Below are 288,358 nucleotides of genomic sequence, written 5' to 3' on the forward strand. Positions count from 1 at the left end.
AAATAATGGAGTTTGGGTTAGGCCTTCAGGGACTAGGGATTTGGTTGTTGTTTTTTTAAGTATTAGAATATGTTAATTTTTATAAAAGGTAAGTTAAAAGTATTAATAGTACCGTTATTTTAATTGGCATTTTGGAAGAAAACAATGAGTTGTCTCCATGATAATCTGTCTTTAATTCTAGTAACAATTTTCAGTAGATACCAAATAACTGGAAAGCTATTCAGAGATAGCTATATGGCTCAATGAAACAGGCTGACCCTTTTACTAGCTAAACTAGCAAGAGCAATACTCTGTAGGACTGTGCTTTTCTGAAATAAAGATTGTGTTTCTCAATTTTATGTGCATAATACTTTCCTGGTGCTAGCTTTGATAGGCAAAATATTTTGAAATGATGGCCCCAATAATGATTGTGCTAGTTCATAATCTTTAGTAGATTATGAGTATAATCCCAGAAAGTATTAGAAACATTTCCAAGCAGCTTTTGATCTTTATTCTGCATTGTTGGGCATTTGTAATACGGTATTCTACTGATTTATATATATTTTTAATTAAAGTTTGTGTTTAGATTATGGGAAAGTGTAGAAGTATATTTCTTCTAATTAAATATTAAGACAGTATTTTAAATATCAATGCACACATACTTGTTTCAGTTTTGAGCTCTAGAAACAACTGTGTTAACTTTAAATCTATTTTAAGTTAAAGCTGGTTCACACTTTGAAAATTTTATAGCATATTGCCTAAGCCAATTAATCACACAATGCCTACTTTTCCTTTGTTTTTTTTCAGTGATGTTTGGGATTTTGGTGACATTTTAAAATTTGCTTTACTATTTATCCTTTGAAAACATGTTTAAAATAAGTTTTAAAGAAAAACTAGGTGGTGTGATCAAATCTCGGCTGTTTGGTAGCACTGTCATGAATTATTCCCACCGTCCCTGAAAATAAGGCATAATCCATACTGGTTAGACCGCATTTGGAACAGCCAATGAAGAATGTTACTGCATTAGAATTCAAACGTTTAAAACTTTGAAATATTTGAGAACGTATTAGAAAGTGCATGCTTTATGTTAAAAAAATACATTGCTTTAACATTCCCCATTCTTGGTTTTTCAGAAATATATATTAATTTTGCATGTGTGCAAACTTAAAAATATTTTGTGGTGTTACAGATTTATTTATGAAGATTCAGTATTAACTTGACCTTTGAAACCTTGTCCCTTTAACTTACTAGTCACATTGACCAATGTTTTAAGAGGTAGGGATGCCTAGAATTTTGAGACTGAAGGTAGTTATTATTTGAACATTCCAAAAGTTTTGTGATTTCCCCCCCCCCCCCCCCCGGTAATTACCACATTTTCTTCATCATCTCCCTTTAAATGGCCACAGTATGTACTGCTTGAATGTTCCATCAAGAAGATGTAGTTTCAGGAGCACAGGGATGGTTGCCCATGGTTCATGAGACATGGTTTGTAGTGTGAGGATGGAGTGCTGTCTACTGAAACAATGCTCTTAAACAGATATGTAGTATGTAATATTTTCTAATAAATTCTTTTGATAAACAAAGTAGTGTCTTGAACATCTTATTAAGATTCCTGGGAAATGGATTTTTATCTCATAACTCCTTCCAGATTTGTTGAAGTGTTTCTTGGATTTGTACCAAAGTAACTAGCATCATAGTTACATTAATGTCCAAGTTGTAAAGCAAGCTTCGAGTTAACTACAAGCATCTGTTTTTACAGCATTTTTCCTAATTACATAATCATTACAGGAAATTAGAAACACTTTAGTAAATAAAAAAATCCATAAAGACAGAAGAAACGAAATAGCAAAAGGAGAAAAATTGCCCATGATTCTACCATTTAAAGGTAACAACTATTAACACTGATCAAATTGCACATAATTGTTGTAAGTCCTCTTTTTCACTTAAAGATGTATTGAGAAGTTGTCGTTTTAATAAAAATTATTCTAGAGCGTGTTTTTAATGGCTGTATAGTGTTCTATTATATAGATACTAGAGGCCTGGTGCACGAAATACGTGCACTGAGCCGGGGGGTCCTCCCAGCCTGGCCTGTGCCCTCTCACAATGCGGGAGCCCCACAATTGCCCCAAAGAGGTAGGTCCCGCCCACCCATCCGGGGCTTCTTGATGGATTGCCCCAAAGGGGTAGGCCAGGGCTGCGGGACCCGCCTCCGCGCCACACATGCAGTGTCAAGACCCCACCCACCCGCGCGTGCACACAGCTGCACCCACAGCCTCCTGGTGATTGCTCGTTACATCATGAGGGTGTCACGACCACATAGGCTTTTATTAATAGGATTAGAGGCCTGGTGCATGAAATTGGTGCACGAGTAGAGTCCCTAGGCCTGGCCAGTGATCTGGGCTGATCGGGGCCTTATGACTGCCAGCAGGGGCCTTCCTTCATTCCGCACCGCCCCCTGGTGGTCAGTGCACATCATAGCAAGTGGTAGAACTCCCGGTTGAACTCTTGCAGGGACATTTTGCATATTAGCCTTTTATATGTATAGATTCCTTATGTAAGATATTGTTTTTACTAATATAATTAAATGAGTAAAATATAAATTGTACTTATATAAATAAGATTGTTACAAACATCTGACTATATACTAGTAAATTGTACCCATATCAGATTGTTTTCTGGAGATTAACTCCTAGAAGTGTAGGATACCTTGGTCAATCAGTTTTTATTTTCCCATAAATTTTAAGATGTAATTATGTACATACACTTAATATATAATTTTTAAAAGTTCAATTATAGTTAGTATAAAACTCGCTGGTTTTTCTATCCAGAGAGAACCATCAGAAAGATATTTTTCTTTATGTTCCCTTACTCTTCAGCACATTTACAAAAATGCTTTTTGAGGTTCCGGGATACTCAGTTACCCCAGCACATAAATTATATTCTGTAAACTGTTCTGCATCTCTAGTCCCCTTAAGAAATTGAAGATAGCCCTAGCTGGTTTGGCTCAGTGGATAGAGCACTGGCCTGTGGACCAAAGGGTCCCAAGTTCAATTCTGGTCAAGGGCACGTACCTCGGTTGCCGGCTCCTCCCAGGCCCTGGTTGGGGCTCATGAAGGAGGCAACCAATCAATGTTTCTCTCCCATCGATGTTTGTTTTTCCCTCCTATTAAAAAAAAAAAAATTGAAGATATAGTCTGTCACCCATGTCTATTTTATAATGGTTCTATTCTTTGGTTGATAAGTAACTTTTAGCTATTAGAAACAATGTTAATGAACATCCTTTTTGTCTATGAGGTTACATTGAATTTCAGGATATGCACATTTTAATTTGGATAGATGTCAAATTGCTCTCTAAAAGGAGTATACTAATTTATAGTTCCACCACAGTTCCTGAGCTTAATAAAGGGGACATACGTAATAATTTCAACAAGATTTTTTTTTTAATCCTGAAAATGTTGGAACAAATCAGGTCAAAAGGGTCAGCTAACAGTTCAAACTATACACTAGAATGGATAGTAGTTGACTGGAAACTGGTTTCAAGTTAGTATAATCTTCTGCCTAAGAAATGTTCCTTTGTTAAGGGAATTCCCAGAAAGTTTTGCTGGCTCTAAAAAGTGGAGTGGTGTCAATTTAATAAATACTTGGAAAATAAATCTGAGGAATTATGGAAAACTTTAGAAAGATGACAAAATGCACAGGAAGAAAATACTTAATGGAACCAGTGAAGCAAATACAAAAATAATGATTGGCACCCAAAATTGGTATCTTGTATGTACTAGCAACCTCACTCCCCCTGGAAAGAATTCTAGTTTTTCTCTATAATTGGGCTCCGTGTGTGCCGGTGAAACAGCTCCACTTAATCTGGCATATGACCTTATTCAAGGTACTTAACTATTCTACACCCTCATTATCCCACTTATAAAACAACTATTACATTGGGTTGTTGTGAAGACTGAGATGATACATGTAAAAGGCTTAACACAGCGACTGACAGAGCAAATGTCAGTGACCAGCATAAAGCATGGAAACCACTTAAATGTTGATCAATAAGGGGTCTAGTTAAATAGATCATGGTACACCCCTAAAATTGAGCTTTTTTTTATACCAATATTGAAAGATCATAAGATCTTCAGTTTTTAAAAAAGTGCAGCAGTGTTAATGGTATGAAATATTTTGTGTAAAGATGAGAAAATACCCTAATTGCTTGTATGTAATCAACACCAGGATGTATTGTAGAAATATGATCAGTGGTTATCTGGCAACAGGGAGTGGGATCCAGCAGGTGGGAGAGGGGTTGGAGGGGGACTTCTCATTGACTGTCTTTTAAAGTTTTTTTTAAAAAAATTGATTTCAGAGAGGGAGGGAGGGCAAGAAAAACATCAATGATGAGGATTATTGCCCTCCACTAGGGATCAAGTCAGCAACCTGGGGATGTGCCCTAATTGGGTTTTGAACTGTGACCTCCTGGTTCATAGGTTGATGCTCAACCACTGAGCAACCCCTGCAAGGCCCTCTTGAACATTTTGATTATTGAATTTGCATGGTTGTATTGCCTACTCACAAAAGATGCTTTAAAACAGTGGTTCCCAACCTTTTTTTTGGCCATGCCCCACCTAAGCATCTCTAAAATCCTGATGCTCACTCCTGTGACATATAATTCTATTCAAAAAGTGAGCTCCTATTCACGTGGAGGAAGCCTAAAAGGCCATTAACTTGGTCTAAACAAGCTTCCAAAGAATATAGCATCCATGAAAGAGAAAAATAAAAGAACAAAAGGACAGTTGAAGTACTGAGGAAGAAATAATACTAGGAAGTGATATGGAAAAATAGCAAAATTTCAAAACCTAAGAGAACCAAAATGCATGTCACAATATATATTTATATACTGTATATGAGGCCCCTAGAATCATGAGAAGTGAAAAAAATTCAGTTAATTCATTCTCGAATTGCCCCCCTTAAAAATAAAATTGCCCCCCTGTGGGGCTTGTGCCCCACATTGGGAACCACTGGTGGGCCAAGAATAAACCCCACAACCAATGCTTTAAAAAACTTCATTTCAGACTGAAATCCACAGGAACCAGGACTTAATGGCAGCTTTTTCTCTTAATATTTAAGTACAGTAGGTTCTCAAGTAATGTTTTGTTCGAAGTTTTGAGATGCCGTAGGAACTTGTGTTTATTTATTAGCTTGTGGTAAACTGGTTTCGGTATATAACGTTCCAAGAACCCATTGAGAACGTTAAGTGAGGACTTAACTGTAGTCTTAGAGGAAATGAATCTGCTCACCTACCTATGTAACAGTGTGCCTCAGCCTTTTTTTTTTTTTTTTAAATATATTTTATTGATATTTCACAGAGAGGAAGGGAGAGGGATAGAGAGCTAGGAATATCGATGAGAGAGAAACATCGATCAGCTGCCTCCTGCACACCTCCCACTGGGGATGTGCCCGCAACCAAGGTACATGCCCTTGACCGGAATCGAACCCGGGACCCTCCAGTCCGCAGGCCGACGCCCTATCCACCGAGCCAAACCGGTTTCGGCGCCTCAGCCTTTCTAAGGCATGCGCAGTGCAATCCTAGAACTAATTTTTAACAACAGAAGCATTTGCTCCTTTTCTTAATGAAATGAGGATTCACAAATGCAACTAGATTTGCAAATATCAAGGTAGTGGAAAAAGCCATGGCTGTAATGTAACTAGCAAGTAGCACTGTCTTCATTTGTTTTGTTCCCTTAGGAAAAAGTCGTTAAAATTCTGAATATCCCAGTGACTGCATTATGTACTATGAAACGTTAAAGTATGTGAGAGTGACTGATAAGCTAAATTCTCCCTTGGATAAACACTGGATTTTATTTTCTCTTTTAACATACTATCTGATCAAAATGGTCCCAGCATCAGGTGCCCGGTGCCCACGTGGTTAATGCCGTAGCCGTGCTCCTGCTGCTTCACCGCTTCTGTTTTGTGGAAAAAGTCTCACCATGCTGCCTTGGTGTCTAATACTTCAATCACAGTGATCAAGATCACGACAGAAGTCACTTATCCAAAACATTCTCATTTTAAAAATCACTTTTATTGTCATTTTATTGTTAAAAAAACATACATGGCATGACTATAAAGTAATGAGACAAGTTTCCATGTGTGGCTTGAACTACTGAGTCTCATTAGTATATAGTCACATCCTGTCTCGAACTTGGAAGAAAAATATGCCTTGGCTATATGATTATCAATTTTGTTACTTAAAATTTATTGAGTGCCAACAGAGCACTAGGCACATATATAACACAGAATTGTACAGTCTCTAAGTTGTAGACTATATAATTTACATAGATTTCTTAAAGATAACATTAAAGCATGTATTTACAGAACTTTAGACAAAAATAACAATACTGGAAATCAGCAAGTTTCTGTCTAGCGAGGAGCACCTTTTCATGAATGAGAGGGTTACGCAGAACTTGTGCGTCAGCACTTTAATTCCATTACCCAGCAAGTCCATGTTATTTCATTATATAGTTCTATAAAGCTGTAAGAAGAAAAGCCTAAGTGGAAAGCCATAATTGGTTTCATTAGGTCAAATACATATTTAGAAAATTCTCTGCTGAGACCAATGCTTCAAGGAGACTACAGACGTATTTACATATTATAGCACAAAAGCTAGAACTATGGCATGCAATTCCAATAAGGTGGAAGAATGGTGAATACGAAAATCATTTTTCTAAACCTGAAGTTTCTTTTCTATTAATGTGATTACCATAGCAGCCTTAGTTTGCAAAGAAACATAACTTTAAAACAATGATGTTACACAAAATTATTGATGTTACACAAAATTATGTTAGAAAAATTCAAGAGATTTTTAGGTAAATACAATGAATAGAAAATTCTCCAACTGACATCCACCATTGGTAGCCTTGTAAGTTTTGGGGGCTTGAGAGTGATTATAGTGTTAACCACAGCATCTCCGGTGTGTCTATAGGCAGCCCTAATATTGGGAGATGGGCCAAGGATAAACCCCACAGCCCTAGGAAATAATCGTGACCAATGGGAGAAATGAGATTTTCCTTTGCTAGTAGTTGAATCAAAATAGTGAAGAAAATTTTTTAGATCCAAACGAAGGCCCTTTTACTCTCAGAAGCTGCTCTCAAATTCAAAGTGAGTACTTGGATGCACTGTGGTTCTGAATGATTTGTCAAAGAGACAGTGTCAAACAATAATCTGGGTTTGCCTTGCAGTCTGATGGAAAATAAATACTCTCAATCTCCTGCCTGTCTCCTGCACTCTCTCAGGAAGGGACTATCCTCTGTTCAATGTATTATAAACATACATCAAATAGGTGACTGGCCCTTGCCTTCTGCTGAATTTAAATTTCTCTATTTTTAAAGAATGTCTTAACCATACTCAGAAATGAAGGACTCAAGAAAATGTTCAGTCTTTTATTTAAAAACTATAAACAGTCACCAAAGTAAATAAAGCCATTCTATAACATAACTGTTAGGTCTCTATTTTTACTGCACATCCTAATGACACAGCAGAAATGGTGGCTGGAGGCCTTCCACACTTTTGGGTTCTAATAGAACAGGCAATAGGCAGTTATAAATGGATACATGTCACGCTGAGGAGAAAAGACAATTTAATAAGGAAGTGAGCAGTTTCTGAGCAGGAATGTGATACAGTATTAAGAATGGAAGAATAATACAATAAAATTCCACACTATATTAAGATAGAAAAAGTAGTGAAGAAAATATCATACCTGCACATAATGCATATATAACACAGGAGAAAACCTGTATAAAATTCCATGTATTTAAACCAATTTACAAATACAAAAAAATTCTGTCCAAGCTCTGAGCTTGCACATGACAAACGTTTACAGTGAATACATGTTAGGGAAAACCAAAAAATACCTTCAAATAGTTTTTCTTCTACAAAAATGACATGAGATATATTATTCATTACTCTTTCAGCCAGCAAAATGAGTTCTAACAAGGTGTATAATACAAAAAAAGAAAAGGAAAAAAAATCACAGTTCCACAACTGTTTTGACTTTACAGCATCAGTACCTTTGCAGAAGTATTTACACAAATTTAAAGAACATTCATCCACTGCGTAGAATATATCACAATTACTTACAATTGACAGGAAAGTCTAGAAAACTTTAGGACCTACCAGTAATGCTTCTAGGACACCACAGAATGTATTTCCAGTGGCTGCAGTGGCATGAAAGGTGTTCATTCTATTCACAAATATTTACAAGATCTATTCAGACTGGTAAATTTTTATGATAATAAATAAGTGAAAATATATTGGCTCAAGTAAGAAAACCAAGCTACTGATTTCTAAACAAAACACACAATCCATAGCTAGATATTGGTGGCCCCCTCAGAGATACGGGGTATAGGTGTGCTGAAACTTTTTTTTTAATTATTCAAACCAGCTTAAACGGTTTTGTAAATATAAAAATGTGCTCCTTTTTGGATATAGATAAAAATATTTAATGCTTCTATTTCATCTGCTCATGTAGGTTTTACAATATTCCTTGTATATTCCAATGTGGATGGTACTGAATTCTGATCATACCAGTTTCCATCAGGATTTATCAGATCTGAGAGACATCCTGGAGATAAGCTGGTTGACAATCCCACAGCAGTTTTTTTTTTCTTTTTCTTTTTTTTTTTTAAAACAGAACAAAGGGATCACTCAGAGATCAGAATACGAAGCTTCCTCTCAGCATCATGGGAGGAGATAAAATAATTCATTCTATGGTCTCTGCTCCATTAAGACTTGGTGCTTTCTTCAGTAACATGTGAAATGTATCTGACTTTGAGTTCCCCACTACAGAAGCGGGATTACTTTTCACTGCAGCATTTCTGAGTCCTTTTCCTGTTCTTTGCTCTGAACTGTAAAGTTAAGTTCGTAAAGGCATTTGGCAAGGGTGGAGGACGCTTCCATGTTGCTAATGGCTAGCACGGACAGGTTGTTTTCGTGTCTCTTTAACAATCTGGAAGAAAACAAAGAAGTTTATCAGCATCCAAGGTCCCAGAGATGATTCCTTGCGGATTGTGCAAGTTTAAAAACTAAAAACTTCAAAGACATAATACATAGCCCCACAGTAAATGTAAATATAGCATTGCTAGAAGATAAAAGGGAATTTGGGAAACTAGTTAAACCTTTTCAATTTACAGAGTAAACTTAGCCAACCTGAGGCATCTCAAATGGAAATGACTTTCTAGCTACTTAAACAGTAGTGTCAGAATTAGGCAACTTCTTGGCTTGTATTTTCTTCATGGTTCCTTTCTGAATACAGGACACTACCTAGCATAATTTGCATTAATCTCCATTCATGCTTCTAGAAAATTCAGGTAGTATCTCTACAAGAGTGAAATTCATAGAATCAAAGAGTGGAATGGTGGTTGCCAGGGGCTAGGGGGAGATGGAAATAAGGAATTACTAATCAATGGGAATAAAGTCTCAGTTAAGCAAGATGAAAAAGCTCTAGAGATCTGCTGTACACTTTGTACCTCTAGTCCAGTGGTCGCCAACCTTTCGGACCTCACGGATCACCAGTGGTCCACGGACCACCGGTTGGCAACCGCTGCAACAATAATGTATTGTACACCTAAAAGTTTAAGAGGACAGATCTCATCGTAAGTGTGCTTGACTCAATAAAAAAATTTTAAAAATTCAGATCCTGTCAGAAAACAGTTGGAGGGAAACAAAATGGTTGCTTTTAAGAGATTAATTGAAAATAAAAATTATGTCCTACTATGATAAAGTTTCTCTTCATTAAGTGAAAACAAGCAACATTTGCCTCAACTATTATTTGAACACCACAATATTCCATAAAAGAAACTGGTTTTTAAAAAATTTATAAACTTACTGTGTGGTTCCACTTATATGCAATAAAAACTGTAAATATTTTTTTCTTCCTTATTATTTTCTTAATTTTTCTTTTCTCTAGTTTATTATAAGAATATTATATTGTATATAACATATAAAATCTGTGTTAATCGACTGTTTATGTAAGACTTTCAGTCAACACTAGGCTATTAGATTTTTAAAATATATATATTCTTATTGATTTGAGAGAGGGAGAGGTGAGAGGGATGGAGACAACAATGATGAGAGAATCATTTATCAACTGCCTCCTGCAGGCCCCCTACTGGGGATCGAGCCTACAACTTGGACATGTGCCCTGATCAGGAATCAAACCATGACCTCCTGCTTCATAGGTCAACGCTCAACCACTGGGCCACACTGGCTAGGCTATTAGATTTTTGAGGAAGTCAAAAGTTTACATGCTGATTTTCAACTGTGCAAGGTAGAGGGGAGGGAGACCAGGGGATTTAGGGGTTGTGCTCAATGTGCCTAACCCCCATGTTGTTCAAGGGTCAAATGTATTACTAAACGATCAATGCTAAAAGCTAGGTGATTGGTATATACTAGTAAGTGTTCACTGCAAAATTATTCCAAGTTTGCCTTGCATGTGAAAATTTTCACATAACATGTTAGAAAAAAAATCAAACAGCATGAGATTATCCAAGAACTTTCAGTGCCTTCATTAAATAATCCTGGGTAAAAGGAACTGAAAGTGAAAAGGAGGGAGATGAAAACTTCTAAATTTTGAATGACAAACATTATAAGGAAGCAATAAATGGGAAAAGACAGAAATTCAAAGCCAAAATTTAACAGGTGGGGACTGTAGTAATTTTTTACCATAACAAAGCAAAGCACAGCAAAAGAACTATAAAAAATTTGAGATTCATGACTAAGGAGTTGAGCATATTTTCATATTTTTCTGGCTATTTGGGTATTTGCTTTTATGTAGTTTCCATACATAGATACTCCATAGACTGAAAAAAATGACTAAAATTAAACATTAAAATTTTATCAAATATTGATCAGTATGTGGAATAACTGAGCCTCATACATTGCTGTAGGGAGTGATAAAACCTCTGGAATTGTTACGTACTAAAGTTCTAATATCCTATGAATCATCAATCCTTCATAAAAGCTCAATAGAAATCCTATATAATAAAGAGCTAATATGCTAATTAGACGAAACAGCAGAACAACCTTCCGGATGACCTTCCAGACAAAGCCAGGGCTGCCAGGGCCAAGCCCCTTGCACGAATTTCGTGCATCGGGCCTCTAGTATATATGTATATGTGTGTGTGTGTGTGTGTGTGTGTGTGTGCATATATATATATATACATGGCCAAAAAACATGTATAGAATGTCCACAGCAGCATTCTTCTTAATAGTCCCAAACTGGAAACAGCCCATATGCCCATCAAAAGTAGAATAAAAAAATAAATTTGAGTATATTTATGCAATATAATTCTATACTGCAATAACATGAATTAGTCTCACAAACAATGCTGAGTGAAATAAAAAGCAAGAGAGAATATATACTATATGATTCTACTTAGGTAAAGTTCAACATCAGGCAAAATTAATCTGTGGTGTTACAGACTAGAAGAGTGGTCCTACAGAAGACGACGGGATCAAGACTGGCGGGGGCTCAAAGGGATGCTGTTCTATTTCTTCACTTGGATGGTTGGTTATATGGGGGTTCATTCTGTGGTAATTCATTGGGCTTTACACTTCTGTGTTTTATACTTTTCTTTAGACATAGCTTCTTTCACAAGTTTATTTAACAACTCTTTAAATGAACTATGGAATTTCTATGAAAGAAAGTCATAAAAACCTTTATTTAAAAATAGCATACAAAGTAGAATCAAAATATTTCCCCTTTATAAATTAATAGACACTTTGACAAAGAAAAAAGCATTTTCAAAATCTTAATAAAATCATATTTTCCAAACTGACAGTTGCATATTAAAAAGTATTATTTTTATGTCACAATAATACAACTAGAAAGACTAAATTTAAGTCACCAAGATGATTTTAAGGTAACAATTTCACTTAAAAAATTTTTTTATTATTGATTTCAGAGAGGAAGGAAGAGGGAGAGAGAGAGATAGAAACATCAATGAGAGAGAGATTCACCGATCGATCAGCTGCCTCCTGCACACCTCGCACTGGGGACTGAGTCTGCAACCTGGGCATGTGCGCCCTGTTTGGGAATCAAACCATGACCCCCTGGTTCATAGGTGAACCTCCAACCACTGAGCCATACCGGCTGGGTACAATTTCACTTTTTATATAAATTAATATCTTTTATTTGGGGAGGATCTACAAAAATTAAATAAGTACTCACTAGATAAAAACTGAAATATGTCTGTTTTGTTGTATAAAATTATACTTTCACTTTCATATTTCAAAAGTTCTTTTTGATATGTTTAACAAAGCATAAACATTGTGTCACTTTAATGCACTTAATAGGTAATGTGAAATAGTTTTTAAGTACCATTATTGGAAACAATTTAAGACACAAATCAGGAGTTTGAACACAAGTGTATCTCCTCTAGCTTCCAAAATAAATATATTTTCTGGAGAAACTAAACCAGAAAGGCTTAAAACTTACAGTGACAGACACTGGGAAGGTTGGGAGGTGATCAATTGGACAAAACCCGGGACTGGGTGAAGTGAACACACATGAACGAAGGGATAGCTTCCTGGCCTCTCCCCCATTTCTGTTTCCAGAACGCAGGACCTCACATTGACTCTTATCCAAACTGCCCACCTCCAAAGGCAAGAAAATCAGAGCTTCTTCTCTGGAGAAACAATCTTTCTATAGAAACTGACATTTGGGGTAGAAGTGGGCTTCTAATAAACCAACTGGTTTATCAGGGGTCACCCTAAAATAGCAATCACCAGTGACAAGTGGAGGTCACACACCCAGAGGGTCCAACTAGTTTTTAAAAATATTTTATTCTTATAAAATAAAGCCAAGGAATTTCAGACATTCAAGGAATTTCAAGGAAATGGCAACTATACTGCGAGCAGATGAAATTTCAAAAATGCTAGGAATTAATATCCTCAGAGAGAGAAGGCACTCTCTCCAACATATGAACAGAATGTTACAATACAGCAATAACTGGCAGCTCAGAAAGAGCACTTAGAAATTAAAGCAGAATAGCTAAAGTAAAAATTCAATAGATTGATGATAAAGTCAAGAACATTTCCAGAAAATAGACAAAAATTAAAGCTGAGAGAGAGAAAAAATTAGAGAAACCTATAATGAGAGGAATATGCTAATTATCCGTTACACCCTGAGGCGTAACAACCAACTGCATAATGACTGGATCACGGATCTGCAGGAGGATGGGGTAGCCAACTACAATCAGGCCAGAGAGCTACAGGAGGGGGCAGGGCAGAAAGCTATGAGGGGGTGGGGGGGGGGGGCGGGGGAGCTCCAGGAGGGCAGTTCAGCGAGCTATGAGCAGTGGAGAGCTACCAGAGGCGGTGGGCGGGTGGCCAGCTGAGGCAAGCAGCAGCAAGCTACTGGCACATGGTGCGCAGGGCTACTAGTCAATCTATAAGGGTCCAGCATCCACAAAACAGAAGTTCAAGAAATGGGAAATAGAGACAATGCTGCTTTTAAGAGTCTCTCTTTGCCTTTAAACTTTGCCATTCTTGGTGTTGGCCTCTTTGGGTTTATTTTGTTTGGGACGCTGTGCTTCCTGGACTTGAATGTCTTATTTTCTTCACCAGGATAGGAAAATTTTCACCCATTGTTTTTTCAAATAGGTTCTCAATCCCATGCTCTCTCCTCCTTCAGGTACACCTATGATGTTGTTAGGCTTGATGTTGTCCCAAAGGTCCCTTAAACTATTCTCATTTTTTGGGATTCTTTCTTTTTGCTACTCCAATTGGGTGTTTTCTGATACCTGGTCTTCCAAATTGCTGCTTTGATCCTCTGCTTCATCTAATCTGCTGTTGATTCCTTCTAGTGTATTCTTCATTTCAATTATTGTATTCTGCATTTCTGATTGGTCTTTTTTATGGTTATATGTCCTTTTTTATGGTGTTGAAGTTCTCACTAAGTTTCTGGAGTTCCTTATAACCATTGTTCTGAACTCTGTATCTGAGTTGCTTACCTCCATTTCTTTCTTTTTTAAAAATATATTTTTATTGATTTCAGAGAGGAAGGGAGAGGGAGAGACAGAAACATCAATGATGAGAATAATTGATCAGCTGCCTCCTGCACATCCCCTCCTGGGGATCGAGCCTGCAACAGGGGCATGTGCCCTTAACCAGAATCCAACCAGGGACCCTTCAGTCCCCAGGTGTCTGTTCTATCCACTGAGCCAAACCAGCTAGGGCTGCTTGCCTCCATTTCTTTAAGTTCATTCTCTGGAGATTTCCCCCGTTCTTTTATTTGGGACACGTTTCTTTGTCTCCTCATTTTGGCTGCCTCTCTGTTAGTTTCTATGTATTAGGAAGATCTGTTAGGTCTCCAAATCTTCATAAGGTGGCTTTATATAGTAGGTGTCTTGTAGGGCCCAGTGGCACAGACTCCTGGGGTCATCCAAGCCTGGTGCTCTAGCTCCCCACTCCCCAAAATTGGAGACTGTGTACAACCTCCTGATGTAGTTGAGCCTTGACTGTTGTTGGTGTGTCAATGGGAAGGATTGACTCACAGATGAATCAGCTATGAGGACTGGCTGTAACTATAGCAGAGGAGCTACTGTGTAGGGGCCAACCCATGGAGCAGGACTCACTTCAGTAGGGTCGTGGTGCCTGCAGAATCCACCCCTTGAGTGCGTCACTTGTGGAGGTTGCTGGGTGGTACTCCGGCATGGTTGAAGCTGGCCACTGTGTGAGCTGGGTCAGTGGCTTTCTGGGAGGTGCAGGCCAAGACTGGCCTCTGACTGTGCCCTGCCTAGGGCTAACAGGCATGAGCTACAGAATGATATGCAGATGGTTATCACTTATGATGGGCTTGCAGATTCCCAGGGGAGGCCATGCTGTAAACCAAGGCCAGATGTTGCTAGTGCCAAGCCTGGGTCGGGCCACTTAGCAAAAGGTACGTGGGATGCTGAGGCCAGATGCTGCTTGTTTGTGATTTGTGAACCTTTGAGAAAGTTTAGGAATGTCCGCAGCATGAGCCAAGACAGGCCATTTGTATGGAAAAAAACACTGGAAATAGGTTAGAAGGACCCACAAGTTGGGCGATGTGGGTCTCAAGGAATCATCAGGGCAGGGCAAAAAGTTATTAGCCAGAATAATGGAGACTCAGATTTGGTGTCTACAAAAGGAACCATGGTCACTGCCAGCACTTCTGTCTGGGATAAAGCTGCTCCTCCGGCCCTCACCCAAAGCCAGATAATTCACTGCCTCCTCATGTGCCCCTGGTGCCTCTCAAGCTGCTACCCCAGCGCTGGAGCTCAGCATGAATCTGAGTTAAGTTCCTGTGCAGGTTAAGATGAACGGCTGCGATTCCAGCAGCCCTCTGTCTCACTCAACTGCAATCTCTGCTAGTATTTACAGCTAGAAGTTATGGGGATTTCTCTTTCTGGTACTGGAACCCTGGACTAGGGAGCTTGCTGTGGGGCAGGGACTCCTGGATTTCAGGAGACACTTCCACAGCTGAGATATCCCTCATGATGTTTAACCACCACACATGGGTGTGGACCAGCCTGTTCTGCATCTCTGTCCCACCTACCAATTCTTAAATGACTTCATATCCATAGTTATAGCACTTCTGTTTAGGGGTGGTTCTCAATGATGGCTATTCTGTACTTTAGCTGTTATTCTGATGTGGTCGTGGAAGGATGCCAATATTGTGTTTACCTACTCCATCTTGACCAGAAGCTCTCATTCTTTTTTTGAGGCTGAATAACATTCCATTGTATATATACACAAACCACATTTCAGTTACCCATTCATTTATTGATGAACACTTGGGTTACTTCCACCTTCCAGCCAAGCTGCTATGAACAGTGGTGCATAAATATCTGTTCAACTACCTGCTTTCAGTTTTGTGTATATACCCAGAAGTGGAATTGCATAAATAATCCTATGTTTAATTTTTAGACGACTGCCATACCATTTTCACAGTGGCTGTCCCTTTTCATATTTCCATCAATAATACACAAGGGTTCCAATTTTTCCACATCTATGCCAACATTTTTTGTTTTGTTTTTTAATAATAGTCATCCTAATGGGTATGAAGTAGTATTTCATTGTGGTTTTGATTTGTATTTCCCTAATGATTAGTAATGTTGAGCATCTTGTCATGTGCTTATTGGCCATTTGTTTATCTTCTTTGGAGAAATGTCTGTTTTAGTCCTTTGCTTATTTTTTTTTTTTTTAAATATATTTTATTGATATTTTCACAGAGAGGAAGGGAGAGGGATAGAGAGCCAGAAACATCGATGAGAGAGAAACATCGATCAGCTGCCTCCTGCACACCTCCCACTGAGGATGCGCCCGCAACCAAGGTACATGCCCCTGACCGGAATCAAACCCGGGACCTTTCAGTCCGCAGGCCGACGCTCTATCCACTGAGCCAAACCGGTTTCGGCAGTCCTTTGCTTATTTTTAACTTGGTTTGTTTGTTGTTGAGTTTCAGGAGTTCTTTATATTTTCTGGGTATTAACCCCTTTATCAGATATGTGATTTATAATTATTTTCTTCCATTCTATGGGTTGCGTTTTTATTCTGTCAGTAGTATCCTTTGATGCACAAGTTTCTAATTCTGATGAAGTTCAATTTGTTTTTCTTTTGTTGCCTGTGCCTTTGGTGTCATATACACATGTCCAAGAACTCATTGCCAAGTCCAATGTCATGAAGCTATATAGTTTTAACTCTTACATTTATGTCTTTGATCCATTTTGAGTTAATTTCTGTATATGGTTGTTTGCTAAAGGGTTAAAAACTTCCTTCTTTTGTATGTGACTACCCAGTTTTCCCAACTCCATTTGTAGAAAAGACTGTCTTTTCCTTCTTGAATGAAGAACTGGCACCCTTATTGAAAATCATTTGACCATGTATGTGAGATCTTATGTCTGGGCTCTCTATTCTGTTTTTTTGGTCGTTATGTCTGTCTTTTCCCCAGTACCACAGTTTTGATTACAGTAGCTTTGATTTGAAATCAGGATGTGTAAGTCCACCAACTTTCTTTTTCGAGAGTTTTGGCTATTCAGAGTCCCTTGAGATTCCAAATTTTAAAATGAATTTTTCTTTAAAAAAGAGTCATTTTGTTTATGAGAGGAGTTGCATTGAATCTGTAGATTGCTTTGGGTAGTACTGACATTTTAACTCTATTAAATCTTCCAATCCATCAACAAAGGATATTTCCCCATTTATTTATGTCTTCTTTAATTTCTTTCAGCAATGATTTATAGTTTTCAGTATATGTCTTCCATATTCTTGGTTAATACGATTCCTATATATTTTATTCTTTTGATTTATTATAAATGGAATTGTTCTCTTAATTTATTTTTTGAATCGTTCATTATTACTGTATAGAAAAGTACCATTTGATTTTTAAATAAGACTTCTGTATTATACTGATAAAAAATAAATGCATCAAAAGGAAAAGAAATACATTGCAATTCTCCAGTGCTCATGCTTAATCAGAATGGAGATAAACTGCATTTAAACATCTTAAACTATTCAATCATTCTGAATTTCAAAATTTAAAAATACTGACATTTCATGTTGTTCAGTATGATGTACTGTAAGAATAAAGCTAAATATCCATGTATCTTCCTTTTGTGCTGCAGGGATTTGTGTGTGTGTGTGTGTGTGTGTGTGTGTGTGTGTGTGTGTGTGTGTGTGTGTGTTTACTGCAAATAGAATTTGCTTTAGTCTAAGAAAAATACAAACCACACCCTGTAACTTATTTCACCAAGACGAGGAGTATCATCAGAGAACTATCTTGTGCAGCTATCTGATTTCCTACACTCTTCTTCCCACATATATATGTTTTGCCAGATTCTCTGTCAGTATTTTAACTCAAGCAAAACTCCCCATCAGTGTAGATGTTCAGTAGATGTTCTATATGGGGATTCCAACCTGGACTGGGAAGGTAAAGGGAAAGAATTTAGTGGATTGTGTTAATTCTTTTGCTTCTGCCATTTAAGATAATAGGAACTGAAGATGCCAGAAGACATTTGGGAGGTTCAGAGTTAAATAAAATAACAAAATCAACAACAGCATAAAAACAGTAAAATGAAAACTTTTGGCCCAATAATTATATTCAAGTCAGCCAAAGTGTCTTTGCTGTAAGCTTAAGAATGTGTAATGTGGCCCGGCTGGTATGGCTCAGTGGCATCCATGCACCAAGTCACTGGTTCGATTCCTGGTAAGGGCACATGCCTGGGTTTTGGGCTTGATCCGCAGTTAGGGGGGCATGTAGAAGGCAGCCGATCAATGTTTCTCTCTCATTGATGTTTCTTATCGCTCTCTCGTTCTCTCTTCCTCTCTCTCTAAAAGTTAATAAAAACACATTAAAAACAAAAAGAATGTGAGGAAAGTCTGCATTCCCACCAGCAGTGTACTAGGGTTCCTTTTTCTCCACATCCTCTCCAGCACTGTCATTTGTTGATTTGTTGATGATAGCCATTCTGACAGGTGTGAGGTGATATCTCATTGTTGATTTGATTTGCGTCTCTTAGATGATTAGTGACTTTAAGCATTTTTTCATATGTCTCTTGACTTTCTGTATGTCCACTTTGGAGAATTGTCTATTTAGGTCCCTTGCCCATTTTTTAATTGGATTGTTTACCTTCCTTTTGTTAAGTTGTATGAGTTACCTATATATTTTGGAAATTAACCCCTTATCAGATGAATCATTGGCAAAGTACACTGCTGGTGGTAATGAAGACTGGTGCAGCCACTGTGGAAAACAGTATGGAGTTTCCTCAAAAAATTAAATATGGAACTCCTTTTTAGACCCAGTGATTCCACTCCTAGGAATTTATCCTAAGAATCCTGAAACATCAATCAAAAAGAATATATGCACCCCTATGTTCATAGTAGTGCAATTTACAATAGCTAAGATTTGGAAACAGCCCAAGTGCCCATCAGCAAATGAGTGGATTAAAAACCTGTGTTACATCTACACAATGTAAATACTACCCAGCTATAAAAGAGAAAGACCTCTTACCATTTGCAACAGCATGGATGGAGCTGGAGAGCATTATGCTAAGCGAAATAAGCCAGTCAGAAAGATAAGTATCACATGATCTCACTCATATGTGGAATCTAATGAACAAAATAGATCCAGAGACACAGAAACATGGGACACACTGTCGAATTGCAGAGGGAAGACAGGGAGGGTGGGTAAAAGAGATCAACCAAAGAACTTGTATGCATAACTCATGGACAAAGACAGTAGGGTGATGAAGGCCTTGGGTAGGGGGAAAGGACAGGCTAGAAGAAGTCAATGGGGGAAAATAGGGGACATGTAATACTTTCAACAAATAAAGATTTTAAAAAAAATAAGAATGTGAGGAAAAAGCCCTAAGAAAAAGTTTAAAATTACTTTAATAATTCCAATTGCCTACACAAATTTCAGACAGATTCTACAAAAAAAATTAACTTGTGAGACTTCTTTTCTTCCATCTATCAATCAAATACTCACTGAATCACTATTACATTCCCCACAGTATGCTAGGCACTAAGGACACACATACACATAAAATCAATGTTCAATCCCTGCTTTCAAAGAACTCAGGTGGTAACAAGCAATGTGTGCAGTGGTAGAGAGTACCTACTGCACCCTAGGTCAGCAGCAGGTTTGTAAGAAAGATGTCAGGAAAGGAAGAGGTCACCCTGAGTTGAATCCTAAATATGAATAGGAAGTAGAGATTACCTATAATGTATTGGGCATTGTGCTAGGTATTCAGGCTACAAATATTAATCAGAGAGTCAGAACATAGGTCAGTAAGAGAAAAAGGTAATATCAAAACAATTTACACAGTAATATTTAATATTGTAAGACATGTTATAAAAATAGAGAACAACAAACTTGGTGGGGAAGGAGAACACAGCATAAGAAAGGTGGCAGACAGAAGCTAATGTCTGAGCTGAATTATGAGGAGTTTGCAGATATTCAATAGGCAGGTAACACAGAGAGAAGGGCATTCCAGGCAAGGAACAATAAACAATGAGCATTGGAACAAATGTACAAAAGTGTGACATGGAAGTCTAGCATGATTAGGAATCTACATGTGATTTAGTGTGGCTGAAACTTAAACATAGGCTAGGCAGCAAAAGAAGGGTGGGGAGGGCAAAACAGTGAGAAAGGTAGGAGAAATCATGTTATAAATTAAACAGGAAGATACCGGTGCTCTCATGTGGTTACTAAACCTTCATATTTCTTTTGAAAAGCTTTATTTTTAAAAAATTTGAGTATTAAGAATTTTTCTTACTCATTTGTGAGAGTACTTGATACACTAAATATAGTAACTTTTGTCATTGCAAAAGTTCTTTAGTTCTAAGAGTTTTAGTCATCTGTAATTAATAAAAGTTTTAAAATTTGATATAGTCAAATTCATTGCTTTTTTTTTTTGTAATTGATACCACTGTTTTTATGTTTGGAAAATCCAGTTGTAAGGTTATTGCAAGAAATATCATAAAAGGCAAAATGAGGAGAAGGAAGGAGAACTAAGGTAGATTCAAGATATATTTAAGGAATAGGAATGTGAGAGAAGAGAGACTCAATGAGAAAGTCACTATCTTCACTATCTGGAAGATAAGATACCTTAGAGGACAACTTTTCAACAAAGGAACTTGAGATATGGGAGGAATACTAGAGAAGCCAGTTAATCTTCAAGGGAGACAAGGTCCAAAAGGCATCAATAGAATATTTCATCTTTCAAGGACCTACAAAATCCCGAGTTTTCTCTTGGTTAAGTCCATTAGAAAGTAACTTTTAACACTTCAGTAGTGAATGTTAACTTTGATAGCTTCATTAAAATGCCAATTAACAAATTGGATTTTATTCTAATTCCACATAATTCAAATGATCAATTCATTCCTTCCTCCCTAAGTTTTCTCTTTAGCAGATCTACTTTTTACTCTAAAGTCTATGGCTACCAAGAAAATTAACATAATAAAACAAGTTAAAGGAACACCTTTTGGTAGTTTCAACATCTCTCTACTTTTTGGTTTTTAAGATATCCCAATGGCCTGACCTTGGCATAAGCTTTCTGACATACAAAGTTCCTGAGAAAAACAGTGAATAAAGTATAGATATCTAATTTCATTACCTTATAAGAAAAGTAAAATAATCTAAATTTATTTTGGCTATGGAAAACAGATTACTCACCTGCGACCACATTCTGAATATTTACCAATATTTTTTAATATTAAGGCAGCTGTTAGTCGGATGTGTTTAGTTATTGGTCCCTCTTTTTCATCCTTAAAAAGAAAGGAAAAGAAAAGAATAAAGATCTAAATCACACAGTGCTCACACCTTTACAGGAAAGGCTTTCAAGGCTTGCTTACTGTAAAATCTCGAAAGACGAGGTTTCTTGATCCTCTCCTTAGAGCCATAAGGGCAGCACTGGGATGGTTCACAATGGCCTTTTGTGCTCTAGGAGTTGAGCTTGTGCCCCCTACAACTGGCTGCCTAAATTGTCAGACAGAAAAAGAAACTGTTAACATGATGCTGCAGACTGACCATGACCAACCTGCCAACTCCAGGTGGATACAGGATGAATAAAATCTCCCATGGCCCAGCATTAATATTTATTCTTTGTCAGCCTAGCAAAGGGGCTCTTAGTATCAGGTGAAATTGCAAGTGTTTTATTTTCCAATTTACCAATTTTAAAGCAAACAATAGATGTTCCAGCATAATCCATTTTTAAAGTTACTGTGCTAGTAAACATACAATAAAAATAAATACAACATAAGTCAGATGGAAAAAGACAAAAACCATATGATTGTACTCATGTGGGATATGAAACAGAAAGCAACGAATGAAAAACAACAATAAAAAACAAACTTATACACACAGACAACAGTATGTTTATTGTCAGAGGGGGAGGATGAAGAGGGTGAGGGGGCTTAAATATATGGTGATAGAAGGAGAGTGGTTTTTGGGCAGTGAGTACACAATGCAATATACAGATGATGTATTATAAAGTTGTACACCTGAAACTTATATAATGTTATTAACCAATGTTACCCCAATAAATTTAATTTAAAATTACAGCATAGTACCAAAGTTTGTGGAATTTACATCATTGAATATAATGTGAAGATGTTAACAAATAAAAACGTTGCCTGCAATTTGAGCTGCAAATTATTTTGGCTAAACAATACCAAGACTAAAATATTATTACCTAAGAATGTACTGACATAGGTATAGGTCATCCAGAAAAAGATAACCTAATATAATAATACTAGAGGCCTGGTGTATAAAAATTCATGCACTGGAGGGGGGGGGGGTCCCTCAGCCCAGCCTGTCCCCTCCTACAGTCTGGGAGCCCTCAGGGGCAGGAGATGACCCGGCGATCAGGGAAAGGTGACGCCCCCATCACACCTCTGCTGCTGCCATGGCTGGCAGCGCAAGCCTCGGCCAGCCCTGGTTACCTGAGCCTCAGGCAGCCCTGGGCAGCTGGGCAGCCGCCATCCGAGGCTTGCCTGAGCCTCCGGCTGGCCCTGGGTGGTTGGGGGCCTGAGGGGATTAGGGGACTCTGGAGGCAGGCGCGTGGGGTGGGCCTCGCCGTGATGCGTGCCTGCCGCCCTGGCGGGGCTGAGGGGACTGGGCGCCGCCATCTTGTGGCTGTGGGCACCGCCATATTTGAGGGTGTGGCAGTCAATTAGCATATTCCTTCCATATTGGCTGTGGGCGTCACGTCACCATCTTTGTGAGGTGTGATGGTCAATTAGCATATTCCCTCTTTATTAGATAGGATGAAAATATGTTAAACAACACACTTCAAACTATTTGTTACATAATCTTATTTTTCACCATTATTTAATAACTCTAATCAACGCTTTCAGTATAAGTCTAACATCCTTTTTAAAAAACAGACTGAAGGAATGAATTTTACCTAAAATTAGATTCAAACTACTGTAGATTTCCTTGGCCAAGCAGAAAATTGCATTAATATAGCTTTTGTATTCTGCTGAGGCCATGGTGGAAAGAGCACTGACTTGCATGTGAGGAAATCCTGTCTATTTCTGGCACTATAACTAGTTGTATGACTTTGAATATTTCAGTTTGCCCCTCTATGCTTCATGTTTCACATATGTAAAGTGGGGATATTTTTGGCACTTTTTTACATAAGTAAACTCATTTTGAATATTAAATAAGTTAATATAAAAGCAATCTTTGAATTATAAACCAGTTTATAACTACATATAGTTGTCAAAAGAAAAGAATATTTACATATATACTGTTATTAGATTTTATGTGTAAACTAGAGGCCCGGCGCACAAAATTTGTGCACTTGGGAGCGGGGGTCCCTCAGTCCGGCCTGCGCCCTCTCGCAGTCCGGGATCCCTCGTGGAATGTCTGATTGCTGTGGAGGCGAGAGAGGCTCCCACCACCGCCACTGCGCTCGCCAGCCATGAGCCCGGCTTCTGGCTGAGTGGCGCTCCCCTGCGGGAGTGTGCTGACACCAGGGGGCAGATCCTGCGTTGAGCGTCTGCCCTCTGGTGGTCAGTGCACGTCATAGCGAGCAGTGAGAGGCCTTAGCATTCATTAGCATATTACACTTTGATTGGTTGAACAGCCAACCGGACTCTTAGCATATTAGGCTTTTATTGTATAGGATGACAAATATTTTTGATTGACTGTAATTGATACACCAAGTATCTCTTCCTCCAAACTTGAGCAAAACCAAACATATTCCAACATATTCTTTTTTTTTTTTTAATATATATTTTATTGATATTTTTACACAGAGGAAGGGAGAGGGATAGAGAGTTAGAAACATCGATGAGAGAGAAACATCGATCAGCTGCCTCCTGCACACCTCCTACTGGGGATGTGCCCGCAACCCAGGTACGTGCCCTTGACCGGAATCGAACCTGGGACCTTTCAGTCCGCAGGCTGACGCTCTATCCACTGAGCCAAACCGGTTTCGGCCCAACATATTCTTATAAGCTACGTAATATATATAAATTAAAGACAGTGAAAATTATAGGAAAAGATATTTGGCAGAAAAATGACTTTCTGTTGCCTGTAGGATAAAACTCAAACACATGATTATAGCTTATGAGACCTTTTGCTATTTACTGCTTATTCTTTGGGTCTCAGTTTGGAGGTACTTTCTGCCAGAAAGCCTTCCCTGGATTGGTTTAGGTGAGCTCTCATAGTATATTGTGCATCTCTTCATTTTAGCACTTTTATACTATATAGTAAGAATTACCTACATCTCTCACTGGATGGATCTGCAGACACTTAAGAACAGCAAAATGTATCTTGGTCATGTATACCCCATGCCATACCTTAGTGTATAGCACATAGTAGATGCTCATAAACAGAAACTGAATAAAGTATGTAAGCAGATTCTGTAGTCCCATATTTCTAGTTCTTCTAGAATATCAGCTCTAAAGTTAGAGACTATGTCTTATTCTTAGAATTCCCTAGGTCTGGCACAATGCCTAGTAGATTGCACTATCTTACTAAGTGGTGGCAAATTAATTTTCACATTTTCAGAGTTAAAAATATTATTCAGGTTACAGAATCTATAACTAAGGCCCTCAGAAACAGAATAGGAGATACTATATAAATCTAATAAGGAACTTACAGAAATCTGCAACTCAGAACTCCACTACATTCATTAGAAGTATGTGAATTGTAAGAAGAAATCTCTTTGCCATTATCAAATACATGTTCAATTACTCTCAAAGAATAAAAAATAGGGGCGGAAAAAGTAGGTTTACAGTTGTGAATGTGATAGTTTATTCTTGTATTATTTATTAATTATTGCATTATTTTTCATTCAAACAACTATAAACCTACTTTTGCCCACCCCTGTATATAGTTACAGTTTACAAAATATTTCTCATATAAATATGAAAGTGATGCTTGGAGTATTTAAGCAATTTGAATAGGGTCACATAGTTGGTGAATGGTAGAGCTGGACCAGAACACAGGTTTCCAGTCTCCTAATATGCTAAAGTTAAATTTCATTGTTAATATGTTTTGCCTACTTTCCTGATTTTTCTTTCTGTATATACAACAGGAAGTAAACTCATGTTCCTTACTTGGTAGAAGGTTTTTGACTTCCTGCTTGTCCTGGTTCATCTTGTTTTAATCCTGCAAGCAGGGCATCCTTTGAACAGTGCTTATCCTTTTTGAGAAAGAGGAAGTAAAAGAATATGCATCAAAACCTTTAATGCAAAAGAGTTACTGACCAAACAGTATTAAGAAAGTGTACCTGTAAGTGGGTAATAAAAGAAAACCTTTGTCGTTGAAAAGGCTCACAACCTTCCCACAGACATTGCCCTGGATATACATCTTTTCCTCCATGTTCAGTCGCTGCATGGTAGAAAACCTGTGAGGGTGTCTGAAACCACCTGCAAAAAATAAAAATAACAAAATTTCTGACACTGAATAAAGTCTTTATAACAGAAAACTTGCTCTTTTAATACAAAAGCTCCAGATCAATATACAGAAATATTAAGCAAAATAGTGCAAGCAAATTTCAAGTTCATTTCATTTCAAAGAATATTTTGAAACTATCTTGAAACAAATTTCTCTGCATGTATGTCCATGCTAAATGATTACCATGAACACTTTTGGTTATTTGTTTTCAGTTTAATGTTTCATTAATTCCCCACCTTGAATGAAGGTCAGCTAAGAATCTCTTAAAAGTAAATGAAATATCATTTTAAAACACAATAGAACATTCTTTTATATACAAATACCATACTCCATTGTACTTTTAGAAGCTGCTCAAACATTTACATATAATACACTCTAGCATATTTAATCTAACAATCTAACAATCTAAATGCTAAGCATCTTGGTAGGTCTATCTTTTAGTTGAATCACATTTTGTATGTTTGTCCATGTCTTGAATTTCTCCAACATCATACCCTACTCACTCATATACCGAGGCTTAACGATACAAGTGTCTGAGTGAATAAGTGGTCAAGTATACAAACGTGAAGAATGACAGATACTATTTCTCTCATTAATTAGAACACATAGCAACGAGAGAGAATACTGGAATGCAAACAGCAAGTAATACATTGAAAGACTTCAATTACTAAGTAGTAACTCAAATATTTGCACAATCAATATCTTTAAAGTTTATGGAAAAGCTCCCTTAGGATTTGATTTTTTAAATGTCATGTAAACACACACACACACATTTTAAATAGAGAAATTTCGTTGCAATGGTTCCTATTTTGTGTGTGTGTATGTGTGTGTTGTTTTTTTTTAAATTAATCCTCACCCAAGGATATTTTTTCCTTTCATTTCTAGAGAGAAAGGAAGGGAGGGGGTGAGCAGGGATCAAGCCTGCACTGAGGTAAGTCCCTTGACCTGAATCAAATCAGTAACCCTTCAGTCCTCCAGCCAATGCTCTAACCACAGAGCCAAACCAGCTAGGGCTAATAAACATGTATATATGTGAACCAATTTTTGATGTACAGTATCTATACAATATTTTAAATTAGTAAATAACTTTAGGAAATAACCGATTTATAAATTAATAAATTTTAATCAAGAGTAAATACTGAATTATAAAAGACAATGTCAAAATTATTATAGATTACATATTTCATATCATTCATATTCATTTATATAAATACCTACCAAAAGTTTATTGTGAGACTATCATGGGTTGGAAAAATTAGTATTATTAAAATGTCCACAGTACCCAAAGCAATCTACAAATTCAATATAATCCCTGTTAAATTCCAATGGCATTTTTCACAGAAATAGAACAAACAATACTAAAATCTGTATGGAACCACAAGACTTCAAAGAATCAAAGCAATCTTGCGAAAGAAGAACAAAAGCATAGGCATCATGCTCCCTGATTTCAAACTATAAATAACAAAGCCATAGTAATTCAACAGTATGGTACTGGCATAAAAACAGACATATAAATCAATGAAACAGAACAGAACGCCCAGAAATAAACCTATGTATTATCAATTAATCACAACAAATGAGCCAAGAATATACAATGGGAAAAGGATAGTCTCTTTAATAAATGGTGCAGGAAAAACTGGATAGCCCCATACAAAATAATGAAACAGGACAACAATCTTATACCATACACAAAAATTAACAAAATTAACTCAAAATTGATTAAAGACTTGAATGTAAGACCTGAAACCATAAAACTCCAAGAAGAGAACATAGATGGAAAGTTCCTTGACACCAAATCAAAGGCAACAAGAGCAAAAATAAACAAGTGGGACTACATCACATAAAAAACTACACAGCAAAAGAAACAACAAAATAAAAAGGCAATCTACTGAATGAAAATATTTGAAAATTATAAATCTAATAAGAGGTTGATATCCAAAATATGTAGAGAACTCATATACAATTCAATAGCAGAAAACCAAACAATCCAATTATAAAAATAGGCACAAGATCCTTATAGAAATTTTCCTAAAGAAGATGTACAGTTGGCCAGCAGGTACATGAAAAGATGTCCAACATCACAAATCATCAGGAAAATGCAAATAAAAAAACACAATGAGATACCACCTCATACCTGTTAGAATGGTTTTACCAAAAAGAACAGAAATAGCTTGGCCAATGTGGCTCAATTGGCTGAGCATCAACCCAGACACCAAGAGGTTGCCAGTTTGATTCCCAGCAGGACACATGCCTGGGTTTCGCACCCAACCCCTAGTAGGGTAGATGCGGGAGGCAGCCAATCAATGATTTTCTCTCATTGATGTTTCTATCTCTCTCTCTCCCACTCCTTTCCTTTCTATATAAAAATAATCAATAAAAACATTTTTTAAGAAAGAAATAAGTGTTGGCAAGGATGGGAAAAGTAGGAATCCTCATGCTCTGCTAGTGGAATGTAAATTGGTGCAGCCCTGTGAAACACAGTATGGAGTTTCCTCAAAAAATTAAAAATAAAAGCAGATCATATAATCCAGCAATTCCACTTTTGGTTATTTATCAAAAGAAAACAGAAATATTAACTCAAAAAGATGTATGCACCCCTATATTCACTGTAGCATAATTTACAATAGCCAAGATTTGGAAACAACCTAAGTGTCCATCAATAGATGAATGGATAAAGAAAATGTGGTACATACATACAATGGAATAACCTTCAGCAATAAAAAAAGAATGAAATGTTGCCATTTGGATGGACCATGTAGTCATTAATGCCAATTGAAATAAGTCAGCCAAAGAAAAATATTGTATGACCTCACTGATATATGGAATCTAAAAAAAAACAACACAAAAAACCCACACAAAGCAAAACCCCAAGCTCCCAGATAAAGAGAACAGGTTAGTGGTTGTCAGAGGTGGGGATCGAGGTGTGGGCAAAATGAGTGAAGGGAGTCAGAAGGTACAAACCTCTAGTTATAAAATAAACAAATCACGGGGATGTAATACAAAAGAAGTTTCAGGTAAAAGTAACATTAGTAAGTACATTTTTAGTTTTGGAATTTCTTTTAATTTTCAGTACCGTTGTCCCCCCTTATCCATGATTTCACTTTTCACATTTCAGCTTCCTGTGGTCAACTGTGGTCTGAAAATAGTAAATAGAACACTCCAGAAAGAAATAATTTCATTAGTTTTAAATTGTGCGCCATTCTGAGTAGTATCATGAAATCTCGTGCCATCCAGCTCCTTCCTACCCAGACATCAATCATCCCTTTGTCCAGTGTATCCATGCCCTATACACTCCCTGCCAATTAGTCATTTAGCAGCTGTCTCAGTTATCAGATTGTCAAAGCATTGCAGTGCTTGAGTTCAAGTAATCCTTATTTTACTTAATAATGGCTCCAAAGTAAGAGTAGCAATGCTAAAAATTCAGCTATTCTAAAGAGAAGCCACAAAGTGGTTCCTTCAAAAAGGTGAAAGTTCTCAACTTCTTAAGGAAAAAATTGTATGCTGAGGTTGCTAAGATCTATGGTAAGAATGAATCTTCTATCCACTTAACTGTGAAGAAGAAAAAAAAAATCCTGCTAGTTTTGCTGCTGAACCTCAAACTGAAAAAGATATAGCTACAGCATGTGAAAAGTGCTTAGTTAAGATAGAAAAGGCTTTAAATCTGTGGGTGGAAGACATGAACAAAAAATATGTTCCAATTGACAGCAATGTGTTGCATCAGAAAGCATTGAACAAGAAAGACTTCAGCAAGTGATCCTGGAAACGACTGACACCAAGCTATTTACTGCAACTGCAAGTAAGGGATGGTTATGCAAATTCAGGCATAGGTTTAACATTCTACCATCTTAAAACATCACAAGAAGGGTGAGTCAGCACAATAAGATATTTGAGAGAGACTAAAGTCATATAACTTTTATTACAGTACTAGAGGCCCGGTGCACGAAATTCGTACACGTGGGGGTGAGGAGGGGGTCCCTCAGCCTGGCCTGTGCCCTCTCACAGTCTGGGAGCCCTCGGGTTTTTTAGGCCTGCTCCCTGCCATCAGTCAGACATCCTTAGCGCTGCCGGCGGAGGAGAGAGAGGCTCCTGCCACCGCTGCTGCGCCCAGCTTCTGGCTGAGCGGCACTCCTCCTGTGGTAGTGCACTGACCACCAGGGGGAAGCTCCTGCATTGAGCATCTAGCTCCTGGTGGTCAGTGCATGTCATAGCGACCGGTCGTTCTGCCGTTCAGTCTATTTGCCTATTAGCCTTTTATTACATAGGATATTGCTATAATTGAGAAAGAGAAACATGGATCTCATTCACACTGGACCAGCAACCTGGGTCTGTATGTGCCCTGACCAGGAATTGAACATGCCACCTTTTGGTGAATGGGACAGTGCTCCAACCAACTGAACCACACCGGCCAGGCTGTGCCTAATTTTTTTTTTTTATCCTCACCCGAGGATATTTTTCCATTGATTTTTTAGGGAGAGTGGAAGAGAGAGGGAAAGACAGAGAAAAACATTGATGTGAGAGAAACACATCAATTGGTTGCCCCCTGCATGAGCCCCAACCAGGGCCCGGGCCAGGAAGGAGCCTGCAACCAAGGTACAGCGTGCCCTTGACTGGTCGAACCTGGGACCCTTCAGTCCGCAGGCCAACACTCTATCCACTGAGCCAAACCAGTCAGGGCTGTGCCTAATTGTTAAGTTAAACTTCATCATAGATATGCATGTATAAGCAAAAACATAGTGTACCGGTATATAGGGTTTGATACTATCTGTAGTTTAAGGCATCCACTGGGAATCTTGGAACATATTCCCTGTGGACAAGACGGGACCTACTGTACTCACAATGCTTCTTCATTAGTATGAAATAGACTGAAGTTGTGCTATATAAACTAAAAATTACCACAAAAAGGAACTTTTTATTGGGTTTTTACAATTTTTACCTAAATGTTATTAAATTAAAAAGGTAAAGCTGTTTATTTTTTTAAAATATATTTTATTGATTTTTTACAGAGAGGAAGGGAGAGGGATAGAGAGTTAGAAACATCGATGAGAGAGAAACATCGATCAGCTGCCTCCTGCACACCCCCCACTGGGGATATGCCCGCAACCAAGGTACATGCCCTTGACTGGAATCGAACCTGGGACCCCTCAGTCCACAGGCTGACGCTCTATCCACTGAGTCAAACCAGCCAAGGCAGGTAAAGCTGTTTATACACACTCACACACACACATAAATCAAAACCCAAATGTACTACTACTAGTAGTCAGTAGTCTAAATGACAGCTATTTCTAAATGATTTCGCAATATACTGAAATTAATCAAGTTTATTTATAATACATAAAATTAATGAATTTATCAGACACAAGAAAAAAAGAATAAAGTTTGTATTTCTTTAAATCCATTTTAATTACTAAATACATACGACTGTGTGCATATGATTAAGACAACAGGAATTTTAAAGTACTTATTACTTTGCCTGCCCTACAGAAGAGTCTATTATTTCCCTCTTACTTACCTTTCCCCTCATCCTAAGTCTATTTTCTCTCTATTTATCTAAGTACTAAAGTGATTACAAACCATTCAATATGGTGCAAAGTGAAGTTCTAATATAATAAATGAAGCTGGTTGCAATGATCATAAGAGTGGAAACAAATAAAGGTTTCCAAATCCATTAAATAAGATATCTGAATTTAAAACATCCTATATAATAAAAGCCTAATATGCTAAGTGTCTGGTTGTCCGGTTGGCCATTCAACCAAAGCATAATATGCTAATGATATGCCAAGGCCACTCAACCGCTCATTATGACATGCACTGACCACCAGGGGGCAGTCAGTCAACCGGTCGACCAGTCACTATGATGTGCACTGCCCACCAGGGGTCAGACGCTCCAACCGGTAGGTTAGCTTGCTGCTGGGGTCTGGCCGATCGGGACTGAGCGAGACAGGCCGGACACGATCTGGAGCCCTCCCGTGGTCCCTCCCCAGCCCCGATCGTATACTGGTGGGGTCTCTCGGGCTGGCCTGCGTCCTCTCGCAATCTGGGTTGAGGGAACCCCCCCTCCCCGAGTGCTCAAATTTTGTGCACTGGGCCTCTAGTTTAAATATAATTTCAATGCAAACAGATGTTGCGTTTTCAGAATTTTATAGATTCTTCTGGGCTGGAGTGAGAGAATAAAAGATGAGGTGGGATGCCACTATTGCGTATTAGTATCTAAAACAATTTCTTACTACTCCCTTCCATCAACAACCTACCCCACACCCCACTCAACAAACATGTTCATTTAAAGAAATTGGAAAAGCTCAAGAGTATCCACATGAAAATAAAAATTCCCTGCACCTGGCCAGTGTGGCTCAGTTGGTTGAGTGTCCTCCTGTGCACCAGAAATGCTGTCCAGTTCTGGTTTGATACCCGGTCAAGGGCACATGCCCATGTTGTGGGTTCAATCACAGGTAGGAGGCGTGCATGAGGCAAATGATCGATGTGTTCTCACAGTGATATTTCTCTCTCTCCCTCCCTGTCTCTTCTTCTCTTTCTAAAAATCAAAATATTCTTTAAAAATTTTGAAAATATTAAGCAGTAATTGATGAATTGATGGAGGCCTAGTATGGACTGTCTTGAAAACTAAAAACTCCTGGTGGGCCACTCTCTGCAAAGAAGCCATACTTTTGTGAGTTTTACTTCAAGGAACCCTATCAGGTTCTCATTGTGAAGACTGAAGAAAAACTCCCTAGCATTTCCAGCAGGGGGAGGGAGAAAGTAATCATTAAAAAACATGTCCAGAGTGTTCTTTTCTCCTTATTATAGGCCTGCCCTCCAAGAAAATTACTTTATTAGAACCTTATCTGACCTAGGGGAAGAGCAACTAGTTAACTCCAGCTCCCTTATAACTCTGAATGTCACATAGGGGACGGAGGGGGAGAGAAAAAATAGGCTAAGAAACTCTTCTCAAAGTCACAGCCCTTAGAATCAAGGCCACTAAAACAGTGTGACTTAATCATAAGGGTTATATAATGCTTCCCCTTCCCAATCCCTTATCACCACATCAACAGGACTCCAATATAACAGTGGGTTACAATGGAGAGACCTGTAAGATACATACGCTATTTAAAAAGAAGTTTCTAAGGAATCCCAAAGACAACAAGGGAGGGCAAAAAAACCACCAAAATACTAAAGGAAATTGAAGCCTCTGACACTTACAGCCATGGCAAACATTAAACAGCAAACTCCTAGCCAGATAAACATAGAACCTCACACTAAAGGTCTATTTACCTCAGTTCCTATAAACCGATACATTTCCAGCTTTCAACAAAAATGTGTAAGGCAAGCTAAATGTAAAACAAACAAACAATACAACACAGTAACAAAAAAACTAACCAGAGTCTGAAGAGACAAGGCAAACATCATAACCAGACACAGATACGGCAGAAATTTTGGAATTAAAAACAAGTATTTAAAGTAATTGTGATCAATATACTAAGGCTCTAATGGAAAAGTGACAATCTGCAAGAGAAGGCTAATATAAGCAGAGATATGGAGACACTAAGAATCAAAAGGAAATGCCAGGAATAAAAAAAAACTGTAACAGAAATAAAGAATGCCTTGATGGGATCATAAGCAGACTGAACATGGCCAAAGAAAGAACTGGTAAACTTAAAGATATGTTAATTAGAAACTTCCCAAACTGAAGAACAATGAGAAAAAAAGAATGGGGGGTGGGTGGGTGGAGGAATTAGACTATCCAAGAACTGTGAGACAATTACAAAAAGTGCAATATACAAATAATGGAAAGAGAGAAAAAAACAGAAGCAGTAGTTGAAGAATGGCTGAGAATTTTCCAAAAAGTAATGATACACTAACTAAACCACTAAACTAGGAAACTATGAGAACACTAAATATGATAAATGTTAAAACACACACACACACACACACACACACACACACACACACACACACACGCGCGCGCGCGCGCGCTACACCTAGGCCCATCATATTTAAACTGCTGAAAATCAAAGACAAAATATCTTGAAAGAAACCAGAGGAAAAACACACCTTAATGATAGAAGAGAAAGGGTAACATTATACTGATGTCTCTTGAGAACCCTGCAAGCAAGAAGAGTAGAGTGAAATATTTAAAGTATTGAAAGAAAAACATCCACCAACCTAGAATATTGTGTCCACAGAATTATTTTTCAAAAATGAAAGTAATAAAGACTTTCTGAGACAAAAACTAAGGGCATTTGCACAGTAGATTTGCCTTAAGGATGTCACAGAAGGAATAAATGGACGTAAAAGAAAATATTTTATTTTTCTTACTCTTAACTGATCTAGTAAGTCAAGTTTCAAAATAATAGCAACAATGTATTTGGTGATTATAGCTTTTGAATAAATAAATGACAGCAACAGCATAAGGGAAGGAGTAAGAATACCTGCACCACCTATGAAGGGACATTGTTGTTTGAAAGTAGACTTACATTAGCTGTAAATACATATTTCAAATTCCATAACAACCATAAAAATGTTTTAAAAAAATAAAATTGATAGGCTAACAGAGAAAATTAAAACATAAAATACTCAATTAAAAACAAAGAATGCAGAATAACATGGGAAGACAAAGGAGGCAAAAAACAAGTAAAATAGACATTTAAATATACGATATTAATGCATCTGTATTGATAATCACTTTAAATATGAGTGGATAAAAAAACACCCAACTATGTGTGGTTAAATATAAAGACAGATTAAAATTAAAGGGATGGTGAAAGATATACCATGCTAACACTAATCAAAAGAAAGTTGGGAGTTATTATATTAATTACAGACAAAGCAGAATTCCGAGTAAGGATATTATGAGGGATAAAGAGGAACACTACATAGTGATAAAGAGGTCAATTCTTTACAAAGACATACAATTCTTAAGGTATATGCTCCTAACACAAAGCATCAAAATATGAGTCAAAATATGATAGAACTGCAAGGAGAAATAAAGAAATATTATACATAAAACTCTGTCAGTAAGTGACAGATCCACCAGGCAGAAAATCAGTAGATAGAGATGAACTGAATAGTACCATGAATCAATTGAATCCAGCTGACATTTATATAATACTTCAACAACAGCAGAAAATACATTCTTCTCATGCCCACTTGGAACATTCACCAAGATAGACCACATTCCAGGATGCAAAACATACCTTAACAAATTTAAAAGAATAAAAATCATATAAAGTATGCACTTAGATCACAATGGAATTAAACTAGACGTCACTAACAAAAATAAAGCTGGAATATCCCAAAATATTTGGAGATTAAATAGCACACTTCTAAAATATTTTTAACTAAGTGAAAATGAAAATACAATTTATGAAAATTTATGGAATACAGGTAAAGCAGTATCTAGACGGAAAGTTATAGCATTAAATACACACATTAGAAAATATCTAAAATCAGTAACTTAAGCTTCCACCTTAAGAAACTAGAGAAAGAAGAGCAATATAAGCTCAAAGCAAAAAGTAATAATAAAAGTTAGAGCAGATATCAATTAAATGACAACAGGGAATCAATAGAAAAAAAATCAATCAGATCAAAAGCTGGATCTATGAAAAGATCAACAAAATAGATAAAGCTCTAGTCAGCTTATCCAAGAAAAAAAAAAGGGAGCAGTCACAAATTTTAGTATCAGTAGCTCTTGCTACTGAGCCCACAACATGAAAGAGATAATAAAGGAATATTATGAATAACTCTATGCCACAAATACGGTAACTTAGATGAAATAGACTAATTCTTGAAAAGACACAATCTGCCAAAACTCACACAAGGAGAAACAGATAATCTGAATAAGCCTATAACTATTAAAGTAAATGTATCATTGATTAATAACCTTCTAAAAAAGAAACCACCAGGACAAGATGATTTTACTGGTGACTTCTACCAAACATTTAAGGAGAAAATGATACTAATCTATCTATATCTATAATAATAAAAGTGTAATATGCTAATTAGACCAGACAGCTGAATGACCTTCCGGATGTCCTTCCGGATGACCTTCCAGACGAAGCCGCGGCGGCTGAAGCCCCTTGCCCAAATTTCGTGCATCAGGCCTTTAGTTCTCTATAATTCCTAACAGAAAATCATAGAGTGAACATTTCCTAACTCTCTATATGAGGCCAGCATTACTCTAATACCAAAAGCAAAGTCAGGAAAACTACAGACCATTATCACTCATGAACATTTTTACTCATGTAAAAATCCACAAAAAAATATTAGCAAATTGAAGCAAACAATGTATAAAAACTGCTATGTAACAATGAAAAATGAGGGATGCACTGTGTCACTGTATGCCCCTACCCTGCTTCACTACCCCTTTGCTGAGCCATTGATGCTAACTGTGAGAGCAGTGAATAAATATCTTAAGCCAAGCCAAAAATTCATTCATTCATCCATCCGTTCGTTCGTTCGTTCGTTCGTTCGTTCGTTCGTTCCAGGTATACAAGGATTATTTCAACATTCAAAGACTGATGGATGTAATCCATCACATCAACAGGCTAAAAAGAAAATCATATGAACATATTAATAGAGACAGAAAAAGCATTTGACAAAATCTAATATCCATGAATTACTAAAAACTTAGCAAAATAATGTCTTATATCACCCCATCAAAGGTAATCTATAGATGGTAAATAAGCATATGAAAAGATGCTCAAGATCTTTCATCAATAGGGAAACCCAAATTAAAACAAATACGGTGCACATCTACTAGAATGGCTAAAACCTGAAAAACTGACAATACCAAGTGCTGATGAGGATGTGGAGCACCCGGAACTCGCCTTCACTGTTGGTAGAAATGCAGTGGTACAGCCACTTTGGTAAACAGTTTGGCAGTTTCTTACAACGCTAAATATGTCTTACCATACGATCAAACAATTGTTATACTAGGATTTACCCAAATGAGTTGAAAAATTGTGTCCATACAAAAACCTGCACACAAACTTTTATAACATCTTTATTTATTAATGCCAAAACCCAGAAGCAGCCAAAATGTCAACAGGTGAATGGATAAGTAAACTGGTACCATGGCTGGCAAACTGCGGCTTGCGAGCCACATGCGGCTCTTTGGCCCCTTGAGTGTGGCTCTTCCACAAAATACCACGGCCTGGGCGAGTCTATTTTGAAGAAGTGGCGTTAGAAGTTTAAAAAATTTGGCTCTCAAAAGAAATTTCAATCGTTGTACTGTTGATATTTGGCTCTGTTGGCTAATGAGTTTGCCAACCACTGAACTGGTACATCCATACAAAGAAATATTATTCAGCAAGAAAAAGAAATGAGCCATCAAGCCAGAAAAGACATGGAGAAACTTTAAATATATACAGAATGGGGCAAAAGTAGGTTTATAGTTGTTCGTATGGAAAATAATACAATAATTAATAAATAATAGTGTAAGAATAGAATTCTGTGTTTCATGTACTCACAACTATACTGCTAGTGAAAGAACCTAATCTGAAAGGTTACATACTGTATGATTCCAACAATATGACATTCTGGAAAAGACAAAACTGTATAGAAAGTAAAAAATCAGTACCTGCTAGGGTCTGGGAATCGAGGTAGTGAGAAGAAATAAATAGGTGAAACTATTCTGAGTGACTCTGTAATAGTGGACACATGACATTATGTATTATCAAAATCCATCTAACTATATTAATAAATATGCTAATTAGACCAGACAGCCAAACGACCTTCCGGATGTCATTCTGGATGTCCTTCCGGACGAAGCTGCTGCCACGGGGGCTGAGGCAGAGGCAGAGGCAGTTAAGGGCGATAAGGCAGGCAGGTGAGCAGTTAGGGGCAATTAGGCAGGCAGGCAGAGTGGTTAGGGGCAATCAGGCAAGCAGGAAGAGGTGGTTAGGGGCAATCAGGCAGGCAGGCGAGTGGTTAGGGGTGATCAGGCAGGCAAGCAGAGTGGTTAGGGGTGATCAGGCAGGCAGGAGAGTGGTTAGGGTAATCAGGCAGGCAGGTAAGTGGTTAGGGGAGATCTAGCAGGCAGGAAGGTGAGCAGTTAGGAGCCAGTGGTCCCGGATTGCAAGAGGGATGTCCGACTGCCAGTTTAGGCCCGATCCCCTAAACTGGCAGTCAGACATCCCCCGAGAGGTCCCAGATTGCGAGAGGGTACAGGCCAGGCTGAGGAACCTCCCCCCCCCCCCCCAGTGCATGAAATTTGTGCACTGGGCCTCTAGTCTATACTAATAAAAGAGTAATATGCAAATTAGACCGGGAGACCTTCCAGACATCCTTCCGGACAAAGCCATGGTGGCAGGGCCGAGGCAGAGGCAGTTAGGGGCAATCAGGCCAGCAGGGGAGGGCAGTTGGGGGCAATCAGGCTGGCAGGCAGAATGGTTAGGGATGATCAGGCAGGCAGGCAGGTGAGCGGTTAGGAGCCAGCGGTCCCGGATTGCGAGAGGGTGCAGGCCGGGCTGAGGGACACCCCCCCGTGCATGAATTTTGTGTAGTGGGCCACTAGTATATATATAAAAGCCAAGTGACTGGAACAACAGGTCGCTATGATGCACACTGTGGCTGGCCAACTGGCCTGATTGGGGGCAGGGCCAGCCGGACCCCACCCGTGCACGAATTCGTGCACTGGGCCTCTAGTAGAACTATATAACACAACAACTGAAACCTATTGGAAACTATGGACTTTAGTTAATAGTAACATATACTAGTAAATATTACTCATCAATCAAAAAATATGTATCATAATAATTCAAGATATCAATTAATATTAAAGGAAACTATGCAGGAAAGAGGCAGTATATGGGTACACTGTTCAATTTTTCTATAAACCTAAAACTGCTTTAAAAAATAGTCCACTAATTTTTTTTAAAAAGGTAAGAATAAATACTATCACTACGAGTATGTAACTGTCTGGAAACATTAGATAATACAATTGGATGAGAGGATAAGCAGTATTAATATAGAAAACAACCATCAGTTGAAAAATATAATAAGACCATTTATGATAGCAACAAAAAGTAAGAAACACAAATGGCAATAACCTTAATAAAGTTGCATCATTTATGTGAAGAAAATATTAAAGCTCTAACTTGGGTAAATAAGACTATATAATACCATGGGTTGATACCTTTTACTTGTAAGGGAAAAATCAATATTGGGAAATGTTCACTATTAAGCACAAACAAAAAAATACCTACTCATTAAAAGCAATTAAAATGAAAATCCCAACATGCTTTTTTGGAGGATCTCTAGAAACATTTTGAGGTTTATTTGAAATAAGAAATATCTATGCAGGTACCAACTCTGAATTATACATCATTCTAATTTTAAAACGTAGGCCCTGGCTGGTTTTTCTCAGTGGTTAAAGCACCAGCCCACAGACCAAAGGGTCTGGGGTTCAATTCCCGGTCAAGCGCATGTACCTTGGTTGCAGGTTTGATCCTGGCCTTAGCTGGGCGGGTGTAGGAGACAACCAATCAATCTCTCTCATGTCAATATTTCTCTCTCTCTCTCTCCCCCTCTTCTCTCCCCTTCACTCTCTCTCTAAAAAAAAGAAAAAATATCCTCAGGTCAGGATTTAAAAACAAAACAAAACCAAAAAGTAATACAGTGCCTGGTACAAGGTTAAGTGCTTGAAAAGATAATGGGAAATACTCTGAAAAAAATAATTAAGAGCGGGAACTTGCCATATCTAACATTAAAATTTACAGTGAAGGTATGATAAGGATACAAACCAGTAGAATAACAAATAATCCAGAAATAAAAGTATACAGGAATTTAGTAATATCAAAGGTGACAATTCAAATGCCTACGGGAAAGATGAACTAGTTAATATGTTAGCCATTTGGAAAACAATAAAGCTAGATACATGAAACTAAATTATAGATGGAATAAAAAGTTAAAATATTAAAGTAGTGGAAGGAAATAAAATGTGTATTTTATAATCTTAGAGTTGAGAAGGTCTTTTCTAAACATGAGATAAAAACCATTTATTTTTCTAGTCTGTCAACTGAAAAGTCCTTGAAACAATAACCAACTAAAAAGCGATGAGTAGGAGCTTAAATACCATTTCTTATTAAAAGACACCAGATGTCCTTGCAGAAATACTTTATTCCAGGTATGGGGCAGGAAATGTACAAGAGAAGCTTGAAACATTCTGTCTAACAGAAAGCAAGGAAGCTATCAAAAAAATTATATTAAGATCACAACCAAAGGACTTGGAAACCAGCTTGAATAGGCCTTCAATAGCCAAAGATACGACAATTGGGTGGAACATCAAGTAGTACATAATAACTGCAATGGATTAAAACATCTCAAAATGTTTAAATTAATAATTTCATTTATAATGATACTGAAATAAAAAACCACCAACCAACCAAACCTCATGGTCACCTTTGTATAGTGTTAGTAAACAACTCATTATTTTGAAAATTGGTAAATAAGAGAAATAATAAAAAACCTACCTAACCTTTTCTCTAGAAACTATTCCTCAGAGAAATCAAAGTGTTGATAAAAGAACTTTTACATTTTAAAACACTTAATGAATTAATGGATCTATGAAATGATTCTAATGGCTGTTTACCTCACAAAAACAGAGACAAGATATTACATATTTCCTGATGGAAGTACCCATGTCATTTCTAAAATGATGGTAGCATGGAACAGAGTGCAGAATCTCAGAGGGAAGGCGGAAGGGTGGATGGGTGGGAGGTAATCAACCAAAGACCTTGAATGCATAGCCCATGAACACAGACAATAGGGTGCTGAAGGCCTGAAGTGGGGAGGGGGAGGACTGGGGCGGGCTGAAGGGGGTCAATAGGGAAAAAAGGGGACATATGTAATACTTTCAACAATAAAGAACTATTAAAAATAAAATGGTTGTTTATAAAAATCAAACCAGAATCTGATCAAACATCTAGACCTAACTACCAACTGACAGAGAATATAGGGCCAGAGTAACATGCCAAACAATACCAGCAAAATTCAGATTGTGATGCTCTACAGGACAAACGAACTGCTTTTATCAACGAAAAATTGCAAGGAAAACAATTAAGGGGGAGGGGGTAATCTACAGAAAGAGATTTAAAGGACTTCTCAACCAGAGGCAATCTTGTATACCAATTCAAACTCTAAATAAACAAAACAAATGGAGAAATGTAAATACTGACTCGATATCTGGAGAACTCAATACAGAGTGGGCCAAAGGTAGGTTTACAGTTGTGAGTATGAGAAACAGTCATTAAGGGTTTTGCATGCTTGCAACTGTAAACCTATTTTGGCCCACCCTATATTGAAGGGATTAACATTCTTTTTCTGCAGAGGTGTAGATTATGTTTAAAGAGGGGGGAAGGGTGTCTCCATTTTTTAAAGATACATGCCTGCAGATGAAAAACACAATCCTAGCATGCACTGGTACCATGGTACAAGTGTGGGTGGCTCAATGAAACAATCTATATAATATACAGAAAAAAGAATTACAAATACAAAAAGTCTATGTAAAGTATGATCGTACTACAGATACAATAAAAAAAACAACAGGTTAAATGCATATTCAAAACCACTTTAATTCTATGAAAGCACTGAAGCATATGATTATTGCAACTTTAAATAGCAACACTAACCAACTGAGCTACTTGGCCAGGGTGATTTCTTAAAATACTCTAGACACTTCAAGTAAAGCAGCTATTATTAAACTTTTTAGTCAACAAATAGTATTAGTTGAGTACCTACTCCAAAAGCTACACACACAAAAAAGATATATGGTTGAATTAAATGAATGAAAAAATAATCAGAAACAGCCTAGAGCACTAATTTTTAAGCAACCTTAAATTTTTTTTTTTATTTTTTTTTTAAGAAAGAAAGGAAGGGAAAGAAAGAAACATCGATCAGTTGCCTTTCCTACACATCCTGACTAGGGATCAAACCTGCAACCTAGGTATGTGCCCTGAGTGGGAATCAAACTCAAAACCTTTTGGTGCATGGGACGATGCTCCAACCAACTGAACCACAACAGCTAGGACTAAAGAACCTTTTTGACAAAAACAGATTATACACTATGATCTAGCACACACACACACACACACACACACACACACACACACACACATATATATGTATGTATGTATACATATATAACTGGAAACAATACTTACCCTTACTAACATGAATAGACTCTGATATATTTTATTCATTTTTTAATTGCAAAGGAAAGAGGCAAAAACTCACTGGTAGAGACTGAACAAGATGATCTCATGACCCCACTACCGGGTTGAGATTTTAAGATGAGAAACACTGTCCAAAGAAATTTTGCATACTGTTAACAATCCCTGGGTTATATTGATAGCCACAATCCTACAACAAATCTGTATATGAAGTTCACAGTGAAATACAAAGTCTAATATTATGAAGAGCAAATATAATTTTTAAAATTATCTGATTTCTGCTATCAGTTAGGAAAAGTGAAAGAGCATCTTTGATATCTAAAAGATGAGAGTATTATTTCATTAAGACAAGTACCTTAGTCTTAGAACTCTAAAATGTGACATGGCAAAGGTTCTTGGCTGAGTATTGTTAAAGGAGCTAAGATTTTGTTTTAATCAAATTTAAGACAAGCCATTTTTCCTAACAGATTATTAACTTTAAGTTTCAATATATAGAAATTCTTCAGTGTCCACTAACTTATAGTCACTTTAAAAAAACCTATCTCTTTTCATAGCCAAACAAAAAATATAAGATTCTCTCGTTGAAAACTAACACCTGGCTTCCAGTCAAGATGGCGATGTAGGTAAATGCAGTACTAGTAACCTCCCACAACCACATCAAAATTACAACTACACCACAGAACAACCATTTCAAAACCACCTGAACAGAAATACTCATTTAAAAATATAGAGAATAGCCACACTGAGACTGGTAGGAGGGAAAGATATGCAGAATGGGCTGGTCCCCAACCCACCTTTGGTTAAAAAGTTGGAGGGATATCTCAGCAGCAGAGGTCCTTCCTGGGGAGCCAGGGGTCCCAGGCCCATACCTGGCCCTGCTGAGCCCAGGGTTCCAGTGCTGGGAAGAGAAGTCCCCATAACTTCTGGCTGTGAAAACCAGCAGAGATTGTGGCTGAGTGAGACAAAGTGCTGCTGGAATCCTAGGCATTCTTTTTTTTTTTTTTTTTTTTTTTTTAATGTTTTTATTGATGTCAGAGAGGAAGGGAGAGGGAGACATAGAAACACCAATGATGAAGGAGAACTACTGAAAGACTGCCTCTTAAACATCCCGCACTGGAGATCGAGGCTGCAACCCAGGAATATGCCCTGACTGGGAATCAAACCTCGACCTCCTGGTGCATAGGTCGACATCAACCACCAAGCCACACCGGCTGGACATAAGGCATTCTTTAAAGGGTGCAGTCAGACATACTTGGACTCACTCCCTCTGAGCTCCAACGCTAGCAAAGCAGCTCAACTGCCACTGGGGACATATGGGGAGGAACTGAACTGTCTGGCATCAGGTCAAGAGCTGGAGGGGCAGCTTTCTCCCAGACAGAAGTGCTGGCAGAGGCCATTGTTCCTTTTCTGAGCCCTTCCCCCAAAGAACCCAAAGGCAGGCGCTGTATCTGAGTCTCCATCAACCTGATTAATTTAACAGTTAGCCCCACCCTGATGACTGCCTGAGACCCTACCCAACCCAACTTTTGGGCCCACCCAAGCCCTTCAGATTTTTCCATACAAAAGGCCTGTCTTAGCTCATGCTGCCCATTTTCCTAAAATCTCTCAAACAAGCAGCATCTGCCCTCTGCATAACTCTACCTTTTGCTAAGTAACCCCAGGCCTGGCACTAGCACCCTTGGTTCACAGCTTGACATCTTCCAGACACCTCCAAGCCCAGCACAAGTAGTAGCCAGCTGCAGATCATTTTGAAGCTCATGCCCAGTGGCCCTGGGCAGTGCACAAGCAATGGCTGACATTGGCCTCCACCTCCCAGGAGGCACTGATCCAATGTACCCAATGGACAGCTTCAGACCATGCTGAAGCATCACCCACCACCTCCATGATCAACAAACTCGGTAGACTCATTGGGTACCTGAGACCTGCTAAAGTGAGTTCTGCTCTGTGGGGTCAGCCTGGGGGTAAATCACTCCCATTGATGTGCTAACAATAATCAAGGCACGACTACAACAGGAGGGTGCACGCAGCTCACATGGAGGGCACACTTGGGAGCACCCAGTTCAGGAGACCGGGGAGGCTGTGCCACAGGAACTTACAGGACACCTACTACATAAGGTCACTGTACCAAGACTAGGAGCCATAGCAGCTCTACCTACACAAAGACACAAACACAGAGAGGTAACCAAAATGAGGAGACAAAGAAATATGTCTCAAATGAAAGACCAGAACAAAACTCCAGAAAAAGAAATAAACAAGATGGAAACATAGAATCTATCAGATGCAGAGTCAAGAGTTCAAACCACTGGTTATAAGAATGCTCAATGAAAGGGGAAGAGTAGATGAACTTAGTGAGAACTTCAACAAAGAGATAGGAAACAAAAATGGAGATAGAAAACATAAAAAAAAGCAACCTTCAGAAGCGAAGAACACAACTGAAATGAAAAATAAATTATAGAGAATCAATAGTAGAGTAGGTGAATCAGAGAATCAAATAAATGATTTGGAATATGAGGAAGCAAAAAAAACACTGAATCAGAACAGCAAAAAGAAAAAGATTCCCCCAAAATGAGGATACTATAAGGAGCCTCTAGGACAACTTCAAGTGTATCAACATTCACATCATGGGATGGCAGAAGGAGAAGAGAAAGGAGCAAGAAACTTAAAACCTATTTAAAAAAATGACAAGAAAACTTCCCTAACCTGGTGAATAGAATAGTTACAAGTCCAATAAGCACAGAGTCCAAAATAAGATGAACACCCAAAGAGACCCATACCAAGACACATCATAATTAAAAAGGCAAAGGTTAAAGACAAAGAGAGAATCTTAAAAGCAGCAAGGAATAGCAGTTAGTTACCTACAAGGGAGCTCCCATAAGACTGTCAGCTGATTTATCAACAGAAACTTTGCAGGGCAGAGGAATTGGCAAGAAATATTCAAAGTGATGAAAAGCAAGCAAGATTACCCAGCAAAACTATCATTTAGGATCAAAGCACACATAAAGTGCTTCCTAGATATGAATCTAAAGCTAAAGGGATTCATCACCACCAAACTAGTATGTAAGACATATTAAAGGGTCTCATTAAGAAAATGATTAAAAATATTAATAATAAAATGGCAATAAATGCATATCTATCAACCATTAATAACTTTTATTGATTGATTTTAGAGAAAGAGAGGAATGGAAAGAGAAAGACACACAGGGAGAAAAACACCAATTTGTTGTTCCACTTATTTACTCACTCACTGGCTGCTTCTTGTATGTACCCTGACCAAAGACTGAACCTGCAACCTTGGTGTATCAGGACAACAATTACTTTATTTTTATTTTTATTTTTTTTTAAATATATTTTTATTGATTTTTTACAGAGAGGAAGGGAGAGGGATAGAGAGTTAGAAACATCGATGAGAGAGAAACATCGATCAGCTGCCTCCTGCACACCCCCTACTGGGGATGTGCCCGCAACCAAGGTACATGCCCTTGACCGGAATCGAACCTGGGACCCTTCACTCCGCAGGCCGACGCTCTATCCACTGAGCCAAACCGGTTTCGGCAACAATTACTTTAAATGCAAATCAAATGGATTAAATGCTCTAAGACATAGGGTGACTGAATGGAAAAATATAACCCTTACATATGCTGTCGACAAGAGACTCACTTCAGTTGGAAAGACACAGACTGAAAGCAAAAGGATGGAAAAAGTTATTTCATGAAAATGGAAACAAACAAACAAAAAAAACAGCTGGGGTAGCAAAACTTACACCAGACAAAATAGACTCTAAGCAAAGACTATAAAAGAGAAAAAAAACGTTCAGCAATTCCACTTCTGGGTGTTTATTCAAAGAAACCCAAAATACTAAATCAAAAAGACATATATTTATATGTTTATTGTAACATTTTTTACAATAGCAAAAATATGGAAGCAACTTAAGTGCCCATCAATACACAAACAGATAAAGAAGTGGTGCATATATACAGGGTGGGGCAAAAGTAGCTTTATGGTTGTTCATATGGAAAATAATTAATAAATAAAAATATAAGAATAAATTGTTTTGCATACTCACAACTGTAACCCTACTTTTGCCCCACCCATTATAATGGAATATGATTCAGCCATAAAAAAGAATGAAATCTTGCCATCCACAACAACATGGATCCACAATAAGAGGGAATTGTACTGAGTGAAATAAGTCAGACAAAGAAAGACAAATGCCAGATGATTTCACTTACATGTGGAATCTAAAAAACAAAATAAACAAGGAGAACAGAAATAGACTCATAGATATAGAGGACATTTTGAGGGTTGTCAAAGGGGAGGGAGCTTAGGGGATGGGTGAAAAAGGTAAAGGGATTTAGAAGTAAAAATTGGTATAGAATAGACACAGGGATATAAAATACAGCATAGGGAATATAGTCAATAATATTATAATAACTATATATGGTGTCAGATGGGTACTACATTTATTAGGGTGATCACTTCATAAATTATATAAGTGTCTAATCATGGAGTTGTAAATATGAAACTAATATAATATTGTACATCAACTATAATTTAAAAATAAAAAATGTAATGAAATGAAATGAATTAAAAAACAAAAGCAAACAAACATACTAATGACTTTCTGCAAATTACTTTGTTAGAACCTTGGAAATAACATGACTTACATCTGGTATTAACATATGTCAGATGCTAGGACAAAAAAAGCAAAACAAACAAAAAAAACTAATATTGAAACACATTCCCTAACAGCCTACCATTGAAGCTCTTTCCGACATTTATATACATTTTTTAGCTTAGGTGCCACTGGATCTACATAAGCATCACTCTTAAATTAACATAAAATATTTTTGCTAAAAATGGTTTAAAAAGAAAATTTTCATAAACTATAGATGACAGAAATTGGAATATAAAAGCATTCTAAAGCAAAGAACATTTATGTATATCAAATAAAATTGCCATTTACTTTTTACAAGACTGCCACAGACACATGAAGTTGTGTCCAGGTTTTCTCACTGAATCCCCATGTTGACTAGATGCACTGAATGGAGAAGGCTGAGAACTGTTAGGCTGGCTCTGCACTTGTACAGCTGGTGAAGGCGTCATAGGAGTGTTCTGTGGAAAAGCACAACCGCATGATTCGTGAGATGACGTTAGAAAACATTCATATTTTATAGTATAAGCTTCTAAGTTTGATTATGTTGATAGTTGTGCACATCTAACATGAAATTTGCATTTGTAGTTTTAATGACTATCTTTTAAAAATATTTAATTTAAAAAATTATTTAAGAAGATAGCTATTTTTACAGAAATATTTAGGAACTCAGATTCCTTTATTTCACTTGACTACAGAGGCAAGATCACATTGTTGTTATTGTTACAGAATATACATTATTTAGAATTAAGATTTTTTTATATTAATAAATTAGGTAGCAACACACAATTATAGATTAAAATGACTATAAATGCACCCATTTGATTTACTTACGCATATTCTTCACAAGAACAAATCAACTACAAATTATTATTTTTTTGCATATTTCCTTTTAGATTTTGTAATAAATGTGGCATAAAACAGTGTACAGTAGAAAGCAAAGGAAATTTCAGAGTAAAAAAATAATAATGTAACCATTTAATTAAAATGTTGTCAATATTATTTTACAGTAAGCTGTTTTAACTAACAACTTTAGTTTTTAAAGTTGCTCAGTTATAACTTTTGATGAATAATACAATTGAAAGGATTCTAATTGTAGGTATTAGCCTTTTAAATATAAGGTGTTTTCCCCGCCCTTCTATATCACATCCCTTTCTCTCTGAAAAATACATAATAAATAATTATAATGTAGCTTAAAACAATTTGAGGCAATACATTTTCTTTGAATCCTTAACTCAGATTTCATTTATAAAATGACAAAGGGAAAAATAATATCGAATTTCTCCTAGAAATGGTGGCACAACATTTTCAAAGCATTCTTTAAAGTCAATAAATTTAAACTGAGAAAATGTACTTGTTTGTTTATTAGGAAATATTGGAAATGGTTGGGTAAAGCTTAGTTTAAAATTTCTGAAAGTCTCAGATTAAAAAGTCATAATAACTTTTAAAAAATAGACAAAACACAAACATATAAAGCTATATAATACCATAAAAGTAAGGAAGAAAATGAAATGTTGAAAAAGTTCTCAGAAATGTAAATTCATACAATATTGTGAGTTCCAAGCTCTAAGGAGAAACAATCCACTTTTGGGATATGATGAAATTGTTTCTATAATAGGATCCCACCCTTAAGAATGCATGAAAAACATGCATGTTAGGGCAATGCAAGTGTGTCATAGATAAGATGTGAACTTTCCAGCTTGACAGATCAGAACTCAAATTTCAATATGCCTTTTTTTTTCCTTTATTAAGGTATTATGTATGTGTCCATATCCCCCACCCCCCACCCCACTTCCATTCATGCCCTCACCCCCTGGTGTCTGTGTCCATTGGTTATGCTTATATGCATGCATACAAGTCCTTTGGTTGATCTCTCCCGCTTCCTCCCTCCCTCCCCTACTTTTCCTCTGAGGTTTGAGCATCTGATTGATGTTTCTCTGTCTCTGGATCTGCTTTTATTCATCAGTTTATGTTGTTCATCAATATGCCTTTTAACTAGCTTTGTGACCTTGGGCAACCTACTTATTCTCTCTGATCCTCAGTTCCCTCTCTATAAAGTGTAAGCAATAAAATCTGTCTTATGAGATGATGGGAAGACTAGAGAAATTATACATGAAGAGCCTAGCTCTAGATTTTCAATAAATGGCAAGTGTTACTATTATTATTATTCTAATAGAGAAGTCCAGAAGGGAAACAAAATTTTGGAGGAAAGATGATTGATTTTGCTTTGGGGACAGTGACAGATGACCAACTACAAATGTCTATCAATACAAATTAATGCTGGAAACATGTATCTGACAATGTATTGTACTGCATATTTTTCAAAGTACAATTTAAATTCTGTTTTAAGAAGTAGGTCGTTTACATAAGAATGCAAAATATATTTATTTCAGGATATTAAAGTTTACTTTTTCTTTACATTCTTGTTTGCAGTGACTTGCCAAATCATTAATGCATCCCTAACTGAAATGTAAATGTAAAGTAGATTTCAAAGTGATGGTTTTTGGAATGTTTACTCTTGAAGATTATTCTGTATCAATGCTCTACTCTATTGAGAAAGAGCTAATTTTTACTATTAGTTTCTTCTTTTAATCAAGACAGAAAAGGCACAACTCCCACAGTGAGTGACCAGAAAAGTAAAATTACACGACAGATTTGAAACAATTCTGTGATTTCTGTGTATGTAAAATTAACATAAAATGTTAGTTAATGTAGCAGAGGTGTGTGTGTGTGTGTGTGTGTTTTGGCAAACATATCGCTCTTTATTAAAATGAGAAATTATAATGTTGCTTTCCTTTATCACCTTTTCAAGAGTAAATTATGACTGAAAATTCTCGATTACACTATTTCCTGATATAAAACTTGGAATCTCAGGCTCTTAAATCCTTACTCTCTTATTAATTAATATTAAACTTTAAAATAAATTTAACTTAAAATAAATTTAGATTATTCTAAAACTTAAACATTTTAATGTTAGAAAAACTATAGCCATATCTATTTTTCTCAAAATAAATTCTTTATTAAATATTAAAAATATACTTTGTTCATTTCGAAATCATTTATAAAATGAAACTGGTTGAGGTAAATAAGATGATGAATAAACCAGACACCAGGATATCTAAGATCTAACTGAAGGAACTGGGAAAGTGCATTCTAATGAAGAAGTAAGAAGAGATAGTTGTAAACACTTGTAGGGAAGAAGAAATAGATTTACTCTAACTTTGTCTAAATGTACAGATCTTTAGACAGAATTAAGAAAACAATAGAAATCATGGGAAACAGATGTTCTTTGTGTGGGTGGGAAATTTACTTCAACACTTAAAAATGAGGATTTTGTACAAGATAACATCTCAGGCTCCTCCTGCTTTAACATTCCCTCATTTTCTTAAACTATGATTTTTTTCTCTTGTTAAATATAAATATAGTTAATACATTCCAAGCCTCTCTTGTAAGAATACACTGAGATGTAAACAAAAAAACTGTTTAGTGGTAATGCCTTCCTTAGTTATGTACTCCTGGTCTACAAATTTGAACACTAGTACTCTAAAAAAAACCCAAATCTTATTCCCCTGATTCTTGCTAAAGTGATCTGTGCTGCCCCTTTAAGGCTACAGATCTGCTTGCTGATGGGTTGAGTAACTTTTTAAGTTCAAATTTTTATATGCCAACCAAATACCAATTTTAGAAATAAAGAATGTTGCTATTTTCAATAAATTACATTCTTGAGGAGAATACATAGAAGTTTAGTACACAAAGAAAGAAAGGAACCAGGAAGATATCAATATTCACAGTTTACACAGTACCATTTTAGGAAAGATTCATGTGTGAAGGACAGGGGACTGGGAGCAAAATATAAAAATACTTGAAATAGGCACATTCTTAGAGTAAACTATTTTTACATACAAGAATTTTGGCATATCATCAGACTATGAAATTAATAGATATAGGCATGTTCAACATGTGCTTTACATGCTCCTGAGAAAGACAAGTCTTTAGGTAAGTATTTGTAAACTAAAATTTGTTTCGTTTTTCAATTCATTTTTCCTTTTTCTTTATAACTTCAGAAGATATCAATTCCTAAAAGCGGAAGAGGGTAGGATTTTGAGAAACAGTATCCTGTATCTTGCACTTTAACTAGCAAATATAACAGAATGAAATTAAGTAACTACGAATAAAAAATTTGCCTTTAAGTAAATACAATTTATTTTGTATTTATATAAACTACTCCTTTAAAACACTACTGAAATACAAAGTCTATGATCATACAATTTACTTTCATATATCGTTCTCTATTGCTAAATTTTTCCTGAAATTAAATTAATGCAGCTGATTAATAGGAGAAGGAATAAACTAAAAAAATGAAATAACAATGGTATTTATTAGAAAGGATTAGCTGTTGGCCATTCTCAGCAGGGTCATTTCCCTGTAGTCTTTCTACACCCGAGCATTCTGCAAGTCTGGAAATCCCATCTTGGGGTCCAGATGCCTCCTTAACATCTCCAGATCCCTTAAACTTGTGAAAATAATGTTTGGCTAAAAATAAATAAATAAATAAATAAATAAATAAATAATCACATTTAAAATGCTCTATTTCATCCACTCTTTTAAGGAACCAATTCAAATGTAAAATGTGTTAAACCAAGGTCTAAAATGCAACTTTAAGAGTATATAAAGAAATTTAAAGAATCTGGACAACAATGAAAATGGTTTTCTCTTAGCAGACTCTTTTTATTGTATTGATTTTAGAGAGAGAGAAGAAAGGGAGAGGGAGAGAGGGAAACATCGATTTGCTGTTCCATTTATTGGTTGCTTCCCATATGTGCCCTGACTGGGGATCGAACCCACAACCTTGGTGTTATCAGGATGATGCTCTAGCCAACTGAGCTACTCAGCCAGAGATATTAGCAGGCTCTTGAGAAGGCCCAACAGTCTACCCTTCAAAGGAAACCTCTGATGTCATCTTGAACAGTATCTTATACAGGAAGATAAAATATTACCTGCACCATTACTGAGTGCCTATGTAGCAGGCACTGTGCTAAGTACTATACATAAGAATGCTTGTTTTTTACTCTCTTTCTCATAGACACCATGTATACGTCTCTTTTTCCTAGCAAATTTTTAAGTTTTTACATGCCAACCAAATGCCAATTTTAGAAATACATTACAATTTAATACCCAGATTAGGAACAAATGAATGACTTTTATGGCTTGAATTAGATGCATGTAAGTCCAATGTATTAAGAGTTTTAGCATTAATGTTCTAAAATTATCATTTAATGGTACTCACATCCTATATCATAATCGTTCAATTAATGAGTATATTAGATATAAAAGGGCTTTCTAGAACTTTAAAAAAAGGAACCTTTTAAAATAATAGAGAAATGAGTTTTGGTTTCAGACACACACCCAGGTTTCAGTCCTTGTACCACTTCGTATTTGTGGTGACCAATATGAGGTCAACATGGCAGTGACCCTGGGTGACTTATTTACATCCTGGGACCTCATCTCTAAAATATAATTAAAATTTTTACCTAATACAGTTGTGAAGATTAAATGAGAAAATGCTTTAGTACAAAGTTCCTAGCACAGGATGTAGTCTTAGCTAGTATTATTGTTTTTGTTACTTAGGTTTCATTATGGAATATAACCACATTGAAAGATTAAAGATACAAAAAATAAGGGTTGAAACAACTTCACAGTAATGCAGTTTTTCTCTAATTTGGCTTACTCTATAGTAACTATTTAGGATTATAAAGGAATATACAAGGAATAAACAGCAGGCACATAATCAAGAGTAATTGGGAGATTATTAAATATAAGAAAATTATAAAAACCCAACTAATTGAATGTTTACTACATGCTAGACATTACACTAACATTTTTTTAGTGATTAATAAAAAACTCAATTTGTAGAAGTTTGAGTAAACATGATTTAGTATTTTCCATCCAAACTCAATATTAATTATTGCCATGTTCATAACATCCACTAAAGAATAATTAACGTATTTAGGTACCCTGAAATACATCTGAGCAATACTAACATATGGATTACAATCTCATTATGCCCCCAGAGCAGCATTGTCCAGCTTTATCCATTCACATGAACAAAGATATATATTATGGGTGAACTATTCTGAAGCAAGGGATCCTCTGTTCTTCCATCTTTTTAAAAAATATACATTTTTATTGACTTCAGAGAGAGGAAGGGAGTGGAAGAGATAGATAGAAACATCAATGATGTGAGAGAATCATTGATTGGCTGCCTTCTGCACGCCCCATACTGGGGATTGAGCCCAAAACCTGGGCATATCCCTTGACCAGAATCGAACCTGGGACCCTTCAGTCCGCAGGTCAACGTTCTATCCACTGAGCCAAACTAGCTAGGCTGTTCTTTCATCTTTCGTTTGCTTCCTCTCACCTAGGTTTAGTACTAATGCTAACAATGACCACAGATCTGCTATCATCACCATAAGCACAGAGAAGAAACCCAAGGCAGAAGACTGTTAGTCGAGTTGGCAAATCACAGAAGGTTCTGGCTATGTAGTAATAATTAAGAAAGAAAGAGTGAAGGAGCAGGAAAAAGGTGAGAGACAACTGTTAAGTGAATCCCTAGTTTCAGTAGAAATAGCTTATAGGATTGTCTGTCCTTAAAGTATTTATAGGCTAATTGAATCCTCAATATAGTAGCACTGACCTAGAAAACATATTTCTTTACAAAGGCATGCAGATGGAATAGAAGATATTAAAAAGGGAAGAGCAGAAACATGACAGTAGAGCAAGGGAATAAGAAACACAAAATTAAAAATATCAAATAGCTGAAACAAACTGAAATTATACTAGTAAATAACATTTTTTAAAAAACAAAGGCTATTGATTCAATACATAAATATAACAAGAACACACCTGATAATTCTTATGGGGTTCATCCTTTTTACAGAAGTACTATGAAAAGAGCTTTAAAAAACCCCACACATGTCAAAATCAAATACAGAAATTCCCTTTTGGAGTACTCTTAGCAGCAACACCACCTCACCCAAACTCCAAGAGACAATTACATTTCAAAAATTCTCCAAAAGATTAGATTACAAGTGCTTCTCCACCTTGGGTCTATAGAATTACTAATTTGGATTTATAACAAAACTAGAGGCCCGGTGCATGAAAAGTCATGCACTGGAGGGGGGGTCTCTCAGCCCGGCCTGCCCCCTCTCACAGTCCGGGAGCCCTCAGGGGCGGGAGGTGACCCGGCGATCAGGGGAAGGTGACGCCCCATCACACCTCTGCTGCTGCCACTGCCGGCAGCGCAAGCCTCGGCCGGCCCTGGTTACCTGAGCCTCGGGCAGCCCTGGGCGGCTGGGCAGCCGCCATCCGAGGCTTGCCCGTGCCTCGGGCCAGTCCTGGGCAGCTGGGGGGGCTGAGGAGACTGGGGGGCTCCAGAAGCAGGCACGCAGAGCGGCCAGGACCACTTGGGGGAAGGCCCGGCTTTGCCACGCACTTGCTGCCCCGGCAGGGCTGAGGGGACTGAGTGCCGCCATCTTGTGGCTGTGGGCGCTGCCATCTTTGAGGGTGTGGCAGTCAATTAGCATATTCCCTCCTTATTGGCTGTGGGTGCTGCCATCTTTGCCGTCAATTAGCATATTTTCTCTTTATTAAATAGGATACTCTTTAAACTATATGCTAAGCTAGCGATTTTCAACCTCTTTCATCTCATGGCACACATATACTAATTACTAAAATTCTGCGGCCCATTTGACAAAAGAATAGTTATAAATTTGATTCATTCACACCAGACCACTATTGTGTCAGCCGTTGTCATTTTTTAGCTTGATAATCTAAGAGAAAATGGGTTGGTGCTCCTGACTAAATAGTTAGGTATTACATGTTTTAAAAATTCTTGGGGCACACCAGTGTCCCTCTTGTGGCACACAGGTTTAACAATTGAAAACTGTTTAACATTACAAAAAAAAGAGAAAAATAAAAGAGCACAACAGCTTGAGTACATTGATAAGCTGACACTTAACACTTTAAGGTGAGACAGAAAAACAGTACATTTTCCCCTAAAATAGTATTTCCAGATCAGAATTTTTAAAAGAGCAATGTAATAGTAGAATGACTTACCTGTGGGACCACATTCTGTATGTATGATGGTGGCTGCTGCTGCTTTTGCTGAACAGCACTTTCTATTGCTACTTTAGCTACAGTGCTTGGATCTGCTCCTGCTGGCACGGCAACCATTGTTGCACTGCAGCCAGCATTGTTGGGGTCACTGATTGTAACAATTCTAACGCCTACTTTATTTGGAATTCCTGTGACTGTTTCCCTATCATTATCTTCTGCTGGCCTCTTTACAGTTTTGCATTCTGCTGTGCCATTTGTAGACCGAACATCAGATGGTAGGACAGGAGAATGGGACACTCTTGATCCTGAGTGGGGAACTATGATTTGATGCCCCTGTATAACAGAGGTTGTAGAATGTGGTGAGACAACCACACTTGGGCGTTGCTGAGGCACATCTGAATTCAAACTTGAAGTTAGAGGTCCATTAGGCAAATCAGTACCACTAAATTGCTGTGTTGCCACATTTGAAGCCTCCTGTATACTGCTCACAGATGGTGAACCACCCAAAGTTAATACAGGTCCATTAGAAATTCTTTCTAGTTGATCACCTTTGGCAGTATCTTGCTGAGTGGCATCTAGTGTCCCTTGTGATTCCATTGGAGATATCTCACCGTTTCCTACATGATTGGAAGTTTTGTGATTTGGAATGTTTTTGCTTAAATGAGAACCATCTCCTTTATCAAAATCACAGATTCCATTAACTAAAGGTTTTCTCAAATCACTTTTGATATCCTGCATGTCCACTTGTTCTGAGTTCTGTTTTCCAGATGCTCCATTTTCACCTAATTCTAATGATGGCCCATTACTAATTAGTGAGCACTGATTAGCCTCACTTTGAATTTTCCCTGAGTTTGAAGGAGGTAGACTTGAGTCACTGTACTTTCTCCCATTTAAAAGACTTCCCACCTGCATTTCATTTTCTTTTGTATCCCCATTGCTGGTGTTCATGGTTCCTCGTCTGCAGGACGGGTTCTCCATGACTTCAATTTTACGTTCATGAACATGTAAACCTGTTGCTTCTTTTGCTTCCTCCTCCTTTTGGCAAATTATTTTATCACCTTTGAATGGGGGAGTAGCAGTAGTACAAGATGATTGTCCAGCTGGAGATGCTTGACTGGCTGGAAGCGTTTGCACCTGAAGTCCAACTCCTGCCTGGGTCCCACTCATGGTAATTCCCGCTGGAGCAATTAGCTGAGTTGCATTTCCCTGACTCACAGTTGCAGTTGCAAAACTTGTATTTGGCACAACTGTTATGGTTACCTGGTTGCCAGAAGTCCCTTGGAAAATGGTTGCTGGGCTATTTGAGATCAGTGGACCTGGCAATATTTGTAAGTTCGAGATGGGCACAGTTTGCACTCCTCCTGTGGATGGCATTGCACCTTGGACCAACTGAACATTTTGCTGCCCAACTAATAGCTGCTGTGCTGGAGTTTGCCCCTGCATTCCAAAACCTGCTGCTTGGTTATTGGCCACCTGGTATACCACCTGAGGGCTAGAAGCTCTTGCATTATTAGGGGGAGGAACCTGTGGAGCTGGGAGAATAAGCTTACCACCTGGTGTTGAAGGACCACGTTTTGGAAGCAGCAACTGTTTTATCAGGCTTGACTCACCAGAAGCAGGCTGACCAACTGCATTTGTTTGCTGTGGTTGAACTTGCATCTGTACTTGTGGCTGCTGAACTTGTACTTGTACCTGCTGAGGTGGAGGTGCTGGTGAATGCTGCTGCTGCTGTCTTTTCACAGAGAGCATTTGACTGACAGTAGGAGGTGGTCCCTGTGATTGAGGGGTGGAAGAAGATGACATGGCAGTAGGGACTTGGTTATTAGAAGCTGGGACAGGTGATGGTGAGGAAGATGGAGTTATGTTTGGTTGTCCAGTTAGCTGAACTGTCTGACCAGCTGGAAGAGCTGCTGGATTAGCAAGAACAATTTGGTGAATGGCTGGTGCATAAGTCTGACCTTGTTGAGCTGGCTGGCTTACAATCACTACACTTTGTTGGGTTGGCTGCTGTGGTTGTTGAATAGGCTGTTGTACCACCGTTGATGAAACTTGCTGAGAAGGGAGAGGTTTTGGTGCAATGTTCTGAAACCCTACCCTTGAGGGTTGTGGACTTGGGACACCAGCAATAGTAACCATTTGTCCTGTAGTTACCTGAAAATTCTGTACTGAAGTTGCTGAGACAATATTAGATGCAGAAGTTGTTACATACTGTGGGGGTGCTATGATAACAGTGTCTTGTGGCTGGCTACCAGCTGATGTCTGTTGAGATGAAGTTTGCACAGGTTGGGGTGATGTGGTGATCAACTGTTGACCCTGTGAAACTGTAGAAGTACATGCTGGCATGGTCTGTACTCTGCCAAATATATGACTTTGTGGGACAGTTTGTTGAATTACAGTAACAGGAGTGCCAGAAGGTATCTGCCCTGGTACCACGGTGTGTAATGGAGACTGTTGTGGAATTACAGATGGATGATGAAGCAATGTCTGGGAATTTACAACTGTAACAGGCTGTGGCCCTGTACTATGATTCTGAACCACAGAACTCTGTGCAGCTCCCCCTCCCATAGCAATACTAACAGGAACTGCTGTCTGGGGTATAGAATTCTGGATCATTGTAGCCTTAACAACTTCACAAGGAATTGGAGCTTTATTTTGAATGACAGTCACCGGAGCATTTTGTTGCTGGTGGGTATGAACTGAAGGATTTGGTGGAATTCTTGAAACAGTCTGTGCCATAGTATGAACACCTTGTACTGGAAAAGACATTTGTGTTGCAGTCAAATTTGAAGATTGATTGGTAACAGGAGTCCTCTGAAAATGGTTTCCTACAGTTTGTGGTCCATGAGGGATTCCTGAAAATATAGGAGAAAAGTCAAACTTTATAATGAAATGACTGAAAAGCTGCATGTAGGAATTATTTTACTTAAGATGAGAAAATAGTTTTAAGAAATTAATATCTAACAACTTTGCATCATATGATTAATAGAAAATGCTACTGGAAAAACTAGGTAAAGTTATACATTTAACGTATACAATATACATTTCATTAACTTGGTAATATTTAAAACAGTAAAAATTATTACCTGCAGGTGAAGGACTTGTAGATATATCAGGAACAGAATCAACACGAACAACAGGAGTAGAAACTGGTTGCTGCTGATAGTACATCTGAATGGGAAGTGGTATAGCCCTCCGTTTTACTCCTACGACATGAATATGCGCCTGCCCACTATTACTGGAATCCTCCACTCTCTTCACTGAATGATTTGGAAACACGGTTCTGTAAAGTACACAATACTCAGCTTTGATTACTAGCACACTAGCAAAAAATACTAACTTCTAACAATGTTTACACAACAGCAGCAATATATTCATTGCTACTTAGGTATGAACCAGTGTGATTCAAACAGCTATATTCTGCAAAAGTGGGAAGCAGAGAAAGAAATACAAAAAATCAATTCTCCAGTTTTTAAAATAATCATTTATTAACATTGTTGGGTTTTAAACAGTTCTACTGAATATATAATTAACAAAAAAGCTGCATCTAGGCAATGCCTATTTTATGAATTTTGTAAAATGTCAAAGAACCTTAATATTTGAAGAGTGTTAGTTATATCTTATTCAAGATTAAAAAGGGAAAAAGTCATGTCTTTAACATATAAAAGTAGGCAGAAAAAAAACAAAGTTAATTTCTTCCTTCTCTTTCTTTGATAAACCTCATAATGTTCAAATATAAACACCAGATGTGATGTCCAAAATTCCCCTGTATTTAAACTTCCACCATACTACAACCTAACCATATGGAATTTTAAGTAGTAGAGATATTTAAAACTATATATATATATGGTATTTTCTCAAGAACAAGAAGAGTTGTAAGTGATGTAAATTAACTTTACTTAAAGTTAAGAACTATGTATCCTACCTAAGACATTTATAAAATCCAGTTGATGTTAGGATTCCACCACGAGCTAATTTACTGCAAGTTGAGAGGTACTCAGAATACATTTCTGCTCGAGAGACAGAACAATCTGGATTTACTTCAAAATGAGCATTTAGCCTAAAAGAGGAGAAAAATAAATTGCATTATGCAATACACTATAGGAGACTCTATATTTAAGTATGCTACAACCATTTGAAGGCAATGTATTATAAACTAATAATTATGCCTAGTCAAATTTTACTGCTTCATATATTATTAGCAAAAATACATGCTAGCTTTTAGACAGACTAAATCAAATAAAGAGATTAACTATTTAATCATACTTATTTTAGTGTAAAACATCATTAACAACAAAATAAAAACTGTGTTCATATTCCAGCAAGAACAGATTTGGTCTATTGACAACAAATATTCTGCAACAAATAGTTTTATTTAGTGAATATGTACTCTGGTCCCTGTCTTGTAATAATCAAAATATAACAGAAGTTCCCAATTATGAGCTTTGCTATACACTCTCATTCCCCACTTCAGAAAAATCTATTCTTATAGATTATTTCAAACTTCAGTTTTTCTTTTTCATAAAGCGATTTCCACCTACAAGTTAGGATTGGAGGCCTAGTTACCCTTATAGGACTCTTTCTAGGACTTATACATGTAACAGGCCAACTTACAACTGTTTCTTGTAAACTGCATCAAATAAATAATAAGTATAATAAAATAATAGTAAAATGAGTCTCTCCTCCTCCCCCCAGAAGTGGCAGCAATGTGCAACTGAGATTTATAAGTTTATAAATCTCAGTTGCACAAATTTATACCTAACACCACACATTTTATAGTGGATGTGGTACATACTTTTTTCAACTTTCATAAACCTTTGAGTACAGAGTTTTCAAAACAACTAGACACAAAAAACTTTTTTTGGTTTCAATGTAGGAGATAAACATTTCCAAACATTATTGGAAGAGATTCATCAAGTATAAAGGGTCATGGTATAACTATATAGAACATGGGGAAAGCAAATAATTAGAGATATTTAAAACCATTAACCTGATTTAAGTAGAGAAGTCTAGAGAAAATTGTCATAGGAACAAAGATATGAAAGCACCAAAAATATGGAACATAGAGTGACAGAGTATGGAATGGGAAACAAATAATGTTGGAGAATAGAGAAAGGGATCAAGGAAAGAAAGTTTTAAAAGTAATACTTCACAGGAAAATAATCTTCATTTCAATCTGTTAATCTTCTAAGTAATTTAAGGTAAAATTCATAAATAATGTAGAGGCAACTATCCAAGACAAAATGAAATCGAACTTTTTTTTTCCCTTCAGAAAATGGCTGAGATAGAACTACTCAATCGTCACAAGAAAATATTATTTTCAAAGTTGCTCATTTCAATACAGACAAACTGGCTAGTCTATCATTTGATTAGTTTCCCCTTACTCACAAAAAGAAAAAATTAACTAGCAATGAATAAGAAGTTTTGCTTTTGATGAAAAAGATGAGACACTTAACAAAATTTGGTTTTATTTTCTTAATGTCAGTCCAATTTAGTTTAATAAAACCTTAATTTAAGAAAAACAAATTCTACAATCTGACAAACTTTATTTTCTACAAAGTCAAAGATAACTTTTTAACACAAATTATACTCTGAAATTAGGTAGTGCAATTTAATAAAATTCTAGTCAAAGACTATTATAATTCTGAAGATTCTGATATTTTTCTTTCAAATAATTCCAAAATATAGGTGAAGTGGTTTTACATTGTCCATTCTTCGTATAAATGATATTCTATTTTAACTGAAAAGGATGACTGCTGAAACACATTTCCTTTTTTCTTTTGCTTTATTCTTCCCAAAGATAAAGCCTTAGTAGAAAGAAACCACTTACCACTGACAAGCAAACTTCTCACTATCTATTTCCACTATTCCTGGAGGTGGAGCAACATGCTGTGCTACAACTGCTCTGGAAGCTAAAGAAAAAAAATACATTTACATCATTTTTAAAAATTTAGTCATTATATGCCATATTTAGTTCATGGATACTGAAGCAATTAATATTCACAATGAATACCTTTTAAAAAGGTATAAAAACATAATGAAAATGTAAAAATTTAAGAAAGAAACTTATAATGAAGCATATATTATACCAAGCACTGTCTCAGATGCTTCATTTATATGAACTACTTTTTAAACTTTACCATCATTCAAATAATAACAATAATATGGATTATATCGTTAATATGAGCTTTCTCCCATGGGTCAGGCACTAGGTTAAATACTTTACATACATTATCTTTAATTCTTTTGTGAGATGGGTACCGATAAGGAAACTGAGACTCAAAGTGATTACAATACCTAGCCCAAAGTCACAAAGCTCAGCTTATCAGTAAATAAGCACCTCTCACTTTAGTTACAGAAGGAGGTTGTATCAGAAATTACATCTCTTCTCAATTTAAAAGATGAATATTGACTCTATTAGTGGCATATATGAAATTTCTGAGATAAGATGAACTTAAAGCTGAAATGCTATGCTATATAACAAAGGAAATAATAAAAACATTAAAAATGAGTTAATATAAACATGTTATATATAATATTATTTATATGAACTATTTATATTATACCATTTCACCACTGATTCAGCATGATTTTATAATTTTTAAACTTATAAAATGAACCCACTTTTTGGCAAGTGACATTTTAGCAAAACTTCTCAGAATCCTCAAACAGAACAAACGCATTTCTAAGTTGCTGGAAGTAGAGGCGCTCCATAGCACAGCCAATCTGTGAATGATTGAAAGCAATTCTGGCCTTTGTTTGATCAGCCCTGCCTCCCCACATTGGAATAGCAGCTAATAGCAGTCATTTAGTGAACATTCACTCTGCATTAAACCACTTACATTATTTGTTTCACTATTATGCATACATCTAAATTTAATTATCCCCATTTTGCAGATTGAAAAAATTAAAGCTCAGAGACTAAGTTCACAAAAGGAACACATGATGGAAAACAGCAAAACTGGTGTAGATGAAAAGCTTTCTTTTAGGAGTGGTGGATTTGAATCGAGGTTTATTACATTTCAGAGTTCATACTGTGATATGCTGCTTCTTTTTTTTTATGGACTGATTGGAGAGAGAGAGAGAGAGAGAGAGGGGAGGGGAGGGGAGGGGAGGGGAGGGGAGGGGAGGGGAGGGGAGGGGAGGGGAGGAGAGGAGAGGAGAGGAGAGGAGAGGAGAGGAGAGGAGAGGAGAGGAGAGGAGAGGAGAGGAGAGAGATTTGTTGCTCCACTTATTTATGCATTCATTGGTTGATTCTTGTATGTGCCCCAAGCAAACCCAAAATGGTGGTGTATGGGGACAATGCTCTAACCAACTGAGCTACAGCACCAGGACAATATGCTTCTTCTTTTAAAAAATTAAAATATTTCCATCACCTTTTATCCCCTCTATGCCCTCTTCTACTTCCACCCATCCCCCTCCAACCCCCAATCACTTTACTGTCCATGTCCATGAGTTCTCTCTTTCTTTTCTTTTTTGCTCAATCCCCTTTTCCCCCCAGCTGTCTGCCTGCTCTTTACCTATTAGCCTGTCTCTATTTTGCTTGGAAGTTCTGTTTGTTCATTAAATTCCACATATGCATAAAATCATACGGTACTTGTCTTTCTCTGACTGGCTATTTCACTTAGCATAATGTTCTCCAGATCCATCTAGGCTGTCACAAAAGGTAAAATTTTATTCCTTTTAACGGCAGAATAGTACTCCATTATGTAGATGTACCACAACTTTTTTATCTTCTCATCTACTGATGGGCACTTGGGCTGCTTCCAAATATCGGCTATTGTAAATAATGCTGCAATGAACACAAGGGTACATACATTCTTTTGAATTCATGTTTTGGGTTTCATTGGATAAATTCCCAGAAGTGGAATTACTGGATCTTAAGGCTGCTGCTTCTTAATAGAACATAATTAGAACCAAAATTACTTTCCTGGTGCAACCTCAGCTTGTCTTTTCTTCTCCTTCTAACTTGAAAACACTGTTACAGAAAATACCTTTCTAGGCATGAACCTATGTAGAAAGCTTCCTTTTTCTTAACCAACTGTACATGAGAGTATACCCTACTTAGACTAAAATATACTGAATCAATTAACAATTGCATGAAACATTAAAAATTATGTTAGTAGTATAAGAAACTTTACAAACATAATTAAGGAAGAATGATGCAGCCACAGTTAAATTAAGAATATAATCTGGAAACAAAATTACTATGAAAGTGGCTACAAACTGAGAAGCATTTTCCTCAGGATACCTGAAGACCTTTCAAAGGATACAAAGGTGCTTATACGTTAAAAGTTTATTTTTTTTTTTTGCAAATTTTTTTCTTTATTGATTTTAGAGGAGTGAGGTTTGGGGGCGGGGGTGAGGGGGCAGACTGCTCCACCTATCCATGCATCCATTGGCTGCCCCTTGCACATGTCCTGACTGGGACTGAAGGCACAACCCAGGCACACCGGGACAATACTCTAACCAGCCAAGCCTCCAGGCCAGGGCAGTAAGGAACTTATACTTTAAAAGGAATCCATTTCCAGATACTCAACTTTTGTATATATTCTTTCCTAAAACTGTGTTGCCTGAACACATCACCTCCTCTTCGATAACTGCTCTTCTCCAACTTTGGAACAGAAAGTTTTAAATCTCACCCATTCTTAATAATACTGCAGGATTATAGTTAATGTGTGACTCTGGGGCTAGAGAGGCTGGCTCTAGAGTTCCATCACTCAGCACTAGCTGTGTAACTATAGGCAAATTACTTGACCTCTCTGTCTTTGAAATGGGAAAAAGAAATAGTATATTGACTTCATAGGTCAAGAGAATTAGAGTTTATATGTGAGCCACTGAAACAATGCCTAGCACATAGTAAGTACTATAAATGTTAGCTGTTGTTGTTATTATTATTATTATTTAAAAACCTCTGGAACACCAAAGGGAGAATTAGAAACATTAATGTTCACAAAGCCTGCTGCTTTTAACTGAGGTATTATGGTAGGGCTTTCTGTCTATCCCAGTGTTTTATTTATTACTAGAGGCCCATGCATGGGTAGGGTCCCTAGGCTGGCAATCACGGCCAATCTGTGGGGCAACTGGTGGAGTGATCGGGGCGAGGGGGGGGGAGGTGGGGAGTGGGGACGGCGGGGGCCCCACTGGCACCCGCCTTGGCTGGCCTGAGGGCAGCTCATCCGTTGAGTGTCTGCCCCCCGGTGGTCAGTGCGCATCATAGCAACCGGTCATTCCACCGTTTGGTTGATTTGCATATTAGGCTATTATTATATAGGACTAGTGGCCCGGTGCACGAAATTCGTGCATATTAAAAGGGAATTAGAGGAAATATTTTAATATTGCTATTTGCCCTTTCTCTATAATAGAAATGTCAGAGATGAAAGAAAATTAATAAAACGAGCCTAGGGCATGCTGCAGGACCTAGAGTCAAGTCCCCGCCCACCATCCGCACGCACTTCGAAAACGCAGGAGACCCAGACCCGGCTGGCCCCACCCCCATCAAGCCCCTCCAGGCAGGGGGCACACCCTCAGGTCCCCGGCCGGTGCCAGATGGGGGGTGCAGTCTCAGGTCCCCTATCAAGCCCGCCAGGCAGGGGGCGCAGCCTCAAGTCCCCTGGCCCGGCGCTGGGGCGGGGGGCACGGAATGAGGTCCCCCATCAAACCCTGCTGGGCGAGGGGTGCAGCCTGAGGTCTCCCAGCCCAGTAGTGGTGGTGGAGGGGGAGGCGGTCTGAGGTCTCCCGGCCTGGCACCGGGGCGTGTGGCCTGAGGTCCCCTGTCAAGCCCTGCTGGGCAGGGGGCGCAGCCTGAGGTCCCTTGCCCTGGCCAGGCGCCATGCAGCCTCAGGTCCCTGCTGTTCGGTCATGATGTTACAGCATCCCGGCTAATTTGCATATTCCTCTGTTATATAGATAGAAGACAGATAGTTAAGGGCAATGTTGGGCATTAGAAATTGGGTATTTCAGCCCTTTGGTGTGTTCTGAATTCAACTATATTATAGAGTGATGACAATTTTGCTTAATGTCTTTTCCTCCTCTATCCCTCAACTACTGTCAAAGAATGTAAAACTTCTGAGGCAGAATCTTGTGTAAGTAAAAGCACAGAGAATATTTTAAAGAAATACTGAAGAAGGTGGCATCTTATTTCATTCATATGATAATCTCATGGCAACTTCAACTACCACAGAATTTTAAAGTAAGGAAGGTAGGAATATATAGTAACATATACTTACTTGGTTTGAGAAACAGTGGACTTATTTCTAAGTAACAAAAAGTAAGCATACCTTTAATAATAAACACTATCTTTATTGGGTAGGTTATGTGGCAGACATTTTTCATAATCGATTGAGGTAAATTTGCAGTGCCAAACCAAGGTTTTAATAAAATGTATTCAAAGCACATGGTAAAAGCACTTTATCAAAAAACATTGTATATTGGCCTTGAAATGAACAATATTTTAAACTTCCTAACTCAGTGGTTATCAAAGTGTAGTCTCCTCACCAGTAGCATCAGCATCTCATGGGAACTTGTTAGAAATGAAAATTCTCAGGTTCACCTAAATAAAAAACTCAGGGTATGGAGCTTAAAAATCACCATTTAAGCCCACCAGATAATTTACACTTAAGTTGAGACCGCTGTGCTAACACTTCTTGAATATATTAGGTTAAACAAGGAACATCTAAATAAAAGAGTAGCAAGTATAATTCACAGTTATATCTTAAATCTTTTTGATATATTTTCAATAAACAAAAATAAATGTCTCTAATGACTGAACAACAAATACTTTTGTGAATCAAGTATTGTTAATTCTTTGATTTCAACAAACTCAGAGGAGAACTAAAGTTGTCAGAAGATCTTAAATATAATTTTAATAATTTTCAATAATTCTGAAGAAATTCAAAGAATTTTAAGTTCTGCCTTCATCTACTAACATGAACTAGGTTTCCAACTTACATCTATAAAAAGAAAAAACAGAGATAAAATAGATGCTGAACTCAAAATATTCATTCCTAGACAGACTGGAGTAATACTTTCCAGAGAACTAGGGAAAAAAGTATTGTCCATCTCATTAATAAATGCACTTCCAATAATTTTACTTTTTATTTAATAATTATTTATAAAAATTCATAATGTATTTACTGTTGTTTGATGCACTATATATTACTAAAACTTGTAATAATAAAATTTTAAAGAGTTTAATAAAGTAACAGAAAATTGAAAAATTTACACTGTCTACATTTATAGCTGAGAAGTATTGATAGGGTGATGGGTATGAGTTCAAGGAGTACGAGGGACATCATATAATTTCTGATAGTAAGAGTTGTGTTTTGTTTTTTTAAAATTGATGACAATACAAGATTTCACTGAATAAACAAAGCATTTAATTTTTATTTTAAAATGTCAATTTAATATACATAAAAGACATATTATTTACAACTATTTAAACTATGGTGAAGAAATTTAGATGTCAACCTAAAAATGGGTGAAAGATTACTTAACTTTTCATAGTGATGAGAGAAATTGAGGGAAAAGTTTGAAGATGACCATTCCCTAAAAAAGCAGTATTAAACTAGGGGGGCAGAGGTGAAGGATGTGCACAAAACTAAAAATGGTAACTAATCAAATAATTAAAAAGCTGTCATTCATAATGAGCAAGTAATAAAATGCTCACTAGGTCAAAAATGAACTCTTTTAGTCCTTAGACCTATTCACACCTTCTATAAATGAATGACTACATAAATAAACAAGCCACAAACTCAATGTTTAATTTCGTCCATTTATCAAATGAGGACCAAATCTTAGTGAGTTCATTAAGGTCACAGGTTAGTGACAAGGCAAAAAATAGCAGCATTCATCGAAAATACCCTTGAATATTTTTCAAATAGCCCATTATGACTCAGTGTATCACTGGTAATTTATTAATTCCTTTCTTGGGCAGTTTCTCCATGGCCCTCAATTAATTTAATCTTTAAGTTTCTTTGAGGATAAATGTAGACCTCCACCACTTATTTAAATGGCAATATGAACTGTTTCATTTCTTTTTTTTAAAGTATATTTTATTAACTTTTTAAAGAGAGGAAGGGAGAGGGATAGAGAGTTAGAAACATCGATGAGAGAGAAGAAACATCGATCAGCTGCCTCCTGCACAACCCCTACTGGGGATGTGCCCGCAACCAAGGTACATGCCCTTGACCGGAATCGAACCTGGGACCCTTCAGTCCACAGGCTGACGCTCTATCCACTGAGCCAAACCGGTTAGGGCTCATTTCTTTTTAAAGGTTGAGAAACCATTAATATTCTGACCCCTGACTCACCAATATGCACTACCTATTTAACATCTATTGCCTGTGGGTGAAAGCTCATTGAACAGATTAGTAGTCAAAACTACCTTTTTTTTTCATGCCTTCTGTTATTTGTCCAGTCTGTTGGTTGAATTCAAGTTACATGCACATGTGATACAACTCTACCATATACTTCTGAAGAACATAATGGAAATCAATGAAATATGTGACATATTACATACTTTGAATAAATACAGTATATAATTTTGATTCTATCATAATAAAATAGAGATTGGGACCACGATTAAATAAAAGGGGAACAAGATGGCTGGAGAGGTATTATTAGAGTCTGAACTGAGTCATAGCACTGGCAATTGAAGAGGTCCAGGTATTTAGGAGACTCGACAAGATTTGGTGATTAAATGAATGTTGTAGTTAAAGATTAAGAATAATGAGATTTTGATTTTAAGGGTAGTATAGGAGGAGGTTGAGAAAGATCTCAATGTATTTCTAGTCTGATAGGAAGACGCAGGTAAAAAGAAAGAGGTTAAGACATAAGAATGAGAAAATGGGAAAGACTGGTATTTAGAGCACAGCTTCAGAAGAAGTTAACATCTCTTCCTATGACAAGGGGAAGCTGAAGGAGAATAAAGTTCAGATGACAATAAGCTTGTAAGTGAAGGATTAAGAAATTTGAAGAAATTTATGCCACACAGCATGCATACTACCTGCAAAGTGAGAGGTAAGATCAACTGAAAAAATGAGCACCCTCCATTAAAAACAAAATACAAGGAAAGAGAAATGTCTTGGGAATAGTGAGAGGTGGGAGAGCAGGTAAAGTGAAAGATGGATTGTTTCTGATAGGACAAATGAAGGTGGAGAGAACACTCTACAAAAAGGCTGAAAGTGGTAAAATATAATGACTCAAGCAGAAGAAAAAAGTCCAAGGAGAATATTGGTTATTAGAGAGGTCTGAATTTTAATGAAAGATATTTGAGTTAAACAGAATTTACCCAAGGGACTCTCAAAAGGGTACAGAATGCGAGTATACATGCTTGTACATGTGTTTGTGTACATATGCACATGTGAGTGATCCTAGGCACTGGTTCTGTGGTGTTTGGGCCAAGATTTAGAAGTATTAGGGGGGTATTGTCCTGATGTATTCTGATGACCACCTGAGAAAATTATAATATACTAGAGGCCCGTTGCATGAAGAGATTCGTGTAATAGGCCTTCCTTCCCTTGGCTTCCAGCACCTGTTTTCCTCCGGCACCTGGGACCTAGGCCTTCGCTCAGGCCGGAGTCTGCCGCCTTCGTCTTGGCTGCAGACTCTGGCTGCAGTCTGCCATCGTTGCTACAGACTCTGGCCGGAGCCTGCCATCTTCATCTTCACTGCTTTGCTGCAGACTCCGGCCAGAATCTGCCGTCTTTGTCTTTGCTGCAGACTCCAGCCAGAGCATGCCATCTTCGTCTTTGCTGCGGGGCTGGAGTGCCGCTCCCATAGATCCCCTCGCCTGCCCCCCACCCTCCCTCTCATAGCAGGCATCCTGCCCCGCCTAGCCACTCTGCGCCTGGAGCAGCTGGGCAGCCGCCATTTTTCTCCTCCTAATTTGCATATTCCCTCCTGATTGGGTGGTGGGCGTAGCGGAGTGATGGTTAATTTGCATGTTTCTCTTTTATTAGTGTAGATGATTAACCTATTCCTGGCTTATCAATTTCCAATGACCAAAATCACACGAAGCCCACTTGCAGCACTTCTTATTGCTCTCACAATTGTGAATCTAATCCTTAACTCTACTCAAAATGCCACTTAAATTCATCTCTCTATTATATTATTATATTATACTGCTCCTGAAATGTATAACTAAAAAATTAAAGTACATACTCAAGTTCTCCTTTAGCCTACTCTACTAGAAAATCTCAGTTCCCCGAAGTGCACATCTAAAATTATCTTTAGTATTAAATCTTACACACCAATAACCACACTGAAAAAGGAATATGTAAAAACACTAACCTGGGGCAGATGCTACATGGATCTGGGTTTGAACTTGCTCTACAGCTTGTGTCCTAATTTCAGATAAAACTTGATGACTGGAACTTGGATGTTCAACGAGTTTTACTGCAGCTAGTGCATCAGGGCCAAACATTTGAATATCCATAGAAACCAGACATACTAACATGTCTAAAATAAATTAAAAAAACAATAATTATCAATCAATAATATTATTTTAAAATCATACTGCTTAAAACCACATGCTGTACAAAATACTACTTCTCAAATCCATTCTATAAATTGTTGTACATTAGAATTATCTGTGGATCTTTAAAAAAAGATTTTAGGCTCCACCTCTAAAGAATGATTTAGTAGCTCTGAATTGGGGGTTAGGTTTCTTTTTTAAGGAGCTTCCCAAGTGATTCTGATGTGTAGCCAGACTCAGGAACTACTTATATGGAAAGTGACACAATTTCTCCAAAATAATACTTTTCATTCCAAATCTTTATTAACTGATTTTAGAATTTATATAAAAGAAAGAAATCATTTGAATCACTGAGTAAAATGTTTACATGACATACTTTAGTAAGTATATTTAACACTCACAACCCACCATGGAGGTGAGTTCACTGGTTTTAAGGATAGGACCACTACCAGCAACTTCTAGGAACAGAAAGAAGCTTGTTTCATTCAGCTTTAGTTGTTTAATAGTAACAGCTGACCATCTGAACTAGAAAGACCTATTGCCCAGAGAGTCAAATATAGCAGTTCTGTTGATTTCAAATTTCATATACTAGTAAAGTAACAGAAAAAAGAGAAGGAATAGGGATTACTAGTCACATACATCCTGGACTCTATTATGATAGAAGTTTCTTGCTCATCTAGTAAGCAGAGAGAATATTACAAACAAATGTGTCTGAAAGGATAATGACTCCTCAAAATAAACAGTAAACCCCAAATATCAATTGTGATTTCATATAGCACATTACGTATTTTCATCTCAATTAAAAAAAAAAAAAAACTTACATGTTTCTTTGGTTTAGTCTTACCTATGCTCTTTTCTACTTTTGCAATTTTTGTGCAAGCTACATCTCCCATTTCTGTGAGCATATATAGCACCTCGAGTGTTGAGATTACGAGCAGTACATCAGGTAAAGTGAGATGACAAATGATCTCTCTGTATGAGTCCTGATCGACATATTCACAAATCAAAACACCATTATCTTCTGCTTTGCAAAGATTTCCCAAAATTTCCATGCCTGTAAAGCATACACATAAAAAATGTATTTGGTTTTTTTCAATCCTCATCCGAGAATGTATTTTTAAAATTATTTTAATTGATCTTAGGCGGGGGGGTTGGGGGGGGGGGCGGGAGGAACATCGATGTGAGATATATCTATCGAATACTGGTTCTTGTACATGCCCAACTGAGGATCAAACCCAAAACCTTTTGGTGTAGGGGACAGCAACCCAACCCACTGAGTCACCGGACCAGGGCTATACTAGTATTTGTTTTTTAACAGATGATAAAAAGTTTGGGCACTTACCCCTCATCTTTAAAAATCTATCCCTTGACATTAGGCATTTTGTAACGGTATGAAACATCAGATGAGTAGTTTTGAAATCAACAGGGTCCAATAAAAGCTGGAATAAGAAAGGACACTATTATTGAGGTAGGTCTCTTCCAATGTAGTATATTTCACATTTAATAAAAATGAATAGAATAATATTGCGTAACTTTAAAAAATGTAATTACTATGAGCACAGCCACCACTACATTTGGAGCATCATTTCAAATATTTCTTTTACCCATAAAAGTGTGTGATACTTCTACAATACCATTTTAGGCAAAAACTATATGTAAGCATTGAATACTCTATAAATATGGCAAATATAATAATGCCACATCTTGAAAATTTGAAGTAAACATTGTCACTATTAAAACTGTTTCAAGTTACTGTCACATGCTTACCTCAGCTGCAATATTTCCTAATGTGTCAAGGCCTAATTGCCTTAGAGAAATAAAATGACTATGTGCAGAAAGTAATAAGAAACGAAGACAGGTACGATTAGCTGCCAAGAGCTTAACATTTCCCTCCTCAAAAGAAAGGTTTCGCAAAATCACTGCAATCTGAAGTACCCGCTGTCCTTCAATATCATTAATGCCCAGCTTTCGAGGTGGATGAAATAAAGACTCCCAAATCCATTCTCCTGATGTACCTTCTACAACAGAAAATATATATTATACTCATTAATATTTCATTTGTTATTGTTGATATTTCAAAGTTACTTGAAATTTTTTCTTACTGACTTACCATGAGACTTGTTTCTGTCAGAAATAAGGTCACGGACTTCATTATCATCAACAATGTCTTTCCAAAACTATAATGAGAAATTATTATGCATAATTCTGACAATTTAAAAAAACTATTCTATTATTTTAAAAGTAGTCACACATATGATAAAACTTTTTTTTGGTTCATATAGGTATCACTATATTCTGTGTATTTAATTCATTAACATAAATGCTTGATATTCTATAGTTAAGGAACTTATACAATACAGTATCATTCTGAACCAGGGGTTCTTAGCTTGGGATCCACAGATCCTTAAAAAGTCTGTGAAAGAAATTAGGGCATATATGAACCTGAATGAGTGGGAAAAATGACATGGTCACAACCTCTAACTAAAATTTAGCAGTTCCTTAGCATTTTCTTCAACTCTGAATGTTAGACAAACCACAGTAATATTAGCAGTATCTGTGACATTGTCAACAATATGAATCAGACTAGAGGCCCGGTGCACAAAATTCGTGCACGGGGGGAGGGGGGGTGTCATCCCTCAGCCCAGCCTGCACCCTCTCCAATCTGGAACCCCGTGAGGGATGTCCGACTGCCCATTTAAGCCCTATCCTACTGGGATCGGGCCTAAACAGGCAGTCGGACATCCCTATCACAATTCAGGACTGCTGGCTCTCAACTGCTCGCCTGCCTGCCTTCCTGATTGCCCCTAACCACTTCTGCCTGCCAGCCTACTCACCCCCTAACCACTCCCGCCAGCCTGATTGATGCCTAACTACTCCCCTGCCAGCATGTTTGCCCCTAACTGCCCTCCCCTGCAAGCCTGGTCCCCCCCAACTGCTCTCCTCTGCAGGCCTGGGTCCCCCCCAACTGCCCTCCCTTGCAGGCCTGGTCCCTCCCAACTACCCTCCCCTGCTGGCCTGATCGCCCACAACTGCCCTCCCTTGCAGGCCTGGTCCCTCCCAACTGCCCTTCCTTGCTGGCCATCTTGTGGTGGCCATCTTGTGTCCACATGGGGTCAGGATCTTTGACCACATGGGGGCAGCCATCTTGTGTGTTGGAGTGATGGTCAATCTGCATATTACTCTTTTATTAGATAGGATAGAGGCCTGTTGCACAGGTGGGAGCCAGCTGGTTTGCCCTGAAGGGTGTCCCGGATGAGTGTGGGGGTTCCCTTGGGGCGTGGGGCGGCCTGGGCGAGGGGCCTGTGGTGGTTTGCAGGCTGACCATGCCCCCTGGCTACCCAAGTGGAGGCCCTGGTATCTGGGGTTTATTTATCTTCTACAATTGAAACTTTGTAGCCTGGAGTGGAGCCAAGCCTTCTGCTTGCTCCAAGGTGGCAGCCATTTCTGTTGGGATTTATGTATCTTCTATAATTGAAACTTTGTAGCCTTAAGCAGAGGCCTGGGCCAGCCAGGGTTGCAGCTTGGCTTCCTCCATCGCCGCGGACAACCCTAGCCTCCTGCTCTTTCCAGCTCCGTGGCTGCCGCCATTTCTGTTTGGGTTTATTTATCTTCTATCATTGAAACTTTGTAGCCTTGAATGGAGGCCTAGGCCGGCAAGGGCAGGGGGAAAGCTTGGCTTCCTCCATTGCCGGGGAAACCCAAGCCTCCCTCCTGCTCTCTGTGGCGGTAGCCATCTTGGTTGGGTTTATTTGCATATTCACTCCTGATTGGCTGGTGGGCATGGCTTGTGGGTATAGCAGAGGTACGGTCAATTTGCATATTACTCTTCTTTAGAAAGGATATTTTCAGATCACTTTACAGCTATGAAAAATATACAGAAAGTGTTCATGCTCATTAAAATTATAATAGTCATTAATCCCACTAGTAAATTGCACATAATCACTGTATTCCGGTTTATAGACACTCCTGAGACACAGTTACTGAGTAAATCAATATCTAGAAGGAAATTAAACAGCAAGTGGTGAAGTTATGTGTTCCTGAATTGGTAACCCAGATATTGAAGTTGCTTTCCAGTGTTCTGTATCTACAAACTTTTTTTTTAATCCTATGTGAGAGGAGATGAGTCAAAATCTCTTGTTTAATGTTCTTTTTCAGGCTAAGAAACAAATGCTTTTATACTGATATGTCTATACAAAATGAATTTCAACTTCAACTTGTCTATGCCATTTAACTGCATTATCTTATTTCTGTACTCAACGAAGTACATGGGCTATTAGTTCACTTTTTATTTCTAAAACTTCTCGTATGTATGTTTCAATATAATTGTATTTTACTTTGGGAAATAGGTTCTTTTGCAGTTAAAGTCACTAGTCTGAGAGAAAGTCCACCACCAAAAGGATCCCCAGCAAAAAGAAAACCAAAACGCTCATGATTAAAAAATGTTTAGTAACAATAAAAAAAAGAACTAGGAATATGAAGAAAAGAGACAACGTTCAATAACCAAGAAAAACAGGGCCACAGGAAATTCAAAGAAAGATATCAAACCTGAGGCTGGTCCCATTTTTGGGCTCAGCCCATCTGGTTTGCAGATGACCTAATAAATTTATAAATCTTTACCAAAAAAAAAAAGATATCAAACATGAAATTTTAAATGACAATGGATAAATAAAAGCTGAATCATCAAGAAAATATAACAATCCTATATGTATATGCAACTAATAACAGAGGTTCAAAATACATAAAACCAAAAATAACAACTGAAAGGGGATGTAAATATTCATAATTATAGTTGATAATTTCAATACTCATCTCTCAAGAAATCATAGAATAATTACATAGAAAAGTAATAATAGAGAACTCTTGAACAACGCTGTAAACAACCTTGATTTAATTGATATCAATAAATACTACATCCAACAATAGAACACACACTCTTTTGAAGTTGCACGAAACATTCACCAAGGAAGACCACATACTGAACCCTAAAACAAGTCTTGTTAAGTTTAAAAGATCTAAAAACATATAGAATATGTTCTCTGACAGTAATGGAATGTGATTAAAAAAATCAGTAATAATAATGACAGTGAAAGCTATTTTGAAAATGAACAGTCAGAAATTAAACAGAATACATCTATATAACCTATCAATCAAAGACAAAAATCACAATGGAAATAAAATAGTATCTTGATTTAAATGAAAATAAAAAGTCAACATAAAATTTTTGGGACAGAGCTAAAGCAGTTTGTAGAGAGAATTTATAGCTTTATATGCTGATATTAGACAAGAAAAGTTTAAAACCAATGGTCTAAGATTCTATTTTAAGAAACCTGAAAAAGAGCAAAGTAATACATAAAAAAGTAGTATGTAAATCAAAGTGAGTAAATGAAAATGGAGTCATTTTACTGTCCCTGAATTATTTAAGAAGTGTACAGTAGTAAAAGTACTAGTTTACTAAATCAGTAAGAATTAAAACTATAATCTCTAGCGCAATCAATGAGAGAACAGAATAAGTGTAAAAATACCAAACTAAGAGGATGGAAAATTAATTAATAAACCATACTCATACAATATTCATTCAAATAAATTGGTGAAAAAGGTAAGAAGGAAAAACCCAAAAAAACTGAACAGGCAGAATGTATAGAAACCAATGCAAAACATGGTAAATTTAAACATAATAATACGATTACATCAAAATTACATTTAAGGTAAATGGGATAAATATACTAATTTAAAAACCAAGTTTTTTCACACTGGAGAAGTATGTTTTTTACAAAGAGTCATCTAAAGAATAAGAAAGGTTGAGCCCACCTGGTGTGGCTCATTGGTCACAGGTTCAATTTCAGGTGGGGGCACATGCCCAGTTGTGGGTTCTATCCCCAGTAGGGCGTGTGCAGGAGGCATCCGATTGAGGTTTCTCTCTCTCTCTCCCTCTCCCTTCCTTTCTCTTTAAAATCAATTAAAACATTATATTTCACAAATGAGTGAGATCGTGTGATATTTATCTTTCTCCGACTGGCTGATTTTGCTTGGCATGATGCTCTCTAGGTCCCACCCATGCTGTTGAAAAAATGATAAGAGTTCTTTCTTTTTTACAGCAGAATAGTATTCCCTTGCATAGATGTACCACTGTTTTTTTTTCTTGTTTTTTCTTAAATATATATATTTTTTATTGATATTTTACAGAGAGGAAGGGAGAGGGATAGAGAGCTAGAAACATCGATGAGAGAGAAACATCGATCAGCTACCTCCTGCACACCTCCCACTGGGGATGTGCCCGCAACCAAGGTACATGCCCTTGACCGGAATCGAACCCGGGACCCTTCAGTCCGCAAGTCGACGCTCTTTCCACTGAGCCAAACCGGTTTCGGCATGTACCACTGTTTTTTAATCCACTTATCTACTGATGGGCACTCAGGCTGTTTCCAAATCTTAGCTATTGTAAATTGTGCTGCTATGAACATAGGGGTGCATATATTCTTTCTGATTGGTGTTTCTGATTTCTTGGGATATATTCCTAGAAGTGAGAATACTGGGTCAAATGGGAGTTCCATTTTTAATTTTTTGAGGAAACTCCATACTGATGAACAAAAAGAGACCCAAAGTAATAGAAGCATGGAACAGAGGGAAGACAGGGGTGGGCCAGGGGAAGGGGAGGGAGATCAACCAAAGGACTTTTATGCATGCATATAAGCAGAACCAATGGACACAGACAGTAGGGAGGTGAAGGCCTGTGCTAGGGGTGGGAGCAGGCAGGGAAAGGTCAATGGGGGGAAAAGGAGACATATGTAATACTTTAAATAATAAAGTTTTTTTTAAAAAAATCAAAACACACACACACACACACACATACATAAAAAGAAAGGTTAAAAGTGAAATATGAACTATAAACACCTATCAAATGAAAGGAGACATGGTTATACTGGTATCAGACAGAAAAAAAAAAGTAGATTTAAAGGCAAAAAAAGATCCTTTACAATATGTACAATAGACTAGAAAGCTATAATTATAGTGAAATTCAGTTAGATATTAATAAGAAATAGGAAACTAAAAAAAAACTTCATATGACCCTGACCGAAGTGGCTCAGTTAGTTGGGCATTCTCCCATGCACTAAAGGGTTGGTGGTTCGATTTCCAGTCAGGGAACATGCCTGGTTTTGGGCTCCATCCCCAGTTGGGGGCGTGCAGAAGGCAGCTAATCGATGTTTTGCTCTCCCTTTCCTTCCCTCTCTCTCTAACAATCAATAAAAATTGTTTTTTAAAGAAGTCATATGTTTTTGAAAATTAAGAAAATTCCCTTCAATTAATCCATGTACCAAAGAGTAAAGCATAATGGTAATTAGAAGATATTTTAAGCAGAATTAAAGATGAAATATTAAAATGGAAAGAATAAAGTTAAATGCATGCTTATAGGAAATTTTATGAATTTAAATGTATTAGAAAAATAAAAACAAAAATCAATGATGTAAACACCAGATTAAGAAGTTAGAAATTGTGTAGCAAATTAAACCCAAAGAACATAGCATATCGAAAATAATATAAACAGCAGAAATTAATGAAAAAGTACAACAGAGATGATCATCTAATCATCCTTATTTGTGTCTTCCTGATTTCATGTGATTAGTGATTATACTGACAGCCCCACTCTCCTTTGTGATTGCATATGTAAATATGTAAACAAATATTTTGAACATCTTACACTTAATTACCAATAATCTGGAGTTAAAAAAAATTATCTGCCTAACTACAACCAAGAGGCTTAGCTTTTAATGGGTAGGGTGAGAACAGGTCTTTGTGTCAGCTTGTGAAGAGGGGAATTTGAAATGCAACTTCGTATCATGTGAGAAATGTGAAGGTCTAGTAACCTCAAAAGAAGAGATAAAAAGATTGTCTCCACTTGAGGTTTGAGTTAAAAACAGTCCCCTAAATATTTCACTACTAGCCTGCTCTAGAACCCCCATAGGTTTTGTTTTACTATCAGTTATTTGAAAAGCTCCACTAAAGAAACTAATATAAAGTCATTCTGATCAGTATTTCTTTTCAGTTTTTTGGCAAATGCAATACAGAAGTGGAGAAATAAACTCTCCGTTTAATCTGTAAAAAAATATCCCACATAAACAGGTCTGTTGAAATTTATAAACCAACGTTATAAAACACAAAAGAATAATCTTTGAGTGACAGTGAGTAGAAAGAGTTGCAAGAGGCTTGGATATCAGGATTATCAGATGCACATGTTTTTGTGTGTGTGTATAATTTACAATTTATATATAACATATATTATATTTACATATTATATTTATACTAGAGGCCCGGTGCATGAAAATTCATGCACTGGGGGGGGGGAGGGGGGAAGGGGGTCCCTCAGCCCAGCCTGCCCCCTCTCACAGTCCAGGAGCCCTCAGGGGCAGGTGACCCCATCACACCTCTGCTGCTGCCAGTGCCGGCAGCGCAAGCCTCGGCCGGCCCTGGTTACCTGAGCCTCAGGAGGCCAGGCAGCCGCCATCCGAGGCTTGCCTGCACCTTCGGCGTCGGATGGGCAGCCGCCATCCAAGGCTTGCCTACACCTCAGGCCGGCCCTGGGCAGTGTGCAGCTGCCATATGAGGCTTGCCCACGCCTCAGGCCGGCCCTGGGCAGCTGGGCAGCTGACATCCGAGGCTTGCCTGCGTCAAAGGCCGGCCCGGGCAGGGCTGAGGAGACTGGGTGCCGACATCTTGTGGCTGCAGGCACCACCATCTTTGAGGGCGTGGCAGTAAATTAGCATATTCCCTCCTTATTGGCTGTGGGTGCCGCCATCTTTGTGAGGGTGTGATGGTCAATTAGCATATTCCCTCTTTATTAGATAGGATATTAATGAATTTTGTCTTTTTAATATACTTTGAATATACATAAATTAAAATTATTAAAAACATTAAAGGGCTATTTTGGAAAATTACAAAATGAATTAATTTCTAGAAATTAAAACAATCACTAAAATAAAACTTAACAGATGAGTCAAGTGGAATATTAGACACAGCTAAAGAGTCATTAAACAAACTGAAAAACAGCCATAAGGAAATTACTCACACTGCTGTTCAGAACCTGGGTTTCCTCAGATTTACTGTTTTGTTAAAGATTTATCATTTTCAGAAATCAATGTTTAATAGAATTAGAACTTTATTTCTGTTTATTAGCTATTCTAAAAGCACTTTATGCAACTTAATCACAACTTTTAAGTAGGAATCTCTATGTATAATGATAAAGAGTAATGTATAGGTAGTATCATGTATATAAAGTAGTATATACAAGATACTGGCCCTTGGCCCTTGGCTACATGAATACAATGATTCAATATTTTAAAAAATGTATTCAAATTACCTTAACAAAATCTCTATCAGTCTTCTCCTTCCATTCTTCTCCAAATACAGTAGAAAAGGATCCTAAAGCTAAAAGAAATGTATATTCAATAGCATGGAATTATTTTTATCACTTAATTCCTTAACAATAGGTAGGTGTAGAAAAACGGTAAAAACACATTTTAAGATATCTTATTCACTAAAAACTGTTTAATAGTAAATGATAGACATAATAATCTCTTTTGAAATAATATTTCAAATTATGGAAACAAATATTAGATGGAAAATTAATTTTTTGTTACTTTTATTATACGCCTTCAAACACAAAGTGTATCAACATTCCACATTTTCAAAGGAAGTGGCATTATATTTATCTCTCAATTAAAATTCCATGCCCTAAAAAATAAATCAAAACCTCTCAAAAGCCTAACCAAATCAAATATACCCATAATTCTCAAATTCAAATAAATCACTTTCATAATGTTAAAACAGTGTTTTAAGTATGGGGACTTCAAAAAGTCTCTGTACTCTGGAATGCTAAACTTCTGACTTTCTTAAATTTGCATTTTCTAAATTATTAATGTTTTAGATTGCTACACTGAGTAATTTATTCTTTTAGGTAAATAAAAATGCTTAAAGAATGTAAGATAAACTGGGTCTAAAAAATACCATACTTCAGTGAACCAAAACTGTTAACATTACTTCTATCAAATATACATGTTTAATCCTTATTCAGTGATTAAATGATAAGACTTCAAAAAAGATTATTCTGGTTTGAGAATATTGTTTCTAAAAATGTGGAACAATTTTGAACTTCATTCAATATTAAATGCTGAACGGTATCTTTAAAATACCAAAATAACTAATTAAAAATAATATTGAATGCAAACTGTAACTGAAAAATAAAATTTAAAAAATAAAGAAAATATTAGGAATCAAAGAACATAAAATTGAGATGGAAATCACCAAATTTAGATCTTAAAAATTATGATATAAACTGAAAAGTACTGATCTTTGTTCCTTCCCCATGTAACCAAGAATAAGAATAGTTTCAGGGAAAGTAAGAAACTAATTCCCACTATTGTTTAAGCTAATTTCAAAATTGCCTTCATATAAAATAAGTACAAGTCAAATTTTAAGGAATCCCACTTAGATGATCCCTATAAATTTATGTTTGAAAGTATACTACTTGACACAAATCAAATCACAGAAAAAGAAACAAATTTGCAAACATGTTGCTATTTATAGATTTAAAAAAATTGTGAATCTATAAAATATTATAAGAAATTCTCAGGCTGTGTCGATTGTGCCATATATATAGTTCCTATGTGATAAAATAATTTCATTATATGTGAATACTTTACCCTTTAATAGAATATACTCATGGAAAAAAAATTACAATGGTGTTGGGGTAGGAGGGTTGAGGAGCAAATAAATATTTGTATCAATAACATTCAACTAACATGGATATTTTAAAAAGGAAAACTACGAGTAAGAAAATATTTCAAAAGATATTTTCTCAATCTCTATTAAACTATTACACTACAAGTAGAGAACTGAACTAATTGGTCTGAAGAAAACCTAGATTTAGTAAGAGATTAATTTCACAGAAAATAAAAAACTTGATTTATAAAAACCTATACCTCTGCAAACATTACAAGTATAAAGGATATGAAATACTTGATAAATCCTATGTTGATTATTGAGGCAGCACATTTTAAAATGCACTGATCTAAACTGTTTAAAAATCCAAACATTCATTATTTTAAATAATACATTAAATAAAACAAATAATATTATGTTGACTAATAAAAAGTACTTTTCTCCTTAAATAACTTAAAAACAAAATCTGTAACACCTTTATAGAATGATCATTCAATGTGTTCGGCTTAAAACTTACTGTCGTCAAACACCCCAGCATTAGCAAGTAATAAAGTGATGATTTTAGGGTCTTTTTCAAGTTGCATGACATGTTTGCTTTCATTTGATAGAAGAGTGCATACATTAATAGCAAAATCCACTTCATTTGGGAGTCCAGATAACAGTGAAAGCACCAATTTGTTATAATCATTTGGCGAATTGAAGTCCATAGATAGCCCATAACTTTGACGAAGATAATCTAACAAAGATAAAAACAAAAACACCTTATGTTTATCAAGGAATAGAAACCATTGTTGTTAATATCCTCTGAATAAAAGACAGGAGCTTGTTGTGTGTGTGTGTTTTTTTAATATAGAGTTCAACTTTGTAAACTTCATAAGTTAAAATTATATTCTTCAAGTATTAAAATAGAAAAATGTACATGCCCTCTTGGATATGACTGTCAAATTATTATTGTGTCGTTATTTTAATTGATCTATACTTTTTATAAACTCTTGCATTTTAAAGGACTTATTCTGATTTTTATATAAGTATACTATAAAGCTAGTGGACTGGTTCCTTTTAAATTTTTAACAATATCATGTTTTTAGACACACTGCCTATCTTCTTTACCTAATTATAGTTATTCCTTTTTTTTTTTTTGTAAATCGTCACCTGAGGGTATTTTCCCATTGATTTTTTTTTTTTTTTTTTTTTTAGAGAGAGTAGAAGGGAGGAAGGAAGAGGAGAGAGACACATCCACATGAGAGAGATACATCGAATGGTTGTCTCCCCATGGGGGTCAAGGATTGAACCTGCAACCCAGGTATGTGCCCTTGACCAGGAATTGAACCCACAACCCTTTGGTGTGTGGGCCGACTTTCTAACCATTGAGAAACACAGGCCAGGGCAGAATTATTCCCTTTTAAAATTAGATTTATTATGATATAATTAACAAAGTAAAATTCATAACTTTTAGCTCTATAGTTATAAATTTTGATAGTCTTTTAACCTCAATACAGTGAAGATATAGTAATTCCATCACCCAAAAATTCTCTTTAAATGCTCCTTTGTAGTCAAATCCCTTATGGGCCTTTCTACTCACAATCACTAATCTTTCTGTTCCTATAACTTTATTTCAGAATGCCAAATAAATGAAATCATATAGTATGTGTGTCTAATTTATTTTTGTTTTAATCCTCACTTGAGGATATTTTTCCATTGATTTTTAGAGAGAGTTGGAGAGAAAGACAGAGAAAAATATAAATATCAATGTGAGAAAAATACATCGATTGGTTGCCTCCTGCACGTGCCCGGGCCCGGAAGAAGCCTGCAACTGAGGTACGTGCGCTTGACCAGAATCGAACCCAGACCCTTCGGTCCACAGGCCGACGCTCTATCCACTGAGCGAAACTGGCTAAGCCTGGTTTCTCTTATTTAGCAAGATGCTTCTGAGGTTAATATCCATGTTGATTTGTATGTCAGTAGTTTGTTCCTTTTTACTGTTATAGTATGGGTTAACAAAATCTGTTTATCCATTCCCCAGATGAGGGACATTTGTACTCTGTCCAGTTTTGGGCACTTATGAATATAACTAGAGGCCCAGTAAAATTCATGCATTGGTAGGGTCCCTAGCGGCTGCCGGCTGCTGGCCAGGTACTCCCTTTCCTTCTCCCGCGACCTTCCCCCAGCCGGCCCGCTCCCTGTTCGAACTCCCTGAAGAACTCCGGTCAAGGGGGCAATTTGCATACTACGCTTTTATTATATAGGACTGCTATAAACATTCACATACAGGACCTTGTGCAGACTTTTTCACATTTATTTCTCTTAGATTACTGGGTCATACAAAAGTTTATGTTGGCTGTAACATCTTGCCTTTCTACCACCAATGTACAGAGTTCCTGTTGCTCTGCATCCTTGTCAGCACTTGATATTGTCAGTTTTAAATATTCTGAAGAGTCACTTATCTAATATTTGTCTTGTAAATATTTTTTCCCAGATAATGTCTTGTCTTTTCTTAACAGCATCTTCAGAGTACAAGTTTTACTTTTATGAAGTTTGATTTATACATTTTTACCTTTACAGTTCATGTGTCCTAAACATTTTTTTTGTAATCCAACATAACTAAAATTTTCCACAGGAGAATTAATTTAAAACAATTTGGGAATTTTGAAGGTAGGGAAGATGGGGTCACAGAACACTAATGTTTAATCATAACATATACATATAAGAAAATGTTATTATTTCTAGAAATACTGACTCTTAAATGGGGCAGTTTAGGCTTTGAAAGCTGTATCCTGTGACATATACCCCCAGTACATTTTTCATATCTATAATAATAAAAGCATACTATGCTAATCAGACCAGATGTACTTCCGGACAAAGCCGCAGCAGGCAGGGGCCGAGGCAGAGGCAGCAGAGGCCCCTGGACATGGTGGCGGTGGGCGGGGGCCGGGGCCAAGGACCTTGCATGGATTTCATGCATAGGGCCTCTCTAGTCTATATATATTAAAGCCTAAGCGACAACTCAACCATTCAACCAGTAGACCTACTGCTATGATGCCTACCGACCACCAGGGGGCAGACACTCAATGCAGTAGCTGCCCCTGGTGGTCAGTGCGCTCCCACAGTGGGAGCGCTGCTCAGTGAGCTTACCGAGCGGTATCGGCGGCAGGCACAGCAGGGCCGGGATGAGTGGGAGCAGCGTGGTGCCCGGCCCGGGCCCAGGCTTCTCCCCGGCTGCCTGCCGCTTCATGCACTACTACATCCCTCGGGGGATGTTGGACTGCTGGTTTCAGCTAGATCCCCGCAGTCCGACATCTCCCGAAGGGTCCTGGATTATGAGAGGGCACAGGCTAGGCTGAGGGACCCCACTGGTACATGAATCCATGCACCGGGTCTTAGTAAGATATAACTAGTTTAATGGGAAGAGGCAAAAAAACAAGTTCAAATGCTTCTATATAAAACATTTCAGAAACATATGGATTAAGAAAAAATTAGAATACGAAGTAGGGATGCATTGCCACAACATGCCACTGAAGAAAATCATGTAGGTAAGAAATTTATTTCCCAATATAGACATTTGAGGAGACACCTCTTCAATTCTAAAATATTCTAAGAATTTCTCCAATAATACAATAGTGAAGAAGTCCCAAATTATAGTTATGACTATGAACATATTCTTTACCATATTTAAGGTTGAACAATAACATACCGTTCATTTTAATAATCTATACTAATAAAAGGGTAATATGCTAATTAGACCAGACATCTTCCGGATGTCCTTCCAGACAAAGCAACAGTGGTGGGGGCTGAGGCAGAGGCGGTTAGGGGCAACCAGGCCAGCAGGGGAGCAGTTAGGGGGCAACCAGGCCAGCAGGGGGAGCAGTTAGGAGGGGGGCAGGCCAGCAGGGGGCGGTCGGGCTGGCAGGGGGGCAGTTAGGGGGCGACTGGGCCGGCAGGGGACCAGTTAGGGGGTGATCTGGCTGGCAAGCAGAGGCAGTTAGGGGCAATGAGGCAGGCAGGCAGGCAGGCAGGCAGTTAGGAGCTAGCGGTCCCAGATTGCGAGAGGGATGTCCTGGATTGGAGAGGGTGCAGGCTGGGCTGAGGGACCCTCCCACCCCCGTGTATGAATTTCATGCACCGGGCCTCTAGTCTTGAAATGAAATATATCATAAATACCAGAAAATAAATACCTGTGAAAGAAATTAACAAAACTTCTGTGAAAAAGGAATAGATTTTGATATTTTTATAACACATATGGTAATTGATTATAAGAACCCAAGTCTCAGCAAGAGTTTTTATATTCCATGAAACCTTTAAACAAAATCTCTTCAACAGAAAAAAATTTGGAACCTACATTCATTGTCAAGTCTTGTTTACTAGTAAGTGCTTTCAATATGATCTTAGAATTGTTCTGTCTGCTACATCAGATACTCAATTCAATACATCCTTACCTGAATAACTTTGCCAAAGGCATGTCCAATCAAAACAAAAAAATACCAAAATATTTAAAAAGTTTAAAAATTAGAAAAAACACACATAAATAGGATAATTATGAAAAGTCCTTTAATTATATCAGGCTTGGTAATGATTCCTAAGGTAATGTAGGAAAAAATGCTTATAAGATTTGAAGAATCTCCCCTTTCTCTACCCAAGGAGATATGATCGAACAGCTACAGTTTTATACTCGAAATGGGATTGGAAATTATTTTCAACACTACAGACGTATTGCATGAAATTCATGCACAGGTTCAGTCCCTAGGTCTGGCCAGCAATCGAAACGCAGCAGAGACTCCACTGCCGCCTGCTGCCAGCGCTGCATCGCCGACGCCAACCATGTTCCGCGCCGCCCCCTGATGGTCAGCGCACGTCATAGCGAGCGGTCAAACTCCCGGTCACCCGGTCGAACTCCTGGTCGAGGGGACAATTTGCATATTAGGCTTTTATTATATAGGATTCTTGACTCAAAGTTTATACAAATGGGTCATGGCTGACAAACTTAATCTAATCTGAGGCAACCACATCTCTTTGTTTTCAGTTTAGAGCAAAAGGAGAATTGTTCCTAGAGAGCTTTCTTTCCATTCATAGGACAGTGATTGTTGTAGTGCAAATGTCTGTTAGAATATGAGACACTTAAGGGAAAATTTTTGCTCAAGTACAACTTATAAAACTAAAAAAACTAAATCTTCCTGTATGAAACTTTCCCAAATTCAAATACCAAAAATGTAAATGGACAGGGTACTTGGTCTTCTTTTATCAAAATAATTGGATTGGATTAAATCATCACTAAAATCATGGTTAGCTCTGAAATTCTATAGTTCTATTAATTTCAATTTGTTTATTTTTCAGTTTTGCCTTCCATAATTTTTCTACTGAAGACACTGCAAAGAAACAATTTTATTTTAATTAAAAAATTGAATTTTAATTTTAAAAAATGTGAGAAGATAAACAAAACATCCTTAATAATTTTACTCTACAATACTGCAGAACTGACTGTATTGAAATCAATACCAAGGGGCAGGGAGGAGGGAGAGGATAGAGAAAGAGGAAAGCCAAAGGATTAGGTATTTATGACAAGAAAAACGATGCAAATGAATGATACAACCATATGTATTGATGCCAAAGTTGAATAACCCTAAAGTTCAAAGCAAAATCTTCTCAATATTTTTTGTCATTTAAAGTCATTGGGCTAAAATAACCATTATCCTTAAAGGAAAATTTGGTCCCATATCAATGTACAGTATTCCATTTATTCTCTCAATTATGAAAATTATAAATAGAACTACACTTTATACCAAATGCCCTGGAGGTGACTGCCAATCAAAATTTATTATTCAAAACATTGTTTTAGAATAGTTTTTCTTAATATCAACAATAAGTATCTCTAGATAAATACACTAACCTACAAGGAGAGAAAGGCTGTATAATCAAAGATGTAAATCCAACTCTTTTATAGTTTTAACTAAAATTTCCTAAAGGCTCTTAATCTAACACTATGTAATTCTGTTTGGGTGTTTATTTAACACACACACACATACACACACACACACACACACACACACACACACACCGAGAGACTTTATTTTTCTTAATGATATTTAAAAAGAATCATCAATGAAGAATTTATTTTGCATAGTGATAATCATGTTAATTTTCAGAACACTGTCATAATGTTGCTATGGCTCCTTCTAGAAAAATAAAAAGCACCTTAAAATTCATAAATACTACCCTGAAACACTATGTCTTTTCAGTTTGAATTAGAAATATTATAGTTGGATATTACCCAGCAATTCCCAATTCCTAGTGTTTTTCCTTTCATGAGTTCCCAATCCTGATTTTATCAATCATGCAATATATGTTACATAACTGTTCAGATTATCCTTAAAAAACAACAACCGACATATGACAGCATATCAGAAAGAAGTTGTAACACCATGTTAAGCAATTCTGTCATTCCCTTAACTTGTGTAGCTCTATGGACGACTTCCATTAGACTTGTGAAATACCAGAAATATTTTACATCTTCTTTCTTGAAGTAAATCTATTTTAATTAGAGGAGGAAAAAGAGAACCAGATCCAGAAAAAAAATTCTCTTTAAATAACATCAAACACAGAAGTGGATCAGTTTAAGGATCTGTAATAGCAGACATCAAACTCTTTTTAAGCTACAATAATGGACAGTTATGCTTTACTTATAATATCGGAACCACAGAGTCATGAAGCTGAAAATGGTCTTAAAAATCATTAGCACAATGATTCTTTCAATATAAGAATACCTCTATAATATCCCTGAGTGAGATAATTAATGGCCACTAACCCTTGTTAGGATCAGGAAACATCATGTAATAAGTCATCCCATTTTATTTTCAGCTAAACTATTAGCAAGATCTTCTACATGGTGACTTAAAATATTCTTTGATTTTGGTTCTCCAGGTAATGACTACTCATTAAAAATGAAGCTAGACTGAGACAATGCATATCAAAGGATCACTTTCTTTGCCCTCATGCTTGAAAGACAGATTGTTTAAGTATAAATATTTGTAATTGGTTTTTTCTTTAAATCTCTTTAGATGTTTGTTTCTCCATTGTCTTGGAAAGGTGCTGTTGTGCAGGCATGCAAAGATGGCTTTTTGTTCCTTTCCATACAGCCTACCTCATTACTTCTGAGACTTTTTTTTTAGGTCTTGAAATCATAAATGTAGACAAATTTGGGTTATATACTATTGATAGTGAAAAATTAAGTTACTTTAACATACATATTGACACATTTCTGAGATTAGGGTAAAATATGGAACAATGGTATAATCAAAGGTTCTTTGAATCAAATACAGATGGTCTTGCTTAATGATCTGTCCTAATTAAAAGATGTCTTAATTTTTAAATTGGCTTTTCTATGGAGTCACAAGTGAGGTTATATATTAAAGGCCTGTAAAAAGCTGGGGGAAAAAATGAAGGTAGGTTTGGTTTGCATTCATCACCATCTGCCCATTATATAAAACCATCTCATATATGAAGCCTCTTCTAAAGGAGATCACAGATTGTTTCTTTAGTTTTTACTGATTAGGGAAGAAAAAGGGAGTCAAATTCAACATGGAAGAAACTTTGAAAATAGATAATAATAGAAAATAAAATTTGAAAAGTACAAATGAAGTGTCAAAAATAAAGTAAAAAAAGAAAGAAACGTACATCTTTACTAGGAATATACAACTATTAAAAAGGATAAAGTAGAGGGAGTGGTGCCCATGATACATTATAAAGTTTAAAAAGGAAGTTATTGTATGATGTTGCTTCTATAAAAAAGAAAACCCTGTTATAAAAATAAACAATAAAAAGCACAAATGAGTTTAAGGATTACCTATAAGAGATTGGGACTAGCACCAACAAAAAATAATAAGTATCAGATCATTGTATATTATATAAAGAATATACCCCTGTAAAAGACATTATCTCCTCTTTTTTAGGCCAATTGTTGATGATTAAAGAAAAGACATGTTTATCTCTTTAGAGCTTTCTTCCTAGTTACCACATTCCCAACCTCCAAACTCACTGAACACTAGAACCTCCATCTACTCTGCCTCAGGAACCTCTTTATTATTAGACTCCCACCTGATTATTTCCAACGTGAGTACTGTTCTTTTTAGCTGCAGATTCCTCTATAACTATTACAAGAATGACTTAAATATAAAAAGAAAATCTTATTACTGGTACCACAGCAGGAAAATAGCTGAATAGTTAGAAACATTTCTGAGGAATTCTGGTGCTGGAAATTTCAATAATTATAGTAAATCTAGTAGATGCTAACTAAGTGTTCTTGACTTCTCTAATCCTAACTGAATCTTTCTCTTCTCATGTTAGTAACTATTAAGGTTAAACTAATTATTAGCCAAAGAAGTAAGAGAAAAACTTCACTTAAAAGTATCAGTATTTGGCAGGGGGGGTGGGGGGAGGATGAAAGGAGAGGGGCAAAGGAGGATAATGGAGGACATCTGTAATACTCTCAACAATAAAATTATTTTTTTAAAAAGTATAGGTATTTGTAAGTCTGGAAACTGCTACAACTAAAAACCTCATGAATCCTATGATAGAAAGGCCTTGATACCAATTAGCTGTTGATCTTTGAACGTTATATTAAGGCTTTAATTAAGGGATTAAGTAATTGGATGTTATTTATTTTCCTAATTCAAAACTGTGGACCTATGCTCTGTCAATTTCCAATTTACCTGATACACTGTGTTGCTGGTAATTGTAGGAAGATGGAATTGCACCAATAGGAAGCTGTGGCTTTGGATTGCCTGGTGGTACTTCATCATCATCCTCCCCAAAATGATGAACTTTCTCGTACTTTTCTAGGTAACTGAAACAGAAAAAGAGCACAATAGAGATTTAAAAACAGATATACATTTTACTTTTTAACTCCTACCATATATATGTTTTCCTTTTCTAGAGGCGTTAAATTTTTAAAAAATATTAGCATACTACAAAACTCTTATATTGTTGAATAATCACTTCAACAATAATACTGCAGACAAACTAAATACAGTGATTCCAAAAATGTGTAGTTTTTTAAAATTGATTTTAGAGAGAAAAAGGGAGAGGGAGAGAGAAACATCGATTGGTTGCCTCCTGGACACACACTGACTGGGGATCAAACTTGTAACCTATGTTATGTGCCCTCACCAGAATCGAACCAACAGCCTTTTAGTGCATGGGACGGCACTCCAACCAACTGAACCACCAGCCCAGGGCTATGCATATTTTTATTTAACAACATATATTAGAGAGCTAAGCATGTTAATACATACAGTACCAGTTTAGTCTTTTTAAACAGCTGTATAATACTTAAGTGTATGGATATATCATAATTTAACTGATCTCTAGAGATACATTTAACTATTCTATTTTGTGTTTGTAGAAATAAGCTTAATCTGTGCACTTCTTCTCTGAAGAGGCTTTTGGAAATGGAATGCTCATTTTAAATAACAATACAGCCAACTTCACATCCAAAATTCATGTGCCTAGCCCTGGCCAGTTTGGCTCAGTGTTTAGAGCTTTGGCCTGAAGACTGAAGGGTCCCAGATTCAATTCCAGTCAAGGGCACATGCCCAGGTTTAGGGCTCCATCCCCAGAAGGGGGCGTGCAGGAGGAAGCCGATCAATGATTCTCTCTCATCATTGATGTTTCTATCTCTCTCTCCCTCTCTGAAATCAATTAAAAAACATTTTTTAAACCTGTTTAAAAAACAAAAGAATTCATATGCCTAATACATTTTGACAAATTTATGAGACAGTTCTCGTATCTCCCACTGTATTACCATTTCTGAGTAATGATCAATCTTCCTAATATTAATTAGAATTAAATTTCCAAATTCACAATTTATCATCACCTACCAATTTATAATTAAGTTCTCAAGTACCATTTTTTTTTTAATTTTTAATTGATTCCAGAGAGGAAGGGAGAGGGAGAGAGAGAAATATCACTGATAGTGAATCATTGATTGGCTGTCTCCTGCACGCCCCCTACTGAGGATTGAGTCTGCAATCCCAGCATGTGCCCTTGACTGGAACCAAACCTGGGACCCTTCAGTCCGCAGGCTGACACTCTCTCCACTGAGCCACACTAGCTAGGGCTCAAGTAAAATTTAAAAATGGGGAAACAAACAACTGGTCAAACCTCTCTGTCAAAGACAACACTGTAACAAAGTTGTTACTACACTTCACAAATAAGTTGATTAATACAATTTCTTATATTTATCATTGAAAAGTTCTAGATGTGGTTATTTTACAGATCAACCCTTCTACCATTCCTAATTCAGGCAGGTACTAAGTCCATTAGTAGCTATTTTAACGTCCCAGATCTTTGCTTTTTTAAATTAGACATCTGACATGAGGGAGGGGTATATCAACGAACACATAGGATGACCTCAGAAGTATTATTTTGTTTTTAGTAACAAATCTAAACTTTCAAGGTAGGATGAATGGAAGCTAAAACTTTACAAATATAAAAACTAATGACATGGAAAATCATTACTATTCCCCATTTTTTCCTTTTAGTTTTACAAGGTACAATAAATCACATCTTTGAAACCTGGGAAAAAATTAAACCACCCTTTCTATTCCTTCCAAGTTCTCCATATAAGTTCAATTAGAAGAAGGAATTCTTTTCCTAGCTGACAGCTTGACAGCCATTGAGTCTAACACTTTTCTTTACTTTTAGAGCTACAGCATACTAAAGCAGGGACATATACACAGATATAATCCTTAAGCATCAAGGAGAGTATGTAGCTGTACACATTTCAGCCTGATCCTGGTGATGTCCTCCAGCAAATAGCATTTACAGTCCAAAAATATAAAACAAATGATGATTAAAAAGAGACATTCTCTCTCCAGTATAGACTTAAATAGATAAATAACTCAGGCCTATTCTTTTTAAATTTCTAATGCAGGTATCATAAAAAGAATAGTATATAAAATTAAAAGAAAATAGCTGCTCAAAAATTATGTGACACATTTTCTGTAAATGAAGGATCACATGAAGTCATTCAGGCAATAGTATTGACAGAGGTATTTTAGAGAGTATGGTTTTTCAGAATTGAACTCACTATGCAATGGTTAAAAACAAACTAAAGATAATCGTTATTAAATAAGTTTTAGCCAAACATAACAAAAACAACAATGAAATACAGAATTTTAAAATCAAATTCTTACACTAATAATATTTTACAATGTACTTTATAAATCTGTTACTCATAATTGAACACAGTAGATTTAAAATTTGTGTTTTTTTATTACAGCTGAGAGAGAAAACATTGCTAGTAAAGAAAGACAAAGCCCTACTGGTCTGGCTCAGAGGATAGAGCATTGGCTATGGACTGAAGGGTCCCAGGTTTGATTCTAGTCAAGGGCATGTACCTATGTTGCAGGCTCCATCCCCAGCCCAGTCAGAGCGCATGCAGGAGGTAACCAATCTATGTGTCTCTCTCACATCCATATTCTCTCACTCTGTCTTTCCCTCTCAAAGGAGAAGAAAGAAGGAGGAAGGAGGAGAGGGGTGGGGAGGAGGGAGGAGGGAGGAGGAAGAAGGAAGGAGGAAGGAGGAGGAGGAGGAAGAAGAAGAAGGAAGAAGGAAGAAGAAGGAAGAAGGAAGGAGTGGAAGAAGGAAGGAGGAGAAGAAAGAAGGAGAAGAAGGAAGAAGAAGGAAGAATAAGAATAAGAATAAGAAGGAGGAGGAAGAGGAGGAGGAGGAGGAAGAAGGAGGAAGAAGAAGGAGGAGGAGGAAGAAGAAGGAGGAGGAAGAAGAAAGTAGGAGGAGGAGGAAGAAGGAGGAGGAGGAGGAAGAAGAAGGAGGAGGAGGAAGAAGAAGGAGGAGAGAGGAGAAAGAAGAAAGAAGAAAGGAGAAGAAGATCATCAATGGGAAAATATCCTTGGGTAAGGATTAACAACAAAAAAGACCATAAATATTTTCCTTCCTATTACACCCCAAATGGAGCGTAAGTAATATGGAGTGACTCACAGCAACACAAGTACTATCCTATATAATAAAAGCCTAATATGCAAATCAACGAAACCACAGAATGACCGGTGGAATGACCAGTCACTATGACATGCACTGACCACCAGGGGGCAGACACTCAACACAGGAGCTGCCCCAGCCCACAGGCCTCAGGCCAGCCAAGGCAGGTGCCAGTGGGGGGGAGCCCCCCCCACACTGATCACCCCGCAGTGGGGGGCAGGGCTAGCAAGCGGGTGGCTCCAGGCCACCCAAAGTGGGTGCTAGCAGGCCCCCCGCAAAGATCACCCCGTCGGTCACCCCACAATTGGTCCTGATCGCTGGCCAGGCCTAGAGACCCTACTCGTGTACGAATTTCGTGTATCAGACCTCTATAGTACACTCAATAAAGAGAATACATTATATACATAAAAACTTTATAATTCAAATTTTCATAAAGTTTTAAAAATATATGACTTCTAGTCCCTTGGAACACCCTAACCTTATTCCTTCAAGCAGATTCTTTACATAATTCTATTCCCCAGAAATTTATGATTTTGTTTAGTCAGATTGTTATGATTTGTGAAATTTTTATTTCCCTGGCTTGAGGGCCAGTACTTGTTCTCATTGTCATGATTAAATATTTCCAACTGAGATCAACCTTTCTTAGTTCAACTAAGGTTTTCACATCCAGTTCTGACTTCTTGTCCCTCTTAATAAATAAACACAGCCTGGCCAGGTACGGTTCAGTGGTTGAACATCAACTTATAAACCAGGACATCATGGTTCAATTCCTGGTCAGGGCACATGCCCAGGTTTCGGGTTCAATCCCCAGTGTGGGGCATACAGGAGGCAGCTGATCAATGATTCTCTCTCATCATTAATGTTTCTGTCTCTCTCTCCCTCTCCCTCTCTGAAATCAATAAAATTATATATTTTTTAAAATAAAAAGCTTTAGTGTGACTAAAATCATCATGAGTGGGAGAAAGAGTACATTCAAAATAGCATCAAATAATATGGGTAACACTGTTATGAATGTGGGAAATTTTAACCTCTAGCTGTATGACAGATTAAGAAGACACAAAACAAATTAGGTTATAGAAAATTTGAATATAATCACCAATAAGATTAATTTATTAGACATACAATGACTTTCTTTTCAAATATCCGTGACAGTTATAAAACTGATCATTTTATCAATTCACACAGAAAACGGCAATGAATTAAGGATTAACTATTATATAAGGCACATTCTCTCATTACAATGCAACTCAAAAATTTTTTCTAAGCAAGAAAGTAGGTAGAACCACACCTACTCTCCATAAGTTACATAGAACAGTTGAATTAGGCTTGACTTCACTTCAAAATTAATTGCTAGATGATAATAAATATCAGACTTTTGAAGAGAAAAGTTATTTCCTTTGATTAGAAATCCATACCCAATCATGTTGCTCAAGTAAGAAAACAGAAATTCACTTTCAGATATGTAATGACTCAGAAGAAAAAAAGCCATATAGCTCTCTAGAAAAAAAAACAACAGTCAAATAAGCATTCTAATTGATACTTATTAAGAAATGATTAAAACAGATAACTGATGATGTGCACAGAGACCATTTTAAACTCAGATATTAGTCTCAACCGTAACTGTTACATTACAAAAGAGAATGCAAATGTCATTGGTAATTACAAAAGGAGAATGTAATGGAAATGTAAAATTATTAAAATAGTTTGAAAATGATACTCCTAATATGAAGTTCAAGAACTTTTCCACAAAAACGAAGAAGGCAGTAGTAGTAAGAATTAAAACTGTACACTGTGCTATTTATACAGAAAGCATTAACAAAATGGTTTATTCTCATAGTTAATATTAAAGAAAATTTATTGTTGATAACATTGCTAATTTTTTTCATGCTTAACAGCAAAATTAAAACCTGGACAATTACTTTCCAAATCAATATAGGGAAATAAAAATACTAATGTGCATAATAGGCAAAGAAAAGGAAAAAAAACAAAAATGCCTTTTACTGTAGCAATTATACTCTTGGGCATATACTCTATAAAACTGAAAACTGACATATTCATAAATGAGAGCATAAAAAAACACTGGGGTATATTCATGCAATGAAATATTATATAGCAGTGAAAAATAAACTAATATGGATTGATAACAAAGGGCAATAAATAAAAATCTTAAGTGAAAAAATCATTACAGAAGAATACATTATGATTCCATATATATATATATATATACATATATATATATATATATATATATGTCATAAACAAGCAAAACAAATTTAAAGATGTTTATTAATAGGCAAGGTTGTAGTAAAACCACAAAGAAAAGCTAGATAATAATTATCAACTAGAAAATAAGCATGCAATTAAAAAAAAAAATAGCCCCGGCTGGTGTGGCTCAGTTGGTTAGAGTGTTGTCCCATACACAGAGTGCTTGCAGGTTTGATTCCAGGCCACGGTGTGTACAGAAAGACAACCGATTAATATTTCTCTCTAATATAGATGTTTATCTAAAATCAATAAGCATGTCTTTAGATGATAATTAAAAAAAAAAGAAACATAAAGGGCTTCAAAGGTATTAGCAGAGTTTTATTTTTTTCTTATTTTGGTGTAAACTTGTATGTATTAAACTTTTGTTGTAAGTATATTTGATAATGTAAAAAATTTTAAAAACAGAAAAATAGTGAGTCATCTCAAACTTAAAAAAAAAAAGACATTTCCACTACTATGTAAAATGTTTCCAATTACAGAAAATATTAGAAGTTCCCTGAAAACAAATCTAGCAAAACTGATAAATCTCATTAAAATTGCAGTTAAAAAACACTACATAATACTAGAAAAAACAACCTATTAATATATCTTAAACACACATACAAAAGACTGAAGACTTTATTGCAGAAATCTAATGAGAGTTCAGTATTGAAAATTTCATATTAAACTCACCTGTAGATTGAAGAAAATGATTTTATCTAAACAAAGGATGCCAAAGGTTATTTAGTAATGGTTACTTAATAAAATGAAGCATCCATGCCTAATTGAAAAAAAATTAATTTATAATGAAGAATTACAGAATATTTCTACTTTTGGATTTGTCCTATGGCCCCTTTGTTCTGCCATGCACAACAAAGAATTCCAAATCTACCTCCTTTACCAATATAGGCTTTCTCAGAACATTACGCCTCAACTTAATCCAGGGTTCTTGCTTCTGTAGAAGATAATCTTCAAATTGGGGACACACAAGATACTCCAATAGGAAGACATTTATGGATTGACACTGCCTGCTCCCTCACTCAAAATATCAGGCAGTCATATGGGAGACAATGTGAAAGGGCAAACAGTGGAATCCTCATTCGTCCATTAGCTTTTGACCAGTGGAACCTTAATAATTCATGAGATTCCATGGCTGTTAGTGGATGTCTAGCTTTAGTGGATTTAAAGATAACATTTTATTTAACTAAAGTATCCCTCACAGAAAGGATAAAAATTTTAAATAAATCCCTTCATAGAAACCACAGTGTGAATAATGCAAGTAAAAAATAAACAGGAAAATGTCAGAGCTTACATTTCTCACGTAAACTCTTTATCAACAATACTATGAAGTAACAACAATGGCAATGGAATTAGGTATGAAAGAAGTAGACCAAAATATTTCTAAATTACCAAACTATCTGAATTGTAAATTTACATGCCCTGAAGCTGAAAAGGAACCTTGTCCTAGGCCAGTGGTCGGCAAACTCATTAGTCAACAGAGCCAAATATCAACAGTACAACAATTGAAATTTCTTTTGAGAGCCAAAGTTTTTAAATTTAAACTTCTTCTAATGCCACTTCTTCAAAATAGACTCGCCCAGGCCGTGGTATTTTGTGGAAGAGCCACACTCAAGGGGCCAAAGAGCCGCATGTGGCTCGCGAGCCGCAGTTTGCCGACCACGGTCCTGGGCTAATGCTATACTGATTATGTTTGTGAAGATTTGCAAGATCTAAACTTCTGGAATGTGAAGAAACCTCTACATTTTTCTCATTAGTATTTTTTAAGGCACTGAAACTTGATCAAAACTTCATAAAGTGTGGCCGAAACCGGTTTGGCTCAGTGGATAGAGCGTCGGCCTGCGGACTGAAGGGTCCCGGGTTCGATTCCGGTCAAGGGCATGTACCTTGGTTGCGGGCACATCCCCAGTGGGAGGTGTGCAGGAGGCAGCTGATCGATGTTTCTCTCTCATCGATGTTTCTAGCTTTCTATCCCTCTCCTTTCCTCTCTGTAAAATACCAATAAAATATATTTAAAAAAAAAACTTCATAAAGTGTAAAGATACAAATTATTTCAAGTAAGTATACTGATAAATATTTACAGGAGTCTTTCAAAGGCTAACTTCTGATCACTGGGGAAAATTTCATTTTCTCATGATAAAAATGGCTAATACATGGAAAATATGCCAAGAAAACAAAATACTGTTGGCAAATGATTAAAAAAAAAAAAACACTACTGAGAAGTTGAAGAAACAAGGATTCAAGCACATTACACTACGTGGGAGGTTTTCTATACAGCTGAACTCAAGTACAGATGTTTCTAAGACATCCAGGTTTAGAGTATTTACTAGATAGATTCTCTTTCTAAAATGAAATTCATGAAGAACTACTTTTTAGTGTGTCATTAAAGGAAAGATGTACCATAGCAGATATATTCTCATAAGCAGATGGCTTTTATTTTTTAAAAAAATGTTTTTATTGGTTTTAGAGAGAGGAAGGGAGAGGGAGAGAAACAGAAAAAAACATCAATTAGTTGCCTCCTGCATGCACCCTGATCGGGGATCAAACCCGCAACCTGGCTATGTGCCTTGACTAGAAATTGAACTGGTGATCTTTCAGAGCATGGGACAATGTTCAACCAACTGAGCCACACCAAGGCACAAATGGCTTTTTTAGAAAAAGATTTTTCAGAAAAATATGTTAATTCTACTTAAAGCCACAATGACACAGTATATGCTTGTAACTGGGAACGGAAAGATGTGGAGGAGGAGATAGAGAAAGATGAGAGAGAATGAGGGGGTGGGGGGAGCAAAAGAGGTAAGGTGGAGGGGAGAGAAGGCTATAAAGTAAGTTTAGACATGAGAAAACCTTGACTGCATCATTAACAGACAAGGTAATGCAGCAAAGCAGTTGAAGACAGAAGTACCAAAATACTACAGGATAATTTCAATATTGTCAATTATATATAATCTAAGTCTTTGAAATACATATTTCACAATGAGATGTGAAGTGACTAAAAAATATTTTGTACCACAGAGATTGAATAGTTACCTTATTAAAGAGTACTTAAAAAAGATGGCAATCGCCAAAACCGGTTTGGCTCAGTGGATAGAGCGTCAGCCTGCGGACTGAAAGGTCCCAGGTTCGATTCCGGTCAAGGGCATGTAACTTGGTTGCGGGCACATCCCCAGTAGGAGGTGTGCAAGAGGCAACTGATCGATGTTTCTCTCTCATCGATGTTTCTGACTATCTATCCCTCTTCCTTCCTCTCTGTAAAAAATCAATAAAATATATTTAAAAAAAAAAAAAAAAGATGGCAATCTTGGTAAGTTACCAATCTTAAAAGCAGCAAGAGAAAAGCAGTTAGTCCCTACAAGGGAGTCCCTATACAACTGTCAGCTGATTTCTCAACAGAAACTTTGCAGGCCAGAAGGAGTGGCAAGAAATATACAAAGCAATGAATTGCAAGGACCAACAAACAAGATTACTCTACCCAGTAAAGCTATCATTTGGAATTGAAGGACATATAAAGAGCTTCCTAGACAAGAAAAAGCTGAAGGAGTTCATCACCACCAAACCAGTATTACATGAAATGTTAAAAGGTCTTCTTTAAGAAGAAGGGGAAAAAATATAAAAATTATGAACAATAAATTGGTAATAAATACATATCAATTGAATCTAAAAGAATAAAATAAACGAACAAGCAGAACAGAAACAGATTCAGACACATAGGACTTTTTAAAAAATGTTTTTATTGATACTGAGAGAGAAAGGGAGAGGGATAGAGAAATAAAAACATCCATAAGAGACATCAATCAGCTACCTCCTGCACGCCCTCTGCTGAGCATGGAGCCTGCAACCCAGGCATGTGCCCTGACAGGGACTTCTTGGATCATGAATCAATGCTCAACCAGTGAGCTACACCAGCTGGGCCAGAGAACATTTTGAAGGGTGCCCGATGGGAGAGGGGTTAGAGGGATGGGTGAAAAAGGTGAAGGGATTAAGTACAAACTGGTTGTTACAGAATAGTCATGGGGATGTAATGTACAGCACAGCAAATCTATATATATATAAAAGGCCAAGTGACCGTCCAACCATCCGGTAGGTATGACGTGCACTGACTATCAGGGGGCAGACTCTCAACACAGGAGCTGCTGAGCTGTGGTGACTTGACAGCAGCGGTTCTCGGGTGACACACACTGAAACCAGAGAGGAGGGAGCCCAATTCCTCGCGGGGCTGCGCTATTCCACCTTTGGCCGTGGGTTATGTTGATGCTGGGGCACTGTTGGCACCGAATCTGGTTACTGCCCAGCTGTGGTGACTGCAGATGCCCTTCAAGCCCCGGTGCCACCCCAGGTGCGGCCGGCCAGGGAGGGACCGTGGGAGGTTGGCTCCAGGGCATGTCCAGCCCATCTCGCCCAGTCCCACCCAGCCGGCCACCTTCTAATTAATTTCCTCTCAATGTGCATGAATCCATGCACCAGGCCACTAGTATAATCAATAATATTCTGATAACTATATACATAGATATTACTGTTAGATGGGTATCCTATCTAATAAAGAGGGAATATGCAAATTGACCATCACGCCGTAACGGTCAAGATGGCTGCATCCACAGCGGAGGCCGAGTTCCTATAAAGAGCCTTAATGAGCAATCAGCAGGGACCTGAGGCTGCCTGGTGCTTGGCCGGGGCAGGGGACCTGAGGCTGCGCCCCCCGCCTGGTGGGGCTTGACAGGGGACCTCAGGCCACGCCCCCCTGCGTCTCCCACCCAGCGGAGCTAGATGGGGAACCTCAGGCCACACCCCCACCCCAGCGCCAGGCTGGGTGACCTCAGGCCGCACCCCCTACCCGTGGGACTTCACAGGGAACCTCAAGGTGTTCCCCTGGCCCTAGCCCGGGCTGGGGGACCTGAGGCCGTGACCCCTCCCCCTGCCCAGGGAACTCAGGCCTTGCACCCCGCCCTGGGCCGGGGGAACTAAGGTTGCGCCCCCCGCCTGGCGGGACTTGATGGGGGACCTTAGGCCATCCCCCCAGGCCCAGGCCAGGGGACCTCAAGGCACAAGCCCCGGCTTGGGCCGGGGGACCTCAGGCTGCTCCCCCCACCCCAGTGCCGGGCCAGGCGACCTGAGGCCATGCCCCCCAACCTGGCAGGGCTTCATGGAGGTGGGGCCAGCCAGGTCTGGATTTAGCCCAATTGTGGTGGGGCCAGCCCAGTCTGAGTCTCACACGATTTCGAGGCGCATGTGGGTGGACAGGGACTTGACTCTGGTTCCCATGGCATGCCCCAGACTCTGACAGGAGGAAGATTTTCATATACATCTTACTAATTTTCTTTCATCTCTGACACTTATATTATAGAGAAAGGGAAAATAGCAATATTAAAATATTTCTTCTAATTTATTCCCTTTTAATGTGCGTGAATTTTGTTCACCGGGTCACTAGTAGAATTTATAAGGATGATCACTTAATAAGTTATATAATGTATTATCACTGGGGTGTACACCTGAAACTTATATAATATTGTATGTCAACTACAATTAAAAAATAAAAAATAATTTAAATTTAAAAAATGGTTCTGGCTGGGTAGCTCAGTTGGTTAGAGCATCATGCTAACACGCCAAGGTTGCAAGTTTGATTCCTGGTCAGGCACAAATAAGAATCAACCAATCCACAGTCGAAGATGGCGACCGGCAGGAAGGTAGGGAGGGAGAGTGTGTGAGAGAGTGAGGGAGCGATAGAGGTGTGTGTGGACGTGTGTGGGTGTGTGTGAGTGAAATAGGGACAGTTAGACCCTGAAGTTCTTCCAGGGGGCTGCCAATCCGGGCAGTCTTAGACGGCAAAACCCCACGGCTGCCGCAAACACTCCAAGGAGGACACCGGCAGCACAGAGACCACACCATCTTGAAGAACAGAACTGCTTGAGACTAGGATCCTAGCCTCACCACCACCCAGTCTGGTCTCGGAAGCAAACCAGGACCCTACAGTCGCTCTGGTAGAAGACCTGCCACCACAGCTGCAGACCCAGGGACACCAGGACTCGCAGTCACCCGGCCACGGATTTCTGTGAGTCACAAAGCCAATCTCCCTCCCCCGCCACCCCCGCGGCAGCGACATAGAAACTACCAGACCCCAGCCGCACAATAAGGCTTTCTGCACACACAAAGCAGTGGCGACTCTGCCTGACTTTGAGCCTTGGTGTCAGACACGGGAAGTTTGTTTCCCGCGACTAGTCTCCGCGCCCAGGCAGGGAGACTGAGCGGAATTCAAGCCTAGCCGATCATCCGTAGGGAGATGGTCTTCTGCGACCAGATCCCGCACCCACACAGGGCAGGGAGACAGTGCTGAACTTGACCCCAGACTTGCGAACTCGGGGAATTTGTTTCCCGTGACTCATCTCCATTCCCAGGCAGGGAGACTGAGTGGAATTCCAGCCTAGCTGCTCATCCCTAGGGAGGTAGTTGCTGTGACTAGATCCCATGCCCACGCAGGGCAGGGAGACAGCGCTGAACTTGACCCTGGACTTGTGAACTTGGGGAATTTGTTTCCCGTGACTCTTCTCCACGACCAGGCAGGAAGGCAGTCCTGAATTTGAGCATAGGTGCACGACCTTGGGGAGATTGTTTTCTGTGACCAGATCCTAAGCCCACGCAGGGAGACAGCACTGAATTTGACCCTGGGGGTGCAAACCCAGGGAGGTTGTTTCCCATGACCAGACCCTGCACCTTAGCAGAGAGGCTGCGGTGAATCTGAACCTGGATGTGCGGTCCCGGGGAGTTTGTTCCCCACGACCAGACCCTATGCCCACACAGGAAGGCAGCGCTGAATTTGAGCCTGGGTACATAGACACAGGGAGTTTGTTTTCCACAGTGCACACCGCGTGACCAGACCCCACACCCACACTAAGGGGCAGTGCCACCTGACTTTGATTCAAAGCAAGTGCAGACAGAAGGCTGTTTACCGCAGGGCAGAAGTGGACCTCCTGCCAACACAGTGCGACTGAGTAACCCGGTCTCCCGGGCAGATCGGGGACCCTTAATCTCCACACAAGAGGCAGCATTGACCACCAGTGACTAGACTCTGTTCCTCATTACGTGCACCTGAGATCCCTGATTCCCAGTACATTCACACTAAGAGCCAGTGACTCCAATTCTTGGCGCATGTGCACACAGGGACCTGATTCTCAGTGTGAGGTAGTACCAAGAAACAGAGACTCTGATACTCGATTCTCAGCATGGACACAGGGAGCCTGTGACTCCTGACACACAATAGGGGACTTCGATTTTTGGCACACGCCAGTGGGTTCTCTGTTTCAACGTGGCACAGGCAGGGTCCCTGATTCTAGGTGCTCACACGAGGTCACACTAAGCACCTGTGACTCTGATCCAGGGTAAGCGTGGTTCCCACCAACCCACAGCAACCGCACGTCTTGGTATCAGAGCTCTTCAGTGACACTTGGGGGGTGCAAAACTCCTACTGCACACGGTCCAGGCTCCCGCAACTCAACATCTGAACCTTCTGGTGATAGTCAAAATGGGGAGACAATGAAGCAATCCCCAGAGGAAAGAAAAGGAGGAATCGCCAAGTAAGGAAATAAGTGAAACAGAAGCATGCAACGTGACAGAAAAAGAATTTAGAGTAATGGTCATACAGTTCATACACCGGATGGACAAGAAAATCAACAACCTATGCAAAAACCAGGAAGAAATGAAAAAATGATATAGCTACAATCAAAAACACCATGGAAGGCTTCAACAGTAGACTAGAAAAAACAGAGGACCGAATCAGCAAGTTAGAAGATCAGGTACAGAAACAAGCCCAATCTGAACAGCAACTAGAGAAAAAAATTAAAAAGCAGAAGGAGCACCTAAGGGAGCTTTGGGACAATGCAAAACGAAATAACATACGTATAATAGGGCTGCCAGAAGGACAAGAAGAGCAGCAAGGATTAGAAAATTTATTTGAAGAAATAATAACAGAAAACTTCCCTGATATGGGGAAGAAAAAAGTCACACAAGTACAGAGATTCCCAAACAAGATGAATCCCAAAAGACCCACACCAAGACACGCCATAATTACAATGGCAAATGTTATCGACAAAGAGAATCTTAAAGGCTGCAAGAGAGAGACAGACAGTTACCTACAAAGGATCACCCATCAAATTATCAAATGATTTCTCAACAGAAACACATCAAGCTAGAAGGGAATGGAAGGAGATATACAAAGTGATGCAAAGCAAGGGACTCAATCCAAGAATACTCTATCTAGCAAGACTATCAATCAAAATTGAAGGGGAAATCAGGAGCTTCACAGACAAAAAGAAGCTAAGGGAGTTTATCATTACCAAACCAGGAATGCAAGAAATGCTAAAGGGAATGCTGTAAAAAGAAGAAACAAAAAGGTAAGAAGGAACACAGCCTCCAAAAAATAAAAATGGCTACAAACAAGTACCTTTCAATAATAACTTTAAATGTAAATAGTCTAAATCAGGCATCCTCAAACTACGCCTGCGGGCCACATGTGGCCTGCCGAGGACATTTATCTGGCCCGGCGGGTGCCGCTGCCTGTCCTGCTTAGCAGCCGACTTGTCCCGGGCCCGCAGTGTGCATAGGAATTTGTTCATAGTTGTTTTTTTTTAAAAACTATAGTCCGGCCCTCCAATGGTCTGAGGGACAGTGAACTGGCCCCCTGTTTAAAAAGTTTGAGGACCCCTGGACTAAATGCACCAATCAAAAGACATCGAGTGGCTGAATGGATTAAAAAAAAATGACCCATATATATGCTGTCTATAAGAGACCCACCTCAGAACAAGGGACTCACACAGACTGAAAGTGAAGAGATGGAAAAATATCTTTCAGGCAAATGGAAATGAAAAAAAAGCTGGGGTAGCAATACTTATATCTGACAAAATAGACCTCAAAGTGAAGGCCATAAGAAGAGATAAGGAAGGCCACTTTATAACGCTAAAGGGATCGATACAACAAGAGGATATAACCCTGGTAAACATATATGCACCCAATGCAGGAGCACCCAAATACATAAAAAATCTCCTGGAAGATATCAAGAGAGAGACAGACAACAATGCAACCATAGTAGTGGACTTTAATACACCACTGACATCACTGGATAAATCTTCTAGACAAAAAAATCAGCAAAGAAACAACAATCCTAAATGACTCACTAGATCAGATAGACTTAATTGACATCTTCAGAACATTTCACCCCAAAGCTGCGGAATATATGTTCTTCTCAAGTGCACATGGGACATTTTCAAAAATAGACCACATACTGGGTTACAAGCAAAGTCTCCCCAAATTCAAAGAGACAGAAATCATACCAAGCATCTTTTCAGACCACAATGGCATAATATTAGAAATAAACTACAATAAAAAAATCCAAAACACTCAAACACTTGGAAGCTGAATAGGATATTATTAAATACTGATGACTGGGTTACCAATGAGATCAAAGAAGAAATTAAAAACATCCTGGAAACTAATGACAATAAAAACACAACAATCCAAAACCTATGGGTCACAATGAAAGCAGTCCTGAGAGAGAAATTTATAGCTCTACAGGCCTACCTCAAAAAAACAAGAAAAAATGGTAGTAAATCATATAATGCTACAACTCAAAGAATTAGAAAGAGAGCAATAAGAAAAGCCCAGAGTGAGCAGCAGGAAGGAGATAATAAAGATTAGAGCAGAAATAATTGACATAGAGACCAAAAAAACAATACAAAAGATCAATGAAACCAAGAGCTGGTGCTTTGAAAGGATAAACCTCTAGCCAGGCTCACCAAGAAGCAAAGAGAGAAGACTCAAATAAACAAATCAGAAATGATAGAGGCAAAATAACAACAGACCCCACCGAAATACAAAGGATTGTTAAAAAATATTATGAACAACTCTATTTCAACAAACTAGACAACCTGGAGGTAATGGACATATTCCTAGAAAAATACAACCTTCCAAAACTCAATCAGGAAGATTCTAAAAATCTCAATAGGCCAATAACTATGGAAGAAATTGAAGCAGTCATCAAAAAGCTTCCAGCAAACAAAAGCCCAGGCCCAGACGGCTTCACAGGAGAGTTACACCAAACATTCAAGGAAGAACTAAAACCTATCCTCCTCAGACTATTCGAAAAATTTCAAGAGGAAGGAACACAAACTCATTCTATGAAGCCAGCATTACCATAATACCAAAACCAGATAAAGACAACACAATGAAAGAGAATTACAGGCCAATATCCCTCATAAAGATAAATGCCAAAATCCTAGCAAATTGGATCCAGCAGTACATCAGAAAGATCATTACACCATGACCAAGCAGGATTTATACCAGGGATGCAAGGATGGTACAATATCCGCAAATCAATAAACGTGATACATCACATAAACAAATTGAGGGGGGAAAAAAATCACATAGTCATATCAATTGACACAGAAAAAGTATTTGACAAAATCCAACACCATTTCTTGATAAAAACTCTCAGCAAGGTGGGAATAGAAGGACCATACCTCAACATCATAAAAGCCATATATGATAAACCCACAACTAACATCATACTCAATGGACAAAAACTAAAACCATTTCCCCTAAGAACAGGAACAAGACAGGGATGCCCTCTCTCACCACTCCTGTTTGACATAGTACTGGAAATACTAGCCATTGCTATCAGACAAGAAGAAGGAATAAAAGGCATCCAAATTGGAAAAGAAGAAGCAAAACTGTCCTTATTTGCAGACCACATGATACTGTACATAGAAAACCTGAAAGAATCCATCAAAAAATTATTACACTTAATAAATGAATTCGGCAAGGTAGCAGGATACAAAATTAATGCCAAGAAATCTATGGCATTGCTATACACCAATAGTGAACTTACAGAAAGAGAGACTAAAAAAGCAATCCCATTTACCATCGTACCAAAAAAATTAAGATACCTAAGAATAAACTTAACTAAAGAGGTAAAAGACTTATATGCAAAAAACTACAGGACACTGAAAAAAGAGATAGAAGAAGATATAAACAGATGGAAGAACATACCGTGTTCATGGATTGGTAGAACCAACATCATCAAAATGTCCATTCTACCCAAAGCAATCTATAGATTCAATGCAATCCCCATTAAGTTACCAACAGCATATTTCACAGACCTAGAAAGAACTCTCCAAAAATTAATCTGGAATAAAAAAAGACCCAAATAGCTGCAGCAATCCTGAGAAAGAAGAACAAAGTAGGTGGGATCTCAATACCGGATTTCAAGCTGTATTACAAAGCCACTGTTTTCAAAACTGCCTGGTACTGGCACAAGAACAGACATATAGATCAATGGAATAGAATAGAGAACCCAGAAATTGACCCAAACCACTATGTGCAATTAATATTCGACAAAGCAGGCATGAACTTAAAATGGAGTCAAGACAGTCTCTTCAATAAATGGTGTTGGGAAAATTGGACAGATACATGCAAAAAAATGAAACTAGACCACCAACTTACACCATATACACAAAAAAAACTCAAAATGGATAAAGGAGTTAAACATAAGACGGGAAACCATAAAAATACTAGAGGAATCCACAGGCAGCAAAATCTCAGACATATGCCGAAGGAACTTCTTCTCTGATACTGCTCCTAGGGCAATGGAAACTAAAGAGAAAATAAACAAATGGGACTACATCAAAATAAAAAGCTTTTGCACAGCAAGAGAAACCATCAATAAAACAACAAGAAAGCCCACTGCATGGGAGAACATATTTGCAAATGTTATCACTGATAAAGGTTTAATTTCCAACATCTACAGGGAACTTATACAACTTAATAAAAAAATGGGCAACGGACCTAAATAAAATCTTTTCAAAAGATGACAGAAGGAAGGCCAAGAGACATATGAAAACATGCTCAAAGTCACTAATTATCCAAGAGATGCAAATCAAAATGACAATGTGGTACCATCTCACACCTGTCAGAATGGCAACCATCAACAAATCAATAAAAGACAAGTGTTGGCGAGGATGCGGAGAAAAAGGAACCCTCAAGCACTTCTGTTGGGAATGCAGACTGGTGCAGCCACTGTGGAGAACAGTATGGAGTTTCCTCAAAAAACTAAAAATGGAGCTCCCATTTGACCCAGTAATCCCACTTCTAGGATTATATCCCAAGAAACTAGAAACACCAATCAGAAAGGATATATGCACCCCTATGTTCATAGCAGCACAATTCACCATAGCTAAGATTTGGAAGCAGCCTAAATACCCATCAGCAGATGAGCGGATTAGAAAACTATGGTATGACAATGGAATACTACGCTGCTATAAAAAAGAAGGAATTCTTACCATTTGCAGCAGCATGGATGGAACTGGAGAGCATTATGTTAAGTGAAATAAGCCAGGCAATGAAAGAAAAATACCACATGATCTCACTCATTTATGGAAAATAAAGAACATTATAACCTGATGAATAAAAAGATAGATACAGAGGCAGTAAAGCACCGAACAGACTGTCAAATTACAGCAGGAAGGCTGGGGAGTGTTGGTTGGGGAAGGAGGCAAAAAGATCAACCAAAGGACTTGTATGCATGCATATAAGCACACCCATGGACACAAGACACGGGGGGTGGGGGGGGGGGGTGGGGGGGGGGTGAGGGCATGCGACAGGGGGTAGGGGAGGCTGGAGGAAGGTCAATGGGGCGAAAAAAAGGAGATATATGTACTAATATATGTAATATTTTAAACAATAAAAGAAGTAAAAAAATAAAATAAATGGGAAAAATATCCTCAGGTGATAATAAAAACAAAACAAAACAAAACAAAAAAACCCTCCATTGTGATTTACAGCTAAAGCAGTGATTAGAGGTAATCTATGTGATACAATTTCTTCGTTCTTTTATTTTCTTTTTAAGTTGCTTTTGGTATTTAAAGAGGCCTGTTATTTTTTTTTCTATTGGTCAACTTTGCACTTACACATTTGTAATACCTTAATCCAATTTTCTTATCATCTAGTATGTCAACTTTCAAAATATTCTCCCAAATATTGCTTTGACAATAAGCCTTTTCTACTTTTCTCTTTACTCTTCCTGTATAGTTACACTAGGGGCCCAGTGCACGAATTTGTGCACTTGAAAGGAACTGTGGGCTGCGAGACTGCGGTGGGCACAGGGGCAGGTCTCAGCCCATCCTCCACGCCCCTTCCCCGCCCCTCCCACTGTAGCCCCGATCACCCCTTAGGAGCGGGGGAGGTGGAGAAGCCCTCAGGGGCAATTGGGGCTGGCAGCTGCCACTCACACCTGCTGATGGCACTGAGCGATCGGGACCAGCTGGGGGTGTGAGCAGGGTTGGCACCAGCAATGGGTGCGATCAGCTGCTCTGGCACCAGCAGTGGGTGCGAGTGGGGCCAGCAGCAGGTGCGAGCGCTGGGCGGAACCACGGCCCGCGGGAGCAAAGAATTTTCAGTAACCACCAGAGGCTCGCCCCGGTAACAGCGAATAGTGCCCCGCCTTGATCTGGCACCCATGCTCATCTGCTCCACCATCCCACCACAGCCGATGCCTGCCATGTTCTGCACTCTGCTGCCTGCTGCCGACACCCACCATGTTCTGCGCGCGCCCTCTGGTGGTCAGCGCATGTCACAGCGACCAGTTGTTCCGCTGTTCGGTCTACTTGCATATTAGGGTTTTATATATATAGATTATTTCCTCTTTGCAAGAATATGTAAGCTTTATATATTACTAGAGGCCCGGTGCAAGAAATTCATGAACAGGGGGATGAAGGGGGAGAGAGGGTTTCTCAGCCCGGCCTGCACCCTCTCACAATCCAGGACCCCTTGGGGGATGTCGGGCCTAAACCGGCAGTCAGACATCCTTCTCACAATCCAGGACACTGCATGCACCAGTGACCATACTTTTCATACAGGTGAAAGGCATCTTGCTGTTGTATGGGCAGCTACATTTTTTTGCCCTGATTATAAAAAGTAGTACATTAACATGATCCTTCTGAGGCAGTAGTACCATTTTCCCCATCTTATGGGTGGAAAAACTGAAGCAGAGAAAAGTAATTGGCTTGTCACACAGTTTTAAGTGTCAGAATCAGGGCTGACCACAAAATGTGCAAGCCAGAGTCTATGCATGTCATTGCGGCATCATCTGTTTTTTTCAGTGTTAGAGTAGCCTTGCCAGGTTTTAATTTTTAAACCTAAGTGACTGTTCCCAATATATAGGGTAGAGTTCCCAGGCCTGGCCGGCGATCAGGGCCATCTGTGGGGTGACTGGTGGGCGGGGCAATTGGGGGGCCCCCGCTGGCACCCACCTTGGCTGGCAGCCTGGTGTCGCCTGCTGGCTGGCCACCTCTCCCCCCCCCCCAATAGCTATCACCAGTCATCTCCCTCTTAGGGGACAGACGCTCAACACAGGAGCTGCCCTCAGTCGGAAGCAGTTCCTGCATTGAGCATCTGCCCCCTGGTGATCAGTGTATGTCACAGCAACCGGTCATTCTGCTAGTCGTTCTGTCGTTCAGTCGATTTACATATTAGGGTTTTATTATATAGAATTCTTTCACTTTTGTTGCCACCTATATTTCAGTCTTAGATCTACAGTTAAATATATTTAATACTCATCATGAATCCTTTGATGTTTTACTAGTCAATTCATAGTTGAATAAAGATCATGATCTAGTACAGCGATCGAGGTCTGAAAGGTTGGTGACCACTGCTCTAGTAGCTTTCTCAAGGATTCATGTGTATAGTATTCCGAGTTTTGCATTTTTAAGTCTTTTTCTATTATTGATATTTGAAGAACAGTTTTACAGAGTAGGAAAAAAATAGGTTTACAGTTGTTCATATGGAAAATAATACAATAATAAATAATAATACAAGAATGAATTCCATGTTTCACATATTCACAACTATAAACCTATTTTTGCTCCATACTGTATGTAAAATTCTTGGCTCACATTCTTTTGCCCTATAGTTTCTTGAAAACACTGCTCCATTGTTACTTTGCTTTGTATGTTTCTATTTAGAAGTCTGCGCCAATATAATTCTCAAGTCCTGTGGGATATTTGGTATTTTTATCCCCCTGGAGGCTCTCGGAATTTTTTCTTTATCTTTAAAGTCTAACAATTTTACAAGGATATGACTCAAAACTGACAGCTTAATATCAATATCCCCAAGTATCCTACAGTCCTTTCAATATGTAGATGCGGGTCTTCTTTTATTTATGAAAAAAAGTTAATTATAGTTTTAAATATTTCTGTTCCTGTTGCTTAGTTTTGTAATTTTATTATACATGTTGAATATTTTTTGTCACATTTCCATCTCAACCACTTTCTCTTTTACCTGTTTTACTTTATTTTTTCATCACCATTTATCCCCCCATACCTTCTTGCAGCTCCACCTTTTAGTTCTTTAATTCATTTTCATTTTCCATGATTATATTTTTGCCTTTCTTCAATGCCCTTCTGTAAATTTTCAGTTTCGTCCATTCCCCCTTGGGCATCTTAAAATTTAGAATCTATTTCTAAGATGATTTTTATCTTTGTCTCCTTTTTGGGGGTTCAGTCAATTCTCCTATTTTTTTGTTTTGTTTTGTTCAGTCAATTCTCCTCCTAATTCATCCTAGATTTCATTCTAATTTTGTGAGTTTTTTCTTCTTTTAGAAATAATTTCTTTAGTTTTAAAAATTATAATTCTAGTTGGTTTTTCTTATCTCCAAATGCTTGTTTGAGGTTGTTTCAAATCTGGAGATGAGTTATCGTTTTCTTCTGCTTTTTGGTTGTTTTCTTTTGGGGAGGAGGGTTTCATTTGCTGAGATATTTTGATTCTCGTATTTGATTTCTTCTTATGGTAGCTTTCCATAAATTTAGGAAGAATTGATATATTGTGACTTTGAATTTGGGGTGGTTCAAAAGATTTCTGTTTTAAAAGCCTCCTCTTTTGTTAATGTAGCAAGTATAATTTCTTTAATGGATGACTATTTTTTGGTGGCAATGGTAAGGAGGCTCATTGTGTGTTCTCTAATTTGGAGGGAGGAGTTACTATTTTATATTGTTAGACCTTACATTTCCCCCTTTTGCTTCTTTATCCTTCATCATCCAATCTCCGAAAGGTGTCTTTCCTTGTCTTTAACTTTCTTCTCTGTCACAAAAAATATTTTTCAAGATATTTGAAATTAGAACTTTTAAGCCCAAGACCTATAACCAGTGCTCTGATAAACCAAGACTCTTTTGTATTTATGGTGTAGCTTCTCTTTCTGATGGTGATTTTAGAACAATCCTAGTTTCCTCCACTGTTTTTCAGAACTTTCCATGTTGTCCATAAATGATTGTGTCAAGAGAGGGAGATATCTCTTCTGGGATTTGGTGCTTATTTTTTCCACTTACAGGAAACTTAAAATTTGTAGCATTCTGTCTTCTAGCTTTCTAGAGGGTATGGAATTTGTAGTTTTATTTGTTCTTCTTGTTGATCTTTACTGATATTGGAGGATATATGAAGAGATTTGGATTTATCCTTAGCTATCATTATTAATACTTGCTCAGAAATTGATTTGAATCCTTTTCTAAAAAATGAAAAATGTGACAGTGTCCCAAAATTTGCAAGAAAAACTGATCTCAGGCAAGATGAAAAATATTTTAAATTTAAACAGAAAAACAACTGCATACTGACAAAGGGAACTGAAAAAAGGAGGATCATGCCCTGGCGAGTGTGGCTCAGATGGTTGGATGTCATCCAGCGTGTACTGAAAGGGTGTCGGTCCTATTCCTAGTCAGGGCACATGCCTGGGTTGTGGGCTCAATCCCCGGTAGGGGGCATGCAGGAGGCAGTTGATCCATGTTTTGCTCTCACATGGATGTTACTTTCTTTCTCCCTCCCCCTTCCTCTCTCTCTAAAAACTAATTTAAAAAGGGAAGATCATGTTTGTTAAGTATACACAATGATGCAAATGTTTCATTTTCATCCACATTTCATTCTTCCACGACAGAAAAGCAAATACCAAAATAAACCGAATATAGAAACAGACTCTTGAATCAATGTATAACAAACTATTAAACCGACAATTTTGCCCTGCCTGATTGACTCAGTAATTAGAGCATGGGCCCATGGATCAAAAGATTTCGGGTTTGATTCCGGGTCAAGTGCACATACCTGAGTTGCAAGTTTCAATCCCCTGTTCCAGTTCGGGCCCATTTAGGAGGCAATCAATCAATGTATCTCTCTCATATCAATGTTTCTCTCCCTCATCCCTCTCCCACCTCCATCCCTCCCTTCTACTCTTTCTAAAAACCAGTGGGAAAAATATCCTTGGGTGAAGATAAATAAGTAAATAAATAAATAAACTGACAATTTTTTTTTTAATTTGAAGCTTACTGCTCTCATAAAATAGTATGCAGTCATTAATTCATCAAAAATTTATTAAGTATTCACTGTGCATCTGCCATCATTCTAGAATATGCTTGGAATATAGACATTTGTTAGATATTTGTCTTGACTACAGACAAATATTTCATCCAAATAGGGCTAACATTCTCATGGGGTGAGACAAACAATGAAACTAATAATATACTTTTTTTTTTTAAATCACAAAAGCTTTATATTTGGCTAATAATAAAATTTTAAATTTCACTTTTATTATCATATCAAAAATGTCCTTTTGTGTATTTCTATCTAACTATACTTAAGTTATATACTGGGGAGTATGCCTCCAATTTCCCATTTTTAGAAATATAATTAAAGTCTTCAGAACACAGATGTCTAGAGGACATTACCAAGAAGAGATCCTGGATTTAGAGCTAGACAGAATAGCTTAGGAAACATTGAGTTGTTTCTTCTTGGAGACTGCATAATAAGTGCATTTATAGGTGTAAGAGAAATCATTTCAATTTATTAGCTTTCATTGTTTGCTTCAAGTATAGGTGTGAGAAGAAGAGTTGTATACAGACTTTAAGCAGCCAAAATGAGAACTGTATTAAATGTTTGTTAGCTGATATCCAGCATTCAAGAAGCCTTGTATTTTGAGAACCTTCCAAAGTGATGAGTAGCAGAGCCTGGCCTCAATAAAGACAATATAAAAGAATGGAAAAGTCTTCTCTCCACTTCATGGTAGCCACAACATGAAATACAAATCATTTTCATCCAAATTTAACTTTGCATGAAACTTTGAAATTTTAGGAAATAACAAAAATAGGTTAGTTATAGTAGTAGCAGTAGGAGTTGAGAAACTTGATTTTACAGACTTCTTGTAAACTCCTTTTCTTCAGAAATTAGCCAGGACTGAACTATGTTGCTTGCAAATAGTTACAATTTATAACAGTAATTCCATTTCTAAAAATTTGCCCTATTATTGCACATTGGCAAAAAATAGGATAAGGATTATAATAGCTTATAACAACAAAAGACAGGAAAAAATCCTACATGTTAAAACAATAGGAAACTATTGTTATAGACAATTAAATTGGATAACTATATAAATGAAAAAAGTGAGTTAGAACTGTATCTGCTGATATGGAATAAAAAAGAATGTAGAACAATGGTGTATATGATATATTTCTACCTATGTAATTAAAAAAAAGATCAAGCTGTATGCTTGCATATGAACAAAGTATTTCTGGAATGAAATTTAAAAATTGTAATAATGATTGCCTTTAGGAGAAACTTTGTTTTTTCAGTTATTTAAAAAAAATGTTTTTAAACAGTGCTCTTGTCCCACTAGTGTGGCTCAGTGGTTGAGCGTCAACAAAGGAATAAAGAGGTCATTGATTTGAGTCACAGTCAGGGCACATGGCCGGATTGAGGGGTGAATCCCCAGTAGGGGGCGTGCAGAGGCAGCCTATCTCTCTATTCCTCTCCCTTCTTCTCTCTCTAAAACAAAACAAAACAAAACAAAAAAATCCAAAACAGTGCTCTTGATTACTTTAATAAAAAAGGCTAATTATAAATAAATCTATTGAAGGGTACAAGATTTGTCCTGACCAGTTTTTCTCGGTGGTGAAAGCATCGACCTAGTGTCACAGGTTCAAGTCCCAGTTAAGGGCACATACCAAGGTTGCAGATTCCAGTCATGGTAGTAGCATGCAAATGGCAACTAATCGATGTGTCTTTCTCACCTCCATGTTTCCCTCTCTTTCTCTCTCTCTCCCCATCCTCCCTCTCTTCCGTTCTCTGTAAAAATCAATGGGAAAAATGTCCTCGGTGAGGATTAAAAATAAATAAATAAATAAGATTGAAAGTGGAATGCAGAGATAAATTAATGGGATAGAACAGAGAAAACTATTATCTAATATAAAAAGGTAGCATTTCAAGTGTGGGAAACAAACTGTAAAGAAATCATTAATTCTGGGATAACAGATTTATTATTGGAAAACAAGACCAATTAATTTCCAGGAAAGATAGAGATTTAAATGTATATTTTAAAAAAGCAAAAAACAAGCAAACACAACCAACAGAAGTAAATACATGTTAATGTATTTGTAATACTAGAGTAGGAGAAGGCCCTTTTCAGCATGAGAGGCAGCACCCACAAAGGAAGAGTAATACATTTACCTCATAAAAATTTTAAAAATTGTGTATGGCAAAAAGTAACATACTGCTAAATGATAAAAAAAAAATAACCTGGAAAATATTTCATATACATGTGTATATACATATGTATGTTAGATTTTAAAGCATTTCAAGTCATTATGAAAGGGACCAATATTACAATATTTTTAAAGGAGCAAACTATATAATTTGTAAAAAATGAGGAAATATACTGCTACAACCTTTCTGGAGGGAAATTTGATAATATGCATTAAAAAATGATTTTCATTTGATCTCAAAAATCTTTCCTCTAGCCATTACCCTAAGGAAATAAACAAGTTATTCAAAGATATACTCAAAAATTTACAAAACAACAACAAAAAACTGTCTATTGCCATTTATATGATGCAAATCAAAACTATCCAACAGAGAACTGGTACACTAAGTTTTATGCGAGAATTCTATGTAGCCCATAAAATTGATATTGCAAAAGAATACTTAATAACATCATGCATATTTGACATCTATAATTATAAAAGTGTAATATGCAAATCGACCAAACAGCGGAACAACCGTCCGGACGACCACGCTATGACACTCACTGGCGCCATGCCAGCCAAGGCAGGTGCAATGCAATTGGTTGGGGGCCTGGCCATAACCCCATGATCGCCCTGCAGAGGGAGGCCCAGGCCACCGGCTGGCTGGTGGGGCGATCGATCGATCAGGGGGCTCCACGATAGCCCCAAAGAGGGAGGCCCAGGCCACAGACTGGCGGGCTACGGCGGGTGGGCGGAGCCTCCCTCTGTGGGGACCATCCATCATGGAGCCCCGGCTGGGTGGGTTGGGCCTACCTCTTTGGGGCAGTCGATCGCAGGGCTCCCAGACTGTGAGAGGGCACAGGCTGGGCTGAGGGACCCTGCACCCCCCGCCCCAAGTGCATGAATTTCGTGCAGCGGGCCTCTAGTATTATAATAAACAAATTTAAATGTAATGGAGAACATGATTCTATTTATTTAAAATATACATCTCATAAGTAAATATATGCAAAGAAAAGTCTTAAAGCTATATAACAAAATGTTGACAGCAATTAGTGTAAGTAGTATGTGATTTAAAATTGTTTAAATTTATAGTACTAATTTTCTACAGTAACTATGTTTTATTTTATCAAGAAAATATAGAGTATAGGTAGAAAAGTTATTCCTTCTGAGTCTAGCATGATAAAAAAAAGAGTTAAGATATACATAAGGTAGGAAAGTAGTACAACAAGAAATCATATATGTCCAAACTAGGAGGGAAGGTGGGGGGTGAGGGGGTAAGATCAACCAAAGAACTTATATGCATGCTTATGAGCATAACCAATGGACACAGACTGGGGGAGTGGGGGAGGGTATGTGCTGGAGGGTGGGGACGGCCAAGGAGAGGTCAATGGGGGAAAAAGGAGACTTATGTAATACTTTAAACAATAAAGAACTTAAATTTTTTTTAAAAAAGAAATCATATATGACAGTTTCTATTCTCTTAGTATATTAGAAGAATATCTAAAAAGAGTACAGAAGGCAGGAGTGGGAATTGCGGAATTTCAGCAAAGTGACAAAACTTTAAAACAGCTTTTTTAGAGAGAGAGAATGTGATCATTTCTTGAGATGGTACCTAGGTAGTAGCAGTGTTATCTGGAGAGAGATTGTAGTTTAAATTGGAAGGAAGAAAATTGGGGTAGACAGGAAGTGGATAGGAAGGACAGAAAGGGGAATAGGAAGAATTTAAAGGGGAGAGGAAAAGAAAGAAGAGAAGAGCAAAGAGGAGATACATGAGAAAGAAAATGGACCAAGAGGAAATCAATTGGATAGTATAAGAGAGGAAGAGGGAGTAAAGGTGTAGGAAAGAAGAAAAAGAAGACTGGGGAAGAAGAAAGCAGAGCAGAGTGCTCTAAGAAAATATTGAGAATATGAAAGTTCATTATCAAAAAAAAAGGGTTACCTAGAGACTGCAAGTATTATGGTTAGCTAGAAATTAGTGACTGCATGAAAAGAATAGACTTGAGGTGGTTGTACAGTGAGTAGAAATATATTATCCTTTATACCGTGAAGGTTCTAGATATAACTTTGATACTGGCACATGGAAGGTCCACAAGATGTGATGTAATATACCAATACTAAAATATACCCTTCATCTGTGTGTGGATTGAGTTCATATATGTGGGTATCATAAAAGATAACATTTACTTATATTTCTTAAATAATCTAAGAATTCTTCCTGGTTTTAAAACTTAATAAAGTATAGAAACACCAAGAAAAAGGGACAGGAGTGTAAAATTACAAGAAAGTTAAGCTTTAAGGAAAAAGAAAAAAGAAAGTTAAGCTTCAAGCTGAAATAGGAAAAAGGATGGCACTTGTGATAAAAAGTCTTCTGGATAGCTGAGAAAAGACATGGCAAGTATTATCTTGCTAAACTAGTCAAGACAAAAATAATAGCTAACTAGGCAGAATATTATGGAATTCCTTTTCAGAATCAGTTCTAAAAGACCACATAATATATGTTTCATTACTAAATAAGCTGCACTTTGTTTTCTAACCTCAGACAGTAAAACTGAAGGCTCTGACCAAATGAGGAAGAAAAATCTATGACCCTCAGGGGAGCTGCTCTTGTTTAACCAGTTAAAGTACACAGGACAAATGCTCTCTATCATTAAAATGACACCATCAGAACAAAGAACACACTTGGAGCTCTCCCTGGTGCTGCAATTGGCTCCAGCTGTCTGAGATAGAACTTAAAAGACTAGTTTTTCTAATCATGAATCCAAGTTTACTAAATCTTTGCTGACCACTCTACCTAAATTCTCATTAGCCTTATTTCGGCAAACTACATATTAACCCGTGCTTCTGCAAGTATGTTCTTTCAAACTTTATTACGAAATGAATAAAATATAGAGATAGAGCAATGGGTCTATAAAGACATTTTCTTCGTATTTTCCAATAATTTAAAAAAGTAATAACCAAAAAATAAAATCAATGTACCAAAAAATCCAAATAAAAGTGTATGTGCACGCGCACACACATGCACACACACACACACACAAGATGCACTACATTAATCATATTCTATATGGTCAGCTAAATATATCTAGAAATTAATCTTCCTAGAAAAAATATTGACTACTGATCTTACTTCATTTTACTGCTCTATCAACTCGTATAAAATATGTAAATCTTTAGATGTTTTTCTCCCTTTCTGATCTATAATTGACAATTATTCCACTGCCTAAATAGTACACATTTTATTATATATACGTCTTGAAAAAGTCATTATTAGGAATCCTTCCAGAATCTAAGCACCTACCATGAACTAAGGAGGATAACCAGAATTCCCTAAGTCACAATGTGGAAATCACCAAGAGTAAATGTTTTGAATTTAGAAAATGGCTACTACTTATTTAGGGGGAGAGGGTGATAGAAGGTACTTTTCCGTTGCACTTCAGAATGTGCAACAAAAGTAAAACCTACAAAGAATCAAGATAATGCAAAACTTCGTTTGAATAACTTGGGCATTCCAACAGATACCATGATTTTAATAGAGTTACAATGAAAAATGTATTAAATTAAGCCATTAATAAAATCATTAAGTTTGCAATGGAAACAAATATGAATAGGTTTGGGAAGGATTGTCTACGGTAAGTATAACAAATAAAGAATTCTCATCAAATGTATCATTTTAGTACAAATGGCCTATTAAGTGATTTAATTTTCTTCGGAACTGTTGGTCCTTTGAAAAAGAGGCGATTCCTCTCATAAAGAGTTTACCTGAGAAACTCATTCATATAATCAATTGTTGGAAATCTATTTGTCTAAAAATATTTACAATGAATATTTCTCTTTTTTTAAAATATATTTTATTGATATTTTACAGTGAGGAAGGGAGAGGGATAGAGCTAGAAACATCGATGAGAGAGAAACATCGATCAGCTGCCTCCTGCACACCTTCCACTGGGGATGTGCCCGCAACCAAGGTACATGCCCTTGACCGGAATTGAACCCGGGACCCTTCAGTCCGCAGGCCGACACTCTATCCACTGAGCCAAACCGGTTTCAGCTACAATGAATATTTCTTATACTACCTAGTGATCTAAAATTATGTCAGAACAGTTTTTGGAAATTTCTGTCACTAAACCATGTTTCTTATTTTTAATCATTTGTTCCTGTTAAGACAGAGGAAAGAAGACATAATGTAGGACAACAGAACTCTTTCTTGCCTGAAAGCATGGACAAGTAAAAGGAAACTGCTGGAGAATCCTATCCATTTCTCCCATCCCAATACCATCTTCTTTGTGGCCTAAGGTATCTTTCAAAACACTTAGGAGCTCTACGTCAGAACACTTAATAGCTCTTAGAGCAGTCTGAACACTACTGCTTTAAGAATAAAGTATTTAAGCTGATTATTGACATAACATTATTTAACAAATCAGAACAAATTAGAATCAAAGATGACTAGGCATGTGATGTTGAAAAGCAAAAAAAAAAGTCCATCCTTAACCTTTCTAAATCTAAGAATTAAAATTCTGTTAAATGGTAAAAATCTATTGTAAGGAAGTTGCTGATCTAATTCAGTGATTCTCAATTGATGGCAGTACTATGCCAGGGATAGTTCGGAGAAGTGTGGAGCCATTTTCGCTTGCCACAATGACTAAAAGAGCCTACTGCTAATCAGGAGGCAGGAGCCAGGGATGCTAAACATGCTACAATGCAAAGATAAAGATTTGTACTATCCCAAATGCCAACAGTATTTCCATTGAGAAACATTGACCTAATTCAACTTATAAAGGTAAACATTAAGAATTTCCAATAAATTTCCAATGAACTGGGAAATTCCCAATGAATATTTCACTCATTCTACAAAAGACCTCAGGAGTCCTGAGGCCCTGTCTCCAATGGAAATTAAAGCCCTAGAATAATTGAATTATGCCATCTAGAAAATGACAATACATTCTTTTATGCCGAGTTTAATAAGATGCTGCTTCCTACAATTATCTCTTGCCCAACCCAACCAATAAACAAAACAAACAAGAAAATAAACAAAAAACCCCAAAACATACCATAACAAATAAAGGGAGGAAGAGATGTTTGTATTAGTAACTAACTGTAGAAGAAACTTTCATATTAAAATATAGTATCAACTTCTGATCCCTTTGCTTCAAAGTAGTAAAAAAATTAAATCCCAATGTTTCCTTACAAGAAAATATTGAACTGTTAAATCATTAGAAAAGAATGCACTTTGCTAAAAATTTGGATTTCCATACAGTCATATTAGTAAATAACAATTTTTCAAAATTATAGTAGGGCTTGGTAAAAGAAACAAATAAAATGAACATATGCTATTTTTACTATTATTGTTCTACACATTAGACTTCTTTAAAGTAAGATAATGAAAGGACACATTAAACTGGAAGCTTCAGGTTGTTATTTTATCAGAAAATATATTTGTGTGTGTGTTTTTTAATTTTAGAATTTATTAAGAAAGCTGTCAATTTGAACAGGAGGGAAATTTTTTTTAAAAAATAACATCTCCAGCAAACAGCCAAAAAGGCACAGAGTGCCTGTTAAGCCCTCCTACATCAATAAGTGGCTGAAAAGGCAACCTGGGAGAGACCTCGTGCTAACCCAGGAATGCTTTACACGTCTTCAGAATTCCTGAATTCTAAATTTAATTACAGTAAAGGCCAAAAACATTTTTTCAAACCTAAAGAGGTGAATTTGGACAGTTTCACAGTGTGGAATCTGTGGCGACCTTTGTCCCTGTAGGAGAATAGCAGCATCTGCCAGGTGGAGTGTCCACACTCAGGCCACCAACCACAGGAGCTACCCCTGTAAAGGCTGTAAGAGTGGACTGGGCTAGAAGGAGCACTGAACAATGGCAAAAAGGCGTGAGTCCCTGTTCAAAGCAATCATCTGAGTTTCAACTCATGTTTTCTTTGAGGCAAAACTTCAAGAATGATGGACTGAATTTAGAATGAACGTTCTGGAATAAGAATGGATGACACACATGACAGAACTGTTTTCAAGTTCAGTAACTTTAAAAAATCTGTGGGTTTTGTACAAAAGTCTTCTAGTAGACCACCCAGCCTCTATAACAGCAGGAAGTTCACCAAGAAGGAAGGACTGCACAGAAACCTCAGGTGAGACTCTTCACTACAGAGCTCCTCCTCGTTGGGGTTGGCTAATAATACTGATCTAGGTCATGAAATTAGTATCTCATGATAAATATTTTTACTGTGAAGACTGCATATTTAAAGACACAATGGCATTTTAAAATCCAGTAAGTAGTGACTTCAGGATGTAAACAAAGCTGCAAACTAGAAGCTTCTCAAAACTCCTCCTCGTCTTCTTTAATTTCAGAAATTCTGTCTATAGATTTAAGGGTTTCAGCAGTAAGGTTCAGCGTTTCAACTCCAGAAACCAGCAGCTTTGTGGGGGCCGTGTGGGTTGTTCATGACCATGTAGGGGTCCTGCAAGGCAACATCTGCGTTCTGCTTGACCACCTTAAGGCTGGTGCCCTGGCCCAGACTTCCTTCTCGCGCTTGTTGGAAACCTGTGCCTGGAGCAAGTTTTATGTTTCATGACTTGATTTTCTGCACGTTTGGTCATCAGCTCCAGGTTCTGCTCCATCTGCTGAACCGCAGATTCCAGGTTGTGGTAGTCACTCTCCTCCTTGATATTTTTCTTATAATTTTCATTCAAGCATCCTCATTATTTCGGTTTGTGTCTCAGAGAAGCTCTGAACCTCGGTTAGCTTTCTTAGCTTAAAATTCTCATCTTTCAGTGCTTCGTAACTTATCTGCAGCGTTGGAAGGTGTCTATCCCTCAGAGATTCTCCAAAGGCTGCAAAGTCTGTGCTGGGGCTCCCCACTTGAGAGACATGAGAGTCTGAGTCACTCAGTGTCCACAGGGGTAGGAACTCGGCCCTCCAGTGAAAAATGACTGCTGGTATTCCTGGCCGAAGCCCACGGATTGGGAGGTCGGAAGCTCCAGTGTAGTCCCAGTGAATGCCTCATGGTTTCCTTTGAATGAAGTCCGCTGGGTTGACTGTCATCTTTCAAGAGGCTGAGGTTTTTGGTTTTTGGAAACTCATGGATTTACCTCTTCGAGATCTCCAAGTTTATCATTTCCAAAATGTGTCTCCTGGGTCCCTGATGGATCTTGCTTAGTGCACTTCCTCTTTCTGTGCAGACAAAATATTCTGGAGTGACAAGGCTGCTGGCCCAAAACAGTGGGGTGATGCCTGGGTAGCATGTAGCCTGCCATCGCAGCAGGCCTGGGGGCATCCCCTTCCTAGCCCAGCAACCTAGCCATGGCCACAGGCCAGATGCCCTCTACTGCCAGAGACCCCGCCCCCATACCCGCAGCTGGGCCACCACTCCCAGCCTCTCACTGAGGCTTCTGCTCCAGAAAATACGTTACTTGGACTATAAATGAAAAAATTTGAAGTGTGTGTGTGCTTAAAGAAACACCAATCTGAAATTGTATTTTATTTCCAAAAATGGCAGAACAGGTCATTTAGATTAATGTGCTCTCCTACTGAGAACCAGGAAATCTGAAAAAATACTATATTCATTTTTAAGTTGCTCAAAGGCATTAAAGAATGAGAATATAGTGAAAACTTATGGGATCAAGAGATAAGACAGAAATCCAGAAAGGGAAATTTAGCATTTGGGTTCATGTTTGCTCTGAGGGAATTGTAGAAAAGTTGGTTTGAGGCTAAAAAGTATGTTTGACAGCTAGAAAGCCTAGGGAAAAACAAACAAAAACAACCCTTTTTTATTGTGACCCTGAAAAATTCCACTATAGTATTAAGATGAACAAGAAGTAAAAGAGCTGCAGACTGATTTGGAGTCATCTAGGGAGCTCAGAAAATTCTAATCCCTGAAATTGGATTAAAGTGATCCTAGACTGCTAATGCCTCCCGGAGTACTGTCACAAGCAAACTATTCAAAATAAATTCTGAAGAAAAAAAATATAATCCCAGGTCTCAAATTAAGTCTGCAAATGGGTTTCAAGTACAATCCAGTATACAATGAAGAGACAACCAGAAAAATCATGAAGCAACAGATACAAGAACTAACAAGAACAAAAGGCAGTAAAAATACACTCTAAGGAGATACAGATATTGGGATTACCAAACACAGACAGTATTTTAAAAAATCCATACTTGATTTTCCCATGTAAAATTACTTAAAACCAAAGATAAAAAAAATTTAGTAAAGACAGTAAGAAGAAAAATAGGACAGAGTTTCTTTAAAGTAGCAAGACAAGACATTCAAGCACTCATCAGAGACAATGGAAAGTAGAGGTAATAAAATGAAATTTTCACTGTGCTTTAAGAAAATAGCTGCAAATTTAAAATTTGATAACCAAAAGTTAAATTTAAGTTTAATAATAATCCTATTTATAAATATCCATCAACTCTTGCCAGTCATATTACTCTGAATAGCATAGGTGAATTATATAACAGTATTAATCTTATGGTCACCTGTATAAAAATTAGGGGAAAGAGAAGAATTTTGAGATTAAATCCCAAATTTAACCCAAATAAAAATTCCTAATTTTTTTTTGAACTAAAAGAACATGACACAGTGAATCGATATGACACAAAAAAATGGAATCAAAGTTATGCAACGATAAGAAAAAAAGGTAGAAACAATCATCTTGATTTCATCTCCATTGCAATGTCTGTCTTATAGCTTCAAAACAAATATGGTGGTTGGTCAGAATAGAGGAACACTCAGCTAAACTGAATTCATCCAGTCAGTAATTTTTCCTGTCTATATCATTTCCACTAAATTTTACATCTTACTGATACTCTATGAAATTGATTTTCAACTTGTGTGCCACAGCATTTTTAAAACATGCAATAATACCTGGCTATTTAGTCAGGGGTATTGACCACTTTTCACCCTTAGATTGTCAAATAAAAATATGACAACATCCAACACAACAACTGTTGTCCAGTATGAATGAATGAAAATTATACCTTTTTAAAATATTTTTTTGGTGTAATGCAGAATTTTAGTAAATCGCTTGTGTGCCATGAGATGAAAAAGGTTGAAAATTGCTTCTCTCTGGAAACAAGGGGGAAGGGCAGTAACATTCTGAACACACAGTTGGTGGTCAATAAATGCTTGCTGAGTACACAAATCATGTTTTAAAGTTTATTTTCTAGATTTAAAAATCTCCATTTCTCTAGTTTTTGTTCATGTGGTTTAATATCCAAACTTTGATCCTTTTAGGATTCATTAGAAACTCCCCTGGTAACATTTTCGTTCTCCCTAAATTAGATCGTGAATCAGCACTGGGGGATCTAAATTTAGCTATCACCAACAAAAGATAAATGTACTGAGAAATTCTGCTATTTTTATTCTCCAATAAATATAAATACTATAGATAAATCCATGCATACTTCCATAAACAGAATACTATCAAATAGTGTAATCCATTGCCTAACAATAATACATACAAGTAGAAACAAGGTATTGCTTTATACTTTCTATTTTAGTTAAATACTAGAGGCGCAGTGCACAAAAATTTGTGCACTGGAGGGGAGGTCCCTCAGCCCAGCCTGCACCCTCTCACAGTCCGGGACTCCACGGGAGATATCCACCTGCCAGCTTAGGCCCATTGGAGCGGGCCTAAGCTGGCAGTCAGACATCCCTCTGGCAGCCCAGGAGCCCTTGGGGGATGTCCACCTGGCGACTTAGAGCCACTCCCTGGGGGATCGGCCCTAAGCTGGCAATCAGACATCCTTCTGGCGACCCGGGAGCCCCCGGGGGATGTCCACCTAAGCCGCAGTTGAACATCCTTAGTGCCGCCACCGGCCAACCATCAGTCCAGCTTATGGCTGAGCGGAGCTCCCCCTTTGGGAGCGCACTGACCACCAGGGGGCAGCTCCTGCATTGAGCATCTGCCCCCTGGTGGTCAGTGCATGTCATAGTGACCAGTCATTCTGCTGTTAGGGTCAATTTGCATATTACCCTTTTATTATATAGGATAGTGATTATATAATTACTAGAGGCCCAGTGCACGAAATTCGTGCACAGGGAAAAGGGGTGTGTGTCCCTCAGTGCAGCCTGCACCCTATCCAATCTGGGACCACGCGAGGGATGTCCCGACTGCCCGTTTAGGCCCGATTCCAGTGGGATCGGGCCTAAACGGGCAGTCGGACATCCCTTGCACTATCCAGAACTGCTGACTCCCAACTACTCGCCTGCATGCCTACCTGAATGGCCCTAACTGCTTCTGCCTGCCAGCCTGATCACCCCCAAACCACTCCCCTGCCAGTGTGATCGACGCCTAATTGCTCCCCTGCCGGCCTGGTTGCCCCCAACTGCCCTCCCCTGCTGGCCTGGTCACCCCTAACTTCCCTCCCTTGCCAGCCTGGTTGCCCCTAACTGTCCTCCCCTGCTGGACCGGTCCCCCCTAACTTCCCTCCCTTGCCAGACTGGTTGCCCCTGTCCTCCCCTGCAGGCCCGGTCACCCCAACTGCCCTCCCCAGCCTGCCCAATCGCCCCCAACTGCCCTCCCCTGCAGGCCTGGTCATGCCCAACTGCCCTCCCCTGCCTGCCTGGTCACCCCTAACTGCCCTCCCCTGCTGGCCTGGTCACCCCTAACTGCCCTCCCCTGTAGGCCTGGTCCCCCCCAAATGCCCTCTCCTGCAGGCCTGGTCCCCCCAACTGCCCTCCCTCCCCTGCAGGCCTGTTCGCCCCCAACTGCTGGCCTGGTCCCCCACAACTGCCCTCCCCTGCCGGCCATCTTGCGGCAGCCATCTTCTGTCCACATGGGAGCGGCCGTCTTTGACCACATGGGGGTGGCCATCTTGTGTGTTGGAGTGATGGTCAATTTGCATATTACTTCTTTATTATATAGGATGATCGTTCACATTTTCTAGTATATTTTGAGTTTTGCTTGCCTCACACTCTTGATATGTTTATCTTTAAGCCTTTAAAATCAAGATACAAAACAACATTATACAAAATATTAATTTTAGAAACATAATGACAATGGTCTTCCATAACCCAGTCATAAGCATAATTCTTTTTCTCTTCCTTAAGATCACCTAGCAGGGTGGCTACTAAAAATGACCAGCAATAAAATAAAATATATGAATACAGCATACAAAAATATCAATATTTTCATTTTCAAATGAAAAACTTTCAAAGGTTCTTGAGAAAATAGTTACTAGCAAAATATAAACTCTTTCAATAATACATCTAAAGAATTTGTTCATAAACCACCAAATGCTAAACTATAAAACAATTTTATAAATATACTAGAGGCCCGGTGCACTAAATTAGCGCACAAGGGGGGGGGGGGGTCCTCTCAGCCCGGCCTGCACCCTCTCCAATCTGGACCCCTTGGGGGATGTCCGACTGCTGGTTTAGGTCTGATCCCTGCAGAATCACTAGCTCCTAACTGCTCACCTGCCTGCCTGCCTGCCTGATTGCCCCTAACCGTCTCAGCCTCGGCCCCCTGCCACTGTGGCTTTGTCCGGAAGGACGACCGGAAGATGTCCTGTCAACCCAGTCTAATTAGCATATTACCCTTTTATTAGTATAGATTAGTCAGCTCAGACAGCCATAACAAAATATCATAAATTTGTGTGGTTTAAACAACAGAAATGTATTTTTCTCACAGTTCTGGAGACTGGAATTTGGGGTCAGGGTACCAGCATAGCATCGTCCCATACACCAGAAAGTGGTGGATCAATTGCCAGTCAGGGCACATGCCCTGGTTGCAGATTCAATACCCAGTCCAGTGAGTGAAGGAAACAATGGAACAATGTTTCTCTCTCTCTCCCTTCTTCTCTCTGAGATCAATTAAAATGAATGATAAATAATGTTCTCTAAGTATGGTTTTAACATGAAAGACATTAGTGACCTACAAAGTGAAAAACTTGTTATAACACATATATACAGCATGACCCCATTTAAAAAATTTTTATTGATTTCAGAGGAAGGGAGAAGGAGAGATAGAAACATCAATGATGAGAATCATTGATCAGCTGCCTCCTGCATGCCCCTACTGAGGATCAAGCCCGAAATTTCACCAGGAATCATATCGTGACCTCCTGGTTCATAGATCGATGCTCAACCACTGAGCCCCACCAGCCGGGCCCCATTTTTATCAATACCAGGCACATGAGGTACATTGGCAAGATCTCACTCCTAGATGAAATTCTGAAATTGCCCAAACTCCTTTGCAGCTAGGTTTCTGGATATGAATTCATTTCTGCCGATTGGATGCGCTTGCACAATATTCTGAAGGCAGAAGTGGGACAGAGGCATTTTCCCACAGTTTGGGCTGTTTGCTGCTGATGATCATGTTTGCAGAGATGTGGAGGTTTTCTGCAGCGGAATCCAGGCTGTGCACAGGCAGTTGTGGCAGAGGCACTGCCCAGTGACCTGTTTTGTGGGAGCTGGAGGGCACTTGCGAGAGCAGCAGTTTCCTGATCCCCGGGTCACAGCTGTGTCAGAGTGTCCTAGGATTCAGTTGTGGCTGAGGGGGCAGCTACTCCTGCTGGGCAGGGAGTCTTTCCTGGGGGCCCAGCCTAATACCCACTTCTCCAGCTTTCCGATGATTTCCCAAGCACCAATACCCTGTGCTAAATTCTTTCCTGCCTAAAATAGCAAAGATCTAAAAACATTTTGGATCCTCTACTTTCAACGAAAACAATGCTGCACAGGGTTCAGGTCTGAGAAGTGGGTGAGGTGTTGCGGAAGGATCCCTTCTTTGAGTCTCAGCTTCCTCTTCTGTAGAACAGAGACCAAAGATTATCTGTTCTTAGTTACTGAAGACCATGGCAGCTGTGTTTCCCGAAGATGGCCACATTTCCTATCCCTTCTGTGGAAAGGCCCTGATCGGTCCTGATCGCCGGCCAGGCCTAGGAACCCTACCCGTGCACGTACTTCGTGCACTGGGCCTCTAGTGTTATTTATAAGATTCCTAATTCGTAAGTATAGAGAAAGGTTCAAAAGTTATAGCAGTTATATTCTAATTACATAAATTGAGAATTGCTATATCAGTAAGAGAGAAAATAGGTTTAAAACAAATAATAATATTTGGTTTAAAGAAGGTCACTAAATAATGATAAAAGTTTCAATTTACCAGAAAGATATCATAGTTCTAAACTTATATGCCTTGTATTATAAAATAACATCAAAATATTTAAAGCAATAGTTGTTAGCACTTACAAATTTCAAACAGAATATACAAATCTACCACTATTGTGGGAGATTTTAACACATCTCTTTTATTTGTTGATAGTTCAGGAAGACAAAAAAATTAATAAATATGTAGAACAGTAAAGTGACTATCAAGCTTAATCTAATAGACATATTTAACTTAGAGAATACACATTCTTCTCAAGCACCTGGGGAATATTTATAATAATTGACCACATACTAGGCCATAAAGAATGTTTTCAACAAATATCAAAACTAGGATCACATGGACCACATCTTTTGACCATGCTATTATATTAAGAAGTCAGTAACAAAAGATAAACAAAGAATTATTGGCCCAGTGGAAGGGCTATAAACGAGAAGAATCAGCCTGAGACACCATGTCCTAACTTGCATTTAATCTAAAATGCACCAGCCTTCCACTAGGCAAATAAAAAATTAACTTTGCACATTATTCTCAGGGAGGGTATCTGAAAAAGGAGGATGGTGTTCTACTTTGCTTATAAAATAGTCACATGTGGTCAAGTGTATTTTACAGATGAGGAAACGGAAACTTAAGGTAGTGAGTTTTAGAGTTAGTATTTGAACCGCAGTTGTCTATTTATTGAACCTATAACTTATATACTATTTTAAACTTTGTAGTAGGCATTTAATAAATGTCAAATGAGTGAGTAACAGAGTATAAGACTTGCTTGAGTATCAGATCAGATAACTGAAGACAAATGAACAGAATAGTAACAATTTTGATGTGTGTTGCTCTAAGTTTTTAGGATGGAAAAGTCATTTGATATACATACATAATCCTTTCTTAAGAGGAAACTACTTTACATTAGGTGACTATCAATCTGTACTCTCATAAAAGATTGCCTTTAAGTTTACCTTTATTTTCCACAAGAGAAAGTTCTTAAATAGCAGATTATTATATGCTTTAAATTTTTTTTTTTTTCAGAATTCCTTCTATCACTGCTAAAAAAGAAAGAAAAGAATCATATGCTGGAAAATCTTCAGATTGAAGAACACAAAATAAGAGAAATTTCCTCAAAATTTTTCATTATATGACTATTATAAATACCCATACTGTAAAGGAGAAAAAGAATAAACAAAGATCCCATAAAAAATGTTAATTAGAGCTTCATCTATATGTCTTTTCTTAAAACTTTTCAGAGGTTCTAAAGTTAGTTGATTGTTCTGATATCAGAGTAAAATACCTCTTTAAAAGAAAGGAGAAAAGAACTAGATAAAAGCATGAATTTTGGTATCTGCCCAATAGCAGCATTGTGATAGAAAGAAATTCCTATAAGATGCAAGGCATGGCATGAATCAATACAATCTTCTTCTTTCCAGGTATTACTGGAAAAAGAATTCTAGGCATTAAAAGATCCATTAGAGATTTATCTGTAGTCAATGTTTGATCTTCATGAGTGCTATTAATGGTATCTATATTTTTCTAGATAGTAAATATAGGTTTCATAAAATAACTCAAAAGCTATTCTTTCCTCTTTTATTACATAAACAAATATTAAGGAATTCTTAAGGAAACTACTGTTAATTTTCCAAGGAATATAAAATATCTCTGAAGCAGATGAGACTTTTCTTTCAAAGGAACCACAGTGATGCACTGATCACATTCCTGTACATTAATAATCAAGCAGGCAAATGTTAGCTTTTACTCTTTTTCCCAAAGGCAAACAAATTTAACTTCAAATGGCAGATCACAAAGTAGCTTTATTTACTTATTAAACTAAATAAACTCTACCACTAAAATATAGTGTAAATGAACTTAGTACTCAATTTTATAGTTCTTAATCAAGAACAAAAAAATTTCACATGAAAAGATTTATATGAGAAGATTCTATCTATTGTTCCAACTCCTAAGGACTGTAATCCTTTTTCTAATAGTTCAACAATGTATATATAGTTAAACAATGTGTATATATATATATATATATATATATATATATATACATACACACACATATATGTGTGTATATGTATACACACACACACACACACACACACACATATATGTAATTATTAACCATTTTTTGGAGGGCTACTTTATGATATTACCCAGGAAGACACTGCTGAAAGAAAAAAGTAAGAAATTTTCATATGGCTTATCTTCTAAAAGATTTAATCTATAATAATAAAAGCATAATATGCTAATTAGACCAACGTCCTTCCACACGAAGCTGGGGTTGCGAGGGAAGCCTGGGTCCCCGGTGCCTGCCAGTGGCCAGAGGGAAGCCCGGGTCCTAGGTGCCAGAGGGAAGCCAGTGCCAGCTGCCGGGGGAAGGAAGGCCTACTCTTGCAGGAATTTTGTGCATCGGGCCTCTAGTTTCCCTATAAAAGACATACTGTTTCCAGAAAAACTGTTTAAATACAGTATGAGTTATGAAGTTAAACCTAGATTTGATTCCCAATGCTGCTAATCCATAGTAATAATAGAGGAATATGCAAATTGTCCAAGACGCTGTCACAGTAACAGTAACAACCAAACAGCAGGCTGCTTGGGGCGACAAGACCAGCAGGGGGGTTAGTGAGGGACAACCAAATGACTGAACAGCAGGCTGCGTGGGTTGACCAGGCTAGCATGGGGGGGGGGCAGTTGGGGGCAACCAGAATGGTGGAGGGGGGCAGTTGGGGATGACCGGACCAGCAGGGTGGCAGTTGGGGGCAAATAGGCCGGCAAGGGAGGGCAGTTATGGGTGACCAGGCTGGCAGGGAAGGGCAGTTGGGGGCAACCGGGCTGGCAGGGGAGGGTAGTTGGGGGCCATCAGGCCAGCAGGGGGGAGCAGTTGGGGCAACAAGGCCAGCAGGGGAGGACAGTTGGGGGCAATTAGGACGGCAGGGAAGGCAGTTGGAGGCGATCGGGCCTGCAGGGGAGGGTAGTTGGGGGCGATCAGGCTGGCAGGGGAGGGCAGTTGGGGGTGATCGGGCCAGCAGGGGAGGGCAGTTTGGGACAATCAGGCTGGCAGGGGAGCAGTTAGGTGTAATGAGGCAGGCAGGGGAGTGGTTAGGGGGTGATCAGGCTGGAAGGCAGAAGTGGTTGGGAGCAATCAGGCAGGCAGACAAGCAAGCAGTTAGGAGCCAGCAGTCCCAGATTGTGAGAGGGATGTCAGACTGCCAGTTTAGGACCGACCGGGCCTAAAACGGCAGTCAAACATCCCCCAAAGGGGTCCCAGATTGAAGAGGGTGCAGGCAGGGCTGAGGGACAACCCCCACCCCCCATTTACAAATTTTGTGCACCGGGCCTCTAGTTAGATATATGAACTTGAGGTACATAACTTATCTCATACTCAATTTTCTTAAATGTAAAACAGATCTATTACATAGTATTGTTGTAAACTAGACTGTGTATTGAGCTAAGTACATGGTGTTTTGCATATAACGTTTAGCTGCTAATATTATGTAATGTTCTCAGTGGTATCTAATAAAGTAATGTTACTTTGTTACACTATATCTAATCAAAGCTACATGCTCTACCTAAAGTTTCAAATTTAAATGTTGTGCACACTATAAACGCATGATTGGAATAGAAAAGCAAGGTGAATGAAAATAATTCCAATAGGCAGGATTGAGAAACAATTTTGGAATAAGTTAAATCTTGTTTCCAATTCTAGTTTTGTCTCTTAAAAGTTATGACTTTCGGTGCATAGGAAATGTGGGAATAATAACCTATACCCCATGATGATTTTGAAGCTTAATCAGGATAATTCAGGGTGAGGCAAAAATCGGTTTACAGTTGTTCACATTAAAAATAATACAATAATCTATATATATATAAAGATCCAGGGTCATAACATCCAAAACAACCAAAGGCTCGAATGAAGGCTCGACCGAATGCCAGGCTGCATGCGCAGCAGGCGAGAGGGCTGAATTGCTGACCTCTTTGAGAGAGAGAAAGGCGGGGGTGATCAGCAGCTGCAGCAGCTGCTGGCGAGGCCCAGAGAAAGAAGCAGGGTGACCAGACCCTGCTTCTCTCTCCGGGCCTCTCCAGGAGCCAAGCCAATCTACCCCGCAGAGGTCAGCATTTCAGCCTGCTCACCAGCAGCCTGGGGTGGCTGCTGATCAGCCCCACCTCTATGATCAGGTCCAGAGATAGGCCCGGAGATGCTGACTGGCATAGAAACCGACCAATCAGAACCAAATCTGGGTGAACTGCAAAGGCAGAACCTATGGTGGGGGCTGAGGAGGGGTTTTAAGGGCAACAGCTGTTTGGTGTAAGGTGTAAGAATGTGATTCAATTTTTTAACGACCGATTTGGCAGTATAGTGCATATGACTGGCTATCAGTCCAGATATAGGGATTATGTGTTTTTATTTGCCAAGAGCATCTCCTCTTGCTGAAAAAGGCTTTCCCCCCACCCAATTTAAGCAATCCTAACCTATATAATCTATCTATACTAATAAAAGGGTAAAAAGCCATGGTGGTGGGGGCCAAGGCAGAGGCAGTTAGGGGTGATCAGGCCGGCAGGGGAGGGCAGTTGGGGACGACCAGGCCAGCAGGGGAGGGCAGCTGGGGGTGAGATCAGGCCTGCAGGGGAGGGCATTTAGGGCCGAGATCAGGCCGGCAGAGGAGGGCAGTTGGGGGCGAGATCAGGCCGGTAGGGGAGGGCAGTTAGGGGCAATCAGGCAGGCAGCAAGAGGAAGTTAGGGGCGATCAGGCCGGCAGGGGGGCAAAGTAGGGACAATCAGGCCAGCAGGGGGGCAAGGTAGAGGCGATCAGGATGGCAGGCAGAGGGGTTAGGGGCGATCAGGCAGGCAGGCTAGTGGTTAGGAGCCAGTTGCCCCAGATTGCGAGAGGGATGTCTGACTGCCAGTTGGACATCCCCCAAGGGTTCCCAGATTGGAAAGGGTGCAGGCTGGGCTGAGGAACCCCCATCCATGCACGAATTTCGTGCACTGGAACTTTAGTCCAATAACAATACAATAAACTCTGTGTTTCACATATTCACAACTGTAAGCCTCTTTTTGCCCCAACTGTATATTCTAAAAGCCTACCTTTATGTCTATCCATTTAAAATTTTTCCAGTTAAAAGAGAAAAAAATGAACTTTAGGGAGTATATTAGTATCCATCATCTCACTGGAACTTCATATGTGGATGATATTTCTATTTTAATGATAATAAACATAAGCCCAAGTAATGATTCGTCTAACAAGGCCCTTGCACTTAGTGAGGCCTTCTGAATCAAAGATCATTTCTCTTTATTATCACATAAATTAGCAGGTTACGATTGTTTCCCTTCATGCCAGGGTTAAAGGCAAAACTTCCTATGCCTCTGACAAAGAAACTCAATTCTAAGGAACCCTCTCAATGTAATTCACAATAATGACAATGACACTAATTACCAACTATGAAACACTTGCTATGAGGTATTTGTAATGAGAAGCATTTAATAAGTTAGAAAACTGAGACCTAAAGTTAAATAATTTGTCCAAGGTCAAAATCAGTTAATAGAATTAAGGCTTAATGTTGTTTAACTTTATAGCATTCTAGTGCTCTTATCACTATAGTTTACTGCTTACATCTCATCTTCTATTACCTCCCATTCTAGCCAAGGAAATCAAGAAAAAATACAGAAGATGGGCTTCTTAACAATCTGAAACACTTATAGGAAATACTTTGATTATAACAAAGTTTTCCTTTCTTGTGCTCATTAAAAATTTCAGTTGTTTACTCATAATTAGATAATTTATTATAATGGGAAAATCAAGGCTTCAGCTTTTAAAGAAACTAGTTGTAGGCTATTTTTACACCTCCCCACCACTGGTCATTTAACAGGTGCTAAGGAAGCAGCAGTGCTTCCAAAACTGGTCCACAATATATTTGCTCCTCAAGAGTTTTATACTCTACAAAAAGGATTCCATGGTCTATTAACTTTGAGAAACACTGGGTTAAATAGTGTTCTTTAGCTATGAACACAATATGTTAAGGTGCATAGTGAATTTCTAAGTAGGATACAATAGGCAGCTTTTTTCAGATTCACAGATCCTTTGAAAATCTCCACCCCCAAACCAATTTTATGAGGCAGTTTGTGAAAATACTGCTCTGGGAAATTTCAAGGCCTGAAGGAGATGAATCATATTAAATCAGCAGAGATCACCTCAATTTTTAAAAGCCTGAAAACCAGAATTATGGTTTGGCCCTTTAAATCAACCCAAGGTATAAAAGAACTTCTAAGAAAAATCAGCTTACAACAGCTGAAGTGAAGGAACCTTACCTTGTCTGAAATTATATCCCTTACTTTTGTGATAATTGGTATTTAAATGGAAAGCTAGCACAAATAATGATTGCTGGTAATCTGAACTTTTTCTAAAATATAAAAAATAATTTATACTTTAAAGGTTTAGTTTTATTGAGCAAAATATTCAATTTTGATAAAATTTGAGACCTAAGAGTTATCCTTAATTGAAAAAAAAAATTCCAGAGAAAAATTTGGTGAACTTCAACTATATGATTTTTATTATTTAACTAGAGGCCCGCCCAGTGCACAAAATTCGTGCACAGGAGGCGGGGGCGCCCTCAGCCTGGCCTGCACCCTCTCCAATCTGGGATCCTTCTCACAATCTGGGACTGCTGGCTCCTAACTGCTCGCCTGCCTGCCTGCCTGCCTGCCTGATTGCCCCTAACCGCTTCTGCCTGCCAGCCTGATTAACACCTAACTGCTCCCCTGCCGGCCTGATCTCACGCCCAATTGCCCTCCCCTGCTGGCCTGATCTCACCCCCAACTGCCCTCCTCTGCTGGCCTGATGGCCCCTAACTGCCCTCCCCTGCCAACCTTATCTCGCCCACAATGGCCCTCCCCTGCCGGCCTAATGTCGGCCCCAACTGCCCTTCCCTGCAGGCCTGATCTCGCCCCCAACTACCCTCCCCTGCAGGCCTGATCTTGCCCCCAACTGTCCCCCTCTGCTGGCCAATTTGGTTCTGATTGGTCGGTTTCTATGCCAGAGTCAAAAGCTCTACCTCGTAGGCAGCCATTGTCTCCTCACAGTTGACCCAGATTTGGTTCTGATTGGTCGGTTTCTATGCCAGTCAGCGTCAAAAACCCCACCTTCTAGGCAGCCACTGGCTCCTTGCAATTCACCAGATTTGGTTCTGATTGGTTGGTTTCTATGCCAGTCAACATCTACGGGCCTATCTCCAGGCTTGATCATAGAGGCGGGGCTGATCAGCAGCTGCCCTGGGCTGCTGGCGAGTGGCTCAACTGCTGATCAGCCCCACCTCTCTCTCTCTGAGAGTTCACAAGTTCAGTCTGCTCACCTGCTGCATGCAGCCTGGCATTAGGTCCAGAGTGCTGGCAAGCGGGCTGAACTGCTGACCTCTGGGAGAAAGAGAGGCTTGGCTGCTGGCGAGGCAGAGAGAAGCAGGGTCTGATCACCCTGCTTCTCTATCCGTGCCTCGCCAGTGGCTGCTGCCACTGCTGATCAGCCCCGCCTCTCTCTCCCCAGCAGGGGTCAGCAGTTCAGCCCGCTCACCTGCTATGCGCGCAGCCTGGTGAACTGTCGAGCCCCCCAGTCGTTGAAGATGTGACGGGCCCAGGGTTTTTATATATATTAGGATGTGTGTTCATTGGCAAATCAATGAAGCCTCAAGTGAAACATTTCCACCTAGAAGTGGCATAATTTATGATTTTGGTACTCAGGTACAAAAGCCCCAGGAAATAGCATGTAGACGTTGAGGGGCTGGACAATACTCACCTGTAAATTTTGTATCCCTTTATTTCAGTTTCATGCCTAGATGAATGCCTCTTTTACATACCTTCAAAGAAGTAGGTATTTATAAGTGAGTGATTTTCTTATATACTTACAAGTAGATATACCTTCAAAGGTACCTTTCCTATATACCACAAGTCCTTCCATAACAGTAGTAGTACAAGATACAATCAGGAAAATAATTTTATTTTATTTTAATACTAGACACCTGATGCACAAATTCGTGCACCAGTGGGGTCCCTCAGCCTAGCTTGCGGGATCGAGCTGAAACCGGCTCTCTGACATCCAAGAGGTCCTGGATTGCGAGAGGGCGCAGGCCAGGCCCAGCGACCCACCGGTGCACGAACGGGCCCTGGGAGGGATGTGGGAGGTTGGCCAGCTGGGGAGGAACCGCAGGAGGGCTCCAGGGTGTGTCTGGCCTGTCTCACTCAGTCCCGATCAGCGGGACCCCAGTAGCAAGCTAACCAACCGGTTGGAGTGTCTGCGCCCTGGTTGTTAGTGCACATCATAGCAACTGGTCGACCAGTCGACTGTCTGCCCCCTGGTGGTCAGTGCACATCACAGCAAGCGGTTGAGCGGCCTAAACATATTATTAGCATATTATGCTTTGACTGGTTGAACAGACGACCGGACACTTAGCATATTAGGCTTTTATTATACAGAATGTTGAAAATACAGTTTAACATATAAAATACTGAAAATAATTTGATAGATTTTACTTTAAGGATTGAATATGAACAAAATTATATGTTTAATTTTGAAATTTTACTAATTAAATTTTTGTTATATCCTACCCTACAGATTTCACTTTCTCTGAAACTAGCATATTGTACCTAACTTAATTTCAGGATTAACCTAATTACTAATTACTTATAGATTGATAATTATTTATAGATTAATTATAGACTATACACACATACATAATACATACACACCCAAAAATCTATATATATAAAAGCCTAAAAGACCATTTGAACGGTCACTATGACGTGCACTGACCACCAGAGCAGACGCTCTGACCGGTAGGTTAGCTTGCTGCTGGGGTCCAGCTGATAGGAACTGAATGAGACGGTCCTGATCGGGACTGGGTGAGATGGGCCAGACACACCCTGGAGCCCTCCCGCAGTCCCTCCCCAGCTAACCAATCTCCCGCGGTCCCTCCCAGGCCTCTAAAATATATATTTCTTCTAATAAATTTCCATTCAATGTGCACAAATCCGTGCACCAGGCCTCTAGTCCTATATAATAAAAACCTAATATGCTAAGTGTCTGGTCATCCGGTCAACCGTTCAACCATCAAAGAGTAATATGCTAATGATATGCTAAGGCAGCTCAACTGCTCGCTATGACGTGCACTGACCACCAGAGGGCAGACATTTGACTGGTCAACCAGTCACTAGGACGTGCACTGACCACCACGGAGCAGATGCTCTGACCAGTAGGTAAGCTTGCTGTTGAGGTCCGGCCGAATGGGACTGAGTCAGATGGGCCGGACACACCCTGAAGCCCTCCTGCAGTCCCTCCCTAGCCCCAATCAGATCATGCACTGATGGGGTCTCTTTGCCTGTCCTGCGCCCTCTCATAATCTGGGACCCCTTGGGGGATGTCGGAGAGCCAGTTTCGACCCAATCCTGCAGGCCACTCCCCTCAGGAGGGTGCCAGATGCAGGGCTCAGGGCTGACAAGCGCTGCTGCGGCAGTGCGAGCATCTCCAGATAGGGACTGATTGGGCGCGAGCCCATGGCTGGTGTAGTGGGGCCAGGATGAGCAGGAGTGGCAGGTAGGAGCAGCAGGCAATGTTGGACTGCGGGTTTCAGCCTGATCCCCACAGGCCACCCAAAGGGACCCCTCCTGTGCACCCCTCCTTCGTGCACCGGGCTTCTAGTGTATTTATAATTTCCCATTTCAAAAGCAAAGTTTATGAAATATATAATGTAATCTATTATGGATTATCCAGGCTGATTTTCTTTTATTAGGTCTTTTTTTAATTACAATTTGAGGTGGCTCTTCATGGATGATCAAATGCAGTGGTTTACTAACAAGTTCGCTGTAGCAGTGATTCTCCACTAGGGCTTATTCTGCCATCTAAACTACATCTAGCAATTTTTGGTTGTCACACAGAGATGCGGTGCTACTGGCCTCTAGTATGTACAGATCAGGGATGTAGCTACATATTCTACAAAGCACAGGACAGCCCCACAACAAATAATTATCCAGCCTCAAAATGTCAAAAGTACCAAAATGGAGAAAGCCTGCTCTATATAGCAAAGTAGTACATGCATTCTTAAAAGGAGCTATAGTTAGACTATTATACAAGATATATTCTAGATAAAATGACCTATTATTCTTCCTATTCAAGGATGCTATATTAAAGAATGTAATAAAATTCTAAACATTTATAGCACAATACTTGAAATAATTTGAGCCAATGAAGTACCTCTGAGTTAGAAACCTTCAAGGGAGAAGAACTTATGTCCATACCTTGCTATTGATTTTGTATGAAGCTTATTCTCTAGTTAAGTTCTTTAGGAAATATCTCATGGGAACAACATGCCCTGAGTTTTTTATACAGCAATAGAGACTTTTCAAAGCTTTCACACTTGAAAATCATTACACTGGATATAAATCCACGTGTTACCCTTTGACTTACATTTTCTTTCCTTTAATATCTTAAATAACTTATTCTATTTTCCTCTGGCATAAAGCATTGCGGTTAAAAATTCTGATGGTAATTTTTTCTTTCCTTTATAAGTCAGTCAGTCTTTTTGCCTGGTGCCCAAACAACTTTTCCCTCCACTTAAAGTTAACCGGTATTACTAGCATTGTATCAGTTGTCCTATTTCTGGGTCAAAATTCTCAGGTACACCATGTGCACCTTTTCAATATACAGTTTCAAATCTTTTTTTTTAATTACAGTTTTTAATATCTGTTCATTTTCCTTGCTTTGGTTTTCTTCTGCAAGGTTTCCAGGACTTGAATTAACCATACATTGGATTGGTTTTGTTTTTAATATTTGTTGCTCCCTTTTTTGTTTTTGTAATCCTCACCGGAGGATATTTTTTCCATTGATTATTTTAGAGAGAATGGAAAGGAGGGAGAGAGAAACAGAGAAAGAAACAATGATTGGTTGCTTCCCACAAGTGCCATGACCTAGCCAGGGGAACGAGCTGCAACCGAGGTACCTGCCCTTGACCAGGAATTGAACCTGAGACCCTTGAGTCCCCAGGCCAACGCTCTAACCACTTAGCAAACCGGGCTAGGGCTGTTGCTCCCTCTTGAATCTTTTCTCTCTCTCATTTCTTCTTTGATTGAAATTTATTTTTTATTTTTTCACCTTGTACCTTTTCACAATTACCCATAATGTTTATTTACATTTTAATTTCTTCTAAGATTTGTGTTCATTTATGAAATTTTAAACTTCTTTAAAATTTTTCTCAAGTTCTATGATCTAATTTGAGTTTTTCTAATTCTAATTTGTTTGTTTTCATATATCACTAGAGGCCCGGTGCACAACTGGGGATGTCCACTGTCCTAAACCGGCAGTCGGACATCCCACTCACAATCCTGGACCACTGGCTCCTAATCGCTCACCTACCTGCCTGCCTGCTCGCCCCCAACTGCCCCCTCTGCCGGTCTGGTCGCCCCTAACTGCCCCCCCGCCGGCCTACTCGCCCCTCACTGCCACCCCCCACCAGCCTAATCGCCCCCAACTGCCCCCCCTGCCAGCCTGGTCACCCCCAAGTGCCCCCTTCTGCTGGCCTGGTCGCCCCTAACTGCCCCCCCTGGCCTGGTCGTCCCCAACTTCCCCCCCTGCTGGCCTGGTCACCCACAACTGCCCCACCCGCCAACCTAGTCACCCCACGTAGCCTGCTGTTCAGTTGTTTGGTCGTCCCTCACTAACACCCCTGCCAGCCCCTCGCAGTCTGCTTGTTCAGTCGTTTGGTTGTCCCTCGCTAATCCCCCTGCTGGCCTGGTTGTAGGCAGCCATCTTGTGAGGGCGTGGGGGTCAATTTGCATATTATCCTTTTATTATATAGGATTGCATTTTCTTACTTCATTTCAGAGTGTTTTGAAATTGATCTGTTTTGTGAGCACATCTTCCTGATTTGCATTCATTGTTTTTAAGAAGTTGTTTCTTATTCCCTTTTTCCTTCATAATAAACTTTTTTTTCTTCTATTATTTTCTGTTATTCATTTTTAAATGAAATTACTTTTCCTGAATTTTTAGGAGACCTGGTTCAGCAGAGCTTTTCTAACATCCCAAAGCTCATTCTGATGTATTTCTGTGGTCTTCAAAAAGAAACTTGTTTGCCCTAGCCAGTTTGGATCAGTGGATAGAGTATCAGCCTGTGGACTGAAGGGTCCCAGGTTCCATTCCCAGTCAGGGGACATGCCCAGGTTGCGGGCTTGATCCCCAGTAGGGAGCATGCAGGAGGCAGCCGATCCATGATTCTCTCTCATCATTGACGTTTCTCTCTCTCTCTCTCCCTCTCCCTTCCTCTCTAAAATCAATAAAAATATATATTTTTTTAAAAAGCAGTTTGTTTTCTGAGATATCCTGGCTGAATCCTCCTCTCTCACTTTTATCTGAATCATCTTTTAATTAAATTAATTTATTTATTCTTAATCCTTTATTGTTTAAAGTATTACATATGTCTCCTTTTTCCCCCATTGACCTCTCCCCGGCCACCCCAACCCCCCACACATGCCCTCACCCTCACCCTCCTAGTGTCTATGTCCATTGGTTATGCTTATATGCATGCATACAAGTCCTTTGGTTGATCTCTTACCCCCATCCCCTCCCCTGCCTTCCTTCTCAAGTTTGACAGTCTGTTTGATGCTTCTTTGTCTCTGGATCTATTTATGTTCATCAGTTTATGTTGTTTATTATATTCCACAAATGAGTGAGATCATGTGATGTTTATCTTTTTCTGACTGGCTTATTTCACTTAACATAATGCTCTCCATGTCCATCCATGCTGTTGCAAATGGTAAAAGTTCTTCCTTTTTTACAGCAATGTAGTATTCCATTGTGTAGATTTTTAATCCACTCATCTGCTGATGGGCACTTAGGCTGTTTCCAAATCTTAGCGATGGTGAATTGTGCTGCTATGAACATAGGGGTGCATATGTCCTTTCTGTTTGGGGTTTCTGATTTCTTAGGATATATTCCTAGAAGTGGGATTACTGGGTCAAATGGGAGTCCCATTTTTAGTTTTTTGAGGAAACTCCATAGTGCAGCCTTGGGCAAACTACGGCCCGCGGGCCGGATCTGGCTGTTCTATCTGGTTCTCTTGCTCTCCCCTCCGCTCCTTTACTTTGAATTTATATTAGTTCACACAAACACTCCATCCATGCTTTTGTTCCGGCCCTCCGGTCCAGTTTAAGAACCCATTGTGGCCCTCAAGTCAAAAAGTTTGCCCACCCCTGCCATAGTGACTTCCACAGTAGTTGCAGCAGTCTGCATTCCCACCAGCAGTGCACGAGGGTTCCTTTTTCTCCACATCCTCATCAGCACTTGTTGTTTATCGTGAATCGTCTCCTTTTCTCTCTTATTGCCTCTGTACTGCTCATTTGGACATTATCCCAGTAATTTCTTGTCAGTGTGGGTTTGTTTTAGAAGGAAGTTTTGGCTGCAGTTTTGAGAGTATATGATCCAATCCATTCAACTTTAGCACATACCATTTGCAATCAGTCTAGTTCAGATTTCTAATAAGTACCTGTACCGTATTTTGGTTCCTAGAGTATTTTAGGGTTTTTCTACTTTCTACTCTGTCAGGTGATCCACTGTTTCTCTGTGCTTATTCCCTCCTAGATTGCTCAGGTCTTACAACTGTGATGTGGCCCCAGCTTCTTGTATTTAGGGCTCATGTACATATTTTTTCACTTAGTTTTTCATAGATGTTGTCCATGGATGTTTTGCTTTGCTCTCTGTAGTAGAGAGTTTCTAAAAAGGCTCCCAGTGATTCTTGACTCCTGACAGCTAGTCATGTCCCTAGGTTATTTCTTCAAGTGTGGGCTGAACCTACTGATTTACTTCTAAGATCTGAATACAATACAGTAGATGTGATGGGAAGTTACTTCTGACATTCGGTTACATAAAGATGCTGGTTTCCATCTTGCTTACCTTTGTTTGCTCTCCTTGGATGAAAGCCAGTTGCCCTATTATAAGCTGCCCCATGGAGAAGCAAGAACTGAGGGCGACTTCCAGCCAACACACAGCAAGGAACTAAGTCCCTCAGTTCAATACCCCATAAAAAACTGAATTCCACCAGTTCATTAAGTTAGGAAGCAGATTTCCCCGCAAACTTTTAGAAGAGTGTAGCCCAGGCCAACATCTTGACTGTTATTTTGATTGCCACAAATTGACTGCAAGACTCTGAGCCAGAGTACACAGCTAAATTGTCCCCAAATTCAAAACCCACAGAAACTTTAAGATAAAAAATGTTTGTTGTTGTAAGTACTGGGTTTTGGGATTTGTTATGCAGTCATAGATAACTAGTACTTTCTCTTGCATCTTTGTTTTTATGGGGTTGGGGTATTTATTTACTTTTTATTTTTTTATTTTTTATTTTTTTAAATATATTTTATTGATATTTTACAGAGAGGGAGAGGGATAGAGAGCCAGAAACATCGATGAGAGAGAAACATCGATCAGCCGCCTCCTGCACACCTCCCACTGGGGACGTGCCCACAACCAAGGTACATGCCCTTGACCAGAATCGAACCCGGGACCCTTCAGTCCACAGGCCGACGCTCTATCCACGGAGCCAAACCGGTTTCGGCTACTTTTTAAATTTATCTTTATTATTGAAAGTATTACAGATGTTCCCCTTTTTTTCCCCATTGACCCCCTCCACCCCACACCGATTCCAACCCCCCAGGCCTTCACCATACTATTTTCTGTGTCCATGGGTTATGCATTTTGGTTAATCTCTCTGGGGGTGGGGTATTTAGAGAGATTCAAAACTATCTCATGACTAATTTTCTAACAAATATTAACCTTAAAAATAAACATTACATTTCTCTCACATTTTAAGACCAATTTTATAGCACTGTTGTTAGTTAAGCAAAGAAAACTAATATTTTCTATTAATATATCTCAAAATGTACATGTACTCTATTTAGTTCTCAACAAAGCAATTCCTTCTTCCTTTCTCACAGAAATAATTATAGCATCATTAACGTATTACCATAAAACTAAATGCTTTATTTTGGCTTGAGTTTGCCAAATAAAAAAAAAGTAGATACTAATCATATCACTTTACAAATGAATAAAAATTCAACAACAACAACAAAAAAAAAAACAGTGCCAAGGCATTCCTTCCTCAAAATGCAGAAGTCATTTTTTAAAAATATATTTTATTAATTTTTTACAGAGAGGAAGGGAGAGGGATAGAGAGTTAGAAACATCGATGAGAGAGAAACATCGACCAGCTGCCTCCTGCACACTCCCCACTGGGGATGTGCCCGCAACCAAGGTACATGCCCTTGACCGGAATCGAACCTGGGACCCTTCAGTCCGCAGGCCGACGCTCTGCCCACTGAGACACAACAGTAAGGGCCAGAAGTCATTTTTTATCTAACTTACTTACAAGGCCATTTTTAAATCTGAAGTCATTTATTGTAAATTTCAAGAACTCTTATTTGTGGTTACTCTATTTTACAAGATAATATCCCCTCCCCATCTTGTCACTACTTACACTGTAAGTTCCAATAGGGACTTTTTAAAGTTTGTTTCATGGCTTTCTTCTCAATGCCTAGAATGTGTGTGGCACACTGTTTAAACGCTCAGTAAATATCTGTTGAATAAATAAATTTATCAAAATCTGTCAAATAATGACTAGCATTTATTTGGCATTAACCAACTTCCAGGCACTCTGCTAAGTACCTTATATACATTGTATTTCATAATCCTTAGGAACAACTCTTTTTAAATTTTCATTTAATAGATAAGGAAACTGAGGTCTAGAAACTAGATAATTTATCCATATAAACATAGTAATAAAGAGGGATAATCTTAATAAGACATAAAGAGTCTAGTTTGATAACTGTTCTCTTAAACTCCTATCCTATCATTGCTATTCCTAAAACTTGATAAAAATACAGCAAACACTTATTTTTCTATAGTAGAAAAGTATCATCTTAATATGTATTTTCTCTTGCTTTCACCTGCATTGTTCCAACAGTAATAATAAGATGGTATCCATGGACCCTCAGAGCATTACACTGAACAAATATTTCCAAATTTCCCATTGTTGACATTTTTCTATTAAATTACATTCTAACTTAAATTCATAAATCCAATTAATTATTTTTCTAAGGTTCTACTAATCCACTTTAAACTATAAAGTAAAATAACAGCAATTTTTGTATTTAACAATATTTGATAGAATAAGACAATTTTTCATGAAGAAAACTGACAATTTTTAAATGCAATAATGATGCCTAGTGTTGACAAGAGTATTTTATAATAGGTATCTTACATACTACTGGTGAAAGTTCAACTGGATCAGTGTTTTTGGATAGTAATTTGGCCATGCACATTAAGAATCTTGATAACATTTATAATTTCTGACTCAGTAATTTCCCATCTAGGAATCTAGAAGGAAATAATCAGACACAAATACTTCCAGATTTATACAAATAAAGCTTTATGAACAGTAAGACTCACTGAGTTTAATATTAAAGAAAAGTGGCAACAAATGTGTGACAACATAAAAATATTAAATAAAATTATGACAAAAATATGCAATTAGTAAAATTACTTTAAAGGCTAGTTAAAGATATGGAAAAGTTCTTGCAATGCATTAAATTAAAAAATATGAAGATATGAGTGATCTCAAATTTTAAAAATTCTTTTTAAGACTGGAAGGAAATATAACAAAATGTGATTGTTCTGAGTGGTAGAAGCATATGCGATTTAATTTTCTTCCAAATATTTTTACAATTTTTCCATGTTTTAAATGCTAGCAAACTGAATACAGCAATATATTAAAAAAATAACACATCATGATCTAGTGGGGTTCATTCTAGGGGCACAAGGATGGTTCAACATACGCAAACTGATCTATGTAATACATCACACTAACAAAATAAAGTATAAAAATCATATGATCACAATAGATGCAGAAAAAGCATTTGACAATATACAAAATCCATTTATGATTAAAACACTCAATAAAATGGATATAGAAAGAAAGTACCTCAACAAAATAAAGGCCACATGACAAACATTCAGCTAATATCTTGCTCAATGGTAAAATATAAAAAAAAAAAAAAATGAAAGCTTTTCTTCTAATATCAGGAACAGGATAAGAATGTCCACTCACCACTGTTAGTCAACATAATACTGGAAGTCCTAGCCAGACCAATTAGGCAAGAGAAAGAAATAAAAAGCATCCAAATTGGGAACGAAAAAGTAAAATTGTCACTTTTTGCAGATGACATGATTCTTTACATAAAAACCCTAAAACTTCCGGTCAGGATGGTAGCATACATAAATGTGGTACTCACATCCTCCCACAACCACATCAAAAATACAAAATCAAAACAACCATCATAAAGAACTACCTGAAATCTAGTTAAATGGAAGTCCTACAACTAAAGATATAAAGAATAAGCCACACTGACACCAGTAAGGGGGGCGAAGATGCAGAATGGGCTGGCCCCACACCAATGAGTGGAGGCTAAAAATCAGGAAGGATATCTCAACTGCAGAGGTCTCCCCTGACAAGTGAGGGGTCCCAGCCAACACCAGACCCTCAGCCCAGGGTTCCAGTGCTGTGAAGAGAAGTCCCTAAAACTTCTGGCTGTAAAAAAAACAGCAGGGATTGTAACTGAGTGGAAACAGAGAGCTGCTAGAGTCCCAGGCAGTTCCTCCTAAAGGATCCCATCCATGAACGCACACTGACTTATGCCCTCTGAGTTCCAGCACTGGGGCAGCAGCTCCAAAGGTACCAGGGACTTACTGGGAGGAACTGAAGTGTCTGGCATCAGGCCAAGAGCTGGATGGGGTAGCTTTCTCCCAGACAGAAGCACTGGCAGAAGCCATTGATTTTTTTCTGAGCCCCTCCTCCAAAGAGCCTGCAGGCGGGTGCCATATCTGAGTATCCATCAACCTGGCTAACACTGTTCACCCCACCCTGGTGATTCCCTGGACCCCTGTCCCACAAACTCTGATCCAAGCTGTTTCCAGTGACTTTTCCATAGGAATGTCTTATCTTGGCTCATGCTTCAGTCTTTTCTAAAATCTATCAAACCCACAGCATCTGGCCTCAGCATGCCCTGTACCTCTAGCTACCCAGGGCCAGCACTAAGGCAGTAGGCCTTTGTTCCCAACTTGGCCTATCCCGGGTACCTCCAAACCCAGTGCCAATAGTACACATATGCAGATTGCTTTGTAGCTCATGCCAGGTGGCCCAAGGCAGAACACAGGCAGTGGCTGACCTTGGCCTGCACCTCCTGGGAGGCCCCAGAGCTAGCACACCCTGTGGATAATTTCAGACCACACTGAAGCAACACTGAACCACCTCCACAAGCAACACACTCAAGGGGCAGACTCAACAAGCACAAGAGCCCCACTGAAGTAAGTCCTGCTCCATGGGGTGGGCCCCTGTATAGTTGATCCTCCATGGTGGTCTTAGCCAGTCCTTGAAGCTGGTAAGTCTGGGGACAAATTTCTCCCATTGACATGCCAACAACAATCAAGGTTCAGCTACAATAGGAGGGTATACACAGCCCACGTGGGGGGGTACACCTGTAGTACCCAACTCAGGTGAGTGGGGAGGCTGTGCCACCGGAACCTACAGAATACCTACTACACTATGCCACTCTACCAAATTCAGGAGACATAGTACCCCTACCTAATATGCAGAAACAAACACAAGGAGGATGCCAAAATGAAGAGATAAACACGTCCCTAGCCCTGGCAGGGTTGTTTAGTTGGTTAAGAGCATTGTCCCAACAAATCAAGATTGTGGGTTTAATCTCAGGTCAGGAAACATTTAAGAAGCAACCAATGAATGCATAAGTGAAACAACAAATCAATGTTTTCTCTCTCTAAAATCAAATCAATTAATTAAAAAATTTAAAAAGGAAAAAAATAAAAAAGAAACATGTCCCAAGTGAAAGAACAGATCAAACCACCAGAAAAAGAACTAAACAAAATGGAACCAAGCAACCTAGTAGGTACAGAATTCAAAACACTGGTTATAAAGATGTTCAATGCTTAGGGGAAGAACTGATGAACTTAAAAAGAACTTCAATAGAATAAAAAAAACAACACATGGAAACCATAAAAAAAAAAAAAAAAGAAATGAAAGATACACAAATTGAAATGAATAATTTACAGGGAATCGACAGAGTAGATGAAGCCAAGATTCAAAACAGAACTTCGGAATATAAGGAAGCAAAAACACCCAATCAGAACAGTAAAAAGGAAAAAGAATTCAAAAAAGTGAGGGTACTGTCAGAAGCCTCTGGGACAACTTCAAGAGTACCCACCCACATTCACATCATGTGAGTGCCAGAAAGAAAAGAGCAAACAAGAAATTGAAAACTTATTTTAAAAAGGAATGATGGGAAAGTTCCCTAACCTGGTGAAAGAAATAGGTATACAAGTCCAGGATGCGCAGAGTTACAAAGATGAACCCAAAGAGGCCCACACCAAGACACATCATAATTAAAATGCCTAAGTTAAAGACAAAGAGAGAACCTTAGAAGCAGCAAGAGAAAAGCAATTAGTTACCTACAGGGGAGGTCCCATGAGACTGTTAGCTGATTTATCAACAGAAACTTTACAGGCCAGAAGGGAGTGCAAGAAATATTCAAAGTGACAAAAAGCAAGGATCTACAACCAAGATTACTCTACCTAGCAAAGCTATCACTTAGAATTGAAGAACATATAGTTTCCCAGCCCTAGCTGGTTTGGCTCAAGGGTTAGAGCATCGGCCTGTCGACTGAAGGGTCCCAGATTCAATTCTGGGAGAGGGCACATGCCCAGGTTGCATGCTCGATCCCCAGTGGGGGGTATGCAGGAGGCAGCCAATCAGTGATTCCCTCTCAGCATTGATGTTTCTGTCTCTCTCTCCCTCTTCCTTCCTCTCTGAAATCAATAAAAATATATATATTTTTAAAAAGTTTCCCAGACAAGAAAAGGCTAAAGGAGTTCATCACCACCAAACCAGTGTTACATGAAATGTTAAAAGGGTCTTCTTTAAGAAGAAGGGGAAAAAAAAAAAGATAAAAAATATGAACAATAAAATGGTAATAAATACATATCTATCAACAATTGAATTTAAAAAACAAAGTAACGCCCTAGCCAGATTGGCTGAGTAGACAGAGCATTGATCTGCAGACTAAAGGGTCCCAGGTTCAATTCCAGTCAAGGGCACATACCTCAGTTGCAGGCTCAATCCCCAGTAGGGGGTGTGCAGGAGGCAGCCAATCCATGATTCTTCTCTCATCAAGGATGTTTCTCTCTCTCTCCCTTTCCCTTCCTCTCTAATATCAATAAAAATATATTAACAAAAAAAAAGGAAAAGAACAAAACAAAATATACACATACAAAAGAAAATAAATAAAAAAATAACCTCACCAGTGTAGCTCAGTGGTTGTGTCAACTCATGCACTAGGACAGCCTTGGGCAAACTACGGCCCGCGGGCCGGATCCGGCTGTTCTATCCGGTTCTCTTGCTCTCCCCTCTGCTCCTTTACTTTGAATTTATATTAGTTCACACAAACACTCCATCCATGCTTTTGTTCCGGCCCTCTGGTCCAGTTTAAGAACCCACTGTGGCCCTCGAGTCAAAAAGTTTGCCCACCCCTGCACTAGGAAGTCTCTGGCTCAATTCCCAGTCAGGGCACATGCCTGGGTTGTGGGCTCAATTCCCAGCAGGGGGCGTACCGGAGGCAGCCGATTAATGTTTCTCTCTCAAGGACATTTCTATCTGTCTCTCTCCCTTCCTCTCTATAATCAATTAAAAAAAACAACCAAACAAACAAAAACAAAATAAGCGAACAAGCAGAACAGAAACAGATTCATAAATATAGAGAACATTTTGACAGCTGCCAGATGGGAGGTGGGTTAGGGGGATGGTGAAAAAGGTGAAGGGGTTAAGAAGTACAAATTGGTTGTTACAGCATAGTCATGAGGATGTAGAGTACAGCAAAGGGAATCTATATATATAAAAGCCTAAGCGACCACCTCAATCAAATGGACTACCAAACAGGCTGCATGGGGAGACTAGGCCAGCAGGGGGGTTAGTGAGGGTTGAGTAAACAACTGAGCAGCAGGCTGCAGGGGGCGACCAGGCTGGCAGGGGGAGACAGTTGGGGTCGATCAGGCTGGCAGGGGGGCAGTAAGGGACGACCAGGCCATTGGGGGGGGGCAGTTGGGGGTGACTAGGCTGGCAGGGGGACAGTTGGGGGTGACCAGACCAGCAGGGGGGGCAGTTAGGGGCAATCAGGCAGGCAGGCAGGCAGGTGAACAGTTAGGAGCCAGTGGTCCCAGATTGTGAGAGGGATATCCAACTGCTGGTTTAGGTGATTGGGCCTAAATCGGCAGTCAGACATCCCCCGAGGGATCCCGGACTGGAGAGGGTGCAGGCTGGGCTGAGGGGGACCCCCCCGCCCCGTGCACAAATTTTATGCACATTGAAAGGAAATTAATTAGAAGAAATATTTTAATACCGCTATTTGCCCTTTATCTATAATAGAAGTGTCAACCAAATTCACAATCAACATGACAGATCAAAACACACGGGTGTGATTGGCACCAGCAAGAGCTTTATATGTATCGTGCATGCGAGTCAACTTGGGCTTTTATATATAGAGAGTAAACTTGCTTAATTAGATTTGCTTTCTGATTTAGCTAAACTTTTTCCAGCCCAGTGAAGCACCCCGATTTCTCTTTCAGGTAATTGTCAGCAACACAGCAGTAAATATCAACACGAAGCAGATTATTATTGTAGATCACACAGGGAGAACAAAGGGTAAAATATTTAACTGCAGCAGTGTTTGACTATATTCTTCACAGTGAGAAAGCTTGAAGTCATTTTCAAGGTCCACCATTTTTTCTTTTCAGTCGGGTCAAGTTTCTAAGCTTTCTAAATCTCCGTTTTCTAGCTAATGAAAAGAAAATAGGATTCCACCAAGTCTCCTATCTATCTATACTCCAGGACTTCTGTGAGGATCAAATGAGATGAGACACGGGAAAACGCTTCACAGACATATGGTTAAAGTGTGAAATGTTTGCACCTGGCTATAAAGCAAATTGTGTTCCTGGGCTGAAGAAACTGCAAGGAGGCTAGTCCTTGCTAGAGAGAGGAAGCTGGGTAATGACATGACGTCATTACCCGGTGCCCACAGCCACCGTTTCTGGGCTGGGCTGGGCTGTGAGCAGCTTTTTGCACCATGGGGTCTCGGCAGCATTGGCTGCGATTTGGTGGGGTGTCGTTTCTCTGTAAATGGCCAGGGCACATCACAGCAGCTCCTGCTTTGAGCGCCTGACCCCTGGTGGTCAGTGCGTGTCATAGCAACCAGTCAGACACTAAGCATATTAACCTTTTATATATATAGATTATATATATAGAAGACTAGAGGCCCAGTGCATGGAATTCATGAAGGTTGGGTCCTTAGGCCTGGCCAGCGATCAGAGCTGATCAGGGCCTTCCAGTGGCCAGCCGGGGCCTTCCTGCCAGCTGTCGGCTGCCAGCTGGAGACTTCCTGCCGGCCAGGGCCTGCTGGACAGGGGGAAGGATCGTGGGAGGTTGGCCAGGGATGGGAGGTTGAGCGTGGGAGCGCACTGACCATCAGGGGGCAGCTTCTGCGCTGAGTACCTGCCCCCTGGTGGTCAGTGCACGTCATAGCGACTAGTCGTTCTGGCATTCTGGTCACTTAGGCTTTTCTATATGTAGACTGTATTAACTATGTGTGGTGTCAGATGGGTACGAGATTTATCAGGATGATCACTTAGTAAGGTATAAAATGTCTTATCACTGGGGTGTACACCTGAAACTAATATAATATTGGAAAATAAAAAATAATTAAAAAAGAAAACCCTATAGATGCCACCAAAAATTATTAGAAATAAACAAATAGAGTAAAGTTGCAAGATATTAAATTAATGTACAAAAATCCACTGCATTCCTATATACTGGCAATAAAACTTCAAAAAGGAAAAAGCAATTACTTATGCAATTGCAACAAAAAGAATAAAATGTCTAGGAATAAACTTAAAAAATGTGAAGGACTTATACACTGAAAACTACAAAGCATTATTAAAAGAATTTGAAAAAGAAACAAAGAAATAAAAAGATATTCCATGTTCGTGGATTGGAAAAATCAGCATAGTTAAAAATGGTCATGTTACCCAAAGCGATATACAGATTTAATGCAATTTCCACCAAAAAAACCAATGTCATTTTTTAAAAATATATTTTTATTAATTTCAGAGAGGAAAAGAGAGGTAGAGACAGAAACATCAATGATTAAGAAACATTGATTGGCTGCCTCCTGCACGCCCACAGTAGAGATCAAGCTCACAACCTGGGCATATGCCCTGACCAGGAATTGAAACATGACCTCCTGATTCATAGGTTGACACTCAACCATTGAGCCATGCTGGATGGGCCCAATGGCATTTTTACAGAAACAGAACAAAAAATAATTAGGTTTGTATGGAAATACAAAAGACCCCTAATAAATAAAGCAATCCTGAAGGAAAAAAAAAAACAAAGCCAGAATTATCACACTCCTTGACTTCTAATTATACTACAACTAGAGGCCCGATGCACGAAGATTCGCACAATAGGCCTTCCTTTCCCTGGCTGCTGGCACCAGCTTCCCTCCAGCACCCGGGACCTGGGCCTTCGCTCTGGCCACCGCCTTCCGCCTTCGCTTCAGCCGGAGCCACCTTCCGCCTCTGGCCTTGTCCCATCAATTTGCATATCCCCTCCTTATTGGCTGTGGGCGCCACCATCTTTGTCATGGAGTTACGGTCAATTTGCATATTCCATCTTTTATTAGATGGGAGTGACAATAATCAAAAGAGCACGGTATTGGCAGAAAAACAGACACACTGGAGCAGAATTGAGAGCCCAGAAATAAACCCACATGTATATGGGCAAATAATAAATGTTTCAGCCAAAACATACAATGGAGAAAATAAAGTCTCTTTAATAAATGGTGCTGGGAAAATTGGAAAGCCACATGCAGAAGAATGAAACTGCATTGCTATTTGTCCCCATCTACAAAAATTAGCTAAAAATAGATCAAAGACGCCAATATATGACCTGAAACAATAAATTACATTGGAACTAAACTTACAGACCTTGGTCTTAGAGAGGATTTTATGAATTTGCCCCAAAGGCAAGGAAAGCAAAAGCAAATATAAATACATGGGATTATATCAAACTAAAAGTTTCTACACAGCAAAAGAAATCAAGAAAACAAAAAGGTTGCCCCAGCTAGTTTGGCTCAGTGAATACGAGTGTCAGCCTGAGTGTCAGACTGAAGGGTCCCAGGTTCAATTCTGCTCAAGGGAACATGCCCGGGTTGTGGGCGCAATCAGTCGGGGGCATGTGGGAGGTGATTCTCCCTCATCATTGATATTTCTAACTCTCTCTTCCTTTGTGAAATCAATTAAAGTATTTTTTTTTAAAAGGCAACCAACCAAATGGGAGAAAACATTTGCAAACAGCAGCTCCAACAAAGGGTTAATATTCAAAATACACACAACTCATACAACTCAAAAACAAAACAAACAATCCAATTAAAAAACTGGCAAAGGACCTGAACAGACACTTCTCCTTAGAAGGCATACAAATGGCCAACAAATATATAATAAGATGCTCATATTCACTAGCTATTAGGGAAATGCAAATCAAAACTATAATCAGATACCAAAAGACAAGTAATAATAAGTGTTGGAGACGTTATGGAGAAAAAGAAACCCTCCTTCACTGCTGGTGAGAATGTAAACTGGTACTCCCACTATGGAAAACAGTACAGAGGTTCCTAAAAAAATTAAGAAGAGTTACCATATGACCCACCACCCCTATGTTCACTGCAGCATTATTCACAATGACCAAGACAACTAAAGTATTCTTCGATAAATGATTAGATAAAAAAAGATGTGATACATATGTACAATGGAATACTACTTAGCCAACATGTATGGATCTTGAGAATATCATCCTATAAGTGAGACAGAAAAAGTCAAGAACCACATGATTTAACTCATATCTATATATATAAAAAGCCTAAGCAACCGTTACGATGGAACAACCGGTCGCTATGATGCACACTGACCACCAGAGGGCAGACGCTCAACACAGGGGCTGTCCCCAGGCCGCAGGCCCCGATCACCGATGGAACCTGCTGGCCACACTCCCTGTCCCTCCCCCAGCCAGCAGGCCCCGATCGCCTGATCGGGGACGAGCCCCCAGGTTGGGATGGAGAACCGGGGATGGGTGGCAGTGGATATGGCCCCTTTCCCAGGGGGGCCGAGAGCCGGCTCCCTCCTTGGGGCGATGGCCAACCTCCTGGGTCCCTTCCCCAACCAGCAGGCCCCGATCGCCCGGGCTGGGTCGGGAAACCAGGGGTGGGTGGCAGCGGATGCGGGCAGCAAGGGAAGGAGGGGAGGGGAGGGGAGCGGAGGTGGGGAGGCAGAGAACTGCACAGTGGCAGTGCACGGGCGGCGAGGGAAGGAGGTGAGGAACCGCGCAGTGGTGGCACATGAGCGGTGAGGGAAGGAGGAGGCAGGGAACCTGATCGCTGGCCAGGCCTAGGGAGCCCACTGGTGCACGAATTTTGTGCACCAGGCCTCTAAGGGGTTATAAAACTGAAAGCAACAAATGAACAAAAAACAAAAACTCATAAACATACATATGAGCATAAACAATGGACACAGACATTAGGGGAGTGAGGGTGTGTGCTGGGGGGTGGGAGCGGCTGGGGAGAGGACAATGCAGGGAGACTTATGTAATACTTTAAACAATAAATGATTTGAGAGAAACCAAGATGGCGGCATAGGTAAGCACCTAAACTGCTGCCTTGCACAACAATTTCAAAACTACAACTAAAAGACAGAACGGACACCATCCAGAACCACAGGAAAGCTGGCTGAGTGAAAATTCTACAACTAGAAGGAAAGAGAAAAGCTCACAGAGAATTGGAGGTACGTGAAGGGTCTTTGTGCACGCAGAGGGAAGGGCGCCTGAGAGCCTGGCTGACTTTCTCTGGCGGAAGGGGGAAGGAAGCCCCCGACCGCACTGAACCCCAGTTCAGATTGCACTGAACCCCAGTCCCGAGCGAAACCCCGTGGACCCAGGCTCATACAGGGGGAGTCTGGACTGTCAGGTAGAGAGAAAGGCACCCGGAGACTCGGAGACCCGGGGGAGACCCGGGGGAGACCCGGCAGGCAGGGTTCCGGAGGCGCGCGCCCCAGTGTGCACAAAGGCTGCGGAGGTTGCCACAGGCTTTCCCTAGCAAAGGGAGTCTGAAGCTCCTGACTGCACTGAACCCCAATTCTGACTGCACTGAACCCCAGTTCCAGGCGAGCCCCTGGGGACCCGCACTCTTATGGGGGGGGGCGGGATCTGGACTCTCAGGCGGAGACTCGGGAGCCGGGGAAGGCAAAAGTCTGCAGGCGCGCACACGCGCAAGGGCAAGGCTGACTGGAAGCCAAGACTGTCTGCTCCGCCCTGAGACTCCACCCCATCCAAGCTGAGCACAGAGGCTATTGCAATTTGGCAAGTCTAATCCTATAAGGCTGTCTCCAGCACTGAACTTCTCCCAGCGTAGACACAGCTGATCCTTACAGCCAACTGGCCTGGAGGTCAATTCCTCCCAGTGATACCAACAACAATCAAGACTTAACTACAACAATGCTGTACACACAGTCCACAAAGGGGTGCACCAAGAGTGTTCACCTCAGGTTAACTGGGGAGGCCGACCCACTGGGCCATATAGGAAACCTAGCACACAAATCTACCCTACCAACTCAGGGAAGCAGTGAAAATGTGGCGTCAAAGAAACAGATCACAAATGAAAGAAATGGAGGAAAACAAACGACTGGATATAGAATTCAAAACCACGGTTATAAGGCTTTTCAAGAATATCCTAGAAAAGGCCGATAAATATAATGAGACCCTCAAAGATATTAAAAAGGACCAACTAGAAATTAAACATACACTGACTGAAATAAAAAATATTATACAGAGACCCAAAAACAGACTAGAGGAACACAAGAATCAAGTCAAAGAATTGAAATACAAAGAAGCAAAAAACACTCAACCGAAAAAGCAAAAAGCAAAAAAAAAAAAAAATCCAAAAAGTTGAAGATAGTGTAAGAAGCCTCTGGGACAACTTCAAGCGTACCAACATCAGAATTATGGGGGTGCCAGAAGAAGAGAGAGAGCAAGATACTGAAAACCTATTTGAAGAAATAATGACCGAAAACTTCCCCCACCTGGTGAAAGAAATAGACTTACAAGTCCAGGAAGCGCACAGAACCCCAAACAAAAGGAATCCAAAGAGGACCACACCAAGACACACCATAATTAAAATGCCAAGAGCAAAAGACAAGGAGAGAATATTAAAAGCAGCAAGAGAAAAGCAGTTAGTTACCTACAAGAGAGCACCCATACGACTGTCAGCTGATTTCTCAACAGAAACTATGCAGGCCAGACGGGAGTGGCAAGAAATATTCAAAGTGATGAATAGCAAGAACCTACAACCAAGATTACTCTAGCCAGCAAAGCTATCATTCAGAATTGAAGGACAGATAAAGAGCTTCACAGATACGAAAAAGCTAAAGGAGTTCACCACCACCAAACCAGTATTGTATGAAATGCTGAAGGGTGTTCTTAAAGAAGAGGAAGAAGAAAAAAGTAAAGAGAAAAATTATGAACAACAAATACATATCTATCAACAAGTGAACCTAAAAATCAAGTGAATTAAAAACCTGAGGAACAGAATAAACTGGTGAATATAATAGAATCAGGGGCATAGAAAGGGAGTGGACTGATAATTCTCAGGGGGAAAAGGGTGTGGGGGGTTTCATGAAGAGACTGGACAAAAATCATACACCTATGGATGAGGATAGTGGGGGGGAGGTAAGGGCAGAAGGTGGGGTGGGAACTGGGTGGAGTGGAGCTATGGGGGGAAAAGGAGAAACAATTGTAATAATCTGAATAAAGATTTATTTAAAAAATAAAATAAAATAATAAAAAAATAATAATAAATAATTTAAATAAAAATAAAAAACTCATAGACACAGATAACAGGATGGTGGTTTCCAGAGGGAAGGGGGATGGGGAGGTAGTAAAGGATAAAGGGGATCAAATATATGGTGACCAAAGAAGATTTCATTTTGGGTGGTAAACACACAATGAAATATACATCATAGAAATGTGCACTGAGACCTATATAATTTTATTAACCAATGTCACCCCAATAAATTTAATTAAATAAGAATTTTTCATGTTTTCTATAGTTAGCAAGTGTTAGCTTTAAGATTTAAAAGCTCATTATTTTCCAAAGTGCTGAATTCGGATGATTAAATAAAAGTCTTTGAATTTTATAATACAACAAATCATTATCTTATAAATGAATTCATTTATTTTAAATTTTTACTTATTTTAAATTTAAAAATATTAACTAGAAGTCCTGAAGAGACTGATTTTCTTACAGACTTAAAAAAACATTGCTCAGTAAACTATATTTACTGTATATAACTTTGGAGCAAATACAGATCAATCCAGACCCTGTAGTCTTTTTATTACTATTTCTCTCTCTTTCTCCACCTGCTCCTCCTCCCAATTTCTCCACCTCTCTCTGTCTTCTGTCTATATACACACTAGTATAAAAAATAGGACTCAGTACTAACAGACATCCAACTTATGAACATTCTTTTTTACAATGAAAGCAAATACCCCTGACCTCTATTCAGAGTTATGGAGGTTAGATGCCCCAAAGTTATAAGTAAAACCAAAAATTAACAGTATATGAGATTACCCCACTCTGCTATGTATATCCTGAATCTATAATAAGGTGTTCAAATAAATAAATAAATAAATAAATATCAACAAGCCCAGCATTACCTGGGGTTTTAATCGCTTTTATTAGCAAAATTCCTAAATAGTCAAATTTGTTAAAATCTTACTTGTAGCATATAACATAAGCTTTAGAGATAATAGTCCCTGGACCTAGGACTTTACAATCTAAGACATCACTAATGTCTGAGCTAAACTAACCTTAACATATTGCTAACTAACTTTAAATATAAATTAATCCAACAAAAATAAATATAACATCTATACATATAGCACCTGTATTAAAAGAGAATTAGGAACTGACACAAGTTGAACCTTAGTACTATAACCTGCTTATGAAAAAATAGTACTTACAGAGAGAAAAATCAGGGTTGAAATACCTCAATATTAATGCATTGCTTGTGCAATAAGAAGCAAGGCCAAAAGATTAGAAGCTATACATAGCACTGCTTTCTAAAATTAATGTTATTGTATCTCTTATATGCTATAGGTAACAGACTATCATTTCAATGGTAATTTGGTCATTCTAAATATCATAATTAAAGCATTAATACTAATTAAACTACAAATCCATATATAAAAGCCTACGCGACCAAACAACCGATCAACCCATCGCTATGACACGCACTGACCACCAGGGGGCAGACGCTCAGCCAGGAGCTGCCCCCTGGTGGTCAGTGCGCTCCCACAGTGGGATTGCTGCTCAGCTGACCAACCCGTCTGGCGACCCACCAGCCCAGCGGCAGCCACTCACTCCCTCAGCAGTCCTGCAGGTCGAATCTCCAGAGAACAGGTCAGGCACTGATGGACTAGCGCCGTCAGCACGATCCCAACAGTGCCGCTGGCCTCCTGCAAGTTGTCCTCGGGCACCGTGGCTGCTTCCCCTCCCTAGATGCTCCACAAGGAACAATATAAAAGCAGCCTCCAGGTGGCTCCCGACAACTGGCACAAACATCAGCAGGACGGATCCGGATCCCACCACCCACCCAGAGGGCTGATCACATCCCAGCTCTCCCCTACCCCTCTCGGGACGGGCACCAGACACAGGGCTCACGGCTGGTGAGCACCGCTGCGGTCCCGATCAGGACTGACTGGGCGCGAGCACACGGCAGAAGCAGCAGGGCCAGTATGAGCAGGAGCGGCAGGAGGCATTGGACTGCTGGTTTCAGCTCTATCACCACAAGCCACGCTAAGGGACCCCACCCAAGCACGAATTTGTGCACCAGGACTCTAGTTAAAAATAACAATCCTCAAATAGGCTAACTGTGGTATTATAGGTACTCAAAGCTGGAATTCTTTTTTACCACTATTTAAAATACTATCTCTAAACAATATAACTTTTTAGAGTACAGTTTAAGAAATTTTAAAAATACAATTACAGTTTTCAGCATACTCCCTAGTCTTCGATATCCTAATTTCCATTTTAAAAGTTACTATGGGACCGTGTGTGTGTGTGTGTGTGTGTGTGTGTGTGTGTGTGTGTGTGTGTGTTTTAATATTTCTTGATTTCATGCCTCAGAAGTCTAACTCAGCAGCCCCTGAGTACCAAACAATTATATTTCCACAATGCAGGACTTTGAATTAAACCTCTTGAGGGCTTTAATTTATTATGATATACAAATACCTATCCTGATACCTTGAAATCATATTTCTCAAATCTGCCTAAATATTTCTTTGAACACTTTATAATACAGCTATTTGATTTCACTAAATAATTTGGATAATTTATCTCCCCACAAATGAATAGTTTTAAAATGTGGCAAGACCAAAAGAGAACAAGTGCACCGCATTAAAACCAAGAGAACTCAATTCAACAAGACACTCTCTATAGAGTTCTCAAATTTTACCAAGCAAGAGAATCACCTGGAGAACTTACAAAACAGACTGCTTAGCCCTAACCCCCGAGTTTCTGATTCTGTAGGTCTGAGATGGTCTCAGTAGGTCTGAAAATTTTAATTTTAAAAGGCCCCTAGCCCTAACCGGTTTGGCTCAGTGGATAGAGCATCGGCCTGCGGAATGAAAGGTATTCCGGTCAAGGGCATGTACCCTGGTTGCGGTCATATCCCCAGTAGGAGGTGTGCAGGAGGCAGCTGATTGATGTTTCTCTCTCATCAATGTTTTTAACTCTCTCTCCCTCTCCCTTCTTCTCTGTAAAAAATCAATTAAAAAATATGTATATATTTTTTAAAAAGCCCCTAGATGACATTGATGCTGCTGGTCTAGGATTCTCACTTAGAGAAGCACTAGAATATAATGAATTATACTGTCTTTTTTTTTTTTAATATCTTTTATTAATTTTTTACAGAGAGGAAGAGAGAGGAGAGGGATAGAGAGCTAGAAACATCGATGAGAGAGAAACATCGATCAGCTGCCTCCTGCACACCCCCTACTGGGGATGTGCCCGCAACCAAGGTACGTGCCCTTGACCAGAATCGAACCCGGGACCTTTCAGTCCGCAGGCCAACGCTCTATCCACTGAGCCAAACCGTTTTCGGCATAAATTATACTGTCTTAAATAAAAATTTTGACTTACTTCAGAAAATCTCTAATCTTATATAATAAAAGCCCAGCGACCAAAGAACAGAACAACCAGAATGACTGGTCGACCAGTCATTATGACACGCACTGAGCACCAGGGGGCAGACACTCAACGCAGAAGCTGCCCCCTGATGGTCAGTGCACTCCCACAGTGCAGCCACTCAGAGGGCGGGTTCAAGCCACTTGGCTGACCCGGGATGAGCAGTGCTCCCACAGCGGGCCGATCCCCGCAGGCCACACCCCGCAACAGTGCACGAACCCTGTGCACTGGGCCTCTAGTTAGAAATAAAATGCAAATCTAAATATTTGTAAGCGGATACTCTCTTGCCTTACAGTTACCAGAAATAAATTCTTTCAGAGAAAAATAGTACCATTTGGATTTTCACCAATCACTACTAATAGAGATTAATCACATTCTTCAGAAGGTTAATAGTTTACCTGCTAAAAACTACTGAAATAAATGTCAGCTATCAGCTATAAAGTATTTCAAGCAAACAGGAAAAAAAGAGTCCTAAATAACATAAAACAAAGACTTATTCCTTAATATGTTATTTAAAACTAGAAGCCCAGTGCACAAATTCATACATGGGTGGGGTCCGCCCACCCTGCCCCAAACGGGGCCAATCAGGCCAGGCCGGCCCAGGGGAGGGGCCGTGTGTGGTTAGCGGGTCAGCCCTGCCCCAGATCGGGGTGGGCTGATCAGGGGCAGAGCCGGCTGCAGGGGAGGGGACGCGGGCAGTTGGCTGGCCGGCCCTGCCCCCTGGTCGAACACCCAGTTGACGGGACAATTTGCATATTAGCCTTTTATTAGATAGGATAGGATAAGCTCAATTTGTATCTGAGCGGCAGTAGAATAAACATAGTATGCTTTTATGTCAGACACATAGGTAAGGCTGCATCATGGCTTCACCAAACACTCAGCTCATGTGACATTGAGCTAACATGACTTAATATCTGCCTCCTTCTTTTAGAGTTCTAATATGGCAGAGAGATATAGTTCATAATGTCTTATAGTTTATAACCTGCCTTCCCTGAAACTACTGATGTTCAGAGCATCAAGTTAAAAAAATAGGAATGAATAAATTTTCATAAGGAGTCAGAAGCTTCTATGAGGGAAGGAACGAAAATGAATTTTTTTCTCACTTGTATTAAATGATTAAATCTTCTCAGGTGGAATGAGGGTGCCTTTTTTTTTTTTTTAAATATATTTTATTGATATTTCACAGAGAGGAAGGGAGAGAGCTAGAAACATCGATGAGAGAGAAACATCGATCAGCTGCCTCCTGCACACCTCCCACTGGGGATGTGCCCGCAACCAAGGTACATGCCCTTGACCGGAATCGAACCCGGGACCTTTCAGTCCGCAGGCCGACGCTCTATCCACTGAGCCAAACCGGTTTCGGCGGAATGAGGGTGCCTTTAACCAAAACCAAAGGGCAAAAAACCTGGCACTGAGATATCTTGGATAAAATTACTGGCAGTGTAGAAACAGACATTTTGGTGGACTGGGTCAGGCAATATAGAGCAGTAATCCAAAAATAGTTTTTTCAAGTTTTCCCTGAGATGGCAGACACCTAAACCATTCCAGTTAAACATTCTGGTGGCCAACTTATGTCCTGAGAAATATTGGCATGGAAATATCATAGTTGAACCAAAAACTTAAAGAAATCATTCTCCCCGAAACTTTGGTCAATCTTCCATCCTGTGCACTATATGATGTTTAGCAGCATACCTAGTCTCTACCCTCTAGATCAGTGGTTCTCAACCTTCCTAATGCCGTGATCCTTTAATACAGTTCCTCATGTTGTGGTGACCCCCAAACATAAAATTATTTTCGTTGCTACTTCATAACTGTAATTTTGCTACTGTTATGAATCATAATGTAAATATCTGTGTTTTCCGATGGTCTTAGGCGACCCTGCTAGCAGTTCTCAATCCTACTGGGATCGGGCCTAAACGGGCAGTCGGACATCCCTCTCATAATCCAGGACTGCTGGCTCCCAACTGCTCGCCTGCCTGCCTTCCTGATTGCCCCTAACCACTTCTGCCTGCCAGCCTAATCACCCATAACCACTCCCCTGCCAGCCTGATCACCCCCTAACCACTCCCCTGCCAGCCTGTTTGCCCCTAACTGCCCTCCCCTGCAGGCATGGTCACCCCTAATGACCCTCCCCTGCAGGCATGGTCACCCCTAACTGCCCTCACCTGCAGGCCTGGTCACCCCTAATGACCCTCCCCTGCAGGCATGGTCACCCCTAACTGCCCTCACCTGCAGGCCTGGTCCCCCCCAACTGCTCTCCCCTGCAGGCCTGGGTCCCCCCCAACTGCCCTTCCCTTCAGGCCCAGTTGCCCCCAACTTCCCTCCTTTGCCGGCCTGGTCACCCCTAACTGCCCTCCCCTGCTGGCCTGATCGCCCACAACTGCCCTCCCTTGCAGGCCATCTTGTGGTGGCCATCTTGTGTCCACATGGGGGCAGCCATCTTTGACCACATGGGGGCAGCCATCTTGTGTGTTGGAGTGATGGTCAATTTGCATATTACTCTAAGATAGGATATCTTCCTGATATATATATATATCTTATATCTTCCTGATGAATTGACACTTTTATCAATATAAAAGTTACCTCTTTTATTTCCAGCAACATTTTTTCATCTTTTAGAAGTCTCTTTTTTCTGATATTAGTATGGCCACTCCAGTTTTCTTATGCTTTCTGTTTTCATGATGTATCTTCTAACATGCTTTCCCTTTCAACTTATTTGCATCATTGCATCTAACGTGTCTCCTATAGAGGTCATATGGTTGGATCCTATACATATTTTTATCCAATCTGACCTCTGACTTTGCATTATTTAGTTCATTTACATTTAATATCATTATTACTATAGTTGGATATATGTCTGCATTTTACTTTGTTTTCCATATGTCTCATGTTTTTTTTATTCCTCTTTCTCCTACTTTCTTTTACATTAAGTGAATATGTATTTTATAAAGCAGAATTTTAATTTTTTAGTGATTTTTTTCTATCTATCTATATATATATATATTAGTTATTTTCTTCATGATTGTTTGGGGTCTTCCTATACATATCTTATCAGAGTCAGCTTCAGATTTATACTAACTCCAGTAAAATACAGAAACGTCATTCCTATGTAACTCTACTCCCTTCCCCCCTCTTTAATGCTATTAGCTACATATATATTACACCTACAAATATAACAAACTCAACAATAAAATGTTATAACTCAAACTATAAATGTTATAACAATGGTTGTAATTATTACTTCACATAATTTAGGAACTTCAAAGAAGCTGAGAGGACTGATTCCAAGAAGGCAGCGATTAAGTGGAAGCTACACTGACATTCTCCCAGGATCAAACTTGAATTACAACTTAAATACAGAAAAACCATCCTGAATAACCCACTGAGAACCCTTATAACCAAGGATGTAAAGTGGAGACTAAATAGAGATGGGTAGGAAGTACAGAGGCTTAAGAGGGCTGGCTGGGCTCCCAGAGATAGTAGCTGTTCTGGAGGGATATCTCAGCTGCAGAGGGATTCCCACTGAGAACTCTGGGGTCTAAACCCCAAACTGGGATCCCCAGCCCAGAGCACCAGAACTAAGAAAGGTGCTCACATAACACCTGGCTATAAAAAGCAGTGGTGTTTCTGTCTGACAAGGAGAGAGAGATGGCTGGAAATGCAGGCACCCTCTTAAAGGGCCAATGCACAAAATTTCATGTCCACCCACGTTGAGCTCTGGCAGTGGGAGGGCAGAGTAGACTAGAGCTGTGTGAAGAGAATCCAGGGTTGGTGGCTCTAGGGAAAGAGCTCGGAGGGCAGCCACCTGGATTCCTGTGCTGAGTAATTCTCCCACACTGCAGAGGATATCTTTCTCAGACAAACCTTTACTATCCAGGCAGCTTTTGCCTGGGGGTGAGGAAGGCAGAAGCAATTGCCCCACCCTTTGAAAACTCCTCCCTCTACCCTGTGAAGTTTACACCTTGCTGTGGTCTACAGCCTGAAGCTCATTAAGAGACTGAGAATAACAATCAGCCTGCAGGCAGAGGCAGATCTCAGGGTGCTTTGAGTCTTTGCCTAATCTGCTTCTGGAACAGGGGCTAGGAAAAGATTTTGGTGTGAATCTTGGTCCTTTCCAAAGGCACCCAGCCCCAAAAGAGGGAGCCACAAGCTGTAGATTGCTGATAGCTCAAAATCAAGGTACTCAGGGCCAGTCATAAACAGCGTCTGACATTGGCCTGCACCAGAGACCCTCCAAAAAGACTGGGAGTCATAGCAGATCTACCTAATACTTACTAGTACAAACAAACCCAAACAGGCAGCCCAAGTGAAAGAATAAGAGAATTCTCCAGAAGAAGAATTAAATGAAATGGAGATAAGCTGAGAGAAGAGCAAGCATATATTTGTAGTTTTTGTTATATTAACCTCATATCTATCACTCATATCTATCTCTTTTCTTGTTGCTATGGATTCAAGTTACCATCTTAAGTTATTTTCTTTTTTAGTTCAATATAGCTTTGCTTCCATAAGACTCCTTTCTGCTGTTATTGGCATATATAATGCATTTCTGTATTATAGACCCAGAATACATTAGATAGATATGGTATACAACTGCTTTTTTAATCAGTTGAGAAGAAATGTGCATTTAAATTGTCTTTTATTACTACATAAAAACCTTTACTGGTGTACTTTTGTGTATATTTGTGTGTATTCAAATTACTGTGTTGGGGTCACTTGCTTTTAGCCTGAAGAGCTTCCTTTAGTATTTTCTTGTAAGGTGGGTCTACTAGCAACAAATTCTCTGTTTTGTTCATCTGGAAATGTACCTAATTTTGGTTTTTGAAATACAGCTTCTTAGACATAGCATTTTTGGTTGGCAGGGGGTTTTTTTGTTAAGTACTTTGAATGTGCTTTCCCACTGCATTCTGGCCTCTGTCTTAAGAAAAGTCTATTAATTTTATTGGGATTCCCTTGTAAGTGATGATTTGTTTTTCTCTTGCCAATTTTAATATTTTCTCCTAATCTGCTGACTTTCAGCAATTTTACTAAGATATATCTATTTGTAGATCTCTGAGTTTATCCTACTTGGGAGTTCATTGAGGTTCCAAATACGTAGACTTACATTTTTCATTAAGTTTGGGAACTTTCGAGCTATTATTTCTTTTGCTCCTTTCTCTCCTGGTACTCCCATTATGTGTATGTCAGGACTCTAAACTGTGTTCTGCTAAAATGCTCTGAGACTGTTCAGTCTTCTTTTTTCTTTGTTCTTCATATTGCAAACTATCAATCTATCTCCAAGTTCACTAATTCTTTCTCCTGTCAATTCAAATTTATAATTTAGCCCCTCTAGTGAAATTTTCATTTCATTTAGTACTATTCAAACCCAGAATTTCCCACTTAGTTCTTTCTTATAATTTCTCTCTTTATTGATAGTCTCTATTTGATATAAATTATCATCATACTTTACTTCTTTAATCATGATTTCCTTTCTTTCACTCACAAGAAGAGTAGGTTCTCCGAGTTTATTCTCTCTAAATGAATTCTCTTAGAGTGAGTTCTCTCATAACATATTTATAATGGCTACTCTGAAATCTTTGTTAAACCAACATCTGGTCAATTTCACTGAGTTTTTTTTTTTGTTTTTTTTTAAATATCTGTCATTTTGACATTCTTTGATGTTTGTATTCTTATTTTTTTATATATATATTTTATTGATATTTTACAGAGAGGAAGGGAGAGGGACAGAGAGCCAGAAACATCGATGAGATAGAAACATCGATCAGCTGCCTCCTGCACACCCCCCACTGGGGATGTGCCCGCAACCAAGGTACATGCCCTTGACCGGAATCGAACCCGGGACCCTTCAGTCCGCAGGCCGACGCTCTATCCACTGAGCCAAACCGGTTTCGGCTCACTGGCAGTTTTTTGCCTACCTTTTTCCTGGTCATACTTTTCTGTTCCTTTCCTTGTTTCATAATATTTTGTTCAAATCTTGATATCGTATTTTAGATATCATATAGTATATTATCGAAATTTTAGATATCGTATTACAGCAACTCTGGATACTAGTTGCTTCCATTTGGGTTTTGTTACTGTTATTCCCTTGTTTGTTTACTTAGCCACTGTCTGGATTATTTCGGTGAAATATATTCCCCTATGGCCGTAGTCGGCAAACTGCGGCTCGCAAGCCACATGCAGCTCTTTGGCCCCTTGAGTGTGGCTCTTCCACAAAATACCACGGCATGGGTGAGTCTATTTTAAAGAAGTGGCGTTAGAAGAAGTTTAAGTTTAAAAAATTTGGCTCTCAAAGGAAATTTCAATCGTTGTACTGTTGATATTTGGCTCTGTTGACTAATGAGTTTGCCGACCACTTGCCCTATGGTCACTCAGTGTGAAGCCCCTAATATTCCTCTTCAGGAAGCACAGCCTTGGGTATTCCCCAAATTACTATAAGGTGACAGTGGTTTTGGCAGGACTCCCTGTCTCTTCCCCTGGTCAAACCCAGCTGTTAAGCACCACTATTTGCCAGCTGATTGCTCTACTGTTTTCAGCAATGCTCTGAAGCATAAAATGTTCCACAGACTGATCCAAACAAATCTGGGCTCCTTTAAAAGGATAGTTTCCAAGGTTAGTGTTTTAGTCTTTGAGATTTATTCTAACCCCAGGAGATCTCCTAGCAGCTCTTTATTTTACTGGTTCTCTCCAACAAACTACCCAGCCTATGGTTTATTTATTTCCAATGCACACACCAATCTCCTCCTAATTGCCTTTCACAAACCCACTGTTTTTGAGAGCACCCTTAAGCTTCAAGTTCTCCACATACTGTTGCAAATGAAGTTAGTTCCTTTGGAAGAAAATTTAGTTTGCTATTTTACAGCATGGTTCTCCCCCAAGGAAAGTCTCTGAGCTATCATGGCCCTGGAGCTGGGGGAAGGGATAGTAGTGCACTTCTGAGTGACAACTCATCTTTAGGTCCTGAATATTTGTTGGAGCGGTGGGCAGTAGACTAAGGTCTTCTCAACTTTCCTCTTTCAGTGTGGAACTGCTCCCTTAAGAGCTGAAGCATGGGTAACTGATTGTTATACCAGTATTTTCAGTGGCATGGTGCAAAAGTAGAGCTCTGTGCCTGGAGTGAAAACTAGCCAGAAAAACTAAGCCCCTGTCTTGCAGCCCTATTTGCCCAGAACTTAGTCTCAGCAACAGGTAGTTGGGGACAGAATGAGAAATGCTGATGTATTGTTCCTCCCAAGAAGATACCCTCCAACTACGTAGGGAGTGGAGAAAGAGAATCCTGTGTTCTTGGCTACTCCAGTCTGGAATGAAGTTTTCATCTTACTGAGCTAGGAAATAGGAGAGAGGAAGCAAGTCTTGATTCAAATACCACAACTTTGGCTGTTTTTACCATTTTTTAGTAGATTTTCTTTCTTCATATGCTGTATGCCCTTAGGAAGACTTTAAATAACTACTTTTTAAAAAACAATTTATACCAGAGAGCCTCATGCTGACCTGCCAGAAGTGGGCTGTCCTAACAAAGGCTATAACTCAATTGTCTTTTAAGGACTTCTTAATGCATTGTCCTCTTGCCCCTCCACAATAGGAGATGACTACCAACAACAGAGGTGAAAAAAGGTTGCCCAGCCGGATGTGGCTCAGCTGTTGAGCATCAACCCAGGAACCAGGAGGTCACCTGTTTGATTCCCAATCAGGACATATGCCGGGGTGTGCATGCACGCACGCGCAAGAGGCAGCCAATCGATGATTCTCTCTCATCACTGATGTGTCTATCTCTTTCTACCTCTCCCTTCCTCTCTGAAATCAATAAAAATATTTTTTTCAAGTTTTTTTTTCTCAAACCCTCAGTGAAAAAGATGTATGAACTTTATTTCCGCAGATACATCCCATTATTTCACACACCACCCTCCCCAGAACCCAGAGTTTGTCGATGTTTTTAGTGACTTGCCATTCCTGTCCAGTCATTAGAGATTTTCTCATTTACTGAATTACTTAAAGCATGGAAAAAACACATTATTTAAATTAACTCTACAAGAAACCATTTAAACAAAAACTGTAAGTTATATTTCCCTAAATATAGCCTTTTTGTAAATACAGATTTTCACCCACCTAATTTTCCCAAAGAAGAAAACATCCATTTATTGAAGTTAGACTTACAGGTTGGCTTTAAGCCATTTAAGATACAATTTTTTAAATTTAACTACCGAGGGAGATCCCAAACATATGAAACTACATTTTCTATAATAATGATCATTTCTATTGGAAACTCCAATTCAGCAAGAGGACCTAAATAACCAGTAAAAATATATTCAACAAGATTATTTTTCTGTATATGGTGAGAAGAGAAGGGAAGAAAAATAACAAGCATGTTATTTCAAAGCTAAAATGAGAAATTAGTCTTATGTAAGAATATTAGAGTTATCTGAACTATATAGGATTATCTATAAGAAACTAAATTCAATACTGAAATCTTTGGGTTACCAGTAAATAAGTATATACGAGAAGGAATAAATCTCATTTACTTACACTATCTTCAAAGAATGAAAACTATCTTTCAGTGTGTGATGTATAAAGTAAAAAAAAAAAAAAAAACTGAACTAAAAAACATCAAGTTAAGGTATCTAAAACCTTATCAACTGGAACCAATTAATTAATTTATATATCATAAATCCCCAAAGCAAAGGGTACAGGTATAGATAGAGGTTAGGGGAAAGGGGCACCTCACTCCACCTCCAAGTCATTTGATTGTCCCTATCCACCCCACTACCCAGATCTTAACACTACCCCTCAAGCTGCCCTGCCCTCCACCACAGGCAGCAGAGCTGGACAGCTTTCTTACGCCATTTTCTACACTGTGCTTCATAAGTAGGGCTTTCTTGCACTAGTTTCTATGACCTGAGTCTCCAAGCTGGATTCCTAGTAGTCCCGAGTCCTTCCTCCCTCACCTGGCTATGATTCAGTTGTCTCCCTTCCCCTACCTCTGTGTTTCAGTGAGAGTCTCTGTATGTGTTCTGCTTTCTGTTTTGTTGCATTGTGGGGCAGAGGCAATCCCATAAAGAAATAAATTGTAAGACTTGATGATTAAAAAAAAAAAGTAAGACTTCTACTTTCAGCCAGACTAGAATAAAGTGATAAAATTTTATGTAAATTTGGATGTACAACAAAAGAGTAAGAGAACTGGAAATGGCAACAATGAAAAAAATACATAAATATTTTCTTAATATTTAAATCTCGTTGATAACTTTTTAAAAATTAACTACCATGTAGTGCTTAGTTTACAACATATATAAAAGTAAAATATAAGAAAATAATAGTACAAAGAGCAAGAGGGAAGAAATGTAAATATACTACTATAAGGTATACACTATATGTATACTATCATTAGATGGTAAACTATGGTATGTTAAAGCAACCATTAAAACAAAGAGTTCTAGCCCCAGCCGGTTTGGCTCAGTGGATAGAGTGTCAGCCTGCGGACTGAAGTGTCCTGGGTTTGATTCCGGTCAGGGGCACATGCCCGGGTTGTGGGCTTGATCCCATTGTGGGGTGTACAGGAGGCAGCCCATCAGTGATTCTCTCTCATCATTGATATTTCTATTTCTCCTCTCCCTTCCTCTCTGAAATCCATAAAAATATATTTAAGGAAAAAAAAAGAGTTCTAACTTCCCCCAAAAGAAAGTAGAAGAGGAAAAAGAAACAAAGAACAGACAAGGCAAATAAAAAACAGCAAGATGGTGGACTTAAGTCAAACCAGATTATTAGTCACATTAAATGTACATGGTCTAAACACCCCAATTAAAAGACAGAGATTGTCAGATTAAAGTGGGGGAGGGGGAAGAAAACTCAATTATATGGTGTCTACAAGAAATGCACTATAGATATAAAAACACAAATAAGTTAAAAGTAAAAGAACACAAAAATATACCATGCTGGCATTAGTCAAAAGAATGCTAGAGTGGCTATATTAATATCAGACAAAGTAGATTTCAAGTCAAATAATATTACCAAATATGCAAAAGGCCATTTCTTGGTCACAAAAGGGTAATTTTACCAGGAGGATATATGATCCTAAATGTTTATGTACAAAATTAACAGAGATTCAAAAATACATCAAGCAAAACAATTAAGCTACAAGGTGAAAAGACAAATCTACAAATATACTGAGAAATTTAAATACTCCTCTCTCAATAACTGATAGAACAAGTAGACAAAAATTCAGAAAAGGTATAGTAGACTTTAACAACACTGTTAGCATATTTAACTTGATTAACATTTATAGAATACTTTCACAACAGCAGAATAAACTTTCTTGTCAAGTGCACAAAGTACATTTACCAAGAAAAACTACATTCCAGGCCACAAGTCAACTCTTAATAAATTTATTTATTTTTTTTTTATTAAGGTATTATATGTGTACATATCTTACCATTGCCCCCCCACCCCAACTCTTAATAAATTTAAAGGGGCCCTAACTGGATTGGCTCAGTGAATAGAGCATCAGACTGCGGACTGAAAGGTCCCAGGTTTGATTCTGGTCAAGAGCACATACCTGGGTTACAGGCTCAATCCCCAGTAGGGAGCATGCGGGAGGCAGCCAATAGATGAATCTCTCTCATCATTGATGTTTCTCTCTCTCTCTCCCTCTCCCTTCCTTTCTGAAATCAATAAAAAACATGTTTAAAAATATTTTTAATATTTCCTACAACTTCTGTGATATCATACTAAGTTAGTACAGTTTTGGTAATATTATTATACTTAAAATCCTTTTTTTTCTTGAAATATTAATGTTTACTGCATGTAATTTTTTAAATATATTTTATTGATTTTTTACAGAGAGGAAGGGAGAGGGATAGAGAGTTAGAAACATCTATGAGAGAGAAACATCGATCAGCTGCCTCCTGCACACTCCCCACTGGGTATGTGCCTGCAATCAAGGTACATGCCCTTGACCGGAATCGAACCTGGGACCCTTGAGTCCGCAGGCCGACCCTCTATCCACTGAGCCAAACCGGTTAGGGCTTATTTAAGATCATTTTTCTTGAATAATTGGTGTTTAGTGCATGTAACTATTATATTTAAAATTGTTTTTCTTGAGATATTAAAAAAAATTAAATCAAAAAAAATTTTTAAGGGATTAAAGACATTAAAAAAATAAGCTCTCTCCAGGGTGGGTAGAGATGGGAAAAGAGGGGAGGGAGGGAATGAAGGGACACCTGGCAATAATGTCAACATTAAAAATCTTTAATTAAAAAATGCTCCCCGATACAATGAAATGAGATGAATAGTCAATAACTACCAATAAGATATTTGGCAAAATCCCTAAAATATTTGGAAACTAAATACTTCTAAATAACCTATGAGTCATAGAACTAATAAAGGGAAATTAAAAAGTATGTTGAAGGGAATAAAAATAAAAACACAAGGTATCACAATTTGTGGAATGTCACTAAGAGATTTATTAGAATGACACTGATAGTATTAAACAATTCTATGTGTCACCATATGAAAAATTTAAGTCAAGATGCTCATACATTTAAATGTAAAATTGAAACTATGTATCATTTTACAGTATATCAAATCATCACATTGTATACTTTAAATATATACAATTATATCTGTCAATTATCCTCAATTAAGTTTAAAAAAACCTAAAATTATAAAACAACTAGGGGAAGATAATATGAGAAAGTATTTGTGATCGTGGGTTAGGCAAAGGTTCCTCAGATATAACAGCAAAAGCATGAATCTTGAAAGAAAAAAAATTTGATAAATTTATCAAATTAAAAACTTTTCTCATAAAAAATAAAAATAAGCTACAGAATGAAAAAAAAATTTGTAAGTCACATATCTGGTAATATTCAGAATATATTAAAACAACTCTCAAAGTTGAATATAAGGAAAACCAGTAACTCAATTTTTAAAAGTGCACAAAAAAATTGAACTGACCCTCACTACTTATAGTATTAGGGAAAAGCAAATTCTCATGACAATAAGTTATCACTACATGCCTACTATGACAGCTAAAATGAAAGACTGACCATCAAGTGTTGGTGATAATGTGGATCAACTACAACTCTTAATATACTGTTGATGGGAATGTAAAATGTTACAATCCCTCTGGAAAACAGTCTGGCAGCTTCTTAAAAAGTTAAACATACATGTCCCATATTACTGAGCCATTTCACGCCTAGAGAAATGATAGTATAAATCTATTAAAAGGCTAATATTACAAATGTTCATAGTGGCTTTTGTAATAGCCAAAAATCAAGAAATAACCCAACTGTGGTATTATCCATACAACAGAATACTACTCAGCAATAAAACAAGAATGAACTTAATTAACCTTAATATATGCAACATAGATGAACCTCAAAACAATTTACCTGAGTGAAAAACAGCAGGCAAATAAAAAGCATATATTTTATGATTTCATTTATATAAAATTCTAAAAAATGCAAACTAATTTGTACTAAAAAAAAAAATAGTGCTTGCCTAGGGATAGGTGGGAGGAGGAAAGAATTACAAGGGAGCAGGAGGAGAGGAGGGTAATGAATATGTTCATTATCTTGATTGGGGTAATGATTTCACAGGTATATACACATATGCCAAAACTTACCAAATTATAAACTTTATACCTGTTCAGCTTATTGTATATCAATTGTTTTTTATAAAGCTGTTTTAAAAATCACAGAGAACAAAAAGACAAGCAATCGTTTCTGAGAAACTATTTATAAATCATACATCTGATAAAAGAATTTATCCAGAATATTTCAAGAACTCAAAAAATTCAGTAAGAAAACAACCAATAAAGAAATGAGCAGAAGATATGAACAGATACTTCACCAAAGAAGACATATAGATAGCAAATAAACATAAAAGATGCTTACCATCATTAGTCATTTACGGAAATGCAATTAAATACTACGCAACTTTTAGCATGGCTAAAATTAAAAAACAAGCAAGGATGAGGGGCAACTGGAACTCTCAGACATTATTGATGAAAAATGCAAAATGGTCCAGCCATTCTCAAAAACAGCTGAGCAGTTTTTTATACAATCCTATATAATAAAAGCCTAATATGCTAAGTGTCCGGTCATCCAGTGACCGGTCAACTGTTCAACCAATCAAAGGTAATGTGCTAATGATATGCTAAGGATGCTCAACCACTTGCTATGATATGCAGTGACCACCAGGGCACAGACAGTAGACCAGTCGCTATGACGTGCACTGACCACCAGGGAGCAGATGCTCCAACCGGTAGGTTAGCTTGTTGCTGGGGTTTGGACGATCGGGACTGAGCAAGATGGGCCGGACATGCCCTAGAGCCCTCTTGCAGTCCCTCCCCGACCTAATCATGCACTGGTGGGGTCCCTCGGCCTGGCCTGCACCCTCTCGCAATCCGGGACCCCTCGGGAGATGTCAGAGAGCTGGTTTCAGCCCAATCCTGCAGGCCACTACCCTTGGGAGGGCGCCAGACACAGGGCTCACAACTGGCGAGTGCTGTTGTGGCAGCACGAGCCTCTCCCGATCGGGACGGATTGGGCACGAGCCCGCGGCAGGTGCAGTAGGGCCAGGATGAGCGGGAGCGGCAGGTAGGAGCTACAGGCAGCATTGGAACGCAGGTTTCGGCCCAATCCCCGCAGGCCACCAAAAGGGGCCCCACCCTTACATAAATGCATGCGCCGGGCCTCTAGTTAAATATATAGTCACTGTATAAGCCAACAATTTCATTCCTTCCTGTTTATCCAAATGTAGTGAAAATGTAAGAATGTTTCCCAAACATCATTTTTATCAAATAGTTTTGCTAAAAAATAGATACCCCAAACATTACATCCTCATTATGTATCTATAATAATAAAAGGGTAAATGCTAATTAGACCAAACATCCTTCCTGATGAAGCCAGCGTGGGTCCCAAGTCCCTGCGGGCGGCCCGAGGGAAGCAAGCCCAGATCTCAGGTGCCTGTGAGTGGCCTGAGGGAAGCCAGCCCAGGTCCTGGGTGCCTCCAGGTGGCTGGAGGAGGGAAGCAGCCCAGGTCCCGGGTACCGGAGGGAAGCCAGTGCCAGCAGCTGGGCAAAGGAAGGCTTCCTCTTGCACAAATTTTCGTGCATCGGGCTTCTAGTAGAATAATAAAGGTCAAACACCTTGACCTGTTTCAAAATCCTCCACAATCTGGTACCAATCTTTGGTCCCATCTTACCTTCCAACAATCACATGCAGTGATTCATTTATACAACACCTTGTACATACCCTCATTTCCCCCTTTCCTCTTACCTAAAATGACCATCTCCTCCCCCCACCTTTTTTCTAACTAAATCCAACCAGTCTTTGGATGCCAAGCTCAAAGCCTCTTCCATAAACTCCTCTCTACCCTCAAACCAGTGATTTCCTTCTTTTCTTATTTCCCATGACCCTTCCCAGCATTCATCCATTGGTTCTTTTAGCCACACACAAACTCTTACACATGAACTAATAATTCACTGTGTTATGATGACTGTGATGAATGGGCTACAAAGACACATAAAAGTTAATCCCCACTTCCTTAGGCTCAGAGTGCAATAAAGGAGATAGACATGAAAAAAAGTCATTATAGCTGGGTCTATAATAGAGGTTTAAATGAGAGAAAAGTGGGATCATAAAGGATCACTTTAAGCTGATTCAGGAAATAAGAAAAGGCTTTTTAGAGAAGGTGACATTTACGTTAAGTTTCAAAGATAGGTAGGAGTATATCAGGCAAAGAAGAAGGGGAAGGAATTCCAGAAAGAGAAAGTAGCATATTGAAAGACAGAAGCAAGGAAAACTTGGCATGTTTAGAGAACTATAAATAGACAAGCATGGCTAGAGTTCAGAGTACATTAAATCTAACAACACTTACTGACTGCCCATTTACCAAGCCTTAAAATTAATATTTAAAAAAAAACAACTATGCTATCTGTCCTCAAAGAATGTACAAGGATATGGCACCCAGTTGATTGACACAATTAATTCAAACAAAACAAGCAATACTGAACACTTATTATGAACCAGATTCCCAAGATAGGTACCCACGATAAAGAAATTAAAAAGCACAGCTCCTGCTCTGAAGGAGCTAACAATTTAGCAGGAAAGATGGAGAGCCAGTTTATGGTGGATAGATTTTAAGGTGTAATCTTTATAAAAAAAAAGACTTGGGAAAAACATCCTAAGATATTAATAGTGCTCATTATTTCTCTTTCTTTGTATTTTCTAAATTGTGTACAATGAGCATGTGTTACTATACTTTGATTAAGGAAAATAAAGTTTATAATTTAAAAAGTGTAAAACTTGATACCTGATGAGTTCTCAATAAGTATCTAAGTAGTCTCTGTTAAATTAAAATCTTGAAAGTTTTAGATTTGAAACTTTAGATATCCAAAATATGGCTACTATCACCATCTCAAGAGCTATTAACCTCACTACTACAAACCACCATACCACCATTTTTTTCACCTGGGTTATTTTATAAGCCCTTTAACATGCCTTGCTGCTTCTGCCCCTGATCCATGCCCCACACTGGCCCCCACATACACATCTTCACCTATTTACAACAAAACACTCAGAGAGATCCAGATAATGGCAATTCACTATGCAAAATCCTCCAGTGGCATTAGTAAAAGGCAAAGACCTTACAAAGGCCCTACCAAAATCTAGTAGCAGTGCTCTCTTATCTCTCTGATTCTATTCTCCAACTTCTATCCGCTTTGCTCACTAACTCCAGCCACTATGGCTTCCTTACTGTTTCTTGAACATACCAGGCATGCTCCATTGCTGTTTGTTCACTCTTAACCAGATATCTACCTGGTTTGCTCCTTTATCTCCTTTGAGTCTTTATTCAAATGTCACCATCTTAGAAAAACTTTCCCTGTTCACGCTATCTAAAAATATAACACTCTCCCATTAGAAACCTTTATTTAAATAAAGGAAAAAAGATCATTTTTCTCTTTGCATGTATTATTATCTAAAATATACTGTTTTACTTTTTCTTTTCTTGTCTCTTTTCCCTAGCTCCAAACAGGAAAACAGTTTCTCTCTTTTCATCACTCACGCATTTCCAGTGCATAGAATAGTGTCTGGCAAATGAAAAATGGAAGGGAGGGAGGGAGGGAGACTATTCTGCATCATGGCTAAAAAGTTGATCTCTGGAGGCAGAAGACCCGGATTAAATTCCAGCTCCCCTATACTTTGTAATTACTGCAAGTTACTTAACCTCTATAAATCTTAGTTTCCTCATCTATAAAATAACTAGAGGTCTGGTGCACAAATTCGTGCACAGGTGGGGGCCCTTGGGGTGGCCTGCAAGGATCGGGCCAAAACCTGCAGTCCAACGCTGCCTGCAGCTCCTACCTGCTGCTCCCACTCATCCCAGCCCACTGAGCCTGCTGCAAGCTCACGCCAAATCAGTCCCAATTGGGAGAGGCTCGTGCCGCCACAGCAGTGCTCACCAGTTGTGAACCCTGCATCTGGCGCCCTCCCGAGGGAAGTGGCCTACGGGATCGGGCCGAAACCAGCTCTCTGACATTCCTCACAAGGTCCCAGATTGCGAGAGGGTGCAGTCCAGGCCGAGGGACCCCACCGGTGCATAACTGGGGCCAGGGAGGGGCTGCAAGAGGGCTCCAGGGCGTGTCTGGCCCATCTCACTCAGTCCCCATCGGCCGGACCCCAGCAGCAAGCTAACCTACCAGTCGAAGCGTCTGCCCCCTGGTGGTCAGTGCACATGATAGCGACTGGTCAACTGTCTGCCCCCTGGTGGTCAGTGCACGTCATAGCAAGCAGTTGAGTGGCCTTAGTATATCATTATCATATTACACTTTGATTGGTTGAACAGTTGACAGGACGACCGGACACTTAGCATATTAGGCTTTAATATATAGGATGATGATGGTGTCAATCTTCAAGGATGGATCAGAATAATGCAGGTTGAACACAGTACCTAGCAAATAATAAGTGTTCGATAAATGTTAGTTATCACTATGATAATAAACATTCCTAGCTGCCAAAATGCCTCCACGGAGTTATGACATCATTCCAAGTATCCATTTTTTCAGAAATAGTAATTACCCTGCAAAATCCTTGGATCTTCACATTCTAGTTTGAAACACAATCAATATTACTCTGGATCAATTCTCACCTTAAATAAAATTCTATTCTATTGTAGCTTGTAAAGAGAAATGGGGAGACATTAGTCTATTCATGTCTATCTACAAAAATATTTTTAAGGGCTATATAAAATTGCACAAAATGCTACAATTATCACAATGTTAATACATATTCTACAACTAAAACTGACTCTTGGTGCTTGTTTCATAAAACCACACTAAAAAAGGTTAAGGAAACTTAGGGCCATATCAATATAATGCCATATGCTACCAACTTTGTATTTTAGAATTTTTCAATTCTTTCAGAATTTCCCAAATTAGATTTTCCGTTGCTATGAGGCTCACCATACCCACCTGAGCTCATAAATAACCTTCCCAGAGACAGGGGCTCTGATTCAGGTCAACTACAAAGTATCAAATGTTAAATTAGGGGCTTTAAGAGATAAATAAACATTTTATTAAAAAGTGCTTGATCGCCAAAACCGGTTTGGCTCAGTGGATAGAGCGTCGGCCTGCGGACTGAGGGGTCCCAGGTTCGATTCCGGTCAAGGGCACGTGGCTTGGTTGCGGGCACATCCCCAGTAGGGGGTGTGCAGGAGGCAGCTGATCGATGTTCCTCTCTCATCGATGTTTCTAACTCTCTATCCCTCTTCCTTCCTCTCTGTAAAAAATCAATAAAATATATTTAAAAAAAAAAATAAAAAATAAAAAGTGCTTGATCCCAAAACTGTGGCAATAAAATAAGAGTAGTAAATTATAATTCACAAAGCTAACCTATAATCCTCACACCACTACTTATTAGCAACAGTACTCTGAGGCTTTTTCCTCATCCTGTAAGATAGGATTATAGCCATCTTGTAGAATTATAAAAATCCAATAAAATAAACATCCGTAGGAATAAATTATACTACAAACTGTACTACAGCACACAAGTTTCATTATAAAAAGATGCAGTAAAGAAATTTTTAAAATAAAAAACACAATCCTACAACTACCCCAATAATTTTCATATTTTTAATTTCAAGTTCTATCTTCATACACTTTAAAAAAATGTAATCATGTGCACTTGGAAAAGACAATATAGCATGATTTTTCTAGAGCTATATGACCCAAGTTCAAATATTAGCTCCTGAACTTACTGTAGGTCTCCCTTTATCCTGTTTTACATAACATCGGGATAATAACAACAATACAGGGAGGTGTGAAGAAGAAATTAGTTATTATAAATCATTTAGTTCACATGGCAAATTCAATAAATAGCTAAAAAAAATCAAAATGTAAACTTTGTATTCTGCTTTTTAAAATACCTGTCAAACATAAAAGTACACTATTATCTAAAGCAGTGCTCGGCAAACTCATTAGTCAACAGAGCGAAATATCAATAGTACAACGATTGAAATTTCTTTTGAGAGCCAAATTTTTTAAACTTAAACTTCTTCTAACGCCACTTCTTCAAAATAGACTTGCCCAGGCTGTGGTATATTGTGAAAGAGCCACACTCAAGGGGCCAAAGAGCCACATGTGGCTCGCGAGCCGCAGTCTGCCGACCACAGATCTAAAGTATCATAAGATTGGGAGAAACCAAGATGGCGGCATAGGTAAACACCTAAATTGCTGCCTCGCACAACAATTTCAAAACAACAGCTAAAAGAAAAAACAGACATCATCCAGAACCACAGGAAAGCTGGCTGAGTGGAAATTCTACAACTAGAAGGAAAGAGAAAAGCACACAGAGACCCAGAGGAGCTGCAAAAGGCTGAAGAAGGGAGACGCGCGTGTGGAAAGGACAGGCGGCTGAGTGCCCGGATGGCTTTCTCAAGCGGGAGGGAGACAGAAGCTCCCGACTGCACTGAACCCCAGTTCCGGGCGAGACCCTGGGGACCTAGACTCATACGGGGGGTATCTGGACTGTCAGGAAAAGAGAAAAGCACAAGGAGACTCAGGGGAGCTGCAAAAGGCAGAGGTCCGAAGGCGAGCGCGTGATCACAAGCAGAGAGGACTGACTGCTGAGTGCGCAACTGGCTTTCTCAAGCTGGAGGGAGACGGAAGCTGCTGACTGCGCTGAACTCCAGTTCCGGACGAGAATCTGGGAACCCAGACCCATTTGGGGAGAAACTGGACTGTCTGACAGTGGGCGAAACTCGAGGGCGGCTTTCTTTCAGAGGTGCTTGCAGCGATTACTAAGGGACACTGAGACCCAGGGGCCTCATAGGGCAGGGCTGACGGGAAGCCAAGGCTGTCTGCTCCGCCCTGAGACTCCGCCCCATCTAAGCTGAGCACAGAGGCTTTTGCAATTTTTCAAGTCTTGTCTCCTAAGTGTGTCTCCAGCTCAGAAGTTCTCCCATCATAGACACAGCTGATCCTCATAGCCAATTGGCCTGGAGGTCAATTCCTCCCAGTGATACCAACAACAATCAAGACTTAACTACAACAAGGCTGAGCACACAGTCCACAAAGGGGTGCACCAAGAGTGTCCACCTCAGGTAACTGGGGAGGCTGAACCACTGGGCCCTAGAGGAAACCTACCACACAAAGCTACTCTACCAACTCAGGGAAGCAACCAAAATGCGGAGACAAAGAAACAGATCACAAATGAAAGAAATGGAGGAAAGCAAATGACTGGATATAGAGTTCAAAACCATGGTTATAAGGTTTTTCAAGAATTTCCTAGAAAAGGCTGATAAATTTGGCGAGACCCTCGAGGATATGAAAAAGCAACAACTAGAAATTAAACATACACTGACTGAAATAAAAAATATTATACAGAGACCCAAAAACAGACTAGAGGAACACAAGAATCATGTCAAAGATTTGAAATACAAAGAAGCGAAAAACACTCAACCAGAAAAGCAAAAAGCAAAAAGAATCCAAAAATTTGAAGATAGTGTAAGAAGACTCTGGGACAACTTCAAGCATACCAACATCAGAATTATGGGGGTGTCACATCACCCTGCTTGGCCCCGGAGGATGACTGGTTAGCCAGAGACGGGTAAGATTCCTCAGGGAAGGAACAACCTAAGACAGGCACAGTCGCAGAGGGGCCATCAGGAGAGAACTTGGGGATCAACAGAGGTGGGGCACAGACCCTCACACCCCCAACCTTGTAGGGCCTGAACCCTCACCCCATCTGAGGGAGGTCTCCTGCCCCCATGGCTGCTTTGCTTCCCACGCCCAGCTCAGATCGGGACACAGGTGACAGACAGTGACTTGGCCCAGCTCAGATTGGGACCCAGGTAACAGACAGAGACTTGGCCGACAGCAGCTGCCCTATATATCTAAATCCAGCCTAGCACCAGGAATGCTCAGGGCCTACTCAAGAATGCAAATAATCCTTTCCACTAATATTTACAGGGTAAATTAAGATTGTTGGTAGAGTATTAAATTTGACAGTAAAATAATAATCAAGTTTTCAGATTAATTTAAATAGGCTAATTGAAATAAGTGAATATTCAAGAAAATTTAATTGTACTGGACAAAAAGCTGTTCCTAATGTGGTAACTAAAATTTCTATTGGTAGTTCATCTCATGGTAAAATTCCTGAACATGCAATGAAACTAAAGCAGTCATATTTTTGTCAAAAAATTAAAATTTAAAGTCATCAAGACTGCATTATAAAAGTTACAAAAGCCTCCATTAATCAAAAAAGGGGGGATAGAAGGGTAATATCATGTAAGGAAAAATATCCTATAAGTAAATTATATCTAGAAAATTTTTACTTTACAAAATTAGTTTTCATTTGTAATGCTAACAGCAAGACACCCATGAAAAACACACATTGTGTCTAAATAAGACAAAGGAAAATCGTTTGGGCAAAAATAAAAAGGATCCCAAATCAATTATATAGAAAAGATTACTTTATTAACTTTTGGTCGAGAACTCCAAGACCATGTGGATTCCTGCAACAGAGAGGAATTGACAGGTCTGCTCCAACCACGAAGACAAGAGGAGAAACAGTCCAGAGATGGAAGACGCTGATGACGCCTTGCCACGCTAGCAGCCAGCAGCTGTACGACGCAGCAAGTTGCCTAGGACCAAACCAGAGAGGGTCGGACCTGCATTGCCACCATGTGCCCACCATCCAGATATCATTGCTGACATGTACACATAAGGAACTGTTTGACATTGAAATGGGGACTCAGAACTGTTGGACATGGAAATTGGGTCTCAAATATTTTTTGTTACTATATGTTTATTTCTAGTCTGCAGAGGCAAGATTTTTTAAAGGAATGAAATGGGGAAAAAATAGATACAGAGGCAAAGAAGCATTGAACAGACTGTCAAACTACAGTGGGAGGGCAGAGGAGGTTGCGGGGGGAGGGGGGGCTGTAAGAGATCAACCGAAGGACTTGTATGCATGCATTTAAGCATAACCAATGGATAAAAAACACTGGGGGGAGGGGGCAGGTAAAGGCATGTACTGGGGGGAAGGGGAGGCTGGGGAAAGGTCAATGGGGAAGGAAAAAAAAAAAAGGAGACATATGTACTACTATTTGTAATACTTCAAACAATTAAAAAAAAAAAAAAAAGAAGAATTATGGGGGTGCCAGAAGAAGAGAGAGAGCAAGATACTGAAAAACTGTTTGACTGAAAACTTCCCCCACCTGGTGAAAGAAATAGACTTACAAGTCCAGGAAGTGCACAGAACCCCAAACAAAAGGAATCCAAAGAGGACCATACCAAGACACATCATAATTAAAATGCCAAGAGCAAAAGACAAAGAGAGATTATTAAAAGCAGCAAGAGAAAAACAGTTAGTTACCTACAAGGGAGCACCCATACGACTGTCAGCTGATTTCTCAACAGAAACTATGCAGGCCAGACAGGAGTGGCAAGAAATTTTCAATGTGATGAATAGCAAGAACCTACAACCAAGATTACTCTACTCAGCAAAGCTATCATTCAGAATTGAAGGTCTTAGAGCTTCACAAATTAAGAAAAAGCTAAAGGAGTTCATCACCACCAAACCATAAGTATTATATGAAATGCTGAAAGGTATTCTTTAAGAAGAGGAAGAAGAAGAAAAAGGAACAACAAATACTTATCTATCAACAAGTGAATCTAAAAATCAAGTGAATAAAAAATCTGATGAACAGAATAAACTGGTGAATATAATACTGTCAGGGGCATAGAAAGGGAGTGGACTGACAATTCTCAGGGGGAAAGGAGTGTGGGGGGTGTGGGAAGAGACTGGACGAAAATCGTACATCCATGGATGAGGACAATGGGGGGGAGGTAAGGGCAGAGGGTGGGGTGGGAACTGGATGGAGGGAGCTATGGGGGGAAAAAAGAGGAACAATTGTAATAATCTGAACAATAAAGATTTATTAAATTTAAAAATATAAAAAATATATAAAAAAAATAAAAAATAAATAAATAAAGTATCATAAGATTCTTTTAAAAGGACTCTTGGATATCCTATATTGACTATTTTAAAAATAAATCTCCCTACCATCTGTTTGTCCATATACTTAATAATGTATAATAAAATCTATCTATTGCTTCATACTTCCAGTAGAGGTCTCCATCTAAAAATTAATGTATAGGACTGAAAACTTTAAATTAGTATTCCTGGTTATTAAAAACACACATACACAAATTAGTGGCCAGCTTTATCAAATATGCAAGTTTAAGTTTTTCCAAGCAAAGCATTTAAAATGAGGAATATATGAAGTAAAAAGGGATTTTTCCCTTATGGTTATATATTTTGCTATGGGTTCTCCAATAATTCTCACCTGTCTTATATAAACACTAGAGGCCCGATGCATGAAATTCGTGCAAGAGTAGGCCTTCCTTCCCCAGGCTGCCGGCACCAGCTTCCCTCTGGCACCCAGAACCCGGGCTTCCCTCCAGCCACTGGGAGGCGGCACCCGGGACCCGGACTTCCCTCTGGCTGCCAGCAGGCACCCGGGACCCAGGCTTCCCTCGAAGCCCCGGCTTCATCCAGAAGGTCGTCCAGAAGGACGTCCAGTCTAATTAGCATATTCTGCTTTTATTATTATAGATAGTCCCTTGGACAGGAAGGGGGAATAGATAAAACTGTTAGATACAAATGATAAATCAAGGGTGTATTTATCACCACTACTGGACAATTTAAAACATTCCTCACAGATGGTGTAAGTCAGTAGAATCATCATATATAATGAAAGGATAATATGTAAACTAACTGTCACTCTGTCACAAAGATGGCGGCGCCCACTCCTCTCAGCCCGGCCGGAGTCCCCCAGTCCCGGGGGGGCGGCCACTGAGAGCGGGCAGCGTGAGGGGCCTGGCAGAATACTTGCTTCATCACCGCGGCGACGAGGCAAGCATTCCGCACCCAGCCGTGGATGGACCGCTGAAAGCTACTAGTCTTAACGTAAAAGTAAAGGTCACATTTTATAGTAGCAAAGAAATCTGGCCATCTTCTACATTTGCCCTTTTTTTAATCAGAATGGAGTGGCTACAGTATCAAAAGCAGCTCTGAATTAACTTTTAGTTACCCTTCCCATCATTCTGGAATAGTGATCTTATGCAAGTCTATTATCCTTATGCAGGCCTACCAGAAAAAAAAAATATCTTTATTTATAGCCTACTAGAGAAAGCATGAGGCTAGATCACCTTCTTAAAATCCCCTCAGTTTTGCCCCACCCGTGGCTCAGTGATTGAGTATCAACCTATGAACCAAGAGGTCCCAGTTCGATTCTGATCCGGGCACATGAGGGCTCAGGGCATGCAGGAGGCAGCCAATCAATGATGCTCTCATTGATGTTTCTGTCTTTCTCTCTCTCTCTCCTTTCCTCTCTGAAATCAATAGAAGAAGAAAAAAATTTTTTTAATCCCCTCAGTTCTAAGAATGATACTATGAATTGATAGGTTCAGTAGCCATATCCAATTATTGCTAACTGCATACTTTTGCTCCTATCTTATTAACCTAAATTTCAGGCTCAGTACACACTACTAGTAGGCCTCTACAAAAGATTGAATTTGCATGTAATACTAATATCTACCTCAACTTAGCCCTTTAAATGCGTAAGACTTGATAAATATAGATAAGATTTGGTATGCCCAGGAACTGATCAAGAAACTACCAACCAATTTGCTTAAAGCTAATAAATAGTGCTGCATGCATGCATGCATGTGTGCACATACACTCATCCACTTAAGCTAATGCCTATAGTTCATAAAGAGGGGTATAAAGAAGATGTTCTAACAAAATGTCAAAACTAGAGACTTTATTATCAAAATTTATATCTAATTCTGAGGATCAAATATACAATGTAACATAACATATTTAATTTAGTCATAATGGACTTAAATGGAGTCACCCAAACAAGCATATAAGATTTCTGATGTAACTAAAAGATAAATTTACTTTTCATTCCCACAGGTTGGATACCCTAATAAAGAAGACTTTTAAACTAAAAAATAAATATTTACTTCTTACGTGGGTAGAATCTTAAAAAAAAAAAAAAAATCAAGCAATGATTAAATTATTGCCCTGTTTTTGTATAACGAGTGATGCAATGACCAGCAAAGAAACAGTCAAGTCTGCTTAATAAACAGGGCAGGAAAGATAATTTATATCTTTTAGCATTTTAACTGATTTTATTTATGTTAAATTCCTAGAACATGAGAAATATTCACATTCAAATATAATCCACAAAATGAGATTTAAAATTTTTAACATTTGATCTAGCTCCTCTCTTGAATACAGATAATAAAAAAATAATTACAGATTTTAAAAATTAAAACCAAATGCTAGTAGATAAAACATAAAAAATATCACTAACTCTGATTTCTAAGTCCAATAGTATTGTTCATTCAATAAACAGATATAGAAATACTATATTAGCCCTAACTGGTTTGGCTCAGTGGATAGAGCATTGGCCTGTGGACTCAAAGATCCCGGGTTTGATTCCGGTCAGGGGCATGTACCTTGGTTGCAGGCACATCCCCAGTGGAGGGTGTACAGGAGGCAGCTGATCAATGTTTCTCTCCCATCGATGTTTCTAACTCTCTATCCCTCTCCCTTCCTCTCTGTTAAAAATCAATAAAATATATATTTTTAAAAATACTATGTTAGTAAGATATGCAGAATTAAGACTGCATTAAGAACACATAGCAGGCAGTATCTTACTCAATGAGGAAATACTAGAAATACCAAACTAAGATCAGCATCAAGTCAAGGAAAAGATGCCCTTATCTTCTCAACTGTTAAATAGTGGCCAATACAATTAGATAAAAGAAAATAATTAAAGGAATAAAATTTAGAAAAAAAGTAAAACTGTCCTTATTGGCAGATGATACACTAATATCTCTAAAATTTTTTAAATCAATAATAAATCATACAACAGTAAAACAGTTAAGACAGATTATAAAAATAAAAAACTTTCATATAAAAAAATGATAACCAATTAGAAGATATAATGGAAAACATTTACAATAGCAACGTAAGTATAAAATAATAAGTATAAAAATGGTAATATACTTAAGAATAAACTTAATGATCAAACTCTATAAAAGAAAAATTTTAGATTCTTAAATGACACAAAAAAATTTGAATAGCCCAGCTGCTATGGCTCAGTGGTTGAGTATTGACCTATGAACCAGGAGATCATGGTTCTATTCCTGGTCAGGGCACATGCCCCGGTTGTGGGCTCGATCCCCAGTGCGGAATGTGCAGAAGGCATCCAATGAATGATTCTCTCTTATCACTGATGTTTCTGTCTCTCTCTCCCTCTCTGAAATCAATAAAATACATATTTTTTAAGAAAATCACTGAATTTTTTTAGCACCATACTTTAGTGATGATATAGCTTCAGTATGAACACAAAAAAGAACTGCAAACAAATCTTTAACTACTTAGCAGATTTCCTGTTTGTAGTGGTATGTGTATAACAATTCTGAAAGTATTCTCTTATGTATTATAAAACTGACAAAATGAGTAGTGGGAACTAGGATTCTCAATGCAGATGAAGGGAAATACATGCAATGGAAAAAGGCATCAAGAAACTTGGGTGGACTAATAATTAGGGATATCAGTACTTAAGATTTTCAAAATATGTATATTTATATCTAAAATAAGCAAAACTTCCTGGCTCTGTCCTCTGAAAGGGCCTAAGTAACAATGAGCATACCTACTATCCAGATCTTGTTTTCTATATACCACCCCATACAAATAGGAATCAGGACTCCTTGGAGAAATAGCTGATGCTAGAGAGCTAGATAAGCAAAACACAAATTGAACCTGGAAGATCTTATCTTGTCAGAAAGCAAGAAAGAGTTCAAAAATAATGGAAACATGTTAAAAAGACATAGAAGCCATCTTAAAAGGGCTCACAGTGGCCCAATTTAAAAAGCCAAATGCATAACATAATGGGTTTTAACCCACTGTATAAAAGTCTAATACATAAGAATGAAAATACTTTTCTTATCATAGATTGCTAATAAATGTAGAAGGAATAACAGCTTTAGGAAATAAGTAAGCATTATACATTCTTCATAATAACTGATTTAAGCAAGAATTATCAATAGCCCTAACCCGTTTGGCTCAGTGGATAAAGCATTGGCCTGGGGACTGAAAGGTCCCAGGTTCGATTCCAGTCAAGGGTATGTACCTTGGTTGCAGGCACATCCCCAGTTGGAGGTGTGCCCCGGGGGCAGCTGATTGATGTTTCTCTCTCATCGATGTTTCTAACTTTCTATCCCTCTCCCTTCCTCTCTGTAAAAAATCAATAAAATATATTTTAAAAAAAAGAATTATCAATGAATGTTAAAATTATTGGGTAAAAGTTTGATGGTGAGCAAGATATTTATATGGTCTCAAAGTATGTCCCCACAAATTACTTATTAGCTATAAAAGAGAAAATGGAAACTTCACAATGGAGAAATCAAGAGGACACCACCTTAACCAAAGTTAACATCAGCACTAATGGGACAAAGTGACATCACACGCCTCCTGCCAAAAATGCTTAACTTAAATCAAATCCTGAAAAACATCTGACAAATCCAAATTTGTAGGCCTATACTATTAAAAAATGGTAGTATCATGAAAGCTGAAGAACTAAAGATATGTAATACAAAATCATGGATTAGAAAGGTGGGTATGATTGCTAAAAAACACATATTTGGAATCATTAGTAATATTTAAATAAGCTCTGCATATTATATAATACAATTATATCCATGTTAAGTTTTCTAAATTTGGTAACTGTACTATTGTCACATAAGAGAATGCTTTTATTCTAAGATGACATACACTTATATTTCTGAGTAAAGGGCATTAATCCACAATTATGTCAAAGGATTAAAAAGTAGTAACACTAATAATAATGTATGTGAATACACACCCACTATCACGTAAAAAGAGAAAAATATAAAGTAAATGTGGCAAAATAACAATGGTTGATTTTAATGAAGTGTAAACATGAGTTCACATATATATAACCAAAAAAACTTCATTAAAAAAATAAACATGGCAAGGAAAAAAGGTTCACCATTTCTCTTACCAACAGATTTTTTACTACTAGATTGAATTAATACATTGCAACATGGGACTACCTGGAAAAACTACTCATAAATTCAGAAGTTTTTGACTTTTTAATGGTGCAAACTAAAAATATTATACCAAAGCACTTAAGCATTCTTGACCTATTACTTGTGAGTGCACTTGGAGGTACAGCCTGCTTAGGTACTAACTACTGTTTATGAAGCACTAAGTGGTCTGATCTGAGCTCAAGTACACTAAAATTCACTTAATCTATAAACCATTATGGAAAGTGTGATCAACCTGGGCATTATTACTGACAAATTTAAATTCAGCCCCATCTCTAAAGAATTTTAAAAAGTTATGTCTTTTCTGTATAGAGCCCTAACTTAGTCTCTTTTTTGTCCTATTTTAAAAGAATGTCCCTACTGACCACATGTACATTTAATATCTTCCTTATTTAAAATTAACCAATGGACAAAATAAAATTTCATCCAAAATTACTAAAGATGAGTATGTCATGATTATATAATAAGCATCATCTTTGTGCACACAACAACAGACCATTAAACACTGTAAGACTTTACCAAATAGTAAAAAATCAGAAAGAAAGATAAGAATTACATACTTTCCATATCTCACAATAAGATGTATGTATATTCAAACAATGGATTCTTATATAATTTTATTTGAATACTGCTTCATAAAAAGCAACATTTTAATTGCCCCATTATATGGTAATAGAAACAAAGGTAAACATACCTAGAACATGAAATAGTACTTGAAGATATTTAACAACTATGGATAGTGGAGGATTATGTGTAAGATAATGCTTCATAAAATGTAAAGCAGGTCTATCACCAGGGAAGGGAATGGAAAGATAAAAGGGAGAAAATGTGGCCTGAAAAGATGTAGAATATACTTTCCTAACTGGCAATTATGGCTGACACTTAAAATGGAGAATTGAATATAACCTACAACCATTTTTAAAAAGAAGTAACTCAATGCTTCAGAAGAAAAGTTGGAGTAGTGTAAATACATTTTTTTCTAAATGTTAGTTTTCTAAGATTGAATAACAGCAATTACTTCTGAAATTTTAAATGATAAAAATAAAATCTCACATATGAAAATGGTTTAAAAAATGAAAACAGAGTGCATTTAACAAAACAGGCTATTGTTAGTTTTGATTTTTTATAGGCATTTATACAATGTAATTTAACTCCCTTAAGCAGTACTAAGATAGATCAACAAAATCCTCACAGGAAAAAAAAAGCATTCAGTAAATTCAATAAAACAAATGGTATCCCACTTGTGGAGAATATTATAAAGTACTATATAGAAAAAAACCCCTAGATATTAAGGAAAACTTATTTTTAATTAATTTTCTAAAATCCAAACAACACAAACAGGATAAGTTTGAATTGGCAGTTTCATTTACCCTTTTCGCCATTAACTGAAGTGGAGCCCTTGTTATGTCTCTTGAGCCCAGAGACAAAGTATAAGGGTGAGGCTCTGCTTAGAGATGACAGGTGCAGCTTGAGCAGGTGCCCTAGACCAGATGTCACCTAGAAGTTTTGTTCTGGATGTAGCCTTGGCCAACATGTTGATGCCAAGTTAAACCAGTTATCTCAGCAACTAAATTGGTTTCATTACAATACTTAGATCAGCTGTTCTCAAACTTCAGCATACTTAAGAATCACCTGGGGCCCACATTTTAAAAATACAGTGTTTCAGACTATTAATATCTAAAACTACTGATCAATCTTTACACCACTAAAGCAGGACAACTAAACGTTATACACCTCATGATCTAAAAAACACAGCACTACCTATTAGGAATACCTAAAATATTGAACTTGAATGTTATCAACCTTTAGATCTAACAGTTTTCAGGAAATAAATACAGGGCATAGAGGAACAGGTTGACACTAGAAGGAAGGGATCAACCAAATCCAGAATTTGGGACATTCTAAAGGACAAAAGAGCCATTACTTCAACAAATCAATGGCATAATGGGAAAAGGAAAAGGAACTATTAAGAACTAATGAGATTGCCGAAACCGGTTTGGCTCAGTGGATAGAGCGTCGGCCTGCGGACTGAAAGGTCCCGGGTTCGATTCCGGTCAAGGGCATGTACCTTGGTTGCGGGCACATCCCCAGTGGGAGGTGTGCAAGAGGCAGCTGATCGATGTTTCTCTCTCATCGATGTTTCTAGCTCTCTATCTCTCTCCCTTCCTCTCAGTGAAATATCAATAAAATATATTTAAAAAAATAAAAAATAAAAAAAACTAATGAGATTAAACAAAACAACAGATTCAGCCCCACTACAAAATTCTTTCAGTAAGGTGTGGAAGACCCTGCAAACACTGACTTAGACAGTAATAGAATTTATGGACTTGTCATTTTTGGTCAACAATTCAGAATGTGAAATTGTTATTGCAATGTATTTCATCAACAGGGTAAACTCTAATATACAAATCAACCAAAAGGCGGAACAACCCATTGCTATGATGCGCACTGACCACCAGGGGGCAGAGGCGATAGGTGGCAGTGACTGGGGGGGGGGGGGGGCGGCCAGCGGGCAGCACCAGGCTGCCAGCCAAGGTGGGTGCCAGCGCCCCCCCCCCCCCCCCCGATCGCCCCGCAGATCAGCCCTGATCACCAGCCAGGCCTAGGGACCCTACCCTATATACTGGGAACAGTCTCTTAGATTTAAAAATTAAAACCTGGCCAGGCTAATCTAACACTGAAAAAAACAGGATGATGCAGGGATGACATGCATGGACTCTGGCTTGCACATTTTGTGGTCAGCCCTGATTCTAACACTTACACCTGTGTGACAAAGCCAATTACTTCTCTCTGCTTCAGTTTTTCCACCCTAAGATGGGAAAATGGTACTACTGCCTCAGAAGGATCATGTTAACGTACTACTTTTCATAATCAGGACAAAAAAATGTAGCTGCCCACACAACAGCAAGATGCCTTTCACCCGTATGAAAAGCGTCCCGGATTGCGAGGGGGATGTCCGACTGCCAGTTTAGGCCCGATCCCCGTGGGTGCTGGCCGGGCTGAGGGACCCCCTACCCCATGCACAAATTTCATGCACTGGGCCTCTAGTATCTTATAAAAAGGCATTAATTTCCAATTTACAACATAATATGCAAAAAGTATCCAAGCACAAGTGAAATTTGTTTTGAAACAGAAAAATACATATTAGACTCTATTTTTAATAACATAATTCTTGGAAAGTTTAATGAAATTAAGTTTCATTTTAAAGTTTAATAGATAACCTGAATAAGTGACAATTTACTCTAAACCAACTATTTATTCCAGGTCCCCCAAAAGTTTTATTTAATAAATTTTATTTTAATAAATGTTATAATGTAAAATTTGGTTAGAGCGTTGTCCAGATACGCCAAGGTTACGGGTTCGATCTCCAGTCAGGGCATACAAAAGGCAGTCAATGAATGCATAATTAAGTGAACAATAAACTGATGTTTCTCTCTCTCTCTCAAATTAATAATTTTTTTAAAAATTTTAATCATGGTCACATGTTTTCATCAAATTATAGTTTACCCATTAGAGAAAGTATTGTTATATTTCCCAAACCGTATCCACAGAACTCAGTAGGCATTCCTCAAACATAGGATTTCACATCACACTCTGGTGATGTGTGGTAGGTGTTTGGGAAACACCATTTACAATGGGTAGGGGTAGGAAGGTAGTGTTTCTCCAAATTGTCAACAGTTCCACAATGCATACTAACAAACAGAAGTGTCTAAGAAGTCCTGCAATACAGTAACCAAGTTTAGCTTTATTGCTCAAATTCATTTGGCTTTTTTCAAGGAAACATAATGACATTTCAGGAAAACGAGTTTTTAATACAACACAAATTGGGAATTTCTACTCTAATTGATCCTGAATAACAAAGAATGTGTTGATGACGGAAGTGGCAGATCAACCCTGCCCCATATGTCTCTCTAATTCCCAATTCCAACAAACCCTATTTTTACCAGTAAACGTTAATAGAGTCTATACCACTCTGAAAAATAAGAAATAAGCAGCCTTTACCAAGTAATAAGTACTCTACCTACAAGTATGTATTGAATACTTGTTTGCTGACTAATGCACCTAAATTCCAATGAATTAAAATTTATGTTTTTTCCTTTCATTCCAACTTCTAATATCATTCAGTTTGGGAATGTAAGAGTCACAGAAGAAATATACTTGTCTATCAAAGTTACAGTGGATGTCACACATGACCCACTATGAAAATACTGAATCCATAACAGAGTAGAGGTGGCATTATAAAAGAATACTCCTATTTAGAAATAGACATGTTTAGTTAACATCTGAGGCAGAAAACATAAATGCAAAAAAAGCATATAAACACTTTTGAGAGTTAAGAGTTCTTAGTTTGAATCTTCAGTGAAATTTTTATCTTTAGTAAACTATCTATCTTGGAAAGAGATTTGTTTCTTCTTTGGGGCAAATTTAAGCTGCTTAAAATATGGTAAGACACAACACTAACCTAGCTGAGCTCTGATCAGTCAACTTTCTCCACTTTCTATTCTTCCTTTGAACAAATCTGCATGCCCTTTAAAGTATAACAGAATATCAGGAGATATCAAAATCAAATTTGCTCAAAATGAAAGGATATAGTTTAAAAAATTAAATTTAAATACATATATGAATAATTTATTTAGATACAGTTGTTCTTCCAGTCTCCATATTATTTTTATTTTCCTTCCTTGAATAAGGAAAGCAATCTGTTTATAAATTTTGTTTATCAACTCACAAACTCATTTGCATATTTATCACAATCTTGAAGCCTTCTTTCAATTAACCTCAAATAATTCATGAAAGGTTTTCTCTTAAAAGAAGTGATCTACATGGTGGACACTAACCACAGAACACTTGAGTGCATCCATCTATTTAACTAATAAATGTAAACTCTATTGGTATAACTTAGGAAGGGCTTTATCAACCAAGGGAAACAGAATAAACTTACAGTGCAACTGAAAATTCACTATGGTGGGTGGAATTCTACAATTAAGTTTCTGACTATTTTAAAGGTAGGTATGAGTTTAAAAAAATCATTTAATGTGCCCAACTGGCGTGGTTCAGTGGTTGAGCATCAACCTCTGAACCAGGAGGTCACAGTTTGATTCTGGGTCAGGGCACATGCCTAGGTTACAAGCTAGATCCCCAGTAGAGGGTGTGCAAGAGGCATCCAATAAATGATTTTCATCATTTATGTTTCTATCTCTCTCTCCCTCTCCCTTCCTCTCTGAAATCAATAAAAATATACTGAAAGAAACTGGGGAAAGAAATAAAATTGATTAAAAAAATCATTTACTGTTATAAGAAAACCAGTAACATATAAATTTGTACAATAAGTTTTTAATGTCTAAGATATTTTACTTCCTTTCAAAAATCAAGTTTTATAATGGAAACATCAAGTTAGCCTTGACTATAGCTGTACTACTGGAGTCAGGAGGTTAAACAAAATTCTTCAAGTAAGTATTTGAAATATTTACCTAAATCTTCATACCAAGGCTTCAAATTCTTAATGGAAATAAGAATAATATTTTTACCCCCAACCTTAATACCAAAACAGAACAACAACAACAAAAATTCACAGAATAAGGAACACAATGGGTTTAGATACACTTGGGCATAAGTTTAACCATATGTAATTTCCAATTATATTTTAATTTCTTAAAATAATTTGTGACTAAGAAACTGAATTCATAATAGACAGATTAAACATTACTAAATACATGTAAAGAATACAACTTTTCTTTCCAATTAATCAATGCCCCAACGCCATTTTGATTTTTTTTGCACTTTAATTTCTCCATTTATGAAATATAATACATGTCCTCTACTGTGAAATTATACCTTACGCATTTACACTTTAGGGATAATCTAATAATAAGCTTTTGTGGAATATATTGAGGTGAACATGCCAAGAAAGGAACGAAGTACAAACAAAATATGTAGACATCATGGATGGTTAATAATCAATTTTTAAAGAGTACTTTTACACATCAGTAAACACATTTTTAAAATTAAATGCCAACGTTGAAACAAATAATCATTTCAATTTTAGACTTTGAGAAATCTTTGTAGACGATCTACATGTTTGATACAATCAAGCTAACTTTTGGCAGATCACTAAATTCAAGTCTCTATATTTAATGACTGTGTATGTTTGTATCAAAACAAACTTTAAAATATTAGAATATATACATGGCCAGCATGCTAGTTTGATCTTACTTATCTAAATGTCTGTAATATCATGAAGATATATCATAAAATACTAGGCTAACAGCCATTCTCCAATTAACCTATATATATATAAACGCCTAAGCAACCATTCGACCGATAGCTATGACGAGCACTGACCACCAGGGGCCAGACACTCAATGCACAGGCATGGAAACATGGAACAGACTGATGAATCTCAGAGGGAAGGGGGGAGGGGGGAGGGCGGGAAGAGATTAACCAAAGATCTCATATGCATACTAGAGACCCAGCGCATGATTCCTGCACCGGTGGGGTCGCCTTGGCCTGGCCTGCGGGGATCAGGCCGAATCTGGGCCTCCAACATCCCCTGAGGGGTCCTGGATTGCGAGAGGGCGCAGGCCAGGCTGAGGGACCCTACCGGTGCATGAATCTGTGCACCGTGCCTCTAGTAATAAAATAACAGAGCAATGTCAGCAAATATTATACTTGTAGAGTAAATGAGAACTACCACATGTAAGGACAGTCTTATAATAGGTCAAATTATTCCACCTATGATTTATAAAACACATTATCTGCTCATCAGAAACTATGACATTCAATTTGATATATGAAAGAGGGAACTTACAAAGTTACTTGATTACTATTTCTTACTATGAAGAGGCACTTTTATGGTTAAGTAACAGAATCACTGTGAAAGCTTAACATCCTGTCTGCCAGTTAAGATTTTTCAGAGGAAGGTGTAAAATCCAGCATAATACATGTCCTCTACTATGCAATATTACACCACTGTGAAAAAAAAATCAAGTTTGGTAGTACCCAATTTTTGACCAATGTATTTCTTTTGTATTTCTTTAGAAACCACGCAAATCTTCACATGGTTTTATTTTCCATAACAAATGCTCAACCTTTTTCCTAGTAGCCTAGCTACAACCCTACAAAAACAAACCTAGAGAGTGACATATGGAGGAAAACAAGTTTAGCTAAAGACACAGATCAAAAAGCAGCTTCTAATAAGAACATAAAGCTCAAATTGATCTGAGAACAATGTAAAAAGTTGCAAACCTTGAAACTATATAGTTAAAAATAGTACCTATAAGTATAACCAATGGATATGATCTCAAGAGAGAAATTAAAACTGGAAAAACAATATGTATGTAACTTGTAAAAAATTGGAAGTCTAAAACTCTGTTAGAATGAATGTAAATTCTTCAGAAAAAACACATCTTATGAACCATATATATCATATAGTACCTTATGGATATTAAAGTTCAATAAATCAATCAATTCAGTATCAGGCATAACTTTAAATGTGTATTTTAAACAGTCTAAAATCCAAATGGTTCAAACTGATTAGCAGAAAGCCAGGGCATGTATTAAGAGTATTCCTCTCAATATTATAAATGCAAATGAGCAAGTGAATATCACTGTAAATATAAAAGTATCAACTTACCATATTATTAAAGCAATGTTTTGGAGGTTAATTTTGTTCTATTTTGCTTTCAGTTTTAGTCCTTTATCTAAAAATGTACTCTAACACACATCACAGACACACAGTAGATAACAACTAACTATATTTAATATTTTCTAGACTTCTGTATAGCTCAGTAACTACCCACAAAGTTCTGTGAACTCTTCAGCTTCAAGCCTTAAGTCAATCTATGATAGCCAATAGAAAGTACACCTGTGTAATTACTAAATTCCTATTTCAGAATGCTAAACATAACACAGACTATCCACACTGGGCTATTACATTTGGAGCAATAATGAATGCCAAGCTCAAATTATGCAGAAGCCACATTATTTTAAAAAGGCCATCCTATAATCTCATTATTACAAGTAATAAATATAAAGAGCAATATTTTAGTTTTAAATAACCACCACCAACTAAGGACCCTCTATGGCTAAGTAAACATTAAAAATAAAAGAGGACCTCATAATAAGTTACAATATAAAAATATTTCTAGGAAACAACTGGCAGAAAAAAAACAAAGCTGAATCACAAAATATACCATCTAAACCTATCACATACCAACTAAATAAAAAATTTACTTTGTCAAATAAAGTAAAAATAAAGGGGAGAATGAAAGAAAAATCCAAATCAAAGCATTTCCTTTCATAGTATCCCTAATTCTCCTAACTATATAATAATCCTTTTGAGTGTTAAGTGATTTGATATTAAAAAAAAAATTCAATCCTGGTCACCTCAGGCGCCAACATGTTATGCTATGTAGAAATATTGCACTGAAAAACTACTCCGTGTCAAGGTTCCACACAAGAGATTTCATTTTATAAAAATCTTAAAGTCAGAATTTAAAAAGACAAAGAAGTTTCCAAAACAAAGAAAAAATTTTCCCAAGGGATACAAAGTTTCATTAACTATCTTAACTCTTTTACTAAACATCACCTTTCTGCCCCTCTTTGGATATCAAACAATCAATAACAATGTCACAAAAGAATGTTTATCAAGATGGAGGTGGGGTGTCACCTGTAAGGATTCTGTATAAAAAATGTAAACAATCCTACAATAGGTGAGGAAAGCTCCCACCATCCTAAAACCTCACTTTGTGGATATATAATGTTTCCCAGACTAAAATTAACCTGAGTTTAGAAACTGGTGTGCAAGGTTTGGTGTGTGTGTGTGTGTGTGTGTGTTGTGTGTGTTGTGTGTGTGTGTGTGTTTGCGCGAGCGCGCGCGAGCGCGCTATTTTTTATTTCTAAAAACAAATCACCCCATAAGTCCCTTATTTCCAAATACTGTTCAAGAGTCAATACCACTCACCGCAAGTAATACTGTTTTAAAGCAAAGGCAGCGTTAGAACAACTTCTGGGAAAGTTGAACTCTTCAACAATTTCTCCCCACTGATTCTTCTCAGAAACCTGTTAAAACACAACCACACTTGTCTGAAAATACACAATCCAAGAAAACTCTAACCTAACTATGAAATAAATACCCATTCTACAGAGATCTGTAGATACCCAGGCATCAATGGGTGTTTCAGATCGACCCTTCAGAGTTACTAAGCAAAGACAGCCTGAATCACTGGTTTCACCCGAGAGCCCTGTATTTACAGCACTTGTTTTGTGTGGGGGAGTGGGAGAGGGGGTCTGGTGGGTTTGTTTTGTTTTTGAAGCCCGGACAATAACCAATCGCAAGTCCCGCTGTCGCCCCCTTTTAAATCTCAACGCGGTCCGTTTACACCAAAAAAAAAAAAAAGAAAGAAAAAGAAAGAAAGAAAAAGAAAAAGAAAAAAGTTCAAAAGGATCAATAGTGTTCCGGACAGCGACGTCCGCAGGGTCTGGGGGGGCCGGGGCCGGGGCCGATTCCGCTCCCTCTCCCAGATCTATCCATCTCCATAGGCCCTTCGTTGAGGCCTACAGCTTCTGCCTAGCCTTGAAGCCTAAGATGGCTATTTGGAGACAGGTCCTGGTTTCTTTTGTTAGCTGTATAAACCGAGGGCGACGGGGCCGAGGCCGTGCCCCCGGCCGCCGGGATCGTTTCGCAGCCGATTATCGATGTGAAACCTGCCCGCGCTAATTTTGAGTTGCACGAAAACTGCTCTCAGAGTCTGTGTGTGTCTGTGTCTCCGCCTGTGCTAGAGCGGCGGCGGCGGCGGCGGCGGCGGCGAGCGGCGGGCGGGCGGACACGGGGCGGGCGCGGGGCTCCGGCGGGCACCCCGCACGCCCGCGCTCCCCGCCACGGCGCTCAGACCCCGCGGGCCGGCCAGGCAGCGGGCAGGGCGCGAGCCGGCGCCGGGCCGCCCGCCCGCCCCGGCCCCGCGCCCGCCGCGCGCACGCCAGCCACCAGGCCGAAAACAGCCCCGCCGCCGTCCGCCTCCGAGCCGCCGGCTGCGAGCGAAAAGGACGCCTCGGGCCCCCGCGGGCCGCCCCCCCGGCCCCGAGCACCCACTCCGGGGTCAAAGGAGACTTTTTGGAGGAGGCCAGCGAGAGGGAAATACAAATTAAAACTTCCACTCACCTTCGCGAATCCGCCTAAAGTAGTGACTCTGGTGTAGAGACCGTGCAGATCCAGCTCCTTCCCACCCACCGCGGGGATTTTTTTAAAAGGCGACCTGTGGGAGAGAGAAAGCCCCGCACTTGTCAGCCGGGACCCCGCGCCCGGCCGGGAGCCCCGTTCGCCCCGGCTCGCCCGGCGCTGCCCCCCCGGTTCTGCTCTCACCCTCGGCTGTGGTGGAACTGCCGCAGCTCGTCCAGGAAAGCGAGTCCCTTTCTCCGCTCGTCCGGAGGCGCCTTCCCCGTCGAGTTTGCCATTATTTTTTCAAAGGAGGTTTTAAAAAAAACCCAGATCGGTGCTTTAAAAGCGCCCCCCGCTCCCCGCGCTTCCTACCAGAGCCCGGAGCCCATTCCTCGGCCGGCGGCGGCGGGGCGCAGTCATGGGCCGGCGGTGGCGGCGGCGGCGGCGGCGGCGGCGGCGGCGCAGGGAGGGAGGAGGGAGGGGGAGGAGGAGGAGGAGGAGGAGGGGAAGGAGGGAGCGAGAGGCCTGGGGGACCGGAGGGAAGGAGGGAGGGGAATTTCTAAAAAAGTTTAAAGAAATCGGAGCGAAACTAGAGGGGCAGGCGATTGCCGGATCCGCGCGAAGCGGCGGGGCGAGCGCGGCCCCCACCCCTGCCTTCCCTCCCTCCCCGCGGCCCGCTCTCGCCCGCCTCTCAGCGCCGCCGGCTCGGGCGGCTCGGCCTGGGGCCGCGATTCAACATGGTGCTGCTGCCGGGGGCGCGCGGGCGGGCAGGCGGGCGGGCGAGGGGATAGGCGTGCGGACGGTGAGGGTCGGGAGGCTGGCGGCCCGGGAGTTTCGGCGGCGGCGGCGGCGGCGGCGGCGGCGGGGCTGGGGCAGGCGGGGCTGGGGGTGGGGAGGGGGAGGTCTGTGTGGTGGTTTGTGAAAAGCGGGGTGACAGCGTGTGTTCCGGCCGCGGCTTCGCGGGGCCCTCGCACACATTCACGCGCAGCCTCGGCCGGGGCGTCCGGAGCTGAAGGCACCGGCAGCGGCAGCCTAGCTGCTCCGCGCCGCCGCCCGCTCGCTTCCCTCCCCGTCAGCCTTCCTCGCTGCCGCCGCCACGGCCGGCAGCTGCGCCGCACAGCGCCCCCCGAGGGCGGCCGCGGCACTGCGCCCGGCTCCACACCGCCCCGGCAGCTCCTCGCGGGGAACAATAGACTCGGCTCGCCGGGTTTAGGGTTCATCTGCAATGTGCCGCACATTTCACACGCACACAAAGCCGGCGGAAAGGGGGGCGGCGCGGGGAAACGGCCACTACCGGCTGTTCCCGGGTTGGGGGTGGAGGCGACGTTGGCTCCCCGGCCCGGCTGCTGGGAGGGCCGCCAGGCGCCCCCGGCCCGCCCCGCAGCCCCAGTGGCGCTGGGGAGGAGAGCGAGGCGCAGGGGGCAGCTCCGCACGCTCTGCATCACTCACAGATTGGAATAAAGTCAAGTTGTTACCTTTTTTTTCCCCAAGGTCTAAAGGAATCGGCTTTTTTTTTTTTTTTTAAGCCTTGTGCTAATATTTTGGGGGGATGGTTAGCACATTTCCCCTGAATTACCCACCAACTTTAGCAAACTATACATTAAATACGGTGTGAACTGCCCTAGCTCCGTGGCCATAGAGCAATGCTCTTGATTCATCCTGCCTTGGGTTGGCTCCACGTATCAACCTCGATGATGCTGTGCTGAGTTAGGCAAACGGTAATTAAACTGGTTGGGAAGCAATCTTTTGAACTTGGACAATAATTAACGTTTATATATTTATATTAAGGAATATGAAAGATAAATGCGCTTAAAATAAATATTGAATCAAACCTTGGTTTTCCTTGCTTTCTCTCGGATGTCTTAAATGTGATCCCCGTTTAAATATTTTTGAAGGTAAACAAAAACGGGGGGCTGCTTCAATGAGAGCCCCAACATCTCAACAAATACTAAGTTTGCATTTACAAGGGGTGTTGTTGGACTCGACCCTTGGCTACCCACGGTCACGAAGCGTCACACTGTGGGAAGGATATCATTGTTCCCATTTTAGGGACGGCCACTGCGGGCAAAGTCACCCACCAACCCAAGGTCACAGGCCAGTCCGTGTCTGGATGGGTGATGACTCCAGGTTGTGGTTCCAATGGGAACATGTCCCTGATGGTGAAAGAAATTATGTAATGTAGTCCAGCCTGCTCCCGGCGCTCACTCTAGGAAACGGCTTTATTTCCCAAGGAAAGTTTGTCTCTTCCGTGGGGTCGGAATAAGGCTGTGGCTAAGAGGTTCCTGACACCCGAGGGCCAGTGACCGTCTCGCCAGGCGCTGAGGGGTGGGGACCCGGCCGGGAAAGTGGAGACAGCGTCCCGGACCAGCGGCGAGGGGGGCGGGGTGGGAGCGGGGCGGGGTGGGAGGGGGACCCGGCCGCCGGTTCCTTCCCGGACCGGTCCTTCTAGGGGCGGCGGAGACGTGGGCCGCAGCGCCGCGCGGCCTGGCTGTGCGGATTCCCTGAACGTCGCACTTGCGCACCGCCCCTTACGTAACCGTCAGCGCCGGGGATTCCCTAGAGGGGGTCATTCTATTCAACCATTACACACACCCCAGGCTCTGCCGCCGCCGCCTCACAAAATGGCGGCGCCCATAGAGGAGACGGCGGCCGCCTCCTCGGCCCCATTTTGTGGGAGGCGAGAGATCTGTCAACATGGGAAACCTCCGCTGAGGATGCATCTGAGTTTGGAAATCCCGCTTAAGGGATGGAGTCGAGGGGGATCTCATTCGACGGAATATGTCAGCGCCTTCCAGAGCCTCTACGCTCTTTTAAAAAAATTTTTTTCCCATTTTCTCGAAGAAAACGCCAGAAGCCTCCGGGTAACTGTAACTAAGGGGAGAAGGCAAGGCTGCGGTTGACTTCTCCGGGGACTTGCCGCGGCGTCTTTTTGGTGGCTCTCCCACGCTCCCGGAAGCTGAGCGCGACGCCGCGCAGGGTCGCCGGGGCCGCCGGGCCCTGACCGAGGGGACGGGATCTGGCGACGCGGAGCGGCACCGGCCTTCGCTGCCGCGCCACTGGGGCAGCGAGACTTTTCGGTGGTTTTTAAATGCCAGCGTTCACGGCCCAGTCGGTACCCCCTCGTCGGAGTCGTGGGCTTTGGGGGCTCCGGAGGTCCCTGCTCTGGGAACCGCGGTCGCCGGGAGTCGCGTAGCCGGGAGCGGGCCGACTCGCTGACCGGGCAGCCCTGCGCGCCGGGGGGCGCAGCGCGGACCGGACCCCGGCTGGTGTGGACGGGGCCGAAGTGGAACGAGGGCTCCTACACTGACCCCTCAGTCGTCCGGTTCGGGACCTGGGAGTGTGTGTTAAGGTTCAGTCGTCCGATTCGGGACCTGGGGGTGTATGTTAAGGTCTCAGGTTAGACGATGGAAAGTCTGTTCTAGTAGCTCACTCTGCAGTGGGCAAACCTGATTTATCTTCTTTCCCATTCGAAGGGCGGAATGGAGAAGTGACATTTTACATTTTTAATTTTTCAAGGGGAGGTAACCACTTTTAAGCCACTGACTGCTTGCTGTGAGTGTGTGTTTGTGTCTACACACCTGCATGTACAGGAGTGTGTTTTCCTTTTCAGTACAGGTACCAAGGCTAAAGACCTGGAGTGTGAGGCTAACGTTTAAACGCCTTTCTTTGAAATTTAAGATGTGACATGTACCTGGAGAATTGACTCTGGAAAAAAAATTCCCATTCTGCAGAAGAAGCTGCCATCTATAAAATGGATTCCTAAAGTGTGTCTGAAGGATAGAATTTAAATTCATAACACTTTGGATATGCTCTCATCAAAGAAAAAATAAAAAAAAAACCCTGATGATTATCACATCACTATGTGGTTCAACTTCCCCACGACTAGAAAAATGTAAGGCAAAAGTAAGCTTAATATTAACGGCATTTGCTTGTAAAAGGAATGTATGTAATAGTTTAAGGAAAAAGGAAATTCATCTGATGAAACATTAATTACACGAATAATTTACTTCAGATGGTTTTTTTCCGAGTGGAAGCAATCATTTGTACTTTTATATGACCTCTTTTTTTTTTTTTTTTAAGTGTCTTGTTTGTGTTGATTTTGAGCCTCATCTGTCCTCTCTAATGCAGAACTGTGTGTGTCTGCAGCCTGCGCCTATCACTAAGCTCCATGCCCATCGCCTGCCGCACCCTGGATGCTACTCCATGTGTGTGAATTACCAAGATAGTTTCTGGTCATGTCTATTCCTACTGATGTTCTTTATATTTAATAAATTTGGTTACCACTAATCAGTCTGTATCTCTTGCAAGAATACCTTATCTTAGCACCCAAGTACCCAGCGAATATTTTTTATGGGGTTGCACTAAAAGTAACCCTAATGCAGAGTATTACATTTCTTTATAACGTATTGCAGTTCCTGTAGTGGGCAGCATAGAGCAGGTGGATCCTGGGCAAGAAATGTTAATTTCCCACACTTTTACAATAGATATTCTCTAACTAATTTGACGACATAAATAAAAAATGTACTTCGTAATTTTCAAACATTAATGGGAAAATAGTCCTGTAAAAATTACCAACAACAGTGAAAATTATTGAAACTCAATTTGTATAGCTTACTGTTCTGATGAGAAATGTTGACAAAAGTTTTTTGATGTGAAAAACGCAAACCATTTTTAATACTAACTCCATAATTAGAAGTTTCAGTTATTTTAGATGAATCTCTGATCCTTATCAGTTTTAATATTATCTAACCAAGAAATTACAATGTTTAAAATTTTCTCATTCAAGTAAACTTTAAGAAAACTATGCCAAATTACAAATCAAGCATGTGAAGTATATGATTACAACGGCTGAAAAAAGTTCAGGAATTGGTATGTCAGTTCATTGGAGAAATATTTGGATTTTAGGTTACTATAAAGCTTAAAGGAATTGGTTGAACAAGGCTATTGAACTTAAATTTGTGTTTCTTTAAAGATGATCTTAAGAAAGATAACACTTTAACCACTTGCAGCTCTTAACTCTCTTTACTGCTGTACTATTTTAATATAGGCTGACTTTCTGGATGATTTGCCCCCAAAGCATCTGAAAAGTTTTTTGGTTTGTTTGTTTGTTTGTTTTTTGATAGATACTAGAGGTTATGTTTCGTACATAAATCCAATGCAGTTTATATTTTTAAAGACTTTAATAAGATTTCATAACTAAAAAATTAAATTTTAGCCAATTTTAATACTCTTTGGAGAGCCATTCCCAAATGTGCTTTTGACTGGGAGCTGGTCTCATCAATTGTTTAGGTCAGTTATCTAACCCTGAATGTTCTAAATTGGTATGAATTGAAGGTGCTACATTTGTATTTATTTCATCTCTTTTGATCACTGAAAAGAAAAGTAGGCCCCAACTAAAAATGCTCACTATAGTATAATCTCAGTTTATAGTAGATTGATAGATTGTTTATAGTATTTAATAACTGTGAAAAGTAGGATAGCCTGAATAGGAAACATTTATTTTTATTATTAATTGTTGTATTATTTATTTGTATTACAACTGTAAACTTACTTTTGCCCACCCCTGTATTTACTGAATGCCTACCTTGAGCAAAAGGTGAGGGAGGAGAAATTGAGTTGACCCTTAAGGAAATTATACTCCAGTACTAGATTTTTCTTAACTGCTAGCTTTAAAAGATTATAATGAAATATTCAGACTATAGGGCTCTTAATTTTGAATACGTAAGCAGAATCTTTAACAGAGTTAAGTTCAAAATTCTGTTTAGAATACAGACAAACATAATTATGTGCAAAACAGTACTCCATTAATGTTAAAATGTTAGTGTTATTTGAAGTGCTGTTAAAATATTAATAACAGCATTTAAATCACATTGTTTGAAAACTCAGATACACAAAACATCTGATTTCAATAATTAACTGTTTAATTATGGGAAAGGCAAGGGAATGTTCAGGGAATGTAAAAAATATACTACTGAGCAAACAGGAATTGTTTTTATGAATTTTGATTTTCTGTTTCAATTTTTTAGTACATTAACTCTTCTGACATTGTGTTTTACTATTTATTAAAAAAATTAAACCACAAAGACAAGTTAAGCTTTAAGGAGTTGGCGGTCTTGTTGAGGAAACAATAAAATAGGAATTAATCCAAAATGCAAAACTATGTAATAATTAGGTTTCATAAAACTATGTTTAGTTTTTTCTTCCTAACTACACGAGTTAGAGTAGTATTGACTTAATAGCAATTTATTTAACTTTTGTTTTTTTCTGAAAAATCAAAAGTCAGCCAGGGCCAGTGTAGTTTGTTGAAGCTTACTGCTGTACATTAAGGGAAATTCTAACCAATGGTTCAGTGGCAACAATTTTTTTTTAAGTGCCATGGTTCTTTGACATAATTTGTAGTATGTAGAAGTAAATTAAAACCAATCAAGAATAATCTTTGTGTGATAATGTACATGAAAAATACTAATAAAACAATGTTATAGGGGTACAAAATAACTGAATAATTTGCAGTTAATTACAATGCTTCCAGGTATTTTAAATAAAGATGAAAAATTTAAGAGTATTATGCTACATTTTTATAACCAAATTTCCCACTTTTTAGCAATACTAATATTAGTAGCAGTTAGCCATTAGTGATTATTGATAGCCTAAATAAATATGACCTTAGGCCCTTCTAATTAATGTCTGTTACTTTTAACTGCATTTAAAGACAGATTTCCTCAAGGCTAATCAGGGGTTAAATGATGATCCTCCTGTTCCTCTGGAAACTGAAAAGAAGCTTCCCTCTCTTAAGGGTATGCAGGAATTTGCTCTCTTCCCACTGAACTAAATTTATCCTTTACATTGCTATTTGCTAATCTCAGTTGTTTTCCTGCTTCATTAAAGTTGGGGCCACCATAAATAGTAGTAAGACCTAGACCACACTGTCCTGACAGGGCTTGTGCCCATGGCAGATACTCTCCTTCCTCACCTATCCTGGTTCTCAATGTCAATTTCTGAAGAGACTTTTGAAATAATAGTATTAGTATATTCCCAGCTAAATAAGTCAACTTGTGGTCTATTTATGGTATTCAAGGAGTTCGCTAACCCTGTGAAACAAGATGTGTTTATTGCATTTTTCTAGGGAGTTTTATTTGTTAAATACAAGTTTCGAGGATCACCTGAGGTGGTGTTTTTTATTTTATGTGTTGTTGGCCTCTGGGCTTGAAACTTTAGTTAAGGAATACTTCTTGAGTTCATCAAATTGTAAGAATTACAGCAAACAAGCAAAAATCTATTTCTGTTTTAAAGAACTACAATAGATTTTAAAATAAAGTTTAATTAATTGCATTTAACTATTTTTCAATTTTCCCTCTATTGAAAATGTACAGATAAGAAATTTAAGTTTATTCAAAATAAATCCCAAATATAATTCTTCAACTAATGGGGAATGCCTAAAGATTTATGTGAACTTATTACCATTGTGTGCATAGTTGTGTGTACTTCCTGTTCATGGGTGACATTGATCAGAATGTTTCTAATGGTGTGTCCAGGACACTGCCATCTTCCTGTTCTCCTTTGTGTTCACTTGCTCTGCTGCGCTTTACTGCAGTTTCTGATGAATGTACCTAGGAATTGACTCAGACCTTTCTTTTTTATAGATCTGTCGACAGAGCTACTTTACCCACAGCAGGTTCCTGTAGCTTATTTGTGGGCCCAGTGTATGATAATTGGAACTTAAAGGATACTACATCAGACTGCAGTTCAGCATAGCTTTTTTTAAAAAAAATGCTAACTACTTCCATCCTAAAAATTGCTCAGTGGATATTATTAATACAGTAATTATTTCTGTGCCCTTTTTTCATATTTAGATTCTTATATGCATAATTATCGTTATTTAAAATCCACAATCCCATGCATTGTTTGGAGGGGGAAAGCTAGCACCTGTTCATGTTTTACTTATATATTAACATTAAAATTAACTGAACCAAAGGGTAAGGGCATATTTGAGAGAAAACATGTGTTTTACTCAGACTCCAATAATTAGGCTGATGCATTTGATATATGTTATACATTGAGCTCATTCTTAAAAGGTAAACATTTCACAATATGCCTCCTGGCTTACAAATTACTGCTTTTTCTACTTAACATTCTTTCTGTCTTGCTAATAAAATCCAATTTCCAGAATCATAGTTAGTTGCTAAGCACATAGGCATAAAACCATAAATTTATCCAAGTCATTTATTATTTAAAGAGTAGTATATAAAAATTTAAACAGAAGTCATTGATCAGTGAAATGACAGAAAATAAGGAAAATAAAAATAGAACTATAGTAGAATAAGATAAAAGGCCTTTAAGGAATTATCTGGAAAACTGAGTTCAAATATGAGGTCTAGGTCTTCTTACACAATACTTTATCTTAAATTAGAATGTGCAGGAACTCACTTATCACTTCTTAGGCTTTCCTTGCCAATGTGCACTATTTGTTTAGCAACCAAATAATTTAACGATAGTTATTTGAAATTAATCTTCTAAGGTCACAACTTATATAACATATTTATAAATATCCCTGCTACATGTGAACTAACATTTTTTGCCTCACTATAATACTTTGTACAATTTTATAACTGCTAAATGTCTTATAAAGAGCTACCAACCCTTGTAAATAGGTCCCGGCTTTCAGTCTGGTGAAAGTTGGCAAATTCTGACATAGTAGTAGCTTGAATTGTCAGAAACAGGGGCATCATTCTTTAGTAGTGAGAGCACATACCCTTTCTTTGCTAGCTAAGATGAAGTCTGAGCCCTGTGATTCTATAGGATGTTGGTGCAATAGCTATCCTCAGCAGATATAGAAAAGTCGTCTTATTGTTACTTTATTTTCATAGTGTTTTATCTTTCTGAGATTGCATATTACCTCACTTGGGAATGTTAATTTCCCTAAACCATTGTGATTCACAGATGTGACTATTTCCCCCTGGGAAGTATAGGAAGATATGAAGCCTGGCCAAATGTCTACCACTACATAAGAGATTACGTTTATTCAAATGAGCTCAACAAATGAAAAGAGTGTGTCTTTGCAACTTACTGTACTTTCCTAAAGTCACATGTTATAGTTGGAGGTTTCACCCAGAATCAAAGTGCCAGGAAGCATTTTTTGTACAGTTCACTTCCCATTAACATAGTATAAGAATTCAGGTACATCAACCGCTAAATGTAAGGCAGGTATTTCCATATTTTCCCACAAATTTTATCATGACAAACTAATGCCATATTTTGAACATTAAGGGATTAGATTTTTATCTTCAGCTTTCCAAACATTGCACATATTGAGACAAAGGACACTGGTATAATAGTTTCTTCAGAGTTACCTTCGCAAAGGATATAATATAATAGCAATAACCATGTACAGGTCCATTATTTTCAGTAAAGTTAGTTTTACTTAGTAGATACTCCTCACCTTATAATTAAGACTCACTAACAAAGCCGGAAAGTTCAGGAAAGGTAGTGCAGCAATTAACCTTCACAGTGCTTGCTCATTGTCATGCACTTGTCATTTAGTGGTGGTCATTTGCCAGTCTTCTTTGATGAGAGATCAACAGTCTTGCTTTCTCTTGTATTGACTGATAAGTCTCAAGTAAGGGTATCTTTTCCAACAGGAAAAGTGATTAAATAGGTTCCTTACAGAAAGATTTTCAGAGCACATCTGCCTAAACAGTTCTGTAGTCTTTGAACCCAGTTCAGAAGTAGCCAAAGCCAAACCTCAAAGCATGAAAGCAAAAGGTGGACTGTAATTAAGGGAAACAAATTCTAATCTAGGTAAGACATCAAGTGCAGTCAGAGGCAAGACCTTACTATTGACAGGTGAGTTAAGTGCTATCTTCTGTAGATTTTAGTTGCTTCATGATGGATTTTCTTGAAATAGGACTGGAAGGTTTTGGACATGTTTGAAATGTGAAGTTGAATTTTCTTGACTAGAAAGCCAAGGTCAAAACAGAAGGCCCACTAGTTATCTAAATAGACCCAGCATTACCAGGAGCTATCTGTAAGCTGACACCATGTCTAGAAGAAACCAAAAATTAATAATAAATTGTTTGGTGGATGAGATGGTCATCTTAACATTAAGCATAGATCCAAAACAGAAGAACTTTGCAAAATGAATCAAAAATTGTACCTATTTTTTGTCGGATCAGCAAAAAAAATATTTTTTTAGTGTGCCACAGAATTTTAGTAATTAGTTTATGTGGCCGTGAACTGAAAAAGGTTGAAAATTGCTGATAAATAATATTAAGTATTTACTGAAGGCTTCCTGAAGTGGGATGATTTTGTTTAGTTTATTCTATTTTTTAATTTAGTTTGCGGCCTGATCTTGAAAAAGAGTAACACCTGAATGAGTTAGCAGAGGAAATGAGTTGGTTAATAAAGATAAGAGCAACAATTCCTGTTGAACAAGAAATCACCACAGCCTTAGTTTAGTAAGATTAATAGCATTTTCTAATAGCCACAGCTCAAGAAACTGTAAGGACCATGAGATATTTTAGCTCCTCCAGAAGTGACGAACCTTTATTGTTTTTATAATTGTCTGCAAGAACTAACAGCTTGATGAGAATCAGTCAGTTAATGACTTCCAAGAAGTACAAGTATAATCTCAGGTGAGGACAGCACTTTCTGCCACCTAGACAGAATATGGAGAAAGCAAAACTTTTTATTACCTTGTGTTGAAAACAGACTGCATACCAGAGACCAATTTATTTTTTCTCTGAGCTACCAGTTCCCTCTTCAATATTATACAGACATGTTTTGTTTTGGTCATAGCAACTATTATTTAAACAAGATGAGGTAGTCAAAACTTTTTCTTTAAATATATCATACATAATCAAATATGTATCTGTGTGTGACCATTTATATGCAAGAAAAGGGATATACCAATGATTTTTCCCCTCAGCTTAAATTTGCAATAAAACAGAAGTCAATATATTAAATATTATTAACAAGGCTACAAATTATGTCAAACAACCAATCAGAATTGCAGACTATAAAAGTTATTTTCACAGGATATAGCAACACTGAAATCCATTTCTCTAACAAGACTACTTTTTTGAAATAATATTTGCAGGGGCAGTTTTATGATATAGAATAGAATTCTGTCTGCTTTTTAGCAAATATAGGGAAGAAGGTACATTTTCCCCTTTTAATTTTGCTAGGATTCTTTTTTTTTTATTTAACCCACATTTATAAGTGCCTAAATACTGAAATTCCATTAGCTATCATCAAGAGAGAAGAGCAGGTACAAACTTAAAATTTATAAAAGGGCAGAAAGGTAATGAAAAATGCAATATGGAGTATGTAGTGTCTGACCTCTATATGTAATTAATAATTTTAATGTATTTTTTTTTTAGTCTTTATAAACTACTAGAGGCCCGGTGCATGAAATTCATGCACTGGGGGAGGGGGTGGGGAGTCCCTCAGCCTGGATTGCAAGAGGGCACAGGCCAGGCCGAGGGACCCCACCAGTGCATAATCAGGGCCAGGGAGGGATGCAGGAGGTTGGCCAGCCAGGGTGGGATTGCCGGAGGGCTCCAGGGCATGTCTGGCCTGTCTTGCTCAGTCCCAATCGGCCAGACCCCAGCAGCAAACTAACCTACCAGTTGGAGCATCTGCCCCCTGGTGGTCAGTGCACATCATAGCGACTGTTCGACTGCCCCCTGGTGGTCAGTGCACATCATAGCGAGTGGTTGAGCAGCTTTACTATATCATTAGCATATTACGCTTTGATTGGTTGAATGGACAACTGGACACTTAGCATATTAGGCTTTTATTATATAGGATTATTTAGAATTACAAATAGTCTGTAGTTTGGAAAAGCTATCCTATTTGTTATTCTCCCCCAACCATTTAATCCAATCCCTTCTATTTTTATAATATTTTCCCAAGAAATATTTTATAATATTTTCCCAAGAATTTGCAAATTTGCTTTATTTTTCACGTATTTTCTGAAAATGTGAGAACTGTTAAAAGTTTGTGTTTTCATTGCCTTTAATTGATATTAAAGACCATAATCATAGTGTCAGGAACAAATAGGAAAAGGAAAAATATATCAACAGATTGTTTGAATTTAAAAAAAGAGAAAACAGGAAATAATACGCCTATCCAATCATTAAATCAGTTTCAAGATAGACACATTTTAAATGCCTAGCAAAAACGTATTTTTCTTAATTGGATTATAATGCTTTTTAGAGGACCCTTAATAAGTAGTGTGAAGTTCATATTTGATAATTTAGGCACCTTTTTCACAGTTTTGTAAGAATTTCCTATGTAAGAGAAAACTTTAACAAGGGCTATCTGACACCAAAAAAAATACTTAATAACACTTGAAGGCCTTTTAAAATAGATACTCATGAAGTAGCTTAAATGAATGTCTTACCGTGTAAATGACAGAAGAGTTCCTCATGACCCTTAAAACTAGATGTTTTGTTGCTGTTGTTTTCTTCTGTCTCCAAATTACCATTGATTGAAGGCTACCAGCCAGGCAACTTGTGCTGAGACCCAACGCTGTGTGAAGAACGTGCAGAATCTTTTTTTAAATGTTGGAGTTTATAATGATGTGAGAGAGCAGTGAACATATAAATAATTGTACTACAATATGATCAAGGAGTATGATGGAGGTGTTGGCTGTGCTTGGGGCAGCCTGGGAGCTTTATAGAATAGGGGTTATTTGAGTGTATCTTAAAATAAGAATGTTCATAGTCGGTGGTGGGGAAGGTAGGGTTAGGGTATTAAAAGTCTCAGAGGTATGAAGGGTATGCTATGTTTTGGTAATGATGACTAGCCCACTGGAAAAGCCCATTTTGCAGTGGTAGAGATGAAAAACGAATAAAGGTCAGAAAGCTACATTGTGATCAGTCTGGAAGAGGCATCTATGATATGGAACTTGGACTTATTTCCTGAAGACTGTATTTCTCATCGATTTTTCTTTTGCCACATAAATGATAGACATACGTATATGCAAGGATATGATGAAAGTGAGGGCTTTATTCACAGAATGAGAGGAGAGAGGATGGATTCAAGAAATAGTGCAGAAATACAACTGTGAGGATTTGACTAATTTCTACGACTCACCCAAAGTGCATGGTTCCATTCTAGTAATACTGCTTTCTCAGCGTGGTGTCTCTCTCTCTCTCTCCATCTCTCTCCATCTACTGCCCCTACTTGCCTTCACACTGCTGTGGCCAATACATTATCATCACCATTCTTCTTTAAAACAGGACATTTATTTTTATTAGAAATAATATAATAAATAAAACAGGACATTTTCCTGTAGCTATTTTGACATAGGTCATGCCTCTTTGGAATGACTGCTTAAAAACACTTTTTAAAAATAATTCACAAGTGTGCAGCATATGTCCTGCCCCTCATATTCTTTATCTTTGATTATCTCATCCTTCCCTCTTTCTTTGAATTTAAAAGATAAAGTAAGTACAACTTAAAGAAGTGGGAGGAGTAAGAGTGTCTTTTGCACATGTTACTTGGTATACTTAGTATAAAAAAATCCGTAACATTTTAGGCATCTTCACAATGTCCCTAGCATCCAAAAGAATACTTCAGAATGTTATGTACTTCTTCACTAACATTTTCTTTTCCAAACAAATGAATTTTTTTTTCTCATTCAGAGCCACATTTTTCATCAGGATTCTCCTAATATTCCTTGTATAGACATATTTCAGTTCTGTGTTGTCTTTCAAGGGTACAGCAACTTGCTTTGGTATAAGAATAAAATGAAGCTTTCTGTTCTTATATTCTTAATGCTAAGCAATTAGGCTGATATTTAGATTTTAATATCACATTGGTTTAGTGCTTTCAGGCAGTGATTTTATAATTGACAGTTCACAGGATATAATAAAACATAGAGCTAATCCTACCTACACATTTTTCTCAGCATTAGCTTATGTAATTTATATACATGCATGCATGCGTGCATGTGTGTGACACCTAAGTGGTATATTTTTGTCAGTGAATTTTTAATGTACCCAGTCATTGTGTAAGCATCGTTGGATTACTTTGTAAATATGTACCTTACATTGTGCACATAAAAGTAAATCTGCCACTTATCTGTCCTCTACTGTAGCCTTATTGGATGTTTGTCCATTTATTTATTCAGTTAATATTAAAAGTGCCCATTGCATACTATCTTCAAGAAGTTGACACTTATAAAAGTTAAAAATGTACAAAGATAACTAATATAAAATAACAAGTGCCATTAAATATGTATAAGGAATCATTCTGTTTTCTATCTCATGTCTTGGAAGACGTGGATAGCATAGAAAAACAATTTTAAATACAACGTAGAAACTCTTTGATGTCATTTATTAAATTCAGTGTTTGATTAGCGTAAGAGTATTTTGACAAGACTAAGGCTCCACTTTAATTGACCATAACTAGATTATCAAAGCATTATAACTGAGATCCCAACCATTTTTGAGTTTATGTAAGCTTAAGGCTTAGCTTAAAGTTCAAATGTCAGTCTTACCCTGACCAGGTGGCTCAGGTAATTGGAGCATCGTCCCACATACCAAAAGGTTTCAGATTTGAAACCTTTCTGGTCAGGGCACATACCTAGGTTGAGGGCTCAATCCCATGTGGGGCAAGTACAGGAGGCAAACCATGGATGTTTCTCTCTCATATTGATATTCCTCTCTCCCTTCCTCTCTCTAAAAAAATTAATAGAAACGTATCCTCAGGTGAGGATTTTTTTTTTTTAAATATCAGTCTTAACAGCTATTAAAAACACACACACACACACAAAACAGAGTCAGGTAGAATATAGATATTGCTGACACTACCCACAATCAGGTATCACCCATAATAAAAAAAAGTTGTATGTAAAAGCATATATTTGTCTTAGAATTTGTTCTGACACATGCAGTGGTGAGAAAGATTAAAAACCTTTGGATGTTGCCTAGCCAGTGTGGCTCAATGTTTGAGCATCAACCTATCAACCAGAAGGTCATGGTTCGATTCCCAGTCATGGCACATGCCCAGGTTGTGGACTCGATCCCCAGTGGAGGATGTGTAGAAGGCAGCTGATCAATGATTCTCATCATTGATGTTTCGCTCTCTCCCTCTCTCTTCCTCTCTGAAATCAATAATATGTGTGTGTGTGTGTGTGTACATATACATATATATAATTCCAATCTGAAAAAAAATTTTATGTTTATTGATTTGATAGCTCCCTCTAACTACTTCCTGATTCAGTCTTGGTTTCTGGATATCTGAGCAGAGGAAATCCTGGATCAGGCAAATTCACTTAAAGAGTAGAATCTCAGTTCAGATCTAACTACATGTGCAGAGTGCCTACCCTATACCAGATGCATTCATGGTTGAGATTTCATTCAGTCACTCCAGATGATTGAATCAGCTCTAAAAAGTTAAAATGATTTTACTTGACATGAGATTAATGTTCCCTGAGATCCAGCACTATAAAATAATTCTTTTTCCAGCATAGTCATTTATTACAGTTAAAAGGAAATGTTATATTAAACATTTGGATATTCTTCATGCTTGTGTAAGTGAACAAATTGATATTTCTTTCAATATGATAAAATCCTAGAACTTAAATGCTTTCTTTTGTATTATCTATACTAATAATAGAGGAATATGCAAATTGTCCGGGACGCCATCATGTTACGACCAATCAGGATGGGGCGGGGCCGCGGCAGAGAGCTCTCAGCATGCCTGCGCCGGGGGTCCGAAGGGCATGGAGAGGAACGGAGAGCAGATAGGCAGTTAGGGGGATCAGGCCAGGAGGGAAGAGCACATAGGCAGGGGGATCAGGCCAGCAGGGGAGAGCAGTTAGGGCCATCAGGCCAGCAGGGGAGCAGCTAGGGGCATCAGGCAGGCAGGTGAGCGGTTAGGAGCCAGTGGTTCTGGATTGCAAGAGTGATCCCGGATTGGAGAAGGTGCAGGCTGGGCTGAGGGACCCCTCCCTATGCACGAATTTCGTGCACTGGGCCTCTAGTAATTTATAATATTTCTAGCAATAGTAAATATTTAAATATTGTGGAGAGCGGCTACAGCATTTGAACAGGCTCGAGCCTTGGACTGATTTGTGGCAAAGCCACAAACAAGTCCCAGCTTGGAGGGCAAAACCCTCCCAGCACAATTATAGCCAAAAGGCTATGGTTGTAAGCTTGACCTTATAGTCCGACTCTGCAGTCCTAGGTAGCTAAGGGATGTGGGCTGCGGGAGGTGCAGCAAGTGCTGCCTAAACAAAGCTTGATAGAGTTCAGAGAATGGCAACAACAGGAAAGAAGCAGATTTGAAACTCGCAAGAACATTGTAAACATCTTGCCCTTGTTTTGTTTTGTGTGATCTGACTATAAAATAAAACTTCAGCTTACAGGCTGTGTCACTGTTTCCTCATCCAGGCACAGTGATCCACCTGGTCCCAACTATATTCTCTTGTCTGTTTTCTTTAACCCTTCACCACCCCTCCTCAGGTTCACCCCTGGCCATGCTGGACATGGTTCAAAATATACAAGAACTAGAGGCACAGTGCATGAAATTCGTGCATGGGTAGGGTACCTAGCCCTGGCTGGCAATCAGGGCCTATCAGGTCCCCCCCCTCCCTGCCTCCTCCTTCCCTTGCCATCCACATGCCATCACCTCATGGTCCCCCCCGCCTTCCCACCTCCTTCTTCCCTCTCTCCCTCGGTGCCCTGCCACCGACGCTGGTTGCCCACCATGTTCCGCGCCGCCCCCATTCGTCAGTGCACATCCTAGCAAGTGATCGAATTCCCGTTCTCCCCGTTGAACTCCCGAGGGGATACTTTACATATTAGCCTTTTATATAGAGAGACTAGAGGCAGGGGGATCAGGCCAGCAGGGGAGAGCAGTTAAAATCTTGCACTCAGGGGGGGCCTCTCAGCCCAGCCTGCACCCTCTCGCAGTCCAGGAGCCCTCGGGGGATGTCCGACTGATGGCTTAGGCCTGCTACTCCCAGGGAGTGGGCCTAAGCCTTCAGTCGGACATCCTTAGCGCTGCTGCAGAGGCAGGAGAGGCTCCCGCCACTGCCACTGCGCTCGCCAGCCGTGATCCCGGCTTCTGGCTGGTGAGCCCAACTTCTGGCTGAGTGGCGCTCCCCCTGTGGGAGCACACTGACCACCAGGGGGCAGCTCCTGCATTGAGCGTCTGCCCCCTGGTGGTCAGTGCGTGTCATAGCGACCGGTTGTTCACCATTTGGTCTATTTGCATATTAGCCTTTTATTATATAGGATAGTTCAAAACAAAAATAGTTCTAGATATTACTAGTCTCTAGTACTAGTTTACTTTTAAAGATTGAACAAGCAATTTTATATTTCTACTTCATTTCTCTTTTAAATAGGGAAAAGATTTTCTATGGAATTTGATAAATTAGATTGTTTGAGAACCCTAGGTACAAGGTGCTGTATAAGTTTGAAGTGATAACTGCTGAAAGTATACCATAGAGGGAACAGGTTTAGGTTGAAAGATAATACATAAGGTGATGATAAAGAACATACAGCCTCATTGGACTTTAAACAAAAATACTCTTTTCCTAGGAATGATAATTATTTAAGAACTGTATTTTTGAGGAGAAACCAAGATGGCGGCATAGGTAAACATCTAAACTGCTGCCTCGCACAACAATATCAAAATTACAACTAAAACACAAAATGGACACCATCCAGAACCACAGGAAAGCTGGATGAGTGGAAATTCTACAACTAGAAGAAAAGAGGAAAGCACATTGAGACTCAGAGGAGCTGCAAAAGGCTGAGGTACGGAGACTTGCACATGGAGAGAACGGGCAGCTGTGTGCACGGGCAGCTGAGTGCGCGGCTGGCTTTCTAAAGCGGGAGAGAGAAGGAAGATCCCGACCACACTGAACTCCAGTCCAGGGTGAGACGCTGGGAAACCAGACTCATTTGGGGGGAATCTGGACTGTCAGGAAAAGAGAAAGCACACTAAGACTCAGGAGCTGCAGAAGGCAGAGGTCAGGAGGCGTGCGTGCCCAGAGAGGACTGACTCCTGAATGCACGGACCGCTGAGTGCATGGCTGGCTTTCTAAAGCGGGAGGGAGATGGAAGCTCCCAACTGCACTGAACTCCAGTTCCGGGCAAGTTCCTGGGAACCCTGACTCATTCGGGGAAAAACAGGACTGTCTGGCAGCGGGCAGAACTCGAGGGCGGCTTTCTCTCAGAGGTGCTTGCAGCAATTACCGAGGGACACTGAGACCCAGGGCCCTCATAGGGCAGGGCTGACGGGAAGCCAAGGCTGTCTGCTCCGCCCTGAGTCTCCACCCCATCCAAGCTGAGCACAGAGGCTTTTGCAATTTTGCAAGTCTTGCTCCTAAGGGTGTCTCCAGCTCAGAAGTTCTAGCGTAGACACAGCTGATCCTCACAGCCAATTGGCCTGGAGGTCAATTCCTCCCAGTGATACCAACAACAATCAAGACTTAACTACAACAAGGCTGAGCACACAGTCCACAAAGGGGTGCACCAAGAGTGTCCACCTCAGGTAACTGGGGAGGCTGAGCCACTGGGCCCTAGAGGACACCTACCACACAAAGCTACTCTACCAACTCGGAAGCAGCCAAAATGCGGAGACAAAGAAACAGATCACAAATGAAAGAAATGGAGGAAAGCAAATGACTGGATATAGAGTTCAAAACCACGGTTATAAGGTTTTTCAAGAATTTCCTAGAAAAGGCCGATAAATTTAGCGAGACCCTCAAGGATATGAAAAAGCACCAACTAGAAATTAAACATACACTGACTGAAATAAAAAATATTATACAGAGACCTAACAGCAGACTAGAGGACCGCAAGAATCAAGTCAAAGAGTTGAAATACAAAGAAGCAAAAAACACTCAGCCAGAAAAGCAAAAAGCAAAAAGAATCCAAAAATTTGAAGATAGTGTAAGTAGACTCTGGGACAACCTCAAGCATACCAACATCAGAATTATGGGGGTGCCAGAAGAAGAGAGAGAGCAAGATATTGAAAACCTATTTGAAGAAATAATGACAGAAAACTTCCCCCACCTGGTGAAAGAAATAGACTTACAAATCCAGGAAGCGCACAGAACCCCAAACAAAAGGAATCCAAAGAGGACCACACCAAGACACATCATAATTAAAATGCCAAGAGCAAAAGACAAAGAGAGAATATTAAAAGCAGCAAGAGAAAAACAATTACCTACAAGGGAGCACCCATACAATTGTCAGCTGATTTCTCAACAGAAACGATGCAGGCCAGACGGGAATGGCAAGAAATATTCAAAGTGAAGAAAAGCAAGAACCTACAACCAAGATTACTCTACCCAGCAAAGCTATCATTCAGAATTGAAGGGCAGATAAAGAGCTTCACAAATAAGAAAAAGCTAAAGGAGTTCATCACCACCAAACCAGTATTATATGAAATGCTGAAAGGTATTCTTTAAGAATAGGAAGAAGAAGAAAAAGGTAAAGATAAAAATTATGAACAACAAATATATATCTATCAACAAGTGAATCTAAAAATCAAGTGAATAAAAAATCTAATGAACAGAATAAACTGGTGAATATAATAGAATCAGGGGCATAGAAAGGGAGTGGACTGACAATGCTCGGGGGAAAGGGGTGTGGGAGGTGCGGGAAGAGACTGGACAAAAAGCGTACACCTATGGATGAGGACAGTGCGGGGGAGGTAAGGGCAGAGGGTGGGGTGGGAACTGGGTGGAGGGGAGCTATGGGGGGAAAAGAAGGAACAATTGTAATAATCTGAACAATAAAGATTTATTAAATTAAAAAAATAAAATAAAGAGCTAAATAAAACCTGTATTTTTAACAGCAAATATTGGTCTTTATAATTCTTTGAGAGAAAATTAAAATGGGCATTTGTATGTGATTCCCATGTATTGACTCCCCAATGGCAGACAAATTATCACTATTATTTGGATCAGAACCTATCAAGACGTCAAATGTTAATTAGGTCCCTTGTGTTCCTGTTAGAAAGCATAGAACATAGCTCAAAAAATAGTCTCAAGGTCTTGCAGTGAAGTTAAAAGAAAAATAAACATTGGTAAACCAATTTAAAATATAAAACATGAAATTCAATTACAATCCTTTCCTACATATTTTAGTGTTTTATGACTTAGTTTTCAAATCTTGGCAGTAATTGTAAAATTGCTAATATGTGGTATGTAACATTATTTATACTAGATTAGGTAAAGTTATATGGAGAAAAAAATCAGGATATTTTAAATGAGATGAAGAGTGCTTGGTAAATATGAAAGGAGGTTTTTTTGGTTTATTGAAGAAATGGGAAGGGAAAGACTAATGAAGAGTTAGAAGAGTTTGCCAATAGACTTGAAAGAGGTAAAGGCAGGAAAGAAAATTAGACGATAAAATTGACATATGCTTCTTCACAGATTTATTAAAGACTTTTAAAAAGAAAAATTGATATGATATCCCAGATAAAATTTTAGTAGTTTTATATGCACAGAGGATAGGAAAAGCTGGAATCCTTAAGTTGCTAACAACTTAAATGGAGAATAAAGATAATAAGACATTGAGAAAGGAATGGATCTTTAAAGTGTTAAGGGATTACTGTAAAAAAACTGTCCTAAGGCCTATTGAGTCATACCAATAACCAAAGAGCCCAGAACTTCAAAATATAACCACTCTAATCCTCTCCCATTAATTTTGCCACTTCCTTGCCTCTTGCTACCTTTTTTGGACACTCTAAAAAATTTGTTTCTTTTTTTTTCTCCCTAACCCACACTCCATTAGGATGTAAACTCCATTAGGTTAAGAATTTTCCTGTCTCTTTTGGTAGACGTACAGCTATATCCTCAGCACCTACAATAGTGTTTAATAAATGAATTTTAGATCTAACCACCAGTGTCTTGAAATACAGCCTCTCAATTGATAGTTAGGATCAATAAATGAAAATAAAATGATCTTAAATTTGGTAGGGACCTCAGAGATCATGCAGCACACTGTTTCTTTACTATCTGTGGGTCATGGAGGAAGATTTTTTCCTACTCTGAATCTTGCCTCAGTCTTAGAAATGACAATGGTGATGTAGTGCTTTTCTCCTCTCTTTCCTTCTCTATTTCTCTCACTTTGGGGATCCAAAGTATGTAATTTAACCTGTTTTACAGTATAACAATACTGGTCTGGTCCAATATCCCATCTAATGCGAAATTCCTTATATGACGTACAATTCCATTATACCCTTCTAGGAGTAGAGAGCACACTGTTGGTGAGTGTGTGTGTGTGTTCCAACAAATATTTAGTAAACAACTATTATGTCCTAGGCTAAGGATATAACATGATAAAAGATATGTTCCAGCTCTCACAGGGCTTACAGCCTGGAGGAATTTTACAAACAACAAATGAAGTCTCTAAATTCTTTCCTAGCCCCTCTACTCTCAAAGCTCCTTGGTGTGGCTCAGTTGGTTGAGTGTTGTTCATGCACTCAAAGGTTTCCAGTTCGATTTCAACATGCCTGGGTTGTGGGCTCTGTCTGGGTAGGGGCCATGCAGGAGGCAACCAATTGCTGTTTCTCACATTAATGTTTCTCTTGCTCTCTCCCTCTCCCTGTCTCTCCCTCTAAAATCAATAAAAACATTAAAAAAGAAAAGCTCCTTGGCAAGAAAATGAAGAATAATAGGAAGAAATAAACTTCCTGTTATGGGAGTTAAACTTCTAATAGACTATATTAAGGGTAAATAACCACTTTTTCGTTTTCAGGACCTTTAAATTCCATTCAATTCAGTCAACAAACATCTGCTGAGCATTTCTAGCCCCTGGTTAGATCTGAGGAATGAAAGCAGATAAGATACAGCCTTTACTGAGTAGGGGGGAAAATGCAATTGTACAAGTACTCTTCAGTATGGTAAGTGCTACATGTAGCTCTCTTTTGAATGATCCATTCCATTGGACAGCCCTCGCTAATTTAAAGTCCTTTTTTTGGACTAAACTAAAATCTGTCTTTATTTAATTTCTATTTATTGGTCCCAGTTTTGTCCTCTTCATTTACTTAACCCATAAACATCAATTGGGGAACTACCATGTACCATACATCCATCATGCTCTCTTCATAGACAAATAGGACGTGATCCTTGCCCTCAAAAGGTTAGGATATAATTCTGCAACATTGAGGAAGTTGTTTAATCTCTCTAAATTCATTTTCCTCCCCTAGGAGTCAAGGATAGTATTTAGTACCTACTTCCTAGAATTGTTTTGAGGATTAAGTGAATAATATGTGCAAAGCACTTATTAAAGGCCTGATATACAGCTTTCAACAAATTCTAGCTATTATTATATCCCTGTGTTTAAAGAGGGATCCTGGTTCATAAATTAGCAGTTGCAGGGTTGATATGAATGCCCTAAAAGAAGTAAACACAGAGTGCTATGGGAGTATACCAGAGAAACGCCTAATCTTCGCTCAAGAGGCTAGGGAAACACCCTACAGGAAGCAACATCTGAACTCAGTGGTGCAGGACTAAATAATGGGGTTGGAAAGGGCACACCTAACTCAGGGCAAGAGGTGAGAGCCAGGAGCATTCAGGGTACTTCAGTTGTTCAGACTGGCTACTTTCAGGAAAGCTAAAATACGAATGGCCTTGGATGCCATGCTAAGTAACTAAAGATGCATCATGAAGGTAATGGGGAACTAGTGAAAGCATGCTGCACAATTTACTTTCAACTTGGTAAAATCTCTGGCAGTAGTAAAGATAAAGTGGGCAAGAGAAGGTAGGAAAACCAGTTAGGATGCTATTTCTGTGTTACTATTGAGAAATGTCTTAAATAAGGAAGTGAAGAAAACTGATTCAAGAGTGAGTAAGAGCCTAATAACCGATTAAATGTAGATGTAGGAGGAAAGGAAGAGGAGGTGTTAAAGGTCATTCTTAAAAGGTTACCTTGAATGAGTGAAAGGTGATGACATTGGTTCATAGGGAGCATGGAAGCGGGGGAAGTAAGTTCAACTATAGACATGTTGAGTTTAAAAAAGGCTAGGCACTTGACCGTTCATATCAGGAGTTTGGAACTGGTCTGGGGCTGCAGATTTGGGATTTGTGGACAGGTGTTAATTGAAGCCTCCATGTAAATGTGTAGAGGAGGGCCAACGATAAGGGGTAATCGAAGACCTCATAATGTTGATTGAGAGTGAATGTCCAGGCGTGTTATAGGAAAATTGAGAAATAGCACTATCCCAGAAACAAAGAGAGAAGAGATTTTTAAAGTAAGTCAACAGTCACAAATGCTCCAGTGATAAGAGAAAATTGTTCTTTGGATTAAGCAACTTGGAAGTCATTGGGCAAGAGCTGTTTCAGAGTAGTGAAGGGACCAGAATCTAGATTGCCAGAGATTGTGGAGTTGAGATAGGAAGTGGGTGAAGAAGACAGGCCTGGAGGCTCCCTCTTCAGAAGCTGTGAAGAGTAGAGGAAAGATAGTGTAGAAACTAGAGTGAGAAGGCTGGATCAAGGAGAGCTGACCTTTTTCTTTGTCCACAGAAAAGAGCGTGGAGAAAGGGAAAGTTGAAGATTAGAATAGATAAAAGTAAATAATAAAAGAGGATTCCTGAGAAGACAGAAAAGGCAACATTTTGTGGAGGATTATGTCCTGAACAGGAAGAAGGGGCACCTCCTCCATTAACTAGAGCTATGTGGACAGAGGCACATCTAAAGGGGAGAGAAGACTTGAATTGTTTGCTGATGACTCTGAAGCCAAGTCAACTTTTGAGAGTTGATAAGGAAAATGGGGGAGGGACTAAGGTACAGGAACCTGAACTGGTCTCTTAAAAAAGAGGAGAAACCAGGAAAATGTGGGAAATGGCAGCATTGCCATTTGGGGCCCTATGCTTTGTCAATGTCTCCCTTTAGTAATGATGACACCCACATTGAGCTGCAGTAAATGGGGTCTGACTAGAACAATGTAAAGTGAGACTACTGTCACCTTTCAACTGTTAGTTCCCTTGTTCAAAATCTTATACTTTTACTAATAGAGCCTCTGATTGGATAAGCAATTTTTTGAAAAGCTCTTTCATAATGAAAGACCAAGAAAAAGCATTTCTCCAGAAGCTAGGGTCAGAGAAAAATTTGAGAAATTATTACTGTTCAAAAGAATGAGCCAGTTATGAAAGTCGGGAATTAATTCAGAAATTGTTGTTTAAATTAAGTTGGAAAACTCCCTAAACATTTTCAATACAGAGAAAAACACAAGCAAGAATTAGTTGAAAAAATGAAGGCCTGGTTCAATGTTTTAAATGTCTACTGAATGTTAAATGCAGTTTACATAGAAATCCAATAAGCATTCGATATGGATATGCTATTATTTCCAACTCTCGGTGACTTACTTAGAAACGAAATATAACTATAGATGGATTTTGTTTTCCAGAACATTGTTTTAAAATGTTTTATTCATTCATGATTCTCTGTTTATCCTGCAACTGGCCACTTGACACTTATGTTAATTTCCTCACCGCTAAAGCCATGAGTTTGATATCCTGCTCCAGCATGCTCTAAAATCTACCATTCAACTACATCAGATGAAAGTTATAACCAATCGTTTTATCAACCTCAAGTAGAACTGCTTTTACTGAATTGCTATTTTGTGTGGAATCATCAGCTTGTATTGCAAGATGCAATAATAAAATGTCTTCATAAACTATGTCATTTGTTGTGAGTTGTGATTATTGTAAGTAGGGTGAGAGCATACATTTTTATTTTGGAGCCAGACCCAGTTTACTATGTTGTCCCAGCATAATGTTTAATAATTCCCCTTTCACTCTCAAAACAATGCCACAAATCAGGATATTGTTCTTTTCTTTATACAATGTTCTCTTTATGAGTTGCTTTTTGACAAACTTTGATCCTATTCATAGGGATTAGTCATATCTGTGGTTATTCTGAGCAATTGAGTACACACACACACACATACACACAAATGGTGACTCATAACTACTCAGGTATCTCTTTTTAAGTTGACCTCAGAAAACTTAGGGCCAAATTTGCACCTGTAAAAATAAATGTATAACAAGCTCAACGCTATACAATAATAATAATAAAGAGACATGAAGGGTAGAAGGAGAAAGAGAACAGAGGAAATGAGGAGAGGAAAATTATTTATATATATTATTATTATTTTAATCTCACTTCTTCGTTTATAAATATTGTTCCTTTTTTTCTCACCCATTTCTAATTTATATCTAGAATTTTATGCATCCTTATTAGCTATCTTAAATTTCTTTAGATAAAGCAGAGAATAGTTTTTGAAACACAAAAACAAGTATATTGTTCCTAGAGCTTATCTGATGTTCCTGAATGACAGCTCTTTTTCTGCTTGACTCGTATTTCCCATTTTTGTCTATTTCTTTGATCCATGATAAATTTTGGAGAGATTGTCATATTTTGACCAAATTTGTTACATTATAAAGAAATGAAGATATTATACTTCCATGTTGATCTGTGATCAGTCTGCCATCTTGAAACAAAATATAGCTGATAATATATTTTTTCAAATTGTTATAACTTCTATGATTGCAGAGCTTGAATAGAGAGGTATTCCAGCTCAGTGGTGGTGGGGGGGGGGATGGGGGGAGAGGGGAGCACACAAAAATTTGTAATCAGATAAATTTATTTGTCTGCCATTTATTATGTAACTTTTGGAAAGTCTGAAGTCTTTCACCTATAGCTTAGAGATAATATTACTTCATTCCTAGAGTAAATGAACCAACATACATAAAATGCCTGACATATAGTTAAATACACAATAAATTTTACCTACCATTATTGTAGTTATTGCAATTTACAAATCACTAACACTGAGGATTTTGCACTTGGAAAGATCTATCTTTTATTTCCAACAACAAAAAAAGTTTGAAAATTAAACTAGTTATGACTTTTCTACTGGCAGCATAACAAGCTCGATGTTTTTGGAAAGGCTCTCCCACAGCTAAACACCTAGGCACTGGATAAAGTGCAATAAACAAATACACTTTTAAATGTATTGGGGAGCTTGAAGGAAAGTCTCCATGAATCCCACTCACCCCCAACAAACAGAAGCAAAATCAAACACTGAGCTGAAATAAGAAAGGTAATTAAATGAGGAACTGTGGTTACTTTGGGGACTTAGGCTAAGAGCAGAAACCTAGAGTTTTGGGTGTTATATAGAATGCAGAAGTCCAAGAAACTAGGTCCCACAGCCCATAGGAATTGGGAACAGGGCTAATTCTGAGACACACACAGTGAATAAACAGACAATTTGAAGAGGCTACAGCCTCAAGTGAATGGGTGACCTGGAAAAAAATCACCTGCAGCAATGAATAAATAAAATGTGTTCATCATTGTCATAGCTTCAAGAGGAAATAATAAACATAACAGAATGTATTATCTATTACCACATGGGTCTGGGGGGAGGTGGAATTTATACACATCTTCTGGCCAGAGCCAAGAAATTAAAATGATCCCAGATTGGTAGCACCTCCTGACAACCCAGCAGAAATAATCAGAAATCATTTCTGCAGAAAAGCGTTCTTTAAGCCCCTTAAGATGTCTTCAAAATAAATGCAGCCAAATATGAGTTCACAGTAAAAAAAAAAAAATTTTAATGTACAAGGGATAACAATGAACAACAGATTTAGACCAGTAAGGACTTCAGATATTATCATTATGGGATGCAGAATATAAAATAACTAAATGTGAAATGTTTAGGTAAGAGATAGAATTGAAAACATGAATAAGACAAAAAGGGGAATATCAATATACAACCGGGAAAATTTTAAAAGTAACCAAATACAACTACTAGGAAGAAAAATATAACCATGGCAGTTTAAAAAGCAATACATAGGTTAAACAGTGGATTAGGCATACTAGAAGAGAGAATTAATAAATTGGAAGATAAATCAGAAGGCTTTACCCAGAATGAATCACAGAATTTTAAGCAGATGGAGTATGTGAACATAAAAGAGACATGAAGGGTAGAAGGAGAAAGAGAACAGAGAAAATAAGGAGAGGAAATTATTTATATATATTATTATTCTGTATATATATATGTGTGTGTGTGTGTGTGTGTGTGTGTGTGTGTGTATATATATATATATATATATAATTCTGTTCATTAGATTTCTTATTCATATATATATGTATGTATGTGTGTGTATATATATATATATATATATATATATATATATATATATATATATATATACTAGAGGCCCGGTGCACAAAATTCGTGCACGGGGGTGTGTGTCCCTCAGCCCAGCCTGCACCCTCTCCAATCTGGGACCCCTCGAGGGATGTCTGACTGCCTGTTTAGGCCCGATCCTACTGGGATTGGGCCTAAACGGGCAGTCGGACATTCCTATCACAATCCAGGACTGCTGGCTCCCAACTGCTCGCCTGCCTGCCTTCCTGATTGCCTCTAACCACTTCTGCCTGCCAGCCTGATCACCCCCTAACCACTCCCCTGACAGCCTGATTGATGCCTAACTGCTCCCCTGCCAGCCTGTTTGCCCCTAACTGCCCTCCCCTGCAGGCCTGGTCACCCCTAACTGCCCTCCCCTGCAGGCCTGGGTCTCCCCCAACTGCCCTCCCCTGCAGGCTTGATCGCCCCCAACTGCCCTCCCTTGCAGGCCTGGTCCCTCCCAACTGCCCTCCCCTGCTGCCCATCTTGTGGCGGCCATCTTGTGTCCACATGGGGGCAGGATCTTTGACCACATGGGGGCAGCCATCTTGTGTGTTGGAGTGATGGTCAATTTGCATATTACTCTTTTATTAGATAGGATATGCCATAAATCTTACAGAATTAAGAAAGCATCATTAGGAGCCCAGTGAATCCCAAACAGCATAACTAAGAAGAAATACACACTTAGACACATTTTAGTGAAATTGCTTTATCCTAAAACAAATAGATATATTGGTAGCAAGCCAGAGAAAAGATCACCTTCAAAGGGGCAACAATTAGATCAACAGAAGACTTCTCAACAGCAACAATAGGAAAAAAGAGGACAGTGAAATAATATTTTCAAACTACCAAGGGAAGGTAACTTAGAATTGTGTACTCAGCAAAACTCTTTCAAAAATGAAAGTGGAATGTGTCTAGATAAACAAAAACATAGACTTTTTATCAAAAAATTCTACTAAGAATTATAAAAGGATGCATTTCAGGAAGAAAGTCCAAGTTGCAAGTAGGAAAGACATCTAGAGAAATTGGTATGCATGTACACAAATTTAAGCATTGAATTTAAAAATAACAAAATGAACCAAATAAAAATAGGGGCCACAAGTTAGTTTGGTGTTTCTTTCTATAGGCTTTCTAACTTTGATACTATAATTTTAAAGTTCTAAGCATAAAATATACAAAAAATAAAACATATGTTTCTGCATGTATCCTTTAGTATGTATGAAGAAAATAATTAAAATTTTTTAAAAAGAAACTGTCCTTTTTATTAAATAACTGAAGGTTCAAATTCATGAGTCCTTGAGTGTTTTTTTTTTTAATCTTTATTGTTAAGATTATTACAGATGTCCCTCTTCCCTCCCCTCCCCACCAGGCTCCCGCTGCGCCCCAGGCTTTTGCCACCCTATTGTCTGGGTCCATAGGTGATACCTATATGCATATAAGATCTTTGTTTAATCTCTTCCCACCCCCTCCACCCCACTTCCCTCTGATAAGCATCAGTCTGTTCCATTTCTGTAGGGAGTGGCTATAGGGTTAAGCCTCGGACTGACTGGTGGCAGGGCCACAAACAAGTCCCAGCTGGGAGGACAGAGCTCTCCTAGTATAATTAAGCTTGACCTTATAGTCCTCCCTAGTTCCTTCCTAGGTAGCTAATGGGCTGTGGGAGGTGCAGCAAGTGCTGCCAAAACAAGGTGAAACTCACAAGAGCATTATAAACATGTTGACCACTTTCCTGTTTTGCTTTGTGTGCTATAAAGCTTCTGCCTGCAGGCTGGGTCACTGTTTCCTCATCCAGGCACAGTGATCCTACCTAGCGCCAGCTGTATTCTCTCGTCTGTCTTCTTTAATCCTTCACCGCCCCTCCTCAGGCTCACTGAACCTGGCTGTGCTGGTGTGGCACACATTTCCATGCCTCTGATTCTATTTTATTCACGTTTATTCTGTTCATTAGATTTCTTACTCATTTATTTTTATTTTTAGATTCGATGGCTGATAGGTATGTATTTGAGAGTCCTTGTTTTAAGGAAATAATAATTCAGTTGTAATGATACCAGCTAGGACAGTAGAAATCAGAACTATTCTGGTTTCTACTGGTAAAAACCACGGTGAACTAGAAAAGAAGAAGAAACTTATGCAGGATATGTGTTCCCTACAACAGTTTTTCTAGCACATGCTTCTTTTTGAAGACTTTGGTGTTTGTTCTCTCTTAAACATCTCTGCTTGTATATTAGACCATTAAAAATGTAGTCTTTCAAATGTAAAAAAATGTAGAACATTAATTTTGTAGGACACTAAGCAAAATGTATAATTTGGTTCCAAAAGTAATCCAGAATGATACACACCATAGTAACTCAGGACCATTATTTCAAACTTGTCATAATAGATTCAGGATAGTTAATTCAAGATTTCCTTTGAAAAATGTGATAGATACTCCATTTGTGATAAGCAGTGGTTTTTGTATTAGCAAAAACACTTGGCTATTTATCTCTTCTTAATATGTTTAGATCATTCTTTGTGGTAGCAAAAACTGTTTTGCTTACTCAGCAGGAACTTGAATTGGGGACTTGCTAGAATTTTCTGCTGGATACCTTTTCTTAAAGGCTTGTAAAATGTGAGGAAGAATCCAAACATGTGCCTCTGGGTTTTTATCACTAAAGTTACGTGCATAGCTCAATAGAAGGGGACCATACAAATACACAAAAATAATTTTTATCTCATATGAAATTACTCGTTCATTTAAATATGATACCTGGAGATATTTTATGGTGACAGGTGCCTACACAGGACATCTGATATATTACGGGACAGAGTTTTATTCTAGCATTTTCAATAAAGACTCAAGGTTAAGCCGAAACCGGTTTGGCTCAGTGGATAGAGCGTCGGCCTGCAGACTGAAGGGTCCCGGGTTCGATTCCGGTCAAGGGCATGTACCTTGGTTGCGGGCACATCCCCAGTGGGAGGTGTGCAGGAGGCAGCTGATCGATGTTTCTCTCTCATCGATGTTTCTAGCTCTCTATCCCTCTCCCTTCCTCTCTGTAAAATATCAATAAAATATATTTAAAAAAAAAAAAAAAGGTTAAGCTTTCAATGCTCTAGAAGTAATAGTAAGAGGCTTCTGACAAGCAGGACATTGATAGTAGACAGAAAAAAAAAAAGATGGGTATAGGACAGCAATATTCAAGAAATGAAGTGGATACTCTTTCAAATTCCCGACCCTGACCCTGGCTGCAGCTATTATTCGGGCACCTGGATAACTCTTCAAAAGAAACTCATTTGAGTCTTCTGAATTTCAGATCTGTGATACTCTAAGGTGTGGCAAAAGTAGGTTTAGTGAGTATCAGAAACACAGTTCACTCTTGTATTAATCTTTATTAATTATTATATTATTTTCCATACGAACAACTGTAATCCTACTTTTGCCCCATCATGTCTATTGTGTGATACTCAAAGTTCTCATCACAAGGAAAAAAACATTTTTGTAACTATATGAGGTGATAAATGCTAATTAAACTTACTGTGATAATCGTTTCATAAATCAAGTCGTTATGCTACACTTTATACTCTGTGTACCTTAAAATTGCATGTTCAACATAAATTGTGCTGTATGTAATTATATTTCAATGGAACTGAAAAAAAATAAAATTATATATACAACACAGACTGGAACATTATTTAGCTTTTAAAAAACGGAAATCCAGCCACTTGCAACAACATCGATGAACCCAAAAGGGCATTATGCTAAGTGAAATAGACCAGACACAGAAAGACAATCTCTTAGAAGCAGAGAGTAGACTGATTGATACCAGGGGCTGGGGTGTGTGGGAAAGGAGAGATGTTGGTCAAAATTTCAGTTATGTAAGATGAATAAGTTCTGAAGATAGAATGTATAGTAATATGACTATAGTTAACTATACTGTATTGTATACTTGAAGTTTGCCAAGTGGTTAGACCTTAAATGTTCTCACCACAAAATTTTTTTCCAAAGAGAATGGCCACTGGAGCATTTGAGAGCTTGCCCTCTGGCATATGTCATCAGTTTAGCTCAAATAGACTACTATAAAAATGTTTAAAAAGAGGAAATGATAACTAATGAGGTGATTAATATGTTAATTAGGTTGATTATGGTGATTACTTCACAATGTATATGTATATCAAAGCATCAAGTTGGCCCTGGCCGGCTAGAGCATAGGCCAGGGCCATGCTCGAAGGGTTGCGGGTCCCGGTCAAGGGCATGTACCTCAGTTGCAGGCTTGATCACCGGTCCCAGGCAAGGCATTGCAATCATTGTGTGTCACATTGATGTTTCTCTCTCTCTCTCTCTCTCTCTCTCTCTCTCTCTCTCTCTCAAAACAAACAAATAAAACAATGGAAAAATATCCTTGGGTATCTCGTTTTTGTCAACTATATCTCAATAAAGCTGGAAAAATAAAAAAATATTGACACTCAGTAAGTTAAAATAATATAGCATCTCATTTTATAAAGATACTAGTGACCCAGTGCATGGATTTATGCACATTGAAAGGAAATTAATGAGAAGGTGGCTGGCTGGGCAAGTCTGGGCCAGATGGGCCAGACACGCCCTGGAGCCAACCTCCGCGGTCCCTCCTGGGCTGGCTGCACTTGGGGCAGCGCCGCAGCAGAGTGAGCAGGGTCCCTCTGGCAGGTGGGGTCCCTCAGCTTGGCCTGCAGGGATCGGGCTGAAACCGGCACTCCGACATCCCCCGAGTGGTCCCAGAGTTCAAGAGGGCACTCTGCAAAGTTGCTGTTGTATAGAGTGTGGAATGCAAATGCAAGTGTGCAGTGAACCAGATTCGGGGCTGACAGTGCCCCAGCAACAACATAACGCACAGCCATGGTGGAATTGCACTGCCCCGTGAGGAATCGGGCTCCCTTCTCTCTGGTTTCAGGGTGTATCACCTGAGAACCACCACTGCCAAGTCACTGCAGCTCGGCAGCTCCGCGTTGAGCGTCTGCTCCCTGGTGGTCAGTGTGTGTCATAGCGACCAATCAGATGGGCGGAGGGACACTTAGCATATTAGCCTTTTATATATATAGATTCTTAATTTGAAAAAAAGAGAGACAGGTTAGTCTCTAAAGGCCTGGCAAAGAAAGCAGAAAACATCAGTATGGTACTAAACACAATGCTAAAACAGAGATACTCCATAAATATTTGCCAATAACTATTACTTTGGACAAGTCACCATTACCTTTTTATGCCTCAGCTTTCCTCTCTTAAATCAAAATAATAAGTTCGACCATTTTCTAATTAGCTAAGCATCAATTGTTAACATGTTACTGTTTGAAAGTGGCTCTTATCAGAGCCCCCACAAAAGTATAAAGAACTATGTGTGGCCCTAACTGGTTTGGCTCAGTGGATGAAGCATCAGCCTATGAACTGAAGGGTCCCAGGTTCAGTTCCAGTCAGGGGCATATGCCCAGGGTGTGGGCTTGATCCCCAGTAGGGGGCATGCAGGAGGCAGTCAATCAATGATTTTCTCTCTTCATTGATGTTTCTATCTCTCTCTCCCTCTCCATTCCTCTCTGAAATCAATAAAAAAAATTTTTTTTTTTTAAAAAGAACTATGTGTGTGTATTTTAAAGAGAGAAACTAAAAGGAGTGAGGAAAAACATCAAATTTGGATTGTACCCTGAACAAAACAGACTTTCTCTGAAGGATCAATAAGATTTGAAACAAAAGAAGCCATACAATTGCAGAAACTTTGGAGAAGTCATGCACCCTGGAAATGGTAAATCTAGTTTGTTATTTGAGGCACAGGAAGAAAATTGAAGTAATATCTCTGTTGAATGATGTCATCCACTCTATAATTACTGTTTTTGGTGTGGTTTTTGTTTTTGTTTCGTTTTTTTCTACTTTAAAGCAGGTCATGGAGGAATTTTCAGCTACTGCAGTTTCTTTAGCATGCCACTGAATGAAACTCCTGACAGGTCTGAGGGCAGACGTTCCTGGTTTCCATCTATTATGTGCACACCATGTCATCCAAAAAGAAAAAAAAAAGTCTATTTTAAGAACCCTTTTTAGAAACTTTAAAAGCCATCAATGTCTTTGAAATGGTGAAAAACTTCTTTGACAGTAAAACTTCAGCTATGCTTCTTAACCCTTTCCATTATGTCCATGGCAGGTGCTGAAAATTGTAATCTTTGTACAGTAAAGTGGTCCTACAGAGCTGATTGCTTACAGAGGAGACTGTCCCCATCCAGTTGCTCCAAAGACAGAGGGGATGGATGTGCTGTAACACCTCTAACTCATTCAGGCCAGGATATTCTCTAGAATATATGTGGTGTTTGGTGAAAAACAACAACAACAAAAAAACACTTCACGCATCAGTGAACCTCATTTTTGATGCTTTGTCATCAAAGCCTCAGCCCCGTAAGAAGTCTTGCCTGATGCTAGGAAAGCCAGTGAGCCCCTTAAAACAATTTTGTCGAGAATTGTGACACTCTTCTTTACCACACAGAAATTGGCTGACTTTCCCCAAGAACAATTTTGAAGACCTTGATTGAATTTCAGACAGACATTTTACTTTTGTTATTGTTTTTAGAAAGAAAACAAAGGTCATTCTAAGAACAGTATGACAGAGCAAAACATATCTTCTTTGGTAAGTTACTGAGGTAAATTTTTAAATGTTGTTTAAGATTGTTAGGAGATTTGAGAGAAATAACTGTGTAAACCATTCGGTGATGGAGGTTGCACTTCCACAACTAAAGTTTGGGGATGGTGATAGAGGGGAGATTAGGGCGGTTTAATAACAATTTACCAATTTTTCTGTAGACTGTAATCTACAAAAAAAAAAAAAAAAAAAACCCAACACTATAAAAAATCTTTTGAAATCTACTGACTCCGATAATCTTAAAAATTGTTACATATGTTATGGATGACCTGTGTTGCTATGGCAAAGACCACCATACCTCAATGTCAGCTTCACAATCAAGATAAACAGAATCTTTATGAAATTTTGTTTTGAGCAGGATTAAAACTAACTTTTTGTTTTCTCCAAACAATTTATGGTTTTTTGTTTTATTTTCAGAATGAAACTTTAGTTTTTGTCTGGAGAAACAAGGAAGACATAAATCTTAGTGAAGATTTTTAAAATGTTCATTATGTAAGGAAAATCAATGTTCATCGTAATAAAATTAATGGTATGTGAACATTTTGGTGCATGCTTTATGTACATTTTTCTGTAGAGAGGAAACATAGTTTTCATTTGACTCATATGAGGGTTTATACCCAAGTCCTCCACCTCAAAATTTGTGGGTTAAAATATAGAGTATCAGAATACTATATTCAGGTCATACAACTCCCCAAAGCCTAATTATTATTAGCACTTTTTTCATATCTTTTAGTAACACTTTTAGTGTTGGATATATTTTTTTAGATTTATGTCTTATTTCTACAACATCGAATATTAAGGGCAGAGAGATGCCTTTTCTCCCAGCTTAATTGGCTTTACATGGCAATTTTTTTTTGGTTGCTAGCTTAACTTTTTAAAATTCTATTTTAGGACCAAATAATGCACTGATAACAGTATTGGATTGATCAATACAGTGTGCTAATTTTATATTTTTGAGAATTTGAATTACAATGGCCATAGATTAGATCCTAAACACACCAGACCTATTTCTATTGTATACACAAAATGTAAATTTGAAGTATTTTAACTTTATAGTATATGTTCCTATTCCAGTAAAGGCAAATTCCTTTACATTTTGTTAAATTAAATTTATTGGGGTGACATGCGTTAATAGGATCATATAGGTTTCAAGTGTAAACTTCCATGATACATGATCTATATATTGCATTGTATGTCCATACCCAAAGTCAACTTTTTGCCTGGATTTTCTCCAGCACCTAGAATTTTGCTTTGCACTTAGTAATTCTCAGTAAATGTTTGTTGAATGAGACAAATGTAACAATTCAATGATAGACGGGTTGCCTAAAAAAATACCGGGTGGGGCCCTAGCCAGTTTGGCTCAGTGGATAGAGCTTTGGCCTGCAGACTGAAGGGTCCCAGGTTCAGTTCAATTCCATTCAGCGGGAGGCAACCAATTGATGTGTCTTTCTCACATCAATATCTCTCCCTCCGTCTCTTCCATTCCCTTCCACTCTTTCTAAAAAAAAAAATTAATGGAAAAATGTCTTCGGGTGAGGATTAACAACAATAATAAAAAGGGTGGGGCAAAAGTAGGTTTGCAGTTGTGAGTATGCAGAACAGAGTTTATTCTTGTATTATTATTTGTTAATTATTGTGTTATTTTCCATACGAACAACTGTAAACCTACTTTTGCCAAACCCTGGTATAAAGTTCTTTGCCTTTCCTTATAGAGTATAATTGTAAAGACAGCATGAAGAGTTTCATAGCACCGGTTTTACTATTAACTTTGCTATGCCTTACTTCTCTTTCTTTATATTTAAGTTTTTGGTTGAAGGGTTTATTAGCAGGACATAAAATAGTCAACTTTGAAAACTGTGACTAAAAGTTTTGTCACCATTGATCCTGTAAATTTTTTGTAATATTTTTATACCGAACTTTTTTTTCTACATCAGAGATTTTTTGTCTCTCCATCAAATCTGGACACCTGTACAAAAACACAGAGTAACCAAAGTTAATATTTATTGCACACTTACTATATGCCAGGCATTGTGTTGTGTACTTTACATTAATCTCCTCATTGAATCCTGACAGCAACTCTATGAATGAGATACTGTAGTTTTTCCCATTTTACAGATGAGGATATAGGGCTCAGAGATGGTTAAGTATTTTGCCTAATGTCATTCCCATAAAATGAAACTGGGTTTTGCATCCTGGCAGCCAACACTGCCGAGCACCTCAGGTCCTTTCATTTAAAGTGGAAGCATGACATGGCGAGGAGCTGTCTTCCTCTGCTTCTGTTTTAACAAAGGCAGTGTCATACTTTCAACTGGCTAGGACAGTGGTCTGCAAACCGCGACTCGCAAGCCACATGCTGCTCGCGAGCCACAGTTTGCCGCTCTATTGACTAATGAGTTTGCCGACCACTGTCATATACTACCTTTTACCTCTATGCACACAATATGCCACAATTGCCTAATCCTCACAGCTTCCAACTACACGGTAACATTTAGTCTAGGGCAGTGGTCGGCAAACTCATTAGTCAACAGAGCCAAATATCAACAGTACAACGATTGAAATTTCTTTTGAGAGCTGAAAACCAACTTCTGTGCATGGGCCACGAAGTTTCAATCGCACTGTATGTGCGCGCCCACACGTGGTATTTTGTGGAAGAGCCACACTCAAGGGGCCAAAGAGCCGCATGTGGCTCGCGAGCCGCAGTTTGCTGACCACTGGTCTAGGGAGGAACTTTGGGGAACAAGCAGGTTTTTATACCTTACTTTCCTTAAGCCTCTTTGTGTGAGCTAAATGTGCAAGGCTAACTTCTTGGTATTTCCTCATATTTTAGTGTGTGCAGTTATTAATAAAATGTGGGCCAGTATTTAAGTTGAAGTGTTATACAATGTCATTTTAATAGGATAGATTTCAGTTCTATTTCAGGATTACCATAAATGTCCTTCTTCCCAACTTTAAAGAGTCAATGGCAAGTAGAGTTTCTCCAAAATTAGGATTTTTCTAGAGTCAGTATAATATCAATAAAATTATTTCCTATTATTCCTTTGGGGAATAATAAATTGAGAACCTCAAAATAGTATACTTTCATTTCTCCCCTCTAGACTTTTATATTATTGTTGAACATGTTTTCTCTTATATGCATATTAAACATATATTATTTAGGTTTATATATATAATAAACCCACAATTCAGTACTATTATTTTAGTTAAAACAGAATTTTAATATATAGATCTTTGCATATGAAACTAAAGCAATGCTCAATAAATATTAATTTTTTAGAGCTTGTATTATATGTCTTGCCTCCCTGAATAAAGATACCATTTTTTATAAAACAAGAAATAACACCCCCAAAGAAGATACTCAAAGAGTCAAGTTCTGATATACACTATTTTAATAAAAATTAACTTAATGTCTATCCAAGAGAGTTTAAAAGTGTTTCAATACATCTGTGTGTGTGCATGCATACACACACACACACACACACACACACACACACACACACTCATACCTGTAAGGTATTATTAGAAAACCTAAACCATTTTTATGATTTTTTAAAAATTCTATTTTATTGTTGAGAGTATTACAGGTGTCCCCCATTTTCCCATCTTTGCCCCCCTCCACCCATTTCCTACACCATCCCAGGCCTGCAAAGATTCTGTTGAGAAATCAGCTGACAGTTGTATGGGTACTCCCTTGTAGGTAATTAACTGATTTTCTCTTGATGCTTTTAAGATTCTCTCTTTGTCTTTAATCCTTGTCATTTTAATTATGATATGTCTTGCTGTGGGCCTCTTCGGGTTCCTCTTGTTTGGGACTCGCTGTGCTTCCTAGACTTGTACATCTATTTCTTTCACCAGGTAAGGGAAATTTATTTTTTATTTTTTATTTTTATTTTATTTTTTTTTTAATAAATCTTTATTCAGATTATTACAATTGTTTCTCCTTTTTCCCCCCATAGCTCCACTCCACCCAGTTCCCACCCCACCTTCTGCCCTTACCTCCCCCCAACTGTCCTCATCCATAGGTGTATGATTTTTGTCCAGTCTCTTCCTGAATCCCCCATACCCCTTTCCCCCTGAGAATTATCAGCCCACTCCCTTTCTATGCCCCTGATTCTATTATATTCACCAGATTATTCTGTTCCTCAGGTTTTTAATTCACTTGATTTTTAGGTTCACTTGTTGAGAGATATGTATTTGTTGTTCATAATTTTTATCTTTACTTTTTTCTTCTTCCTCTTCTTTAAGAATACCTTTCAGCATTTCATATAATACTTATGGTTTGGTGGTGATGAACTCCTTTAGCTTTTTCTTATCTGTGAAGCTCTTTATCTGCCCTTCAATTCTGAATGATAGCTTTGCTGGGTAGAGTAATCTTGGTTGTAGGTTCTTGCTATTCATCACATTGAAAATTTCTTGCCACTCCCATCTGGCCTGCATAGTTTCTGTTGAGAAATCAGCTGACAGTCGTATGGGTGCTCCCTTGTAGGTAATTAACTGTTTTTCTCTTGCTGCTTTTAATATTCTCTCTTTGTCTTTTGCTCTTGGCATTTTAATTATGATGTGTCTTGGTGTGGTCCTCTTTGGGTTCCTTTTATTTGGGGTTCTGTGCGCTTCCTGGACTTGTAAGTCTATTTCTTTCACCAGGTGGGGGAAGTTTTCGGTCATTATTTCTTCAAATAGGTTTTCAATATCTTGCTCTCTCTCTTCTTCTGGCACCCCCATAATTCTGATGTTGGTACGCTTGAAGATGTCCCAGAGTCTTCTTACACTATCTTCAACTTTTTGGATTTTTTTTTTCTTTTTGCTTTTTCGGTTGAGTGTTTTTTGCTTCTTTGTATTTCAATTCTTTGACTTGATTCTGTGTTCCTCTAGTCTGTTGTTGGGTCTCTGTATAATATTTTTTATTTCAGTCAGTGTATGTTTAATTTCTAGTTGGTCCTTTTTCATATCTTCGAGAGTCTCGTTATATTTATCGGCCTTTTCTAGGATATTCTTGAAAAGCCTTATAACCGTGGTTTTGAATTCTATACCCAGTCGTTTGTTTTCCTCCATTTCTTTCATTTGTGATCTGTTTCTTTGATGCCACATTTTCACTGCTTCCCTGAGTTGGTAGGGTAGATTTGTGTGCTAGGTTTCCTATATGGCCCAGTGGGTCGGCCTCCCCAGTTAACCTGAGGTGGACACTCTTGGTGCACCCCTTTGTGGACTGTGTGTACAGCATTGTTGTAGTTAAGTCTTGATTGTTGTTGGTATCACTGGGAGGAATTGACCTCCAGGCCAGTTGGCTGTAAGGATCAGCTGTGTCTACGCTGGGAGAAGTTCGGTGCTGGAGACAGCCTTATAGGATTAGACTTGCCATATTGCAATAGCCTCTGTGCTCAGCTTGGATGGGGTGGAGTCCCAGGGCGGAGCAGACAGTCTTGGCTTCCCATCAGCCTTGCCCTTGCGCGCACGCGCGCTCCTTCAGACCTCTGCCTTCCCCGGCTCCCGAGTCTCCGCCCGAGAGTCCAGATTCCCCCCGTAAGAGTGTGGGTCCCCAGGGGCTCACCTGGAACTGGGGTTCAGTGCAGTCAGAACTGGGGTTCAGTGCGGTCGGGGGCTTCCTTCCCCCTTCCGCCAGAGAAAGTCAGCCAGGATCTCAGCCGCCCTTCCTCTCTGCGCGCACAAAGACCCTTTGCCGTACCTCCAATTCTCTGTGAGCTTTTCTCTTTCATTCTAGTTGTAGAATTTTCACTCAGCGAGCTTTCCTGTGGTTCTGTATGGTGTCCGTTCTGTCTTTTAGTTGTAGTTTTGAAATTGTTGTGCGAGGCAGCAGTTTAGGTGCTTACCTATGCAGCCATCTTGGTTTCTCTCCTCAAGGGAAATTTTTTTGTCATTATTTTTTCAAATGGGTTTTCAATTTCTTATTCTCTCTTTTCTCCTCATGGCACACCTATAATGCAAACGTCAGTACACTTGAAGTTGTCCTAGAGGCTCCTTACACTATCTTCATACTTTTGGATTATTTTTTTCTTTTGCTCTTTTGATTGGGTGTTTTTTGCTTCCTCATATTCAAAATTGCTGATTTGATTCTCCTCATTGTCCTCTACTCTACTGTTGATTCCCTATAAATTATTCTTTTTTTTTTTTTAATCCTTACCCAAGGATATTTTTCCATTGATTTTTAGAAAGTGGAAGAGAAAGGGAAAGACAGAGAGAAACATCAATGTGAGAGAGACACATTGATTGTTTGCCTCCTGCACATACCCTGACCAGGCACCTGCAACCGAGGTACGTACACTTGACCAGAATTGAACTCGGGACCTTTCAGTCTGCAGGGTGATATTCTATCCACTCAGCCAAACCAGCTAGGGCCCCTATAAATTATTCTTTATTTCAGTTAGGGTATCTTGCATTTCTGACTGGTCCTTTTTTATGCTGATGTTCTCAAGTTCCTTGAAGTTCTTACTAAGTTCCTTAAAATACTCAGTAAGTTCTTTGAGCATCTTTATAACCATTGTTTGAACTCTGTATCTGGTAGTTTGCTTGCTTCCATTTCATTTAGTTCTTTTTCTGGAGATTTCTCCTGTTCTTTCATTAGTGACATCTTTCTTTGTTTCCACATTTTGGCTGCTTCCCTATGATTGTTTCTATGTATTAGGTAGATCTGTTATGTCTCCCAGACTCAGTAGAGTGGCCTTGTGTAGTAGGTGTACTGTAGGGCCCAGTGGCTCAATCTCCCCAGTCACCTGAGCTGGAATTTCCAGGTGCAACCCTGTATGAGCTGTATGCACCGTCCTATTGCAGTTGAGCCTTGATTGATGTTGGCATCACTGGGAGTGATTGACCCACAGGCCAGTCAGTTGTGAGGATTGGCTGTGACTACAGTGGAAGAGCTGCTATGCAGGAGTTAACCCCAGGACTTGCTTCAGTGTATCTTTGGTGCTCACTGGGCCCACCCCTGGAGTATATCACTCGTGGAGATGGTAGGGTTTTAAGCCAGTATGGTTGAAGCTGACCACTGCATGCAGTGGCTCTGGATGCTCCCAGGAAGTGCAAAGCCAGCCACTCCCTGTGCCCTGCCCCAGGGCCACCACCCATGAGCTACAAAGCAATCTGAAGATGGCTGCTACTTGTGCTGGGCTTGGAAGTGCCCAGGAAAGGCCAAGCTATTAACCAAGGTGGGCTGCCGCTACAGCCAGTCCTGGGCCCACTTATTGAGAGGTATAGGGCACGCTGATGCCAGCTGCTGCTTGTTTGACAGATTTTAGGAAAGTTCAAAGCATGAGGTAAGAGAGACCAGTTGTATGGAAAAGCCACTGGAAATGGCTTAGTTAAGCCTACAAGAAGGGAGGGATGGGGTCTCAGGAAATCACGAGGGTAGAGTGAAAAACGTGAACCAGGTTGATGGAGATTCAGATATATATGGCAACTGCCTGTTGACTTTGTGGCAGGGAGGGCTCAGCAAAAGAACAATGGCCTCTGCCAGCACTTCTGTCTAGGAGAAAGCTGCTCGTCCAACTCTTGCCCTGATTCCAGACAAGTTAATTTCTTCCTGAATGTCCCAGGTTCCTTTCTAGCTGCTGCCCCAGCATTGGAACTCAGAGGGAGTGAGTCAATGTGTGGGCCCTTTAAGAGGGGCTACCTGGGGCTCCCTGTCACTCAGCCACAATCCCCACTGGTTTTTACAGCCAGAAGTTGTGGGGACTTCTCTTCCTGGTGTAGGGAGCCTGGTGTGGGGCTGGAACCCCTTGCTCCTCAGGGAAACCTCCACTGCCAAGATATCTCTCCTGATTTTAAACTGCTACACATGCCTGTGGGACCAGGCAGCATTGCAATTCCACCCTGTGTCTCTGCCCCTTCTAGCAGTCTCCAGCTATTTTTTATTTAATTCCTTAGTGGTAGGTCTTCTTTTCAAGCAGATTTCAGGTGGTTCTGAATGATGGTTGTTCCGAATTTTAGTTCTAATTTCGATGTGGTTGTGGGAGGTGGCAAGTGCTGTGTTTACCTATGCCACCATGTTGACTGGAACTTATTATGATCTTTTACTTATTTCTGTGGTTCTTTCCTTACCAGTGGTTTGATATTTGAAGGAATCCATCAAAGTAGCAACATGATATTTTGCAGGAGAGCATGCACTACTACACAGCCCCCAAACTGGCTGCAATGAAGGAAATTTTTCTCCTTTTCCCACAGACTCAAAAAAAGTTGGAGGAAAAGTCATTGAAAATTGCCAGTTGGTGCCCAATCTCACAAACTAATAACACTAAATCTGCTCCTTCTACACTCATCATCACTCCTGATGATGTCAAGTATAGGACACATCATCATGTTAGACCTATGGTATTTGAAAAGGAGTTGATATACAAAAGATATATGATAGAAAACAATGTTTTGTTTTCAATCTATAGAGACCTAGAAAAAATATATATAAATACAGTATTTGATATGATTTCCACATTAAGTTTTATAGGGATATAAAGAGTAATTGATTTCTCCTAAAAGTAAGGATCTGGCCTGCTGATCTGGCTTGAATAATTTCTAAGAAAGAGGCTCTACAGTGTTATTATCCTAACAAAAACACCACCAATTCTAAATAATTTTAAGAAGTTTATATTCTTCACAGCACCCCAGCACAATGCTGCACCTGGAGTAGGTGGCTAGGAATAGGTGCTTAGTATTTATTAAATGCATATATCAGCAGGTATCTGATAGATTCTGCTATCTGGTGGGATTCTTTTATTTGTACATCGATTGACTTTATTTTCTGTGTTTGAAAATATTCTTCCAAAATATTACATTTAAAACATTAGAGTCCTCATTCTGATCCTATAAGACATATGAATTTCAAATATTTCTGCATTTTTTAGAGTGTAGTATAGAGGGCCAGCCACTGTGAAAATCCATCACTGACCTTCATCCTAATGAACGAAATAGCTTTTGCAAAGTTAAGATTTAGATAGGATTTAACTGTTTAAATGCTTTTTGTTTGTTTCTTTTTTGTCCTAAACCCAAGAATTTTTTAAATCAATCTTCACCCAAGGGCACCTTTTTCCATTGATTTTTGAGAGAGTGGAAGGGAAGGGGGAGGAAAGAGAGAGAGAGAGAGAGAGAGAGAGAGAGAGAGAGAGAGAGAGAGAGAGAGAGAAACATCTATGTGAAAGAGACACATGTATTGGTTGCATTCCACGTGCGCCCAACTGGGCTGGATTGAACCTGCACCCCAGGTACGTGTCCTTGACCATAATCAAACACACAACCCTTCTGTGTGTGTGTTGACACTCTAACCACTGAGCAACACTTGCCAGGGTTCAAGAATTTAAACATGCTAAATATTCAAATTATAGTGCCAGTTGCACAGTTGTAAATAGGCGCTCAGTGAATACTGCACTGATAACAATGCTACGATTGACCTTCCTGCCGGGTTTCCAATGGATTCTTTTTCCTTATCTACAAATATATACAGGCAGTCCTCGGTCGGACTCGACGTCTGTCATTTCGTGGTTACGTCGCCATCTCCCATTTATTTATTTAAAAAAAAGTTCCGTCATTTCAACGTATGTACATATGTGCTTTATGTTTTTTATTATTTATTTACCACAAGTAAAGGTCAGGAATTGTTATCTTTCTTTTAAATTTTTTTTACTGTTTCACTTCATTACTGCTGTGCATGTGCTCCATGTGAGTGACGTAGGTGCTTATGTAGGTGGGTTCCGACTTTCGGTGAAAATCGTGTTACGTCGCACGGTAGGAACAGATCTCCGACGTAACCCTTGAGGACCTACTGTATATAAAAGCCTAAGCACCTGAATGACCAGTGGTAGCTATGATGCACACTGACCTCTAGGGGGCAGATGCTCAACACTGGACCTGCCCCTGGTGGTCAGTGCGCTCCCACAGCAGGAGTGCTGCTCAGCTGACAGATGGGCGCCAGACGACTGGGCTCATGGCTGGCGAGTGCAGCTGTGGCGGTGTGAACCTTTCCCATGGACACTCCCCCTGGGCGCCCGAGCAGCGAGCAGCGGTAGCAGCAGGCGCAGCAGGGCCGGGATGAGCGGGAGCAGTGTAACGCTCAGCCCGGGCCCAGGCTCCTCCCCAGCCCCCTGCCGCTTTCCACACTACTTAGTGCTGTGCCGGACTGACGTGAACAGGGGGCTGGAGCCCCATGACCTGGCGGGTAAGGCCAGGCTGTGATGGCATGGAGGTCCACTGATCCCCTCAGGCCAGGTGGAGGGACCCCACCGGTGCACAAATTCGTGCACCAGGCCTCTAGTTTGTTATAATTCTTTAGTCTTTTTTAAAAAATACATTTTTTATTGATTTCAGAGAGGAAGGGAGAGGAAGAGAGATAGAAACATCAATGACTAGAGAGAATCATTGATTTATTGCCTGCTGTACGCCCCACACTGGGAATCCGAGGACGCATGTGCCCGGACCAGGAATTGCACTGTGACTTCCTCGTTATAGGTCAACACTCAACCACTGAATCATGCTGGCCGCTCTTTTAAAGCCCTCTTACTTTTTTTGTTTCTTTGAAAAACAGTGACTTTTAGGTTGCATTTATCACAATCATGATGAGAGCATGGCATTTTTCTTTCTTGTTCTGGCTGCTGTGGACATGAAGGCTAATATATTTACGGGTTGAGCAATGCATCACTCCAGGGGGTGTTATTCACATAGATTGCAATATAAATGAAGATCGCACCCCCTCACCCCCAATCATAAATTGGGTTCTCCCAGAAGCAGACTCCAAGCTAAGGACTGAGAGTGAGCGTTTATTTGTGAAGTGGAGAAAACAATAGGGCAGGAAAGTGAGGAAGTGATACCAGGAAGGAAGAGGGCTAATAAAGGGTGCATTATTATCTTAGCTACACTAAGGAGTGGCTGGAGCTTAATTCCACGGGGAAACTGGGAAATAGTTCAAAAAACATGCCTCAGAATGATCCCAACCGAGGGGGGAGGAAACTGTAGTATTTATACAACAACTCCTGGATGAGAGCTGCTGGGTGGGCGTGGGAGTATTGATTTCTTGGCACCCTGGCCTGCTGGAAGTAAGGGCTGGGGATTTTGGTGGTTCTGGGATGGGGTGGAGTGAAGGAGCTTTCAGGGGGGAAGATTCAGACACTGAGAGTGGAAGGCAGAGCACAGCAAAAGGCGTGGGCATCGCAGAGTGTGCTACAATTCCCCAGAGTTGGGGGTGGATTCAGCCCCTACAACAGCAGGTGTAATCTGATATTTTAATTCCATCACTAATCTAATTTTTTACTTTTTATTCTTTTGTGTCTCTGGGCAAGGTATAAAATATTGTGTTTATTTTTTTTTTATGGTGGCCAAGCAGTGTTCAGTGTCCAAGTACTGTTTGACAAATGTTGCATTATAAAGTAATATCTGCTTGGACTAAATGTATTAAGAGTTATCACCCAGAGTTTTGACATAGACTACATTTTTTAAGTTTCTATTGATCCCTTTTTATTTCCTTTGCAGAAATCTTAAATATGTGTGCTGAATTCAACCCTGTTTCATTCTCTAAGGTATAACCATGGTTTCATTAACTTACATTTCTCTGGCATTTCTCCTCATATCCCCAAATATTTATTTTAAATGTTATACATGCTCATAATAATAAAAAAAAAAAACTGAATTAAAGAGTGTAACCATTACCCTCACCATAATTCCCCATTACCATCACCCCTCAGAGGTAGCAATGCTTAGTATTCTGGCTGCAACATTTAATTTTTGTGTGGACAAGGTATCCTATGAAATCTATGCTCAATTTCCTCAGCTATGAAACAAGGATAATGACGTTCCATACCTCCCAGAAATGTTCTGAGAAGTTATGGAGATAATTAGGAGAAGCTCTTAGGACAGAGACATGTTTAATAAATGTTAGCTATTGTTATGTCTCTTTCCCACACATGCAAGCACATATGTCAGCTTTATTTTTTTTATATAAATGGGACCATACAATACAGGCAGTTCTGACATTTGTTCTTATATACATTTGCCTTGTTCTTTTCTAACAGTGTTCCAGGCCTCTATTAATGAACCATTCCATATTTTTTTTACAACATTTATCACTATAAGGTAATTATTGTGATAACTAAATAAATTAACATATTGGATTTAAAAATATTGTTCTTTTCTCCTGCCTAATCGTCTGATGTTCAGCATTGAGCATACATTTGGAATTTGTTCACTTTATTGTAATAGTCCATATGCCTCTGGACTCAGGTGGTTATTGCTTATGAATACTTGGGTTATAAGATATACATATATATCAAACCTATTACAGTACATCAGTTAGGATTAAGTTTGTTTACAAGTAACAAATCTAAAAGAAAAGTAGTTCAATGAGACAGAATATTTCTCTTTTATGTAAATACCAGTAGCCATGCGCACAAATTCGTGCGCCAGTAGCTCGCTGCCACCCTCCTGTAGCTTTCTGCCCGCTGTCCCGCCCTCCTGTAGCTCCCCCTGCCCCCCCCCCCCCACATAGCTTGCTGCCCTGCCCCCTCCTGTAGCTCTCCAACACCTGCTGGTAGCTCACTGCCCCACCCTCCTGCTGATTCATGATCTGGTTGTTAGGCGGTTGGTCGTTACGCTTCACTGCGTAACGACAATTTGCATATTACATCTTTATTATATAGGATCTATACATTCTATGTAAATGGTACCCCTTAGACTTGTGCAAGACACAGCTTGTGAGGTCCAAGGAGACTGTTCCAGATCCAGCCATCACTTCTGTATTCCAGCCAGCAGGAAGGAGAAATGAACAAAGAAGAGAGGACAAAGGGTTTACCAACATTTTTTAATGACTGTGGTAAAATGCACATAACATAAAATTCATCATTTTAACAACTTTTAAATGTATGGTTACTTTAGTGACATCAAGTACATTCACATTTTTGTGCAACTATCACTATCATCCATCTCCAGAATTAGTTTTCCATCTTCTTAAACAGGAAGTTTGTGCCCATTAAACAATAACTCCCCATTTCCTACTCCCCCCAGTTCCTGGCAACCACTATTCTATTTTCTATCTCTGTGAATTTGCTACTCTACATATCTCATATGAATGGAATAAAACAATATTTGTTGTTTTGTGACTAGCTTATTTCACCTAGCATAATGCTTTCAAGGTTCTTGTCAAAGTATGTGTCAGAATGTCTTTACTTTTAAAGGATGAATAAGCTACTACATTTTGTTTTTCCATTTACTGAGAGATGGACACTTGGGTTGCTTTCACCTTTGTCTCTTGTCAATAAAGCTGCTATGAAACATGGGTGTCCAAATATGTATTTGGGTCCCTGCTTTTAATTCTTTTAGGTATATAGCCACAAGTGGAATTGATGAATTATCTGGTAATTCTATTTTTTAACTTTTTGAGGAATGGCAATTCAGTTTTCCTTAGAGGCTGTACCATTGTACATTCTCATCAGCAATGTACAAAGATTCCTATTTCTCCACATCTTCACTGACATTTATTATTTTCTGCTTGTGTTTTTCAGAAGAGACATTTTAATGCTCATGAGGTAGTATTTTATTGTGGGTTTGATTTATATTTCCCTAATGATTAGTGATGTTGAGTATCTTTTCATGCACTTACTGGCCATTTGTATATTTTCTTTGGAAAATGCCTGTTTAACTCCTTTGTCTATTTTTTAATTGGATTTTGTTGTTGTTGAATTGTAAGAGTTCTTTATAAATTCTGGGTATAACTCCTAAAGATTTGCAAATTTTTCCCCCATTCTATGGGTGGCTGTTCCACATTGTTGAAAGTGTCCTTTCATGCATAAAAGTTTTTAATTTTGGTATAATGAAATTTGTTTATTTTTTCTTCTGTTGATTGTACTTTTTACATCGTATCCAATGAATCACTGCCAAATCCAATGTCATGAAGCTTTCTTCCTATATTTTCTTCTAAGAGTTTTATAGTTTTGCACCTTATACTTAGGTCTTTGATCCATATTGAATGAATTTTTGTATATGGTGTTAGATAAGAACCCAATTTTATTCCTTTGTATGTAGATACCTAGTTTTCTCAATGCCACTTGTTTAAAAGACACCAACTATCTTTTATAGAAAGGGTCCTATAAACTGCCATGTAACACTTTCATTTACATCCCATTGGCCAGAACTTAGTCACAGGGTTACACTGAGCTGTTAGGAAGGTTGGCCCGTGAAGTTGGTACCAAGTATTTTAATTAAAAATAAAATTTTTAATATTTTCCTTTTCTTATTTTGATTAACTTAAAGATACTATAATATAGTGTTGAATAATGATGTACTCAGGTTTCTGCATTAATTTTGAGAGCAGGACACTTGCATTTTATGCAGTGATATATTCTTGAAGATCTAGTATCCCAATAGGAATAAATGGAAAATAAGTGGTGGTGGTGGTGGTAGTGGGAATACTTTTTCTGAGCTTATAAATCTATTACAGTGATATTGATCTTGTAGCTGAGTCACCAGTATTGTTTTTTCCCATTATCCTTGCCCAGATACTCGAGAATTTTTAAAGATTAAAGATGTATCTGCTCCATTTGTGTGTCTCAGCAGCATTTCTAATAGTTTGCAGTGTGCCTTCTTCCAAATGAACAATATTAGCTATTGTAGAGTTTGGCCTTCTTCAGAGCAATTTATCACGTTTAACTTCTATTCCAAAGTTATTGATGTGGGAGTAAGTTTTCAAGCACCAGCATTAGATGGCATTGTATGGCAATTAAAAACAAGTTTACATTAAAGTAATGAGGAATGTTAAGCAGCAAAATAGTCACCAAGTTATTCAATTCCAAACCATATAACTGAGGTGTTCATAGTGTATGAAGGATAGGCACTTCTGTTGAGCAGTTGTGGTGACAAAAACATGAAACATATTTACTTGCCTACCAGCAATTATGCAGTTTTTAATAATTACACAATTCTTTAAAAAAAATTTAAATTATTTTTAAATTAGTATCTAAAATAAGACTTTATTAGTATTTCTTTTGTGCTATTTCAATTTGTATAAAGTGGTGCCATACTATATTTTGTGGCTTGGTGATGTGATGGAAGAGAAATAGGTATATGAAGTATGCAATTACTAAGTATAAAAGTTTTTCTTCTTTTTTTTTTGTAGGTAGCTTATTTGCTTTAAAATATGAGGAGGTGGAGGTGGGGTTGAGGGGGGAGTATAGATGAAACAAAATTGGCCGTAGGTTGTAATTATTGAAGTGATAGGTACATGGGATGGGGGTTATTATATTATTCTCTTGATTTTAGTGCGTGTGAAAATTTCCATGACAAAAAGTTAAAAATAAATAAAGAAGGCTTGTTCTGTTAGCATGAAGTTATACGTAATTGGACTGGTGTCCTTTGTCTTCATTTTTATATCAGAAAAACAGGGACAAAATAGTAGTGAGGAGCAGTGTAGCATACATGCCTTGGTCAGAGGCATCTTTTTAAAAAAAATATTTATTATTCTTTATTAGTTTCATATGTACAGCAGGGTGGTTAGACAATCATGTGCTTTACAGAGTAGTACCCCCTATATTTCAAGTACCCACCAGGCCCCATAGATAGTTATTATGATACTAGAGGCCTGGTGCACGAAATTTGTGCAGAGGCGGGGTGTCCCTCAGCCCAGCCTGCACCCTCTCCAATCTGGGACTCCTCAGGGGATGTCTGACTGCCAGTTTAGGCCCGATCCAGCAGTCGGACATCCCTTTCACAATCTGGGACTACTGGCTCCTAACCACTCGCCTGCCTGCCTGCCTGATTGCCCCTAACCACTCTGCCTGCCTGCCTGATAGCCCCCTAACCACTCCCCTGCCAGCCTGATTGATGCCTAACTGCTCCCCTGCTGGCATGATCACCCCCAACTGCCCTCCCCTGCCAGCCTGATCACCTCCAACTGCCTTCCCCTGTGGGGCTGAGGGGACTGGGGGACTGAGGCTGGATGAAGCAGGGCTGAGGGGACTGGGTGCCGCCATTTTGTGGCTGTGGGCACCACCATCTTGTGAGGGCATGGCATTCAATTAGCACATTCCCTCTTTATTAGATAGGATTATTGACTGTATAACCTATGCCATAATTTACATCTCAGTGACTATTCTGTAACTACCAATTTGTATTTGTTAATCTCTTCACCTTTTTCACCCAGCCCCTCAATTCCCCTCCCCTCTTCAACCATCAAGTCAGAGACATCTTTTGAAAGGAACAGGTATTGTTTGTGAAATTAACCCCCCTGAAAGAACTGGGATTTTTGCTTGCTAATTCTAACTTGAACACTCACAGACCCAATGGAAATGTTCATGGAAGGAGGTAAACTCTCTTGATGTGTGGCATCTGCTATTGGATGATGAAGGAAAAGCTCTGGCTTCGGTGTCCCAGCCTCAGGTGGAGGCTTGTGAGTAATTCCTACTGATAGCAACCAAGGAAAGGAACTATATTTAATTCCTGGGATTCACCCTCATAATTTTCCCTCTAGACCCAGAGAATTAATTGTTTCTTCTCCTGTCCAAAGTTAACTCCCACATCTGAGCTGTTGATCACATCTATTCCACCTCCTCTGGGATTTTTTTCAACATCAGTTATTCCCTTATTCCCTCCCTAATATATTTAGTCTTTCTATCTACTAACCCCTTCCCCACAGCATGGAAATGTGTTCAAATCTTTTATAACTACCCATCCCCATATAGCCAAGACTGTTCCAGCCCCCTATTCCTTACATTCCTAAACAGTTCTTCAAAATAATTGTATTTACTCCTGCTCTCCAATTTCTCACCTTTATCTGACTGTAATCTATATATATAAAAGCCTAAGCAACCATTATGACCGGTTGACTAAACGACCAGTTGACTGGTCGCTATGATGTGCACTGACCACCAGGGGGCAGATGCTCAACACAGGAGCTGCCCCCTGGTGGTCAGCGCACTCCCACAGCCAACCTCCTGTGGCTGGTCAACCTCCCACAGTCCTTCCCCCTGGACTGGGAGAGATGGCCCCGATCAGCCTTGATTGCCAGCCAGGCTGAGGGATCCCACATGTGCATGAATTTGTGCAATGGGCCTCTAGTTAGACTATAATCACCATATCCCTGAAACTGCAATGAAGACCACTAATTGCCTAATTAACAAACCCAATGGCCAGTTTTAACCCTTGCCTTATTTAATCTCTAATTGTTTTTTATTGTTAATCCTTACCCAAGGATATTTCTCCATTGATTTTTAGAGAGTGGAAGGGAGGAGGAGAGACACAGAGAGAAAAACATTGATGTGAGAGAGACACATCGATTGTTTGCCTTCCGAAGCCCTGACCAACGGCGGGGATCGAGCCTGCAACTAAAGGATGTATCCTTGACCGAAATCAAACTTAGGACCCTTCATTCCTCGGGCCGACGCTCTATCCACTGAGCCAAACCCACTATGGCTCTAATTGATTTTTTAAAAACATTAGAAGCCAGACACAGTCCTATGTGATTCATAATATTAGCTCATGTAATCCTCTAACAACCCTATAAGGTTGGTACCATTATTATCTCCATTTTGTAGATAAACAGAAGCAGAAAGAGAGATTGAATCATTTATCTAAGATGATCAACATCCACCTCTATGCCTTTAATTCCTTTGGTTGATTGGTTTCTGAGATGACAGTTGGAACCTATGAAGATGGTGGGTTACATGGCAAAGAGGAATTAAAGTTGCAGATGGAATTAAGATGACTAATCAGCTGATAGGGAGAGTAGCCTAGATTATTCAGGTGAGCCCAATATAATCACAAGCATCCTTAAAATTAGAAGATGGAGGCAGAAGGAAAGAGTCAGAGAAGGTGATGTGACGGCAAAAGATAAGAGTGAGGTGAGAGGCGGATGCTGCTGTTGTTGACTTTGAAGATGCATGAAAAGGCCAAAAAATGCAGGTGGCCTCCAGGAACTGGGAAAGGCAAGGAAACGCTCTTCCTTAGAGTCTCCAGAAGGGAATGCCGCTCTGCTGACACCTGCACCTCAGACCAGTGAGACACATGTTGGACATCTAACCTACAGAATGGTTAAGGTAATAAATTTGTGTTGTTTTAATAGTAAAGTTGTAATTTGTTACAGAATAATAGGAAACTCCTACAATCGCCTATTCCGGCTGCCCTCCTACTTCTCTGACCATTTCCTCCCCTGGCCCTATCCTGGTTCCTCTTACTGATTCCTCATGGTTTGTGTTCCTCAGAGCTCTGTCCTTAATACCCATTCTCATCATATACATTTCCTTGGGGTAGCATTACCCAGTCTCATGATTTTGACCACTATTTATACTCTAACTTTCAAATCTCTAATTCTAATCCAAACAAAATCCTGAAGTCAAGTCAGTCTTGGTATATATAGGGGGTTGGCAAAAGTAGGTTTACAGTTGTGAATATGCAAAAGAGTTTATTCTTGCTTTATTTATTTATTATTGTATTTATTATTATTATTAACCTCACGTTTGCCCACCCCTGTGTATATGCAACAGCCTTTGAGACCTTCTACCTCACTCAATATGCAACAGGCCACTCTAACTTACTGCATTACCCTCCTCCTCCTCTGTTTTCTGCTTGGAATCTAGACAACTCAAGTCAGAAACTCAGAAGTCACTGTTTAATCTCTCCTCTTACTCATTCTCTAATACCGAGCCGTAGATAAGTCCTGCTGATTTCACCCCTTTGATATCTCTCCAAACCATTTCCTTCTCTCCATCCCCCACCACCACTCCTCTACTTCGTTACTTGCCTGGCTCTCATTACCTTCCTAGACTATAGCAACTTTCTGTCTACCCCAGGCCCTGTTGGCCACCCTCCCCAGCTATTTTCCACCTAGCCACCAGGGCTACTTTTCAAAACACAGATCTAATCCTGTTACTTCATTGCTCAAAATTCCTTAGTGTTTACTCATTTTCTCTAATGCAAAGCAAGGCAAAGTAAGATCTGGCCCCAGCCCAGCTCTCCAGCCTCCCTGTGCTCCCCTCATACTAAAGTGCCTGAGGTTTCCTGACACACTGTGCCATTTAATGCTCTGTACCTTTGCAATACTGTTCACACTGCTTGAAATACTTCCTCATCTTTTCTACCTGCCATCAGCTCAAGCATTACCTCATCATATGTGAAGGCTTTCTTATTCTTACCAGGTGTAATTAAACACACTCTCTTGTTCTTCTGTGCACTTCTGTATCTTTTACTCACTATTGCATTTCTTTTCCTGTCTATCTTCCCCAATTAGCTCTCAATAAGTAAAAAGCGGGTTTTATTCACCTTTCCATTCCTAGCATTTAGCATATAGCCTCGTGTATATATAAGGCAAGTACAAACTGTTGAATACAAGAAAGATTTGACAATAGGGTTAGAGGGAAGCAGAGAGATGAGGGGCTCTTAGAGAACTCTATGGCTGTTGGAGGACATGATAAGATATGGTTGAAACAGATAATGTTGTGAACTTGAGTTTCATCACTCTCGTGGTCCAGTCAGTAGAGTTTCATAACTCTTTGTGGTCCAGTCACTAATTTGGAAAATTAGTCAGTAACCCCTGTGTTTAGTCCAATATCTGGTATACAGTACATGGTTAAGAAATATGTACTGTATGAGGGATTGGATATATAAAAGGATGAAGAGGAAGGATAGACCATGGTGGGGACGGGGGCAGCTGGGAAGAAAGTGTGGAACTTAGATACAAGGAGCAACAGATTCTATTGCAAGGAGCAATGTCAAGCCCATAGGGATGGAGGTGAGAATGTGACAAGTTAGAGAAACAAGGAGTAGAGCAGTTGGATGATATAAAGAGGGCATATAGGCAATGAAGGGTTTGAGGTGAAGACAGGGAGATGTGTAAATAGAGGGGCCAAACCTGGCAGGCAAGGGAACTCAAGGAGATGTCTCAGTGGTTTGTGTGTGAGGTAATGAAGGCCTAAAACAGGGGATGGTATGGGATTCAAATGGGAAAGAGCCGTGTCAACTGGAGGAAGGCTCATTGAGAGAACTTAATGAGTTACTCCATATAGAAAAGAGAGAAAGGAAGGAAGAATGATTCCAAGATTTTGAACCTCAGAGAAATTACCAAGTTAAGCAAGCCCAGAAAAGGGAGCTTGGCTTTGTAATAAAATGGAAGCATTTAGCTTTCCCAATAGTTTTATAAGATTGTGATAGAATTAGGAGGCATCATGACCCTTTCAGAAACTAGTTAAGATAAAAAGATTTTCCTATAAACTCTGTAATAGTTGTCTTGTGTAATCTACAAATTAAACGTTACCATAGTTTCCTTTAAATTTTTACCTAGTTACAAAATAAATATATAATTAATAGAGAGAATTTGGAACACAAAAAAAAGCAAAAGAAAAAATTACTCACAATTCTATCATACAACTGTAACAGCCAACGTCAAAATTTGAGGGTACATAGGTTATTTTTTTAATGTATTAATATATCTTATACATACTAGAGGCATGCACTGGTGGGGTCCCTCGGCCTGGCCTGCGCCCTCTTGCAATCTGGGACCCCTTGGGGGATGTCCGAGAGGCAGTTTTGGTCTGATTCCTGCAGGCCAGTCAGAGGGACCCCACCGGTGCATGATTGGGGCCGGGGAGGGACCGCGGGAGGGCTCCAGGGCATGTCTGGACTGTCTTGCCCAGTCCCCATCGGCTGTACCCCAGCAGCAAGCTAATTTACTGGTCGGAGCATCTGCCCCCTAGTGGTCAGTGTGTGTCATAGCAACTGGTCAAACGGTCGAACGGTGGGACACTCAGCATATTACGCTTTTATTATATAGGATGGTTGCTTTTCAGTTAGAAATATCATTTCTTCACTATCAGTATTCTTTGACTTGTCTTTTAAAATTGGCTTAAATATTGCATAAATATATTTCTTGTAAAAATAATTAAACAGTACAGAATTACTCTTTTACACAGGATTCTCTTTACATAGAACTTTTCCATTTGAATCCTTCCGTTTTACCAATCTCACTCTTGACAATCTCACTCTTGTCAAGGTACCACTGTTAAGTTTGCATTTATTTTCTTAACTCTTTTGGTGCACAATTATATTCAAACATATTTTCTATTTACAAACATATCTATATATATGTATAGATTTATATGTATTGTGTATATGGTTCTCATGCATAAAAATGTATACATGCATATACAATATGATTATAATGGCAGCATAGTAATCCACATTATAAGTGTATTTAATACTCAATTGCTGAACATTTAAATTTTCATGTCTGTGCTTTAAAAATAATGCAATAAAGAGATTCTTGCCCTAATCCTGACTTTATTGGGAATTCTTCTAGGATTTCATTGTTAAATATGATATAAATTTAGATATTCTTTGTCATGGTAAAATAAGCTTCCTCTATGCCAGCTGACTGAGATAGTTTTCTTAAATTATAAATAGTTATCAAAGTTTGCAACTATCTTTTGATGTCTAATGAGATGTGTTACTTCTTTAATTTATTAATGTGATAAATTCTTAATTTATTAATAGATACTCTTTCCTGCATTACTGGATTTACCTTTCTTGGTAAATAATTCTTATTCTTATTATTCTTTTAATAACAAATTGTTGAATTTCATTTGTTCATACTGTATTTGGGGTTTTGAATCTATATTCATTTGCGGATATTTTTAACTTGACCAGGAACTGGCTTCTAGATGTTTAAAGGATGTGTCATTGTAAATATCAGAGGCTTGAAAATAGACACACCCCCGGTGGCCTAGGAATCTGGGATGTCTTCCATGTAGCTTTCATAATGAGCAACTGCTTTAGTCCCCATTAAAAATAGGGAAGAGAACTTCCAACCCCTCCTGTCCTAAATGATTCTACCTCTTCCCACCCCCCACTAATTTGGAGGGCAGGGCCCAGAGAAACATCCATGCCAATCATGCCCGCCTCCACCCAGTGCCCTGGAGCCTGGAATCTCTGAGAGGAAATGCTTCTTTTCTTGTCTTTAAGGTTGGCCAACTGGGAGCCAGCACCTCTCAGCTTTTTGAAGAGAAATAGGATCTACACAAATATAGAATTAAATTAAAACTGTAATTCATTTGGATATTTTGAATCCTTGCTAGCTTTTCACATGAAAAACAACAAGATGATTCTTATTAATTCTGTTTTTAAAACTAAACTATTAGTATAAAAATGTATTCATTTTCATAAATTATGTGAATGAGAAATAGTGATTTTTAAATATTAGTTATTTATTTAGGATAATTATTTTTCTTCACCTCCAGGACAAGTAGAGCTAAAGGAGGAGTTATGTTGCCCTAACCGGTTTGGCTCGGTGGATAGAGTGTTGGCCTGCGGACTGAAGGGTCCCAGGTTCGATTCCGGTCAAGGGCATGTACCTTGGTTGTGGGCACATCCCCAGGGGGGGGCGTGCAGTAGGCAGCTGATCGATGTTTCTCTCTCATCGATGTTTCTGGTTCTCTGTCCTTCTCCCTTCCTCTCTGTAAAAAATCAATAAAATAGCCAAGACCGGTTTGGCTCAGTGGATAGAGCGTCGGCCTGCGGACTGGGGGGTCCCGGGTTCGATTCTGGTCAAGGGCATGTACCTTGGTTGCGGGCACATCCCCAGTAGGAGGTGTGCAGGAGGCAGCTGATCGATGTTTCTCTCTCATCGATGTTTCTGACTATCTATCCCTCTTCCTTCCTCTCTGTAAAAAAAATCAATAAAATATATTTTAAAAAAATCAGTAAAATATATTAAAAAAAATAAAATAAAGGAGGAGTTATGTTGAGGAAGTACTGTTTGCCGTTAGCTAGAGAAGGCCCATTCTGTGAATAAGCCAAAAGATTCTTAAGGGAATTGTGGTTGTGGTAAAGTCAGTTTGTGACCATAGTTTTGAAGCTTTCTAACACACAGTATCTCTGTTGCATACAGGAAAGTGGCATTCTTCATTATTTCTACCCCTAAGTGTAATCATGGCCCTCCCTGTTATTAATGCATCTGTTGATTGGGGTTTGTGGTATGGATTAAATAAATTGATATATGTAAAATATTTGGATCATTACCTGACACCTAGTAAGCCCTCCGTAAACATTAGCTACTGTTAGTTATTATAGGGTAAGCAGCTGCTGACATGACTCCCAGTGATCCCCACCTCCTTGAGCGTGGCTGGATGTAGTGACTTGCTGCTAATGAGTAGGATATGGCAAAAGTGATAGAAGGCACTTCTGTGATTACATTAAAACACACTGTGACTTCCATTTTGTTGGACTCTCTATTGCCTTCCCAGCTTGCACACTTTTGCAAACTGCCAGTTTGGCACAGAATCAGGGTAGCTTCTGTCCAAAAGGCTGCAAAAATATAAATCCTGTCAACAACCAGGTGAGTGAACTTGGAAGTGGATTTTTTCCCAGCCAAGCCCTGAAATGGCTGCAGCCACAGATGACACCTTGATTACAGCTTGTGAAAGACCCTGAAATGGAAGACCTTGCTAAACTATACTCATGTGCCTGACCCAGAGACACCTGTGAAGCTGTTTTAAGCCCCTAAGCTTTGGTGTAATTTAGTATGTAACAATAGATAGTATAATTTCTATTAATATTATGATTATTAGTAGTATAATAGAGTTAAAACAATAGACTCTATAGCTTGACTCTGGAGTTTGAATCCCAGTTCTGTCACTATCTGACCTGTGTAAACCACTTATCTCTCTGTGCCTCAGTTTCCTCATCTGTAAGATGGGTTTAATAGTTGTGAAGAGAAAATGAGATATATAATACATGTAAAGACCCTGACACGTAATAAGTGCTATATCTATTGGATATCCTATATAATAAAAGGCTAATATGGAAATTGTTCCCTTGACCGGGAGTTGGACGGGGAGTTCGACCAGGGGGCAGGGCTGGCCGGCCAACTGTCCATGGCCCCTGCCCCTGGCTGGCTCCACCCCCGATCAACCCCCCTCCCCAGATTGGGGGTGGGGCCAGCCGGCCAACCACCCGCAGCCCCTCCCCCTGGCCGGCCAGACCCCACCCGTGCACAAATTTGTGCACTGGGTCTCTAGTTCTTTTATGAAGAAGAGACTACTACATAGACCTTGTTACCACTACCATTAGCCATTAGCTCTGGTTTTCTATCAAAGTGCTTTGCAAACAAGAATGCCTTCTAGTTCTAGTTTGTAAATGCATTTGGCTCAGTGCTTAAGTGAGAGACAAACACAAAGAATAATGATTTCTACATTATTTCATGAGGAAAAATTGGAAGTCCTTTCAAGTAAGTCTTAAAGATGAGGAATTGGTTTAGTTATCTGAAAAAGTCATGCTATCTTGTGTTCCACCCTCTTTTTTTTCTTTTTCCAAATAGTGCATGTTACTGAGATAAATTACAGTTGGCAGGGAAATGTGCCCTTAGCTTTCACTCACAGTCTTATGGTGGCAGGTTCAACATAGGCCTAAAATTAAATGCTAAGTCAAATGGAAGTCAGAAAAGTAATTAAGTTCCAGTAGTCCAAGAAAGAGCTGGGCAGAAGCAAGATCTAAAGAAATAACTTCCATGGGTAAGAAATTAAATATTGAGCCAGTGTAAGATAAGACAAAAGCAAGCTTGAGAACAAAGAGATCATTTGTTGAGGCAAGGATTAGGTGCCACAGACCTCCAAAACAAACAAAAAAATTATACACTTATGTAGCACTTCAGAGTTTACAAATGTCTTCCCACACACTATTTTATTGATCCTTACAAGGATTGGGTAAGGTGGCATCCAATGTGTTATCATTTTGACATGAGGCAAGGAAAGCTCAGAGGGGTTAAGTTTCTTATTTGAGATCACACAGCCACTAAATGGGATGAGCTTCAAAACTTTTTTCTGATCTGTGTAATAAGACCTTTGGTCTGCCATAGCTGTTGGGTTATTTTTATCAGTTTCTGTCTCATTCTGGATAGAATTATTTAGGACTTAACATTCCTGCCCAGGAATGTACCCTATGTGAACAGGGCATGGCAGACAGCCTGTAAGTGAGCTAGGATTTTTGAGTTCCTTGTTCCAAATAGGCTTACTTTATTCCAGTTAACAAACCCTGCTTTTTTCTATACTATTTCTGCTCAGCAGCTATTTTTTGACATTTTCCCAAATGCCCTGAAATCTTTTGATTATAATCAGTAAGAAAATGTCAAATTACATGGTCATTCAAAAAATGACTCCCTGTTTAAGAACTACCTTGCATTTTCACAATATTTTATTTTGGTGATAATTTCAATACAGAAACACCATCCTAATATATAAAAAGCCAGGGGCCGTCACGACCAAAACAACCGGATGGATGACTGAACAACAGGCTGCATGGGGCAACAAGGCCGGCAGGGGGGTTAGTAAGGGATGACCAAACGACTGAACAGCAGGCTGCGTGGGGTGACCAGGCCAGTGGGGGGGGGTGAAGGGGGCAGTTGGGGCTGCCAGGCTGGGGGGGGAGGGGGCCAGTAAGGGGCAACTAGGCCAGCAGAGGGGGCAGTTGGGGGCTACCAGGCCAGCAGGGGGGAAAGTTAGGGGCAATCAAGCTGGCAGGCAGAGGCACTTAGGGGTGATCAGGCTGGCAGGGTGGGCAGTAAGGGGTCACCAGGCCAGCGGGAGGGCAGTTAGGGGCAACGAGGCCAGCAGGGGGGGCAGTTGGGGGTGACCAGGCTGGCGGGGAGGGGGGGCAGTTGAGGAAGACCAGGCCAGCAGGGGGAGGGGGACAGTTAGGGGCAATCAGGCTGGCAGGCAGAGGCACTTAGGGATGATCAGGCTGGCAAGGGGGGCAGTTAGGGGCAATCAGGCAGGCAGGCAGGTGAGCAGTTAGGAGCCAGCGGTCCCAGATTGTGAGAGGGACGTCCGCCTGCCGGTTTAGGCCTGATCCCTGGGATTGGGCCTAAACCAGTAGGCGAACATCCCTTGAAGGGTCCTGGATTGGAGAGGGTGCAGGCTGGGCTGAGGGGACCCCTCCATGCATGAATTTTGTGCACTGGGCCTCTAGTTTGGTATAATGAGAAAAATGGCCCCTGGATTATGCTTTTTAAAAAATATTGTTGACACTATTTAAAAAAGTATACAATACATCATATAGTATTGTAATATAAGGGTTTTCATCTAACCTTAAATTTATGTTTTGAAGTAAATACTACATATGTCAGCTTTATCTTTCTTTGCCAAATACTATGCCTTAGTAATCTTTATATTTAATAACTAGAAGCCCAGTGCACAAATTTGTGCACCAGTGGGTTCCCTCAGCCTGGCCTGCAGGATCAGGCTGAAACCGGCTCTCTGACATCCCCCAAGGGGTCCCGGATTGTGAGAGGGCACAAGGACCCCACCAGTGCATGATCAGGGCCAGGGAAGGATGCAGGAGGTTGGCCAGCTGGGCAGTGGCTGCAGGAGGGCTCCAGGGTGTGTCCGGCCCATCTTGCTCAGTCCTGATCAGCCGGATGTCAGCAACAAGCTAACCTACCAATCGGAGCATCTGCTCCCTGGTGGTTAATGTATGTCATAGTGACTGGTCGACCAGTTGACTGTCTGCCCCCTAGTGGTCAGTGCATGTCATAGTGAGTAGTTGAGCGGCCTTAGCATATCATTAGCATATTACGCTTTGATTGGTTGAATGGCCGACTGGAGGACCGGACACTTAGCACAGCGGTCCTCAAACTTTTTAAACAGGGGGCCAGTTCACTGTCCCTCAGACCGTTGGAGGGCCAGACTATAGTTTAAAAAAAAAAACTATGAACAAATTCTTATGCACACTGCGGGCCCAGGACGAGTCGGCTGCTAAGCAGGACAGGCAGCGGCACCTGGCGGGCCGGATAAATGTCCTCGGAGGGCTGCATATGGCCCGCGGGCCATAGTTTGAGGACCCCTGACTTGGCATATTAGGCTTTTATTATATAGGATAGATCATTTATAAACAGTGTGTCTGGAACTCAGAACCTTCCCTAGTAACCATTGCCAAAAACAAAACAAAACATGGCCATGTTGATGCCTGGATGGTGTGGTTCAGTGGTTGAGTATCGACCTACAAACCAGGAGGTCAGGTTTGATTCCCAGTCAGGGCACATGCCCAGGTTGCGGGCTCGATCCCCATGTGGCATGTGCAGGAGGCTGCTGATCAATGATTCTCTCTCATCATTGATGTTTCTATCTCTCCCTCTCCCTTCCTCTCGAAATCAATAAAAATATGTTAAAAAAAAAAAGATGTCCTTGTCAAGAATTATTCCTCTCCTCACACTCAGTGCATTCAGGATGTAACTGAATGTGCCATTCTCTGGAATAGTCTCAGAATTCCAGACCTTTCTGTTATTCATCTGAGTGCCAGGGTACCAAATGCTGTTAGGTTCTTTGGGGATAAGGGGCAACCATGTACAAACTCATTCATTTATTGAACAACTATTTACTGCCCTCATGGAGCTTACATTCTGATGAGGGAGACATTTAATAAACAAGATAATAAAATAATGAACTAAATGTATGGTATGTAGTGGGAAGTAATAAGGACTTAAAAATCAGAAAAGGAGTTTTAAGTGGGGAGGGGGGTTTAATTTTTATATGGATAGGCTGGAAGCCCTCAATGAGAAAGTGAATTTTGAGTAAAGAAGTAAGGAGAGCCCTGGCTGGATGGCTCAGTTAGTTGGAGCATTGTCCCATACACCAAAAGGTTGTAGGTTTGATTCCTGGTCAGGGCACGTACATAGGTTGTTGGTTTGATCCCGGTCAGGGCGCATACGGGAGGCAACCCATTGCTATTTCTTTCTCACATAAATGTTTCTCCCTCTCTCTCTTACCCTTCTCTTGCTCTAAAAATTAATTTAAAAGAAAAAGGAGAAAGGATAAGTGATAGGATGAAAGTCATGCTACAGTGAAGGTCATCTATAGGAGGTACTTCAGAAAGAACTTCCTACAGATGATGGTGATGCAGCCAACACTCATAAAAAAACATTATATTCCAGGTGGTGTTCTAAGCACTTCATGTGGAATAATGCATTTAATCTTCAACCCCGTTCTCAGGAAACAATACCCTACAAAAAAAGCAATTCATTTGATGTGCGTTTGGGCAAGGGGACCAGGGAAGGCTGCACAGAGGGAGGACATTGAAGCTGGCCCTAAATTATGAGAGTGAGTGTTGGGAATGGATAGCTACTGGATGCTGGAGAAACAGACCAAGGAAAACAGATGTGTAAGGTGCAGAGCTGAATATACTTGGTATGACTGGGTAATGTGTCTGGGAGTGAAAGCCATTTCTTAAAAATAACTGTGCCTTGATATTTTGCTAAGGGGACAAATTGTTTTATTGAAGATAATAGCATAAAAGGACAGGGGAGGAACAGTTTATATTTATGAAGGCACAAAGGATCTTTTTAGGGGCTAGGCATTATTGGGGCCCAGGGTGGAGGAGAAAAAGACTTTCTTCCACCCACCACTGCTGACTTACCTTGAGGGGAGGGGGGAGTAGAATTTAAGAAATGAACCAGTATAAGTGCTGTCTCATTCTCATAATCACTTTCTCCAATCAAATTTTATTTTATTTTATTTTATTTTATTATTTTATTTTATTTTATTTTATTTTATTTTATTTTATTTTATTTTATTTTATTTTATTTTATTTTATTTTATTTTATTTTAAAGAGCTTCCTCGGAGAGGCAGCAGTAAGAGGAGTGACCATCCACAGCCTGCCTCACCATATCGCCAGCCTGGGACTCTCAGATCTTTAAGTGGCTACCTCTTTGCCTAAATTTTGGGCCAACTTTGGAGGTACCATGTGGGATATACAAAATACCCCTGCCTTCTGATTTTTGTGTATGTGTCATGTTGATTTTTAATGTCCAAGAGAGCTTTTAAATGTTCCCTGTATTTTCTCATACATTTTCCTCTCCAAATTAACATTGAGGTGTTTTGTGCCTCTTGATGAATATCATGCTAAAGAAATTCTCCCAATTTCCATGCTTCTTTAGTGCAAGAGACAGTGATGATTTGAATATTTTAATTCCATTATATTAGCTGGGAAATTACTTTAGCATGATGCTGTCACAGTTTTTATTACAAATATCAATGAATGGGAAGAAGTTTTTCTCGTGAGATTGCAAGGCTGTTAAAAGATATATTGTTCTGAAGTGATCCTCAGAGCTGCCTATACTTCTGCAGTATTTTAATTTAACAAGTATCTTTACTAAAAAAATCTTTCTTCCAGATGTTCTTATTTTTAAAGCATAAATGCCTCTGAGGATTTATTCAGATCACATAAGCATTAATCTATTGGCTGGGGAACAAAAAACAGCAATGACCTAAGTAGGTGACTGTTGGAATGAAAATAGGAGTTTGACCTTATATCTCATTTTATTAATGTGCTAATACCAATGAACTTGCTCTGTTTTGTGGATTTTTGTTCCAGCAGCTCTTTAAGAACTTTGAAATGGCAATTTGCCAGGCGACTTTCTCTCTCTCAAAAGCAGGGCACACTTGTAATATTTGAGTAATAAAAACAACAGTAGATAAGCAGAGGAAGAAAGAGGCAAGGACGAAATCATTTCAAGGTTCATCTGTGGCTACATGTTTATTTTTTATTAAACGAAAGATGTAAAGTGGCCATGATTTGTGTAGTATGTTAGGTTTTAGTTATACAAACAAATGATTAAAACATTTTAAAATATTAGCCTTGAGTTATTGTAAATAGCAGCAGTGTCAACACTGCATACTCATTACTAAAATTAAATTATAGAATTATCTAACAGAGTAAATAACTAAGTTATTAAAATGAAGTCAATGGAAGAAATCGTCACCAAATAAGCCATGATTTGATATTGAAATGAATCGTACATATTCCACTTAGTCCCCTTTCCTTCTCCCGTCTGTTTCCCTGGGCAATTCTCTACTCATATCTGTAATTACCTTCCATGAACTGATCATTGCCAAATCGCACCTTCACCTCTGACTGCTGTCATGTGTTACAGACTTATCTTCTCAGTCACTGTGTCATTCTCATTTGGGGAACATAACAGGCAATATATCCCCAAATGTTCTCTTCTTTCCCATCCTAATTTTTGAATTTTTGGTTAATGGCATTATAGTTCATCCATGCTCAAGCCAGAAACCTATGAATCATTCAAAAGACAAGACACCCGTCTCCATCAGTCTCCACATCCTATTGGTAACTATCTCCTTCTGCCTATTCTAATGTTTAAATATCCCCTGACTTTATCTTCTTTTTTTTTTAAACTGCCATTGCCACATTCAAGCCCTCATTACTTCTCACATGAATTCCAACTGTCGTCCACACCTCTTTGCCCTCCCACCTTATTAGCTATGCTTCGGCCGGAGTGACCTTTCTAAAATGTAAATGTGATCATGTCATTCTCATGCTTGTCATCCTAAGCCTTGTCATCACTTAGGACAAAGCTAAAACTTTCAGCACAGTCTGGCCTTTGTCCCAGCTCCAGCCTCATCTGTTGTCACCCTGTGGCACCTTGTCCTGCAGCCATGTTGGATGACTCAGGATCCTTCACATGAGCCTCTCTTCATCTTTACCTATCATCTTCTGGAGTGTTTTTCCTCTATTCTTTATTCAGAAACATTCTTGGCATACATGAAGATTCAACTTAGGTACAGTCTCCTTGAGGCGGCTTCTTTGAACCCCACAAGCACATTCTCCTCTGTGCTTCTGCAGTGCCGGGTTGGTATTTCTAACACACTATGCATCTCACATTGTTGTAATTATTAATTGATATGTTTCCCTCTCTGAAATTTAACTTCTGAAAGGTGGGAACAGTGCTCTACTCATTTTTCCATCCCCAGTGCCTAGGCTATAGGCAACAAATTTATAGAGCTTCATTGTACACCGAGCACCATTGGAGGTGCTGGGCTACAAAGATAAATAACACAATAGCACAGGGCTTGGTATATTCACATATACACCCATCCATCTGTATATCCATCCATCCATCCATCCATCCATCCATCCATCCATCCATCCATCCAATGAAAACTTGTTGAGGGCCTCGTAAGTGCCAAACTGTGTTCTATAAAGGTAAACTAAACAGTGTGATCTCTGTTCTCGTGCAGTTTAAACTCTATAAGAGAAATAGACCTTAAGAGTGTAAGTACAGCCAAGCCTGTGTGGCTCAGTGGTTGAACATTGACCCATGCTCCAAGTGGTTACCAGTTTGATTCCGGGTCAGGGCACATGCCCGGATTGTGGGCTCAGTCCGCAGTGAGGGATGTGTAGGAGGCAGCCGATCCATGTTGATGTTTCTCATCAATGTTTTCTCTCTCTCTCTCAAATCAATAAAACAAATTTTTTAAAAAAAGAGATTAAGTACATATAAATTATTGCAAACTATGAAAAGTCTATGAAGGACACGAATAGAATATTATTACAAGAGAGAACCTTTAGACTGGGTGGTCAGGGAAGACTGCTCTGAAAACGTGGCGAGTCAGTAGACAGTAGGCTCTCAGTGGTAAATGAATAAATGAAGTTGTAAATGGTTGTTCTGGAGAACCACATTCCTTTCCTCTGACTTGCAAGAGGCCAGCAGGTTCCAGGGACTGAATGGTCATAGGTGCTGAAGTTTCTGAAAGGCGGAGACTGCTTTCTGTCGGGCTGTCTTCCACGAAGTTGGTAAAAATACAGCTGAGGGCAAAAGAGGAGAGAGGAAGGTATCTTGTGGCTCCTTCTCTGAGATTTGAGTGGATAAAGAGCACAATGAGTGGAGGGGGTTTTCTCAGGAAGGCTTGTGCAGCCAGACAACGTTATTGAGGACTAAGGCCACTTGCTGGTCTACAGTTGGATTTCTTTACGATGTGACTCATTTCTTTCTCTTTTATCTTTACTTGTCTTATTAAAGACATACTCTGTTGACTAGCTCAGCATCCTGGCTTTATGTAACAATTTCTTGCTACCTATTTAATTTTTTGTTTTCCTGTTGTTTTCACTTGCCTTACTTTGCCATACGTCCTCATTTCTAGACTTTAAAGTCTATTTTATACTCATGATATTTTATTATTTTCTGGTTTTTATTTATTTTTTTGGCTTTTTAAATCACTTTAATGTTTTAACTACTTAACTGTGCATAGGCACATCTTATATTTTATTATATGCAGGTCCCCAGCATAGCTTATATTTTATTTATTTTTTATTGAATTTATTGGAGTGGAACATAGGTTAATAAAACTATATACGTTTTAGGTGTATAATTCTATAGCACATCATCTGTATGTTATATTGTGTGTTCACCACCCCAAGTCCAGTCTCCTTCCATCACCATCACCAAGCTCCTATAGCTTCTTCTACCTCCTTCCACCACTTCCCTTTCCTTCTGGTAACCACCATACTGTTGTCTGTGTCTATGAGTTTTTTGTGTGTGTTTTGTTGTTGTTGTTATTGTTGCTAAACCCTACACCCTTTTCACCAAGTATTTAATTAATTAATTTATTTTTTTAAAAAATATATTTTATTGATATTTTACAGAGAGGAAGGGAGAGGGATAGAGAGCTAGAAACATCGATGAGAGAGAAACATCGATCAGCTGCCTCCTGCACACCTCCCTGTGGGGATGTGCCTGCAACCAAGGTACATGCCCTTGACCGGAATCGAACCTGGGACCCCTCAGTCCGCAGGCCGACGCTCTATCCACTGAGCCAAACCGGTTTTGGCTTAATTTATTTTTAACACTTAAAAATTCTTGACAGGAGAGATATATGTCATTATTTGACAAGTCAGAACTTCTGAATTTGGATTATACAACTTGTATGCTAGAACCTCAGCATGCTGCAGAGCTGGCATCCTGCAACCTCTGGCCTCCCAGGCCAGTGGCACTGCTCCTTGAATTTCTATTTCATGTTACTGTAGTTTGTCATCAGGTAACTTTTTTTTTTTTTTTTTCCCAAGGAGACAACATGGTGCATACATTTCCTGAGGACCTAAACCACAGATGAGCACTATTGTGCAATAAGTAAGAATTGTACTCTGTGGCCAAGCGTCCTGGGTTGAAAGCCCAGATCTGCCTCCTGAGTGGCATGATCTTTGGCAAGTTTCCTAACCTCTTGATGCCTCTGTTTTCTCTGTAAAACCAGGAATAATACTGGTACTAAATTAATTGGAGAGGATTAAATAAATAAGTTAATAATTGCAAAGAGCTTGGAGCTTTACTTGGTTCATAATAAGAGTTCAATAAATATTAGCCATTACTATCAGCCTGAAAATGTCATTATTTTCCCTCACTCTTGACTCACAGTTAATCTGAGTATAAAGTCCTAGTTTCAAAGTTATATTCTCTTAAAGTTCTGCAAGGACTTGTGTTACTATTGAGATGCTAACTTTTATTTCCTTTGTAAATGACCTGCTTTTCTAGTTTCATCTTACAACTATTATGGGCTCTTTTTGTATTTTCTCTTTATACTTGAAATTCTAAAATTTCACCAGAATGTGACTAGGTATAGTGTTTTTCTTTCATATTTATTAATACTCAGTGAACTCTTTCATTCTGAGGGTTCTAAGTTTTCTCTCAGTGCCATTTTATTCTAATTAACATTATTGATGTTTCTTCCTTGCATTATCTCTGTTCTCTTCTTTGGTAATATCTACCATTTCTGCAACTTTATTTTTAAAATCACTAATTTGGTCTTTAACCTTGTTTATTCTATTCTATTACCTAGTTTTTCTTTTAACAGTCATATTTTAAGGCTTCTTTCTTATATTCTTAATGATCTGTTTTTATAGCAGCCTGTTCTTGTTCTATTTTTGAAATATACTCTTAAATCTCCTTGGGAATACTATAATTTATGAAAGTTCTTTTTTTGTTCCATGTATTATCTCTCTTCTTGATCAATTGGTGTTTGTTGCTTATTAATCTTTTTTTTATGCTTTAAGTTTCTCAAATGTTTGATTTCCTGTTTATATTTAAGAATAAAGGACCATGTTGATTAATATAACTAGGTAGCCTGGGTTTGTATTGATCTGAGTAGAGTTGTATAGGTCTGATTACCGAAAAGCTGACATTACCAAGCAAATGAGAATATGTATCTTACTTTATTTAGCCCAAATATAACATATTATACACACTGTTCTATATTTTGTTTTCTTTTCTCTTAATAATGTATCCTATGTATATTTTTTCTTTTTTTTAATAAAAAGTTTCCTTGTGTTTTTTTTTTTTTTTCAAATGTAGGATTCAGTTTTGGAAATATGCTATAATTTATTTAATCAGATTCTTACAACAATGCCTCAGTGAATAATACTGTACATGTGGTATTTTGCATGTGTGCAAGTATACTATAGGATAAATTTAAATAAACACAACTATTGGGGCAAAGGGTAATGAATTTTATATTTTGCTAGATATTGCCAAATGGACCTCCATAGGGGTTGTCCCAACCTGCAATATTTAAGAATGTCTTCCACCCTCCCCACCCACATAAACCCCTAATACAGTATATTATCAGACTTGGGGATACTTGTTACTATGATGTGAAAATTAGTACCAACATAGTTTTCATTTGCATGTTTCTTGTTATGAGTGAGGTTAAACACGGTTTAAAACATTTAAGAGCCATTTTACTTCCTTTTCTAGAAATTGTCTTTACAAATCTTTTGCCCATTTTTCTAATTAGCTTTAAAATCATTTTCTTAATCAAGTTTACAAGTTTTTTTATATGTTGTCTGTGATATGAGTTGCCAATACATTTTTGCTTTCTTTTTATATTCTGCTTACAGTGTTGCTATGGTCTGAATGTTCGCATCATATGTTGAAACCTAACCGCCATGGTAATGGCATTAGAAAGTTGGGTCTTTAGAAGGTAACCAGGTGATGACAATGGTGAGCTCATGAATGGGACTAGTGCCCTTATAAAAGAGGCCTGAGAGAGCTCTCTTCCTATTTGTGAGCGAAACAGGAAGGTTATTACCCTCACAGACACCCGATCTGCTGGTTCCTTGATCTTGGACTTCACAGCCTCCAGAACTGTGAGAAATAAATTTCTCTTTATAAGCTACTCAGTTTGTGGCACTTGTTATAGCAGCCCAAACAGACTAAGCCATATGTGCCTTGCAGTTGTTTTTGATTTTGATGTGCTTAAATTCACCTTAATTAAATGGCTTCTGGGTTCTGTGTATAGTTAAAGGCCATCCCTACTTTGAGGTTATTAAAAAAATCCTGTTTTCTTCTAGTCCTTTAGTTTTACTTTTTAAAATAATAAAGAAAGTATGTTATTTAAAATTTAAATACACTGCCCTGGCCGGTGAGGCTCAATTGGTTGAGCATCATCCTGTGCTCCGATAGGTCACTGGTTTGATGCCAGGTCAGGGCACATGCCAAGGTTGTGGGTTCAGTCCCCACTTGGAGTCTGTGCAGGAGGCAACCAATTGATGTTTCTCTCTCACATCAATGTCTCTTCTCTCTCTCTCTCTCTCTCTCTTTCTCTCTCTCTCTCTCTCTCTCCCCCTCTTCCTTCCTCTCTCTAAAAATCAATAAAAACATATAAAAATTTAAATACACCCAACAATACATAATTTGTTTCTTTTTAAAAAATGTTTTTATATTGCCCTTGCCAGTTTGGCTCAGTGGATAGAGCGTCGGCCTGTGGACTGAAGGGTCTCAGGTTCGATTCTGGCCAAGGGCACATGCCTGGGTTGCGAGCTTGATCCCCAGTGGGGGACATGCAGGAGGCAGCCAATCAATGATTCTCTCTCATCATTAATGTTTCTGTCTTTCTCTACCTCTTCCTCTCTGAAACCAATAAAGAAATATATTTTTTAAAAAAATGTTTTTATTGATCTCAAAAAGAGGAAGGGATAGGGAGGAAGAGGGAGGGAGAGAGAGAGAGAAACATCAATGATGAGAGGAAATCATCAATCAGCTGCCTCCTGCACACCCCAACTGGGAACTGAGCCTGCAACCCGGGCTTGTGCCCTGAACAGGAATCAAACCGTGACCTCCTGGTTTATAGGTTGACACTCAACCACTGAGCCACACACACTGACTGAGCCATAATTTGTTTCTTTTCCCAACAAGTCAATAAAACTAGCAAGTGTTGGGAAATGCCAGGCTCTTGTTGAATAAGTATTATAATGAAGGTGAAACTACAGATTCCTTGACAGATTGCCAGTGACCCTAAATCCACTAAATTATAGAATCTCATGATTGGGAAGAACATTAAAGAATATTTAGAAAGGAAATGAACTATTAACATAATGAATAAAAAAAATAAATAATAAAAGTGAAACAATATCACTATACAGTTTAAACCATGTCTTTATATTTAACCATTTTCAAATATTTCAAAGATGAGGCATCATCATATTTTTTACAATAAGAAAAAATATCAAGTACATCAAACTAATTAGTCTTCATATTATTTTAGCTGAGTCTAGCTATGGATGATAGTTTTACCTAAGTTGGATTAATATAGACAGTATTTTAAATATTCTAAGTGAAAATGTTTTAAGTTCATAAGCTTTCAGTTTTACTTTTTTACATTAAAAATTTTGACCATGTTGGGTTTGGCTTCATGTTAAGTGGGAGATTTTAATCCAACTTAATTTTTTTCAGATGGGCACCATTTGTCCCAACAATTTATGCACTCCTTTTATATTTTGGTGTCTGGACTATTTCCTTTAACAGTGGTCAGTCAGTCTTTACTAGTAACATTCCAGGTCTGAGTGTGAGCAAAATACTGTAACTTCTTTTAATTAGAATGGCTTGGGAGCCAGGAGCAAGGCCAGCGGAGGGAGGCAGCCACTGGGCTCTGAGCCAGTGAATCTCGGTAATGAAAGCCACCAGGGTCAGCACACGGGGTGTCCTTCACGTGACTGAATAGCAGACTGAGTCCCTTCACAGTAGACTCTGCTAGGACTTAGTTTGTTGCTGTTCTAAAGGTAAAGTTCCTTATGCATTGGGTTTTCTGTTGGTTTTTTAATTATATGCTCAAAACAGACCCTGGATTTCGGAATATTCATTTTCTAATATTCTCATGTATTTTGAACTTTTATCTATAGCTATCAGAGAAAAATCTTTGGCTAGAGAGTTGATTGGATGCCTTCTCCTAGTTAACCTCAGGGGAGTATGGATAAGCTCCCCAACTTATACACCAGGAATTTCTTTCTTTGGTTCTGATTTAGTATCTTGGCAAGATGAATGCAATTTGCATGCACACTTACATATTCTGTATCAAGGGATACAATGCTTAATTGGATATATGCCATCTTTTTCAACTATTATTTATTCTAAATACTTTCCAATTGGTTGAATTGCTTCTGTTGGGGGATGGGAGAGCTCCTTCTGGAAGCATTTAAAAAAGACAGATACATTTTTCTACAGAATATTTCTCTCCATATTTATTTGGTAACCTAATCTGATGGATCTAAGAGGAAGAACCTGGGATCAATCTGGAGAAACTTCTCCATACTTCTTTTAGAAACTAGTATCATAGGTTAGATTAGTTATTGTTTCTATATCTTAACTATTTTAGATTGTATGGAAAGTGATTATTTCATTTTTTTTATTGTTTAAAGTTTTACATATATCTCCTTTTCCCCCAATTGACCCCCCCTCCCCCAGCCATTCCCACCCCGGGCAAGTCCCCACTGCCCTGTGTCGGAAAGTGATTATTTCTACCTCACTGTTTTCACCTCAGTCTGTATTCATGATTAGACCAGGGGACATTAGGAGATGAAGAGTAGCATGAGACAAAGGGCTGAAAACTATTGGTTATATTTTACTTTTTTCAAGCTTCTTAAGTTCTAAAATGGGCCTCTTATACCAAAATGTTGCTTGAAATGCAGGCTGGCTTTAGATTTAACTACCCACTACAGATTCTTTAACATTTTGTGAGAAGAAAAACTTAGTTAGGATTACATATAACTAGTGGCCCATTGCATGAAATTTGTGCATGGGGGGGGCACGAAATTTGTGCATGGGGGGTGGGGTGGTTCCCTCAGCCCAGCCTGCACCCGCTCCAATTGGGGACCCCTTGGGGGATGTCTGATCACAATCTGGGACTGCTGGCTCCTAACCGCTCACTTTCCTGCCTGCCAGATTGCCCCTAACTGCCTCTGCCTGCCTGCCTGATTGCCCCAACCCCTCTACCTGCCTGATCGCCCCTAACTGCCCTCCCCTGCCGTCCTGATCTTGCCCCCAACTGCCCTCCCCTGCAGGCCTGATCTCGCCCCCAACTGCCCTCCCCTGCAGGCCTGATCACCCATAACGGCCTCTGCCTTGGCCCCCACCACCATGGCTTTGTCTGGAAGTAAGTCTGATGTCTAGAAGATGGTTAGTTGACCTGGTCTAATTAGCATATTACCCTTTTCTAGTATAGATAGATTATATAGGGTAGGATTGCTTAAATGGGGGGAAAAGCCTTTTTCATCAGGAGGAGATGCTCTTGGCAGACAAAAAATACATAATCCCTATATCTGGACTGATAGCCAGCCATATGCATTATGCTGCCAAACAGGTCATTAAAAAATTGAATCGCTTTCTTACACCTTACACAAAACACCTGTTGCCCTTAAAACCTCTCCTCAGCCCACACTGTAGGTTCTGCCTTTGCAGTTCACCCAGATTAGGTTCTGATTGGTCGCTTTCTATGCCAGTCAGAGTCAAAAGCTCCACCTCCTAGGCAGCCATTGGTTCCTCACACTTCACCCAGATTTGGTTCTGATTGGTCGGTTTCTATGACAGTCAGCATCTCCAGGCATATCAACGGGCCTGATCAGAGAGGTGGGGCTGATCAGCAGCCCCAGCAGAGGCCCGAGAGAGAGAGGTGCAGCTGTTGGCCAGGCCCCGAGAGAAAGAGAGAGGCAAGGGCTGATCAACAGCTGCCATGGAGGCTGAGGATCAGACCCTGCTTCTCTCTCCAGGCCTCTCTTCGGGCTTGATCTGCAGGTCCCTAGGCAGTCAGTGCTGGGTTTCCATGGCAACCCAGCACTGACTTCTGGTCGGCCAAGCCTTCAGTCGATTTGGATGTTACCGACCCTGGGTTTTTATATATTAGGATTAGGATTATTTATGATTTATTGACTGTTTTTTACATTCCATTCCATTGCTGTGAATTATCAATGTGCTTAGATGCATTAAGTATTAAGTTAAGATCCTAGTGTGTTTATGCTTATGTACAACATGCAAATTATAGGAATTTGCCAATCTCTGTTTGAGGCCAAGTTTATATGCAACCTCCAAAAGTGTATAGAACCAAATGGCAGGTTTTGTATCATAATCCCAGTGAGTATGTCATCTTGTTTTTCTTTCTTTTTTTAAAAAAAAATATATTTTTTATTGATTTTAGAGAGGAAGGGAGAGGGAGAGAGAGAGGGAGATAGAAACATCAATGATAGGAGAAACCAAGATGGCGGCATAGGTAAGCACCTAAACTGCTGCCTCGCACAACAATTTCAAAACTACAACTAAAAGACAGAACGGACACCATCCAGAACCACAGGAAAGCTGGCTGAGTGAAAATTCTACAACTAGAAGGAAAGATAAAAGCTCACAGAGAATTGGAGGTACGGCAAAGGGTCTTTGTGCGCGCAGAGAGGAAGGGTGGCTGAGAGCCTGGCTGACTTTCTCTGGCGGAAGGGGGAAGGAAGCCCCCGACCGCACTGAACCCCAGTTCTGACTGCACTGAACCCCAGTTCCAGGCAAGCCCCTGGGGACCCACGCTCTTATGGGGGGAGTCTGGACTCTCGGGCGGAGACTCCGGAGCCGGGGAAGGCGGAGGACTGAAAGCGCGCACGCCAGTGCGCACAAAGACTGCGGAGGTTGCCACAGGCTTTCCCTAGTGGAAGGGAGTCGGAGATTCCTGACTCCACTGGGCCCCAGTTCTGACTGCACTGAACCCCGGTTCCAGGCGAGCCCCTGGGGACCCACGCTCTTGTGGGGGGAGTCTGGACTCTCGAGTGGAGACTCGGGAGCCGGGGAAGGCGGAGGACTGAAAGCGCGCACGCAGGCGCGCCAGTGCGCACAAAGGCTGCGGAGATTGCCACAGGCTTTCCCTAGTGGAAGGGAGTCGGAGGTTCCTGACTGCACTGAACCCCGGTTCCAGGCGAGCCCCTGGGGACCCACGCTCTTGTGGGGGGAGTCTGGACTCTCGGGCAGAGACTCAGGAGCCAGGGAAGGTGGAGGTCTGAAGGCGCGCACGTGCGCGCAAGGGTAAGGCTGACAGAAAGCCAAGACTGAGACTCCACCCCATCCAAGCTGAGCACAGAGGCTATTGCAATTTGGCAAGTCTAATCCTATAAGGCTGTCTCCAGCACCGAACTTCTCCCAGCATAGACACAGCTGATCCTTACAGCCAACTGGCCTGGAGGTCAATTCTTCCCAGTGATACCAACAACAATCAAGACTTAATTACAACAAGGCTGTACACACAGTCCACAAAGGGGTGCACCAAGAGTGTCCACCTCAGGTTAACTGGGGAGGCAGACCCACTGGGCCATATTGGAAACCTAGCACACAAATCTACTTTACCAACTCAGGGAAGCAGTGAAAGTGCGGCGTCAAAGAATCAGATCACAAACGAAAGAAATGGAGGAAAACAAACGACTGGATATAGAATTCAAAACCACGGTTATAAGGCTTTTCAAGAATATCCTAGAAAAGGCCGATAAATATAACGAGACCCTCGAAGATATGAAAAAGGACCAACTAGAAATTAAACATACACTGACTGAAATAAAAAATATTATACAGAGACCCAAAAACAGACAAGAGGAACACAAAAATCAAGTCAAAGAATTGAAACACAAAGAAGCAAAAAACACTCAACCGAAAAAGCAAAAAGCAAAAAAAAAAAATCCAAAAAGTTGAAGATAGTGTAAGAAGACTCTGGGACAACTTCAAGTGTACCAACATCAGAATTATGGGGGTGCCAGAAGAAGAGAGAGAGCAAGATACTGAAAACCTATTTGAAGAAATAATGACCGAAAACTTCCCCCACCTGGTGAAAGAAATAGACTTACAAGTCCAGGAAGTGCACAGAACCCCAAACAAAAGGAATCCAAAGAGGACCACACCAAGACACATTATAATTAAAATGCCAAGAGCAAAAGACAAAGTGAGAATATTAAAAGCAGCAAGAGAAAAACAGTTAATTACCTACAAGGGAGCACCCATACGACTGTCAGCTGATTTCTCAACAGAAACTATGCAGGCCAGACGGGAGTGGCAAGAAATTTTCAATGTGATGAATAGCAAGAACCTACAACCAAGATTACTCTACCCAGCAAAGCTATCATTCAGAATTGAAGGGCAGATAAAGAGCTTCACAGATAAGAAAAAGCTAAAGGAGTTCATCACCACCAAACCATAAGTATTATATGAAATGCTGAAAGGTATTCTTAAAGAAGAGGAAGAAGAAAAAAGTAAAGAGAAAAATTATGAACAACAAATACATATCTATCAACAAGTGAACCTAAAAATCAAGTGAATTAAAAACCCGAGGAACAGAATAATCTGGTGAATATAATAGAATCAGGGGCATAGAAAGGGAGTGGACTGATAATTCTCAGGGGGAAAAGGGTATGGGGGGGTTCATGAAGTGACTGGACAAAAATCATACACCTATGGATGAGGACAGTGGGGGGGGGGAGGTAAGGGCAGAAGGTGGGGTGGGAACTGGGAGGGGAGCTATGGGGGGAAAAAGGAGAAATAATTGTAATCTGAATAAAGATTTATTAAAAAAAATAAATAAGTTTTGAAATAAAAAAAAATAAAATCTCTTCAAAAAAAAAAAAAAAAGAAAAGAAACATCAATGATATGAGAAAGTCATTGATTGGCTGCCTCCTGCACGCCACCTACTGGGGATTAAGCCCATAACCCGGGAATGTGCCCTTGACCAGAATCGAACCCGGGACCCTTCAGTCTGCAGGATGCTCAATCCACTGAGCCAAACCGGCTAGGGCTCATTTTGTTTTTCTGACACTTATTTTTTTCTTTTCCTTCTTTAATTACATTCCTGTTGTAAGTGCAGCCCATCCTCAATAAGTTTGCAAGGAGATGATGTATAAGTATGTTTTAGTATTCATTTGTTCTAAAATATCTCAGTTCTTATTTTTGAGTGGTTCTGAGGGGGTTACCATTCTATGTTAACACATACCTATACTCTTGTTCTACAATACAATACTATGGAATTATACTGGTGCCATGGTCTGTCCAAAATACAGTTCTCTGTGATTGAGTCTTATAAAATGGTGTTATCAGCATTTTTGTAGGCCATAAATTGCAAGTAATGTAAGCTTGAAAATCAATTGTGTACAATTTTCTGTAAGACTGATTTTTATCTAGAACAACTGCTTTCCTTTTTTAGGTATCTGATATGTAATTTCTTACTTGCGGAGTTTATAGAATAGTGGGTTATAAATAGAACTGATTTTATTTTCAGACTGGTATCCTCTTAAGATACATATATGAACTAATAATTCTCTATTCACTGAAGTTGGCATACATTTTAAAAAGGACATCTTCGCTCAGTTTTAGCACTCATGTAATTATACTGCCAACACTTTTTAAAATTCGAACTCTTTTTCTTGAGGGATGAGAGTATATGGTGAGCTTATTCATTTACTATTTATTGAATAATTATTTACTAATGGCTTACTATGCCACTTGGTGCTAAGATCTAGTAATTTGAGTTGAATTAAAGTACATTTCTTGATCTAGAGGAATATATAGGCTATAAACAAATATGCAAATAAGTAATTACAATGTAATATGGTAATTCCTATATGGATACACAGACAACCCTCAGTGAGAGCAGGATAAGAGCCTTTCAGCCTGTCTGGGTGTAATATGTTAGCTGAGGTTTGAAGGATGAGAAGAGTTTTCCAAATGCAAAAAAAGCAGAGGAAATAACATGTGCAAAGGAAGGAAATATGAGCACTTGGTATATTCTGTAAAAAGAGAAAAAAAGGAAATTAGCTTTTATTACAGATAAAAACTGGATTAGATGATATAGCTTAGATCAGCAATCTTCAACCTTTTTCATCTCATGGAGCACAAACTAATTACTAAAATTCTGCAGCACACACACACCAAAAAAATATGTATATCTATTTTTTTTGCTGATCAGACCAAAAAATAGGTATAATTTTTATTTCATTCACACTGGATGGTTATTGTTGCATTGGCTGTTGTCATTTTTGTTTCTTTGTTTTTTTTTACTTGACAATCTAAGAGAAAAGAAGTCAGTCCCCCTGACTGAAGAGTCAGCTCTTGCATGTTTTAAAAATTCTTGTGGCACCCCAGTGTGCCACAGCACACCAGTTGAAAATCGCTGACTTAGATGTATTCATACTAGGCCTCTCAGTACTTCTTCCTGAATTACATTTGCTGCCTACACTGCCCCACCCCTTTCTCAAAGGGTCAGAGCCTGCACCTAAATAAATTACCCTACACACGGGATGTAGTGTACAGCACAAGAAATATAGTCAATAATATTGTAGTAATTTTGCATGGTGACAGGTGGTTACTAGACTTATCATGGTATCACATTCTGAACCGAGTCCAGCACAGCCAGTGGTGAACCTGAGGAGGGGGTGGTGAAGGATTAAAGAAAACAGACAAGGGAATATAGTTGGGGCCAGGTGGATCACTGCGCCTGGATGAGGAAACAGTGACACCGCCTGTAAGCCAAGTCTTTATTTTATAGTCAGATCACACAAAGCAAAACAAGAGAGTGGTCAAGATGTTTACAATGTTCTTGCTAATTTCAAATCTACTTAATTACATGCACCTGAGAACTCTATCAAGCTTTGTTTTGGCAGCACTTGCTGCCCCTCCCACTGCCCACACCCCTCAGCTACCTAGGACTACAGGGTTGGACTATAAGGTCAAGCTTACATACAACCATAGCCTCTGGCTATAATTGTGCTGGGAGGGCTTTGCCCTCCAAGCCGGGACTTGGATGTGGATTTGCCGCAAGAGGACCGTGCTCTCTCATCAGTCTGAGGCTTGAACCTGTCCAAACGCTGTAGCTGCTCTCCACAACATCCTAATGTATACGAATGTTGAATCACTGCTGTGCACCAGAAGCTAATATAATGTTGTATGCCAACTATCCTATATAATAAAGAGGTAATATGCAAATTGACCGTCACTCCAACACACAAGATGGCCACCCCCATGTGGTCAAATATGGCCGCCACCATATGGACACAAGATGGCCGGCAGGGGAGGGCAGTTGTGGGAGATCAGGCCAGCAGGGGAGGGCAGTTGGGAGGGACCAGACCTGCAAGGGAAGGCAGTTGGGGGTGATCAGGCCAGCAGAGGAGGGCAGTTGGGGACAACCAGGCCTGCAGGGGAGGGCAGTTGGGGGGAACCAGGCCAGCAGGGGAGGGCAGTTGTGGAGGACCAGGCCAGCAGGGGAGGGCAGTTGTGGAGGACCAGGCCTGCAGGGGAGGGCAGTTAGGGGTGACTGGGCCAGCAGGGGAGGGAAGTTAGGGGTGACTGGGCCAGTAGGGGAGGGCAGTTGGGGGCAATCAGGCAGGCAGGTGAGTGGTTGGGAGCCAGCAGTCCTGGATTGTGAGAGGGATGTCCCAGATTGGAGAGGGTGCAGGCTGGGCTGAGGGACACCCCTGCCCCCGTGCATGAATTTTGTGCACTGGGCCTGTAGTATTTTTATAAAAGATTGTTTTAATTACCCTGTAGATGAGCAGCAAATGGGGTATGTCTACAGCTTGGCTGACTTTAAAAGGCTAAGTCAGTATAGTCCCTGAAATTCTCTAGGAAAATCTCTCAGGTTCCCACAGGAAAGTTTGAGTTGGGGGTGATAGACAATGTGAAAGAGAATATGTGTATTGCTGTGGCAAAAGTCTCCTAACCATGAGACCAAGGGGAAAGATGTAGGTGATATTGTACATTGGAAAGTTTTTAGTTGGGGTGTGGTTTTCATTTTCATTATAATGAGAGCATTTAGTGTGAAGTCTGGAGGAGTCAAGGAGGCATGACTGGAAATTTCTTAGGAGCTTATAGTAGTACACTGACACAATGGTCTCAGCCTGCTGTGAGGATGTAGTAAAATTTCTTCAACTTTTACAGTGTCTCTTGGCCTGGTTCCTTTCCACACGGACCTACCATTTTGGTAATTTCTTTAAATGCCCGAGGCTGTCTATTGGATAAAATGTATTCCAAAAATTCTTGGCCCCTAACAGATCTAAATAATTTTTAGTATTTTTTTAATGTATTACTTTCCTTAGAGATAGCATGCTAAGGTTTGGGTGATAATGAGCTTCACTCCTGGTAGTGGCAGGACTGTTAGGCAAGTGCCTGTAGTTCTGTAAACAAGTGTCTGCAGTCTTATGGCAAAGAAAGAGTTAAACAGCTGTTGCTCCCTGGGAAAGGAATGAGGGGTGGGGGAGCAGATTGTTCTGCCTTTGTGAGAGGCAGACAGTTTTCGGGGCCCTGAGGAAAGTTTGCCTTAAATTCCTATCTTGGTAAAAGGGCTACAAGCATTAGCAAAGTAAATTTAATTGGAGAACAGTGCTACAATTTAAAGATTCATTTACAGGCCAGACATCCCTGTCCCGGAGTTGATATTGGGGAAGAAACTTTTTAAAGTTTAAAGGTCAGATTTTTCTAGTTATTTAAGAGGTAAGTGTTGTGGTTTTCTATTTGAAAGAGAAAAGAGGAGATTATAGGAGAGAATGGTGCTATAGTTAAGAGAGGAGCAGTAGGTTTTGGGACCAAATGATCAGCTCAGTCAAAGATGGGTTCATCAGGAAGGGACTACGCAGAGGAAGGTTTAGAATGAAGAAGAATTTGGTAAACAGTGCAGTCCTGACAGAGAGAAGGGCGACTGCGGAGAAGGAAGAAGGCCTGGACATAGGGGATCTCTGACCATTTCCGGGTGCTTTGGCAATAGTTGACTAAATCAGTGAAGGTAATGAAATCCAAAGTGCCGTTCTCGGGCCAGACAGATTCATTCTCATATTGGGGCCCGGCTGTGCTGCCGTAGAAAATGAGCCATTTGGGTTTGAAGTTGGCCGTGAGGTTGAGGCGGTTAAGATTCCATAAGAGGCAACTGGTTCCCCATAATGGGTGGGTGTGGTGGAGAGGGAGAAGGGTGAGTAAGAAGTCCATCCCGGAGGTGAGAAGTCCGAAGGGAAGGCGTCCCAACCCTCGGAATGAAGCACTGGAGAGAAGAGCAAGGCTGACTGCTCTGTTAGGGTGTCCCATTAACAGAACTCTTAAGAGAGGTTGTCTACAGGGCTTGTAGAGATGCTCACCAGGTACAATGAGTAGGAATTAGTGTTTGTACAGGGAAAGCAAAAAAAGAAGAAAAATCTAGAATGACTCTCAGATTTATGTCTTGGGAAATTGATTGTCATTCATTAATCCAGTTAATATAAAATGAAAGCAAAAGGACAAATTCAGTTTGGAATGACACACTGAGTTGAATATGCTTAGAGGAAATCTAAGTATACATAATCTGAGTATACATATTTATTGCAGATTGGATAAATGGATCTGGAGGTAAGAAAAGGAATGTGAGTTAGTGAAAGAGATTTGAGGTGATTAGCAATTTGGGGTGAAAGCCAAAGGCGTGATTAAGTGAGTTAGGGAGAGTTTGTAGAATAGGAAAAGAAGGTGACTGATTTTTTTTCTTTCATCTGATACTAAAAAGATCTGACATATATTAAATAACTATCTATAAATTATTCTATCATTGGCAATTTGAATATTAAATCCAGACTCTACCAACTCCTTGAGCTGAGGGATTGACTCATGTGATGGTATGTGTACTAATCAAGATTTTTAAATTATGAAAATAGAAATGGCCTCTGCCTATGTTAAGTGCAACAGATTCCAATGGAAGGTTGTGGAGCCAGCCCTGAGCAGGTTCCAAGTAAGATGAGGCCATCCAATCTCCTGCCATGGGCTGCTTTGTTGAGGATGATGCCTCTGGGCACTGCCCCGGCCGCAGCTGGCAGCACCGCCTGCATGTGTGCCATCAAGAGACTGTGCTCCAAGGTCCTGCAGCTGCTGCGATGCAGCTCTGACCCCGCCCGTGCCTTTGAAGGAGCCTCTGCGAGGGCCTGCCCTCCCTGCCAGGAGTCAGGGGATATTTACCCTTCTTTGACTTTCATAGTGAGGTGTGGGCCCTGCTCCCCACCTGTTGTGGGATTTTCCTAAAATAGAATGGGAAGTTATATGCTAAGCAGTCAAAAGTGCTAACCGGCCCTTACCATAACAATAACTAAGATTTACATAATGCTTTGCAGAGTGCCTGGGAATATTTTTCACTTGATTCACTGTAGCAAAACTTGGAAAGTATTTCAGTGTTTGAGTTGAGGAGGCTAATGCTCAAAGAGGTTAATTGACTAACCAAAAGTGGCAATGCCAGGGAAGAAACAAGAAAATTTGAGTGGCCATTATATGTTAAATATAGTCCTAGATACTTTCACACCCAGTATCTTTTAAAAAATATATACTTTAAATATTTTATTTAACCACATATATCTAAATATTAACATCTGAACATTTAATCAATATTTTAAAATTATCAGAGATAGTTTACACTTTTTCATACTAAGCTTTCAAAACCCAGGGTATATTTTCTACTTAAAACATCTCTCAATTAAAAAAAAAATCACTACACATACAAAAATATCACCACAATCTAGGCCACAAACCTACACATCACCCTCAAAAGTTTCCTCCTTATTCATTATGATGATGATGATTATTTTGTGATAAGGACACAACATAAATCTACCCTCAGGAAAATGTTAAGTGTACAGTACAATATTGCTAACTGTGGGCTCCCTGCCTTTCTATCCCTGTGCCCAGCCCCAGCATGCTTTCTCACTGGGGCTGCAGAAACTACATCTCAAGTCCTTCTCCCCAGACTCCTCCCTAAAGCTGCAGAAAGGACTAGCTTCCTCTTCCTATGTGGCAGGAAGCCGCCTTTTGTCACATCCTGCCTCTTCCCATTCTTTAAGAAAACATCTGCCCTAGACCACCAGGCTTGGCTCACAGAGAGTTAAAATACCAGCATTGGGAGATTTCCTAAAACAAACAAACAAAAAAATAAAACAAAGAAGCAAACAAACCCTTTGCTCTCTCTCAAGTGTCTGGCTCTTAAAATTGAAAACCAGAATTTTCATGATTATTTCCTTTCCTTTGAATTATTTTTAAGTGTAGTTTGAAAATCAAAGCTAGAAAATGACTTATTTGTTTTAGATCATTGCTACTTAAAGTGTGGTCCCCTCTGGGCAGTAGCTTCCCAGCCTACCGTGGGTGCTTGTTGAACATACAGACACTCAACCCCCTTCCTATCCCTGTTGAATCACAATCGGCACTTCAACAGGATCCCCTGGAGATTCGTATGTACATTAAAATTTTTAAAGCAACCATTCTTGGTAACTTCCGCTGTATTCCTGAAGTATCCTCTCAGCCACAATGCAGAGAAGGTAACAGGTTTACCAGGAATTAAAAATGCATCCGATAATTATATGTATCTTATCCCCAAAGGCAGCCTCTTATTTAATGAGGAAACACCTGCCAAAGTCAGGAATAAGGCAAAGATGGACAATATCATCATTATTATTTAAAACCTTTTTAAAAAATGATCATCTAATGCTGCTAGAGAGAGGCATACGAATTAGAGAGGAAGAGGTAAAATCATCTCTACTTACAGATATTAATATATATCTGGGGAGGGGGAATCATTGAAAAAAATACCAAAACACTTTAAGATACTTTAGTTAGACACCAGGCTATAAAATCAATATATAGAAAGCAATAGCTTTTATATATGAAAAATAACTGGTTGGAAGACATAGAGATTCCTTTTATAATTGTAACAAACATAACAAAAGTACCTAGACATAAATCTAATAAGAAATGACCAAAATAGATATGAAGAAACTATAAAATATACCTGAATGACAAAAATGTAGACATGAACAAATAGTAAGACATACCATGGATATAGATAGGAAGAGACTCAATATTGTAATGATATTTATTCTGATAACACATATTATTAGATTTTTTAAATTTATTTTTAATTGTTTGAAGTATTATAAATAGTAGTACATATGTCTCTTTTTTTTCCCCCATTGACCTCCCCCCAGCCTCCCCTTCCCCCCAGTACATGCCTTTACCTGCCCCACCCCCCCGTGTCTTTTATCCATTGGTTATGCTTATATGCATGTGTACAAGTCCTTCAGTTGATCTCTTACAGCACCCCCCGCCCCAACCTCCTCTGCCTTCCCGCTGTAGTTTGACAGTCTGTTCAATGCTTCTTTGCTTCTGTATCTATTTTTTCCCCTTTTCTTTCCTTTAAAAAATCTTGCCTCTGCAGACTAGCAATAAACATATAATAACAAAAAATATTTGAGTCCCAATTTCAATGTCCAACAGTTCTGAGTCCCCGTTTCAATGTCAAACAGTTCCTTATGTGTACATGTCAGCAATGATATCTGGATGGTGGGCACATGGTGGCAATGCAGGTCCGACCCTCTCTGGTTTGGTCCTAGGCAACCTGCTGCAACGCACAGCTGCTGACTGCTAGCGTGGCATAGATTTTTTTTTGACGTTGAACAAATTGACTATATTTCATTTAGAAAATTAATTAAACATAAATAGCCTGGAAAACCTTAAAAAAGAAAAACAATGGTGGGGGCTAGATCTTAGGCCAGATGTTAAAACATATTACAAAGTCTCTATAATTAGAAGAAAATTATATTGACAAGTGAATAAACAGACAAAATAATGGAATTAAATAGAAAATCCAGAAATAAACCTAATTGCACATGGAAATTCAGGCCCTGATAAAAGCAGCCTTTGAAATTAGTGGAAAATAAAGACTTTTTAAAAAGTGACATTGGAACAACTGGATAGCCATATGAGAAAGATAAAAAATAAATTAATCTGCATGTCATATGCTAATATAAATTCAAAATGAGTAAAATATCTGAGTATAAAAAATGAAACTGTAGAAATAATAGGAGAAAACATGGGTGAATCATAACATGTGAGTGAAAATTTTCCAAATTAAGGGAAAATGTTGATAACTTTGAATATGTTTTTTTCAAGTTCTGCATGGCAAGATGTCATTAAACATGAAAAAATACAGGTGACATCTACAAAAAATATTTGCACTTTATTTCATAGAAAAAGGGTTAATATCTCTAATATCTAAAAATTTTCTACAGATTGAGAAAACAAAACCTTATAAAACTGGACAAGAAATACACATATATAGTTCACAAGAAAAGAAATGCAAATAGCACTTAAAGATATGAAAAGATACTCAACCTTGCTCATAATAAGAGATATAAATTAAAACACCATCTCTTATCTATCAAATTGGCAAGGACCCTAGAGTGCAACAATTGGATTCTATGGGCAAGGCTGAGGAGAAATTCTTCTCTGGTGGGAGTACAGTCCTGGTGGAGGAACTTGTCCATATCTAGCAATCTATATATATAAAACCCTAATATGCAAATAGACCAAACGGCCGGACAACCGAACAACTGGTCGCTATGACATGTACTGACTGCAAGGGAGCACACGCGGAACATGGTGGGTGTCTGCACCAGGTGGCAGAGCATGGAACATGGCAGACATCGACCATGGTGGGATGGTGGGGCAGGTGAATGGGGATGCCAGACCAAGGTGGGGCGCCAGTTGCTGTCATTGGGGCGAGCCTCTGGTGGTTACTGAAAATATTTTGCTCCCGCGTGCCAGGGTCCCGCCAGGCACTTGCACCTGCTGCCGGCACCCGGTGTCGGTCCCGATTGCTCGGCACCATCAGCAGGTGTGAGTGGTGGCTGCCGGCAGGCAGGGGACCAGGGGCCGTGGTGGGAGGATGGGCCAAGACCAACCCCTGTGCCCACTGCAGCCTCGTGGTCCACAGTTCCTTTCAAAGTGCACAAATTCATGCACTGGGCCCCTAGTCTATAATAATAAAAGTACAATATGCTTATTAGACTGGACATCCTTCCAGACGACCTTCCGGACAAAGCCGGGCTGTGAGGGAAGCCCGGGTCCCAGGTGCCAGAGGGAAGCTGGTGCCGGCAGCCCCGGGAAGGCCTACTCTTGCACTAATTTTGTGCATCTGGCCTCTAGTATTACATAAGCATTTATGCTTTGGCTTGCCAATCCACTTCAAGGATCTTTCCTAAAGATTTACTTGGGAAAGTATTCAATGACATATGTATAAGGCAATTCACAGTCACCCTATTTGTAATTGCAAAATAGAAAATAAGCCAAATGTCCAACAATACGAGATTAGTTGAAATAAACTATAGTACATTCATACAATGGAGGACCATGAAGTGGTTGAAGGAAACGAAAATCCAGAAATATAGATGATCTCTATATTATTCTATGGATATAATTAGTTGAAAAAAGCCAAGGGCAGCCCTAGCCAGTTTGGATCAGTGGATAGAGCATCGGCCTGTGGACTAAAGGGTCCCAGGTTCGTTGGTCAAGGGCACATGCCTGGGTTGCAGGCTCGATCCCCAGTAGGGGGCGTGCAGGAGGCAGCCGATCTATGATATTCATCATTGATGTTTTTATCTTTCTCTCCCTTTCCCTTCCTCTCTGAAATATATATATAAAAGCCAAGAGCAGAACAGTGTTTATAATATGCTACCTTTTATTTAAGAGGGGGTGGGATATGAGAATATATGATATTAATAAAACATTGGAAGGATAAACAAAAAACTAAATGGTTTTCTGGTAAGAAGTGAGGAGGGTATTGACAGGGTGGTGGGGGATAAGGGTGAATATTAAACTTCTCTAAATGTAGTTTGTTTGATAGTTTGACCTTGGGGCCATCTAAATATTTTAAAACAAAATGAGATAAAAATAAAGAAAACAACAACAAATAAGGCAATCCATAGCAACTGGAAACAAAATGGAACAAAGTAAAGCATATGTATTTTAAATTTGTAGGTTTGTGTCTTAGTAACATAGAGGATTATTTCATGTGCTCCACACACGAAGAACAGAGACTCAGAGGTGAAGTAAATGCTGAAGTGCACTCATTTAGGAAGCAGCAGGGCTGATTGGAAAACTAGAAGTCTTTCCCCAGAATCCGAGCTCTTAACCACTAGAGTAGGTGTCTAGTCTAGAGAGAAAGCCTTTAAGAGAGAATGATTTGAGATGCCAAAGGCTAAAGTAGGAAAGGACCCACCCCTTCCTGCCAGAGCAGGTGTATATGTATAGGCTGTGGATGACTCTTAGAGTGGCAGATAGCTCGGTCCTCCGGAAAGGAGGCCCTCATCCCCAGCACCAACATCCAGGGAAGAGGAGACCTTCACAAGAAAAGCGGGAAATTTGGGCAGCAGCGTAGCTGGAGTCGATGAGGTCATGGGGTGGGTATTTGGGTAGCGGGTGTGCTAAGATAATAGTGACTCCCACTATCCCCGCCATCCCTGCCTCCTGGGGACAGAGTAGGAATTTAAAAGGAATCCCTGTGGTGGACGAAAAGCTGTGGAGGAGAAATTATGTCTTGTTAAACTGGAAAATCGAGTTTCATGCTATACCCTCCACCTATTTCCTTTAGTAAAGTCATGTTTAAACATTCACTCTAGGAAAGAGATGCTCCAAGAATACTAAGGGAAGGGTCATGTGGCTGTTTGTGGTAATAACTTTCTAGGCCCAAGATGTGGTTGCTTCTACCTGAAACAGGTAACTTTCATGACTCTGTAAATACTCTGCTTAACCAGAAACACAGTATATCCAGTCAGCCAATCCCCCAAATGCCAATCAAACTCTGGGTCTTCTCACTTCAGACAAGGTTGACTATATGGTCCCAGCCAATTAGACATTTTCTATTTTTTCTCCTCCTTGTTCTTTTTTCATTTTTTTCTCCTATAAGAGCTTCCTGCCTTTCACCCCATTTGCAGTTCTGAGAAAGGAGACTGTCAACTTCATGAAGTGTTAAATAAAGTTTGCTCTTCTCACCTAAAAAGAAACAAACACACAAATATAATTTGAAAATGCATTCTTCGTGAAATATATCCTAAGGACAGAAAGAACTGCAAAGGCATCTTAAACTACACTTAGTGATCATCATGTTGTTAGCATTAATATCGATATTATTAATGGAGAGAGAGAGAGAGAGAGAGAGAGAGAGAGAGAGAGAGAGAGAGAGAGAGAGAGATTGGTTCTGACCCCAAATGAAATGGCTGGGGCATGATAGTAGTATCGTTAACTGGTATGGAACCAGGAGGATGAGGGGGATTATGGATCTGCTTCTCTATATTAGGATGGGAAACTAGCAGGGAATTAGAGATGAAGAATGTGACCCAGGAGAGAGGTCATCTCCGGATATAGCTTTGGGAATTGTCTGCGGAAAGTGCTAATTAAACCCATGGGGCAGATTGGAGGCTGCCACAGGAGAGGCCCAGAGAGAGAGAGAAAAGAGAGAGGCTCCAAGCAAGCCAGGCGAGGAGCAGCCAGGGAGGAAGGACAGTCCCGTGTTGAATGCTGTCCCAAAGCTGCTGAGGATGAAGCTGATGAAGGACTGTTGAATGTTGTTTTGAGTCGGAGCTTTTTCTGCTTTTAAAAACCTCCTTTGTTTCTCTACTATCAAAGTTGCTTATGTTTTCTATTAGCCTACAGAAACTTTTCCTAAGATACAACACAACCCAACAAAACAAAAATCCAGCTTTTCTTCACCTCTACCACTTTAGAACAATCGCTCTTCACTGGGTTTCCTCCTTTTCTCACGTTGAGCCTTTTGCATAGCCTCCTTCTCTATCTTTTGCTGATCTGTTCATTAGCAGCACAACAGTAATAAAATAAGTATATGCCACTCTTGCAGGAAAAATCCATATTTTCTTTCTTTTGTTAATTTTTTAATTATACAAATGATAAATTCGTCTTATTAAAAATTTAGACAATTAAGAACCATAAAGAGTAAAAATTTATATTGACCTTCAAAATCAACCAACTCCCCTTTTCAGAGCTTATTATTGTTTACCATTTGGTGTGTATTCTTCCAGGACCGAGTGTGTGTGTGTTTGTGTGTGTGTGTGTGTGTGTGTGTTTTAGAGAAAGAGAAAAACTATAAATTTCAGGCCACAGACTCAGGCGTGTAGAAAATATAAATGTATTCTTTTATAATTGAATTGAATTTGTATGTTAAATCCCTTTATGCTAGGTTGTGGGGAAAGAAATCACAGTTAATTCAGAGTTGTCCTAGTTGTTCTCCACCCCCCCGCCCCCGCCCGCCGCTTAGCCCAGGTTGTATCTAAATTCCAGGGGCTTAGAAGGTGTCAAGGTTTTGGAGGTTGGGGAAGGGGCTGAGGTAGTCCTGGGTCATCCGTCATTTAACCAACTGGTCCTTGGTTATCCACTCAGGTTGTTTAGTCATCCCTGCTCATCTGGTCCATGCAAGGCCCTGTTGTGTCCTTTTTATGCTCATTTTCAAACCTTCTTGCATTGGACTCTTTAAGCTCCTCTTGGGCATACAGAAAACACATAGCGTTTTCCCTAAGACCCAAAGTTTATTTGTAATTGGAGTTAAGGAATATTCTTCATGTATGCTGAGAAATAGTAATATTCCAAACTTCTAGGTTACAATCTGATAAGGAATACAAGACAATGTTGGAAGAGGCTTTGACACACACAACCATTGGAACAAGATGATCAGGACACACTATTAGAACCTTATTATCAGAACACTTACATATTACCTACTTTTCCTAGTATGTCAGACCAGCTTCATGGACAGCTCATCTTCGAATTCCTCACTGGCGATTTGAGGAAATAGCATTCAAGGTTAAACGTTAAGGCTGGGGAGTAGAGAAGAAATACGGAAGTGGTAAGCATCACATTTCAGATCCCACATATGCAGGAATTAGGAAACTGTTTCAGGTGGTCTCAGGTTCTCTTAGCCCTAGACCAGCCGTGGGCAAACTACGGCCCGCGGGCCAAATCTGGCCCATTCGGCTGTTCTATCCGGCCCGCGGAGCTGAAAGAGCGGAGGGTTCTCTTGCTCTCCCCTCCGCTCCTTTACTTTGAATTTATATTAGTTCACACAAACACTCCATCCATGCTTTTGTTCCAGCCCTCCGGTCCAGTTTAAGAACCCATTGTGGCCCTCGAGTCAAAAAGTTTGCCCACCCCTGCCTAGACTCACCACAAACCCCTCTCTGTTACAGTCTGTACCACGTTGCCTTGCATTAGCAGGCTTGTCACTTTCTTTAGATTTTACCTTAGAGTGAGGGCATAAGTTCCCTTGGCTCTTGCATTTCCCAAATCTATTTTAGGTTTCCATAATTTTTCCTCTGCAGAGATTGGCTCCTCAAGACCCACAGCTGCAGCGAAATCTTTTGCTTCCCTTCTGATGCTCCTCCTATACCAAGTCTGCGAATCATTTATTTAATCCGGAAGTAGGGTGACCAACTGTCATCATTTTCTGAGATTGAGAGGGTTCTCAGAACGTGGGACTTTCATTGCTAAATCTGGGAAAGGTTGGGGCAAAAAGGCACATGTTGATCACCTTAAATGGGAGTGGGAATGAGTGATGAAGGGGAAAACTGGCTCTGAATGATCAAGAATTCTTCAAAACCTTTTGTTTCTGGCATAAATTTTCCACTCTAGATCTTTCAGGGATTGAATACTTTTGAAATGCATAGCAAAGAACTGACTTCTATTTTCACAGTTTCTGTTTCATTACCTCTTTCTGGCTTTTTCCATGTTTTGCCCTGCTCCTTTGGACTGGTAGCTTTTTTTGGGACACATTGTCCCAAGAGTAGGTCTTCCTTCCCCCAGCTGCTGGCACCAGCTTCCCTCTGGAGGATCCGGGCTTCCCTCCGGCCACTGGCAGGCACCAGGGACCTGGGCTTCCCTCACAGCCCTGGCTTTGTCTGGAAGGACGTCTGGTCTAATTAGCATATTACGCTTTTATTATTATAGATAGTGGTGCCCTTTGTGTCACTTTTCTGCCTTCATCCTCTGTAATTCATAGACAAGTCCTTTCTTCAATGGAGCAGCCCAGGAGAGGTCCCGGGACTCACCCCAGCCTGATCTGGGGACCATCTTTTCCTGCTTCTCTAGCACAGAGGGGCCATCAATAGTGCATCTTTCTTAGAGGTGTACAAGGTCATCGGGGCAGGCAGGGGGTTAGGGGCAGGATGGAAGATAAAACTTACTTTGATATTTATATTTTAGTCTAGTGAAAAATAAGAAATTATATGTTTTTGTTGTTGTTATAGAGAGTGGAAGGGAGGGGGAAGGGGGAGAGAAAAAGAGGGAGAGAGAGAGAGAGAGAAGTAAAGAGGGCGAGAGACGAGAGAAACATCAGTGCATCAATGTGAGAGAGACACATTGATTGGTTGCCTCCTGCACTCACCCAAACCAGGACCAAGGATCAAACCTACAACCCAGGTATGTGTTCTTTTTTTATTTTTATTTTTATTATTTTTTTATTAAGGTATTATATGTGTACATATCTTACCATTGCCCCCCCCCCCCCACTCCCATACATGTCCTCACCCCCCAATGTTTTGCATCCGTTGGTTACTCTTATATGCATGCATATAAGTCCTTCAGTTATAGGTACGTATTCTTGACCAGGAATCAAACCCGTGACTTTCCAGTGTGCAGGCTGATAATCTAACCACAGAGAAACACCAGCCAGGGCAGAGATTACATGTTTTTAATATCAATTGATGAGCTGACACCAACACCCACACTCAATGTGATGTCAGATGGTCACAGATTATATACAATACTAGAGGCCTGGTGCACGAATTTCGTGCAGCTGCGGGGGGGGGGGGGGTGGTGTTGTCCCTCAGCCTGGCCTGCACCTTCTTGCAGTCCGGGAGCCCTCGGGGGATGTCCGACTGATGGCTTATTCTTAGCGCTACCGTGGAGACAAGAGAGGCTCCCACCACCACTGCTGCACTCGCCAGCCATGAGCCTGGTTTCTGGCTGAGTGGTGCTCCCCCTGTGGGAGCGCACTGACCACCAGGGGGCAACTCCTGCATTGAGCGTCTGCCCCCTGGTGGTCAGTGTGTACCATAGTGACTGGTCATTCTGCTGTTTGGTCAATTTGCATGTTAGACTTTTATGTCTGCGGGATTGGGCCGAAACCGGCTCTCCAACATCCCCTGAGGGGTCCTGGATTGCAAGAGGGTGCAGGCCAGGCTGAGGGACCCCACTGGTGCATGATCGGGGCTGGGGAGGGATGCGGGAGGTTGGCTAGCCCGGGAGGGACTGCAGGAGGACTCCAGGGCATGTCTGGCCCATTTTGCTCAGTCCCAATAGGCCAGACCCCAGCAGCAAGCTAACCTACCGGTCAGAGCATATGCCCCCTGGTGGTCAGTGCACGTCATAGTGACTGGTCGACTGGTTGATTGTCTGCCCCCTGGTGGTCAGTGCACATCATAGCAAGCAGTTGAGTGGCTTTAGCATATCATTAGCATATTATGCTTTGATTGGTTGAACGGACAACCAGACGACTGGACACTTAGCATAGTAGGCTTTTATTATATAGGATGTGGCCTATTCTACAGGAAGAATGACAGTTCCACACTGCGGAAGGGGATGACAGTGGCATCCTCATTCTTTATTTTCAGCTTATTGCAAAATATTACAATTTATGCATGCCTGGGTAAGTGAGTTATATAGGTTGTATTGTCTACATTCAGTTAAAGCAAACTTTATAAAATATCTAAATGACAAAATATTGAAGGTTATACTAATAATGTAAGCACACGAGTAGTAACACCCATCTCCCTACATACTCTTCTCCAGACACACTGATCTCTTTGCTGTTCTTCAGACACACTGGCCACATCCCACCTCAAGGCCTTTGTTCTGGCTTGTCCCTCTGCCTGACACGCTCTTCCCTCAGTTATTGACAGGGCTTTCTCCCTTACCTCCACCTACTCACATGTCACCTGACCATCACTTAAAATTGCAACACCCACCCCCGTACGACTCATTCCCTTCATCTTGCTTTATGATTGTAATTTTTTACTCTAGCATTTATCATCCTCTAACATAGCTTATAATTTACTTATTCATTATCCTATTATCTGCTCTGATGTACGCTTCAGGAGGACAGGGATATTTTCTTTGCTGCTGTACTGCCAGTGCTTAGAATAGTGCCTACAACATGGCAGACCATGTAGTTATGTTGGATAATGGTGAAAAACCGCAGAACCAACACTCTTCCCAATCACAGTACAAGCTCTTCATTAGCTATGATAGCTGAAAACGTGCAAAAGTGTGCATACCTTTATCTCGGGGAGTTTCCATCACGATGTCTCATCAGTGCCTCTCCATGCAGGCTGGTTTACCAGCTGCGGTCAACACTTAGCGTCTGGGCTATTCCTCCCCCTGGTCCTTGCTCATGTGACACCACCTAGAGAGGTCTCACCTTGGAGAAGAGCAATGTTCTATCTATGGCAGGCACTTCCTGGGCTGTTTTCTTCCCCAGACTTTCTTTAGAGGAGGAGCAGTCTGAATGGAAGAGAGGGCTAGGGGATGGTCTTGAGCTATGTCTATACAGCAAGAACCCTGCGTTTTACCACTGAGATGTCTCATTTATTTGGAGTGACTGGAAGCTCCTGAAGCGTCCAATCCTTGGGCATCAGTTGCTACTGGAGTCTTAATAGTGGGGATAAGGGTGGGGAAAGAATGTCTGTAGCCCCCTGCTACACCTTGTTGGCTGAGTCTATGGGCCATCTATGTGTCCAGAATATCACAAATATCACAAGCCACTGTTGAATAGATTCATCAGATTATTATCTTACTCCCCTCTCTCTATGGAGGGCACAAAACTAGTTTTTAAAGGATTAGATTCTCTCACATGCTTTTTTCTTTACTTTTTGTGCCTTACTCACCAAACACATCCTTTCTCCTTTCAAATGTAAAACATCTCCCATGATTCTGAATATGTGTGAATATTAATTTGCGGAATCTGTTTTGGGGGAAGGGGAGACAGTGGCAAGAGAGAAGAAAAGTTATCTCCATTGGCAACAGCCAGCAAAAGATGACCCATTATATTAATATTGTTCATTTTTAAGTAGAATATGATGTATAAGCCTTGTAGATATTAT

General features: G+C 39.4%; 1 protein-coding gene and 1 pseudogene across 2 annotated transcripts; both read right to left on the reverse strand.

Annotated features, from left to right (window-relative positions):
- Nucleotides 1–7,389: 7,389 nt before the first annotated feature.
- Nucleotides 7,390–196,062, reverse strand: ARID2 (AT-rich interaction domain 2). The gene is made up of 21 exons (XM_080659536.1): nucleotides 195,821–196,062; nucleotides 195,620–195,713; nucleotides 194,423–194,520; nucleotides 88,208–88,341; nucleotides 80,026–80,244; nucleotides 78,148–78,215; nucleotides 70,906–70,972; nucleotides 70,563–70,813; nucleotides 70,138–70,234; nucleotides 69,640–69,849; nucleotides 68,612–68,779; nucleotides 60,150–60,231; nucleotides 58,245–58,379; nucleotides 57,406–57,602; nucleotides 54,323–57,174; nucleotides 46,520–46,668; nucleotides 25,227–25,365; nucleotides 25,054–25,139; nucleotides 21,337–21,460; nucleotides 21,158–21,249; nucleotides 7,390–8,968 (listed from the first exon to the last, which is right to left on the reverse strand). The coding sequence occupies exons 1-21, from the start codon at nucleotides 195,910–195,912 to the stop codon at nucleotides 8,824–8,826; spliced, it is 5,499 nt and encodes a 1,832-aa protein (XP_080515662.1). The 5' UTR covers nucleotides 195,913–196,062; the 3' UTR covers nucleotides 7,390–8,823.
- Nucleotides 119,604–120,541, reverse strand: LOC308243329 (endosome-associated-trafficking regulator 1-like; annotated as a pseudogene). Its single transcript has 2 exons — nucleotides 120,377–120,541; nucleotides 119,604–120,322 (listed from the first exon to the last, which is right to left on the reverse strand). The product of its transcript is annotated as an endosome-associated-trafficking regulator 1-like (transcript).
- Nucleotides 196,063–288,358: the final 92,296 nt, after the last annotated feature.

This window comes from Plecotus auritus (assembly GCF_963455305.1).
Source record: "Plecotus auritus genome assembly, chromosome: 3".
Taxonomy (NCBI): Eukaryota; Metazoa; Chordata; class Mammalia; order Chiroptera; family Vespertilionidae; genus Plecotus; species Plecotus auritus.

What these genes read in the sequence shown, in the direction of transcription:
- ARID2 (XM_080659536.1), bottom strand. Translation starts at nt 195,912, where the DNA reads ATGGCAAACTCGACGGGGAAGGCGCCTCCGGACGAGCGGAGAAAGGGA. An exon ending in CTGATAGAGATTTTGTTAAG is followed by an intron (nt 70,973 to 78,147) that starts GTAATTTGAATA and finishes TTCTCATTATAG; the next exon opens with TTTTGGAAAGACATTGTTGA. An exon ending in TAGATTTTTAAAGATGAGGG is followed by an intron (nt 69,850 to 70,137) that starts GTAAGTGCCCAA and finishes TATGCTTTACAG; the next exon opens with GCATGGAAATTTTGGGAAAT.